The sequence below is a fragment of the Poecile atricapillus genome, chromosome 4 (assembly GCF_030490865.1).
Source record: "Poecile atricapillus isolate bPoeAtr1 chromosome 4, bPoeAtr1.hap1, whole genome shotgun sequence".
Taxonomy (NCBI): domain Eukaryota; kingdom Metazoa; phylum Chordata; class Aves; order Passeriformes; family Paridae; genus Poecile; species Poecile atricapillus.
In genome coordinates this window covers 32,610,427-32,882,709 of record NC_081252.1, presented here as the reverse complement: position 1 = coordinate 32,882,709, position 272,283 = coordinate 32,610,427, and the positions used below count along the sequence as shown (strand labels likewise).

The following is a 272,283-nucleotide window of genomic DNA, read 5'->3' as shown; positions in this document are numbered from 1 at the left end:
CTAAGGGGTGTTTTGTGCTGCTAGTTTTTATTTTTGTTTTTCAGTTCCTGGCATTCAGTATTCACTGAAATGCAGGGATCTGAAATAAACTTCCCCATCCCAACCAGCTTTAGTTACTCGAGCCATTAACAGGAAAGGCAACAAGAAGGAGCCTGTCAAATTGTCATGTAATAGGGAGATAAATCCCATTTAGTACCAGATGCTTGAAGTTTTTAAATCCCTCCTGGAGACTGCTAAGCCATACTTTTTAAAGATCACACCTACCTCAGGCCTAATAGCTACTTCTTCAGAATGTGTTCTTTAGGATGTGCCTGCAGGGCAACATTGTCACAGGAGTGCAGCAGGTGTGGCCCTGGGACTTAGGTCACCTTTGGCAAATGTAATGCTTGCAACAGGAGTTCAAAGCAGGCTGATGGCAGTTCCTCCCCCTGAGTGGCAGCGCTGATGCTATGTCTTGAGGAGGACACTGCTGTACAAACTGGCTGAGGTTCAACTGCAAACTCCTTCATTAGAAGGAAAAAAAAACCCTTTAGTTTTCAATACATTTAATGAATAAAATGTATAGCGATTATTAAAAAAAAAAAGTACCTTTACAATTCAAACATCATCATACAGCTTACAAAAAGCAGTAAAATGATTGCAAGTCAAAAACTGTGACCCTTCAAAAACCAATCAAACAAACAAAAAGCCTAAACCTCCAAAAACTCCCCAAATCACACCACGCTTAGGATTTTCATGTAATTTGACCTTCACACTAAGACGTCTACTATCACTTTTCACATCATGAGCAAAACCTACCATTTTTACTTAGAGTGGTGTGAGTTTTCAGATAAGTGTTCAGTCAATAAAGGTTTAGATTATACAAAATACTTTAATTCTGTTCAACTCTTGCCATGGCAGCAAGAAACAAGAAGGCACAAGGGTTTCTTCAGGAAATCTTGAATCTTAGAGATCCTCCCTCAGTTTAGAAAAACAGTTGTTTCCCAGAGGTGGTCCTCCAAGGTTAGTGTTTATTGTGACACAGATGAATGCTGCTGTGCTGAGTTCCCCACTGCTGTAGTGGGTGCCTTTTAAAGAGAAAACAACAATGTATTTAGAAGAGTAATATTTACTCTTAGTTACATAGGTGATGTAAAGGAAGGAAGAATCTCAACTAATGTTGCAAGGCTACTGCTGATAATTCTCTGTGCTACTTCTTCTTAGCCACTCTTTTGCTACAGAATTATACTTTGCTAATAAGATGCAAAAATCTGTTAAAAATCACCAGCCAGGCTCTGTCTGAGTCTGTGTCAGTACATCATGCACCCAGGCCTGCACAAAGTACTGGACACTGTCCTGCATGGCATTGTTACCTCTCAACTGGAGACAACATGGATTTGATGGGTGGACCACTCAGGGGATAAGGAATTGGCTGGCTGGTTGCACTCAAAGAGCTGCAGTCAGTATCTTTATGTCCAGGCGTAGGCCAGTGATGAGCGGGGTTGTCCGTGGGTTGTCACTGGGCCTGGGCCTGTTTCACATCTTGGCTGGTGACATGCACAGTGGGATCGAGTGCTCCCTCATCCATGAGCAGGTTCTCTGATAACAAAAAACTGCATGGCATGGTTGGCATACTACAGGACAGAGAGGCTCAAGAAACGGGGCTGTACAAAGTGGGACTTGAGGGTGCTGGAGGATGACAGACTTGTCAAGACCTGGCAATGTGCACTTGCAGCCCAGAAGGCCAAATATGTCCTGGGCTGCATCCAAAATGCTGTGGGCAGCAGGGTGAGGGAAAGGATTCTGCCCCTCTGCTCTGCTCTGCTCTGGTGAGCACCTGCAGTGCTGCCTTTAGCTCTAGAGTCCCAGCACAGAAAGGACAGGGACCTGTTGGAGCAACTCCAGAGGAGGCCATGAAGGTGATCACAGGGCTGGAATGCCTCACCTGTGAGGACAGGCTGGAACAGTTGAGGTAGTTCAGCTTGGAGAAGCCTCTGGAGAGACCTTCCAGTACCTCAAGGGGGCCAGCAAGAGAGCTGGAAAAGAACATGTAGTGGTAGGGTGAGGGGGAATGGCTTTAAGATGAGAGAGGGCAGGTTTAGATTGGATATTAGGAAAGAATTCTCTACTATGAAACACTGGAACAGGTTGCCCATGAAAGCTGCATATGCCTCATCACTAGAAGTGTTCAAGGCCAGGTTGGATGGGGCTTTGGGCAATGCTCAAAGATGGAAAATGTCCCTGCCCATGGTGGGCGGGGGGGAGAGGTTAGAACTAGATTAAGGTCCCTTCCAACCCAAATCATTCTGTGATTTCCTTTAGGTCTCAATCTATTTTCATCTCCACCTGCCAGACACAATGGATAGCAAGATTAAAGAGGGATAATTGTAATGTTCTTCCCTTCCAGGGAAGGGAAGAGCAGCCATAATCTATAAATTTTGCACTATAATATGAAACAGTCACTTATAAAATTTTTAAAGAACTCTTTTGCAGACACACACAAAATGTAAATTTCTTTTTGATAGGAAAAAAAAGTGGTTTGAGTCAATTGAGATCAAGATAATGAAGCTTTTTAACATTTGTGGAGATACCAGCTACCAATTCAAAGCAGTGGTAGCTGGCAGTGCTCAGACCTACTGATGGGAAAGCTCAGTAGGGCCAGCTCACATTGCTCCCACTATCCCAGCCTGCATTAAGGGGCTCATCAGTCACCTCATACCCTTTTGACTGAACCAATACAGCCAAAACATGGGATCCTTTTTGCCTGCCAAGAGCCTGAGACAGCAGCCTAAATACGACCACCACCTTCCCATTTCCCTAAATGGAGCTCAAGGCAAATTCTAAATATTCAACAAGTGGAGCACTGTACTGAGCAAAACAAAGACCTTTGGTTTCTATGTGCTTAGTAGTAGTTGATGAGCACATAAAAAAAAGAAAAAGCAGCAGCTTCAAGGAATTTAGTGTCTGCTATTGTAAAGACAAATAAAACAACCCTACAGGAAAGGTGGGTCTGCAGGATAGAAGGCAGAGCCTGACTGCGAAGTGTTGGACATAGAACATCCTGCAGACCAGGAGGCTGTTCCAAGTGTGGTTGTATTGAGGCTGGAACTCCAGAATGAAGACTGAGGCTTTGACCCCAACTTGGAAGTCTCATTTAGCTTCTCCAGTGCTCTCTGATCTAATGATTGTAGATGCCATCTGTGCAACAGCATCAGGCAGGGTGAATTAAGGACAGTTTCATGCAGATTTTCAGCAGTTACTATCCACGAACAGAGGACCAAGGAAAATGCTCACAAATTAAAAGCTGACACCAGACACTGACACAACCGTCTCATCTACTCATTGCTGGAAGTCTTTTAGGAGGTCAGGCCTGAGGGTGGAGAGCTGATACTTACTATCTCATATAGCTGAAGTATCCTGTATCTGAGGCTGCAGAAGAAGAGAAGAAAGTTGTCTGAAAAGATGCTGGCAATGCTCTAAGTAGTGAAGAAAGAATTTCTAGCACTCAGCCTTGGCTGCAGAGTTTAATTTTAACTTTGTTAAAAATAGAAGCACACGATAGGAACCTTAACTACAAAATTACAGCAGAGCATTCAGCTGTGATTTCAGTGCGGCCCCTTTCCACCCTGCTTTGTGGTGTGGCGTCGGGGTTCTGGGATGCTCTCGTGTCTCTTCTGAGCACCCTCTACCTACACTTACACAACCACTGACCTCAGCAGCACCCTCCCAGGGATTTATGGCCTTGTGTGCATGCTCAACCTGGAGAGTGTTTGTTTTTTCACACATAAAGAAAAACAAATTGGGTTTTCAGTCAGCTCTCTGTTCTCTAACTGCACGAGGCAGAAGAAGGAATAGCACACTCCTGGTTCGTTCACCCTCGTTGCCGGCATCTTCTTAAAATGCTATTTACACATACTCATACACACATTAGATTCTGAATGAGGCAGTGGTCACTTAAAACCAAGTTGCAGCAGACAGGAGGTCTACATTTATCAACCCAAATTCTCAGAAGCTTGCCTGCATTGGGTTGGCTTCAAGTGCAAGTTTTCCCATCCCCGCAGAAGCTGCAAATGTGTAGATAGTACACAAGATAGAGAGGATTCTATTGCTAAACAGTATGAGGAATGCAGTAAAATACAGAATCCCAAGTTGTCATGATCTGTAATTTGCTGCACATTTTTCTGCCCATTGTGATGGCAAATTTAGACTCCATCTTCAAGAGCCCCTGGGCCAAGCCACATCAGTAACTAGGGATGATTGCAGTGGAAACACAAAACCACTGGGAACCACTTCTGACAGTACTTGAGCCCACATCCCACATTAGGCTAGACAGACTGAATTTTAACTGCAATAAAGCAAACTATAGAAATTTTCAGGTGCCACCATGAGGGAACAAAGCTGCAGAAAGAAGGTAGTTTAGTGATCAACATGGCTGAGCATGCTCCCAGTGGAACTGAGCCTTCCCTCTAGGACCATCCTAGTCCAGATCCTTAAGATCGCTGGTAGGGCATATAGGCATTTCACAACTGTCTGCAGCATTTGCTGACCAGCTGCAGAAATAAGTGGTGAGGGATCTTGGCCTTTGGTTTCTCCCCTTTATCTGTGGGGGTTCCAATTCATGACCCTGTGAACGATTCCCATCTTGCCTGCTGGCTTTGCCCAAGAAAAAGACTGGTGACTGTGCCAGATCCCACATTATCCCACCTCACACACAGGCAGCAAAGTAACCCATGCAACATTCCCTGCCTTGTCATTGCAGCTGTTTGAGAAAGGCCTCCGTCTGAGTCCAGTACTTGGAGCTGCAGAGCTGTAGTGCTGTGATCCTCAAAAGAGCCAACAGCTTCACTGTAGGGAATGTTCCCTCCATGCACAGCCTTTTGTGAAAGCACAAAGCAAAAGTTCTCCCAATGTATGGCTGCATCAGCCACAGCTGTAATTGTCCAACCCACTAAGCAGGCATAACCATCAGTAAGTTGTATTTTAGCTACTCAAGAGGCCACACTTTTAGGCTGGGCTTAGAGGCTGCTAGATTTTTTCACGCTGAAGCTCAGAAACCAATGCTATGACCCCACAGATTTACAAAAGGCACTGATCAGTGTTTCTAAACACCAAGCTGTGCTTGGACACCACGAGACATGAGTTGTTGGCTCAAGCTGCAGCAAGGAATACTGAGACCCAGAGCCACTCCCTCTCCTTAGAGGACGAGCTGGCATTTCGTCTGAGCTCTGGCCAAACTGACACAGCAGCACTGAGCTGGACACGGTTTAGTTGTCTCGGATTTGAATCGCCCACGTTATTTTTTGGTATAAATCCAAGCTAGTTATTTTTAAAGTAGACTGCAATAAAATACAGCTGCTGTGGAACTGGCTTCATCAGAGACGTAGGTTTGCAGGTATTTAGTCCACAATACGTAATTGTATGCGGGCAGTCTGCTGAACTGCCAAAGTTGAGAAATGCAGCCTTTGCACAAAAGTTCCATCAGGGCTTTTAGCCCAGAGACTTCAGTCTTAATTTAATCCAGCTGCCACACAAGAACCATTATAATCAATGAACAAAAAGAAGATTTGCACAGTCAGCAACAAAATGCCACTTAAAGCACCTACATATTTGAGACTCCAAGTAAAGCTCCTTTTCATAAATAAAAGACTTCCAACTGAGCATATAACAAATAAAATACATTGATGCTGGGCCACAACATGTTTAGAAAAGCTGGGGGCCACTGAAAATTACAGTGCATTTAGTCAGAGCAGGGCTCTGACCACCAACATAGTCACAGAAATAGTGCTGCATTCTGCGGCTGTCTGCGGTCAGGTAATTACCTGACCCAAGATTACACCTATTTATGCAAGTCTGACACCACCTTCACAAGAAGCAATTTTTACTCTCCTTTGCACATTTTGGTCCCAAAACATCATCCCAAAACTGCTGTCCACTTTGACAGGTACTGTAGGACATGGTCATATTCACTTTTCAAGTTTGAGCTTTTTCTTTCTGGTACCTGATAAATCAGAGCAACACAAATGTAAATTCTGCAGTTCACACAGAGGGAAATGCCCCCTGCTAATCTGTGGCGTTTTACCTTTGGTTTGCTCATTAATGTAACCAGCCCAAGTGCCATGTATCCTCCATTTCTGCTGATAATGCTCAAAGAGTGCAAGGAGGAACATACTCTAATTATCTAAATCGGATCTGGACACAGCAGTATCGTTACTGTACAGCGCCAGAGCTGAGTTAAAAGAAAAGAAAGAGGAAAATCCCTGTATTCTACTCATAAACACAGATGCAATTTAAATGTTACAAATGTAATGGGAGCTGTCATAAGAACTGCAGGCATGACATAGCAATTTCAGTAAATACAGCAGAGTAAATTGCTTATTAAATCAAGCCATCCTCAAACAGTAGCTGTGGCTACAAATTCAAATGATACAATCACATAATTTAACTGCAACGAATAACACTGCTCCCATCCTTTTCTTTCCAACCCAGGGATTTTAGAGCATCTTAGGGGAGCTAAAAAAACCTTCCTGAAGCACAAAACCTTCTGAGAGGCTTAAGCAGAGTGCACAAAAGGGTAGTGAGCGTGTACACGCTGTGCTGGATGGTGAACTTCTCTTGGTAAATAGAACTTAACCTCTTGAACTTAAACCCTTGGACTCTGCAGGATGCTGCAAGTTTGTTTGCAAATGTTTTTCTCTGAAGGACTGAACAGACCACTTGGGCTTTATGCACGGGCCAATGAGCGGTGTTGGTGGCAGGAATGCTGCTCAGGCTTCCTGTCTATCCAGTCCTGCTCCCATTCCAAATCATGGATCCCTACTGATGTCCAAGGTCCACTCAATCATACTTTGTTTTCTCCCATCCTAGGAAATTTACCAATCTTACTAAAAATACCAAACCACACCTGAAAGGCAAGTGCTCTGTACCACAGCATGACACCACTGAATTCACACTTTTTGTAAACTGACAAAGCCCAAAGAAAGAGGAAACAAGTAATTTATGAACTGGATGCTTGGAAGCATGTACCTGGGCCTGCTGGTGGGAGGGACAGTCCATGCCTGATACTGGAATTTTCTCATCTCCACAGAATACATCCGAAAACAGAAGTTATCATTTCTGTTCTTCCAAACCAAGGTCAAAAGTTACCAGGACAAAAAAAGACGATGCATTTTTCACACCCAGAACTGCAACACTAACAACTTGATCTCATTCAAAATACCATAATATTCTTTAGGGCACACATGGAAAAGATCAAATTTAAGAAAAATGCCTAGAATACAATAATAAAGGTAGTAGCACAGCCAGCAACACAAGAAACTGCACCTGACTATACATGTCCAAAGATCCAGTGTGTTGGTGCACAAGCATCAATGAAACTGCTGAGTGCTTCAGTCCAATTAACACAAACCATGTGTATGTTTACTGAGACTAACCCAGAAAGCATCCAAAAATGGCCAAAGGTAAAAGAGAATGACTACAAATTTTTTAAGCTCAAAGTGCTTTATAGGTAGGTTGCAAAAACAAAATAAACAAAAACCAAACCAAAAACACACACATACAAAAAAAAGCAAGTTTAAAATGTTGGAAAGATTCCTTGCTATAGCAGAACAGCTTATAAACACACTCCAAGGCTACATAATTGGAAATGTGGCATTCACAGTTTGAAACATCTAGTAGGAGGCTGGAAATTCACTTTGGTATCACTGAGCCACCACCTGCAGTCTTTGGAAGAGATCTGCCAAGGCACTTCATTTGGGACTGATGCTGAGCCAATGTACCAATGAAGGACTGCTCCAGTCACACACCCACCCGAGAGTGGGGAAAACCAGATCATAAAGCACTTCCTTGTTCTTGGTAAGAGCAGCATAAGGCTGTTATCCTCCAGGGACCTATAGGCAGGACCACAGCTTGGACCACAGGCACAGGGTTTTTTTGGGAAAGAATGTCTCATTGGTGAGAGACAGGATATCACATTATCTAACGAGAGGGAAGAAGCTTATTAGAGAAGCATTTGGCTGAAGAGCTTATGCACACAGATGTGATTCATCTGAAAAGATCAACATTTTCCAGGCTAAATCACAGGTTCTGCATTTTGAAGGCAGGAAGAGGCAATTCCCATCAATAGTTTTTTGTGCTGGCTGCCAGACATTATACTGCTATTACATCTGAGACACAGCTGCAAATCTGATCCCACTCAGAAACCAAGCAATGTAAAGGTACATGTATGATCTGCACTTTTACATTCTAAGCCAGGGTCACTGCACTCATCCACCTCTTCCTTTTGGGGAGCTCCTGTTTGTAAGGGGACACTGAGCACAAACACAGCTCTGACCTTTCAGCAAGAAGCCTTCCGTACAACTCCAGATTTCAAAAGCTGACTTTATCCTACTGGATGTAGAACATAAGCTCTACCAAAACTTATGAGGAAAATCCTCTCCTTCCTCAAATTTACAGATGCTTTTATGAGCAGTCCACATTTTGAAATCCTCATGTAGCTTAACAGACCTGCCAAAATGAAACTGCAGTGATTTTGTATGTTTTTTGAAGACGCCAGTTAACAATCTCAAAAGAAATCCCTTCTACCCAGAAAATAAGGATTCTTAGTTTAGAATACAAAGAAAGGAAAGGAGTGTTCAGGTAGTAATTTACTGCCTTGAGCACTGGTCTGCAGAGTTCTTTATTTTTAAAAAAGTGAAATAATATAATTCCTCTCTAAACATTCCTCAAAAAAGAAAAACAAGGATTAGATTGCTTCTGCATTTTAACACTAGTTTCTGAACCACTAAAAGTCAGCTGATCAAACTTTCCTTTTGCTCACATGCAGTTCTTGCAGAAGAGGTAAGGAGCAGAGCAGAGGTTGACTCTACAACCATAATGCTAAAACCCTTCCAACACACACACTGAATCCCCTCAGGCAAGGCCTATGAGCACAGGATGGAAGGCAGCAGAAATGGGAGAGCTGGGAATGACCCATGGTGCTGTAGGACAAGTTTAAAAAAGAAAAATAAAAAAAAAAATAAATCACTCCATCTCATTACCCATTTACAACAACAATGCAGGGGTGGGTGAAACTGAAAAAGAAAGAGCTGTCTTCAACCTGGACAACTAATACTTAAGGAAAAACCCCACAACTTTGGCTTCAGCTTCCAAGAAAGCTGGTGAGGTGAGAGAGGGCCATGTGGAGGTCAGTAGGTGATTTACACAGTAGTGATGCAGTGGCACCTGACAAACTAAACAGGTCACAAATGAAAGCAAGCCAGAGAGTCAGCTAGAAAGCAACAGGGTGCTCAGCCATCATGGAAGTGAAGACTGTGCAGTAAACAAATAAAGATGGACCCAGAGAAGTTCTGGAGGTGATTTTGTTGAAGGGAGACTTGGGGATTTTTTTTTTTTTTTCTTGGAATAGCCTACAGCAAGCTGACACAATGAATGCAGACACTTCAATCTATACCTTGCAGATTAAAGGCAGAACTTTTCAGAACTATCTAAAGGATTTAGGAGCTTAAACTGCACTGCACATTCCAGAGGAATTTGACGTGCAATTAATTAGACTGTTCTGGAGTGTCTTTTGTTTTTATTTTTAAACTGGTTTTTTCCCTGAAATCTCTGAGAAAGTGTGTTTCAAATTCAGGATGTGATTAACCAGAATTCCACATTATGGAATTACAACGAGCAGGAGAACTAATGTATGCAAGTGTTATTTCTGATTTCTGTTTCTTCACATTTTTTGGAGTCACTGTTAGTTTGTATCCTGGACAAAAGGGTTTATGGCTTTCTTGAACTAAGCACCTCTTTATGTAGCCAACTACAACACAATGGAATCACAATTATGCAGCTAAGATAAGACAAAATGCAGTGGTGATGCGCCAATTCATCATGTTTGGATTCTTCTAATGAAGCCCATTACTCACAGAAGAGAATTTTCTCAAGCAGTTAGTCACCAGCAGACAGATTTCCCCATTTCTCCTTCCTTTTCTGCAGCTGGTGAATATCCTGGTCCTCCCCTCACCATCCCAGGAGTGCAATATTAGGAAAAGTCAACACCTAAACTAAAAGTAAACAAAGAGTAACTTAACTTTCCCTTAACCAAAATAAATTCAGAAAACAGTACACCTTTCATAAGCAAGCAAACATTTTTCATTTAATTAAAAAAACAGACAAAAAGACAAAAACAGCCTGCTGTCCATTTAACACTACAGAAAGATACTGAGTATCTTTCTTTAGCTTATTAAAACAAGCATACAAATAAACTAGACTCTAATAACAGCTTGCATAGAAACATTTTGTTTTGTACTTTGTGCAAATCTTACTAAATAAGGCATGCTTGCAGGCTTAGGTAGCAATGCAAGAGTTATCAAGGAATGCTGAGGAACTGCAAGGAAAATTCCAGGCAGTCTGCAATCCACATCCACTTACACACTTCATTGGACTTCAAAGCCCAACAGCTGATAGCCGCAGATCTGTCTTCGACATAAGGCAATATGGTATGTGTAGGGCCCAGCACCTGCTTTCAGCTACTCATGGGTTTACTACACATAAGATCACTTGAATTCAGAAAACCTGAGCCAATATTTAAAAAAAGGGGTTTTGGATGTGGATTGGTAAGAACCCGGCTTCAGGGTGAAGCAAGGGAAGAGGCAAAGAGGAGAATGACATCAAGAATGACAGTCCTTCACATAAAAGGGTATTCTGCAGATTCTGCATGTCTTTTTATACTGTGAACTTTTCCCATTGGGCAATGTTTCTTCAAGCAAACTTGTCTCCTAACAAGTTATCCAGAAGAGTATTTCTGGAACAGAAAAAGCCAATGTGTTTGTGTCTCTCAGCCATCCAACAAGTATCTATTGCAGAAATTCAACAGGAATTAGTGACACTGAAGAAGGGTGGCTCTGTAAAGAGGCAGGGATGAAGAAGGAAGCTGCAGTACGAGCAGTATCAGAAATCTCAAATAAGTTATGTAGCACTGAGGGAAATTATAAGGCCTAACTGGAATAATATTTTGCCTCCTTTTTCCCCCTCCAAATCAAGTATTTTCAGGAAATATTGAAGTACAACCTTCTTTTGAAAGCAGCTTTGCATTAAAAATCTGTTTGAACTCCAAAAGCTTTTTCAAAACACATTTAAAAAACCCATTAATAATAATCTTCAAAATCCCCCAGTATTTTGTAACATAAAATGGAATGCTCCTGGGCTAGAGCTGCCAGCTCCTTCAGGAACTCTGGGAAAAGGGCAGCTGCAAGTACGGCGTTCCTCACGTGCGCAGGAAGGCTGGGATGAGCCAGGCCTTTCTTTCCTTTCTGTGCCAGGAAGGGCTGCAGTACAGCCGGGTAAGCTTCTGGAAGATTCCTTCCTTTCCCTGTGTTGCTGCTGTGCTGGACATTACCTAAAAACAATAGGAGAGGGAGAGGAAAGAGAAAAGACTCTCTATATTAAGCACACAGAGTATTTGTACAGTATCCAAACCCAGTTTATAAGGATTGTGTTCAGAGCTGTAATTTGCAGTACCCAGATTGTGCAGGCAGATACTCCACTAATCCAGCATTTTAAAGTTCTGCGTGACCTGGTTCTATTGCATTTTTTATTACCTGTCTTTCCCTAGGTTATATATCATTCAGTTCCAGCTCTGATGAGAGAAATATGTGGGCAGAAGAGGACTCAAGGGAAAGAGTCATATGGATTTACCTTCTGAAACAGCAGATAATACCTACCCATCTAGAGCCAGCATGGTTGTCTCCATTTCAACAATATTATGCTCTATCCCTCCTCCAGATCACACTGCTGTTTTCATTTTACTTCACTTTCTCTATCCTCACCCTGTGAATCACCATGTCAATGGGTTCAAGGCCGAACTATCACCTCAAAGCATGAGTTTGAACCAAGTTAAAAACTAGGGGAAAAAAATTTTAAAATTCAGATTTTTCTGCAGCTATAGGCCCCACTAACTATACTTACTTCCCTGTAAAGCAACTAACCATTAAAAGAGAGCAAGTGAAAGCCACTGTGTGCTCTGCCATACGATCTCTGCTGCCAGAGTTCAGAGGATCAGAGCTCAAGTATCAGAATGCATGGAATTACAGTGACAGAGCACTTAAACTTCAATCAATTGCTCCTTGTTTCAACCTGAAGCAGAGCTGCCCTTTAATTAGACGATAATTAATTTAGTGAAACTAAAAAGGTGACAAAATTTAATGCTGATGGAACTAAATACTCTACAAAGAAAAATTAACCTGTAGAACTCTCTGCTACAAGGTATCATTGAAGCCAACAGCAGACAGATAAAATCCTGTCTAACTTAGAAGTAGGATGTTCTCCTGAGATGTCTAAGTAAATCATTAAAAAGAAATAAAAGGGCTGTTATGTTAACTCAGATACTGCAGACAAGCCCAACACTGCATCGCTGCCTTCAGAAGGGGTTTCCCCTACAGCGCACACAGTTTATGTTAAAGTAAGTCTCAAGTGACACCAGATTTGCTCTGAAACCTCTCCAAGTAGCAAACAGGGGGAGCTGTAGATGAAGGCCTCACTCGATGCTGCACAGCAATCCCTCTGTTCAACAGCTCTGCACTTTCATTCCATGCCTGTACTTCACCCAAGGCACTGTGGAACTACTCTACTCTTCCAAACACTGGAAAAAAGAAAATTTCATCTCAATCATTTAACAGACTCGTACTTTTCTTGAGTTTAAAACTCCTTTCCAACTCCAGACTTATCAATCATTCATGTTGTTATTCTACAAATTTCTACCTACTAGAGACAGAGTACAGGAATTTCTGTTCTGTGGGAAAATCTGACTGTGGGAGGAAAAACAACTTAAATTATAGATTACAATGAAAAGATAAAGTTTTAAGCTTCCCCTGAAGATTTTTTCCAGATTTTCTAATGTCAATACATTTCATAATTAATATTTTAAGTTTTTTAAATAGTTTAGGCAATATAACCAGAATGCTAGTATACTGTTAAAGCTTTGCTTTTGTTTATACTCCTACTTTTAAAAAGAATCAAAATTGATACATTTCTAAAAATAATTTTAGTTTTGATTCAACTGGTTGTTTGGGGGGAAAAAAACCCCAAAATACCAGAAAAGCATAGAAAGTTGATCTAGCAACCAGAGATTTGATTTTATTTTCTTTGATCAGGATTGTTCACTTCTCTCTAGGGTCAGGATGCAATCTGAGTCATACAATTGAAAACCGAGCAAATGAGTAGTCTGAAGATTGTTACCAACACACTGAAAGAGGGGCAGCTTGCACATGGAACTACATCGTGACAGCTCAAGATGTGTAACCAGAGCCCAAGCTGCTGTGGAAGACACCACACACTACTGCAAGCAAAAAAGAACAAATTTTCTGTTCAAACACCTTCAGAGACCTACACTGTAAAGAGAGAGAAAACCCTCTATAATGTTTTGGTTTTACATTTGTCTTCCTCACTAACTCTGGCTTCAGGTTTTCATATGTTAATTCTGTAGGAGGCTGGCTATGCTCAGATCTGCAGAGAACACTGGGGTTTATTCACCACTTCTGTTCAGGGGACAAATCCCTCAGAGAGCAACCAATATGCCTGACAGTCAGAGGTGGTGGTCAAGCTAATGCAAAGAAGTCCATGGGGAGTTCCTAATTTGTTGTTTAGTTTTGTGTTTTTGTTGGGTTTTTTTTCACTTACCATTACTGCAGCAGTTCCTACCTTGCACTTCTTAATGAATATAATGAACTAGTGGTTGATGGACTACTGAGCCAACACGCCCCCAGGATTACAGTTTGATGACTTGCATCACTAGTCCTGTAGGGAATCAAGTCTGCATTTTATACTGACATTTACTTACTCCCCATTTATTTGTCAAGAGAAGCTTTCTTTGCAGGAGTTGCCACTATACAGAAGAAAGTGTACTAACAGGGTGACTAAGCAGCCTTGTTTCAAATTCCTAAATAATGACCAGCATGAGTCAACCTGGCAAATTCTGAAGCCCACAGAAGAAAACTGACGTAAAACAGGAAGTATAAATAAATGTCATTGGGAATGCATTATGTAAAAGTTCTTATTGCCGGCACCTGAGAAAAAAAAGCACTCTGAATGTTGCCTCCTAATCTCATCTCCCACATGTTAGCTACAATGCCATCTAATTGCAAGGCTTTCTATTCTATGGCACCAAAATGCAGAGCCTAAAACACTACTGACATGTGCAATACACAGCTTTTTTACAGCAGGCACCTTCCACAGACCAATTCTTTGGGAAGCAGCCTTAACAAGATTATAATTTTACAGACTAGATGTACTGCAAACCTTAGAAACACATACTATGCTGACTAGAAACTAGGTAGATTATTCTTCAGAGCCTTGAAAAATGAAAATACAATTAAAATGGCACATAAAGAGTCCCGATTTCCATACCTCTGGAAATCGAAGAAAAGCATCAACATCTTCACAGAAGTGTGGGCAGAGTGGGTGATTATTGACGACTCTCAAAGAGTAAGCATACACCTGTAAATGCAGCCTCTCTTGAACCCTCTTGCAGAGTCAGCTCGTCATGACTCACCGAATTTGACACATTCCCATCAAATTGGCTTTTAAGAGAAGCCTGCATCCAACATTGCCCACTTAGCAGCAAGCTGAGAACAAGCACATCCTCAGGACAGGGCTTCAGTTCTACCCATTGCCTGCCTGTGTCTGGAAGGTTCTTAATTGGCAGCTAAGACATCATTCTGTTTATTTTTACTAGCTTGACCCACAGTGGTACAAATAAGTCCAGGTAACTGTAAAGACAGCTGCAGCGTGCACTGTGCTTGAGGCAGCAGATGTTATAGAGTCCCCTGCAAAGCTGGCTTGGTGGGATGATACCTGTCTAACTCCCCACTGCTCTTAGACACACACCTTTTGTTTTTTTCTGTTTCTTTTGCTTTGTTTGTCATACAAGAAAGACACTAGCCAGAAAACTTTCAGTGTCTTATCTCCTTCAGTGGTAGCCCAAACCATGATACCAAGCCTTATTCAACTGCTGCAGAAACCAATTCATCCTGGACTTCTGTCCTCTCTAACATTTATCAAAAAGGAACCAATGACTAGCTGAAGGTCAGGCTAAAAATAAAATGAAAATCATGCACATATGCCACCTCACCTCATGCTTTGAAAGTGAGTTTGTTTACTGATAGCAAGCCAAGAACTGATTTTGTTACTTCTTTAAACAGATGTTTTATATACCAAATAAAAATTTCTAAACAGCAAAGAATATCCAAATAGACACATATACTGTGGTCTACACAGTGAGCATCATCACTTTAAAGTCAGAAGGATACAGCTGGCTAATGACATTCACAACATACCACACCTTTTAATAACCTGGAGAAAAGGACAGGGGTAACTGGCTCTCCTCTGAGCGTGGTTATCATTTACCTTTGGTGAGCAATTCTTCCGCAGCATCAGACATGTCCACACGAAAAAGCAGGTACTGTTGGGCCTCCAGGAGAAGACCTGGGAAGTCTTTTTCAATGGAAGCAAAATGTTCAATCTTATTTTTCACAGATGCCAGCACCTGCCAAAACAACAGTAACAATCACTTCTTTCTCCTTTGGTCCCAGTGTAGCCACAGACTGAATATTCAAGCTTTCTCTACCTGCATTAAAATAGAGTTCTGACAAAAGCTACGGTCACACAGTTTCCAGTTCTTTGCACAAATGTAATTAAAACGTGGAAATGAAATAAGAAGCTCTCAGACAGGTAAGAAAGCTTCATGTGAAACTGAAAAGAGCTAATGTAAGGCTTATGGGGACACTAAAGACACTGCTCCAGTAGGCATGGCTAACTCCTGTGATAAATACCTGATAGAGTGAGCGCACACTAGGCTGAAACACCATGTTGGTGTTGAGCAGAAAGGAGCGAAGAAGCGGCTGTGGATAACTTGCCAGCTGAGTAATAATCCCAATAAGCAGCAAATTTACATGCAAGGAATTCTCCAGCATGTTCTCCAGCTTCGACAACACTACGCTGATGAATGGTCCTGCAGGAAAATAAGAAGGAATCAATGCTTTTGTTTTCACAGAAGAAAAACGCTAAGATCCAGGAAAAAAGCATTTAAAGGGAATTTTGACCATCATAACCAAGCAAATTAGCCCTCCCACACACTAATTAAAGACAGCAGGGAGAAAACCCAAACTGTAGGTGAACAGAGAAAGCAGACTTAACAGAGGTGTTGAAAGCTTTTGTGGTTAGCAGCACATTTGCTACCTAGCCAATCAGTTTACATTAATAGCATATTTAACATGCGTGACTATTCCACTTGCATGTGCCAATAAGGATTTAGCCTAGGACATTACAGTCCACCACTCTATTCCCCTTGAATAAATTGGAAGGATACTACTAGTTTTAATGCAAATGGAATCTGTTCTTTTTACTCTTCCTGTGCCTTATTTCTGTGTAAGGACTGGGCAAAGTGAATTATTGCTAGCTTTCTTGTTCTATCAAAAAACTGGTGATCTAAAGAAAATATGAAAATGCTATTCTAAACAAAAATCAAGCTGTGATAGTCCCCATCACAAGAAAAGGCATCTTCAGTACACCAAACAGTCACACAAAGCAGGGATGACATTAAAATAGATTTATAAGCATAATTGTTGGTAGACATAGGCGTTATCATATAAATGTCACCAATAAATAATAGCTTTAGTTTGTGTATCCATGCTGAAGGACAGCCACTGAAATACAGAAGCGTTTACCATGAAGTACATAAACCCTTAGTGCTCAAGCTTAAGAAACTTTGCAAGTCTAAGAATGACTTCACCCAAATACTACACTGTTAGACTACACAGCTGGGGAGACACTTGAGGCAGCCACTACAAGGGACCTACTCACAAGTAAAGTCTTAGAAATGTCCCTTGTCCCACCCACAGTCCTACCACACTATTCCAGTTGCATAAGAGCTAGGAAAACCATGCAGAAGAATCCCTGGATGATTAGCACTGCTATCTTTGAATATCCCACCCTCAAATCTGGCAAAAGATGAATGCCATGGGCATTTCTAGGGTCAAGCAGGTGGCCATAATCCCACACCATTCCAGCTCCCCTCAGCTTGCCCATGGCTGCCATCCGAGCTGCCTGGGTACAGTGCAGCCCAGTTCAATGTGCCTACTGGAAACTGTGGCAGAGGCTAAGGCACTTCTGAGCCAGAGCAACAGGAAGGATCAAATGAGGAGTGCCCCTGTTGCCATTCCACTTAACAGAGCTCCTCTGAAAGCTGGAATCTGTAATGCTTTACAGCAACTGTGAGCACAAAGCAAGTACTCCTTCCAGACTCATCTCTCAGGGCTAATGCTGGCGCAGCTCTGCTAACAAGAGGAAAGGTGGGAGGGCCACTGTTGACAAGGCTTTATGTGGCTGCTGCCTTCCAACCACCATGACAGGCATCAGAACCTCCGTCCCCAGTGGAGCAGCCCCAAACACTTTGGCTGAGATACAGTTTCTTCTGTCCCAACATAACCTATCCTGTTCAGGGTGACATTTTCACATAGCTCCGAACCGGAGCCTTACTGTATCAAAAGGGATGGCAGAAGGAGCTCAGATGTGTCACTGTTTCTCTTCTCTAGGTAACACTTCAAAGCTCAGTAGGTAAAGCTGCAGCTAGGTATGTGTAAAAACTGCTGCTTGCCACTGCAAGAAAGGTTACCAAATTCATAATTATTTTTTTTTTTAAAGTGATAGCATGACTTTTACCCCCAAGAATTTATTGAAATGGGAATCAGATGATGTAAGCAGAACTTAGGAGCCTAGTAAGAAACAGGGTAACTAGATGACAAGTCAAAAAATTACTCCTTTCATGGCCATGAAGTCAAGTACTGATAAATGGAGGGAGAGGAAGCAAAATATAAACTCCTGTTCCTGAACACCACAAGTGAAAATAGGGATGAGAGCATTTAATGCTGTTACAGTGGATATAAGACACTGAGAGTGCATTTTTCTTAATAGATCCATAGACCTGAAGGGAGCATCTTCGCATTGCTGACACTTACTGGCTGTGGGAAACTTCTGTCAGAGAGAGGCCACATCCCTTAATGCCCTCCCAAAACAGTAAAAGCAACCTAAAAACTTTTAAAAACACATCTACAAACATAATAATACAGCACCTCAAATTAGATACAGAATCACAGAGTGGTTTGGGTTGGAAGGGACCTCAAAGACCATCTAGTTCCAAGCTCCTTGCCCTGGGCAGGAACACCTTCCATTAGACAAGGTTGCTATCTTTGAAAGGCCCTGCAATTTTAACATTTTCAAGGTGTTGTTGCAAGTACCTCCTTACATGCAATCACTAAGATCTCCATTAAAGCAACATAAGAACTCTAAGAATAAAACACACTGCAGACAGGTAGCAAACATCTAGGCTTACTGTGTTTCGCTTTTTATCTTCATTTTCCTCAGTTTTGAGGTTTTCATGGGTTTGGATGAGGGGTGAGTTTTTGAAAATGAGCAAATGGAGAGAGTGACTACACAAAGAATGAGAGACAAAGAGAACATTTTTGAGCTACATTTGACAGCAGATAATGGGAAACAGAGATTTGGATACAATTAGATTCCGGTACAAGGAAATTGCCACCACAGCAAAAATAGCAAATTAGTTGAAAAACAGACTGGATTTTTCAATTAAGAAACAGTGCCATGCATTCTGGCCACAGCTGACCTAAAAGGGCTGCTTTTCAATAAACACGTTTTCCTCCTCCAAATGAATATGAAGCCATCTTACAGAGGTTTTGCATTGGCTGAGGAAACCTAGTACATGATTATTTTTTATTATTTGCATTACTCCTGTATCTAGGAGACCTAATTAAAGACCAGGAGCCTGCAGTGCAAGGAGCTGCACAAATACAGATCAAAAGCCCACTATGACCTCCAGTAGTAATGCCATTCCTGAATAGCTTGGACAGTCAGCAGAGATCAATCTTAAATTGCTGCCTGGCACTAGACAGAAAAGCATGCCAACAGAGAGGGCAGACCTGACACTGGAGAACAGGATGCCAGGGTAGAGCAGGGAGACAGGCACGTACAGACAGGGCGCCAGTGCTGACACCTTCTGCTACAATGTGGAATAGCAGAGAGAGGGAAAATGGCACCTTGATGCTGCATCCATCCCATCAAAGTTGCCAGAAAAACAAATTATTTACCCGGGCTCTGTATATTAAAACAGCTACTCTCAACACCTTTCAACTGAAAAAGCTTCCTCTGGAGTGACAGAGCTCTCACATACAAACAACATAAACCCTGCTCAATGCTTTAAACAATTGCCAAGAAAAAAACCCCTGAAACACTACCATTTGCTTTCACCACAGTGATGAATTTGCTGTATTTTCACATTGTACTTCACTCTCCTTGGAGTGGTATCAGCTATATTTAGGCTATACCCTGTTTAGTGCCAGGAGTCTTCCTTGCTCTGTGCTTGTGTGCCACACAGTGTGATCTCATTTGACCACCTTTAATCACCATGCATTCCTATATTTGTTATGTATGTAATTAACAGGACATTCCACCTGTAAATGGAGCACTCTGGCTCCTTGTAGAGTGCTTGGGAGAGACATCCTCTTTTGGTCCAAAGGGAGATGATATGCTCTCTGCAGAAGGGGTATCTGCTGAGAAATTCTCAAAGTCCTCCTCTTCTTCTGCTGGAGAGACAGGATCAGGAGCATCCAACTTCTGCTCCTCCAAGCTTGCACTGTTTGGATCCAGTTCCTTAATAATTCTGTCATACTGTGCAATGAAATCCTCACCATCTGTGCTCAGCAGTTTTACACTTAAGTTACAATCTGCCTCCTGAGAAGAAATCTTTAACTCTAAGTCTGGCTGTGGATCAATCTCAGTCATTTTCTGGTTTATTTGTTCTCTCATTACACCTTTAGCTGAGCTTGAATTTCTCTTACTGTGCTCATCCAAGTCCATTTCCAGCTGAGTCTTTGCAAGAGACCCATTGACTATGATCTGGCTCTGCACCTTGTGTTCTCTGGCTACATTTAAAGCTTTCTCCTTGGAGCTGTCATCATCTTGAGTATCCTTCTGGGCACATAACCTGTAAACCATAACATCATCCTGAAAGTCTGACTCCTCTATGTAAGAGCCTTTGATGAGCATAATGGCATTTTTTTTCATTTCTTGAATGTGTTTCGGTGGCTCTGCAGGTGGCTGCATTTCTGTGCTTCCCAGATCATCATACGGTTGTGGTGAGCTCACATTAGAACCAGGAGAAATCCCTGTGTCATAGCTATCATCCCATTCTAGCTCTAGCTGCATCTTCTCACTGAAAGGAGTTGCTTGAGCAGAACTACATGTGCCAGGTGTCCTTTGCTGGAGCTGAAACATGGGGTGTTCCACATCTGTACTGTTCTCCTCTGCAAGCGTCTGGATAAAGGTGTCTGGATCAGGATTTACTCCATCATACAGGGCAGACCAAACCTTACAATCTTTCATGCACTGGATGATGGCTTCTTGAGCTTCTGCCAGGTACTGCAAGTAGCTGATGTCCACAGCCCTTCCATATTCCACAATGCAAGCAGATTCAGAAGAGCGTCTACCAGGATCTGGAAGTAAAGAAGATGACTCGTATCAAGAGTAGCATATCAAATTTTCTCCAGCAAAGCATCCACAACAACATTGCAGGGAGAGTCTTTAATCCTAACCAACCAAAAATGCAGACCAAAGCACAACAACTGAGATTTGCTCTTAAACACACTTTCCACTATCACAAAGACAGCTGTAACTCAAGATTCCTATGACAGCAGCCTGCATTCAAACCTTAATGCTCTGAAGTAGCAGAGTTGCTGCCATGTATCAGTACATATTGTCATGAATGCATATTCAGGCTGGATAGCTGTTAAAGTAAGGTTTAGATAGACCTGGACATACAGAAGGAATTAAACAAACTTTCTAGTCCAAGCTTGCCTGGTTTATTGCTGCCCACCACATTTCCTTCCCCTTCCATTTTTTCCCAATTCCTCCCATAAGGTGCTACCAGGTCAAATTCAATTAATGATTTGGTCTTCCCCTGAGCACCAATTACCTTTTGATTGTGCTGTTTTTGTCCAGAGAATATAGTCTTTCCCTTGGCTTTCAAGTGTCAAAGTGATTCCAGTGGAGCAGCAGAGAGGTGTCAGGGCCAGCAGTTTTGCAGCAGATACAGAGTAACAGTCTCTCTCTTTCACAGCACGCCGCTGGCTCAGCATCATGTGGTTGCAGGGGATCAGATACCTGAAACAGCAGTGCCCAGCATCACTTACCATTCTTTCATGTTAGAGAAAGCAACAACACACAGAATTCCCTTCCCACCTTCTTGCCTTCTCAAATGAAAAGAAACAGCAATAATAACATTCCCCCTGATCCATTTTCTAAACCTCTCAAGAGCATGAAACCATGACTCTTTATATTGTGATACTTGTATTGATGAGGAACTGTCCAGATGCATAGAGATAGGAGACAGCTGCATCAGTACAGGGAATCCTTTGCAGGTCAGAGAAAATCTGTTGTAAAAAAGCATGGAGGGAGTGTGGGACAGACAGACGTCAAAGGCCAGCAGAGTGGTTTGGTCTGACTATGAATACATTCTGTCTCAGAATCCTCAATTTATTTGTTTTCCTGGGAAATCCAGAGAGAGGCAGTTTGTCAGGCAAACAGTCAGAAAAAAAAAGGTGGGAAGGGTCATCCAATCATTTTACTGCAGTAGATCAACACTGAGCTCTTAGGCAGAGGAGAGAAGCTAGAGGAAGCTAAGGAACAGAGAAAGCAGAGTCTCATGCTGAACTTCTTTACAGCACTTTTGCTTTACTTTTTAAAAGCACTTTTGTAAGAGCCTCAGTGTTAACTGTACCAATGATCTGCCACTTAAAATGCAAAGAAATTCTAAAGGATTCCCTAAATAAACAAAAAAGATCAATCACAGCACTCTAATGTCAGAGTGGTGATGTACTTGTGTTCATGAGGTCCTAGCAGTATTTCCAGGCACCACTGCCAGATCTATGGGGAATTTCACCTTAATGCCTGTGTGGGGAGGGACAGACAGTATCTGGAATAGTCATGTGATCTGCAATGCTAAAAGCCAAAGTCAGTTACAGCAGTATTTCCAAATAAATAACCAGTTCTCATCTAATAAACATACCCAAATTATAAGTATTTTGAAGCAATGTATAGATTATCACTGCATTTAGTATATCACCTAATCTACATACAATGGTGCAGGAACCTGAAGTGTTCTCACTGAGCGAGGAATCAAAGAGGTGGAAAACAACATGAAGGGTGGAAGCTGCAAACAGTACATAGGTCTGTATCCCAGTGCATTATACACTAGAGAAAACATGCGGAAGGGAAGAATTATGCATTTAGAAGCAGGGAATAAGAACTTCGGAGGTGATAAATATATTCTTAGCTTCTCTCACTTTTATAGAAATAAATCACAAGAAAAATCTCTTGCTCTGGAGATCTCAGGATGTAAATCATACTTTGTCAGGTCTGGCAGACTTTTGTTGGGACCATAAATATTCTTATCTCTTTAGTTACTTGGACTTCTGCTCTCTTGAAGAACTCCCACCCAGCTCTGCATCCACAGACAGAGACCATACGTCCTAGAGTTAGGATGAAGAATGGGAAGAGTTTGGGCTTTACCTTAAAACTAGCTGCAACATCACATCTTCACAATGCAAGCCAATGAGCGTTCTGAACAATGCCAAGGAGACCACACAGAGCTGGAAAATGATAAACATTGTCAGCTTTTGATCTGGAAGTTGTATCTTTCCAATCTTCCCTGCATACTACATTACAACAGGGCTCTGCCAGAACATCATGATTTATAAGACACTCTTAGAATGATATTTCATTTAGTCAGCACCCTATGAGATTTTTTTTCAAGTTGTCTAGAGCTATACATGTGATATGTTACATTTTAACAAAATGCAATCCTAAACAGAATTTTCCTTCAAATAAGCTATTAAAAAAGGCAGTCTTAAATATTATTCAAATTTATTCATTTGACTTAGCATGAACTGAACCCTGTAACTTCCAATACAGTGTTTTAGTTTTTACCTTTGACACAGAAATTGAACCAACTAAAGGTCTTTTCTGAAAGGAAAATTATAAATCACTTTAGGTTTCTGTTGCTTTAGGTATAAGGAATTATTAGTGTTCTGCACATTAAGAAGCTGAATGGTTGAAGAGCTTCCCAACAAACCTTTGGAAGAAGTCAGATTCTTGTATGAAAGGTGTGTTTTAACTGGGGGAGGGACATATGAGAAAACTGGGAAACTTCCTTTCCTCTGTAAAATTTACAGGGAGTCAAGTATAACTTTTCTTCATTATGTGAAACTTCAAGAACACATGCTGCTGCCTCAAATCATCCTGTATTTAAGAAATTTCAGTTACAGGGAATTTTCAATTACAGGGAAATAGTAATCATTAGTCTTTGCAACCACTTTCAAATCTTGAATCTTCTGAATAACTAAATCCAAGTCTATTTTTTGTACTGTGTAAAAATAGAAGATTTAAAATACACCCTAGAAACAAAGAGGATAGTATTTCTACAAGTTCTTTCAAGCACCTGTCTCTAAATAAGTTTAACTCTGTGAATTATTAATCGTATTTTCATCAATAGTAATGTACACAGCTTTTGTGCTATGTTTGCACTTGGCTGAGCTATACTGCAGAAAACTCCTTCAGCATCAGAGAACCACTCTGGCAGGGATCCTGAGTTGCTCAGGGCTGCAGAATTCTTTACAATTCCCATCTCGTTTGCCTATGGAACAGTAATTAATGATTAGCAGAGACAACAGCATTTGCATTTTTGTTGACAGAACTGTTTCAGTTTTCAGAGGTAATCCATCTTAGAAATGCACTAACAGCAGCATACATTGGTATTTGCAGGCACTTACATTTCAGAACAATTTTCAGATGAAGCTACTGTCCCTAATACACAAATTTAATGCACATGCTGGTGTTCTGGCTTCCCTAAAATATTACTGCACATTCTAAGCATTCCCATGCACTAAAACAGCATTCTTGACTTCATCCATGAAGCTCCGCATCATCCAAGAGTCAGCCAAGGCTGCCAGTCAAGCAAGGCTCACTCAAGTAGTCCAGTGCAACAAGTAGTCATTTTCTCATCCAGAAGATCCAACTGCTGGCAAAGGTAACTACTCTCTCTGGCAGGCAGCTCTCCAGCCACCATGCTGCACTGTGCCTAAACTGAGAAAGGGCTCAGCACAAACCTGAGATAAACCCTATTGTACAAGAGAGTGAAGGCAAAGAGGAGGAGGCAGCAGCCTTGTCACCTGAGCAAGAAAGCATGTTCTTTTAATCAAATAAAGCAGGCAACATCATAGTTAAGTAAACATGCTACAGTAATACAGACTACGGATTCCTGAGAAATACATCAGCAAGATTGCAGTTAACAACTGGGATTCATTTGGGGACATCCTTAGAGTGTTCCCATTGTTTCCCCAGATGGGCCATTTGAAAATGTTTGTTGCTTGGCAAAATTCTAAAGATCAAAAATGCTCCTCACCACAAGTATATTTTTAAGTCCCAGGGAGAGTTATCTATGATAGCACTAATCCAGCACTGTTCAGAATAAAAATGCTTCCAAATTTACCTTTTATCTTCCAATAGGATTCAGACTTACAGAAGCTCTCATTACCTCTGTCCTATTTCCTACAAACGTGAAACTACCTCACAGGTTTATTAGCTTTGTATAGCGGTTGCTAAATGTCAAAACATGCACATAAAAAATTTAGAGGGTGGAGAAATCACACCATTGTGTGTGGAGGGGAGAAAATTCCTAGTTAAACAAGAACCCAACTGTAATGTATGAAATCTCCCACTTAAACACTGAACCTACATCCATGCTGAGTACCTGGACTTCCTTTCTGCTTGTCTTACCCGGAATGGTGTGTTGATTCTGCTGGTAAGTGTATCCAGGATATGAACATTCTCATGTCGGTGCAGCAAAATAAAGCGGAGGAAAATCTTGAGGAGGGCAGGCTCTGAAACGCTGCGCAAGAAGAGATCCAGGTATGCAGTTGTAGTCATCACTTCCTCCACAGTCACCTGTAAGCAAAAGTAACATAAATACTGCAAACACAAACATGCTGCATACACAAAATACCCACCCACCTATCCTCTGCAATGGTATATCCAGCAAAGCTGTCCATCCATAACACTGCCACAAAAACACTGAGTATTCACTCTTAAATTTGCCTCACAAGCATTTTGAACGTATTTCCTACCTGTCTTGCATCCCCAGAAAAAACATCCTCCCTCAAACTGACACCCCAGATCTCACACATAGTGAAAAGCAAAGGACCAAATCATGCTAGAAGATCCCCTTTCTGCCCATGTCATCTTCATTGCATCACACTTCTGTTCTCCCTCAGAAGCATTTTCAGATGTGAATGCCTGCATCTACCACTTAATTAAGAATAAACGTCAGAGCAGAATCAAAGCACAGTACAAAGTCATGGTCATGAAGCTTTAAAGAGAAAATTCTCATAGATGTCCTGATTTTCCTACTCTTTATTTTGCCACAGCACAATTTCTCATTTTACTCAATTTTTAAAAGGAGTATATATACAGAAATATTCACACATAAAGCCCAACCGAAGTAGATCAAAATAGAATTCACGATCCATGTGACATTTGCATACCATAACCCACGCTGCTCTGCTTATTGCAATCCCTTGGAGATTATCTATTCACAGAACACACTGGCAAAGCACAGAAAATTCCAAAGCCCACCTCTGCACCATGTACTGCTCTTGCAAAGTCAGCATTTTTTAAATAGTTACCCAGGAATCTAATAAGCTTAAGTGCACAAAGATAAACCCTTAAATACAAGAATCTGTCCATATGAAAGGAAGTATTAAACATCTTTTGTTTATCAAACTTGGCTGGATAAATGAAAAGACTGATTTTATTTAAAAAAAAAAAAAAAAAAAAAATCAAAGCTGTCACTTAAGACCTAAGAGGATTTAGAAAATACTCAGAAGGGCAACATTTACGTAACATGCTGTAAATATTAAAATCCCTGTTCCATTATGCTGCATGTTAGCCATGTACACAGTAATGTCATGATGCAAACACTCTCTTTAAAGCATTTAAGATCACAAGCTGCTTCTGGGTGGTTACACAGAGCATAGGAATGGGGTACGCAGCCTGCAGACCTTACAGAGAGAGACGCTCTAAAGCGTAGCTCATTGAATCACTCCCAGTTCGAGGCTTTATTCTAATACTCAGCTACACCACCATTAATACAGTGGGATACTAACTCATTTTGGCGTTAGAAACAAATCACCAGTGAAGTAGCAACAGTCAAATTTTTCATCAGGAAATAGAAATAGCCCAGCTCCAATCAGAAACTTTTTTTTTCTTGGAATAGGTTTAGGGACCTAAGAACTATTTTCTTGTGCTTTCCCCCCCCCCTTTTTTTTATAGCAGTGAGTGGTAAAAAGCAAAGCCCAAGAAATCCATCATGTGACATCATTATGACACCATGCAGTTCATGGACAAGTTTAAACTCTCTGCCAAGGAAAGGCCAGACAGCAGTAATACATCGTTACATCTCCACGTCACTTCTTCATCTTTAATGGAGAAAAGGGAACATGCTCCTGGCTGCCAGTTTCACCAATGTTTGCTGACAGAATGTACGTGTATCAAATACTGCAGCTGGACATGAAAGCAAGAAAAGTCAGCAGATTCACAAGGGCAGTGACCTTTTTCTAAAACCCACACTCTTTGGACAACTCACCCTACAATTTCTATCAGTGAGAGAAACCCACATGCTTTTCAAAGTGTGTTATCATGAATGAAACAAAGAACAGCAGCAGAAGAAAGCCAGCCAGAGAGCTGCTTAGAAAAGAAATGATAAATTCTGAGAGTGTGTACAGTGCTCCTAACAGTTTGGGCACTAGACAAAAAACAAAATCATATTTAATAGACAACACTTCACTGGTACCACTAGGCAGAGCTAGAAGAACCAACCAATGATTAATGAAGTCCTAATAGTTCACAAAGAAGTTACTTGTAATCTTGTTAAAACCTGATTTTTTGAAATGAGGCAGTTTTGTGAAGGGTACCATGTTACACTTAATTTTTATTTTTTCTTGGGAAAAAAGTTGGTGAATCTGATTAACCATTTTCCAAGAAAGAGACAAGATGACTAACTTTTGTCAAGATTTAAATGGATTTGTCAGAATCTTTTTCAATTTTCAGTGAAAACCTTATCCACAACACAACATAACACTCCTTCAAATTTTCTCAATAAATGAACTTAGGGTCTATTTTGCAGGGTCACTGTGCAACACTCAAAGCAGGCATATTAAAGTTGCACAAGCAATTTTTATGCTATCATGTTCTAGAAGTTCTAGTGTTTTCTCAGCGTGCCTTTGTGTGTAACTTGTCCCTACAAACCAGCAAGGAGACGAAAACTGCTTCATTGCCAGGGCAAATCAAACAAAAATACTGCTGTTGGGCACTTAAATGCAAGCCAGGTATGCAGCTTAGAAAGAAGATCGATTAACCTGGCAAGCAGATGTCTGTACTTATACAATTACTGTATCTTATTTTGCCATCTTGCATTCTGTGTTTGCTTCTCCCTTTTAATATATCTGACGGAAAGTGTAACTTCTGAAGATTCAAGACACCTAGAGAAGTATTCAAGAAAGCCAATTTTAACTCCACAAGGCTAATTTTACTTATACTCTATGGGATACATTAGTCTGCTCTGATTGAGCCTCTGGAGAACTGACTCTTTTTGCAATTAACTAGAGAAGGACACTGGAGAAATCAGTTAGACGAGGCTAAACCCAGCCCTGGCAAAAATTCTTTTAACTCTGCACACCTTCTCTACAGACTGCATCATACATAAAACATGGAGTGTTGAAAGTAAGACTGATTCAATTTGTGCAGTTATTATTGAAGATCTCTGTTTTCTATGATACCAAAGCCACACTATTAAGCTTCATTCAGACTACCTGCTGGCTGTCTCTTCTTAAACAAATGTCTCGTGAGACAGATTTGGGGGAAGAGGGAAATCATTTCTAATAAATTCAAATCAGTACTTAGATAAACAACAAAAGAACAAATCTTCCCAGAGAACTAAACAGGTGCTACCCATGTCAAGTATGTCCACTACAGTCAAATCCTGAGGCAGTTCTACAAAAACTGTTCTTGTAAACATTGATTACAGTATCATTTCTCCAAGTAAGCTCTTAGCTACTAGCCCTCAGAATTGAACATCTTTGAAAAGATGATAAATAGCAAGCCAAAACTTAACAAAAATCTGGTATTTAATTTGAAAATTCTTCACCTTTGATAATTCAAATGTCAAGAAAAATACTGTAACAAAGGGAGACTAATAAAATCAAGACATGATAGTTTTCTAGAAAAACCCTTTTTTAATTAATTAAATTTCAAGTTTGTTTTTGATAAAATTTTTTATAAAATGTTGATTAAATTTCAAGCTATGTTCTGATAATATCTTTTTGTTAAAGGCATTTCAGCAATACTAAATTCCACCACTTCCTCAACAGCAAAAATAGAAACCCACCAGTAGCATCCCTTTCATTAGATCCTTTCTGTTAATGGCAGAGACCAGGGTATCTCTGCTCTTAAAATAAAACTATAGGATTTGTTGAAAAACAGGGAAAAAAAATATGTCTATTGCATTAATCACACCACTACTCCACCATTTGTAGTTTGATTACACACAAACTTAACAATTAAAAGTCACTGGATTTTTTTTCAATATGTATACATGTATACAAAATGTCTATCTAAAAATACCATTAAAAAAGCCATGTTTTTCTGTACAAAATCAGCTGTTACAGATATTTTTTGAGATGTAAATTGCAATAAAAAGGACTAGCCGATAGTTTTCATGGCCAGACAGATACTTGTCTGGAGACTATTGAAAAAAGAAGGCCACTTTTAGCCATGTAATACCCTTCTATAATTATGTAATAATTTTCAGCAAATCTTTTCTTGCCTCCTCTGATGACTGATTGGATGGTGAGGCAGAACACTGCAAAGAGATCCAGCTTTTATAAGTTACTCTGCCAAGTAATAGCAAAGAGCTAGAAATTACTGTCATTGAAAGTTCAGTTTAATGTATTATACTCACTGTGTTAGACCAATCACATGGATTCTTTACCACTGGCTATTTTCCCTTGGGAGTCACACAATATATTTTCTAATTTACAGCTTCATACCCACTTATAGCAATATGCCTACATGATTCCTCCTTTTCATCACATATCCCTTCTTACAAGGACTTCATACTGCCCATGAAAAGACCACAAATGTTCTTACTTGAACTTATTCTCTAGATCCATCCACAAGCAGTTTTAAGCTAAGTTCACCTCACTGATAAAAAAAATCCAACCATTTCCAGCCTCTTCTATTAATTTTCAACTTCTTGCCCCCTGCTTATATAGGCAGAAGGGTTCATGCTGCACAATGAATTGGATCAAGAAATTGATTCAGATTAAAACTACCCACAACTAAAGGTGAGTTTTAACCTCAATCAGTTTAAAGTATGAACAACTGTCCTGGCAAAAGAGAGGGACAAGCAGGATCAGAGACAGAGGATGTTTGCCCACTGGGGAAAAAAAAAAAAAACCAAAAACCCAAAAAACCCAAACTGTTTCAGCTTCCTTAAGCTTTCATTTATAAACTGTTTCAGTTTATACCAGGTTAAAATTCAATTGAACTGCATGGCTGAAGCAAGAAGTGAGAGGCATCTTTACATACATCCACCTCACAGCTGATAAAATTAAGTTTTGTAGCTATTAATGGGCTTCTGCAAAGTACAAGGCTATTCAAAGTTTTCCATTGACACTTGGTTTACACGTTTTTACAGCAGCTGTCCAAATGCTTTTCAGTAAAGTGAAGGATGGTATTATTCCTAAATGGGAACTGACAGTCTTGTAGGATATTTATAAAGATGCTCATTCTAATCTGCAGAGTATAATTTACAGGTCATTTCCCCCTAGCTGAGCTGTGTAATCATCAAGCAAGTATTATTGAATTATCACAGTAGTACACCATGTCAGAGGCTTTTTTTTGGATGGGTTAGTGTGCAGTAGACTTGAGGTCCATTTGATAGAGCTTTCTTGACGGGACCATGCCAGCACCTCTGCAGAGCAATTCTGTTCACTTGGGCAACAGCAACATTTTACACTAAAAAGCTGGTACAATTTTCCATTATTCAGACTAAACCAAGCCTATTCAGATTAAAACAAGGCTTCCAAGTATAAAAATAATTAGATCATAGTAAGCAATTAATTACCATGTAGTAGAGGAGTAAATGCTGACATTAAAAATTTGCTTTTATCGTATAATTTGTCAGATTTTAGTGCTTTCTTCAATAAATTGAAGTACCGCAAACTGCATAAACATACAAGATGGTCTGAATAGCTGCCTTTGTCAACCAAATTCTCTGAATGCCAAACTAAAATGAAATCACAAGTGTTTACAGTGAAAGGATGTATATAACCAATCTGAATTGTATCAAAGGAAAAAAAATATTTATAAATACCAAAGTGTGGCTCCTAATTATCTAGCACATGGTTTTGACTGCAAAATAAATACATATTCAAGACCTTCTGAAAAGGCTTTCACTTAGATTTCTACAGAAGTGCTGTAACTACATAAAAGAATAAGGTAAATAAACACAGTCTACTAACAAAAACATCGAGACCAAAATAAGACAATACAGCCTCTAACAGACTAGTAAAAATTACTTCAACAGGGTTATTCTGGATTCACTCTGGGATTTCAATGAGGTTTCAACCGAGGAGAAAATTAGAATTATTCGATTACTTGGACCCTTGTATAATCTGGCCCCAGAAGACCTTGTATTTTATTGATAGAGCTCAATGTTAGTTTTGAACGTGCAGCAGGAAATAGCCAGTGAAATATCATAGAATCCAATGGCTCTGTACCATTCTCTGAACAGAACTATACCTTCTCATGAGTAATTTTTTCTTACATATCAAAATATAGGGGAGAACATACAGAGCTGCATAATTTCAAGTTGTAACTGACATGCCGTCAAAAGTTACTAGTCTTAATATAAGAACAGTTTCTGTCAGATAGTTCTAATTTTTCTAAATCCCAGACACTCACACCAGAAAGAATAAAAGATGGTTTCGGCAAAAATTTAAATAATGGAAAAAACCTACCAAAGTAACATTTTCTTTAGCTCTGTATCTTTACAGACAAACCATGTTATCCTGTTTTCAAATGCATTTGTGACCTTGCACAAAGACACGCTCTCCCCCCTGCTCTGCAAACAGTTTCACTGAATCACTCTTTTTGATGGCTCAAGCAACTCCTGTGTTGGAAGCAAGGGAGGTGACTCTTCTGTAAAAAGTACAATAACATCCAGATAACCAAAAAACAAGGCAGGGCTCACCAGCACAGTCAGTTAATGCACATCCCCAGCTACATAATACAAATCTGGGCTCTGACTACCCATTCAGCAATGTGCAGCTTTGGAGATAGGAACACACTTGTCAATCGCCCATTACACGTGTAGGTGGGATAACCCACACAAAGTGACAAGACTAGGACAGATAAGGTATAAAGTAGGCTACAAGAACATGCTATATTTAGGATACTTATCTTTGAGAAATGAAGTTAGGGAGTCATAAGCTTGAGAATGTTTGGGTTATTTAAGCACATCACAGTTAATCTGCTCCAAAAATAACCTTCACAGAGCTCACTGCGAAAAACAGGTTATTTCAAGCTAGCTAGCCTGCCCAATCTATTTGAAACTTCCTTAACTGGAAAAAAGCCTGAACTAGAGAACTCTTTCTTTCAACTCCATACTAGCTTCCCAAGATAAAACCAGAAAGATCACACCAAGAAAAATATATTGGTCTCCCCACCCCCTGACTTTTTCATAGAAACACACCTCCATCCTCAACAGTCTTGTACTGTTTCATTCACACAGTGAACTGTGTACATAGTAAGTATTTATAGGGAGACAATCTGCAAAATTTTTAAAAAGGCAGAGCTTACTACACAGTTCCATAAATGTTACAAACATTTCACAATCACACATAAACATATCTTAAAGTTTTGAACCACATATTGAAACTCTAAACAATTTTTAATTAAATTCTACTTACTGAAATTCTTATGCTACTTTTACCAAAAGTTTTGTTTGATTGTCAGATGTTTTAAGTTGGGAGATGAGAAGGAAATCAAAGAAAGTAGGTAAGAGGTCTGTGTGGATGAATTAAGAGGTCCTAAAAGGTCTGAAACATGAAGAGACAGAAGCATAGAAAGGTGACCCAAGAGGAATAAGGAAAAAGTGCCCGAGTATGCAGAGAAAGGATTAGGAAAGCCAAACCCCAGCTGGAGCTGAAGAGCTTCAACAGTAAAAGAAAGACCACGAAAAATGCATGCTCACTGCTGAATGGGGATGGGCACCTGGTGACAAAGTACATTAAAGACATCACAGTACTCAATCACAGAATAGCTAGGATTGGAAGGAACCTTTGAGATACCTAGTCCCATCCCATTCTTGACTGGAAACTGTCTTTGCAAAAACAATTAATGCTAGTCTGTGCCTTGCTGCACAGCAATTTTTTTTTCCTCAGAACATACTTCTTGTAGAAAAACTAGAATATAGTACAAAAAGACCAGGTTTGTAGCAGTCTGCATGCCCAAGCCATTCAAAGGCAGAGCCAGGAGCTCATCTCCCTTCCAATTTTTACATTCAGATTGAACCAAGAGAAAGACTGGATGTGAGATGTTAAGACTAGTATGTCACATGAGGTCTAGACTGACTGACTGACTTCCTTCCTATCACCATGAATTATCAGAAGCAGCTGTTCCACACCAGTTAAATTCTAGAAACAAGATTTATAGAAACACCTTAGGAAAAAGTACCAGTAATTATCATCATCTCTTCTTAGCATCCTTTAACCTTGCACTGATCTCTCTTCCTGATCAGGTATTTATACCATGCTCCATTACACACTGCATTTGAACTCAAGCCAGAATGAAGCAGAACAATCTGAACTGAATGACTGAATTAAAACTAAAATCTGCAGCCACAAGTAGACTTTATGACACCAAACCAACTTCAGTGATTTTAAAAGAAAAAAATCAAGATCCATTTAGTATTGTGCTAAATGAAAGAATTTCTGTTTTAAAAACAGTCATGATGCATCTGGCCTCTCATTTCAGCCCTTTCCAATTTTTTATTAACCTCAAGGTTAATTACAATATTAAGTCCCCAAATGGGAGATACAGTTTTCAAAGCCCACTCTTCCCCTTAGCATCAATGCTTTCAATGGCAACTAGAAATTATTTCAATGTGTGAAAGAGGTGTTGCAGGATAATTATCATAGTGCATAGACCTATGTTCCAAAAGCAAAAAGGCAAAATATTTATTTTCTATTATTAACATGAAGCACAGGACAGAAAGACTGAAGAGGTCAAATGTGCCTCAACTTACTTAATTCCTTTTGCTACAGAGTTTTGGTCTCACGGATGTGAGAGCCTTGTATCAGATCCACTAGATGGTGCAATCCATCTTCTCCATTAAAATCATTTGAAGGTTATACACAAGAAGTTCATTTTTAATGAGGAAGAAGTCAATTTTAATGCTAATCAGGGAAAGGTTTATTATTGGAAGAACAAGGCACCAAACAGAATATCAGGGTTCAAGAAAGATCTAGGCTTTGAAAGTCACCTATGTTACCAGCCAACATCCCCATTTTCAAGAGAAATATGATTTTACACACTTTCAGAGCATAGAAACAGAATTTTCATCCAAGGTAAAAAGGAATCACAACAGCCATCTTTAAATTATTTAACATCAACAGGGAAGTAATCAACCCAATAGGACATCAGGAGATTTACTGACTGATAAGAATGGCTTTCAGAGGCATGAGAGTATTCAAAACAATCTAAGATTAGTCTTGAATACTTCAGAGATAAAATAGTACTCACTAAGACTAGAATCCATTCTGATATCTCCCTCCATAACCTTGACCTAAAACTGGTTAGGCTTTTCACTTCTAATTCCTAGTCTTGGTGAAGGATTAAGTCCAGATACAGAAATAGAAAAAATTACTGCCAGGTAAAGAGATGAACTACCTCAGGACAGACTACAGCCTTGATCTGGATCACAGTCAAATTTTACTTCAACCCTCACCCAACTGCCAAGTGTTTGAGGTCTGCTAAATCGTTGAAAAAGACTCTACATTGCTGATGACTTTCTTGGTGACTATTTACCATGAAGAACTCTGTGGGCTACCAAAACAAATGGTGAACAAGAAAGCAGGGCACACTGTTTCACTGTCCTCCAGAAAATGGAACAGCTGCAATGCTTTGTGCTTGGTAGGTTTTGTGAGATTTAGGAAACCTTACAAAAGTAATTTTTTAGTTTGCTTCTGCAAGTCTTTTGTGAATTTTTACACTCAGCTGTTCCTACATATCTCCTCAAAAGAGGTATTCTTTTACAGAGCAATGAAGACTGTCAACTCATAAAATCACAGGACCATATGATGACCTGGGTTGGAAGGGACCTTAAAAATCATTTAGTTCCAACTCCGCTACTGATGGCAGGAACACATACCACTACACCAAAGTGCTCAAAGTCCCATCCAACTTAGCCTTGAACACTTTCAGGGATAGGGAATTGACATATTCTGCAACAGTTGGAAATGCAGCTTTTTGCAGCCTAACCAAAAAAAAAAAAAAACAACAAAACAACAAACCCATAATTCACTAACATTGGTGACACATTTTGCAAGGGATAAGCCCTAAAATTCAATGAAAAAATGGATTTTTTTCTTCAAAGTAACATAAATTGCACTCTAATATATCAGAAAACTGATACCAAACTCTACTTTAGGAAAATAACTCTACCCAAAATGATAAGGATCTACAGATCAATAGCATCTTTGCTAATACTAGCATAATATTTCTTGACTAAAAATTTTCATTGTAGGCATCTTCCTTTAGAAAAATACTCATTTAGGAAAAAAGTGCTCATGGAAACATGTCTGCCATGATGACATGTCTAAAATGTCACTGCTTTTTTGATGATATGTGAATCTAGAACAACAGAAACATTTTGGTTTTTCATTACACTTAAGGATTTTAAGCATTTTCAGAAATACCTATATGTTGCTTAAGAAAGCATATAGAATGAAAAGAAGGAAAGTTAGTCTAGAAACATATCGAACTGCATGGAACCCACTACTGACAATATGTCTGATAGTATCTTAACATAGAAATTTCCGTAATACTTTTTCCCCATTATTCTTTTGTGCCAAGCTTGCAGACATCACTGACCTTATGGAGTGCAGGAGCCATTACTGGCACCAAAAATCCATTGTAAATGTAATTCACAAGCTGGTTGCGTATCAAGGGATGTGCCACCTAAGAGGGTGGGGGAGAGAATGACACAGAACAGTTCCAGTGAGATTTCAAAGACAGGGCACAGAATGCCACTACCAAAACCCTTTCCCATTTAACAAGACATTCGTTTGTCCTTCTCACCAGCATTTGATATGATTTGGGTTCTTAACAACTGTTTCTTCTACAAAGAAATACACACACCATGTTTAATTACATTACAGTAAGTCTGCCAAACTTAGAAACATGGTTTTTCAATCTTCCTGCATGCTGACAAAGATGAATGGATGGATGGATAAGTGTATATAGCCACATATCAAAGCAAGATCTGAAATTCTAAATTCAGCTCCTGCAACCTTGTTGGGCTAACTTGAAGGTGGATTTGTTAACTTGTCCTTCTACAATAAAGAAAAGCAGAACAGCTGCTTTCCTATAGTTCAAGAGTAGGTTAACCAAAGAACTCTCTAGCTATGGGGTAAGAGTACACTATTTATATGCCCTTCTCCAAGCCACTGTAAAACAAACAGAAATTAAAACAAAACCTGTACAATTTACTCAATGGGATGGTTAAGAGCTCTAAAACAAACAAACAAACACCCCCAAAATATTATTAGAAGCCAAAAACTTACTTTTATAATTAAATATTCATTTTGTCTTTGCAATGAAAACACATCAATTCATGTATATAAAAGCAAAATAAAATTCCATTCAGAAGCTTTCAAAGCCAATATACTCTGTTTGAAGTTCACAGAGACTGGAGTGTCACAGCCTATATGTGGCCTCCAATATTCTCCAACCTGCAATTCTTACCAGACTTCCTTTAACTTGTAACTCTTAATTTGGTAAGAGGAAGAAAAAGAGTGGCCCTTCCTACACTGTGGTCCAGGGAAAAAGTAGTAAATGGAAAGAGGTCTTGGCTACACTGTTCCTTTTTAATCTCTGGCCAAAATTTTTGGGTGAACACGGACCAGTCCACGTGCAAAGCAAAAATTCCTACAGTAACTGATCTTTCAAGTTAGCTGAAGACTATACAGACACAATCAAGCAGCATTCAGAAACTACTCTTTCTGCATGTCAGCTGATATGCTTAACCATTTTGCATCTATTTGAACAGGTTTTTTAAAATAATTAATTCTTTAATTTTTCTGCAGTGTCCTTTATATAATTTTTTTTACAATAAAGGTATCAATTATTATCTCCTGCAAATGTAGATCTGTATAATAACTCTGGTTAGACACCAAAATTAATATTGTCTACTCTTCATGTTTAAACATGCGTGCTAAAAATCTTGTATAGTGCATTTGAACAATGACAGCTACTATTATTTTTGCTTGTTCAAGACTTTAATAGCCAATCAGTTCTTTTACTGTACTTAGCACGCATTGCACTGAAACATATCTTTTATATAACAGTAAATGTGACTAAATTTTCAATCCTATCCAGCACAATTCAGTACAAATAATAAAAATCCACAGTTTCTGTAGAATTTTTATCCTGTTTCAATGAAATACTGGGTTTGGGTTCTACTGAGTATTGAAGAAAAACAATATATAAAGACAAGAATTTTATTTTACATTTAAATCGGAAAAAAACAATAAGGGAGCAAAGCACTGAAAATGAGCCTTGGATGAACAGAATAGACTCAAAACAAGCCAATCCAAAATGAATTTACACTTCTAAGAGGAGATCTAAATAATTCTGCTTGGAAGGCTTTTTTTATGTTGTACTCTCCAAAAGACAAAACAGACTATTCTCGCTATTTTCTTTTGGACGCCGTTACAAGAGCTTACACAGATACAGATATAAACCCTACATTTTCCCACATGTAAAGGCATTCGATTTACTTCTAGGATCAACAGTGGTAATAAAACGCAATAAACATTTTCTTTTCCTCCTAAATGGAAATGGTCCCAATTACATGAGCTTTTATTTGAAACATTTGGCACCTGAAAAGCACAAATATATTAGTTCGTCCTTATAACCAGCACAAGGTTGTGTTTACAAGCAGCTTGGTTTAGTCTAACTTTAATAGTTTATGCTATTAACAAAAATAAATAAACTCTGTAACTTGCAAACTTCTGCAGGAAATGTAACTTACTACTACTTCTGAAAAACAGTCTAACTCCATCCAATTACCTGTATCACAGCATTGCAAAATTCAAGGGAATTCATGAATTGTACAAGGGCTGGTGACAAAAGCCAGTCATCTTTCATCAGACAGTGCCATTCTTCTCCTTTTTCTTCCAGCTTTGTAGGCAAAGAGGAATAGAGGCCACTTAGTCCTGTTGCTAGCACCTGTATTTCAGAAACAGAAGAGGAAATAAGTCAACTTTCCAACTGTCCATCTGCCTGAATGGCAGTACCTCAAATGGTTTCTCCTATTAGTTTTAGTAATAAAAGAGAATGTTAAGATTAATTTAAATTCCTTTCAAAAAAGTCCTGTGGCAGAAAGACATAATTATTTTAAAAAGCCTACCATATAATATGCTTCTTTCAAGATCTGGTATTTAGGAGAAGGTGATGGAGAAAATAAGATTATTGTGATTTTTTGTTTGTAATCCAAAGTTTTAATTTCTTTTTAAATTTTTCTAAACTTATTTTGCGCTTTCCTTCAGTCCCATTTAGAAACAGGCATTAGTGCGATTATCTGCAGCTTGTCTTGTGCTGCTGATTCAAATGTCATGCTCAAATATGTATGAAGTCACTTCACTCAGAAACATGAAACATCAGAAATGGAGGGGAAAACTGCCCCATCAACAAAAATGAAGTTCAGCCCCACTTAGACCACAGATACGTGTTGTCTTTGATTGCCAGGCACTTAAACTCAGCTGAATCCACTTTAAAAAAAGTAAATTTAACTGTTCATAATTTCCCTTTTTCCTTCCTTATTTATCTGAAGGAGGGAAGGAAAAAAAAATAAAATAAATAAATTCTGAAATTGGTTATTATTTAAACAATGTTTCCAGTAATTTTAAGCCTTACAGATGATTCATGTAGAATGTATCACTGAAGAATGAGAGCATTTTTAGTTACAATTTAGAAAGCATATTTCCAAAAAGGTTTTTAAATTTTGCTGAATGTATCTAGAGTATTGCATTTTCAGCTGTAGTTTTTAATTATTAAAGTTAGTTGAAGCCAGAAACTTTCTAAGTATTACTGAGGACTCTTGTATTTCTGAGATGATTTCATACAACTTCACAATAACTTTTTAAGATGATTCTCATTTTAACGGGAACATTATAACTCGTCCCGATGGAAATCTTTTTAGTTTTCATTAATCAGATTCTTTTAAGAATATTTCCTCTCACAAATGGCTACTTGACATCTACAGGGCTAGACTGTCAAAGCTCAGATGAAACTGCTCTTATCTGCTAGAAAACAAACTGGAAAACAAACAGCTGAAAATGTTCAGATCAAAGACCGAGGGTTGACAGAAAGTGATCAGGTTTTGATCATGCACAAGCATAAGCAATTGTAACTGTTAATCCATACAATCAGACAAAGGCTGTCTTTCTGAATACCTTTTATTCAAAATTCACATAATTTTGAATATGGATTTATTCTGGCATAGGTAAGCAAGCCAAATATTAAAGGGGAGGGAGAATACTGTGGAAATTGACTTCTTTAGTACAGTGATATATGCACAGTTTTATATACATAGATAGATAAAGGACAAAGCTGGACATACATTAAAAAATTGAGAAGTTAAAGCAATTGAGCAAGGCTTTATTCCTACAATCTCATTCTTCTCCAACCAGAATCTCTTTGGGATTTTTTCCTTCTCACAGTAGAAGAGCTCAGAAAAAAGCTCTTACAGAACTACCTGTACATAACCCACACAAACACTTATTCTCACAAACCCAAGGTTACGATGGTGAGAGGATTTGACATTTGTTTGTCTTGTGAACTTTTAATTAATGCACACTCAATTTTCCATTGTCTGCTTAAAATTTAAATGCTATTTATGAACACAAATGCACCCTCTCAGTATGCCATCTGATTCTCAGAGCTGTCCCATCCACACTTCTCCTTCACATGGGTATTAGCCCTTAAGCGCAAGAACCTGACCTTGAACAAAACATACTACCCTCCACTAAAAGGAGCAGTGAACCCAGAATCAATCAATGTCTGAATTCTTGAGTTTGTCAGACTTGCTGAAGTAAGAAGTGACACATGCAGATGCTAAAATCTGTGAAGTTTAGGAAGCTCTTATTTTTGCTATGAAGTACAACAGAAATGGCTCTATGGAATTATGTTTCTTAAGCACTGAGACAGAGTAGCCACAGGAAGCAGGTTCATCTCTTTAGATAAAAAGTATTTTAAAATGTTCATGAAGTATATGGTATAAATAGGGCTACCATCTGAAATTACCAACAAAACAGATTTTTAATCAGTAATGAAACATTAATGAAAAAAATAATCTCAAAGGGAAGGAAAAAAAGCAAGATTGGTTTAATTTTTTGTTTTACACAAAGCAGTGTCCTTTTAAACTTCATCAAGAATTTATCATGTCAGCCCTACATTCTCATATACTTTTACAAGCATCTCCAGCCATTTCTTTCTGACCATTGAATCATGAGTTTCTCTACAAACCAGTTTCTTTGATTTATTTACTTTCTCTTGACTCACAGAAGACACTGACTACATGATTTGTAATCCCAGGCAGATTATGTTATTATAATGCATTGTTAATGCATAATCAATTGCTACCTGGACAATTACTTCCTTTTAATAATTCTCTCTCCTCCCACATCCATAGTCCGTCTTTCTACCTCTATGCAGCCGCAACTTTTTAAGGGCACTGCAGAGCCATTGCTCCTCCTGCTGTAACAGTTGCTTTCCTAAGCTGCAACATATTTACAAAGTTTTGTGAGGGACTTTGAGATGTTACCCTGCTCAAAATTCGTTTGAACCATTTTTTTTTTCTTATTCCAATGCTGAACAGATAATATCTTCAATCATATCTAGAAAACTTTCATGTCAAAACATGATAAAATTATTTGGTGTAAAATAAAAAAACTTTACCAAATAGTTTGCCCACACATTTTGTGTTAAAAACATTTGTTAGTGATGTATCCCACTGCAAACAGCCTCCTTCTTTCCTTCTAGTTTTTTCATCCGAAGTTTTGAATACTGTGGATCTATGGACAATCCAGTTTTTAAAAAGCTGTTAACCAAACACGTGTCAAAAAACAGTAACAAGAAACCTTCAAGTTCACCTTGGCACAGATCTAACACTGATCTGGGTACAAGAGGCAGCTGAGACTTATGGCCAGACCTCACCCTAGGGGTTGCCTATATTATGCAATAAGGCATGGTAAAGAAAATCCTACATGCCAATCTGTCCCCAGAAACAGAGATCACATCACATCAACACAGTGCCACCTAAAATGTCTCTGCAATCAACACAGGACTGCATTAGCTGTTTTGCAGAGTACCTGAGGCAACATTTGCACCAATTTCAGTGATACAAAGCAATGTCACTGACACCTACAAAATACTCATTCAGAACAAAATCTGTTTTTCAGCTCATCAGAACTCAAATTCAAAAAAGATATTGTGCTAGTAAGCTAAATATATGGCATTACATTGAAGGCTTATTATAGACTTAGGCCAACCTCATTACTGTTCAGAAAAGTCTGATTTTAGCACATTTTGACAAGAAGCCCTCCTAATTGGAATGATTGTCGATCATGGCTCCCTGCTGTTGAAAGCTGGCTTTTATCTTCAATGTAATAAGGCTGGTTATTTTTTTTCTTTTTAACTAATTGGAAAATGTAATTATGGAAGTTAAAGCATAGATCCAATAATGGTATCTGTCTTGGGGACAGTTTGAGAATCTATATCATATTTTTTGGCAGTACCTATTAAACAAGGTCAACTGGAGCCTCAAATTGATGCAATATTTACAACTGACAAAAGAAATCATTCAGAAGTTTTGTTGTGGGATTTGTAGGCCTCACCTACCCTGCAAATGTGCCCTACTGTTCAAAGCAATGTCAGAATACATGGAAACCTAAGGCTGGAGTAGCTGTTGAGCAGCGTCAAGGGTTCTAGTGCACTCTCTTCTACAGCTGTCTGCTTTAGTAGCCATGTAAACTCTCCTCCACTTCATTTTTTCAGGATTTATTAAATTAAAATGCAAGCCATGCAGAATATAAAAGAATCTGTTCAAAACCTGACCCACAAGAAAACTTCTGTACAGAATGATACCTGGGTTTGAACACACCCACTGCAGATCTCAGACTGATAAGACATAAAGAAGCAGGTGTTGTTATTCCAGTCTGCTTTAGCTTTAAAACTGCAGTAGCAGAGCTTTGTTAGTTAAATCAGATTACTTACTTAACAGCAAGGTAAGTAAAGGTTTTCTATTCATGTAGTAAGATCAATTTGCCAGGTGTAACAATGCAACAGTGCTACCAAGTTTCATAACAGAGAAAAACATAGCAAGATGGCGGTTAGCCTGAGACAGCCATAGAAATACTGAATTTTGTGATAACAAGCTAATCTCCCTTTAATCTTGCAAAATTTACAACATTTCTGTAACACTCTCACTATTCTTACACTTATTTTTTGACCTGTTGAACTGATGTCAGCATGGGAAGCACAGTCAGCTTAAGCTTGTGCTGCCACCTGAAACAATCACCTCAGGACACCTTACCCCCCTTTCTCACTCCCTTCAGCCCCAGAATCTCAAAGGTGCCTCACAGTGAGACAGAACAATTTCCCTCCCACTATGTTCTGGTACAACTTCCATCAGTTTTCCAATCCAATTCGCTGTGTGACTGCAAAAACACTTGTGCTGGCCCAAAAGCACAAGACACTAGTCTGGAAACATGAAGCAAGTCTACGTTTGGCACCGGGGATGGCTTAAAACAGCATTACCATTTGTGAAATAGGTGTTAGCAGAAACAAATGTGTTACAATACTTCTTCACCAGAAATGAGAGAAAAAAAGGAAAGAATGCAGGAAAGACAGTTAGCTTAGTGCTGAAGATCATGTAAAATAAGAACAACTTACTGGGCAAAAATAGGTGTTTTCTGCTATATGGTTTGCAACAAGGTTGTTTTCTGCAGACAAGGACATTATGAAAAGCAGCGCATCCCGGGCCTGTTGGCCTACTGTTCCTTCTCGATGGATGAAGGGGATGAGCAGGGAAAAAATGAGGAAATTGGCAGCTCCTTGGTCCTCACTAGTGTGGAAAAACAGTTCTAAAATGGAGGGATCTTTGGCTATTATAGAGCAGAGCTGGTTCAAGAGGACAACCAACTCTGTTTCCACTGTTGGAGTGGTTGTTCCTGAGCAGGAACTCAACAACATCATCAAAGGCTTCAAAATGGGCTTGTGATGCAGCAAAGGCTGATGAGACTGGGTTACGAGCATTTCATACATTTTGAGTTGCTCAATTTTTGTTTCATCAGTGAACTCTCGCCGTAGGCTCCAAAGGAAAAGCTTCTCCATGATGTTTTCTGAGACCACAAACTCCAGAATAGGTCCCATCGAGGCATCTTTTGCTTGCTCCTCAATTAATAAGAAAAGCATGTGTTCCACGTAATTCTGGACAGTGCTGGCCTCATCAGGTGAGATTGCTCCATACTTTGCCTGAGTATTTTTCAAAGGATCATGCTTCTCTAAGATTTTCAGAACCTACGGAGAAACAAAGACAGATCAGTTTTAATGCACATGAATGCATCATAAAAAGCAGGCTATACCTATCACTACAAGGCAAACAAATTATCAAAATTCTTTAACACAGAAAGCATTAAGTCTTTTCATGTTTTCAAATTCAGGAAGTTTGACAGACAAAATCTGAAAGTTTCACATTTGGCATGTACAAGGCAAAAATATACTGCTGTTGTTCACCTTTTTTAATAAGCACCTAAATTTGTTGTATCTCCTACTCCTGATAACCAGGAGTTCTGGGACAAACTAGGTTTCCTTAGTGTTCAGAAACTGAGTTTTCATGATGTTTGAAACAAGTTTGTCACAGAGGACTGAAATCCAAGGGCCTGTTCTCCAGGCAGAGCAACTGTGCTCAGGAGTATCAATATCATGGGATGATTTGCAGTAGTAAGAGTAGCAGCAGCCCACGGTGCTGTTCTTTGCCTGACACCTTTTACATGATACCCAATGGCCACTGATGCCCACAGACTCCTGCAATTTTCAATATAGTAATAATAGTTATATCAACACTTCTAACCCTGAATTACATTCTGTTGTGCATGCAAACAATAAAGCTCACTGTCTGCAAAAAACACATTGTCTTTAGCCTTTTCGTGGAGGATAATTGCCACAAAACCATAAAGGAACAGTGGCTCCCCTAACACGACACATCACTAGTTAGGTGAGAAAAGGTGACTCTTGAATGACAGCTCCTGTGACTCAGAAAACATCTCAGAAACACCACCATTTGTCTGGGTGGCTTCTTGGGAGAGCCAAAGAACAACAGGAACAGCAGTACAGAAATCAATTTTATCTAAATTGTTAGGTTATTTATATTACTGCAGCAAACAAGACCTTATATTATGGTGCCCACAGCAAAACATCTTTGCTCAGAAGCAATTACAATCCTGATGACTTGCAAACATTTTTTAGAATATGCTGAAGTATATAATCTACATCTATCCATAGTAAACAAGAGTGCATACAGCTTTGCACTGTGCATCTAATTTACTTTCCAAAGGATAGACAAGACTTACACAGCACAAGGAAAAGAAGCACAGAAATCTACAACAGAGTGCAAGTCACAATGAATCAATAGGAAAGCCAGTAAGAAGATCTAGGCCTTCAATAAGATATTACCATGTCCTACCACTTCCCATTTAGATGCAAATCCAGAGTTCCAAGTGTGATTAGTAAAGGTTAACCATACCTTCAAAGGTCAATTGCATTTTAGAAATAGTTCAGTGTCATCTACTACATTCTGCATGAAAGACATTTGTTCCTGAGCAATTCAGGACTATCAAAAAAAAAAAAAAAAAAAAAAAAAGAATGAAGCAAATTTGTATCAATGCAGCTTACTTCAATCAATAAAACTAATTAACTTTACCTGTGCCCAGTGTGTTCTAAACACTATCATACATGTTTCTGGGTCAACACCCTGCAGGCTGGGAGCCTGCCTATTTCTGCTGATACTTGTTCCAGAGGACATTATAAAATTTCCACGGGTCAAGCCAACTAGGTCATGCTGAATTTCTTTTTTAAATCCTCCAGTGAGCTACAGATGTTCAAGCATCATTATGAGATTGATACTGTGTCCTGAGCTTTCATATCCACAGATATCTGTTAAAAAGAAAACAAAAACCAAAAAGAAACAAATATACCAGTGCACATAAAATTAGTGTGTAACAGAAAAGAACATACTTAAAGAGAACACAAACTTTTCTTCTTTTAATTCACTTGGAGGATAGAATTTCTAAAGCATGTTTTATGTAATCCCCTTAGACTTTTGCTCACAATAATAGCTTATAATGCTCAAACTTTTGAGACCAATGATTGAAATAAGGTGCTACTGAAATAAACAAGCCTGACAGAAGCTTATACAATAAACATTTTGTGCATATCACTGCATTTTTAGTTTCTCATTATGACACTTTTGCCATCTGACCATGTCTCTTCAGAGTTGCTTAGTAACTAATGTTGCATAGACTGAACAGGTAAAAAAAAAAAAATAGCAGGTTTTTTGTTTTTTCATATCGTCTAGTAATAGATATAATTACAAGTTCTTAGAAGTGTTCTGCCAGAAACCATATCATAAACAGTTGAAAACATCTCTAGAGCACCATATTCACATGGAAGGGTGCATCTGTATCAATACCAAAGTAAAAAAAAAAAAAAACAAACAACATAAAAGATAAAATCTTTATGTATCCAAAGCTAAATAAATTGAGATGTCATATTAAAGGACTATGAGAATAGGATCCAGCATTGAAACATTCCTCTCATCCATTATTTAATATCCTAGATATCTGAGTATCAAAGTAGTTGCACACCTGCAGGGGAAAGTTAAAATGAAATAATGATTGATATCTTGCAGGTATTTGAGAGACTTAAGAGAACATATTACCCCTCAGGCACCAATTCCCCCCCCCCCCTTTTTCTTTTTATAAAGTTTTAATTTTTATTCTCATTTTTTCAAACCAACTAGGCATTTAGTTCATTTTGGTTTGGGACCATAGTGAAAAAAGCCCAACCAGCACCCAACAACAAAGAGAATTTTTTTGTAGCATAAGCTGCCAAATCCCATACAGCAATTCTTTGCCACTATAGAAGGGATTTCTCTGTGCATATCTTAAAAGACGAAAATTTTCTCTGTAGTGAACATCTCTGCTCTCTGTATCTGTGCTCTGTTGATATTCTTGAAACTGCTAGCACAGGAAAACATCCAGCCTGTCTCAAAAGTAGCAGCGACTTTTGCCGTTTTAAAAGAGTCCAAAAATATACAGGGTACAACTGTTAAGATTTCTGAGGCAAGCAAAGAGGTTATGCATGCCACTCTGTATATATATACACACAGATATTCACATGTTCAAGATTCAATCGCATGATCAGCCTCCCCCCTCCATCCTACCCCTACTTCTTTCAGCATTTACAATGCATTGCCTATGCATTTGCTAAGCACTCTCACACAATACAAGTAACACAATCTAGCCCATCCTTTTTGTAGATAACATATTCCATGTGTGGAGAAGCCAGCATAACCAGCAAAAATCCTGCACACTTTATCTGTTCCACTTCCAGAATGAAGCTGGCACTCCAGACAAACTACTCTCCAGGTTATAAACCACCTGGAACCAGATGCAGTGGAGAGGATTGCACACAACCAGTAAGAACTAGCTCTTCTGCTCATTTACTTGAAGGTATCTGCCAGTACACTACCACTTCTTAAACAGCCCTGTGAAAATGAATTGTATGTCCTAGTTCTACATCACTGATGTTCCTGCAGAAGAAAATAAAAATAAATAATAATAATAACAATAAAACCCAAAACCAACAAAAAAACCCAAAAAAAACCCGAAAAAAACCACAAAAATAATCAGAGTAGCAAGTGGATTTGAGAAGCCAACTTGAGAGACCCAGGATCTGGGTGCTTTTATCATTACTTACTTAAGTAGATACCGCTATTCTGAGTACTCAACATTTCCACCAAGAAACACTGAAAAAACACAACGCATGCTTACACACCATGTAGAAAAAGACTGCTTTAAGTACTTTGCCTAATACCATAGCTAATAATCCAAGGAATATTTATACTTCAGATCACCTGCCCTCTTCCTGGCGGTTCATCTTTGCCAGCATTCTCCTGCAAACAGACTCTTTCCATGTTGGTAGAAGTCCAGCAGACTCCTCCAGGCAAAAGTGTCCTTCACTTTACAACCCTAATTCACCCTTTTAGCAGATCTCTCCTGTGCATGAAGCAAGCAGCTTTGGAAAAACTAATATGATCATGTAATTAAAGATGGTATCAGAAGGTGCAGTAGGAGAACTTAATTAACCAAGCAGAGGCAAGCTCCATTATGGAATTTATAAGTACCTTCATTTGACAACTTAGAGGTTGTTTCAATGTAGCCATTGCATGTTGTTTAAGAATTTCACTAAAAGAAACTGATATTCCACATCTACCTATCAGGTGACAAATTCCATTAGCAGCCCAGAATCAGAAACTTCAGATCAGCCTCCAGTACTTAAGATAATAAACAACAAGGGAGACTATAGCTTTCTTCACAAATTATGATAAAAATCAGTGAAGATGATGCACTCTCCACACACATGCAAAGCTCTAGGATGCTACCACACACAGGCAACCCAAACCTATTTAACCCATTACCCTCTCTTCTAATCCCTTTTAATTCTCTGTCCTTCCTACCTTTGCAATTTTCTTCATGCATTTTCATGCATATCTTCATCTTTTTTCTTCATGCATCTTTCCTATCCCGGCCTCAGGTGCTGCTCCACAAACATTAAGACAGGATTCTGTCTCTCACTGCCAGACAAACCCTACCCTATCTTTTAGCTCTCTAAGCAGACTGCTCTGGGATAGTTCCATATTGGTGCATCAGATTCATGAAATATTACCTGGTTCTCTGCAGCTATGAGAAGACCTCAAGTGAACAGAAATGGTACATACCTTGACACCCATTCAAAATCCACCAAGATCCAAGAGGTCCAGTGATAGAACCACTGTTATGTTTTTGTGTGTCCAGTAGGAAAGCTCACTTTCTGCAATAATGCTATTTAGTTATCAATGTTTGTGTAAGAATTTATAACCATCACGGTGGGACTGAAAATTCATTCAAGTCCTGCCTCTGCTAACAGCTTACTGCATAGGCAGATGACTGCTACAGCCTCCACTTGGAGAATGGACATTATTCCTACACAAGGATATCCTAAGTCCAGCTTCCACATAGAAAGAACAGATAGAGCCCCAAGGAAAGAAGCCTTCAAGACAAGCAGATTTCCCCTCATCTCCAGCATAACAACCCCTAAAGTCCTATTTATCCAAGATACTTAAGAGCTTCTTACAATTTCCAAGGCCCAGTTTGGGCACACTCAAACGACAACACAGCAAATTCTCAGATACACAGGTCACCAAAAACTGCCAGCATTCTGGTTCAAATTGCATCATTGTCAGATCAGTCTAGATCAGAACAGCAAGGGCTTTCAGTGTTGCCAGCTCTAGAAATGTCTATGCTATCAATCACAGAAATCTTTTAGGAAGGTCCCTTCAAGCTGATGTTTCATGCATCCTGCCTGGTCTATTTACTGTATTTGTTACTATAGACACAAACACCACCCCATTGCTTGGTAAAGATCTTTGAGAACATGTGACCAACAAACAGTAAAATAGCAAATTCATCTCCAGCATTTATGTTCTATAACTAAAACCTGCACCTAGAAATATCCTACATATACATACAATACCAACATTAAAGCCACTTACCTCTTTAATAAGAAATAATTATTAAAAAAAAATTGTCCCGTAGTGACAAACAATAATATCTCTAATGTTTCACTCTGAATGTTTACTCCTACTTCACAAAAATTGTCATAAACAGACTATACAGAGCATCAAATGAAGAACAAAAATAGCAAATTTAAATAACTAGTGGAAAACAACTTGTCTGCAGCAAACATTGTTGACAAGGGCATAGTTCACTTGCCTCTAGCCCAGCTTCTGGATCTGAAATCTCAGAGCAGTTGAAGAACACAGACATTATCCTCACAGCCGCCCAACTATGGTTTTTTAATCATCTCTAATCTAAAAGTAACAAGACAGCATTGCAGACTGCAATGTGCAATAATATTTCTAAGTTCAAATCAATTCCCCTAAGGAAGCAAATATTTCCAGTTTCAAAAGCGTCTTGGGATGCTGGGATTTCCTTAGTAATACAAAACACTAATAGATTGTGTAGGCTTCAAAGACTTCAAACTCTGTAATAGTGTTTCAAAAAGCTTTTGACAACTTAAGTGGTCACAGAATAGATCCTAAAAACAGAGTCCCTATTTAAAAAAAAGGTAATTGCATTGGAAGAGAGTCTATCTTGTAAGATACATTTCAATCTAACTGCATGCTGTAGCTATAGCAGTAACAGACAGACTACATTCATTTTAAGCAGATTTTGTTACTGGATTAGGTTTTCTTGATTATTTTGTAAGACCAAATGTGCAACACTAAATGTAACATCACATCATTCCCTGTGAATTAAATCTCACTCCAATTAAACAAGACAAATAACCTGAACATAATGAGTCCGAAGGTGAGGAAGTAAATTAATTTATAAAACACCAATTCATGGAGGAAAAAGTAGAAGTGAACTCAGGGGCCACTAAGAACAAGAGTAACCATTTATTTTAATCAGTTCATGATTAAAATTTTACAGTAATTTAGCCTTTTGTCTCTGCTAAGTCCTGATCTAGTTATTACTCCACCGTTTGATAACCCTGACAAGTGTGAATATACCTCTCATGCAGTCCATTCAAAATTCTATTTCCAAAAGCCACTTCTCAGTTTAATACTTTGATTCTGCCATAAAGTAGCAGAACCTTCTTAGCAGGTAAGTCTTTCATATCTTATCTATCAGTTGTTTAAACCCATCACAAGGTCAGGCCCACTTACATATGCCTTCTAGAGGTATTTCAGAAAGCTTTAGTACAACTCAGCTTATTTTCAGCTGAAGAAAAGCAGCAGTCCACAAGACTCAGTCATTGGGCTGATGGGAGGATATCTGTGTTTAGTTTTCCGTCAGAAGCCTGGAAGCCATCAGCTCCTTTCATGCAGCTGATTACAGTGCTAAACACCTCAATCAAAAGAAGTACTGATTTTACTGCAAAGTACACTAGGAAGAACAGCCTAGCAGAGAATCCTTTGTAAAATCTTCTCACAGTAGAGTGTCTCTTCTTAAAAATTTCACTTTTGCATTAAAAACAAAAACATACCAGCACAAGTTTGCAGGATTGGGTTTTCCAAGGCAATGCATAACAAAGACAAAAGATATCCAGCCTAATACAGTAACACAGTAAAGAAGGCATAAAATATGCTGCAAGGCTGCACAATTTATCAAGGTTGTCTTCTGTAGGGACATTAAGATGCCATGCTCAACAATTCACGAACACAAGCAAACCTCTGTTACCAGATACTGCAGAGTTTTGCTCTCTACAGGCCAAAGCTTTCCGCCCTGTCAGTCCAGGTATATAGAGGCAACAGAGAACCCTCGAATGCAGTGAAAGAAACAGCACATATCAAAACTTATTCATGGATCAGTGTAGCATAAAGGGGCTTGAAATTAGACCACTTCAAAGAAGCAGAGGGAAATTATACGGTCTTGCTCATAGCTATGCAATCACACCTCTGCAGTCTCTGATAAGTGGATAAGGGAAGGTAAGAGAAAAAATGAGTGGCAAATTTTTGCATGCCTCTACTTAGTTTCAACTTAAAAGGGACCTTGTTCAGGATTTGTTCACTTTTGGTTGAAAAGAAAGCCTTCTGCATGAATTTGTCAGATTTTCTTTAGGGACTATGATCAGGGAGAGGGTTTAAATCTTATTAACAATAGTGTTTCAAAGGAAGATATCAATCCTTCCAAAGAAAAGGATTCATAGTGCTTGTGGCAAAGTTTTGCTGCAAAAGCAAAGCCTATGAGGAACAGCCACATCCCCACCCTTAATGATCCTATACAATCACCACAAGAGTGTAGAATGATTGCAGCTTGTTCACTGGAAAGCAGTAGGTCTGTTGTAGACAACTAAAACTGTCAGTAGTTAAAAGTCACTGCATCAAGGAATCCTCATTTTCAGTAAGTCCTACTCACCTTCAGAAGCTCTACTAGCAAGAAAGCTGAAGCAGATTACTAGAGGAATCATTTAAACTGTGTGAACAGTTATCTTACTTCTTTGTTTGTCCTTTCAGATCTCAGTGCCACAGTCCCAATTTCTCCTGTCCTTTGTCTGCCTCAAGCAAGCATTTCACATTTAGGCAGCTTTCTTCAATCCAGCTTTTCTACCTAGTATTTGCAAAGATGCTAAGCTTTCCATGTGTAGGTAGATGTGTTTTACACTGATAAAGCTATCTGCTTAAAAGCCTAACAGAGAGCAAGTCACCACTAATTGTAAAGTAATGTAGTTAACCAAAGTATCAATCTGTTCTCATCAAGCACAATTTAATCCAACCTGCTAACATGAAGGTAAGAATGTCTTGTGCCTTGTCCCTACAGAGACTGCCTAACGATCTCTCTCATGAGAGAAACTACACACAGTATGTTTTATAATGAGACAAAAAATCTTCCTGTCCCATCTACAGTCAGCCTGCTTCAGTTAAAAACCACAATTCATCTTTTATCAAATGTCTGGGGAGCTAAACTACTCACATATTTATTGTAGATTCACATTAACTCAATCGGGCTACCACTAAGCTCTTCATGTGATCTGTATAATCCTATGGTATTATACATTAGGAGGCCCAGGTTCCAGCATTAAATAACTCCATGGTTCTCCAGAAGCATGAACAGGCAATTCTCCCACAGCAGCAAGCAGCAGCCAAATCCCAAGGCCTAGCTGACAGCCTCAGCCCAGCAGTGGTACACCGGCATAAACAGGCTTGCTTTAAGGGCAAGAAACAGCATCAACTCCTGCAGGGACTGTGCATCAGCTATGCACTGGGACACAGGCTAAGCTACATCCCAGGCCCTCAGAGACTCCTGCCGCATGGGTCAGCCAAAATGAAAAAACAGAGATGCCAGTTAGTATGGTCCAAAATGCATTGATGGGTTAGGCTAAAATTACACACAGTGTACCAAGGAAGGTAAACAGCTAATCAGCAAAGATGGTCCATCAAAGGTCATATTACCAAAGCTGAGAAATGCCACTGACTGCTCAAGAAAACAGGAATTAAGCAACATAGAATACTTGACAGAAACCTTGACCTCCTCAGGAAAGACTTGATTTACCTGTTACACCACAGGCTATGTTCATCAACCACACTAATTTGCACATAGGCAACTTCACTGGAACTTGAGAGCATACAATTACTGAAGCCATGTTTGCAAAGTCCCAGGAGGAATGAACTACACGTTCATATCCCTAGGTCATAATTCTGAAGCTAGAGAAAGAAAAAAAATATGGTTGTTATTCTAATGGTATGACTTGATCCTTTTTATGGGAGATAAGGAATATAATAAACCTGTTTCTCTGCTGTATTTTACGTCCTCTTAGCCAAATACGGAAAGGCAACAATGCAGTAACAATTAGTGGTTCAAAACACAGATTACATTGGTTAAAAACATAATAATAAAATAGCAGCTAGGGTTCTTAAAATCCAAGATAGATACCTCTCTATTCCCAATAGCATTGTGGCACAGTATGACTGAGATATCTAGTCTGCTGCTAGACAAAAGGATATTAAAACTGAACTTTGAAAAAAGGCCTTAAAAATAGCAGTTCAGAAAAGCTCTTTTCTACCTACACACTAAAGAATGCAGGTGTCATTGAACTGAAATCAGCTCAAAGGCTTTAGCTTTGCTGGTTCATTCCCACATCACTAACAAAACTGATGACCCCAGAAAAGACAGCTTCCACAGAAAACCAAGTCATAAAAATGTCCAGGGCCCACAGATGAAAGCATTTGGTGTTGTACTGCGTAAGACAGATACTACAAGCAAAACAAACCTCAGTTTAAAACTTTGTACTGCTAATGTTTCCATACCAAGTTTCAAAGAGAAACAAAACAACCCCAGAGGGCACAGCACACCTCACTGAGTGAAAGAATCTACTTTCCATTACTTCACATCTAGTGAATTGCAAATACCCCATGCTATGTCTAGACTAGTAACATTTTTCCATAACTGAAGTGACTTATTTCTAAAAAGTTGTAGCCAAAGTCCTCATCTTTACTGAGAATCTGTACAGGGTTTATTTCAAAATTCATAGCTATCCAGGAGTGGGAGGGAGCAACACATCAGAAAGCAGACATTTGACAAAACCTACTTTATGTTCTGACTATGCTAGTGGAAGAAAGAAATCAAAGTGACCCATGCACTCTGCACATTAATTTTGCTTTCCAAGATAATTCTGACACCTGTGTGATGCACAAACCCAGCCCCAACTCGTAATTTAGAGAAACCACAGGCTTCCTGAAGTTGTGATGCTGAAGTGATGGAACATTTTTTGCTGTTTAGATTGTTTTTGAGAAAGGCAAAACAGTTTCTGTAGCTAAAAGTATAAAATAAATTCATAGGAAATTATTAAGTTTCCTTTCTAGAAAGCCTTCCTGACAGGAAGATGAATGAGACCAGCAAAGTGTTAGAAGACACCATACTCTGAAGATTTAAAACTATTTTCAGAACACTAGCAGACAGAACAGGAAATACTACCTTCCCAAGAGAAAGATGGTCTAGAAAAATGTTATCAATATACCTGTAATTATCATATGTAGATTACAGAAAACAAGATTAAGCTATATATTTTATGGCTACAGCAATAATATGTAAGATGATTTTTCAAGTGATTTGTACAACATGTCAAATTACTCATTATAATAAGCATAAGAAGTCCAAGAATAATGTTCTCAAGCATACAGAGTAACATTGAAGAAGATATGTGTGCTTTCAGCACTAATCACAATAAAATGCAAATACACATGTATTCTAAATATTATGTTCCATGATAGAAGAGCCACAAACTTTTTTTTTTTTTAATTTCCACACTCTGAGTTGATTCTGTGGCTTCTAAATATAGTTCAAACACAAGAATCAGCAGTAAAACACCATTAAGACTACCCTGATTATTTGACCAATAAACAAAGAAACCAAACAACAAGCTTCCCAAGAGGATTGTTGCCAAGTTTGCAATGAGAAAAGAACTTCCACTCTGCAGATGGAATTGCTGTCTTGCTCACATGCACATGATACTTCTCTTTATGTTTCTCTTTCAAACTAAAAGCCCCAGAAAAGGACAGAATATTCCATAAAATCAGAACTGTTATCTATAGAATGGTTATTGCATAGTTGTTAACATAATATTTAATCTATAAGCATATTTATTTCTCCTTCCAAAACTTCATTCACAATATAAAGTTCTCTTTTTCCTAGAAAAAATCAGTTTATGACTCTATCTAAATTTAAGTCGCTAACACAGTAAAACCCTTCTATACCTCTCAATATGTTCATTATAGTACATGGACTATAATAATTGACTAGATAACTTGAATCTGTCATTTATCTTCTGTACACAGTTACTGAAACTACTCATTTTAGAGATAATTACCACCCCAAGCTGCTTATCCACCAAGTCAACATTATTTCCTACACTGAAAAAATAGCATGTTAGTGACATGATGAACTAATGAACAAAGAGAATGAGCAAAAGCATCTTGTTACAGAGCTTCAGGACAATTGTTTCAGTGCACTGTAGGATGGCAGAAGCCCATCACAAATTACTCCTCAAACCTAGTCAATTTAATGAGCTACTAAAATCTGAAAGGTTATTTTCCCACCTCTCCCTGTGTACTCTATCACCTCATATTAGGTAGGCCTTGTGGCAAAATGTTATATTTAGTGGATTGATACTTTTAAACATAAATGTATTTTTGTCGGTTTTCTTTCCTTCCTTAAAAGAATTAAAACAAAGATAGAAACAACAGAATTCTGTGAACCAGTATTGTTTGCATCAGACATTTCCAATTTAGCTTGGAGAAAGCTCCAGAAACTGGTGAACCTCCTTTGTCCTAAATTATGTTCAAATCTGACAAACAGAAAGCCCCTTGCAAAATTATTTTTATGATTTGCAATTGTCAGACTTGGGAAAAAAATGGCAAAATGAACACTTCCTTACAAAATCCTATCCTACTTCTCCAGCTCCCCATTCCCAAGGCACAAAACCCCAGGTATCTGTGTCATAGGAAACTGCACAGGAAACACTGCTTTCCCTCTTCTCCCTTTCTATTCCAACTCAGAGCAGACAAGCAGAAAGTGAAGATTCATGTTGTATTAATTCCTATAACAAAGTCAAGAACCTCAACAAAATAACACATCTGTGAGCACAGTTCCACGAAAAAACAACCTCGCCTCCTGCAGTGACACTCTTATTTAAAAGTATTGGTACAGATTTGCATGTTGGGTGGACTTTGGCAGATTATAGCTTTCTATATGTAGGTTAAATTTTTTGCTTCTATTACATATGGTATTAAACAAGAAAATCCAAAATTGAGTGTTGGCATTTTTATGATGTTTACTGCATAAAAAGTCAGATCAAAGAAAAATCTACATGTTATTTATATTTCCATTTCTATTTAGTTACATTGCATTTTATACAGGTGGCAGATGTTTTTCCCTTGAAGCTTCTCCAGCTTTCCTAGGAATAAAATTATTTATGTCATGTATACAGTGTTAAGTTTTCCATTACACAGAGTGCAAATTAATTCGGTATCTCTGATCTCCGAACATAAGGCTACTCTACTATGAAAATATTTTACACTCTTACACCACCTAGTCTTCTGCAACTGAAAACTGAATATCATTACAGCATCTCCCATTCCTGTGAATGCCTTTCCCTGGATAATGAAACATATGAATGCATTGGCCAAAAACGCAACACATATAGTCTATACAACACCTGTCTCAGACATATTGCCAGCATGCAAAAAAAAAAAAAATAAACTGATAAACAATCAGAGGAACAATTAAAAAAAAAATCCATGTAATCTGACACTGATAATAATTCTGTCTATTTTTTTTTTCAGTCTTGTCTTTGAACCTTTGAGAAACCATGAACAGAAACACAGGTGCCTTTCTAGTCTAGGAAGGAATGCAGATAAACTAGCAACTGTCACACCCTGGAGAGTAAAAGATGTCAAATAACCGAACAAATTGCAAGGGAAAATAACTCATCTTATAAAAGGCATGCTCAGAAACACAGAACTGCACAAATGTGCGGTTCTGTTCTAAAAGGTGAAGCAAGTATCAGATTCAAGTGAAAATAAAATCTAATTACTATTTAAACTTTTTTAACACTTGGAATCACCACTACTGAAAGCCTAGTAAATCAGAGAGATGGATGTTAGCCCTGGCAGGAATGCTTCTTGGCATAGATAACCAAAAGCCAAACCACAGCCTCTCCCATCTAATTTTGTAACACTTATGGAGGCTTCTACTGGCGTGGGAAAGCACAGGTTCCACCCATCACCAAGTTGTTCATTCCTGCCTGCACAGTTCTGAAAGTGGGGAGTGTCTGTGTATGCCTGGGAGAACCCTGTGGCTTCTCACCTCCTCTTCTGTCCTACCATGTAAGGCTGTCAGAGCTGCAGAAGCTACAGTATCCCACAGTCAGGTCTGACACACTAGTCCTCAGAGAGCTTCCAAGTTGAAGACAGAAGGAGTTCAAAGAGACACAAGAAAGTCCGTCTGTATGCACAGACCTTGAACAGCTGTCAGCTGCAACCACAACACATTTGGAAGTGAAACCTCCAACTTTATTCCTGAGGACATGGTTCTTGACACTGAATTTAAAAATTTATGATTGTTTTTCCAACCTCTGAATTGTAGAAAGCATATGTCAAACCAATTTTTTGTCTTGATGCATCAGGTATGAAACTATTGTAGAATATGCAAAGCTGTTACATCATTTACCAGCTATCCCTCTGCTAAAACAAAACTCACAGTATTTCTACTATCACCACTTATGCTGCCATCTCCTTTCTGTTTTATCTTCACCTCGCCCCACAGATAACATTATTCTTGCACAGAATGCCCAAGCCACTGCAATAATAAAGCCCTTCCCTGCTATGTCAGAACTGTCAGGCAGTTCAGACATTCCTGCTGATCTCAAGCAGACTTTTACTCTGAAATATATTACCCTCAGTCCTGAGAGCCACAGAATGTCTCAGGAAGCCCTCCAGTGACTTTATGAAGCATTTGCATACAACCAAGTGTCTGTGCTGAAAAAACTAACTGAAAATAAATGGTGTTACTAGTAAGTCAGCACAAAACCAAATATACATGACTAATGATAAATTAATGAAGGATAGAAGAAAACCCTGCCCTTGTGAGACCACACCTGGAATACTGCACCCAGGTCGACAATCCTCAGCACAAGAAAGACATGGACCTGTTAGGGCAGGTCCAGAGGAGGGCCACAGAGACAACCTGAAGGCTGGAGCACCTCTCCTACAAAGACAGGCTTAGAGAGCTGGGGTTGTTCAGCATGGAGAAGGCTCCAGGGAGACCTCACTAAAGCTTTCCAGTACTTTAAGGGAGCTTACAAAAAGGAGGGAGAGCAATTTTTTTTACATGGACAGATAGGGATAGGACAAGGGGAAATGTTTTTGAACTACAAGAGGAGGGGTTTAGATTAGGCAGTAGGAAGTTTTTTACTCAGAGGGTAGTGAGACAGGTTGCCCAGACAAGCTGTGGATGCCCAATCCCTGAAGTATTCAAGGCCAAGTTAGATGTGGCCCTGAGTAACCTTGTCTAGTGAAAGATGTCCCTGCCCATGGTAGCAGGACTGAAACTGGAAAATCTTTCATGTTCCTTCCAACCCAAGCCATTCTATGATCCTATGAAAGCCTCTCTTCAGGAGTGCCAGTACCAAAGGCACATACAGCTGCAATTATGGATACCACAATAATCAGTCTAATTAGAAAGAATCAGTCCTCAAAGTTGCCAACACTTTAAAATGAAAACCACTGGATTCCATTTGTACATATGGGGTTGTGCCAATGCCCCTCCATCCTCTAACTCAGTAGGACTGGGAGACAAATCCGTGGTTTTCTCTAAATAGGGAAAAAACTGAGTTTTCTCTGTGACAATGTATTCTACCCAACCATCACTAAGATCAACATAGAAAATACAACACTGTGCTGTGAAGGATGACTACTAGAATAGTCCATCTATCCCCAAAAGCAGTCAACAGCCTCTGTGCCCCTGCAAGGGCAACATCTGTTGCTATTACAATACACTGCTAACATCCCTCGGAACACTACAAAGAAGTTTAAATATCAGTTTAACACACTATGGTAAGAAAAGAGATTCCCCCTTGTACCCCTAGCAACCATTTAAACAGATTCTGTCATGACAGACTATATGTATCTGAAATACTGCTTTAATGTTGCTCTAGAAAGAGATGCAAACATTAAAAAATTCAACCTGAGAATGCTAGTAAGAATTTCTCAAAATAAAAGACCACATGGAAGCAAACGCAAACCAAATCAGTTTACAAGTGGAATGTCTGAGTTTTGCTGCCTCAGACACCAGAATCATCCCTGCTCACTCACAGTCAGTGCATCTTACCAACATTTATTGAGAAACCTTCAAAGCTTCAAAGTCTCCAGAAGAACTGAACAACTTTCTCTAGACTTAGACAATGCTATACTTTCTGGGGAAAGTATACTTTCCCCAGAAAGTTGCTTTCTGGGGAAAAGCATCAAAACTGGACTTGATAGAATAATTACTTCAAATGTGCTCACCTTCCACTTACTTGCTCTGAATGACACGCAGGGCACACAGCAATCATCATCACAAGCTGCAATGGCAACTCAGCTTGCATACAAGTGCTCAAGCCATGAGACTTTACTTTCTCCTCCAGTTCTGTTCCCTTTCACATGGGCCTGAGGCAAATCACTCAGGTCCGTTTCTCCTTTAATACAAGAGCCACACATTTCTGGAGAGTTCTGATTATTAGTAAAGCAGCAAGTCAACATAATTCAGTTGGCTGTCTGGCCATTTACCTGTCCCAAAACCCCTCAGAATCCACCACACTCTTAGACTTACAGACTACACACTTACACTTACAGACCCTCATAAACTCCTATTTGGCAAAACACTTCTAAATCCAGGGCCTACAAGTAATGACTTCTCATCTTACCTTCATTTCTATATTTTGGCACTGTGCAGAAGAGATAAGACACAATCAAGGCCCCCTAAATGAAAAAAAATAGATACATGAAGCATTTCAGAACACCAGTGGGAGAATTTCATGCAATGTATGGCTATTATTAGATTGCTATTTTGCTTAGCAGATCAGAGGGTATAATCAGCAGATGATGCAGCCATGATTTGCGAAGCACAGCCTTATTAAAGACTAATGAGATAAATGAGTTAAAATTTACATTTTGCTGCACTGATAAGGTTCATTGGCACACTTAACTCCAACACCATGGTTTGAATATTAAACCCACTTATTAATGTCTAGTAAAGCTAATTATAATGCTGAGTGGCATTAAACTATAATACCCAAGCAGGATGTTAGAATCACATCCTTTAGTATTACTGTACTCTGAAGTTAAGTGTTCTGCACCTGGAAATAAACACCTGTTGAGGTCATGCTGTGAGAAAGCACGAGCCTTCTGTGCCTTCTTCCTCATCCTTCTGAGAACCCAAAGCCACGTTCTTCTAAAAATGCAACATCAATATAAACATTGCTCATTTACTATGATTTCAACAGTGTCTGTCTGTCTTCTTGCAGTAACATCAAGCATTAAGTGACAAATACTTTTGTATCTACAATATATTAAATTACACTTGACATACACTCTTTAATCCTTAACACAAAAAGAAAGCACTTGCTCAAAAACAGAAACTGAGATACTAACAAAATTAACAGCAAAACCCTGGAAACCATACCTGTTGGTTTTTTCTCACTTATTTCACTATCTTCTGTCAAAACTACAAATATAACTATAAAAACACCTCCATTTACTGGAAAAGGTACTGGAAATACACTTTAGCCTATGTATTTTTATGCCACATCTATGCAATCACTTAAATGGACAAAAAATATTTTTAAGGATAACGTAAGAGGACTAAGGCTATAATATTCTTTTCCATTTTAATCTCCGCAATGTATTTGTCCTGTGACAGCAATGGAAAGAAAATGAGATAGGATAATTAAGTGCCAGCTACCCGTGGACCAACAGTACCCAGTGTGACGACTCACATGTGCCAGTCCAAAAACAATTTATAGTCCGCACAAGCTTGAAATACACAGTTCCTCTGGGATCCCCCCATCCCAACACAACAGTGGTGCCAGCTCTCCTTCCTGTAGGAGAGTCATACACAGGACTGCATAATAACCATCATTACCTTTTCAAAGTATAGTATACAGAATGACAACAAAAAGCATAAAAACACTATAGATAAAATATCCACTTTTTATTTGTAAGGTAATTCTCAAAAGCAGACATTCATTACACGTGTAAAAAAGGCACTGCAGAACAATTAGATTTTTTTCTTCTGTGGGGAAAAGTGAAAAAGCACTTGCACTGTGACAGTAAAAGAAACTAGCTGAGCAAATCATGTGTGAAACATTAAATACAACTGCTTTTTTGAACACACTTCTGTTCCTTTCAATTTATCACCCAGTTTAAACATTTAGGTTGTAACACAATCCATTCCACTTTCTTCAGCCCAGCTTTAAAATACAGGCATGCCATGTTTCAGCAATAGGAGCAACGAAGTGCTGTGGAGGTCAAAAAGAAAAGATTTGGTACACTGCAGATCAGTATAAAAAAAGATTTGGCTTTCTGTGGAGCATTCCACTGCATCCCTACTGGCAGGAAACTGTGAGTACTGCCCAGCATCCCGAAGCCTGTGCTGCAGCTGAGCAAAAACAAACAAATAAACCAGCAATCGACTTCAGTAGTAGATTCTAAATGCCACACACTCATCAAACCAGCCACAAGCTCACCAGGCCAGCTGAGCCTCTCCACCAGAGTCCTTTAGTATGAGTTTTACCAAGGGAACACACACCCTGTCCTTCAGTCCCTCCATCCCTCTCTACCATGCTCTTCACATGGATCCTGTGGCACACATCAGGTCCTGAAGCCAAACCTAGAAAAGAATGTTTGTTGAGGGCTCAAAGTATCCCTCACAGAAATGTGTACTGAAAATTGATACTTGTGACTTTGAAAAGGCTGAACCATCAAGTCTCTTTCCCTAAGGGAAAACCCTGCCAGCCTGATTCCACAGGAACAACTCTCTTTTGAACAGGCTCTTCCCACAGAGTAGAAAGTGTCTCTGCAGTCTTTTTCCTGCAATACATTGCGCTGGATGTGGCTTTTCCCATGCCATTTTATGAGTATGGTTTGTTTACTAAAAGCATAATCAGAGAAGCTCCTCCAATTACTATTTCAACTACACTAATATTTGGTATGCATTCTGCATCTAAATGTTTCAATACTTCTCTGCATCTACTATCAACAGATACACCTAAAGCATACTATATTTTTAAAGAAGAGACAGCCAACAGCACAGTATTCCCACAGGCAGGCTTGTCAGGAAAAGGCATGTGGTAAATAATTAATTTTCCTAGGTTAACTTGAGTTCCAGACTAGCATTTGTGAACATCAGTGCCATGGAAAGGCAACTAACAACTCTAGTTTGTATTCTTGTCCAGCACAGAGCTTTGCCTTACGTGCAAACACTGACAGTGAAAGTTTTATCATCTCAGAGATAGAAAAAGTAAAGAACACTTATACAAGTCCAGCAAAATCTCTTCTGTGAAATTCAAAGAAATCAGAAGTCTTTGCTTGGCTACTATTGTTTTTTTAGTTCTTTCCTTCCTTGACATATAATGGGCCAAACACAGATAGATGCTGAGCCCCGATGTCAGACTGCAGTGCACAGAAACCTCCAGTATAATCCACCCTACAAATAATTAAAGGCATAGTTCGCTGCTTACTATGCTTTCTTTTTTCTGCATTACAAATGTTTGGTGAGGACAATTCTAAACACAGGGAAAGGGCAGCACATACCTGACAAATCTTTTAAAAATTGATCTTAAGCTTAGTAGTTTAACACATCGAGGTTTCAAAAAGTTCATAAAATGTTACAAATACTACCAGTGTACATTCAGTATTCATGGCTTGAAGTGACTGAGCTTTTACATAGTCTAACAACTGTGATCTAATTATTTTTCCACTTCTGTTTGTTGCCTCAAAGGTGCTAGCAGATCATAACAAAAAATAGTTCATACAATCAAGAATAAGTCAGCAATAAAGAGAAGATTTTGCAGAAGGTAATTCATTTTCCCTGGAAATGGTTCCAAAAATGGACTAAAAAATATAAAAAAACTATTTAAGAAACAAACTTCATTAACATACTGCTTCTACATTAGTTTTCAGACAAACTGGGTGTTTCTTAAGCAATTCCAGACCTGCTGGTACCCACAGAGAGAATGAAAAACACTCATAAATTAGCTTCCTCTTTAAGTCAGGGAACTCAGTATAATACCCCTGAAATTTTTCTTCCAAATTTGATTTTATTTCTTGTGCTCCTAAACTGCTTTGACTGTGTGATCAGGAGCAAAGCTGACGGACCTCAAGATCTTATTTCCTATCACTTCAGTCAGCTGAACTTTTGGAGGATCAGAATACAGTTATATATTCCTTTATAACAGAGCTGCAATACAACCATGATAAAGAAATGGGAGAAATATTCTGCTCTGCTCATTACAATCAATAGATTATTCAGTTCGGTCACAAAGCAGAAGGAATTATGAAAAAGAAAGTAATCTTTAAACTATTAATATTGCCAGAACTACTTTGCTTTTAGATATGCAGACTCCCACCTCCCAGACACAGCTAATAATGTCAGAAGCTCTGAGATTCATACGGTCAGAATGACTAATATTTACATTAAGCAAATGTATTGCCATAGTAACATAGACACCACAGAGCTATCTACCTGCCACAGCTCTCTAAATTATTTAGCATGCCAGTACTACAGTGACACTGTGTAAATGATCACATTCATTAAGAGCAGAGTATGTGCTGAAAAACTGAATGTTAGACAGCCATATTTATTGCTAGAAAAAAAACAATAGCACCAATATTCAGGAAAAAAAAAAAAAAAAGCAGAGCGGTATAGAGGAAGGCTCCAGCCTGAAGCAGAACAACACACCTTGAAAATCTTCATCTAAAAAACACATTCACATCTGCATCCCTGTGCAAAGCAGCACAAACAATAATCTCACAGGACATAAGGTGACCAGAACAAACTGGGATTTGAGTTACACCCCAAACCATATTTTTGGGATAGTCATTAAACTTGTTTAATTTGCATTTTGTATCGCCAAAATATTATTCTACATTGTGGAGTTGCAAGAACTAATGCACAGAAAATAGAAATAACTATGACACATCTTCAGAGCATGGTTGTTCTTCAACAGTCGACAGATTTGTGATGAGGAGAAAGGTGCAATACTTTGGATGATGGTGTGCCACTCCTTCAAGCAGTAGATGATGTCAAGGATCTTTGTGTAAGCCACTATTCTCATCCTGAGTTAAAACTTTTGGAATACTCAAGCACTTCCTGCACTGAAGATATTTTCTCCTCCTCACATGCAATAGCAGAATCAATGACAGTGAAAACAAATGACAGCTCAGGTCAACTCTTGCAACCAGATGGATTTCTTCCTAATTTTTATCAGCTATTGTCCCTTATTTTGTTGGACACAAATAATGCTTTTTTCACTTTTCTCTTTGAATTCAAAATAATAAAGAAACCACCTAAGAAGCATAACACAAAGATCCAGGCACAAAATTAACCCAGCCCAGCTCTAACCAATTCCTGTTCTCTCTGATTTTTTTAGTTCTTCATAGGCTCAATTTACAGTATGTCAATGCAAGAGAAAGCTTTAAGTAATTTCTTCTACTACATTTTTATGAAAGTAAGCCTGGCATACACCCATATCTTATTATTCATTTGCACTGAAATGCCTCTAAGTCCTACCTAAAGACATTTTCATGGTACTAGCAATAATCAAATCAAATCTCAAACCCATAGATTACTGTAACAGAGACTCATGTAGAATTTGATCTTCAGAGACAGAATTCTCAAAATAATGAAGTGTTTGGAACATACTCCTCCTCTTCAGATAGAATACTGCTTAAATAATAAGAGTCTGCTTTCCTTAAGCAAGTTACTTTCATTAAGAATTCTTCAAGAAATTACTTGATCCTCCACAGAATGTCCAGGACATACAAAGAATGGGACCTTGCTTTGAAAGCTGTTTTAGAAAGCAGCCTCATGGAACCCAACAGGCAGACCAGTGAGGGTACCTCAAATATAGGTGCTGGAGAGCACAGGTGTGATGAAGAATACCAAAAGGTTTACTGCTTTACAGAGGTCAGGTCATCCACCAAAGGTATTTAGGCTGTGAACCTCTGTTTGGAGTCCTCACTCAGTATCCCACTTGAGATTGTGAATTTACCAGAACATCTGCTGGTTTTAGAGAAATGTCTGTGAAAGATGAATACTGCTTCTTAGGACTGTCAAAACATAAAGGATCATATGAAAAGCAACTGACTAGTGGACTAATTAGCAGTAAGGAATAGAATTATGCAAAGCCTCCAGATTCCAGGCAGAGCTATCAATTACATTAACATGTTACAAATCACCTTGCTGATGAAGTGCAAGCTGGAAATAGGAAGTCACCTTCAAGTATTCAGCACCTTAAAGCACATTTATAATGGAGCCAGGGGGGATATCTGCTTAGTTGTTGGAACAATTTAAAATGTGCACTAATACTTGAAATGATTCTATGACAATTGAGCATTCAGCTAAAGTGGCTGAGATAAGCCTTGACAATTCTAGATAAGAAACGCTAAGCAATTAATAGAGGTATCCAAACGCTAACCTTTAAATCCACTTAGGCTGAATTTTCTCTCACAACTTGTATCTTTCAAGCTTATAACTGAGAGCACTAGGAAAGTCAGTCCTGCTACATAAACCACAATTAATCCTGAACACAAACCCTGTGTTTTGTTTTCAAGCCAACACTGAGTAGATGAACCCAAAAAGCAATGAACAGAGAAATAGTGGCTGAATTTCATTAGGTTTGGCTCAGCATCACTACAACTGAATCCAAACTGTTTTCTACAGAACAGTTCAAGTAGCAGAAACACAAAGCACTCAGCTCCACAGGAATCTTTCATTTATCAGATGTGGTACCATTCACAAACCAAGTCTATATTTCTGCATGTTGCTAGATAATGTCCCCTCACCAACAAGGCAGTTCGAAAAGCAGAAAAGGTCTTGGCTCTAAGTCCTGCTCAACAATAACAAAAACATCTCTACTATCATCCAGCACAAATCCAAAACACAACCTCATACTTGTCACTTATACCTGAGCCCAAACCAGCACAGTATGGAAATCCTAGATCTGCAGAGCACTTCATCAAAGAACCGAGTAACTTCATACAAATCAGAGTTTAGTGCTGATACTAAGGTTTTGTTTGTTTTTGAGGTGTTGCACTATCTGGGTAAATACAACTTGCAAAAACATCCCATGTGTTCAAATGACCCTTCAAAATCCACAGGAAACAACCAGAGCAAACACACTCTAACTTTAGCTGGGGTCTGAGACCTGTTTTTACTAGAAACCCAAAAATCCTACTTCCACATTCTCCGGTCCTTCTCAGCCAGGATGGGAATGGAAACCTTTGTCAGGCTTAGCTCAGTCAGTGGCCTCCCTCACCCTGGCAACTGCTTTTATACACAGCAGGGATACTGAAGAGGTAGAGCAAAGCTTAGTATTAGTCCCTCAAGCTCAGGACTCTGTACAGAATACAGTCTTTTCCCACTTTGCATACCACAACAATTCAAACAACTCCCTAGTGCAATGAACTATGTCCTTTTCCCCTTCCCTCCAGCCTCCACAATGAAGAAGTATCATTGCTGTGTCCTCTGACAGAAACTTCCCATCCAGACTCAGCAAACAGAATTAATGCAGAAAACAAAACCAACCTTTTTTTTTCCCCCCAGGCAAAAAGTGATAGGAAAAAGTAAAGAAAAACAAAAACAGAAACCAGAATATAGACTTACATGACTTATAGTGATTAAAACACTGATCAGCCTCTTCTGTACTGTATAGCAGTGTTAAAACCCCCACCACCATCCTTGCACACACAGAGCAATACACACCCAAGCCAATGCATCTTGCTGTTAGGAGTTGAGCTGCTGCATACTTAATAGGGAGGCAGATTTATTGAACAGGTATTTCAAAATCCACATTCAAACTCTCTAAGTGCCATTCCCAAAAAGAATATCAAGTCCTGCATATCTACAACTTGAACATAAAAAACTGCAATTTGAGATGCAGACATCTTTCTACTAAAAAAAAAAAAACCAATTACATATGCACCAAATAAACCTTACACCATAAATGTCCTTCATTCTTTGTGTGCCAAAACATCAAAAAAGAAATCCAACAGATCTCCCACAGAATAAAAAGCAAATAAACTAACAATACCCCCAGACATGGGACCAGCTTACTATACATTATTAAAATGCCAAGCACATTAGGTTGTTAATTTTTCACTTGAAGTAACTGCATAACTTGGTTGGGGAATTATTCAGCTCTAAAAACCTCTGTAGCCATTTCATTTCACCTTTCATTTTCTATCATCCACAAGTCAAAATCATGTATGCAGTTTAATGAAAAGTGCATAAGTCCTTGAGTACCAGATACAGACAGAGTGAGCTCTGAGAGATTCTCACCAAATATGCAAGAAACCAAAATAAAAATTGAAATATACAAAGATACTAGTATAAGCATAGTAAATCAGTGGTATTTTTATCAAAATGAAAAACTAATTTCTTCTTTCTATAAACCCAAGATACACTTTCAATCTTTTTGTCATCTATCCATGCTATGCATCATGAAGATAAATGGTGATAAGTGAATGGAAATAGAATGGTGATAGATTAAAAGTAGTGACACTTAGGAGTACAAGCAGCTTAAAGAGTACTTTGAATATACATTTAAGTGTATGAGCAAGAAAATAATTACCTATATTCCACAGACAAACATAGCACAGCCACAGGGACAGATTCCTTTTCAGTGAACACCCTTGTGCTAATAACTGTGCAGGAGTCAGGGTCTGGAAAAGATGCAGAGTCAACTTGTGGCAACTAAAATATTTAACCATTACAGACGTGCATTTACCTGACAAACCTAAGTGGGAATCCCACTTGCAGGGATCAGTTGTTCCAGCCACTCCCCTATAGATAATTTGAAGACAATTATTCTGAGCATCATAAGCATCACGAGATGCTTACTGCTTTTGTATGCTAGTACAGCAAATTTTATTAAGAGACTTAACTAAGATGATATACCATACAGGTTTCAAAGGTAAGATATAAAAAAATATCACCCAACACAAATACTCTAACTTGTCAGGAGAAGGGGAATGGGATCTATACCCTCCAGAAGTATCCAGACTAGGCTTGTCTCAATTAGATTCAAAGCCCATATTGTTTCAGAGCACTTAAGAATGTCTGTGGAAGCTAATAGTGACATGGTAAATGAAACATGCCGACAGAGAACATTGTCTTATTATTAGCAACATGCCAGGCAATACAAAAAGACCACCACATACTTCAAAAACTGCACTTACAACAACTACACTTACTTTGCATTTTAGAAGACACAGATATAAGATACACTGCCCTATATCAGTTCAGATGTTTTTCTGGAGTACATATTTGTAAGATACTCATGCAAACACCAAAAAAATTTCCATACTAATAGAAAAAAACAAAGCATTCATAAAAGAGAATAGGCAATTCTGCTCCAGATTTGTTGGTTTTGGTTTGGTTTTGCTTTTTGTTTAAGGTGGTTTTTTATTGTTTGGTTGAGATTTTTTGTTTTCTTCCCCGTTCCACACTAAGGAAGTGTTTCAGAAAAAGCCACAGGTTCTGAGCAGGGTCATTCATGATACTGATTCAGCTGCTGCCTTGCCTTTCAGAAGTGCCAGACCAGTTTTATCTCATTTCTTTTAGGAAAGCAATGCAATGGGACAGTAACTTCAGATCCCAAATTAACTATCGTTGGATACCCAGCTTTAGGTACTTGGCTTACTCTGTGCAAGCACTTTATTCCTACCCTCCTACTTGTTTGTATTTCTCAAAATGCAGCATATTACTCACTTTGACTGTAGTTGCTTCATACATGTTCATTCATCTTAGTTTGACTCACTGGATTTCTTTAACTGCATCTCATTAAACAGCCTGAATTTTTCTTTCCAGCTGCATGCTAGGCTGACTTTCAGTGAAATGAAGGTAGATTTACACCAATGAAAAGAAAACAGAATGCAGTTGCATGGTCTTAAACTTTAAGAGGCAACAAAGATTTCTAGGCTATGAATATTAATACTCAGAGATTAGCAATTCATCTTAGTTTTCAGCTGTGTCCTTCTAAGACAAAATGGTTTAGAGAAACCCTGATAGGTTTTTACTAAAAGCATTGCTCCAACAGCTGTGGTGAAACAGCAGAACAGTTCATGGCTCACACAAGAAAGAGGTCCTGTCTCATGACCCACACCTCTGGCACATTCACGCTGTAGTTCCTGCTTAGTTCACATACAAGTCAGTTCAGCAGCAGCTCCATGAAGAGTAAAACAGAAGGGAGTGAGCCCACTGCAAACTGGGAACAGAGGCTGGGGAGGCTGTGCAGCTTCCACCCTGGACAGAGACCCCATCAGCTCTGCCTCTCCTAGAATTATTTCCTGATTTTTATTACTGTAACTGCATATTTAGAGTCAGCAAGCCATATTCTGAAGACTTAGAGACAGTAATTAATGCTGTGTTAGTTCTTCTGCAATAATGTTAGAATAATTCAAACTTATTAGCAGCAAACATGCTCAACATGTCACAAGAACCACCAGACTCCAGGTCTCATCTAATTCTGAACTGACTAATGCAAGAGCAATATTCTCTGCCTTAGTAGCCACTGGTAAGGGACACAAACTGATAAAGGAGATGTAAGGAAACATTACATTAAACACTTGCAGAACTGGACAAAAAATTCATTTGCTATACCAAATATGACCACTAAGGAACACATTCCCAGAGATTAATTTCTTTTTGCAAATAAATCAATAAAAAAATGATTTTTCTAGAGTAAACTTTTCACATCCTTTCCTCTAGAATTGAAAGTGTTCTAGTTTCTCAAAGATTGCTTTCCTGTTTCATTTCTCCAAAATTAAACCTTCAACTCTGCATTGAGCCAATTCCAAGATAAGTGTGACCCTTGGAGGCCAGCAGATCATCTTGCATCTCTTCTTGCATCTTTTAGTATCTCTGCAGCTAAAAGTAGGACTGTGCCTCTCCCTACCTGGCCAAAAAGAAAAATAATCTTGGAGAAAGCAACTCTTTATCTATTCTATCCCACCCTCAAAGGTCCTTGGCATGGAGGGAACTAATTCTGAAACACATCTACTGTGGCACTAGTAAATAGACTAGCTCCCATCTTAAAATGCACTTTGGTCTACAGCTGACACAGATTTGAAAAGGAAAACAGACTGATAATGTTGAAGCCTTAAAATAAGTGAAGGAGCAGAAAAGCAAGTTGTTCCTCTGAGGCATAATAATTTTCTGACTTGCTCCTGGAATGATGCCTAGCATTACTTCCTTAATCCCAGCAAAATGAAGTTTCTGTCTTCCGATTCATAAATAGCAAAAATTTATGCTGAAGTTTCTAAGGCGTTTTCAGAAGAGAAATACTACTTCTACTTCAACTACTTTGGTTTTTGAAAGATTTTCCCTGTGTCGTGACCTTCATTAGGACTTGGAACTGAAAGATTTCCTTGGTTATCAAGTACTCCTCATCTGTTATCATAATTCATAATCCTTCAGAAATTGATGAGGCTCCAGCTTTTTAATATTCTCTTGCATTCACTTAATGTAGTATGACATTTCCAAAGCTGTGAACTATTAGTCCACACACTTTTTGCCCAGTATCACATTGTAGCCTACTTACTCACTGAATCACCCATAGAATGAGATTATAGTCAGAGTGTTTTAGGAGTCTGTTTTTTAAATTAGAAGGTAAGTAATTAGATCTTTAGTGACTGTACTGCAACTTAAATGTTAGAGTTACTGAATTCACATGTAAAAACTTTACTACCAAAGCCTCTTTAAAAGATTCTCCTTTTCAGTTCCAACTGGTTGCTCAAGGGTGTACCTGAACAATTATATCATGAGGCTGAAATGAAGGTCCCTCTCTCCAGCACTTCCTACAACAGTAATACTCTGCTGCTGGTGTGTAGAAGGTATATTTTGCATAGGTCACTTGAGAGTCCAAAACATTTTACAGATCAGCAGTGTAATTTCAACACAGAGAGAACAAACTCTCAACTCAAGTAAAGCTCATTAGGAGGTAAAAACAATCAGCAAAACAGATTAAATATCAACATCCTGAGATAGGATTGAGGGGTAAGGTTTTTTGAAATTATGTTGTTACATGTCTTTTCAGTATAAGTGGGTAGCCATTAAGTATGAGCAACAGCTATAATGTGAAAAAAATGCTGTTGAACAAAATCAATATTAAGTGGTACTTAGGCCAAGTTAGTTTCTAGTATCCCTTTTTATATCTGAAGGATCACAAACTTCTTCAGAAAGCACTCAGATTTTAATTGATATAGTGATTACACTGACTAACACCAACAGTCTTCACTGAAACAAAATAATGATGTTGGTGAATTAAACCCCAGAGTAGTGCCAATCAAGTCAATGAGTTACAGGAATTTTATCTAGAAGAACACCTTTGGCCAAAGTTTCAATATAATTTCAAATTAGCCTCCTTCTGTGGTAGGGTAGTTACCAAAGATTTCCCCTTAGCAAAAGATTCAAGGAAAGACATTCGCATATTGTCACACACACTGACTCTGTGCCACACCTAGAATACAGTGAGACTTTGCCTTCCTCTTGAATACTATGTTCCTACTAGGAGAGAGGCAAAAAACCCATGTGTTCCATAAAGTAGTTTCTGTGCAAGCTGCAAAACAAAAAAATCTTCAAATGAGACTAGCAGTCAGCTGCACACCTTTGGAATACATGAAATAGCCTACAACAGAACAGCCTGTGTATAAAATGCACTGTAGCATTTCACTGGAAGAAATGGTAAGCTTTCAAATTAAATGGACATTAAAAGAATACTACAATAAATCATATTGCCAACTACATGCTAGTTTCAAGAAGCATTGTCCTTCAGGAATGCATTATATTTTAAAAATCACTTCCATCTTTTGTTGGTTAAGATAAGCTACAGTTTATTTTAGTTAATAGAGCCACAAAGTAGGATGAAACAATTATTCTGCTTAGCTTGCATTTTTCAAACTTGAGCATGCATACTGCAATGGAATCAATTACTTTACTCCCACCCAATTTCTTTACTTTAAATCTCAAGTACTGCCAGAAAATCTCATTTATCTAATCTGGATAGCAAAAAGGTTTATCCAAATTTCTTTTTCAATAATGTTATACTTACAGTGTACAAATCCTTGTTTTAAAAGACTTTCAATAGAAATACTCAATGTGCATTTCACAACATTGAATTTAATATGAAACAGAGGCCACAAACACTGCTTCAAAAAGCCCAACAGTACACTTGCAGTAGGGGACATAAAAATTTTTCATTAATCCGATTCTATTTGAAGCAAACCAGAGTTTAAAAAAATGCCTGTGACTCCAGAAAGTTAAATGACAATACACTTTCATAGCTCTGAAACATACAAGACCCAGAGTTGTTAAAAAAATTCAAATTAGTATGTAATACACGATTTAGACACCCAGAACTTGGATCTTGCATTTTCTTCCCGCTGCATAGCTCTTCTTCCCATCTCTGTTCCTGCACAAGTGATAATTTGTGACAAATTATGGAACTCATTGTTACAGGCTATAAGAGTTACCAAAAGCACTGATTATTTTTCAAACAATTTTGAAAGCAAAAGACAAAACCCACTGAATTTATGGAATGGAAAGACTACTAAATAATACCATAGACTGCACATGGCCAGGGACACTGCCATACGCTTGGACTATGCACATGTTGTCCTGCTCTGTTCTGTCCCATCAATTCCTACTCTGAGGACAGCTCAACTTCAAAATCCTCAGTGATCCCCACTGCTCCATACACAACAAAAACAAAACAAATTGAACATCTCCATTGCTTGGCTCATGAACAAGCAGCTTGTCTAACAAGAGCTACAGAGAGGTTTCTAAGATATGTTTCTGTTCAACCAAACAGATTCTAACACCGCAAAACCAAATCAAAATCTAATGAACACTTAGCCTTCCAATTCAATCCATTCTTGCAGGCCTAATCTAACTCTTCTTCTCTTTCATTTATTCCAAGTTTATATTTTGAAATAATAATGCATACTTCAAAATTATTTAACTAATCCCTACTAGCTTTACCTGAAAATCCTCTTTTTCTTAGAAAATATTGGGAACTAAAGAACAATGATGCACAGGAAAACGTGTAAACAAGTGAGAATTTGATCTTTCAAGATTTTGTTGTACACTTTTTTTGTATTCATCTTTCTCCTTCTAAGATAGCTGCCACCACAATGATGGCCATTAACACTATGTTGATAATAATCAGTTTTACTATGAAAAACATTATCACTTTTTTTCCTGGTTTGCTTTTTGCTGTTTCCTTATGTCTATCATAAAATCTCTGAATTTCTAACATCACATTAACCAAATCTCCTTATTCAGAATGGTTAAATATTCCCTTAGGTTTTATAGGGCCACTACCAAGGACAATTTACCCAGATTTAGTGCTAAGGTGTAGCCAAATTTGGAACAATACCTACTTACCATGTTATTTCCATGAGACCAAAGTTAAGAAAAATACTTGTCACTATGATCAGAAAACCAGTCATACTTTCCCATTTCCTCATGCCAGTGGCCTCTATCCACCATTACACATTGCTAATTTCCCTGCACTGTTCTTCAGGGCAAAATACACACCTAATTAAACTCAAGACACAAGCAATGACAAGTAAATCAAGATGGTTGGACAAAACATTCTTTATGACATACCCTGGACCTTTACAATGAATAGCTCACATTGTGTCATACATACACAAGTTCTTTCCTTGTTTATCTTGAGCTGAGAAAGAAAAAACCACCTTATGCATTATGAAAGCCATGTATACATCTTTATATTCTGTGAATTGCCAGGTAGATGTGTCCTTTACAGACCTCTCCCTCGGCATCACAAGGAGAGCAAATTTGTATGCTAGTGTATAGTGAGGAAAGATTAGAAATCAGAACCATTTAAATTATTTATAGAACATCACTGATGCCTCAAGAAGGCCATGCAAAGTAGCCTGCAACTGGACCAAGGAATCCTATGAAAGAGTAAAATCATGTAATAGCTATTTTCTATTAACATTTTGTGAAATTCAAGGCAGTTTAAAAATTACCTACATCAGTAAAATGGGATCTTTCTCTAAAATATTAATTTCAGATAACTGTCAGTAACCAAGATTTTATTGGCTTGCTCCTAAGATCAAACTCACTGCTGAATGAAAAAGACATTTTCCTCCTCACAAGTCTGAGTTTTCACAATTTTTATAATGAGAACAAACTCAAAACTCTACAAACTGACACCAGGAGGAAAAAAAAAGCAACAAAAGCCACCAACACAAAAACAAACAACCCCAGACCACAACGCAGGAAGAATACAACTGAAAGGAAGCATGATCCTAAGGTACTGCATATAAACTAATGGAATTTTTTGACTTTGCATCTTTTGTCATTCTGACATTCCAACTTGAATCTATTAAAGTCTTACTTTGAAAATTTTTATTGAAAACAAAAATATATGGGAACACATTTGTTCCAGATGCATTAATATTTTCCAATAAAAAAACTCTAAGGATTTAATACCAGTTGAGACTAGAGTTGGTAATCACAGATACTTAACAATCTTAGACTAGATACTAAAGCTCTTGTGTTAAGGAATTAGGGGTTCCTTTCATTACTGCTGTTAGCTAAACCAACAGGAATTCAAACATACAAGTAAAACTAAGGAGTTACACAAACAGAGAACAGGAAGAAATGAGAACTATAGAAAGACTCCACATTATTGTGTTGGTTCATGTTACTTCCTGCCATCGGTGACTGTACTGCCTTTCCATGAACATAACCAGATTTTAAGTCAGGGAAAGAAGAAACAGCCAACTGAAAGCTTTACACTGCTAGAAATAAAGTTACAGAATAAGGCCAGACTCTAGTTTAAATGAGGAATTATTGTTCTTTAGTTTTCTCTCTGGAGAAGGAAATACACCTGTCTTTATTGTTCAAAATATTATATTCTAATGCTACAAACCATCTGAAGAACTCTTACCTACAGCAACTGTGAGAAATAGTCACTGTGGCAACCAAAGCTACTTCCATAGAGCCACAGAATCATGGATTAGCTGTAGGTCAGCACATGTAAAAGCTTACATTCTAAATTTTAGGAAAGGTGTCATTAGTCTTGGGAATATGTAGTCCTTCCAAACACCCTGCTATGTGAACTTTTACACAAGGCTTGATACTCTGAAATATTCTAATGATCTGGGTTTAATAAAACAGTTTTGTAACATTGTCAGAATTACCAATTCATTCAGAGTGGAAACAGTAACATACTGAACATTTGGCAAGCATCAGACTATCTACAACCCCTCAGTTTCCTAAAAATACTTTGATATGATACTTTGGAACATTTTATAAGCTATTACAGAGAAACCAGATGCCTCCCTAACCTTTACAGAGCAGCACAGGTTAGGATGAGAAGAACAAGATCCTTGCTTCCCCCTTGACTAAACAGCCTCCCATCACTATCAAGAATTGCAACAAACTGCATCAAAAGAGGTGGAAGCACCACAGGGGAGGATAATACCAGACACATGCTGTATGAAAGGCTGCTGAGAGATGGTGCTCATTTTCATAAAGCAAGTGTTTGGTGGTTCAAAAACAACAAAGAAGGCACAAGAGTTTACCAGAAAACTAATATTAATTATAATCCACCAGCTATTTGTATTTTTTCTAATCAATTTGAAAGAAAATCTGGTTATATAAAACCCAGGAACTAGTGGTATTATAAAGTATAATTTCATATTTCTTTCCCTTTCTAATGTTGTTTGATTGGTATAAATACTCCACCTGATACAACAAACACATCTCAGGAAACCAAGCACACTGTCAGGTTTCCTGTGATTTTCCTTGTCTGTACTAATCCCAGTCTCATTTCACACCCACACATCAGGCTCCCTCCCTAGCTAGCTTGGGCTTCTGTACACAGCTTCCTTATGACAATATTGCAATTAACACCCACATCTCCTCCCCAGATGATGCCAACTCTTCTATGAAACATTCAGGCTATGAAAACCACACCCCTTTTCATGCTCTTTCATCAGCCCTTTTTCCAAACTGAGAATAAGCATCTCTTGGGGAGGTGACTCAGAAGTGTTCAGCCCTTTCCACGTTGTAAAACAGCTCATCTAATAAAACAAAACACATGTATAATGCTGCATCAAGAACCAAATTATATTCATGCTTGTAGATCAGGGTGGGGAAAGACTTATCTGAATTTTCATCTGTCAGCTAACTAGTTCCACTGCAGAGTAAGATAAAGTAAGATGATCCAATGACAAACCAAAGCCTAGAACCTCTGCCCCTTATTCAGCTTTTGTTGTAAAAGGTTTTCTAAAGTTTCTGTTCAATTTTTAAGCTCAGATAGAGAATACTAGCGTTTCCTCCATCAACTCTTTTTGTATCCTACATTGTACCTGTTAGAACCAGGACTAAAAAAGAAAACATACATTCTTCAGATGACAAGCATTTCAACTACTTCCTATCCCATAAGCCAAATAATGTGGAGATATTCTGAAACAGACAAACAAAAAGACGAGGAGTCTTGGCAACTCAAGAAAATCCTGGTGTACAGGCTGCTGGATTCTCATCAAATGCCACTGGTAACCTACTTTTGACATACAGGGTATGTAGATATATAATATGTAACAATATATTTATTGTTCTCCAGAGGTTACAAGGGACCAAAAGACAGCTAAAGCACCTTTGATAACTGCTGCGTATTCTTTTCACATGTAAGCAATTTCTGTGATTGCCACAGGAATACTGCGCAATAGTTACACTGTACAGGTGTGAACACAAACAGAAGTGAAACACAAAACACTGGCAGGATGCTCCAGAGCCCATGGTGTCTAAATGTAGCTGAGTGCTACCGTCCATCAGGCATCTGAAATAAGACTGAAGTCTCAAACTCACTTTTCATTGTCCATACCGCAAAAACTGATTTTGACACCCAGCACTGCAAAGCTCATGGCTCAGCAAACAGACGTCTTCTCTGAACTACCTGTTACACACACACAGACACACATGTATCTTACCTGCAATTAAAGCAATGTCAACAGGTCAGCAAGGAAAAATTTGCTCTGGCAGCTCTTCCATTTGGTCAAGAATCTAGACTTAGTTTCTTCAGCTTTCAGCAGCATTCAGCTTTCCACTAGAGACAAGGAAAGGCAGAGAAAGTAGAAAAGTAAAAATTATCATTCTCTATTAACAGAAATCTGGCAGCTTAAAAACTGAAAAGGAAAAAAAGCTCCATCTTAAAGAGAACAAGATAATAAACTCTCCAATACACAGGAGTAGCAGTAAGAGAGTTTATTTCACAGCACAGGACACATCCACACAAACAAGGTCAGAGTTTCCAGGCCTTTCACCAATACTTTAGTGAGAAGCCCTTGAAAAGACAGAGGGCATCAGCCACTAAGAGCCCACACCACAGCAGAAGCAATCCATATTTGCCTTCTTTGTTGCCTTCTGTTCACTGCTGCAACTCAAAAACAATCGTGCATAACACACTGAATAAGTCTGATGCAATTAAGAAACTGTTCTGGCTAAAAAGTAACCACTGGGGAAAAAAAATAAAACACAGAAGTAGAAAAAAGTGGTATTACACTGAATTCTAAAGCTTGCTACACTGCCAAAAAACTGATTACAAAACTCACTTTTCAGACAAGAAATGCATCATAACAGCATCTTGTTAAACAAGCTAAACACATGCAAGGGAGAAGGAGAAACCCACACCTTTCTGTCAACACTGAAGTAATTCATATTAAATTTATATTTGACATGTAACAAGGCTGCACACATACAGAAAAATGCAAGTATGAAAAGGGTGTCTATTCATTTACACAGTGCTTAGCATTCCGAATTGATTTTACAGACATCCTGCTAACCTGTCTGACAGAAATTCCTCCAGACTACACAAATTAACTCAAAATAAGGAGACTGTCATTTTTCTGTGTCTTATAAGCAGGAAGGCAAAACTCTGAAAGCTTTCAATTTGCTGAAAGAAAGCCTGTAAAAGTTTAAAAAGTATATACATCAAGACAAAAAAAAAATTAATAAACATAATTTTTGACCAAGAACTCATCGTTTAAAACAGGTTCCTAAACAGCTTTCCCATCAGGAGAGCATGAAAAAACAGCCAAAAACTAAGGGCGTATGGGAAGACACGGTTTTTATATTGCAAATATAACATAGTTTCAGTATATGCTAGACTAGATGACCCCAGAAATTCCTTCACATTTCATGCTCCTGAATTTCAAGGATGATTATATCAAGTTCCTCCACAGATGTAACCAGAAATTTCCTAAGAGACTTTTAGCATCATTTTCCCCCTCAATTGCAACAAAGACATTTGTCCTAAAAATTAGCCAGTTTCCAAGTGAAATGGTAACAGGACAATCTTTCTGTCTTCCAGATCATCTCTAAAATGTTTCCTATAGTAAAATACCGTTCATAAAATTCTATCTCACTAAACCATGCTATTTTTAATATATTTTCTTGTTAGTCAAAATAATTGCAAGTGAGGGCCCTAAAGAAAGGAGATTTCTCCATAATTTGTAATTAATACTAACTTTCCTCCTTTCTGCTTTATATATCCATTGCATCTGGTCATAAAAATAAGGTTCCAAGTTTAATTTGTTAAATACATTCTCTCTATTTTTGTTTTTCTGTACCATTTATCAGGGTAATTTTTCAAGTGGAGCCTATAATTATGTTCTTGACCGGACTGTCTTTTAGTTTAAACAATTATTTTCTCCCTGGGATTTTATTCTTTAATTTGTAGCACAGCTTAAAAACTATTGTCATATACATAACAAAATAGGTGTCATCTAAATTACATCCTCATGATTGAGGTTTGCAAGTTTATCAGCCTGGTATTCTTATTTCCTTTTACTACACATGAAATAATCCATCAGAGGGAACAGAAAAGAGGAACAGAAAAAATATACTTAAAAGAGAAACTACCCCCACCCAGAGTCCAAACTAAAGTCCTAAAGGTAACCCACAGCCCCTCTAGAAATCATTCTTTCCAGCAGATGTGGGAAAGGAGTATGCCATAAGCACCTGTGGAGGGGCTTCAAGTGATCATAATGAAGAGGGCATTGGGGGAGGAAAAAAACCTCTCAGCACATTTGTTTTAAAGATTCCAGTATGCTTCCATCTAAATATCATCTTTTATCTAGAACCACAAGCCTGAAATTGAAAATTAGTACAAGAGACTGAAACCAGAGCAAATGAAGGACAGTTACATGAGGGACAACCCATTTCTGATACGGCTAGTGCATGTTTTCAAATATATGCTTAATAAAAAATTATAGTTGTGCCTATTACCCAAATTTATGCAGTGTTTCAGCTTCAAAGTTCTGCAAGACTCACTCAATGAATCTTTGTTACTACTACTGAGGCAGTAAAGAAAATCACAAATTTCTCTATGATATGCAGTTAATGTGCAGGTTTTAGAGAGAAGGCATTCAGAACATGGAACAATTCCCTGATCAAACATATGTAAAAAAATCTGAATCTGAAACCTTACCACCAAACTATGGAAAATGTCCAGAACCTAAGCGCCTTTAGCTTCCCAAATAATTTGTGAAAAAAAACAGAACAAACCAAAAACCCACATAAAACTAAACCTACACAGACACCCCTTAGGTTAGAGTGCAAAAGAAGACAATGAAAGAACAAAAATTTGAATAATTTAGCAAGTTCCAACTTTGAATCATCCTTTTTAATATTATTTTTAAAAGCTGTAATTAAATAAAAGCAGCATGGTGACAATTGAACCGAGAGCTTCCCGTAGTTGTGGCCCAGGAGAGTCATATTAATCACACAGTATCATCAGTTCAGTATTGCCAGATAGGAAATAATACATCCTTATCTCCAAAGAGCACTGACACTGGGATCTCTTTGTAGGCACTGACAAACCATTACTGCCAAGCACAGTCTTGCCTTATGTAACATTCTTGGAAGAGCAAATATTTTGCTTTTGCATCAAATACACTGCTTTTTAAAAGCGGGCGGCACCAGGTAAAAAAAAAAATACATGTCTGCATTCTGTATCTGAGAAGGTAAGGAGGGAAAACAGAGGGAGAGAGAAGAGATAAAAAATCTTCTGCCTTCTCATTTCTGAAAACTGAGACAGGTAAGGAAAACATGAAATGGTAGAACTGCTTAAAAACTTTGAATCAGATACAAAAATGTTATATTTTATCTAATATTTTCTGTCTCATATGATTGATATGAATTTTATGTATTTTATGGATCACAGTATTCATACAAGTCATATGATTCATAATTATAGGAATATAAGAAAAAATATATCTCAGCTCACATTGTTTGGATAGCCTGAAATTCTGTCCTAAAATGGGTGTGGTGAGGCATGTATATTAAAAAGCTTTAGAACATAATCAATTCTTAGTAATACCCTTCATGAATTGGGATGCTCTACTTTGTATCTTGAGATCATCAAATCATAACAGACAGCAGTTTTCAATGTTTCTTCAGTTCACAGCAGAGCAGACTGTCAAACTTTCTTTTAACAGGCAGGTCACCAGGACATTCTCAGAATGGCAAAACCCTTTTCAAGGATTTATACATTCTCTCTCTCCTCTTTTTTTTTTTTTTTTTTTTTTTATAAACACAATTAATTTTGAGCTCAGGGTTATACTGCATGTTATTTGAGAGGAAAGTTGTCCTTAGAGACTGTATCGCATCCCATGCATCTTAACCTACACCACTACCCAAGCTGGATATTATGAAAGATGCATAGCTTTGTGGTTTGGGAAATTCAAATTGCTTTCCTTATCTTTCCCCTTCATGTGAGAGCCCAAGAAAATAATCCTAGAAACCATAGTACACAGATATATGAATCAATACAAACTCCCAGTACCAACAGATGCCATTCAAGAAAGCAGATGGACTTTAAAACATTAAGAGGTAAGTATGTTCCGGTTTCATATGTGCATGAATTAAGATAACAAACACATCATAGAGGTGATACCTCCTGGGAAATCTCCCTCTGTGAATAACAAACCAGAAATCTTCTAAACTGCTAATTTTACATAAAAATGTGCCTATTTTCTTTTGATTTAAAGATCAGTTGACACTGCAGGACTTCCTCAAATCTTTGCTTTCCTTCTGCTATTCACAGTTTTGCCCAATAACATGCAGCTGAAATTAAAACCTTTGTTTAATGTCACTGTTGTTATCCCTATCATTTGGACAAGAAACATGAAGTGAAGAGCCCCTTTCTGTTTTGGGCTGTTACTGGACAAATAATTAAAGAAGAATTAGTTTATTCAAGTAAACACAGGCTACAAGGGCAGCAAAATAGAGGGTTGTTTACAACATACAGCAGATTATATGAAAGAGTTTTCCAAATTTTCACTAGTACAAGCTGTTTAAGTCTGTGTGGCAGAGAGCAGACTTGCACAGGTCTGGAAGCAGTAAAACCCCAGTGGCTTGGATGCAACACCACACAAATATGACAAAATTGTTTCCAAAGCTAATCCAGCCATGTTCATGCCACATTTCCTTGCACTCCCTGTTCTAGGATTTGCTCTTACAGAGCCAGTCTGGGTATGGCCATGCTCACAGTCATTTTTTTCAGATTGCTACCTCTAACAGGGAGTTCTAGCTACTTTTCAACAGCCACAGCACTGTGAAGTTACAAGTGTCCCTCATCTCCTCCAGGTGAAAAGGGGAAAAAAAAAAAACAACCCAGAGAAAGAGGCATAATGTTTTGATATATTCTGGATCCTCCTTGTGAGTTGTAATATAAGAGTAGCGATACCAAGAAAATTACTTCTCAGTACTGTGCTCTCCCTGGATGTTACACATCGTGCTGCACCACAGTACCCAACTCCTTTTTGCCCTCAAAGGATAAAAAAAAAAATCACCTCAAAGTCATCTAGTCCTTCCCCCTGTGCCATGATAACATCATGTTCCTGTCACAACTCACAACTGCTTTCCTTACTTTGTTCTTAAAATCATACACAACTTTTCCTGGTAATATATTCTAATGCAACAATGTCTTACCAAGTAAGGAAAAAAACAGATCACTTTGAAAAACATATTTATCTCATACACTTAGACAAACCCTCACTTTCTCAGTTCTCCACTATCTTCTTCACTTCTTTGAAGCTAAAATAATAGCTCCCAGTTAATTCAGTCATTCCTCCAGACATCCAGGTATTCTTACTGCTCTTCTCCAGACTCCCTACAGTGGGTTCATATTACCTTCTTTTTTTCCTTTTAAATTAATTTTAATGAATTCCATCTTCAAAACATAACACTACATCAATATTGGCTGGAAAGATTACTTCATGTAACTTGTAGAACATAATTCTATTTACACATATGTGATGCAGACACAGGATCCCACAATAAGAACTGGAAAGGTCCTTAAGGTTAACTGAAGCAGGCCTCAGGGAGAAACATTTGGTCCTTCTGGCCTTCTCTAATTGCTCCCATCAACCAGGAGGCAGGAATTACTTTAAAGAAGCCTTGCCGTGTTTGAAATAAGGAACTGTGCTATACGGTTTTGCAATACAAACTTCAATCCCTACCTAAGAACCAGCTCCATTTAAAATAACCCAAAACCTTCTAAGAGCAGAATTCAATCATTTTTGGACAGTATCTTCATATGATATTCTCTAATTTTACAATTCTATAGCAATGTTGACTTCTGTTATTTTTGTTTTCTACTAAAATATATAAATCCTTTATGTATATATCTAAAACAAACCTCTCATCCCTAACAAGAACACTACCTCATGACTCCATTTCCAGGGAAAACAATGTTTTTCAAGCAGTTTATAACTTGCCCACAGTCAATTTCCCCAGACATTCTTTAATAAGTATGAAATGTTGACAGTTTCTATCACAGAAAAGCAACCAGAGATCTACTACTCCTCTTCTGTTAGCATTTTGGAAAGATAAATTCTATTAGCCTAGCGGTTTTAATATTAAAAATAGAATCATATGGACTGCTGTTTTTTGGGGTTTTTTTTTTGTCATCTTCTACTGCTTTGGGAGGGTTTAATTCCTAAGAAACATACTAGAACAAATAAAGATAAACAACTGAGTCTACAGCTGCTCATTTCCACTCGCCCCTTGCCCCTGACACCCGTACAGACAGACACCATAATCCCTCTTCTCAGTGGCACAGTATTACACATACCCTCCATGCGTTAAGTAACTCCAGCAGCTCAAGGATTACATCAGCCAGCCCTTACCCTTTCAACAGTGTTTTTGTAAACACTTGAAACTTAAACTTACCTAACTGCTCTAAAACTCACTCTTTACTCACACCAGCTTAGGGTTTTAGCACTTGCCTTGGACATCATGTTCACCTCCAAGTCCCAGTATCTTTTATTAGATCTGAGGTGAAGAAACAAACCAAAAAATACCTCATCCTGCTTATTGTCTGTCCACAGCTCCATTTGTCAAACAGGAGTAAAACTCCTCTTTCTTTTTACTAACTTTATATTTCTATAATGATTTCTCATTATTCTTTGAGTTGGGCCATTCTGAATGTTGAATCTTAATTATATATGTGTGTGTTTTATTTTTACACTTGTCCTGGGCAATCCAGCTGGGTATTCCTTTCCCTCCTTGTGTTTGATGTTGAAGAGCTCACTATTAGCCAAGCCAGCCTCTCACTACTTTTGATATTTTCCCCCTGTGGAAGAATAGTTTCAATTTCTGCATTAGCATATGCCACAAACTCCAATATTCCTGCTTCTGAATAAATCATATTTTTATCTCAGAATATTTAAATGTACTTTGAATTATAACTGATTAGACCACATTGTCTCCTAACACTGAGCCCAATGCCAAGTGCTCCTGAAATGCTGCTGTTGATTTGATGCCTCTTTTAAATCTGAACTGTTGTTACTTTAAATGTTTGCAAAACAAATGTACACTAGTAAGAGAATATGCTTTGCTGCCGATACAATGAAATTTTATCCTCATCACTTGCTGCTACTTTAAAATCAAACAGTAACATTTCAGCTATTGAATGTAAGTTGCTAAAAACACTACTAGCAGAAGATATAATTTGTAAATAAGCATGGATTATAAATGCAGAGTCTTCTAAACTGCCTTAGTTGTTGCTCTCTGTACTTTAAATTTTATTTTTTCCAACAGGAAAGGTTCTTGCAAGAAGAAAATAAAGTTCTCCAAGTCCAAGGATTCCAATGGCATCCAAGCAAAACAAACTATCTAGCTGAAGGAAATTTTTAAAAATAATCTCAATACTACTTTTGTGTTCTGCTTTTACCAACACTATCAAGTCAGGAACCCATAAGCACTGAGCTGCTGCTGGCAAACATCACCTCTGTAAAAATCATGCCAACAAAATATGCTGAAAAGCAGATTCAACCACTGACAGCCATAAAAACTTCAGTGTTATCTGGCAGCAAGTTTAGGGAAATATCTTTTATTATCTTTTATATCTTTACTGGGACCAAAATATTAAGAATAGAATCATTGCAAAGGCAAATCAGTTTCTGCCCTCCATGCTTTTCCTCCATTCAAAATGTACTCTCACTTCACAGGCTTCTCATCCTATGCATATGTTTCAAGAAGCTGATAAAGAACTTTCTAATTGTTTACCTGAAACCACTCCAAGCAGGCAAGCATAATTAATCTTAATGCAAGTCAGCAATTCAGAAAGGAAATTATCCTGTTACACCTATTGCTGACTATGTGTTCTTATGTGTTCTCTGCTTCCGTGTACTGAATGGCAAAATGGCCAATTAAAAGAAAAAAAAAAAATCCCAATCCATACTAAAGGCATTCCAAGGACTGTGGGTGATTTGAGAACAACATCAGAGCCAAAAAAAAAAAAAGAAAAAAAAAAGGAGAAACATACACTTTTCTGAAGATCTTTATGGTTTGCTGTAAAATTTTTGGCTGCTTAGCACCTGTTGTCACTTTTACCTTGGTAAGGCACACAAGGCAGAGAAACCAGCACAATTCTAATTCCACTCACAGAGAGGAACAGAGCCCTCGCTTCCAAAACAAATCCACATCACGCTGTGGTTCGGGGTATGCACTTCTTGCAAAGTCCAGCACTGGAAATCAGCAAGTTCCTCAAAAGGGGAGATAAACTTTTGACTTCTGTAACTTTTCTTACAGGAATACAGAATTCATAATACTGAACTAAAACATATTTATGCCGCAAGTGAAGTGCAAAAATACCACAAACGTGCAAAGACAAAGCAGCACAGTTGTGTTTACTAAGAGCCGTGGGCCTAGTGTAGCAACTTACTGATGTTCCACCTTCAACTTGTAATTATGAAAGGCACACCTCCCTATTCACTCGTAAGTTTAAGCTATACATACTTAAGGTATGCTTACAAAAGCATTCATCAATGTAATGCCAGTACAGTGATGAAGCAGAAACCCAAGTTATCTCTCCCTCTCAGGTTTGCTGCACTAGGACAGGAGCCTGCCACAGCAAAATGAGTTAACACAATTCAGTAACAGCCTATGCTATTTTTTGGACTTGGCTGCACAGTAACAACTTTTTAACCACAGCTCTCTGACTAGTGTGTAAAAAACCTAAACATCTGAAAATAATTTAGTTATTACAATAATATTAACTGTTAATTGTTAATAAAACTAACTCGAAAGTGTAATATTCTCTTCCCTCCTGCTCAGGGGTATCTGAGGTTTAACAAAAGATTTTGTGAATGCAAATGGGATTGATTCTTCATCAAGTTACCTCTTCAACTGTTAGCCAACAGCTAAATTTAAGTTACAATCCAAAGATTTACTGGAATATGAAGACTGTCAATACTTTAAAAGTTTTATTTTTTTCACATGCACTAGGAAATCCTTCCAACTGTGAGCTTGTTCGAGGTCATCATTTGATTAGTTCTGCAGGCAAACTCCACTACTGCTAGAATAGTCTTCTTATATAAAAATTTTCACAGAAAGAAATCCTGCCCATCACCAATGTACAATACAGGCAACTTGCAAAAATGAGCTAGAATCAGAAGGACAATGGGCACAATTGCCTTTCAGTAATAGTTACTAACACAAAGAATCTAGCTCATTTTTATTACCACACAGCTTTCCTGTCTTAAAATTAAAAAAAAAAGACAAGTTCTTCTAAGGCATGCAAATGTTTAAATAAACAAAACCATGTCTGTCATATGCTTGAAGACTACAGTAGAGGTACAAGGGGAGAAAATATTTGACTGTGCTTCTAAAGCTAAATGGCAAAAACTACATGATAAGAATTTGCCTTGTACTTTCAGCACTAATCTAGCTATGTTATGTATGTTCTCACACAAAAAGTAGGTAACACCATGCTCATTAAGTTTAGATCAGAATTAACTGTCACAGTCTAACATTACCGTACACATAGGTAATTCAATACTGCACCAAAATTTGACCTTTTTCTTCGTAAAGAAAAGAAAAAGATAAAGAAGTCATTGATTTCCCAGTAACTCACCACCCATGGGAAGGCACCACAGTTTGAAACAGAAAAAATTTCAGGGCAATTTTCCAATTGCTAGAAAAAGGTGCTACATGAGTCAAAATCCCAGCTACATGCTGGGCCTCCTGCATGCAGACAGACATGCTTGTGTCATGTTTCCAAACTTTCCTTTGCAAATTAAAAGTAATCCCACTTGATAGGTAACACAGATTAGGTCTTCATATGCCTTGAGCCTCTCACCACTCTCACCAGCTCTTATCTTATCTGCTCTGTTTCAATTCCACATGGAATTGCCTCACCTGGACATGCCCTTCAGGATCACCTTAGACCGGAATTTTTTGGCCACATGGTTTAACATGCAAATCATTCTTGTCATACCATCACTGAGTCCTTGACTGAGATACCCACCTGTACTGGGAAGACCTGGAAGTCTCATGAACAATGCCTACAACAGAAAGTAAGGAAAGATGCATTCCCAAAGCTTCTCAATGTTCAAAACACTAACTTCAGCTGGTGAATGCTTCCTTACCATCACAGCAACTCCACAGTTAAAGCTCTTTAAAATGTACTGGTGTGTGTACACATTTATTACAATGGAGTGATACTAAGCCAGAAGCACTTATTGTACACATTCACAAGGGCATTCAAAACTGCTTTTTTAATTCAACAGAATCACAGAATTATTAAGGCTGGAAAAGACCTTCAAGATCAACAAGTCCAACCTGGGACTGAACACCACCACGGCAACTAAACCATAGCATCAAATGCCATATGCTCTCATTTGCTGAACACTCCCAGGGATGGTGGCTCCATCCCTTCCCTGTGCAGCCCATGCCAATGCTTAACCACCTCTAAAGAGAAGAAATTCTCCCTGATGTCCAGCCTGAACCTCCTCTGGCACAGCTTGAAGCCATTTTTTCTGTTACTGGTTGCCTGGGAGAAGCGATCAACACCCGCCTGGTTACAAGCTCCTTTCAGGCAGTTGTAGAGAGTGATGAGGTCTCCCCTGAGTCTTCTTTTCTCCAGGTTACACACTGCCTGATCCCTCAGCCACCCCTCCCAGGACTCACTCTCTAAACTCCTCACAAGCTTCACTGTGCTTCTCTGGACATGCTCCACAACCTCAGCGTCCTTGTGAGGGGCCCAGAACTGGAGCCAGGACCTGAGATGCAGCCTCAGCAGCTTGATCCAGGTCTAGCTGACCTGCTACCCACGACATGATGAAGTCCTAGCTCTATTTTCCAAATAAATTAATCAGATCAGGAAAAGGCATTATTTTTTCACCAGTTTTACTCTACAGAAAGCTCAGGCTTTCTAATGAAATTCCAGAAAGCTGTTTGCATGAGTTTTTAAAAATGCAGACATTCTTACAGAGCAGCCATACCTGCATCTACTTACAAGTCTTTATTTGGCCACTATAATGTATTACAAAAACTATAATATATTGAAAAAAAAATCAGAACTTCTAGGTCACTCATACCCCAACTTTTGACCAGTGTAGACCTTTGTAGTCTCTTCTGGAAGCATCCCAAGGTTTCTTGTCTCTACTCAATATTATCAGAGCATTAAAAGTGCAACCACAACATACCAAAAATACAGGCATCTGCTGTTGTGCATTGCATTACCTGAAACGCACCCAAAAGCACTATTCTGCTAAGAGCTTTCCTTGATGTCCTCTTTCCTGGTGCTTATTCTAATGCAGATACAGCACATGACTATTTTCTTGGAGTGGAAGCTATTTAATATAAAACTGACCTATCCCATTAGGCTGAGAAGTGACCGTAATAAAGGTAACAATGCCAAGCCAGCATGTCTGAGTAGAACAGCCTGAGTGTTTGTCTGTAAACCAAAATAAAAATTTGTTAACAAAAATGATGACTGGAATGAGAGGTCAAAAAAGTCTTGTGCTCAGCAGCACATAAACACCATGAACATACCAACAACGCTAAACATGCTACGGGACAGAGAGAGAGAGAACACATCTCTCTCATGTCTGAGGGAAACTACTGCTCACATCAGTAACATCAGATCAGGATGTGGAGAACTGCATCTTTGGAGTCAAGTATGCTACTCAAACATTATAGAACTAAACAAGATTCCCATCAGACTAATTAAAATTTGGAGATCTTTGCAATGAAACCCTCTGCAGGCATCAAAAAGCAGCATCTATATATAATAAATAAAGATATGCAAGGAGGAACAGCAGCACTTATGAATAAATTCTTTGCTAAAAAGAAGTCTTAAAACGATGCATATCAAAGTAATCTTAATCCTACAATGTACAATTTAACAGAGAAACTGATGCTTCAGATGGTACTGAGTCTGTAAATCTCAATACTTAAGCCTGACAGGTATCAATGCATCATTATAATCTTTTTGAAGAGAAAACATAGCTATAAATTTCTAAAACTCAGTTTCATGCCAGGATCAAGTAAAACCACATTAGCAGCAGTTTCTCCAGTTTTGATTGTCTTGGCTTCAGATTCTATGAAGGTTTGTATCCTAGTTAGGGGAATAAAACCCCAAAAATAAAACAAGAAAAACAACTCAAAGCCAAAACCCTTACAGAGGACAAGCCAGTTTCTACCAGCACCACCATATAGTTTACACACAATGAAGTTTAAAGAAGAAAAAAAGGGAACTATGTACATAAAGCTAGATTTCTTCCACGCACTTTGCCCACACATTTTTCATTGTTCTAATAGGATTTGCTTCCTTTTCAAAGCACATATTGTCAATCACCATGGGTCAATAAACAGACTAAAACAACTGTTAGCAAAAGTCAATTGAAAACATTTGGTTTGATTGAGACAGATAAGAGGAAAAGGTATCTGGATGTTCCATGAGTTTCACCAGTGCCATCCTCACATCAGTATCTCACTGGTACAATCCTGCCCTCTACAATTATTTATACTTCACCTTACAGATTGTAAATTTTTCTGTCTTTTTTCTTGTCCTTCTCCCTTTGCCTTCCATGTTCATTAAAGCAGAGCCAGAGAGGAAGAAACGAATTACAGTATTAGGTCCTAATTCTTAGATTAGTTTCAGATCAGGTAGACTCTTGTGCACATATACCCCAGTAGAAGTAAAGTACCACAGATAATATGAAAACTGTAATTTGACATCACTCATTCAGGTATAACAAATCTTTCCAATCAACACTTCTAAAATTTTTACTTCTAGAAATTACAATATAAATAAAGCACATGGGCAAAGACATAGGTGTATACTGCACAACCTAACACTACTTATTACCTTTTTGGTCTATGAGAGAGCTCTTTGAATGGACAATTTATTATCACAACCTCTTCTCTCCGAAAATGAAAACAAAATTAAAACCTCATGCTTCCCCACTAGGATGAGGCCCTAGATCCTTCTTACTGCTATATGGGAGAATAAAAGCACTGTTGTACTAAAGGAAAAGGCAACTATAAACTCTTGCACAGCATCAGTTTCATATTGATCAACAGAAAATACCTAGGCAGCGAGGGCATTGGCAGATTCTGAAGTCACATTCAGTTCAGCCACAAGTAATAGGGTGGCATAAAAAATTACACAATCATTTTTATGCATTTTTTCTTCTTATCGTCATTGTATGAGATATGTTAATGCTAATCACAAAACAAATCAAACAGCCAAGGGAAGAGAAAAATCAGACTGAAATAAAAATCTCCAAATACCATCAAGTATGTCTTAGCCTTTCTCAGTTGCAAGAAACCACATGCCCCAACCTGGCAAACTCCTATACTAGCAAGGCTAGCCTTATGTACGACATCTCAGCAGACAGTGGGCATCTGCCAGCACCTATGTATTTGTCCACATGGAGCAATTCAACCATGCCGAGCTGCTACCTACACCCTTGTGCAACAGAAAGGTTCACATGACCTTGCTAATAGTTCCTTAAAGGTCAGAGAGAGCAACACAGCAATAGCTTTGTCAGGGAATACTGCCTTCTCCCGTTACCCGGGCCCCGAAGTTGCCGAGACCTCTGCTTTCCTTTGGGATCCACAGCAAATGCCAAGACAGCCCTCGGTGATTCGGCGAGTGACGCAAGGAGAAAGAAATAATCAGCGTTAACTAACCTGTTAAAACAGAAGTCCGAACCCAAACTGAGCACACATGCAGAGGGTCACGCGGGTGACAGCCCTACGCAGGAATACCTGGCACTCCGTCAGGCGTCGCACTTGGGAGGAAAAGCCTTCCGGAAAATAAAAGCGCGTATCCCATGCTCTCACCTCGGCACTCGCCCGCTCACACAGCCCTGTGCGAAGCCTGGGTCCTCTCTCTCCCAGAAGTTTGCGACCAATGCTGCCCACGGGTCGCCCTACAAACCAGCAGCGGAAAAGCCGAGCCAAAAAGATAAAGGGGATTAGGCGGGCATTACTTCCACTGACCTATATACTGCCCTCAGCCCGCGGCGGCCCATGCGGCAGACGGCAGCTGCTCGGCCGGGGGTGACACCGTCCTGGCAGCCCGCCCCGCCCGCCGACGAGGCCGAGCGGCGGCGCGACACCCCCGAAACCCGGTGCGGGGCCCGTGCCAGCCGCCGCCGTCCCCTCACGGCTCCCGCCCCAGCGGGACCAGCCCCTACCTGGCGCGGGTGGCGGCGGAAAGTTTCTCCGGGGAGGGGCCAGGCGGACTCCACTCCCTCTCTGCCGAAACCACCGGCTCCGGGAAGGAAGGAAGAAAGAAAACAAGGAGGGAAAGAGGGAGGGAGGTGGGCACCCAGGTAAATCGCCGTCCGCGACGGGACGGCGGGGCCGTCGTTACTCCCTCGGACGGGAGCGCCCTCACGGCCGCCCGCCCCGAAGGCTCCGTCCCCTCAGGGCGGGCATCTTGCCCCGGCCCCCCCCGCCCCGTTCCCTCACAGCGGGCGGCCCCAGCGCGGCACCGGCCGCCGGGTTTGTGCAAGCGGGGCCGGGCCGTGAGTCAGAGCGGCGGGGAGGAGCCGCGACCTGCCGGGGGAGGCTCGGCCCAAGGCGGCCCCTGCCGGGCGGGCGCCCGCCGGGAGACGATGCGGAGGATAGAGCCCGACTTTAGAAACAATAAACCTGCATTAAGAAAGTTTCCTCCCATCTCTGCCTGCCTACATGGAAAACCCGCGAACCAGAAGTGCCACTTTAAATCTATCCCGATCTTACAAATGAAAATTAGAGGTAACTCGCTAATGATACAAGCTGCAAGCTGGGCTGGAGCACCTCTCTTCTGAAGAGAAGCTGGGAAAGCTGAGGTTGTTCAGCCTGAAGAAGAGAACAAGGTCTGAGGAAACCTTGTTGTGGCCTTCCAGTACTTGGAAGCATCTCGCAAGAGGAGAGACTGCAGGACCTGTGCCTGTTAAGTCCAGAGAAGAAAAGACTGGGAGAAAATCTCAATACATAAGAATATGTCAAAGGCAGATGCCAAGGGGATGGTGCCAGACTCTTTTCAGTGGTGCACAGTGACAGGATGAGGAACAATGGGCATAAACTAAAACACAAGAAGTTTCACCTCAGCATGAGGAAGAGCTTCTCTATGTTGAGTGTGGTAGAGTGCTAGAGCAGAGGTCGTGGAGTGTGCCTCTCTGGAGACCCTCAAAACCCATTTGGAGGAGTTCCTGTATCATCTGCTGGAGGTGAACCTGCCTTGGCATGAGAGTTGGACTAGATGATCTCCAGAGATGCCTTCCAACCCTGTCAATTCTGTGATACTTGAAGTAAGCTCATAAAAAAGAGTGAGAGGGACCTTTTGTATGGGCACACAGTGATAGGACAAGTGGTAATGGTTTTAAACTAAGAGAGCTTTAAATGAGATATTGGGAAAAAAATCCATATTCAGAGGGTGGTAAGGCACTGAAACAGGTTCCTCTCAGCTCTAGACATTCCATCTATGGAAGTGTTCAAGGCTAAGTTGTATGTGGCTTTGATCAACCTGTTCTAGTGGGTGGCATCCTTACCCATGGCAAGAGGTTGGAACTGGATAGTCTTTAAGGTCTCTTCCAGCCCAAACCTTTCTGTGGTTCTGTGATACTATATAGTTCTTCTTTTTAAATACCTCACTGTAACTGTGCTACTATATAGCTCTTATTTTTAAATACGTCACTGTAACTGTGATAGACTGCTGTGGTGAATTGTTAAGCATAGTTCAATATGCCACTATGTTTTCTATGTTTTTGTCTCTCTTTTTTTTTTTTTTTTTTTAAAGCTTCAGATAAATTAAATAGATTGTAAGTATTCTTCTTATGGTTTCACTAAAGACTCAAAATAGGAATAGATGCTGGCCTATTAGAGTAACAGCTCATTTAAAGAATGAATAGTATAATCTACCAAGTGTAACGGTGTTGTCTCTGAGCTCAGGAAGCATTCTTTCCAAAGCTCTATGTAATTAAAGGATAATTTACTGAGATTTCTAACTAACTAGACTCATACAAACTAACTCACACCTAGGTATGCCAGAGTTAAAGTTTCCCAACCCAGGATAAAACCGTCATCCAAAAATCCACTAAGAAATAAAACTGATCTAACATAACTGAGGTTCCTGCGCTCCTCCACTTAGGAAGACTGGAAGAATCATTGGTTCTTGTACTATATTTTGGCACACATTGAAACTAAATCTAAACTTTAAAGAGCAGGGAGTACTGCCATTTCTAGGGACTGTAATTCCTCCTTCACTTGCTGTTGTTTATTGGTTTTGGAACTGCAAGATGAAATAGTAAGGCCATATAATTCTTTATTGAAAATGCTATGGCAAAGGTGCTTGGTGCTCAGCAGAGCTAGTAACATCATAGTCTGAATCCAGAATCTCGTGCCTAGATGTCTGAGCATGCATGTCTCTCTTTGGAGAGCTATTTTCCAGCATTAGGTCTGGTATTTCATTACATAAATTCAGGAAGCAGCTTCCAAGTGCTGCTATTGAGCCTGGATGCAGAGATGGATGGCATTTGTCTGCTGTCTAGGACAGCAGAGCAGAAGCCAGCTTAGGAATTTGGTAGAATTGTCTAGAGGACTTAGGAGAAACTGAGAGAATACTTCTGTTTAAATTGTTTGCTCTCAGAAGCGCGGGAACCGTCAGGCAGCACATGGAGCACTGCCTCTCACAGATGCCGACAGAATCTATTTTGCTTCTTTCTATCGCTGCTCTAAGCATTTTTAAAACACTCCATAATTATTTTTGCTGTGATAATTAGGTTGAATCCAAGATAGCCATCCTTTTACATCCCTATCTCTTAATCATTTGATAAGCTGTTCTATCACAGAGAGTTAGAAGAGATGGAAGTGTAAAGATGGCTTATCACAAGCTCACACTAATCCTCCTACTCACCCTCTTTGTTCTGAAGGCATTCTTAGCTACTGAGAAATACTTCACCCAAGTGTAAGAGTTAGAGGCATAACACGTGAACCCAAACACAACTGCTGACAGCATAATTGCAAGTAGTAAAGGTAGCATGAGATTTCATGACCAGCAATTGCCAGTCTTGAATGTTGTGTCATTGATATAATTGTGCAGTACCTCTAGTGAAGTTACTAATTATTACAACTAATTTGTAGTTTGTGTTTACAGTAGTTAAAGAACAGCAACATGTATGCTCATATTTTGGTCACCAATTTTACTGTACAGAATCTCTAGAAACTTTACTCTTCACATTTCTAATGAAATTCCAGAAAGTTTCTGCTTTCTGTGACCTAGGGCATGCCTGCAGCATCAGAAAGATATCTATTGTTGCAGACAAAAAAAACAACCAAGTATATCTATTTAGGTAAGCCAGAGAGCTTTTAGAAGAGCTCTCTTACAATAGATTTCTAGGCCGTTCTTTCATGTTACATATTTTATCCATTTGTCCATAAAGAAGTGTACTTTATGCAAAGAATTAAATTACACTTTCCAATTACTAGTCACAGTTGTACTACAAAGAGAAGATCCCTGAGATAGAAATAGTTACAATTAAAGAAACCCAAGTTACTGACAACAAACCAGAATGCTCACTGTAAATTAAGTGACCCCTGAACTGCCCCATTTAACACAGATTTTTCTTAGATTTTATCTAGATATCACCTCTTTAAAACAAACCTATACCACATTTGCTTCTTAGCAAGAGATCTGATTTCCAGGAAAGGTGTTAGAAGATAAAACATTTCCCATTTAAGAGTAAAGAGAAATACAGGCATTTTCCAAATCATGTTATATGCTTTGCTACAGCCATTGTTCCTTATCTTCTCTGAGCAACAGGAAAAAAGAAAGTTTGCTTTAAATCTTCAGAAAGGTACTTCAGAATTTTCTCTACGCATACCTTAAAACCTTCATACTAAGAAAGGAAAGCACTCTAAATGCCTATGAAAAACCTTTGGTCACTTCTACCTAAATAATATTTCATCTGAATGGTGTAGGCCACATTCATCTCTTAATGTTAAAAGATGTTCCCGAGCTTTTTTTGTCTTGCAGATATTTTGCTGCAACACACAATTTGCAATGTAGTACCATTCTAAAATCATTAGTACAGGAAAGATAAATGTTGCATTTACATGGATAGACACTTGTCTGGATTGGTAACTAATGCAAATATGTAAATAGATTGGAAATTACTACACTACCTTTAAGTGTTTGTACTTTGATGAACAGAAAAAATGTTAAAGATTTCATAATCTATCTTAATTAGTATATATTGATTTACCTGTTTCAAGACAATTCTTTAAATAAAGGAAGATTTGTTAAAAAGTTATATAACAGGATTTAGTTGATTTAGTTGATTTAGTAGGATTTATCTATGACTATTGTAAATTAGTGATTTATGAGACAAACCAAAGTAAGTTCACTGCCCCTTTAATAAAATTATTTTTCCTCTTTAAAACCAGATTTAGTTATCTATGATACATTGCAAGTGCCTGACAGTAATTTTGAGAATCCGTTAATTCACTGTGCTCCAAAAGTCAGTCCACTCACAGTCTGTAATTTCTCTTGCTCTGTAAAATGTCACAGGTCAGCACTGCTATCAAAAGAAGTAATCTTGCCTTCCTCCACCCATTCTGTTCCTCCCTACATTTCCATCTTCCCTGATCTATACAGGTGTTTAATAAATGAGATCAGTTCCATGATCCAGATTAAAATTACACCCCCCCACCCCCCCCCCCTTTATTTTTGTGCTTAAATTTAACATGGATCAGTTTTTTGATCTGCTTCACCTGCCACCACATAAATCCTTACTCTGGCACAAGAGAGGGAGCAGTGTGAGGGCAAGAATGAACTGGGGCACCATAAATTAGCACAGAGAATATATAAGGCTGAAAGTATGATTTAAAAAATAGCTTTTAACAGATAGGCATCTAGAAACAATTGTACTCTATTCTATTGCTTGCGAGGTTTTGTGGGTTTGTGATAATGTGCCCAAAGCATACAATGCAATATTGCCACTCCATTATCTGAGAACTTGCCTATGTCCTCTTTAGGTGCTCACCTTTTCTCCTCATGCTTTAAAGACACAGAGATGAACCCTGGGCTTGTGCTGTAAATCCTTCAAGCTGTGTCTTTGGGGAAGAGGAAAGCAACTGACAACTTAGGAAAAAATCTTCCCTTCCGGTAGAAACAAGACAAGACATCCTTCTCCACAGGCTGCTAGTTTTGCAGGATAGAAAATTTTTCTGTCTCTTATAGATTTCTTTCAAATTTGCTAAATCATCTTTGCCAGGGAAGATTTATGTCTGGACCGTAGCAAATCCCTTACCTTAAGAATACAGCTGGAGGATATTTAACAAAAATATATCCCTAGAGGCTGAGTAGCAGTAGACATACATGGCTCAGTCCTCCTTTTCTAATTACAAGTTGTACTCCAAGGTCCAGTGGGAGATTTGTCCAAAGAACTACATAACACATTTCTTAGTGAAAATTAGGGTATCAGCATTATTCTGCTGTTCTGGCTATAAAAACTGTGATTATAGTAAACATTATAGCAAAGGTATTTGAGCAAAGAGAGCCAAAGCTACTTCTGTATAACTGTGTCACATCATAATCAATAGTGAAAAAGATCCCTGTTTTCTAATATTACCCCCTCAAAAGCCATCTTTAAAAACCTGAATTTAATTTAAAAAAAAAAAAAAGGAATCTTGACGGTTCACCAGTGGGAAAACTTTAGTAGACCACGACAGCAGTGCTGCACACAGGGGCAAATACAAAGCCTCTTCCTAGCTAATTACAATGCAATCTATGGAGATTGCCTAGAGAAGCACTTGCTTATTAATACCTACACAGTGTTCTCTGTTTCCATAACATCTCCCTTAGTATTCACCATTATATTGCCCTTTCAAAATCACACCTCTCTCTGCTTTCATAAAACCTTCTAGTTTGTCCTCCTGATAGACCTTTTGGTAGACTCTAATTACTGAGCTACTGACAATGGGGAATAGGTTACCTGTGGTATGGGAAAATGCCAAATCCCACTCCAGTCTGAATTACACAAAACCTATCTACCAAGTGTGAAGTCAGACATACTGGAATCTCGGGATTTTATTTTTTTTTTAATTTTTTTTTCCTGAGCTAATATAGTTTTTCATCTCCTGGAAACTGAGGAAAGGAAAAATAAAATATACTGTTGTACCAGCCCCCTGCTCTCTGAATATAATGACTGTGCAGCTGCATGCCTGGGAAGATGCAGAGACAAACAGGCAATGGAAGTTCATATAAGCTGGCATGTCTCTCTAACATTACTTGAAATACAATGAAATATTATTAAGTAGCATTCTTCTGTGAGTATATGAATGCTGATTTTCTCTATGAATAGGCTAATGCTAGACAGGAGATGAACCATTCAGCTGCAAGGCAAAAAAATCTAAAAATCAGAGAGCAGTTGTTAGTAGTGTTTTGTTTCTCTGCAAGGACTTTTTTATTCCTTGCTTTGGTCTGGAATAAAGTGATTCTTCACCATTTTCAGATACTTTGCATAGCCAGTAGCTGTTACTTTCTACAGACAAAATAAGAGACAGAAGTAAGACTTGCCAAGAAAGAAAGCTTTGCTTTGCATTTCTTGCATACAATGTACAAAAAATAAAAGTTTATTTCCTCGAAACTGAGTTGGTTGTAATGTTTTGCATTGTAGCTCAAGTTGTCTTCAGAGTTTGTGGGTGACTGTTAAGAGTCTTAAGTATAAAGTACTTAACTGATAATAGTTTTTACTTAATCTTTTGAAAAATTGTTTTCAACTTTTTTGCCAGTAATTTGATTTATGTCAAATAAATGCTTAGCTCAAGAGAAAAGATGAGCACCTATCTTGGTGTGTGATTAGACACTTTAGAGTCTCAGAGTAGACAGCTGGAGAGAAACAAAACCTCCAGAATGACTACCAGCCAAATCATACATGTAAAACCCCCTATTTTAATGTCTCTCCTTGTTCTGAAAGATATTCAACAGGAAGTTTCACTGAAATTCTCATGAATTTGTGAATTAGAGCTCAGTGGCTGTTGGAAATTTGGGGGTCAAATAGCTGCATTTGTAGGTGCCTAAATGATTTGAAATGAAATCCTGCTGGGATTTTTTCAAAAGCCTCTAGCAGGTAAGAAGCACTCACAACCCTTTGCATTTTAAAATCATTGGATAAATTTCAAAGACCAAGCTCCAAGTCTCTCTCACTTTGAGAGTTAGTTCCTAGTTGCCAGCTGGTACAATCATCCTCCTCTTGCTTGCTCTTCCAGGCTTGTGGTCTTTGCAATATAGCACTCCAGCTCTAAAAGACTCCCTAATTTCCCACTTTGCATAAATTGATGGTTAAGAAATATTGATGCAAAGAAGGAAAGGTGCGGGGTTTTTTTGTCTGAATTAAAATTAAGTTCCGATCTTTTATATTGCAGGCAAAGGATCTATTAATGTACTATATCTAGAGCCAACAGCAGCTCCTCAGCAGATATGTTCTGAAGGAAGCTCCCCTCTTTTCTTTCTGAGAGCAGTTTCTGGACTCTGGGTGCTCTCCAAATTAAAAAAAAAATCATTTTCAGCCCTAATTTGTACCCTTAATCTCCACGGAGTACAGAACTGCAGTTCCACTGCTCTGTGTGACACAGCCCTTTAGCTGGCCCAGAGCAGCTCCCTGCTCAGTGGCCCTTGTTGGATGGCCTGTGTAGGGCTTGGTTCTCCCCACACCCTCCACAAGGGACACATAGCTCAGGGATGAATCTCACTCCAGCACCTGAAAGTTAGGCACTGCCACTGCTGGTGGAAATCTGGTCTGGCCATTAACCATCTTGTTGAGAGCAAAATAGAGCCAGAAATATGCACAATTCAAGGGAATTTGTCTTACAGATACCTTTCTGAGTATTTCTGTTGATTTTTTTTTCCCTTTTTCTGTTTTTCCTTACATTTCTCTCCCGAAGATGAGATCCTGTAGTATTTTACTTGCGTTAAGAGAAACTTGCATATTGTTGCTATTTACCAATACAAATGAAAGCAATGCATAGTTACTATCCTAAATAATTTGGGTGATATATTAAGATGTTATTAATTTTGAACTTGGACTGTTACAATTCAAGAAATGTACCCTAAATGTACAGCATGAGTTGTATACACTTGTTTCTGAGAAATAAGTTTGCATGACCAAGAACTCATATATTTAGAATGTAAGTTGCCAGATACCAGTATCTTAAGATTTGTAATCAAAATAATTATTTAATTTCAAGCTTGACACCCTTGTTTTAATAAAACAACTATTTTAGGGACTCTGTCCTTTAAGATGTAGTCACTGGAAATCACAGTCCCGATGGAATTAAACGTTTTTCTTTGTTGGCCCTGGCAGCTGTGTATTAGTAAAATAAATAAATTAAATAAACAGAAACATCTGTTCCAGTCACTAGAGGCTTATTGCTGGAGTTATCTGCATCACATGGGAGGAGATGCTTTAGTACAGGAGCTTGGCTTTCCAGAGCAGAGATTAGTGAAATCAGTAGGAATAAATATGTAGAATTGTGTGACCTGTGGGAAATATCTCACCTGCCAAATGATGACACTAACTAGTGTTAAAGTTTGAAGTCCTCTAGCATCTATTCTGCATTATTCATATGAGTAGAAATCCCATTATATGCAAAGAGCTAGCACAGTCTCAGTCTGTATCTTATTAAAAGGAAAATCTGTGGCATAGTTGAGAATCTAAGCTTGTAAGCTTTTTCTTTTAGTTCATTATTATTGGATCCAGGATACCTTACTCCATACATGTGTGAGAAGAGTATAAATGTGTGAGTGTGTGTATATATATACATATATATATATATGACTATGCACATAATTTTTTTGTGTGTGAGTGCACTGGATAGTTGTCATGCACAGAAAGCAAGAAAATGCCTCAGAATGCCTAATAATGCCTCATAATTCCAATACCATGAATATCTCAATAAATCTGAGAAAGCAGACAAAATGGGTATTCCTCTGCAATTATTTTTATACTGGTATTCCTACATAAATTAATCCAAGCTCTGGTACAATTTTCAAGAGGATGCAAAATAAATTCTTCATCAGCTGGACACATGTAACTTGCCAATTTCATGAAAATAACCTGGGAAAGTTGTATATAGCTGTAGGAAAAAAGTGGCAGAATGAACTAGAATGTTTCACTTTTTGATTGTAATCCGGAAAGTCAGATGGAAGTTGCTTACTGGGTTTGCAACTGTATCCAGGAATACATTATAATAATAAATAATAAAATAGGAATGAAAACAGAATTGAAGTTTATAGACTTCTGAAGATGATTGGGCTGCTGAAGGGCTATAGTTGTATAGTGCACGGTTATTTCAAATGGCAAAACCAGATTTATTTTAAACTAGTTCTGTTCTGAATTTGAAGCACTTTGAAGTAACATCATTTCTGGTAGTTAATTTGTTCTTACCTGGAAGTCACAAGCAGGCTTCTTTTGATAGAAATTGCTCTCTTCTGGGAATCATGGAACCATAGAGTGCTTCGTGTGGGAAGGGACCTTAAAAGTCATCCAGTTCCAACCCCTCTGCCATGGGCAGTGATGCCTTCCACTAGACCAGGTTTCTCAGAGCCACATCCAACAGTCTTGTGTCACCCTGAAAATCAAGCTTTCTGACATTGTTTTCATAGTTTCTAAACACTTTCCCAGGAAAGTAACTACAAACATAGATGTTTATACATTCTATTAAAGATATGTCTTTTGATGGACGTTTCTTTGACCAGTGTGGTTAGGAAAGTGACCTAACTATCCAATCCCTGGTGGTTGTCGAGAATCTATAAATACTGAAACAACAGAATAAAGCTTCTTCTTCCTCTACCACACATCGAGCAGTGTCTGTGTAAATCATTTTGTGTCCGACAGTGACAGTCTTGAACACTTCTGGCAGGGAGGGCAGCCACAGCTGCTCTGGGCACCCTGTTGCATTGCCTCACCCCTCTCACAGTGAAGAATTTCTTCCTAATGTCTAATCTAATCTAATCTCAATCTACCTTCTCTCAGTTTGAAGTCTTTTCCCCTTGTCCTGTAGATGCCCAGAAAAAAAGTTCCTCTCCAGCCTTCTTGCAGGCCATCCTTAGGTACTGGAAGGCTGCTAGAAAGTCTCCATGGAGCCTTCTCTTCTCCACTTCTCCAGGTCAAAGAACCCAAACTCTTTCTCAGCCTTTCTTCCTAGAAGTAGTGCTCCAGCCATCTGATCATCCCATGGCATTCCTCTGGACTTGTTCCAACAGGTCCACCCATATCCTTCTTGTGTTCCCCACTTTGTCACCTTCTTCTGGTTGAATTGTAACAACCAGACTCATAGAAACAGAATCTTTCATGTTGGAAGAGATCTCTGGAAGCCAGCTTGGTCAAGACCTTGCTCTAGAGCAGGACCAATTAAACCAGATTGCTCAGGGTTTTTTCCAGCCCAGATTCAAATGCTTCAAAAGTTTCTAAGCATGGAGATTCCACAACCTCTCTGGGCCATTGTTTGAGTATTGCACTGTCTTCATGGTAACAAAGTTGTTTCTGATACCCTGTGGGAATTTCTGTTTTCTAACCTATTCCCATTGCCTCTTGCTCTATCACTCTGCACCTTCAGTAAAAGATAAGGGTATGCTGCCAGCTCACACTCAACTCAGTTTCAAACAAACTCCAGCAGTATCTCCAAATCCTTTTATGCAGAGCTGCTCTTTACCCATCTGGCTTCTAGCCTGTCCAGTTGCATGAAGTTATTCCATCCCTGAAACAGGACTTTGCATTTGCCCTACTTAAATTTTATGAAGTCACCATCAGCCCATTCATCCAGGATACAGAGGTTCTTTTGAGTAGCAGCACTGCTCTCTAGCTATGCCCTCCAGTTTGGTATCACTTACAAACATGCTGTACATACAATCCATCCCATCACCTGGGTCTTTATTAAAGATGTTATACAGTATTGACCCTAGTATCCAACTCTACCTGAAGGCCCTGCTAGTAAGTGACAGCTATCTGGATTTTGTATCATTGATCCTAGAGAGTTTCCTGAGGCTTTTTGATTTTATTCCCTTAACTTCAGTCAGAAGAGTCTGTGGCACCATTATTATCGTAATATAAGCACTAGAGTGCTTCCAATGAAGATATCTGGTTGCAGATCAAGGTTTAAAGCAAGTGAGTAAGCAGCAGGCAGTGGTAGTGTGGGGGATAGTAAACAAAGCCTAGGAGGAGGTCTCAGGATCAAAGGGGAGGAAATAAAATGGAGGACAAGTCTCACTGATTAAAATTAATATGGAAAAAAGTACTTCTGTAACTTCCTTGGCTCTGAAAGTTTCTGAACACCATGCTGCCAAAGAGAGAGGTTACACAAGCTATTTTCATGCTTTTCCTGGAAGTATGGACTATTTGTTACTGCAGAAGATGGGATATCAGGCTGGACAGACTCACCTGTGGCTCACTTTGTGAGCCATTATTGCTTACTTGACTTTCATCTCTTTTCACATTAAAAATATGAAAGTATCAAGAGGCTAAGAGGTAGTGATGTAGAAGCTGGAGAAAAGAGGATGTTGGCTTTGTGTTGATAACCAGAAGAATATTGAGACAATTGGGGGTTGCCACTATCTTTTTAATTCTTTAGAAACATCAATTTATTGCAAATAGCAGTTACAGTTCTAGGAAGTATTGTATTTAGCAGTTCTTTGAACTTTAATCATTGAATGTCAGCCAAGTAAGTCGGATGTGTGTGGGTAAAAGGGATATGTGGCAATTTGAAGGAATATGAGTTTGCCAGCAAAGGCTGCCTCAACTTTGTGTGAGAGTACTCTTTAATTTTCAATTTGTAACTCAGTCTGCTAGGTAATCTTCAGTCTTGCTGAAGTCAAAGTTGTTAACTTTAAAGTATAGTGCAGCCAATATTTGATTACTAATCGGTTGGCATTTATCTCTCCACTTTTGTCAATTTTGTATTACTCCTGGTGTCTAGAGGTCATAAGTAATATCTGTGGACATCACAGATACAAATATCAGGAATAGTATCATGAAGATATTTATTGTGTAACAGCTAGATTTGATAATTGCAGCTATTTGAAGTAAAATTATAAATGGTTCATATAAAATAATTTTGGTTTTAAGGATAATGAGCTGTATAATTTAGTAGCACTGGGAACTAACTTCTTTAAAAGTAGCTGTGTCTAATGCTTTTCTCACACTAATTTCATGCTGTTGAAACTCCACCAGCATTAATGGAGTTAACCTTAGTTTTCATTTACATAAATGCAAATAAAGCTCAGCCTCAATGATTTTTTACATACTGTTTCAAGGGCGCTTGAAATTGCTAAACGCACTTAATTCCACATAAAAATAAAGCTTAATGCAGAGAGATGTAATTGTTCTTATTTCACATATAAAACTCTACATCAAACAACAGAACAATGAAATACTGTTCTTTGACATTTTAGATTTGCAATACTGGGTGAACATTCAGAGGCTTTTTGAGCTGTATTTTTTTCAATGAAAAGTCTGTGAAACTGCTTAAGTAAAAATTAGCTTGCATTAATGCTAGCTTGTCCACTAGTTTCCACAGATGATGGAAGTGCTTAACTGCCGGTACCAAAGGGAAGAAAAAGCATTTGATTTTTAAGACCTAAATCAAATACTTCATTTCTTACTCTTTGATCAGCTTTGCTTATACGGGCAGCTAATTTGACCCCCTTTGCTATCCAATTTTCAACCTCTTTCCCCTCCCTCCCCTTAGTATTGAGCTTTCATCAAGGCCAGATTTCCCCCTCCCCTTCCCCACTGCTCCCCCCTCCAGGAAGTAAGTCATACCTCCTGCATTTTTCTCTCTAGTGTTTAGAAACCCCTCTGAAATGTTAAACCGTTAGGAAACACCCACTTCTTGCAACTTCAAGTGCATTTTTTTTTTTGTTACTAGGCTGCCACTCTATGGCCGTGCACATAAACTACAGCTTTAGTTCCACTGGAGCAAGTTTTACTGGAGTTTCTGGGAATGAGTGGGAGAACATCTGGACTTCATGTCCTACAACTCGAGTATGAATACCTTAAAAGGGGATGAAGGAAATATCTACCATATTATATTTAGGCATCTACCATCTTAAATATGTTACACAGAATTTTTTGATCATTAATAATGCACATAGTGTAGTGCACTAATGTGCTTGTCCTGGCTTGTCTAAAATAATGCTAATTTGAGTTGGATTTTCAAAGGAAAGCAAAAGGATAATGCTTTCAAAATATTCTGGCCAGGAAATCATGTAAACACTTAGACTGATTCATGCCTGGTATTCTTCATAAGTATGAAGTTTTGGTGATTTTGAGCCTGTGCAATAACTAAATCACAAAGTGAGTCAAGTGTTTCAAGAGTAGACATTTCTGTGTAGGCATACACAGTGGTTTATAAACGGGTTAAAGGGGCATTAAACTTTTCTTAAGAGTGTTTTCACTTACACAAGGTTAGAATATACTGCCTAGTAATTTATTATATAAGTCAGTGTTTTCATATCTGCATCTGAAAATTGAAAGGATTGAAATTTACCAGATGTGCCTTCTGGAGTACTGTTAGAAAGTTGTAGATTTGTCTGCCTGTAAGCACCTTTACTTGAGTCTTTATAGAGTTAAGACCTTTCATAGCCAAAAGTCATGTTTAGGAGAGTGGGAGTGGCAGTCTATATGTGTGTACTATTATTCCCCATCCTTATGCAATTTTTCATGATTCCATTCAGAAAGTGGAACAAAAGCAAACTTGAGATATGTTCCTGCCTTCATTTTTAGCACACCCAAGTTAAGAGGAAAACGCCAAGGTTGATGGAAATCTAATTTCTTGGAGATGTTAACTTCTAAAGAACAGAGTCCCTGGCTACAACTTATTGGTGACCACCAGTTACTACATAAAATATTGTATGGGCTTCAAAATTATACTATTTTCTGTATAAATAATACCTACTGTTTGAAAGTGACCTGAAAAATTGAGCCCAAAGCAAATTCATTCATGTGAATGAGTAAAAGAGGTCTTATTGGACAGAGAAGCCCAGTAGATGGAAAAGAAGCTCAGAAGTTTTAATACGCGTTTTGCTTTGAATATTCTCCTGTATGTACTCCTAGATTTGCTGGAGGGCAGACAGGAAGAAGGATTGTTAAAAATTAAACAGCTTGCTCTTACTAAAATAAAAATCCATTGTACAATTTTCATTGATTTAAACTAAAACAGGTGCTGACCTTTGCCCATGTTAATAACATTGTTCCAGACACTCTCTTCAGCATTTTAATATATTTTGTTAATGTAGGTTAATATTATAAGAAGGGAAAAAATCTTCTTAAAATAATATTTTCCAGGATCTTCAGCCATAATGCAACTTTGGTTTCTAAACAGAGCCAGCTGTTAAAAGTGCTAATTAGATCTGCCAAGAAGGTAATAGTGCCTATGTCTTAATAATCCAAACTGTTATATATATTAAGAGGCTCTCAATGCCCCCATTTAGGAATATTACAAGAAAATTTTACTATGAACAGGAGATTAAGAAATAAAAGAAGATAAAATATATATATATAAATTAGGAGCTCAGGAAAAAGTTGGACAAGAAACATCATGGATATAGGAAATAAATGAGTATAAAAGGAGATACAAGATTACTTCATTTTCTAAAGTATTTCTACAGCAGTCAGTGCAAGCAAGAGCAACATAAGTGGTGTGACTTAAAACCACATGCTGATGATCCAAGTGACAATATTGAAAGATAATTAAAGCATTTTCAAAGAACAGGGATGTTGACCAAATAGCTAGAGACTGGAATGCAAAAGAAAGTGAGTTTGCCTGAAGCACGATGCAGGCAGCACAAGATCTCTCTCTGTAGTTTATTTGTTGCAGCAGAAGCACTAAGGTCCCCAGCTACCATCAGTGCCACATAAAAATCTACAAAGTACTGCAGTGCTGCAGTCTCTAACACTTAACACATGCAACTGAAATGCTCAAATCTTCCAGCCAGGCTAAAGAGTGAGAATTAGAGCAGTAGACAGTGAAAAAATATCAACACATTTTCTGTTGGCACTCTGTCAGGCAGATTCACATCAAAATACTTATGCAGAGACACAGAGCTAGCAAAAGCCAGGTTAACTGTCATTTGCAATAATTAATATAACTGTTGATTCATGAAGGTGAATTGAACTGCAAATCAAACCTGGTCCTGTAACAGTCAACACTGCTTTTGAGCTGCTGTAATAAACTGAACTATTTCCTGCACATGGAGCTCCTAAAAATGTCCATCTTGTACATAGTGTTGTATCTTTACCCCTGAAACTTTGGAAAACTTTGTCACCATTTACCATAATTTTTCTCCTGCATTATTCCTAAAGGGTTGGAAATGCCATTGCACTGTATTCAAGCTATGGCTGCAATAGGGCTGCAACAGGACTCTATAGAAGATTATTTATTCTTCAGAATTCCAAATATGAGCCATGCCTATTCTCAGAATGCCGGTTTCTATAGTTTTACAATGGCATCACATAACAAACCTGTATTTAATTGCATACTTTTCACCTGTCTGGTTTGGCTCTGCTTCTGAGACCATAGGTGGCTCACACTGATATGTTTTTTTAAAACAAAATTATATGCCCTCAATATTTTGAAAATGTAAAAATGTCTTAGAAAGGGACTTTGTCTTCCCAGTGCATCAAAATTAACCAAAAGGAGAAAAGGCCTGTAAAACCAAATTAACATTATTGTCAAGACATGAAAATATAAATAACAGCTTTTACCTTACATTTTTTTCTCTTGTTCTATTTACTAGAAATTAGTCAGTGAAACAGATTCAGTGTAATTATCTTATCACTGTGTCCAGGTGATTTAGTTATATCCAGAATCTTGTTGTGGCAACACAGAAAGTGCCTAGAGGACCCAAAAGTAGATTTCCCAGTCTTCCTGACCTTTGCCACTAAAGCTGTTGGGAAGCATCATTGAACTAGCAAGGGGTAGAGCCCTGGGGAGGCTGAGTTAATTACCTGCTTCTCCCAATCCTGGTGAAACGCTGTTTCACTTTTCTGTATTTCAGTTTCCTCATCCATTATGTTTCCTTCTTCTTGTCTTTTTCCTCATTTGTTTGTTTGTTTATTTGTTTGCTTTTTGGTGTTGTTGCTTAGGGTTTTGTTGTTTTTTTTACATATTTGTTTGTATAATAAGCTATTCAGTGTAGGAACAGTGCTAAACTGTCCAATCTAAACTGTCCAGTATGAGTTGGAAGCTCTTTGTGTCAGAATAATCACACTAATAAATTCTTCAGCTCAGCTACTCTAGCTCACTTTATTTCACTGGGCATAGTTCCTCACAGCACTTCCTTCTCACTAATACTCTGCTTTAGTGGGGATGAGCAGATTAAAATGAGCCTGCTGGACACCTGCTACCACCCCTGCAAAACAGTGGAAGTCATGGTCCAATCCAATCAAGAACACAACCCTAAGAGATACCGAAGCTAGTATCCCCTTGAGCTGCCCAGTGCTCTGCTGCCTCTTTCACCTCAGATCAAGTTTTGCATTGAAATAATCTTCAGTCCTGATTATCCTGCTTTGTTTAATTATCTGTTTGTACTATTTCTTTTCATGTTATGTCTATAAGGCTACCATTTCTTTTCCTGTTGGCTTGACTGCAAAACTCTTATCCTGCATATGCATAGAGTCTAGCACAATTTGCAGGCAGTGGTGAATCTCCAGTACTATTATTTATAAAAGATATTTTGGGGACACTGTACACACAGTAGTAAATTTATTGAAGTATAAAGAGAAAAATGGCTCAATACAATGCAACACTTCAGGAACACATCTTGATATAGCTCTCAATCACACACAAACATGAAGTTATACTGGCTGTCATAAAAGAATTGGATGTGATAAATTCTGTGAGCAGTATATTAAATATAAAACTCAAAAAGCTAGCCAGTGCCAGCTTCAAGAAACTGGTTGGACTTTTCCTCAGACTTATATTTAAAAAATTGCTACAAAATGTGGGTGTTTTTTTCTCTTTCCTTTCAAAATACAGCTTTTTGAAGCACCACCCTTTATTACTCCCATTTCACATCCCAATGGATAAATATTCATATCACAGAATTTCCCATAGCTGGCAGAAATTGGAAGCCCTGTTGTTTGCTAGAATAGGGGAAAAGGACTGAAATAGAATGGTCCTTTTGCCCGACAGCTGTGATCACAACAAATCAATCTGGAGGTCTGGAAAATACCAGTAGTTTTCCATTGAGTTACTTCAACATTGTATATGTTTTGTGGATAATATGAGGATTCACATGCCTGACCCAAAAACAGCTGAAGCTTTTAGAAAGACTAATTGTAACTCTTTGGAGTATGTGTCCTCTTTTGCTGACAAGATTCAAATAGATGTACAGAAATACCTGTGCCAAGCTCCTGTGCCTGTTTACAACACAGAGAAAGCATTCCTATTTGTACTGTTTTTTTAAGTGAGGAAACCCAATTCTGATATAGAAAAGATCCCGACAAATTAAGTAAACAATGCAGCAGGGCTACAGAGAAATTTTACACTGCATATGTAGGAGAACTGAATTCACAGCCTTAGGGGAGGATAAGCAAGACTGCCTTTATACCATCTTTGTACTCCTCAGATTCTGGGTTGCTCAGCAGTCTGAACTGGCTTCCCACTGGTGCTGAGATTCCGGCTCTGACAGCTCTTGTTTTCCATGGGGCCTTTGAATAAACAGCCTTTCCTCCTCCCATTGCAGAACACTCCAGCTATCTTAATGAGCATAAAGTGCTCATTAAAAAGTTGAAGATATTTAAAGTGCAGAAGAACTACTTTAATATTATTGTGATGCCCTAAAGTATTTCAGTGAGGCTCACTCACCTGGAAGCACTGTGCTGATACATCTCTGTTGTCACTGTGCTCGTTCATCACTGAACTTGCTCCCAAGAGCAACAGGAGAAATGGAGAAAACATGAAACTGGAGGCTGTGGTAAAACCTACACAGAGCTTCTTGAGATCAGAGTCTGGGTTATTGTGGACCATGTGGATTCATCATAAATGTGCAAGAATATTTATTATAAGAAGAACAAATATACAAACACAACTTTTTATTGTAGAAAATAAAAAAAGGTAATGTAACGAGGAGAAAAGTAAGAAATTATTCAAATATATAGTTGGTGGCACAGAGAACTATGATATCAAATATAAGGCCAGAATTTCTGTGAAGTAGCATTTCAGTGTGTCTTTTTCATTATTTTAATTTTCTGAATTAACATGTGAATGATCAGGAGATGCTTGGGGCATTTAGAAGCCAGAACTAAACTAAGATGTATAGCTTTATATAGTTTGTTCTGATCCTCACTTTTCTACTGCCACCCCTTGCTTTCTGTCTCTCTCCCTTCCAACTCATTGTTCCTTAAAACTGCTCTTCTTCATTGTGATCATGTCATAGCCCTTCACTGATTATACAAGACAGTTCCGCTAGATGGTTTCTGATTCTATAATTTTTCCTGAATCCTCATTTCTGATTCTACCATTTCTCCTGGTTTCTCACTAGCCTTTAATGAAAGTAATACTTCTGCTAGCCTCAGAATTTCCTGCTTGAAATAAACTCTCACATAGCATGTGTATATTAGCCAGACAGAGGAACTATGACAACCGGGAGGCCTTTCAATGAGTATTTTCAATATAAAAGAATTCATTTTACAGGATTCTGGAAACAAGACATTGGAAAAATCAAAAATGAAATCCAATAGACATAATTTTTAAAGGATTTTACTTTGTTCAATAGAATCTCTTTGGTTTTCTTTCTTACGAGTGCTCTGATCTTTTGTTTTTCCTGTTTCTTCTTGGCTGTATTCTGATATCACTTTGCACAGAAAAAGGTTGCCTCTTGCAGAGTTCAGTTACATGTGCTGTTCAAGTGATCCTGACAAAGATGAATGGTAATAAAAATTGTTCATCCTTTGAATGTGATTTGGATTACACTGCAGAAATTGTATATCAATATTGGATAGAGCTGTAAGGGGGCTATACACAAGAAATATAGGGTTATATCTGAACATGATTTGTCATTCCCTTCTTGACACCACTCATTCTATGTGCCTGTTCTTTATTTATAGCCAAGAAGCATGCTGACATTTCAATATTCCTTCAACTCAACAGTTCAGAGTACAGTCACAACAAGAAAAGCAACATGTGTACCCACGAATAGCCAGAGATTCATTTCACTGGATTTTCCAAGAATTGAAAGGTAAGCCACAATGCTAAGTTTACAGACTTTTGATAAGGAGCGGTCAAATTTTAGGATTAAAAAAAGAAAACACATATGAATAGCATTCATAAGATAATGAAGAGATTGGGAAAATAGGATACAAAATTCCCTTTATATTTTAGTAGTAACTACAGGAGAAAACAGATGCTGTCCTGTCATGCTACATAATGTTTTATTTCATTTAGTTCTGGGCTTTAATTGCATTACTAGAGACAAAAGTCAATCTTAGCTTATTTCTATAAATTATGTCTTCATTACTGACAGAAACAGGAATGACTATGTGTACACAAAGAGATGCAAAAGTCACAAATAAAAATCATGCTATTGTAATCAGAAGGATGAAAAAAGCTTATTAATTGAATTAAGTTTCAGTTAATTTAATTAACATGCCAGGGTATTGTGATCATGAGCACATTAGAGTGATGATTTCCATCACTCATGCCCTCTTCAAATATATATTTTGCCATACATTAGGAAAATATGAAAATTCATAGTTGTTCCCTGAAAGTCTTGACCAAGTAATGATGCAGAATGACTATAATACTTCTGCTGGTAGAAGACTAAGAATGTCAAAGTATTTCAGAGTATCTAAGACAAAGATTACATCTTGCAAAAGCAAAATATTTTCGTATTTTAAGCTAATAAGAACCTTTGCACTCATGAAAAAATTCACTTCCCAGGGAGAACAGGAAGTGTAATCAGGCCAGTAAATTTTCAGAAGTGTTGAACAAATTCCAAAAAAATACTCAGAATAGAAACATTCAGGCATATAACGTTTCCTGTTTTTAACATACCATTTATAATGTTGGCATATGTGAACCTGTACAGTGCTAAGCAGTCACACTTTTTTTCCAACAAGATATTTTTCATCAAGAAACAAAAATAAAGATCCTACTAGATTCAGAAATCTTTGGTTCAGCCAGCATTATGTCAATATTATTTGGCTTCGGTTGCTAACAACTTGCAAGTTGGAGAATTAATAACTAGACTTCAGTTCCTACCATTCGCTAATGAGGCTGGAACGTGACCTGTACACCTAACCAGCTGTGAATAAAAAAGAAAGCACAAGTCTCACTTACAACTGTCAAACTAAGGCATTTTCTTTAGTGCTAATCCAAAGATGGATGAGCCCTAGTGCTGCAGCAGTATATCAACATTCAGCCAGTGTAAGCACCAGAGTAAAACGAGACACAGTTTACTTCAGGAGTTCTCAATACGTTATTTCTTTTTGCCTTGGATATTTCCTATGTTTTGCCCTGGGACTGGATGATAAACTCATATTAATCCCTTTGGAAGGTTGTATTTACCGTAATTGTGTGAGATAGGACCAAGGTTTTATCTGCATATTTTATATTATGCTTCTGCAAATTTTTGTATTACTTTCTCAGTTTTATATCATAGCTTTGCCGATAGTAATTGTGTATGCCAGAGCTATCAACAGTAGAAAATTCCATATGTTGTTGCACAGATAAAATACAGACAAGAGAATAACTCAAATCTACCTTCTTTATATGCATCCCTCCAAACTGAGGAAGAGAGTGGTCTGTGTAGATTTCAGAGCTGAATTCTAAATCAAAAACTCTGTTTTAATTATGTGTTCAGTTCAATCAGAACATGTCACTTGTTTTCTCTCAACTTGAAGGAAGTCTGAAATTGTTTGTCCAGGTACAAATTTGGGGCATGACCACATCCCAGACTTTCAGAATACAAAGGCTTTGTTAGAATCCTGAAGGTTTTGTGGAATAAAGTTGTGTCTGAAAAAGCTGCTTCAGGACTGATGGGTTGTTCCTGGCTCCGGCACAGTGCTGAACACATGGCTTTTGTAAAAGCATCCCAGAAACTCCTTCTGACACTCTCTTCCTTATTTTCCAGACCATTGAACTCTTACTGATCAGGAATTGAACACTGTAGAGATCCTTTAAACAACTTCTGGCGTTTAGACAGCATTGGGAGGAGGGGAGTTCACAGTAGACATAAAAGATTTTTTTCTGTGAAGCAGTTCCTGAATTGATAAAGTTATCCTGAGATAAGTATTTAGGGTATTTTGTCAATAAAGACAATCTAGTTAGTCAATGGGAACAACCATAAAGAGTGCAGAAAGCACAGGTGAATGTGTCTGGAATTCATTTTGCCCTACTAATTCCTGGATACCATTTCCTGACCTTAGAAACAAGAAAAAACCCATGTAAATTGGAGTGAGGCTTTTTTTGGAGAGAGGAGTAGCCAATGCCTCCTTCCATGGTGTAAAACACCAAGAAATTCTTCTCAGGCTTTTCTCTGCCTTTCATGCATTCCACACCGAAAGCTTTCTGCTCAGCATCCCCTTGAAGAATGTGGCATTTCACAGAATTCACAGAATTCACAGAATAACTAGGTTGTAAGAGACCTTCAAGATCATTGAGTCCAACCCAGCCCTAACACCTCAATCACATCATGGCACCAAGTGCTGCATCCAGTCTTTTCTTAAACACATCTAGGGATGGTGACTTCACCACCTCCTGGGGCAGACCATTCTAGTACTTTATCACTCTTGGTAAAATTTTTTTCCTAATATGCAACTTATATTTCCCATGACACAGCTTGAAACTGTGTCCTCTCATTCTGTCAGTTGCTATCTGGTGAAAGAGACCAAGCCCCACCTGACCACAATCACCTTTCAGGGAGTTGTAGAGAGTGATAAGGTCACCTCTGAGTGTCCTTTTCTCCAGGCTAAACAACCCCGGCTCCCTCAGTTGTTCTTCGTAGGGCTTGTGGTCCAAACCCCTCACCCTCATTTCCTTTGAGCTAATGAAATTGCAACAAGCACCTGTAAGATTTGGACTGTATAAGCTGTTTTTCTGTGAGGAAAGAGTGCATATTTTTTATGGGTAAAGGAATAAACATTGTGAAGAATAAACAGTATGAGTAGCTGTAGCTGAGGAAGACAGAGGTTTGGGACAGACTAGAGGAATTACAATATATGCACATTGGGGAAGAGTAGGAGAGACATAAAATGCCACAGAAAAGAAGATGTGAGGGAAGTTAAAAAGGTTTGAAAATTATGTCTTAGGGAAAGTCCAAGTTGCTTCAGTTTTGTTGTACACAGATCTCACCCAGAAACCAGCTACTGTGAAGCTCTGATTCAAGGTGTGAGTTTGCTGTGAGAAATTTTCCTTCCTTGTCAGGATTTTGCCAACAATATCTTGCAAAAATGCTGCTTCATCAGTCCAGACCTCACTGAGAGCTCCAGACATTTGGCAGATATTTGGATTTCACTTCACCGAACCACAGAAGGATTAGGAGAGACCTCTGGATATCACCTAGTCCTGACGCCCTAGGGTCATCTAGAACAGATGGCACAGGAACATTTCCAGGTGGGTTTTGAGTGTCTCCAGGGAGGGAGACTCCATGGCCTCCCTGGGCAACCTGTTCCAGTGCTCTGCCACCCTCAACATAAAGAAGTTCTTCCTCACATGGAGGTGGAACTTCTTGTGTTTTAATTTATGGCCATTGCTCCTTGTTCTGTTGCTGGGTACCACTGAAGAGTCTGGCACCATCCACTTCCATGACTAAACCAGGAAATTTGGTTACTGTTCTTCTTATGACATTATAAACTTTAGCTTTGTATTTTTTTATGATTTTTTTTATGTATTTTTTTTATGTATTTATATGAACCCTTTTCTTTTGAATGATGCAATCCTATATACTTGGTGAACATGGAAAAAATCACTGAATCCAGTGAATGTGTGTATGTATAGACAAAGTAATTAGGAGAGAGTAAAAAACAGGAATAGGCTTCCTTTCTTGCTATACTGCTAAGAAAACTCAACATTGAAGAACTTAGCAAGAGGTCATTGATACTAAAAACACCAAACTGTTTTGTAGCAATGTATGAATAACATGAAACTGTTTCTGGGAGTCAGAAGAAGGAATAGTTCTGGAGCTCAGTTTTTGATCCATCTAAATAGTATGGATATGCCTTTGGGAGTTGCCAGCTCAGAAACTACACTTTTGCAATACCTGGAGTGAAGTACCCCTAAAAGCCTAGCAAAATAGATTCTTGCAAGCATGAGTGTGAAGCACATAAACCCTTTAGTTGATGTCAAGTCTTAAGCCTCTTTAAAGCTACTATGGAGGCCCTGATGATGAGGATTCTTGTCATCATTTATTCCTCTAGTGACATTTGGTGATTAGAGTAAGAGTTGTGGTGTAAAATTGAAAAAGACAGGAGTGACACTATCTTGTGGGATTATTTTTCTTTTCCCTTTAATTGCTACCGAGGTATGCAGGTCCTTCCTTCTTACCAAAGAAACTGAAAAATAAACACTATTATATCTTACATCATGTTTGGCTGTCTGGCTTAAAAAAAGCATGTGTCATCTACAATTTGTCAGGGGTCCTAGCCAAGTACTCAATCAAACCTGTCAAACTGGTTTTTTACTCAGTTTTTAATAAAACAAAATTGTTCTAAGAAGTTGTTGAATGAATGAGTGAAACATAATGTCTGGAACAGATCAAAGTAATTTATTTTTAAAATTGGAAACTCATAATATTCTATTTGTCATAGTGTATTTTGAATTTTTTTAAAACTTCCACATTAGACAAGTGGTTTTCCATTAGTAAACACATATTAATGCACCTAGACTTTTACAACCTCATTAATATTAAATACCTGAGCACTGAATTAGTAATTATCATACAAATATTTAATTACAAAGTTATTCTGTTTCTGTATATTGATGTCGTTTTGTGAACACTTCTGTTAAGTGTGAGTTCTGTCAGTGTTCAGCACAAGAAAAACATGAGAGAATACCTAAGTGCTCACAGGTGGTACTGCGGAGGGGAGAAAAACCTCAACCCAACCAACTAAACACACAGACCTCCAAATAAAGATAAACAACCAAAACCAGGAGACTGTAAGTTTTTGTATTGAACTGCAAAGACTCTCTACCTATACGGTAGAGATATATATACATATTTCCAGTGAAAGTCAGTTTAAATACATTTAATGACAGAAGAATAGAAGAAAACAAAATCAGAGCTATTCATACATTTAGCCCATTTCAGTATTATGAGAAACTCCTAAATTTACCTCAAATGACAAATTATTGCAAGAAACTCCAAAATTTACTGCAAATGACAGATTTATGACCCCATTTCACCTTCTGAAATATTTTAGTACTCTGTTTGCTCTCTCCTTTGAGTTTTTCCCTTGTCAGCTCTTTGCACTGAAGTGCAAGATGCAGCAGGAAAGCTGCTGGATTCTCTCCTGGGACTAGCATTGTATATTCTTAGGCATTAGACTCACGTGTGTCCAGCGTGGTAATACTTCTTACATCATGTCGGCTTGCTTAGCACAACATCAACTTTGTCCTCTGATAACTCTGTGGTTATAGAGCAAACATGAGCATACTCCAGCACTCAAACTATTAATCAATTTGGCTTTGACAGGCTCTCATTCTAAAAAGTATTGATTTCTGAACCAGCTCTTTTCCCATCCGTATTTTCTCACTTTTTTCTACTTCTTTTTCTTAGTCTCTCTAATCATGAAGGCAGTAGAAACAAATTTATTTATTACCTCACAAATGATAAAAATAATAAGGGAGAATTATACTTTAGAAAGATGTTTGTTAACAGGACAGGAAAGGAAAGGGTGCTTTTAGCCTACAAAATTAGGAAAGCAGCAAAAGTAAAAAAAAGTATTTGTAAAAGTAATATTAAAAACTTTAAACTGTAAGAATCTCTGTCTGAACAGGTTTTCCCCCCTTGACTTCCAAGTTTTGGTCTTTTGAAATTATTTGATTTTCTGCTTTCACAAAGAGAAATCTTTCCCATTTTTTGAGAGCAGTCTCAAAATTCCTAGTTTTGCATCAAGGTGATTTTCCAGGGTTTCAGTAAGAAAGATCCTTATTCAAGGAAACCAATGCTCTTCTATTTTAATTATCTTCATTCATCACAAAACCACTTACCTTTAGACTGTCGTCATGCTGATATGCTAGGAGCCACAAGTAGTTGTAAAAATGCAAGGAGAACCTGCATTTAGCTGGAGACATTTCAGGAAGCCTGCAGGCTCCTGATATGTCATTATCCAGCTACACTAGAACTCATTGGATCAGCTGAACACAAATGGAGATCAAATTATCAGATCTTGGCCCTCACCAATGTCAGCTTCCTATACTGGCTGTATTGCTAACGTCATTTGTCTATTGAATGAGAACCTTGCTATTTTTACTCAGAACAAAAATAATGTTGTCGTGTCCAAAGGTTACATTTTCCTCTTTAAAATACTCTTTTTCATCCTTTGCATTTTTTAAAAATCCTTTGTCTGCATTCTTTTGTGGTCTGAGGCTCCTGTATCTCAGCCAAACACTGATACATTCATTGCAGGCTTCAGCTGCTTTGCAGAGCCTAAATAGACATTGAGGCTACACGGGCAACTTCAATTAAGCAGTTCTATAGAACTGACATTTTTTGTTGAAAAACAGTGTCTTTTTACAGGGCCAAACAAAGTGGCAATTCCAAAGATGCAAATCAGAACAAAATACTTATAAAACAATAACTGCCAAAGCAACTAATTGTAAGCATTCAGCAGAGAGTACAAAGATCCATTTACCCAGTTATTTCCTTCTTTTACTCTACCATTGTGAAATTACAAGTATGTACATTACAGCAAAGAGGCATATGATAAAGTAAAATTTCAGTGAGAAATTTCCAGATCTTAATAATCAAATTGCAGATTTTTTGAGACAGTAAAGTTCTTTTTCTTGGAGAAGTGTAGCTATGAAAATATACAAAAGCCTTTTATTCCTACGCACATGTATGGAGCAGAGATTCTCACTGAAGTAGAAGAATGCAATTATTTTTCCTTTATCCTGCCTGTAAGACACAAAAACATTGTACTTCATGAAAGGCCTTAGAGCAACATATGCCACATGCTGATGCTTTCCTCTCAACCACCTTAGACTACAGCGTTTTCCTTCTTTTACAGTTCTTTTTTTTAAATTCAGCTTCTGCAACTTGCATCTATATGTACCTTTTCTTCCCATTTTGTTTCTTTTTGTAATTTCTATTGGTTTATTTGCCGAAAAGTAAAAGAGGAGCTTGGTTCCTTGACTTTCTGAAGAGAATTTCCCACATGGCTTTAATCCTTCTGCACTTCAAATCATTTGGTCCAATTCATTCTCTTTGTTTCCTTCTTCCCTTGGGCCCATCAAGCAAGCAGCAAAAGTCTCTGTGTGTGTGTGTGTGTGTGTGTGTATTCTGATCTGAGCCAAATGATCGTGAATTACTCTGTCTGGCCTAGGTTATTATTAGACTTGCCAGCAACTGTGGCTCTTTTGATTATTTCAACAGCTGGTTTTGTTGCTTGTCTAAAGACTCAAAAGCACAACCCTCTCCTCCCCGCAGAAACTGCTTACCCAGATAAAGGGCTGTATCAGGATCCAGTCCAAGACTGCTAAGGTAGATCTGCCATTGCTGCTCAATCTACCTCCTGCAGACTTGTTAAAGCCTACCTCCCTTCCTAGGTACCTCTATTATTTACACAACTATATCAGGTATCAAGCCAGTGATGTGTGGCATTTGACAAAGAAACCCTAAAGCTGTTTATCACTTGAAAATACCAACATAAACTAGAAGTGAGTCAAAGCTCACAGACAGAGCATGGATGAATGCATCTGGCAAGCACTCACTATGAAAGAATTACTTGCAAGAAATTGAGGCATTTAAAACCTAAAAACCAATTCCAAGCTTGGATGCTTGTGGTACTCCTCAGGGGTCCAAATTGGGACTCGTGCTGTTTAACATCACTGATATGGACAGTGGCACTGAGTGCACCCAGTGAGTTTAGCAATGACACCAAGTTCTGCAGTGTGGTTGACAAGCTGGAGGGCAGGTATGCCATCCAGAGGGACCTGGAGAGACTTGGGAGGTGGGCCTGTGCAAATCTCCTGAAGTTCAACAAGGCCCAATGGGAGGTCCCACTCCTGTGTTGGGATAATCCCAAGTGCAAGTACAGGATGGACAGGGAACGGAATGGATCAAGACTACCCCTTGGAAGAAGGACTTGGGAGTGCTAGTGGATGAGAAGCCAGACATGTCTCAGCAACGTGTGCTTGCCGCTCAGAATCCCAACCATATTCTGGGATGCATCAAAAGACAAATGGCCAACAGGCTGAGGAAGGTGATTCTCCCCCAATACCTTGCTCAGGTGAGATGCCACCTGGAGTGCTGCAGCTGGCTCTGGGGTCCTCAGCAAAAGAAAGACACGGGCTTGTCAGAGAGAGTCCAGAGGAAGGCCACAAACATAACCCGAAGGCTGAAACACCCTGACAAAGAACAGACTTTGAGTGAGGGGAGACCTCACTGTGGCCTTCCAGTACTTCAAAGAGGCATAAAGAAAGAGGGAGAAGGACTTTTAACATGGGCACATAGCAACAGGACAAGGGGAAATGGCTTTAAGCTAAAAGAAGGTGGGTTTCAATTAGAAAGAAATTCTTTTATGAGAGGGTGGTGAGGCACCACAACAGGTTGTCCAGAGAGGCTGTGAATGCTCCATCTCTGGAATGCTCAATGCTTCCATCTCTAGAAGTGTTCAAGGCCAGGCTGGATGAGGCTCTGAATAATATGGTCCAGGGGAGCAAAGGCATCCTTGCCCTTGGCAGCTGGGTTGGAATTGGATGATTTTTAAGCCCCCTTCCAACCCAAACTGTTCATTACCAGTACACTGGCAGTGTGAGCATGCTTACAGATAATTATCCTGAAGAATTCTACCTACTAGGAAGCAACCTTCTTTTAGGGAGATTGAGCATTATTGTATATTTTTTGCAAAAAATTCAGAAATATGATTCAAATATTTCATTGAATGCTGCCTCACATTTTAATTTTGTTTAAATGTTGTGAAATTTTCTTGTTTCCAGGAGTACTGATTGGGAATTGTTTCCAGTACTACTTACAGTAATATGTTGGTTATTGCTACCTGAATGTTGTATCCACATATGAAGTTTATCTTAGTTGGATCTCTTAATTTCTGGTGAAATCCATCTTCAAGCAATTACAGGCATTTTTTGAATGGCTCCTCTAGCCCTAAATACAGTCGCTGTCCCGTGTACGTTTCCAGCTGGCAGAGCTTGATACATGGCCAAGTGGTTGCTTCAGTGACTTAATCAATTTCTATATTTTGGTAATTGCACTTCCATTTTTAAATTGGACTTTCACAGTAATCACTGAGGAACTCTTGATGATTGTCAATGTTAAACGCTCATGATCGCTCTGTACTGTATTATGTGATTTTTTGGGAATGTTTTCTTAGTAATAGCTGGAGCTATTCAGCGTGATTTTCTTAAGTCTAAGTTTTGTCCAAATGTATTTTTCTATTTTATATGCTTGGAAGCCTGTGTATCAATTTCATCAGCAGCAACAAAAGGTTTAATCCAGTTTTTGAGGGCTCTTTGAACTTGTGTTATGTTCTATGGTTTATTTCTGTTTTTTCCTTCCTCAGTAGTTTTACATCATACCAAGTTTCCTTTCTGCCAAACAGCAGTTAAACACATAGTATAAAAAGGAGATATTCAGGAATTGGAAAGTGGATGGTCCTTGTTGTTCTTTGTGGTTAGTGGAGTTAAGGAGCTGAATACAGGTGCTGCATTTTGGCTTCATAGTAGAGAATCAGAATACAAGCAACACACAGTTAGTTTTACATGGGAGAGTCTCTTCTGTCTCTCACACATGCACATACCAACAGCATGTACCTGTGACATCAGTGCTCCACTGAAGAGTTTTCTATCTGCTCTAGATCACATACAAGGCATGCTGATCTTGTACTGAAATTTGTAAGATATTTCCTTGGACTACCATGCAATCTATCCATGCAGAGGTCATCCAAAGCATGAGGCTTTTCAGAACACATATCTGTAGTGGAAGGTTTCATTTGTCTGTTACACAGTCCTGCTGTACATTCAATTTTATTCCTGGCCTCACATCTTTTTACAGTATAAAGCTTCATGTCCTTCAAAGCCTAACTATTATACCACTTGAACACTAAGAGCTGAAGCGGAAAAAAGCCTCTCTTAAGGGACAGTGTAAAGTCAAGCACTGAAAAATGCACAATCATTTGTATTCATGCATTATATATTTTTCAGTTTTGTGACGACTTTTTTTCCAGCCTGTACAATATACTGTATTCACTGTGAGCATAGAAAGTGCTCAGTGTGTCACCATAGATATTGCTCAACATTAGGATTACTCACTGTTTAGTTACATCTTCATGCTCTAATTTGTGATCATATACTTTATTGGTTTATTGTCCCTTATTCACTTGCTCTGAAGCTGAATTTATCTTCCTTATAGCCTGTTTAGTAGTAGCTACAATGGAATAATATGTTAAAAGATTTATGATTTGGTTTTGCAGCTACCATGTGAAGTGAAGAAGCAATATAATTTCTATTTAGATATGGGCAACAGAGGCACGGGGGAAAAAAAAGAAAAACAGAAGTAAAACCACACAGGTGTCGACTTAAAATGTGGCAATCTTTTCCATATCATTTCAGCGCTGGTAAGTGTGTACCTCACTGGTTTCAAGTAGATAACTTCTGAAGTACTTCAAACCACGGTAATGAACTCAGGCCAAGACACACATCCTCCTAGCCGTGAACCACAACTGCTGCCGGTCAAAAGCCTGCTGCCCCCAGCCCTCAGCCAATATCAGGGCCACAATGTGCTGCACCTACAATTCCGACAGCTCCCGGGGCTCCCGACTTTCCGGCCACGCACAGCAACTGCCCTTCTCCCCTCACAGAATCACAGGATTGTTAGGAGGCCATCTAGACCAACCCCCCTCCAAGGCAGGGTCACCGAAAGCAGGTGATACAGGGACGTGTCCAGGCGGGTTTTGAGTGTCTCCAGAGAGGGAGACTCCACGACCTCCCTGGGCAGCCTGTTCCAGTGCTCTGCCACCCTCAATATAAAGTTCTTCCTCACGTGGAGGTAGAACTGTCTGTGGTTTAGTTTATGGCCACTGCTCCTTGTTCTGTCGCTGGGTACCGCTGAAAAGAGTCTGGCACCATCCTCCTCTCGGCATCTTCTTGCCCTCGTCACGAGGCGAGGCAGACCTCTCGCCCTCCCGCCGCAAGCCCCTTCTCCCCCTCGGCAGGAGCCGCCCGGGTTCGCACCCCGCGCTCGCTGCCGGGCGGTGCCGCCTCGGGCCCCGCTCGCCGGCCCAGCCCCGCGCGGTGCCCGGCGGAGCGCGGCTGCCCGGCGGCGGCAGCCAGGTACCTCCCCCCGCCGCCGCCTCCTCCGCCCCCTTTTGTGGCGGTGCCAGGCGGCCGCCGGGTTTCCTGCTGACGCCGGAGAGCCGCGGATGGGCAGGAAAGGCCGCCTCTCCTCCCGCCTCGGCCCGCCGGCAGCAGCGCAGAGCGGTCTCCGGGAGGAGCGCGGCGGAGAGGGCGCAGGTGCGGGGCGGGCCCGGCGGCCGCGAGGGCCGGGCGGCCGCGCCGAAGAGAGGGCGCCGGCCATGGCAGCCCCCGCTTCTTGAATGCTGCCAGCCGCCCCTCCGCCGCCGATGGCCGAAGCCTGGAGGCTGGAGGAGGACGAGGAGGAGCTGCGGGAGCTCGGCAGGAGGCACCGGAGGGTCGCGCTGAGCTCGGCGGCAGGTGAGCGGCGAGGGCGCGGCGGGCCGTGGCGTCGCTTCCTCGGGGCTGGCCCTGGCCCGCTCCCCGTGTCTGGATTCCTATCGGGGGCAGGGCGGTGTTGGCGGTGCCTCCCCGAGGTGTCCCGGCCCCGGCGGCCTCGCCTTAGGGCAGCTCGGTTCAGCTCAGGTGCATCCGAGCCGCAGGCGTGTGCCCGCGGGCCGGCCCCAGAGCCTGCTCCTGCTCCGAACTGATCATAGTCATACAGTGGTTTAAATTAGAAGGGGACCTAAAGATCACCTGGTTCCAGCACCCCTACTGTGAGCAAGGGCGCCTACAACTAGGTTGCTCAGAGTCCCATCCAACCTGTCCTTGAGCACGTTCGGGGATAGGGCATCCACAACTTCTCTGGGCAACCTGTTCCACTGTTTCAGCACCCTGAAGCTAACACGGGCACGTGCAGACCAGCACAGACATGTCCTAGTGCATAGCGTGTCCTGTCAGGAAATTAAGTGCCCATTTTTTGCAAAGTGCCAAGGTAGAGTAACATCTAGATAGCAAAGTTTTTCTCATTTAGCTATTTCTCTGTAGGTATGGACAGCAGGCCCTGGCCAACAGGCAAGAACCAGTGCATGAGAGAAGGAATGGAGCTAGGGAGTGAGCAGGCCTGGACAACAGCAAGCTTTTGTTTGAAATTATGAACTCGAGTGGACCCTGGCAGCAGCTGAAATTATTTAATTCAGACATCATTGTTAATTGGGGGTCAATGGGCATGTCACTGTCCTGTAGTCCCTGAGATGTGAATGCAGCATTTCTTTTTCTATCAGTGTAAAATCCCTTCCAGAATTAATCATTTTCATAAGGTCTGTTTCCAGGTAAAATCTCAGCCATGCTACATAGTTGAAGTGGAATTCCAAATATTCTGATTTTTAATAATTATGATACAGCTGTAACAATATAACACCTGCAATTCATGTGAGTTTGCATCCATTTGAGCAATAAGAAATTGAGTATCCCTTTGTAGTTGACAAAAACACAGCAGCATGAGGGATATTAGAGGAAAACTTTCTACAGGCAGACCTTGTGGCCTTCAGTGGCTCAAGTTATGTCAATGCCTATCTGCAGGTGCAGGATTAGCAGGGCCTTATTGAAACCACTGTGGTTTGGCTTGTCTGCAGGGTTTTGCTTTGTCTGGGGTAGAGTGCAAAAAACCAGTGTTGGTTCCCATATGGTTTCCTCAACAGTAGAACGTTCGTGCTGCTGGTTATGATGTCTGTTTTCTAAAGGTGTTTCTTCTAGAGGTTTTTATTAGCAGAAAACAAAGAATTGGTTCTACAGTTTGTATATGTATATAACCTTTGCCACGTTCTTGTGAAACCAAGCTTGTTCCCAGAATTTGTATTTGGCACAATGCTATTAACCAGTAACGAAAGCTATTTTTTTCAATTTTTACTAGTATTTTTTCCTGACAGACACCCTTTGAAATAAGGCCAGCAGTGTTTGTTTACCTTACTGGTGTAAAGTGTGTGTGAATGGACAGCATTCTGCTTGAGCTGTCTCGCCTTCTTTCCATCTGTTTGCACATCTCTACCCTGGAAAACACCACCAAGACTCCCAGTGGAATATTCTTAAGGCATCAGTGAAGAATATCATCTGAAGTAGATGAGTTTACTGCTGTTGCCTTACCTGAACTTTATTTACATACTTTTATTTGCAAACGTATTGAAAATGAGTGAGGATTTTTTTGCATGTAATGTGTGGTTACATTGCCAAAATGGTAATATAAATAGGTGTTAAATAAGCCTGTGAGGTATTTTGTTGTAGGGTTTAAAAAATGTAGTGGCACTTTAGCAGGCTGTCAAATTGAGTATTTCAGTCTGTTAAACTAATTGTGAGTGCAAGCAGCTTAAATTTCTGCTATGTTCAGTCTGTGCATGGAAGTGCATAAGGGCAGTTGATCACCTTTGTCCTGCTGGTGCGAGGTCTGTGTGCAAAGTGGGAGCTGAAAGGTGAAAGTTCACAAAAGTGCTTCTGACTTACTGAATGCTCAGACTTAGTGGTTTATTGGGGAAGCAGCGCACAGGAGGCTCTGGAATGAATGAGTAGTATTTTCCCTTGAAGCCAGTCGCAGTTGTGCTGCGCCATGTACTGTAGGATGAAGCCATCTAGACTGAACTAACAGCTTGCTGCTGCTCTACAGGTGTGATCTCCTTTGGGGATGTGCACTTCTGCTCTCTCTTGTGTGTCAGCCCTACTGCTTGTCCAACCTGTTGGTGAGTGAAGTCACTGGAGTTGTGGTTTGGTGGTAGCCTGGGCTGATGTACTGGGTGGCTGCCTCACTTGCAGCCCTTGTGCTTGCTAGAACCTGCACCAACCTGTTCTGGTGCATTGTCCAAGCAGAGAGATATTTTTCTAGTTCTCTTCAGTGGTTGGGAGTCTTTTGATTCAGCTCGCTGAAATGGTTTTGAGTGAATGTTGAAGCTGGCACAAGGGAAAGAGCAGGAATATGCAGCCAGAGGGAGGTAAGAGCCTATGCCAGTCAGAAGTTAGTTTGGCTTAGATTGCTGTGAAACTGCAGCCTGACAGCTGTTGGAGACCTACTCATGGTTTGTTTGGTTTTTTTAAATTTGATTCACTGGAGGGTTCATTTGTTTGGTTTTTTGCTGTGTTGGGTTGGGGGCTTTTTTGCTGGTTTAATGAGCTGAAAATGCTTGCTTAAGCACTAGACTGCCAGAGCAGATGTTGAAGCAGGGAAACTTGGAGGAATGAGATAGGCAGAATCATTTGTGTCCATGGGGTACTTGTAGATAGCTCAGGTGACTTGTCTTGACTGCCTGTGCCTACCACACAGCATATCCCATGTCATAGCATTATTTTCTCTGAATTCAAGAAAGTTGGGTTTTTTTGCATTTTGTGGAAAACCCATGAGAAGATATTAAATAGAGCAATTTGAAACTTCAAAAGAAATTATTTTCCCTTTGAGAAAATGCTGATTGAATTTTATATATATATATTGGTTTTTTTAGGTTATAGGGAGGAGAACTACAACACATTCTTTAAAAACTGAGAACAGTGAAAGTAGCTGCATAGGTTCATTAAAACTGAATCATCTGGTAACCTGCTCTGGGAAAGGAAACCACTTCTGTTGGAAATTTTTAAGCTTTTTTACTGCAATATAAATAATGTGATCGATTTCTACCTCCCTTGTTGCTTATTTCTGTCACACACATTATTGTTCTGGAAAGTTATAGAGACCACAGGATCTTTACTGGATTTTTTTGTTTAGAACGTTAGTATTTTTACTTAGTTCATTTTCAATAACATGGAAACAAAAAAATTCCAAACAAAACAGAACAGCCTCACTAAAATGTTGTTTCTCCATAGGCTTACAGGTTCTCTCCAGTCTAACTCAGGGCCTTAATCTGCTGTACTTTATTACTTTCACTACCTTTTTATTCTGTGACTGTTAACTGAAGTGGACTTGCAGGAAAGTTTATACTGAATATAATAAATTTTAGTTATGAACTGCATTGGTTGATTATCTGTCCTTGCTGTCACATTAGGGCTGATTACTACAGTATTCTGATATTATCTAAAGCACACAAGAAATTTTTAAAATATTCAGTATCTGCATTATTTCACTTTGAATTCTGGCCAGTGTTCCCCAGGAAAGAACAGCCCATTATGGATGTGGCAGAAATTTCCTTACTTAAAAATAAAATGAAATTACCAAATATTGAAGCCAATAATGAAATTTATTTGAGTTGGTAATGAAGACCTATGTGATTTTTACTTTAACATGTGCTTAAAAGTACAGGCGGTCAAGGCTTTAGTTTAATTTAATATTACTCTGTTTTACTTATCACAAATGCATTTCTGTGGTTTGTTCTCTTACAATAGCTGTAAATTTTGTACATGAGTTTTGCTATGCTGATTGAAACATCTCTGGCTTGAGTTTTGTTGGGTTTTTTTCCCCTTCCCCTATTTCTGTTTCTCCATAGTAGTTCAGATGTTTCCTGGAACATTTTTTAACTCTAGTGAGCAGTTTTAGATTATGGGTGAAATCATCTATTTTTGGTCACTTGTTTGACTGAGTGCTTTGGGATTTTTTATGCCAAAACAAGATTTAGTTCAGAGTTGGATCAATTCATTACACTCCCACAACTCCCACATTAAACTGGCGCTGACTTGTTTTTGAAGCTGAGAACAATGAGCTGTATCCAGTGTAACAAATTAAGGTTGAATATTTCACTGCTCAACATGCTGAGAGGTTATGGGGGTACATTTCTGTAGTGTGTCTGACAAAGTTCAGTGAAAATTAATTTGCAGGCATCATGGACTTCTTACAGATAAATGAAGAATTTAATACAACAGTGATCAGTAGTTGTTCCCATATTAATGCAAAACTATGTATTTGGCCTTAAGAAGTAAACAATAAGATGGTCTGAAATTCTTCATTAAATTCTTGGGTCTAAGACTGTTTTGGTGGTGATGTCCTTTAGGGTTCAGTGGATCATAACAAGAATAGCTCAAGCTTAGCACCCAAGAGGTGCCAGCAACTCTGGAGTTGGAAGAAAGCATGGTTAGGAAAAGGGTAATTTGAAGACTCAGTTGCTTAACTGACTCTTTTATTTAAGAAATATTGGCATCTTGCAGAAGAGGAGTCAGCATAGTTCAGCTGGAAACTTCTTTGTGTGCATGCCTGTGTACTTCAGTGCTGATCTGGAAATTGTTCTGCTTGTCCATACCAAGTGTAACCATTTATCCTCTTTTATTAAGGAAAGAGAAAAAAAAGTTCCCATCAGGTAGATCCCTTGTTTTAAATAAAATCATAGATCTACCTATAATCTGCTAGTCTGCCCCTGTGTACACAGGAAGCCCTTAAAAAGAGGACTAAGAGGAGGATTCAGGATATGGGAGTGGGTGACACTATTTTATTTTTTTCTTTGTTTAGCCAGTTAGCTTACAAATTCAAGGAGAGGTGGAGTTGATGGCCAGCTGACCATTACTTCCCTCTTTTCTCTGGGATTCAGGCTGTTTTATTTTGATAGTCTTAATGCAGATTTAGGAGCTTCAGTTTTAATAACTGCTTCAGGCACCACCACAGTAAAACTCTTAAGATCCAAAGAGCACAAATAATGTAGTTCTCCTCTTATAATCTCTGACTGATACTGGTATGTTGTATCTTGTAAGTTTTAAGATTACCTGATTAGGCATTTTTCATAGCCCATTGAAGTTACTGCGCACATTTCTACTATATTTCATAGTCTTTGACTGTAGCTTGCTTGAAGTAAATATAAATACTAACTAAAGCTTTTCTGGAAATTAAATAATAGAGCCTATAAATGGGAATTCTCCAACATATCTTGAAATTCAAGTTAGTGGCAAGAAAAAACCCACTTGCAGTTACTTAGCCAGGAGTGTAGACTGAACCCCAAAGAATGTTGTGCCCTGTGAAGAAACAATGCTTTTAAAATTGAAGGCTGGTCTTAGGAAAATAATTAAATAATTTCTGATAGTCAGTGGGGTGATTTCCTATCCAAGGAAACTGTAGAAGGACAAATAATAATAAGTTTCATTATTAAGTGATTAAATGGACCGTCTTCATTTAGGTTAGAGCCAAAGCAAGCCACAGAAATATATAATTGCTTAAGGAGAGGTGAGTTTGTAGCCAGAGAATGACCCACAGAATTAAGATTGTCCAAAGACCTTGCTGTTACCTGTGTTGTAAGCAATCATTTCCTGTTGGGGCAACAAATGATAACTCTGGGTTGTTGCGTAAAGAATGGGGATAGGCAGCAAAGTGTAAAATGAGTCATAACCTCATTGCAAGAAGCTTTTACCAAAGTGGTTGTTGTTTACAGATTGGAAAAAATGTAATATTTGTAAATAAATTTGTTAATATTTGCTTTTGAGAGCATACCCTTTGTTGTCCCAAAATGGGTTCCTTCACCCAGTGTGCAGGAGGCCAATCCACACAGAGTCGAGGTATTTGATTTATTTACTTCAGCTCAGAAAGGGGTCCTAGCTGGCAAATTCACAAAACCAGTACACCAATTATCAAAACTTTGCGTTATTTATACATTTTGACAAGCAAAGGCATTAATGTTTATTTGCTATAATTTATGCAGTTATTTTATTAATTTGTATTTTATTTCTGTTAGTTGAATTACTTTCTTGTTTCTTCTGCTAATCAGCCCACATGCTCAGTCTTCTTTTGAGTATGTGGGTTTTTTGAGTTGGTGGCTGTGAGTCAGTGGTTGTGGTCTTCCCTTGTCAGAGTTGCCTTTTACCTAGTTAGTGCATTAGTTTGATGAGTTGGCTTTGTTTATTCCTCCTAATCTGGTTCCTGCTGGCCTTATCTTGGACATTCTGCCCAGTGTCCTTGTAGTCTATCAGTTCAGCATTCTGTTGTGATTCTGTTTCTCAAATGTTGTACTCTGAAGTTCTCCCTTTTTTCCTTTCTCTATAGCTGCAGTCACTGAGGCATGTTAAGCTGCGATCACTGAGATGTTAAATATAATTTATCTATTTGGAAGCCATGCATCACACTGATTTAAAATCTGGAAACAACAGGAATAGTGGTCTTGATGCTCTCCATTAAAAGTTGATGTAGTTCTGTGTGTTTTGTTTCAATGAGCATCTCCCACAATATGTGCCATATGAAATTTTACTTTGATAGCACTAAGATAATTTGCCATGAGCCGCTTTTCTTGATGCTAATTATCTATAGTGAAACACAGTGCTTTAGCATTCTTTGCTTTGCTGACTTAGTGTTTGTGGCCACAGAAGTGTTGTCTGGATGGGATCTCTGGGGTCACCTAGTCCAGCCTCTTTCTTGAAGCAGGCCTTTTGCCAAGGCTAGATCAGTCCAGCCAAGGCTTTGTCTAGCAATGTCTTGAGGTCTCCCAAAAGAGAGGGATTTACAGCCTCTGCAGGGAACCTGTTTCAGTGCTTTACTAATTCCTAATGGAAGAACTTTTGCTCATCTACAGCCTCAACCTTCCAAGCTACATTTATTGACCATTTCCCCATTCAGAATTGTCCACTAACACCAGGAAGAGGTTGCATTTGTGATCTTTGTTGCTACCCTACAAGTAGCAGTGTGCTGTAGTTAAATAGCTTCTTTGCCTTCTCTTTTCTGGGTTAAAGGAGTCTGACCCCGTCAGCCTTCTCATTGCACAGTCCTGCCTTGCTTATTCAGATCCTCGGACTGTACAAAAAATGTAGTGGAAGTGTTGTTTTCATTGCTGACCAAGATTTTTTACTCTCCTCTTGAATACAGTATGCACAAAAGGCACTGAAACATTCCAACAGCAGATTTGGGAACACAGTATATCATCTGTTGATCTGTGGTTTATACTTGGCAAGAATCCTTCCCTTTTAGAGGACGAAAATAAGTTTTGTGGGACAGCACAGATTTTAGTGGTTGATGGCACATACCAAGAAAAAATCCCATTTTTCCCCTCAACATTTTATAAATTTTGACAGACACAGGATCTTATGTATATCAATATTTTTAAATTGACCACTTGATATAGTGCTGTTACACTGATTGCTTCAGGTGGTTTTAAATCTGTAGAAATTTGTATGGATTTTATGTATTATTCTGAAAACATCAATTTGACATTGCTACTTGAGAATTTAGAATCTTCTGACAGAAGTTAATGGAATGCTAAATAAGATGCTTCAAAGGTGAAACTAATTGATTTAGAAATTCTTACACGTGTTACAAAACAAATCTACCCCTGCTTTCCTGCTTTCTATGGCTGTATTTGGGTCCAGCCATAAGGGCTGGATGACAGCAAGGCTGAAAAGGTTCACATTGGAGTAGAAGCTGAATGCAACAAATGTTGCTATTCTTTTTTTTTTTTTTGTCTTTTTCCTAAGCTTTTAAAGAGATGATGGCATGTATTTTGTGTGTGTTGCTACCCCAGCCAGCTTGTTCAGGCTTTTGAAGAAAATATGATTGGATCAAAATATACTAAAGATTTCAAATGATTGACATCCTTACTCCTGTGGTTAATAGTGGGCACACCCTCAGCCTTTCAGAGCTGTGGTAGTAGTTTGTATGTCCCAGCACGCAAACTGAGAAAACAAATGTCGTCAGGAAAGTATGCAAGAAACACCTCCTAGGAATAAATTTTTGTTTCCAAGACAGATTCCTTCCCCTCTGCAGTCAATTTCTTAGCAGCTTCTGGGAGGCTCCATATGAAAGGCCCTGCTAAATTGCTGTCAGTGGACTTGTCTTTCGCAAATTCAATTTATTTTTTGAATCCACTTAGACTTTTAGTCTTCAAATCTTCCATGGTAGTGAGGAACATGATCATTCAATACATTAAATCAGTTACTGCCTTTTACATCCTAGTTGGTATTTCTGCGGGGTATTTACTGGTTCTTGAATTATGATGATAAATTTCTTATCTGTATTCTGCTTTTTAATGTGGTCTTGATTATGGTGATTTACTTCCTTAAAAACTTAGGTAAATTTTCAAGCAGTGTGTTTCCTACAAAAGGGTTTCTGATCCATTCTCCTAGACAGAATACTGTATGCATAAAAGAAGCCATTTGACTTTTTTCTTTGATTATAGCGTTTAGATTATATTTATAAGAGATAAGCTAAAATTAATATAATTTGTTTTCACAAGGCGATAATTTTATATTCATCATGAATTCCTTCTCACATTAAAACCTGAGTGCTTTGTATCACAGATCTATGCATGAAAATTGGGTTGTGCACATCTGTGCTAAATCATTTACAAGTATTTTTGAGTGTACAGTGTGCTATGATCTTATTTGTTATTAAAATACTGTTGGCTCATCCTGTTGGAGAGATGCAGTATAAATGTCTGGAAACAAGCTTAGCATTTCAATAACTTTCTCATAATGTGCTCATTGATGTGCTGTATTCATTTTATAACTGTCTGCACTGTAAATGTAGGGTACAAAACTAATAGAAATGTGGGACTTGGCATCAAAGTAGGAGTTTTATAAGAAGTCTCTCTCCTTCCACCTAGTACTTGAAGAACAGCATTGCCAGAGGCCACAGTTCAACTGATGGCAAATGCTGTGCACTTTGTCATTTGTCTTAAGCTTGCCATTCTTCCCAAGTATGTCTGACACCCAGTGAACTCCAAACTGGGATGATGAAGTTCACCTGAAAATGGAGTTCTTGAGGGTGGGCACCTGCTACATCCTGCCTGGACAGTCTACCACATCCATTTTTTCAAACAGGTCAAGTCCGTGCTTGGATGGGTGTCACAGTGGAACAAGTATCACTGAGTGATGAGGTGGGATTATGCTGCAGACATCATGTATTCAGCACTTATCAGCCTAACTTTATGAAAAAAAATTAGTTTTTTCTGTTCTAGTGTGCAAAGCTTACTGCAGATCACCAGTATCATCTCCGATATAATGCATGGAAATGCATGGTAGCAGCTGCCATGACATCAGGTACATTTCATTTCTGTAATTGCTGTCCACTAGCTTGATGTTTGTGGATCCATTATCAAGAACTATTTGAAATATGTCATTATAGTATTTTGGTACCATTGCAATGTAGAGGTACTTATTAGTGTATTTACGGTGGCTGAATGCCTCTGACAGGATCTCTAGGCCTTTTTGGTGAGTGCACAAAATTGTGTAGAGGTCTAGGAGTACATGGGAGGGTAGTTATTTCCCCCAAGGTACAAAACAATTGGAACTGCTTCTGCCAACAACAGAGTGTCCAGAAGAGCTGTGGTTATTTATCTGTGGTAAGCACAGGATTCTTTGTTTTGAGGGTTTCTGAATGCTTAATAGCTTTGCCATCCTTTTGCTTGATCATTTTAAGTTGTCATACGATTTTTGAAGCCTCTCATTGAACTGTAGGCGAGACTGCTTTGTGTTACCTTGAGTAGCAACTGAATGGATTAAATTTGCATTTAGAAGACTGTGAACAAGTTGCAATAGCCTCATGTCAATCGTAGAAACAAGTAGAGAATTACTTTTATAATAGCTGCTTTTTCTACTGTGTTTTTGAGAGTCTGGGAGGAGGAGAAAGTACATTGTACATTGTCAAACATTTGGAAAAAACAGGTGAGGAGGCTTTGTGAAATACTGTAATGTTCCCAGAAATACAGCAGTCAGCTTTGTCTACAGTATGAGTGCCATATGTAAAATATGGAAGGGGTATATATCTGAGTGGTTGTTCAAAATGTGTTTGTTAGAATTATGACTTACAGCTTTCATTTAGTACACAGTATTTGAATATGTTTTGTAAATTTTACCATGTTTTCATTTTATAAATAAAAAAATAATGTACCAAATGCTGTGTTGTGAGCCATACTTACTTTTGCTGAGCATGCTTGAACTTGCAACCAAGTGATGTGAAAGCCCGGTGCTTTTATAAAACCCCAGGAATGGTTGCCTACCTCTGTTTCATCACAGCTGGTGGTAGTTCTATTCTGTGAGTTGCTGTCTCCTGTATTCCCTCTTCATAAAATATAATTATCTTCTTCTGTTTTGGAGCTTTGGGGGGGAGGGGGAGTATGTTTCACATTGGTTAGGCAAGTGGGCCTGTCTTAAGAAGGTTATGGCAATGGTGTCCAGTGACTGCATCTTTCTGTCCTCATCAAAGACACTGAGGACCTGGGGGCTTCCTCGGTAATCCTCTCCTCTTTGTCTCTCTTACCAATTAGTCGTGACTCCCAGTGTGCTCCCACTGCTGGAATTGACTTTCCATTTCTAAGTTGTAGTAAGATGCTAATTTAGTGTTGCTCAGGTAAGTCTGCACCCCTTCATTTTCCTATGGACACAAAAAAATGTGGCTACAGAAGGATCAGCTGGACAGAACACATGGGCCTTCTGCACAAGGTGACATCATGGTGCAAGGAATCCAGCTGTACATAGTGACTTACTGGTCAGGATGGTCTTCCAGGACCAAAGGGCACACGTAAGCAGATTTACATGCACACATTAGGGCATGTAGTGAAGGACTCTGAAGTACCTTAAAGAGGATTTGGTAGATGTTTAACACTTAGATTGGAGTAGATGTGGATAAATTCAGTGCACACCTCAGTAAAATGTCTTCAGAATGCCAGGTGATTCACATCTTTAAAAATTTAATGCCAATTACTATATTATTAAATAATATGCATTAAAACATTACTTTCTTTAATACTAACAAAGTGCTGGGCTTCCTCTTCTGTGGAATAGTGGTAGAGAGTTGCACAACTTTAAGCGTGTGCTCAAAGCTGATAGATGAGGGTTATCCCAGGGTACAACAATTTATTCGTATATGCCACCATCATTAAATAAATCCATTTTTTGAACCTTCCCATTAATCCCTTTTATGATGTTCCTAGGCCTGTAATCTTTGTTTGATGATAAAGTGCAAGAGTCCTTTTTGGGAATAATCCATTTTATGGTACTTCAGAAGAATCCAGTGCATGTGAGAAGCAATTGTTACATTCAGTTTCACAGATATTTTTATTTCTGTGTTGGGCAGAATTGCCAGTGTCACTGGAGGGAAAATATTTTGTTAGTAGGCTAATTTCAAATGCACTTAACTAGAAAATTAGTACTTGTAAAAAAGTCGGTGAGATATAAGACTGTTCTCGTTAGGTGAACTGGGTAAACAGCTTGGGGATTCTTTAATCATAAATGATGACAAAGGACCACAAAATATTCCAAGAACAAGCTGCTGAGTATTTCAGTGGTATCTTAAGAGAAATAAATACTTTCATTTGCCTGGTACATTTCTTCTATTTTTAGAGAGACTGCTTTTTTTTCTGGTTGAGTGTATTACACTTTCTTTTCATACATTATTTTCTTTCTGTGTCATTTCATCTTCCCATTCTCCAAGTTCCTCCTGCAGTGCCGACCTGTGCACTTACTTGCACTCGGTATCATATCTGATATCTAAATTGGGAGCAATGTCATCTTTATTCTCTCGGTGGTTTCACAGGATGAAGTAGTCAAGAAAGAAATTTTCTTGCTTGTTTTAAAGCAACATTATTTTCCTAATATACAGAAGGGGGAATATCTTCTGTATTGCTATTCAGCACTTTACTGTGATTCCGTGTCTTGCCCCACATTGAATATTATTTCACTTCCAAGTGCTTAATCCATAAGATTACACTGGGAACTTCTGTTGTTGAGGTTTGCCACCTCAACAGTATGTTGTGATAGGTGAACACAGGTGTTCAAAGCTGGAGGTGCTTTTGGTGCTGGATGTTCTGGTTCTCAAGCAGGGCAAACCCCTGAGGACGAAAATAATGGAAAAAATTTGGATATTGCATATAGTGTATGAATGTTTATAAGCTAGTTTGTTAATACAGTGTCAGAAGGACAAGTTTATTCACATGTCTAACTGTTGCATTTATTGCATGTTGTGTATCAACATCTTGTGACAGGCAGACATAGGAAGGACTGAGTGAACTCTGTGGTCTAGCTGAGGAATATGCAGAATCTCTGCAGGCATGCTCAATCTCTGATTTGGGAAGAAAAAGGTAGTATGGTGCTCTTGAAAGATAATTTCCTTTTAATGGCAATGCTAGCAATATCAGAGAATTATTTTTCAGAAATGTAGATTTAATATTTCTGAAATGTCTAGAGAGGAACGTATTTTGTGGTTATAAATCTTCTGTTCATCAAAATGTTGAGTCAACTCGTACTTTCCTTATGAAAATATGAAAATTAACTAGTAGGACTCATCTAGAAGAGCTCCCACTGTGATTCTGGTGGTGTGCTGATACCTGTGTCTAGTTATACCTGAAGTAATCTATGAATTACATTGCACTGATCAGCTGGGATGTCTTTTATGAAGATATGGGGATTTGTACTTTCAGGAGTTGCTAATTTTTTGAAAAAAGAGCTTTAGAAGCAGCTGTATCTTAAATTTCCTTCTTAAACAACTGTGGTAGAAGGCAAAAGTGTGGTAACATATGTATGTAGTGGGTGTATTTGATTGCTTATATACTTTGTTTATCATTTATGGCTTAAGAACAAGCCCAGTTCCACTGCTGAATTCAGTCTAGGTTCTTACAGCACAAACCGTTTAGAGAAATGGTGAGAGCTTACACAGTCTGTTTCCTTTCTCTTTTGTTTTCTGTGTCAGCCCCCTCTTTTGCTGGCACATATGCTCGCACTGATGCACACACACTTTCACTGTTGCAGTGCAGGAGAAATATAGGAGCAAGAATGAGGGGGTGGAACTTCAGAGTCACAAAAACAAATCAACAGCAAATGTAGCATTGGCAAATGTGGCCTCTGCTGTCCAGTAAAATCCTTTTTCACTTATATGTTGTGCACTTAGAAGTGCACTAAAGGCTTTAAAGATGCTTATAGTTTATTTTTAACATTTTTAGCAAGGTAAGGGTACTATAACTTAAAGTCTTGGGATAATTACACGCTTTATGGTGGTCAGTAGGTTTCAAAATTAAGTACTGGACTGCAGAGGTTTAGTGTGTTCTCAGCTATGTGTTGGTGTCTGTCCCCAGCCATCTATCAGTTGTGTTTAAGAGTGGGGGAAAAACCATTTCTTCAGGTATAAAAAAACTGCAGGAATGCTTTGTGCTTACAGACTCAGTTACTGTTTAGCACTAAAACTGACAGACTAATATAATTTCATTGAGGGGGGTGTTATAATGTTGTTTTCTTCCTGGCAGTGTACTGCTCTGGAAGTCAACATCACACTATAGAATTTAAAGTACGTATAAAAGCTGTCTGCCTTTACAATTAAAAATGCTGAGCATGTCCTGATTTTGTAGCCTTTTTCAGTAAAAGGAATGCTGTACATAAAGTAAATTTTAAAAGTTTCTTCCAAGCCTCTCATTAATCTCTGCTTGAGCCTTCTGCCTTTGAAACAACTGATAAGGGACTCTGCTGTTCAAATATTAAAAATACATAAACAAATGTTCAGTTTTATGGGTTTTGTTTTATGGGTGTTCCTAACAAAATTGCCCAAAATTTATAGTAGATTCTATACTGTGGAATCAATTTGCATTGTTCTGATTCCTTACCTGAGGGAAGTGCTGAAAAGAGGGAAGTGGCTCTGAGTCACAATATGCCTTAACAGAGACAAAAAGGTGGCAGTATCAGTGGCAGTTATTGCTTGTCTCAGTGCAAATAAAGCAACTAGTGTTGAAAATCACACACAAATAAATGGAGATCTTTTTCCCAGAAAATGTGCAACTTGTTTTAGTGAGGGCCCCATGTACACTGGCAGTTAGAAATGAAAATTTGGGATTCTTGATGCAGTTGGCTGGCAGGGACTGGTGCACCATTTAGCTAAGATCACCTGGGTCTATATGTATATGACTAAAATAGTGGCAGGAACCAACATTTCTGCACAATGCCTTGTAAAGCTGCTGTATGGGTCTTAGCATTGGGGTTCGTTAAGGCCTGACAGCCTTCAAAGCTCATTGAGGATTGATGCATTCAGATGCATCATCAGATGAAAGTTGCACAGCCTCTTCTAATAATTAGCTTATCCTCTTATTCTCTCTGTATTTTGGTGTTGCCACCATTGCTTAAAAGCCCCTGGTTCCCATTGCTCCGTTTATCTGGAGGTTTGCCGTTGTTGCAGTAGCATGTCATGCTTTCTTTCCTTGTGAAACTACTGCTGGGCCATCGGGAGGTAAGAACTATTGGGATGGAGACTGCTGGTTGGTCTTACTATGTGTTTTCCTGAAGAGTGTTAGTGTGCCACCTCTTTTGCTGACTGATCAATTCAACAGGCACAGTGAAACTCAAAGATAAAATATTTCCCAGAAATGGGAATGGTATGTGCCCGCTTTCCTCCCTTCAGCTTTTAAGAGATCAAGCTGTGGAATGGGTTAAAAGTGGGAAGTTATTAGCCTCAGGAGGTAATTGCATTGGAGATGCCCCAGTAGCTTTGCAGTGTGATGTGGCAGAATGTGTGTTAACTTTCCACTCATTTTTCAACAACATTTTATGTTTATATTTGAATTTTTTTCTAGTGAGAGCAAACTTTTCAGTTGAAGTCACTCTTAGCAACAAGATGCTTTGAAGAAGCTTGCAAAATAAACAGAGGAAAATAATGGCTCTACTTAGTGTGAGTTACGTTTTCCTTTTCTTTGCTTGTCTTCTAGAAACAAGAGTGCCTTAAAAGATACTGTTTTCTGCATTGGTGGTCTTTTGGCAAAAGCATAATCTGTTCTGGGTTTGTGGAGCAACTGAAATGATGTTGACCCAGTTATTTTTCTCCTGATGGTTATGTTTATATTTTTCTTGAGAAGAAAAACTTTCTATCATATTAAAAGCAAACAACAAAAGAAGATAATTTTCCCAAACTTGGAGTGTAAAAGAATCACCTTTTTCTTCTGAAAGTAATTGGAACTTGGCATTTCTGTCTGTCACTCAACCTTTGAATGCTGAAAAAAAAGGCGTAAGGCGTCCATGCCACTGCTGAAATACACAGAACACATTTTCATAAGTAAACACTAGATTTGCCAAACAGTCTGAAGAGCAGATCTTTTGTGCGCTGATGTTTTCCTTGATTCTTCTGCTGTGCTCAGAACTGGGCAGCAGTCTTCCCAGATTCAGCCAGGGAAGAGCCAGGAGTCTCTGACTTCCTCCACCTTATCTGCTCCACCTGTTAGCTGCTTGGCTTCTCACATTATATCCTGCTGCTGAAGGCTAATATATTTCTCAGTCTCTCTTGTATGGCTGTAATTTTATGAGGGCAACAAAGGTTTGTAAATAGAGGATGTGAGTCTGAGGTGGAGAAAATCTTCGAGTATGGTCTGCAGGGGATTGGAGCATGGTCAGTTCTTATGGCTTGAGAGACTGCAGATCTCTAGCTGTGCAAATTGTGGATTGGAGGACAGGCAGAGAGAACTTCACTAACTAAAATAAACTTAGGATCCTACAATCCAGTTCTGTAGCTTGTGAATACTAGCTGCTTATGAATTCCTAGCATATTTTACTACAGCTACATACAGAGTAAGGAATTCTGTTAGTTTTTAGCAACAGGATAGGGAGGACAGTACTGGTGTCTCATGTCTGGAAAATAGTATCTGTCACTGGAAGTGGCATTTTTTCTTGTGCATTTCCCATGCCACAGTGAAGACTGGCCTGTTTATTCCCTGTAAGTGCTAGTCCAGCAGCATTCAGTGTTTTCTCTGATCTGACATGCAGTTTTGGCTTCTAGAGTTTAGAACTGAAGAATGTACAGTTTTCTGCTAGAAGGACATAATGTCCTGTAATGTTTTATAGCAATTTATATCTTTCATATAGAGGAAATTCTGTAATGCAGGATTTAATTTTCAGATCTTTGTAACTATACAGTCTTGTTGCTTATTACAAAGAGATCTCTCTCCGTTGTTGAGGTAACATGTATAGAGAAAAGAGAATCAGTTGTGGGGATGCACTTTTGAGACTCAGCTTTTTCAAGTCAAGGATTTGCCTATAGAATGGAGAGATAAATCTGCGTGTGCGTTTGTGTATTTTAAAAAAAAAACCAAACTGTTTTTTCTAGGCTTTCATATTCTAGTGTTTCTCGCGGTGTGTCATTATTTGAATTGATGCTTATGCCTAATGCCAAAACATCATTTAGAATTGCAAAATTTACAGAATCACAGAATCAATTAGGTTGGAAAAGACTTCTGATATTGAGTCCAACCTATGACCACAGCACCTTGTCAATCAGATCATGGCCTTGTCCAGTGTTTCCTTAAACACCTCCAGGGACAGTGACTTCGTCACCTAATTGACTCCAAGCATCTAACTGAAAGATTGAGCTCTTTGAGTCTCTCATTACGCTTGAAACTAAAACAAATTTAAAAGGTTAAGGTCACAGCAAACTTAATGAGGTGGAGGTTTTAGTTCTATTTTAAAATGCTGGCTCTTGCTTGTAGGATTACATCTTGTTCTTTTCAAGAAGATCAAGTATGCATGTGGATGGTGTGCTCTCACTAAGTTTATCAGAAAATAAAATGTGCAAAACCTAATGTAGTATTGAAATTTTGAAACAGGAATGAAAATAAAAGGGGAAAAGGAATCTCATAGTTTTCTTGAATGAGCAGGTTGCAGCAGTGTGGGCGGGCTGTGGTGGATCTGCTGACTGGACACGGGCTATGTGGGAGAGCTCCCAGATGCTGTGCTTACATGTGCTCTGACTCGGTTTGTTCCTTCTCGCTGGTTTATTCACACCATCGTTTTAGCAGTGGGAGGGCTTTGTCTGAATACGGTTAGCTTGTGGCTGTACACAGAGCAGGAGACACTGATAACAAGCAACAGATGGCAAGCAGATTTCAGTAGGAAGTCCAGTCTCATTTTTTTCAGTGCTCAAGGTAAGGAGGTTACATGGTAAGGATGGAGGGGGTGTGTTCAAAGAACTACTGCTGCAACTCTGGTTTAAGCTATTCCAGAGCTATACCATGCTGCTGATGCTAGCAGAGTTGCATACAGTGTGATGAAATGGAAATCACTGCAAGTCAGGAAGACAATAAATTATAACTGTGTGGCTATGACAGCTCAGTAGGAGCACCTGTGGATGGAAAAAGGATTACATGCTTTTAAGCACTGTTGACATGAGATATTTTTTTATCATGTTAATGAAAGCTTAATCAAATGAGCACATAAAGCTTGGAGAGAAAAAGATTTACTTTTTACAGGAGATAAAACTGCACAAAAAATGTGTACTGTCAACAGAACAAATTTTATTTCAAATGCAGAGCTTTAAGATTGAAAATACAGACTATGAGTGTGAAAATTTTTTTATGAAGACTCTTGTGTGTAGACAAGCTTTTCAGTAAAGTGTTTATTAACACACGAAAAATAGCTTTCTGTTTTAAAATACACACAAATGAAATTAGAAGCAAAATTACCATGGTCAGTGGAGATTATATGTAGCTGTAAAAATTACCTTCTACTTATAGAGTGGATCTTTCTGCATTAAAAGATTCAACCCCCCTCTAATTTTAGAATATATGCATTTTAGGTCAACAACAGTCTCAGTTTTTCAGGTAGTTCAAAAGTTATACAATGAAAGATACTCTGGACTTAAAATATAAATGGTAATGCATGAATTCTAATATCATAGCACTGTGGTTATTTTGTAATGTTTAAATGATAATCATAACTCATGAGAGAAGTATTTTATACTTTCTTTGCATACTGGAACTTTATGTGTAGATTTTTGTGGGTCAATCTCATTAATCCAAATAAGCTACTTGAAATAGTTACAGGATAAACAAAACCCTTTCTAAAAACACAGAAAAATTCAGTTTTTTGAACCCTCAGAAGCTGAAGAGTTAATGGTGGGGTTGCACTGGATTCAGTGTATTTGCAGATGTTGCTGCAACCAACTGCTGATTTTTCTCCCATCCTGTCAGGGAAGTCTGCCAGCCATGATTCATGGAATGATTTTTTTGCGCTGAGTAATCTGTGGTTTTTCTTTTTTCCTCTTCCCTCTCCCTTATTTTTATCCTGAACTAAAGCACTATTCATTTCAGCTAAAGGGAGGAGAAGCTTCCAAAGCATTAATACAAAACATTAAATACACTGTGTTTTGAGTGGAGGAACTGTAACAAATGTTAAACTTGCAGTAATTTTACTTGGTCTTAGGTAGTCTAGTCCAGGGTGTGAAAACAGTTTCAGAACAGAATCAGCTTTTGGTTTTGCTAGTCATATGGTTTTACAGTTCTCCTAAGACTTCTGTACTAGTATTGCTAAAGAACATCCAACTTCTGTGCTGATACTATGCCTCCTTTCTCACAGATCGCTCAGAAAGAAATAAACCAGACTGCCGCTCTTCAGGGTAAGAACTGTATTTCTCTATTTATTTTCCCCTTTGCTTTTTTTAATTTTTTCTTATTTTTTTCTTTTATTGGATGAACTAGGAAATTGGCCAGAAATATAAAAATGTCATTCTTTCTGCCTCTCTGTTTTCGTAACAGTAATGTAACACCAAAATAATTTTGTGTTAAAAATAGTTGGTTTATATTCCTTATGGACAAGGTTTTTTCCAAGAAATTAACAGAACTTGATACATTGTAATTGTGTACACTTAAACTCCAAATGCTTGTCTATGTATCATGCTATGGGTTGTTTGGTAAAACTGCTTAAAACAGGAAGTCCCTTATGACTTTTGCTACTTTGTTTCTATAGCAAGGAAAATAATTATTGGTTAAGTCAAAAAAAGCAACACTTTATTATTTGTTCCACTAACACTGATCCCATCATACCTAAGGTTTCACGAGAAGCAAATGAGAGTGTTTCAAACAAAACACATGCACAGACACCAACATGTGTTTATTTAGCATTTCCATCAGGACCATGAACTTCTAGGCTATTGATTTGCAAGGCCGTATTTTCCCTTAAGCTTCTGAATATTGTGTAGTTCTTCTTATCCTCTGGCTTTTAAATAATCTCTTTTTCTATTGCCTCATTTTCAAACTCTCTTTCAATTTTCCACTTGGGAATAGGATTTTGCCCATGTCATGTGGTAGATAGTGGAATTTTAATGAACTAAAGTGATAGAGCAAACCAGTGAACACTGGCTCTCCCATTCCTTTATGAAAAGTCTTTCCAAAAAATGCCCCTGGTGTCCAGGCTTTGGGCATGACCTGACCTTTTCATTTGATTTTCACAGTCTACATTTTTTCCTTTTTGGTACATTTTTACAGTACAGTGGGCTAGCATTTATAGCTGGAAGAACAGAGTAGCATTTTCTTACAACACACTTGATGTGCTGTATCTGTTGTGTGATGTGATGGGAGAGGATGTTTTTCCCTTCCTTTCCCCATCTGCCACAGCACTGTAGCTGATTCCAGCAGCATGTTTAAGTTGCAGGGGAGTATTGCATTTGTCTTTGAATACTTTTATCTGCTTAAAAGCTCAGTCACTGCATGTGCTGATTTCCTTTAATACTTAAAAATATGAAACTTTTTCCTTTTCTTAAAATGATGTGGTTATAGTCTTAATATTAGAACTTTTATTAAATCATATCATATTACAGTAATGTCAAATCCAAATCATTATGAAAAGGAAATCTAATTTTATCAAAATGTTTAGTTCAAGGTTGAAACAGCTTCAATCTCTTCCCCTTTCTTCTCTCTAGTTGTTTTCATGTTTTTGCTCTGGAGTGTGTTCTGGAAGTTTGAATTTGGACCAAAAGCAAAGTAAAACTTTGGATGTTTTTCCATGGGATTGGAAAGTCAAATGTGGAACAGCCTTGGCAATGAAACATTTCCCTAAGTTGCCTGAACTACAGTCTCCAAATTCTCATGTGGAAAGTACAGAATAATTAATGGTATAATGTAGATTGCTCATAATGTTGAGAGAAATGCAGCTTAAATAGGCTTTCATTCCTGTCAGTAGTGCATGTGCTTCCTGACCATATCTTCTGTATCTTCTACCCCCTTCTCCATCTCTCTGGCCACTGCGTCATGAGCTGCGAGGAAGAAAAGCCACCATTTAAAGGGTAGTGTTTTGTGCACGTCTCACTGCTGTTTCTAGACTGAACGGGAGCAGCCTACCTTACTTAAGTGATGTACTCTGCTAATTGATATTGCTACACTCGATGGTTCATCTCTCATTGTAATTGGAAGCATTATTCTGTGGTGACAAATTGCTGGGCGAGATTCTTATCCCAAGTCTGGCCATATCACACCCAGGAAAAGAGCTGCAGTTGCATCAAGGCCAGAGCCCCTTGATAGAAGACCTGAGGGAAAAATAAATCATGAAGTACACAAGGCTAAAATTGAAGTGCTAAGTACACTTCTCTTGTAACATGGGCAGCATTTCCGAGCCATTTGAATTCTGCTGGGGACAGTTTTATGCCATTTTATGGTAAGCTGCTGCACTTAGGTCACTGTCCCTCTGGGAGCAGTTCATGACAAGGCAAGAAGAAAATACAGTGGTCCAGAGGCAACTTGGCTACTTATTCCTTAAACTACATGTTGAGGGATGCATATCTTAAAAACACAAGACATTATCCCTCTCATAAGCTCAAGTGGAACAAAAGTGACACTTCAGTTCTTGAACTTAAGGTCTAGAAACCAGAGTTTCTGCGCTAGAATTCCTATGAAATACTGGAGGTTGGCATGGGGAGACCAGATGGCAAGATGGGGAATAAGCAGTGAGCCTTAAGAAAGGTAGATAGCCTAAGATGAAATAGCAGATGTAGATGTTTCCAAGAGGGAGCCAGAGAAGTAGTTTATTGTTTCATGCAAAACTATGGTGAGATCTTGCCCAGAAGTCTGTCAAGTCTAAGTGCAAACACGGAACACTAAGATAAGAAGAGACCAAAAAAAGCACAGATATCTTCCACCAACTCTTCCTCATGCATTATAAGGTTAGGTTTTGGTCTGGAACATGATCATCGTAATAAAAAGATCACATAACAGTGTTTCTTATGATTTCAAGGATCTAAAGCTTGCCCTTTCCAACCTCCTGTTATATAGTTCTTTGCCTTTGTATTTCTACATGTATTTCAAGCTTGTGTTTGTGTCTTTGCAGTATAAGGGATGAAGAGTTTATATACACTGAGACAGGATCAATTTTAAAACATACCTTGGACATAACTCATTTGCAATGAAAGACATATTAAAAAACCTGTTCTAGGTAGAACAGTATATAAATGGTCATTAATATAGTTACTTTATTATAGGGTGGTGCCATTTAGAAGAATTTTTACAGCAGTATCAGGGAGTCTGACAAATGTTCTGATTTGGTTATTAGCCTATCAAATGTTTAGCATGGGAGAAATGCTACAGAAAGAGGGAGCCTTCTGAGGGTGATACAGGGATCTAGCACAGCATGGCGAAGACATCTGAAGAGTGGATGAACCAAATACCACAGATAATGATTTAGAGGGAGGGAAACAGATATTGAGTAACATCTACAAAATGTGCATTATTACATTATATTTTGCCTCTTTTGATAATTAGCAACCGTCTGACACTCAGGAGAGTTTAGATAAAGCAAGGAGTAGTAGAACAGGCCCTGTGTATCTATTTCATGTACTGCTCTGCACAGATTTTTTTGTTAAATATATCACATTAGTAAGATCAAAACAAATGTTTGCTAAATCCAAATAATACCTATTGCTGTGTTAAATTTTTATCAAGAGACATTTAGTTTCATGACCTAGTAGCCATCCTTCAATTGTTACATTTTAGACAGTACTAAAATATGTCTCTACTGGTAACAGTGGTCTGTAATTATAATTCTTGATTTTACTGTCAGGTCATGCTTGTACTGTTGTCTCTGATAGTTTCAGGTCACGCACTGTTGTAACACAGGTCAATTAGGTCAAAAGAAGTAGGTCTTTATTCCTCTAAATGTTTACAAACTGAAAATCAGATGATAGTAATAGAATAGAGGAGTTCAGGCATCTACATATTTGCAGTTAATCCCTGAACGTGAGTAAAGCTTGCAGAAGGAACTGGATTTTTTTTCTTCTTTTGGTTAAGAATTACGGATCAAAAAGTCCTGAAACACAGTCCTATAATTTGATATACCTCATTTTAGTTGCCTTGACCTTGGAGATGACAGGACATATGTAGCTAACAATTGCAGCAACTTATTGAAAGATTTAGTAGGGTATCAATCACTTGAAGTCAAGTAAGAAATTTTTATTTTTAGAATATCAGTGTCTACTGTGAAAAATGGGGAGTGCGATAAAAATACTTAGTTTGTTTCTAGAAACAGATCCTAGGTTTTACTGTATATAGTCTGCCTGCTGACTGTAATGTGCTTAAGTTCTTTTACAGCTGGTTGCCTTCATTTAATTGCAGTAAATTGAGCTTTTTTATTTAAAATGCATCAAGTCAACAATATAAATAGACAAAAGTCGTCTTTTGTTCCTTTATAAACAAGCACTTGTAGTGGCTGATCAAAGGGGCTACTGATCCCTTTAGTGAAGCTCTATGGTAAATCAAGTGATCATTTTTATGAATGGTATTTTGTATCCAACTTCGGTTTTAGTTGTTTGGGTTTTTTTTCATGCACCAGAATTCCATTAGTGAAAGCTTCTCTGCATTTTTATTTTCTCTGCTATATAATGTTGATTTTGTGAAATTGTGTTTAAGAAATACTACAGTAACAGTCTGACTATATCTTAAGAATGTGTTTTCCCAGATCATCTGGGAAGCCTAAAAAGACACCTTTTAATGAAGATCTTGAGTGTTTAACAGAGCATGAAGGGAATCTTAAGGCACTGGCTTGAGAATATAGTGGAACTGTCCCCACTTTATAATTAAAATAAGGTGGTTTTACAAATCAGTGTGCTTTTGAGGTCTTGAGAAAACAGACAGAAATAGGTTTTTCTATGTTGTAACCATTAGAGTCAGTCATTTAATTGTTTCATAGGATCATAGGATATCCTGAGTTGCAAAGTACAAGGATCATTGAAATCCAGCTCTGGGCCCTGCACAGAACCATCCCCAAGAGTTACACCATGCCTGAGAGCATTGTCCAAATGGTTCTTGAACTCTGTCAGGCTGGTGCTGTGACCACTTCCCTGGGCCTGTTCCAGTGCCCAGCCACCCTATGGGTGAAGAACCTTTTCCTAATATCCAACCTAAACCTCCCCTGACACAGCCTCAGGCCATTCCCTCAGGTCCTGTCACTGCTCACCACAGAGAAGAGATCAGAGTCCCCTCATGAGGAAGTTGTAACTGTGATAAGGTCTCCCCTCAGTTTCCTCTTCTCCAGGCTGAACAGACCAAGTGACCTCAACCATTCCTCACACAGCTTCTTCTCAAGGCCATTTGCCATCCTTGTTGCCCTCCTCTGGACACTCTCCAACAGCTCAATGTCTTTTTTTATGTTGTGGCACCCAAAACTGTGAGGCCGCCCCAGTGCAGAGCAGAGCGGGACAATCCCGTCCCTTCCCTGGCTGATGCCCCCAGGACAGGGTTGGCCCTCCTGGCTGCCAGGGCTCAGTGACTCACATTCAATTGCCATTGACCAGGACCCCCAGGTGCCTTTCTGCAGCGCTGCTCTCCAGCCTCTCGTTCCCCAGTCTGTACGGACATCCAAGGTTGCCCTATCTGAGGTATAGAATCTGGCATTTGTCTTTGTTAAACTTTATATTGTTGGTGATTGCTGTGTGTTAGTCAAAGGGACAGTGTGGAGAGACTTCTGCTGCTTCTGTATTGAGAAATCACAGAATGGTGGGAAGGTCATGCAGGTCATATAATTAAGCATTGTGCTTATAGTGGAAAGATGCTGATGCTAGATCAGGCCCATGATGTTTTTTTATAGCCAAGATTGGAAAATCTCCTAGGAGCAAGAGATGGAGCCTACTTACTTTCATCCTACTCAGAGTCTGCTTGTCTGTCATTCACTGACTTTATTTCCAAATGATAGTGCTGTGCGAAGCACTACCAAAAGAAGCAGTCTAAACACTGGACTTCTTAATATCCAGGAGGACTGAATTCATTCACACAAACATCCTGAAGTACAGTTTTTCATCAGTGTTGTTTAAAACCCTTGTGTTGTCTACTAGAGATGTCTGGACAGCCTTGTCAATGCTTCTGTTTTAGGAAGGAAAATTTCATGGTTTTGCTCATCTAGCCAGTGTTACAGATGGTAATACAGATCTGAAGTTTAAGACTTTGAACCTTGCTGGCACTCCATCAGAATGGGAAGGGTTGTGTTTAGAAGAAATGAATGTTGGGGGATGTTTTACTGTGATGTTCTTTATTCATTACATTTAGCTTTTGCAATATTTAAGGCTAGGGAGTATCAGGTTACGTCTAAGTATGCTTTTAGGCTATGAAAATAGAAATGTGCTGCTTTTGTACCTTCCCAGTAGGTCAGAAGTTGGGGTAGTTCTAAAAAGTATCTAGTCTTCTTTCCAAATCCTTGGGCTGCAGTTTCACAATTGCCCTGAGCTGAGCTAAGCTTATGTTGCTCCAAGAAGGAAAGGTTCATTCTCTCCTTTGGGCTGCTGTCAGTGCTCATGTGGTTAGTTGGATCAGAAGGCTGATCTCCAGGGAAAAAAAATAGCTGTCTCTCCACAAAGGAAGCAGGTTCAGCATAGTGGGGGCAGAGTGATTTCTTGCAAGTTCCATGATCAATGTCAGAACTGGAAGCAGGGGCTCTGAGTTGTGACTTTTCTTCTTGTTGTCTTAAAAGTAGGGTCATGTGACTCTTTTTTTTTCATTCTGAGAGATAAATTTTGGATTCACTCATTCAATGCAATCCCAGAGGTTAAATATAGATTTGAACTGGTGCAATGTGAGATTGGAATCTAAATAAGCATCTTTCTTTTGTTTATCACGTGTTTCTCATCAGCGCATGCTTTCACATCAGAGCTGTTGCTTCTGGGAGTAAAATAAGCTGGAGAAATTTTGTGCAGCCTGTTTCTTGGGTAGCTTCTTTGCTACAATAAATGGTTATGCTTAATTTTTAATTTGCAGTGTTAATTTTTACTCTGCTCAGTTTAAACTTACATGTAAATGAGGAAAAAAACCAATCACAGGTAGAACTGAAGAGTAAATGGCAGATGGGTTCAGCTCAGTTTTTGGCAGTTAGGGATCATAAGAGTATCTAGACCCTGTTCCTGGGGGTGTTTTAATGTTACCAGTTCATCACTGTTGTGTTGGGGATTTTTGGCTATTCATCTCACAGATAGCAGTAAAGTTTATTGTGAAGGGTATATCCTAGCCAGCCTCCTAGATGCCTTATTCCTAAACAGAGAAGAGGGATTTGTTTTAATAAAAGGAGTGCTCTGTTCTTGGTTTCTGCAGAGAGAATTCTGAAGGACTGTTTGCTCTGGTGCCCTGAACAACTCCTTCCATTGTCTGGGCTGCTCTCCAGTGCTTATTCAAATTCATAATGGAAAATAACGCTGCAAATGAGATGGTTGTTGAAGGAATAAAGAGAAAAAGGCTTACCCTCTGTCTTCACTGAAAGAATTTCCCTGCTTCTTTGGGCATCTTGTGTACGTGAGCAAGTTTCACCATCCCATCATCTTTCAGAATAGACTCCTATAGGAAGTACTGAGGACCATCCAGACACATGGCCACACTCCTTGTGCTTTAGGAGAATTACCTGGGGCATGAACAACCATAACAGACATTAGTTCTAAAAAAGGTGGTTTCAGGAAGGATGCAATTGCAGATTTTTTTAAGGCAAATTAATCAGTCATGGTTATAATTCTGCTTCTTTATAATTTTTTTCTCTCTGAGACATCTCAGTGATGAACAGCAGATGAAATTTGTGGTGGCTGGGAAGGAGGGCTGGGAGAGAATTCTTTCCAAAGGTATTTGTAATATTCTCAAAGAAAACAGAAAAGGAGGAGGAGCTGCTAAGGGAAGCCTATAGGATATGTGTCAGGGCTGAGGAGACAGACTTAGCAGGTTGCAAACTTACAATGCAGAAGTAGTAATTGTTATGTGGTCTCTGAAAGAATTTCATGTTGATATTTTAAGAGTGTTGGAGCTTTCATTTATTTCCCTAAGGATTTATGTAGGTTTCTGTCTAGGCTCAGTATCTACATTTTCCTTTGCCTCTGGAATTTGAGTGGGAGAGCTCAGTTTGCAGTTATATTGTATTCGTTTCCATGGCCTCTTACTCTGATGTGCGCAAAAGAGGAGATTGTTATTTCATTCTTTTTTCTGTTCTCTTTTTCTGTACTGCTCACCTACTTTATAATTTCATTGTAAGTTATTTCTTTGGTGTCTTTGTTCTTTATTGAAGTATAGGGAATCAGTTACCTTAAGTAGCAGCGTCTGATTTGGCAGGTTGAACATTGAAATGATTGATCAAGTTCTCTTTTAAAGCATGTTACAGTTGCATTCTTACTGCATCATGGAGCTAAAGTATTCCTAGTGAGGCCAGTCACATTGATAATTTCTTTCTCTTAAATGTATTTTAGTATAATGTACAGTATAATGTTCAGTTTGCACAGCTGTACTTCAGACTCTGATCCTGTCATATGTGAGAGATTGCATTTCTGATTTTGCTACAAAATTTTTCAGTTCAAAAGTGGTATTTTTCTCAGTGCAGACATCACCATTTGAATTTAAGCCATGTTTGCATACTGAGTTTGTCCTAGTTTTGGCCATCTGTGACAAATCACAGGCTCAACTGAGCTAGTATTAGCCAAGTATTAGCTAGCATAGACAAAGATGAGCTGCTTTTTCATCTGTTCCAGCTGCTTCAGCTTCAAGAAGAGAACTAAGATCCAGTGATATAAAAAGTCATGTTGCCTGCTCCCTTGGAGGCTTACAACCAAGGCAGGTCACAGTGGGTCTCATGCCACAGGAGGGTCCCCTGCTACGGAGGACTGAAGCTAGACCAACCCTAAATGTGGAACGTATTCATAGAAGTATGGTCTTTATAAATATGCATAGTTGCATCTTAATCTTGGGAGCATTGTTACAGGAGGCTTGTCATCTGACTGTGGTGGACATTGCCATCTCCTGAGGCTTGAGGCAAAGGTTGACTTCTAATTAAAGAGAAGGTCCAAATCTAATCAGGGTGTTCCAACCACAAGCAAAAATTACTTTGTTAAATCTCTCTCTTGATCTGTAGCATGATATCTGGTTAAAGCAAAAGAAGTACTGTGAATCAGTGGTACCACGTTTTTATTAGGCAATACTTTTGCTTGGAATAAATGCTTAGTAAAAAGAAACAGCTTTGGTTTTACTATTATAATCCTTCTATTTCATGTCATTGGACTTCTACTTCCCCATCCCCTTACCAGTATATATAAGATACCTTATACCAGTATCCAGTATCTATATTAGAACCTGGAAGGAGGTTGTGGAAGTGAGAGGACTAGAGAAAATGGCCATAAGATGAGACAGGGGAGATTCAGATTAGATACTATAAAAAAAATCTTCACTGTTATGGAGGTCAGACATTGGAATAGGTTGCTCAGGGAGGTAGTGGAGTCACCATCCCTGGAGGTGGTCAAGAGGTGTCTGGATCTGGTGCTGGATGATACAGTTTGATGGTTTAGTGGTTCAGGGGTTGCAGTGGTAGTGCCGGGTTGACAGTTGAACTTGATGATCTTAAAGGTTTCTTCCAACCTTGATGATCTTATGATTCTATGAATACAGTATTAGTTCAGACAATTCTGATATTGTTTTGTGATTGGACCAGGTCAGGTCTCCCAAAAGCACAATTTCTTTGGACAACTGTTTTTAAAACCATTGTGTTGTTTTACTGCCTTGTTTCCACACCCTCTTCTAAAATAATAGGTCCATGAATAGCTAAAAAAACATGTGCTCCTGACAGGTGAAGGTTGGACAACTAGGAGGAAAGAGAACAATATGATGGGACAAGTAAGTTAGTGACAGCTGTAGGAGAGGCTTTCTTACCACACCTTACTGGTGTATAGGACAAAAGATTATTTGCTTTACTATTCAATCTATCTTCTTCCTTCTAAGCCTTGTCTAAGGCTGTTGACAAGGAAATGAGTTCTGTTAAATGAACTTTTTACAGTGTGAACTGACTAGAAATGCTTTCTGTTAATAACACCATTTATTTTTTTCCATCAAAGACAGATCTGAAATGACAATACAGTTCTCTGGTGCAACTTGAAGCCATTTCCTCTTGTCCTTTTGCTTGTTATTTGGCAGAAGTGACAGACCCTCACCTTGATATAACCTGTTTTCACGTAGTTGTAGAGTGCAATAAGGTTTCTCATGAGCCTCTTTTTCTCCAGGCTAAACACCCCCAACTCCCGCAGCTGCTTGTCACAAGATTTGTACTCCAGACCCTTCACCAGTTTTGTTACCCTTCTCTGGACACTCCTAGCACCTCAGTGTTCGTCTTGTAGTGGGGGGCCCAAAACTAAACACAGAATTCAAGGTATGGCCTCACTAGTGCTGAGTGCATAGGGATGATCACTGTGCTGGTCCTGCTGGCCACACTATTTCTGATGCAAGCCTAGAAGGCCACCTGGACTTATGCTGGCTCACGTTCAGACACTATCAACCAACATCCCCGGGCTCTTTTCCAACAGGCAGTTTTCCAACCACTCTTCCCTCAGCCTGTGGCTATGCCTGGGGTTGAAGAACCATACTCAAGCAGGGTGATGCTAGAGCACATTGGAGGGATTGTGTCCAGGTGGTTCTTGAGTATCTCCAGTGAGGGAGACTCCACAACCTTTCTGGACTATTTATCACAGTCTCCTGCACAGTAAAAATGTTCCTTCCCATGTTCAGGTGGAAATTCCTGTACATCAGGTACTGTTCCTTCCCTCTTGACCTGTTGTTTAGCACCACTGAGCAGAGCCTGGCTCCATCTTTTTGTCAACTTCCCTGCACATGCTGAGACATTGATGAAGTGCCATCTCTGTTTTCTGAAGGCTGAACAGGCCCGACTCTCAGTTATTTTAAGGTAGATTCTTCAGTCTTATCATCATCTTTATTGTCCTCCTCTGGACCTACTCCAGGAGCTTCATGTCTCTTTTGCGCTGAGGAGCCTGGAACTGGACACAGCACTTCAGATGTGCCTCACCACAGCTGATCAAAGGGGCAGGGTCACCTCCCTTGCCCTACTGGTATTGCTCTCTGAGAGAAGCAATACTTTGTATTTGTTAGCCAACAGTGGGTTTTCATGAGGGTTTTTTTGAATTCATACACACTTTTAGCACCTACAGTGAGTGTATTGTGGCAAGCAGTGCCAAAGATGAACCTTACATTGCATGTTGTAAAGTCTCTTTGGCTTTTTTGAGTTTGGTGTCTGCTGGTTTTATATAATGCTTTCTACGTTCTGTAGTGTAAGAGACTGAGCTGTCATTCCCTATAGCTTTGCTGCTTCTTGAGAAAGTTAAAATGGTGTTGTTCTGCTTTTAAATAGATCATGTCAGTCAATTAGGTAGTCTTAAGGAAAAGGTCACTATTTGGAGGCCCAGAGGCATTTTAGCAAGTGGCAAGAAGGTTGACTAATACGAGAAAAAGGATGGGAATGCCTTTGGAATTAAGGGCATCACTGAGAGTGGAGATTAAAGAAATTACCTGCTTATGTTATGTGAATCCAGGGCCTCTAAGTTGAACTGGAGATTGAAAAAAAGTAATTTCTACGCCTGTCCCTGTAAAAATTATGGATCAACGGTTAGAGGTCAGAGATGAAGGGGTTGTTCTAAGCGAAGGGTAACTCTGCTGGTCCCTGATTATTCTGGGTTTTTTTTAGTTGCTGGAATAAGCTGATACTTTGTGGCTTTTTTTAATTTCCTCTGCCTAATTTACCCGATGACGTGTGGCACATTGATTGAAGTGCATGGAGGAGCATATGATAGAGCTATGTGTTTGAGTGGTACTTAAAGGCAAGGGAAGCGCATTGATACCTGTGGCTGTGAAATGTTTTGGAGAGGTGTTTCTTATGGCTGTTGCTCTGACAAGGTCCGGTTCAATCTGTTCTACTAGGTGTTTGTTTCTGAAGCTAAATTTAGTTGAGTGGCAGAAAATGATAGTGATTATTTCTTCCAAGTTGTAATCATCCATTAGAGAATGCAGTATTTACTGACTTGCCATATAATTTGAGGTCCATGATGTTGTAAGACAGCCAGGATATATGATTGAGGGTGGAGGAAGTTCCTTTCGTCCTGTATTATGTTTGCATGGTGACTTGCTCAAAGATGAGATCTCTGGAGAAATGTCCCCGGAGGTTAAAGGCCTTCTCTTGGTTATTGAGGTAGGTATTTTGTTCTTACAGCAAATGCAGTGCTATTCCCATCTATCAGGATTTTGCAGTGGGATAGGTGCAGGTTTTGTAGGCATCAGAATGATTTTAAAGATTTCTTTGGCTCTGTGGGTTGATGCTTCTATTTCACTCTTGGAAAACAATTTGAGTATGTATAAACTTGAATGCTTTTCCCTAGCCTGGGCTATTAAAGGTGTTAACTTTACCTATACACTATACCTTACCAACATTCTTGTAGAATCAGAATTGAAAGACTTGAAAAATAATCTTTGATGCATGTATTTATGAAGTGGTTGACCTTGATCTCAGAGTTGCTGGATCACTGTGAATATATAAAAAGGACTGAAGTTTAAGGTCATGTTTAAACTCAGAGGTAAACATTGCAGACCTACAGATATGTGAATTTCTGGTGAATAATTTTCTGCATTTTGTAACCAAAACTTTGTCAATATCTGTAGCATAGAAGAAAACGAAGTATTTCAAGAAGGGCAAGGGAAGAGTATTCAGGAAAACATGCCATTTCACTGACTGAGCTGTGTGCAGGGTACCTTCTGGAAAGATGGGTCCAATGAAGGGTGTGGTTAGGGGATTTTATTTGACAATTTCTGTGCACTGTGCATTCTGTAAGGGCCAGTGTTACAAGGTCACGGATCGCACATACTGTAGGGTGTAACTGGGTGAGTCAGCAGTACATTGCAACAAGATGTGATCATGCGAAACTATCATGTGAAGATGGTTTTACTTTTGTGAGATTTTAATGTGAGAGGGTTGAAAATTTGTATTTCTGCTGCTTGTTACATTATTTATTTATAAGTACAAATGACCTGTTTGAAACCGGTATGTTTCTTTATATGGATGACCTTGTAGTACATCTTTCGGCTGTTTGTTCACATTTCTGTTGCAGAAGGGGTTTTGGATTTGTTTCTCGTTTTTAAGTGCTTAGTTAAAGCTTCACTATGTTTGGTGTATATATATTAATATTTCTGTCATGTAGGCTGTCCCTTCACAACAAACTCACACTTTGCTCTCAACACACATCTATAATTAAAACAATGACGAAATTCCTTTTGATTCCTCACTCAGCTAAAGGTTAAACTCCAGCACATTTCATTGCTGCTTGTTTGACTCGGCTGGCCTATAAAGAAGTTGAATTAGGCTGAAGGAGCACAGAAATCCTATGGCATGGGACTTGTCAAAGAACTCAGCATTGGCAGGTGTTGTACTTTGAAATTCTCAAAGGTGCTCAACTGATTTTTTGGCACTGAGGTCACACCAGTACTGAACACTTCTCATAATCCCAGTTCTGTGGGTTAGATTGAATTTTTCACTTTAGATCCCAGACTTCTGTCTTTTGTATTACAGTGCTGGAATCGTGCTGTTAATCTTTGACTAGGCAAGATCCAGATATTATTTCAACTGCTGAGTGTAGAACCTATTTAGTAGTGTTCCTGGGAAGTGAGACTCAATAATTCACCGGTCAGAGGCCTCAGTTGCCTCAAGATTCCCCAGGAACTCCTTCCTTATTACTCTCGTTTCCTCTCAAAGGATGCACAGTAATTGAAGCAAATGGGCATATATTTTACAGATTTTTACACAGGAAACAAGCATACCTAGGCAAAATAAGAAACACCTTTACCTTGTTGCCTTGGTCTGATTACTGCTGTGATATCTTTGAAGTCTGTATATTTGCAAGCACCTGAGCTTTCTCCACTGGATTTCTCACCTCCAGCATATGCATCATCTGGGTCCTGCTGTGTTCTTGCCCTTGCAGTCAACACCCTTTTGTTCTTGCTTCTTCTCTGGAGCAATCCTTTTTTGTGTTGGTATTCTGAAGCTTCTCTGTTTTCAAAAGCCCATCTGAAATATACCCATCTTTTCATTTCTTTGGGTGATTTCCCCATGCATTCGCTATTGTTTTCTCTTTGCTGATCTGCAGATAAGTGATTTAGTAAGGATTTAAGATACTCACTGCCAAAAAAGTAACGTTATCTATTTTGTTACAGTCATTATTAATGTCTCTAGTCAGATGAGAACATTGACATACCACTTTATCCCTTTATAATACTTTAAAGATAATCTTACCGCTCTATTCATATGTTCTATGAAATATATAAACTATTTGAAGAAAATCTAATATTCATACTTTATAACAGTTAAAGCCCTCTAAAGACATCTTGAATCCTGTGGATCCAGATATACTGCTTTTCTTTATGCCTTTGTCCTGCTTATCCTTCATGATTAAACCAGGTTTTATTCAACTGTGATGTCAATTAGGTTCTGGAGCTCATTTAGCCACCAGGTTATATTTGATGTACAGAGATGTATGAAGCAAGCAGAATGTCCCATCAGTGGCTAGAGAAGGCTTTGATTTACTGACTGAAATGCAACTGCAAATAGTTGAATCAAAAAACCATTCTTCAGAAATACGCTTTGTTTTGTACTCTTTCTTTAACAGTAAAAGTAGGGCAGTGTCATCTTTCCCCATGTGCAAATGCAGAAACTCTGTAGACTTTAATGGTAAAATATTTCCATCAGTAGAAGCTGTACTTTACAGCTAAATTGTTGTATTTGAAAGCACTGGTTCTTCCCTTCTGTTTTTTAACTGTTAATTTTGTGTCTGACTATAATGCTGCCTGGCCCCAAATATCCTGTCCCTATCACTATAACAATTCAGAGATACTTTCATTTACATTTACAGTGCTACATTGCTATCATGTTATTATTAAAATTACAGGTGTTTTCTATGCCTAGAATTATTTACTACCATGAGTAAATTGCCATTAATCATAAATACTATTTACTGATTTTAATCAAAACATACTAGCAGGCTTATCATAACAGTGAGTGTGATACATTGATAGATGGCATAGCAGGCAGCCTTTTTAGCTGTTACAGGAGGGCCAAAGTCTTCTTGTAGCATACATTTTATTGGGAGTTGAAATCAGTTAATGTGCAATGAAGAGTGAGAATGACTTGAATCAAGCTCTAAGGATTTGCCTTTCTGGAGCAGCTGTGTTTATAGTCATCTTGGGGTTAGGGGCAGTTCAGCTCAGGCTGTTGATTGAAGGAAAATGCTGTAGGAAAGTTGTCTAGAATGTCTGTAGCTCAGGAAGGAGTTAGTTCAGGGTGTACACAAGCCAAGTGACTCAGATTCACAAAAAATGCAGGTGGTGTTTCATCTTCAGGGTCTAAGCTGGACATTATTAAATATGGAAGCCATTGTAACCTCATGACTTGTAGGCTGCTGTGAGAATTGAAGTGTGAAATGTTATCATCTGCTGCCATGATTTGCTTTGACTTCCTGCCTGTGTTCTGCCTTAAAATTGAAGGTTTGGTTGCTAAAATAAAAGTATGACAGTGACAAGCACATGAATATGTAATAAGTGGTTGAAGAAACTGCTAGAGAGCAATTCCTGAAAGGATTTCCCTATGCTGATCAATGTGAGCTGTTTTAATTAGCAGAGCAGCTGGATTTTAGCTGCTGCTTAACTACATCTTCACTTGTCCAGACAGTGGGAAGTCGCGGTTGTGGCATTCATTAAGTGATGCAGGAGCAGACATCCTCAGCATATTGATGAGGATTGAATTGTCACTGGACTTAATTACTGGTTCAGGATTTCTTGCTTATGGGGCTGAACCCAAGAGAGAAGTGAAGTTGTGCAGGGATAAGTCTTAATTTTTAGATGACCTATCTATACTATTGAGCATGTGTCTAGATCTTTTTTAGCCTGCTGTACCCGCAGTGCCAGGACAATACCCCATGATCTAGCAGAGAACATGTAAGTGTTCATTTTACAGAGAGAATGTGGGGATAGGCTGCTGCCAGCTGCGTTTTTTTCTGGTGCTTGTCTGATCTCCTAGTGAGCCAATACGGATAATCAGCACTAACAGGAAAAAAAAAATACAAAGAGTGGATCAGCTGGTACTGAAGGATGAGAAGAACAGCTGACATGAGGTGTAGCCAGCATTTGGTGATTCACCATCAGATTAGTGGCAGAGTCATGGACTTAAGGTTTGTTTTGTCAGTGGAGGCTGAGCTGCTTACCCCAAGGACTGCTGCTGGCCTCCCTGTCCGCTCGCATTGCTTCTGTGGTGCCACCCTGATGCTCATGTGGCTCTGCAGCCAGCTGGAGCAGTTGGCCTGTCTGGCTGAAAACTAATCAGGATATTTGGGATGGGATTCTTTGTTGTTAACAACATCACATGGCTGATCCAGCAGACTTGCGACCATGCCAGCACCAACACAAGCGAGCTGTTGGAAACGTGGGGAAGGTGGGAGTACTGACTGTGCACTGTCTGCTTCCCTGACATTGATGGGGAAGGTCACAACCTGGATTCCATGTGCCATGTCATCTAACTTAGCCTATCAGCCAGAGCACTGGGGCTCCTCAGCAGCGGGGGCATTGAAGTGGCTGACCACTGTGGGTGCATTTTCAGTGTAAGTTGACTTCCACAGGATTAGTACAATTTTGTCTACTGCATCACATCATGAGTTTGGGATAGCTGTGAGTCTTGCGTTTTTAGCTTCAGGAGCTTTTTAGGTAGAACTAGGAAGGCTGTCTTTGGCCTGCAGGTGGTGGTGAATCTAATCTTTTGCTCCACCCCTAATTTAACTATAAAGTTCTTACCATCTTTATGTAATTCAGTCTGCAGTGAAATAATTTAGGTGACATTTAAAACATTTTGTGGTTGGAGTAATGTCTTCTAGTAAGTTTTTAGAATGTTGCACTGTAGTACACTGGCTGTTATAAAGATGGCATGATTTCTAAAGTAACTGAGAGGAATATATGATGCTTTTTATTAAACTAGTGTATTGCCTTACAGTAATTTCAGCATGAGCTATTTTAAAATTCTTGGCTCACATTCCAAGAAGTCACAAGACATTAAAAATAGCAACATTTTAATTATTTTTACTCTGTGTGTGAGTATAAAGCAGGGTCAATAACCATCACAATTAGACATACGTTTAACTTTTACATGGGTATGTGAACCTAAGGACTGATACTTTTTGAAAAGCTTTCTGTAACTTGACATAAAGGATAAATTTCGAGACCTTGGAATAGATGCTTCAGAATATTAATTTTTTTAGAAGTAGTGATCATTCTTTTTCATTATTTTTGTTGGCTTTTTTCCCCCTTTAGGCTTTTATTTATGTCTAGAGAGATGTATGAAAAAAATGCAGTCAGTTGTCCTGTAGAATATTCATTGTTATGTCAGTTTAGATAACTGACTAAATAATAAACTAAAGGTCCTGGTTCTGATAAAGGGAGCAGGCAGTGTGAAGAGCTGCTCAATTCCTGCTGAGAATCCCATGCAAGCTAATAGAGGGGTGTGGAAGTACATGATGAAGAGATGCTGAGACAGGCTAGTAGCCTGGGATGTCTTTTGTATCCCAAGCAGTAGTACAACCTGTAGAGCAGAGGACTGTAGATGGCCAGGGGAGACCTTCCCTAGATGGCTATGGGTAGGCTCACAGGCAGGAAGAGGACAGTCACAAGCCTGCCTGTGATCTCCAGAAACAAATAAAATCCATCAATCGTCTGCCTGTTTGCACTCAACAGCCAAGCTGCTTCACCATCAGCCAGCTTGTGAGAATGTGCCCGTGAGGTGCCCTCCACTGGGCTGGAGACTCTGCTGCTCCTGAACCAGCTAAAGGATCAGGTGGGTGAAAAGATAGCCCAGAAAATCCAGGCCTCTTGGCTTAGGTAGCTGTCCTGCCCTGAGCAGACACAGCTCCCTGCGTGCTGCCTTGGAGATGGCTGTGTGAGTTGAGCTTTATTCCACTTGAACAGCACCTCCCCTTCTCTGGTCTGTGGGGACTGCCGAGGTGAGTGATGCTCACACAGCCGCTGTGTTGGGTCAGGAGTCGCCCTGCAGGAGCAGCCTTTTGAGAAACCCGGTAGCTACACTGAAATTGTGTTTGAAGAGAAACAGTGCTCAGTCAAGGAAGTGTCGAAGCAGAGCCGCTGATGAGGGAGAAACCATGGTTTATGCACAGCAAGTGCACTTTATCCACTGAACAGTTTATGGCTCTTTACCCAGTCTACCTTGTGGCAATTTTATTTTCCTAAAGCACAGATCTGAAATATGCTTTTGAAGCATTTTCCTCAAGTATTTATATTTAGAAAACCTGTCCTTGAAACCCAGAGTAGAGCCTGCCAGAAGGAGTGAGTAGGTGTTTAACAACTTGAAACACACCACTCCAGGTTCTTTATCTTTCAGAAATGGTGACCCATGGGACCCTTTTCATATTGCTGCCGACTTGAAGTACCCAACTGCTTTCAGCACAGCAGGCACAGCAACTTACAGATCTCCTCTGAACTTATTGAGTGGCTTTTTCTGGGTGCAAAGTGGGTTTTGAGGAGCTGGCAGGGGAAGCTCATCAAAGCTATTGCCTTAGCTGGAAATGAAACAAAGTTTGTGATTTAAATTAACAGCAAGGTCTAGGATAGATGTGTAGATGTCAGAGGAGTTGCTCTAGTTGTCCACTCCTGCATGCTAAAAAGGTTGGGGGGTTGTGGATGACTACTTTGCATCTTTACTTATTCCATATTAGTTATGACTCTGGTGTTGATGCTAATATTTATAAGATTCTTTAATACTTTGAAACTTCCTGCTGTCTGCATGGTTTTCTTCCAGCAATATGAGTTTGGACTTCACTTGTGTACATTGCAGGGTGGCACAGGAGCTGCTGTCTCCCATCCCCACAGCTAGTTATTGTCACACTGTCGCCTCGGGTATTCTCATGTAATTGTAGGGGGAGTCGCATTTTGGATGAATTCATTTTTCCTTGGCATGTGCATTTGTGAGGATTTTTTTTCCCCTGGCTTCTGGTTCGTTGATGTGCCTTATGAACAGGAGGAGGAGGTGGGAAAGAGGCAAGGACCATGCAGTACAGTAATTGCTGCAGCTCCTACCTCATCAAATAGGAGAATTAAATTTGATTTGGTTATGTTAATTATTTGGATGGCTTGAGAGAAAACATGTCATTAACTGTGGAGCAGAGGAGGTTATTAGTAACCTTATCACTTCTCTCTTTGCAACACAGAGTAAGAGACCAGGATTTGCTTCCTATGGAGCAGGGATGGGTAGGCTCAGCATAAGGTATGGGTAAAATCAGCTACCCCAAGAACAGCATCTTATTGAAATTACTGGGGTTTAGTATATAATGAAGTTATGAAGTTTGCAGTTCCATTACAGGGCTTCACAGGGAGAGGGGGAGGGACAAAACTTGTCTACTGTCATGTCCATGTTTTTAAAGGGCTTAAATGATTGTAAGCTAGATGTGGATCAAACTCTCCTGGGGGTAGGAAATGTAGTGCTTTGCCAAAAGGTTGTTGATGAGAGACATGTTAATGGAAAGTGGAAAATAAAAACTGTCCTCTAACAGCTTGTTTTGCCTGCAAGCTCATAAATTTTCTAATAGAACCATGTTAGTCTGGGTTCTAAATTACAGATAGTTGCATATTTGAGCTGCTTTGCTGCCCTTGATATATCCATTCTTCAGCTTCACTAGATTGGTTTCATGAGAGGATTTACTTCTTTGTTTTATGCATTTTGGTTTAAAAAATGTTTTCTTTGTATCCTTTTGGTCCTCCTGCTGCATGGAAAGCTTGAACTTGTGTCTACATGATGACTCCTATGATTTCCAGCCAAAAATACTTGCTTTTGTATGAAAATGTTTATCAGAACCTGAGGCAAATTGCAATGGGCCAAAGGGCTTTTGCCAGTGAAAGAAAGAATTTGTTCCTTTTTGTTCTTAGTGATACTTGAATGTGCATACCTGATAGATTTCCTAATTTCTGCCTATAATCTTAAGTAAATCCTGAATTCTTAGTATAGAAAGTTAATGCTGCTCCAAAAGATTTCAGATTGATGTTACCAGACTTTGGTCTCCTTCCTGTCTGATAATAAATACAGTTAAAGCCCTAAAGATTGTAATTATTCAGAGCAATGAAAGCAAAAGAATAAAACTTCAAAAACGAACATCCAAGAAAAAGAGACTTGAGATACAAGGAGCTAAGAAAAGAGTCCAGGGTACATCTGTGAGGAGCACACAACTAAAAGCATTTCTTAAAGATAAGGCTGTATTATGATGGGACACTTTGAAGGAAAGTTAGAACTCCTTTCTACTGAAAATGTGCAGTGAAATATGACTGATAGAAATGTTTTCTAAAGCAGCCTTGCGAGCAGTGTGGATTGGGGCCAAGCCACATTTGAACTGTTTCTGAAACCAGACAGATAGGCATTGTTTATCCTAGACTATCCAGACTGTTTCAGAAAGTAGTTCCATCAGAGCAACATGCATTTCTAGTCTTAATTAGTTTCCAGAATTACTGTAGAGGGAGGACATTTTTCATCCACATCCCTTTTGACTGTTTCTTTCCTCTCTCCTCCAAATCCCCCAACTCTTCATCGCACTGGAGTAATTGCAGCCGTCTTGTGCATGTGGAGCTAAACTGAGCCCTGACAGAGTTGGTGTGCTGCACACCAGCAAAGCAAGAGCAGACATAAAATGCTAATGCACTCCCTCTACTAACATTCCTACTGATGAAGCCTGGTGCTGGAAGGTTTCTGGAAAAGGCTTGATTAGTATAACTTTGTTTTTTTGTTAAGATACTGTATTCATTTGAACCAGATGCAGTCTATTTGTTTTCAGTTTTTAAAAAATCCATTCAACACTTACAGAAGCTTGTCACCAATAAATATTCTTTATCTTTATCTCTTGCATTTAAAAGAGAAAAAGAGAAAAAAACCTTCTTTTCTGAACTTGTTTGTTTGTTTGTGTTGCTTTAATTCCTCTGTAGCTTAGAACAAAGTGGAAGAATATTAATGCCATGTTCTTCAAATTGCAGCATTTCTGAAAGTGATAGTCCCAAATTAGATTTGATTTTTACCTGCATAAATAGTAGGGACTGCTGTGTCTGTTAAAACCTTAGTCTTACTAAGAAAACAGATGAGTTGGCAAAAGGAAACATTTTTCTGTCCTGTGTATCAACAAATATTTGGTCATGTTGTCTTCCTAACCCCACCCACCAAGTTATAACTGAAAAATGTTATCTCAGCTGGAAGGGAAGACAAGTTGTTAAGTAATTGTTAAAAATATTTAGCAAAAGGGTTATAAGTTTTTATTTCACTGTGTAAGTTTTATTTATTTATGAGAATGTTAAGTCATAAAATGCTTATAATCTGTGAATATGCACACCCACATGAGGCAGAATGTAAACTTCAAGACAGAATTGAGAGAAATAATGGATTTAATAACTGGCTTTCCATCTTTGGTGAGTCTTGAAGCCAATCTGCAACCTGATTTTCATTAAAAGGGGTTGCATATGTTTGTATAGTCCAGGAGTTTTGGACAAATTTCTGTAAGATAACAATCTTGGGGGAAAAAAACAGGCTTGGCAAACCCTTTACAATATATGGGGATTTTTTGTTACTTAATATTACTTAATTATTTTCTCTTTGAGACATTAACCATGTTTTAATTTTTTTTCTTCAATAAGCCAAGGACCTTTGTCATCCATAAGAGCGGCAATCAAGAGATGTAAGTTTACTTTTCCTTTTTGAGAACTATAATGTTGTAAGATTGCTACATCTTTATTTTTAGTAACTGTTTAACTTGGTATGCAAAAACAAAGTAGCTGTAAGTAAGTAAGCAGTAAACTGAGTGGCTGTAATTTCTTTCTCTCTTTCTTTTTACACACAATTTTTGGTTCTTTCTTTCCAGTTGCTAACATTTTCTTATTTATGCATTAATGCATCTGTGCACAGATGTGATTCGTCTCTGAAGAGCTTGGGTTAGATGTGCCCAGTTTTTAGTTCATTTGGCAAAATAGAAGATTGTTTTATTTTAGTAGAAATTTGTAGCAACTGCTTCTTCACTGTACTGGGACAGAATTAAACTCATGTACTAGGCTTGTTTTGGAAAATAAAAATCTTGTTTCTTTGGAAATTATAAATCTTGAATGAAAGTCCAAACTCTTCTTCCTTGATTTAATTCCTTTCCCCCTTTCCCTGCTCATGTTGTTTCCAGGCAGAGAGTTTCTTTAGATGCATCTTTAAAAGCATTTTATGCTGTTACTTTCTTCCCCTTTTCAGTTTTATTTCCTTTCTGTCCATGGCTTTAATTTTATATTAATGAAACAACCTTCAGGATTCTGCTATGGGGAAAAATAAATTAGTGTATGTAGTACTGATTTGTTTCTCCTGGACCTATTAGTCAGGGATTCATTAGTGTGGATTAAATTGGAGGTAGTGAAAGGGCATCATGAAAGCTTTACTAGAGCGAGTCTGCATGATGCTGTCATTTAAATGCAGCACTTAATTTGGGCTGTTGCTGCCACAGATGGAAACTGGAAAACAGAGCACCAGATCACAGAGGGCCTTTTGTGGTGGAGTCAGAAATTGATTCAGACCGCCTAAGCCCAGTACCTTGCCAAGCTGAGAAATCATCTGAGGGATCATGAAGCATTTCATATTTATGTTTTTGAAAATGTAGTAGCAAGTGAGTCTTTATTTTGAGGCATAATCATATAAAAACCCACCTGTGGCTCATGTTATTTACTTATTAACATATTAATAACTATGATGAAATGTACCATGTGAATTATTGAGATAATAAGCTAGCAAAATAATATCCATGTACATAGCAAGGCATTTTATATGAAACTGTAGTTCTTTGTACACCGGTACACAATGCTGTTAGAATGGACTTACATTACAATGGACACTGAATAATTCCTAACTCCTCTTGCTATTAATCTGGAAAAGTATGGTAGTTTCTGGACAAGTGTATTTTTCTAACAGAGTTAGAAATCTGTCTTTTTTAATTCCTGATTCTTTGGGCTCTTATTCTCAAATTTTCAAGAAACATGGTAAGTATGTACAGGCTTTCAACTTACCCAACTGTGGACAACACTGTGTGTCACTTTGTTTTGGTAAGTCTCTCTGTTTCTTGTGGCCAGAAAGAAAGAGGTGCCCTGACCTTTGGTGCCCTGACCACAACTCCAGGTAGAAAGACAGACACTAATGAAAGACAGAAGGTGTCATTTTCAGTCCTGTGACTGCTCCATAGGCTTCAGAAAAGTGAGCCCAACGTAACTTGAAAGAAGCAAGCATGTGAACACAAGATCTGCTCAGGAGTAATCTTTTGATCTCAGCTCTTAAAAAGTTACCCCAGGACCTTAATGATGATGTCAGGCCTGGACACACTACTTTTATAGAACTCCCACTGAAATCACTGAAACTGTGTCCACCAATGCCAGCACAGCAACCTGCACAAGAATGCCAAAGAAAGTAGAAAGAGGCAAGCCAAATGCTGCAGCAGTGAAACAAAGGGGAACAGTGTTTTCACTTGCTTCTCCGCTCTTCCAGACACGGGTGTCGTTAGGATGCAGGGCTACAGAAGCAAGTCTCTTATCCTAAAATGTTGGAAGAACCTGTGGGCTTGTTCTATTCTCATTCTGTCCTAAGTAAATACATGGCTGAATGAAAGACGTGTAACAGCTTGTATACACTCTGAGGCTGTGGATTTCCATTTGGCAGTTTTGCAGACATTTTTGGCTGTAGGTTTTGTTTGTTTTTCATTTTGTTTGTTTTGCTTGGGGGCTTCCTAGGTACTTTTGGCTCCCACTTTTTCCCAACCAGATCAATTCCATGACCTCATTCTCTTCCCCATCTGCACAAACATTTGGGCTACCATAATGCAGGGAATGATGCAGAGGCAAGAACATACAGCCCAAGGAAAGGTGTAGGAAGGAGTGAAGTGCCTTCATAAATCATGATTGTCAAATTTGAGTAAATCTACAGGCTTGCTCTAAGGGTGTAGTTATGAAAATTTTATTCAGCAGCAATGCCAGCCTCTATGGTGCCTAACAGATAGATCAGCTGTGAAATGGGTATAGAGGACTATCCTGGGAGTGGGAAGAGGAATCCCTGTTACCCCCATAGGTTATTTTTTTATCAGTTCTCTCCCTGAAGTTGCACAAAGAAGCACTGGAGCCAGGAAATGGAGGCAGGATAGAGACTACTGTTGGGGGTGGCATGTTCTTTCCCCTGTGCTGCTGGTGGTCTGAGCCCAAGGTGAGCAGGTTCAGGGAGGTAAAGTGGGACAAAATCTGTACAGACAGTGGTTATTCTTCTAGCACTGTGAACTCGCTATGGGGTCACATGGGTGCTAACGTTCATTCATGGGGAATCAAAAATCCAGGTTTGGAAGGGGAATTGGGCGTCACCATCTCTTAAGCTATATTCAGGCATTAAATCAACCCAGCTGTAATGTGAGACAATCTGATGTTTCCCTGAGATGCCTGGAAACAGAACCAGAAAAGGAGCAAGACCTCCCCCTTGTGCCAAGAAACAGTTTGGGAGAAAAGTCTCTTATTGCAGAGGTGCATGAAAAATTCCAATTACTTTGAACCTGCATGTCTTCACAACCTTTCCATACAGTAATAGTCTAATCATATGTTGGGTGAAATCAAGGCTGTTTTTTATGGTGTTGGCTTGAGGATTATCTGCTCGTTTTAGTGTTCCCTGATGAAAGATCTCTGCAGTCATGTAAGACCTTTGATATTTCAAAGATTGCAAGTGTGGCCTCTTTCATGGGAACATCCTGTCAGTTCTTCAAACTGCATTACTTTGTAGGTAAGGGTGGGAGTGTTTGCCCACCCTTGAGGTTTTCCCTGAGATACTATAATGAATAAGCTTTATTCCTAGGCATCTATATAGTGAAATAACTTCTTAGTCTAATAGTCTCCATATTTCATAGGTTTGGAAGAAATGTCTAGCCTGGTTTTAGAAAGCATTGAAAGAAGGTGTGTTTTTAAATATTAGTGCAGGTCCTTGTTGTAGAAAGGCTTGGCCTATTTGAGGCTACCTTTCCAATCTTTAATGCAAAATTAAACTTGCTTTTAAAGCACTCTGCAATGACAGAACTGTTCAGTATTTCATACAGGTTTGCTAATGGAAGCACACAAATATTGTTATGCAGTGTGTACATTGTTGAAGCATTCAGTGCTCACAACAGAACCTTATCTCTGAGCAGATCCTTGATAACTTCAATTGTCTTTGTATTGCCTTAAAAGGTTGCCTGAAAGACTGTGATTCCTAGTCCAGCTCTCTTCCAAAGGCTGAAATCTGCATGTCAGACTTGTTACAGCTTGTCTGTAGCATCGAAGTCTATTGGTTTGTGGTATAGTGGTGGCTGTATTCATACAGCCGTTTTGATCCCATAGTTTAAAATACCCCCTGCACCATAATCTGTATGTATTTCAAATACAAATGATGTATTAAGTACACTTGAAAGGTAGGACCCTGAGAAGAAACAGTAGAGGAAAAAATCTGAAACGTAAGTATGCAGTGCAAATATAATGTCCTTTGCCTCCACACGTTTAAAAATAATTGGTAAAAGCCCACTAAATAGTTCTTCTAAGAAATATGTACAAAAGAGGAATATATAAGTCTCTGATCTGCCCTCTGTTTACAGTATTACCATTAATCCTTTATGCTATACAAGGTTAAACACATTTAGATGCCTCATTGACATTAGCTAATAAAGTGCCTCATTGACACTAACAGAAATAAATAGCAATAATGGTATGAGTTGATTTGATTCCCCCCCACCAAGACAAATAAAGTTATAAGATGAATAAGTGAGGTTTTTATGCATGGAGGTTTCCGTCTCCTTCCCCTTCTGAAGCTACTTTGCTTGTTTTACATAAATACCCCTAAGCATAAGCTTCTGGAAGTGTTAGTGATTCTCATCCTGAGCATTTCTTATTGTTAAAGTTGAGAAACAAACTGTTTTCAGTTGTTGGTGTATAAACCAGCACTGAAATATATTTCCGTTGACTCCCCTGATGGAAGAGAGGTTTTTAAATCTTAAAACTGTCATAATATGAAATCTGAGGTAAAAATTAATAGTATGCTTTTTCAAGACAATCCACAGAAGGAAAGAAGAATGGACTTAAAGGATCAAAAGACCACAAGGCCAGAAAAATGGCTGCAGGTTTTTTTCTTGTGTATTTTTTAAGTCAGGTGTGTACTATATTTTAACAATTCATGTCTTCTTTCATGCACTTTTTAATTTAAATTCATTTCTTTGAAATAGGGAAGGAATAAAAGCTGTGTGAGTCTGGGGACAAGGATCATTTAGAAAGTTTGTATTTTCTTTTCCCTAGCATTTGTGGAATACCTGAGAGCAAAGATGCAGTAGCTTTCATCTCTGTTTCTACTGTGGATTTAAATCCTCTTAAGAGCTTCCAAAACAAAATGTATTCTAAAAGTGTGGTTGTAAAATATTGAGACAGCAAAAGTAGAGGAGATGTTGACAGAAGGGAAGACCTTTGTCAGTGTCATTAAAAAATAAATGTTTATGTGAAATGTTTATACACATGGAAGTAACTTGATTCCATTAATGCTTGAGAGATATTTTTTCCTAGAAAAATGAGTACATTCTGAAAATATACATGATGGCTTGGGCATTAGTCCTTTTAAAAAGATGTGTTTATATATATATTGATTAGTAAAGTTATTTTTATATAAATATTTTAAATGTGCTGTTTTCAAGAGAGTTTATTTGTTTACTTGAATTTTGGAGCTTGATGGATTACATAATACCACACTGGATTTTTTTTTTTTTTTTTTTGCCTATGTTAAGAAAGGAAGAAGGTCTTTCAGGCTGTTTTTACGTTTTTCCTGTTTAATAACGGTGATAAATAGAAGCACATTTAGAGTCTCACAGGAAGAAAGAGCTTGTAGAATTTATCCAGAAATTTAGAAATAATGAAGTAAGGTGACAGGTTTATCAATTCCGTTTTACATTCCTCATTAATTAGCTTTTATTTCTCCTGCCTTTACTGTTGGAATTGGGCTATAACCCCAAGCAATTGTATTGACTGCATTTACCAAAAGAGCACTTTCTTCCATCATCTTTGCAAAAGTAGTGTTGGATTTGATTAGTTTCAGTCAGTTAGGGGTTTTTTTGGTCTAACGTGTGTGTTAGATCAGTGCTGTGTTGACATCTCTGAAGAAGAAAGTGAAGGTGAGGTGTTTATTTACTTAGTCAAACAATTTTTACAGAACTGATTTAGATGTGAAATCATTTGAGGTATGCCTCTTGCTGGGATCAACCAGCCTGCCCGTTCCTCTGTGGTAGGTGAGAGTATAAATGATGGGATCCTAACTTCTTTGCACCTGTATCAAGTCCTCAGTGTAAATTATTATTTTTGGAAGGGAGAAAAGGCAGACCCAAATAAACCAAAATTTTAAACTAGAAAAAGTATTCAAAGATACTTGATTTCCCTCTCCTCATTCCCACTGTGTTTCCTTGTTGAGCCATACAGTGGACATTTCCATGTTCAGTTATATCCTTCATGGTTAATTTATTTCAAGTTAAACTTCTAAATAGCCATTGTTAAAATTGGTATGCAACTAGAAATAAAGTGTGCTTTTATTTTAATTTTTTTGTACACTATGTGGTGAATAGACATTACAGTTATCTCCGTACAGCACTGGCACATGCACTGTCCTTGCATGACTAACCCATTTAATCATGGCTTCTGGCACTCTGAAGCCTTGGTTTGTTCTCCTTCACCTCCTCTTTGTCTCCTGTAACCCCTTCTTTTTTTCCTCTAGCACTCATGAATAGTGCACATCCAAAATGCCCTGTCGAAGAGGTATGTCTGACACAACACTCTGCAGCTCTTCAATCAAGTATGCTTTGCTGATTTCGGCTAATGATGCTGTGATGTTGCACAATAAGATGCTACCACTTCCTTAAATTGCACTTGCTATGCAAAAAATTTTTCCCTTGGATAATTTGTTTTTGACTCTAAAGAAATCCAAATGAAAATGCAATGTGGCCATTGAAAAAAAAAATTATTTTAATGTAAATATGGCAAAACCAGAAAAATAAAGAGGTCAGGGTTTGCTTATTTTATGTAACTTAAAACATGTGGTTTGAAAAAAAAAAGTTTCTGACTCTTAATCCACAAGTGATTTAAACTTTAGCAAATAATCTAGCTGGGAACATTTAATATTTTATTTTTACATGGAGGAGGGTGAAATATCTTTTTAGGTTCTGTGCCGTAGTACCTTTCCCTTCTATAAAACAAACAGAAAGAGACATTAAATAAGATTAAAGAGCACATCTCAGAAATTATCCATCAAAAGGAAAAGCCTGATATGTTTAACACTTCTTTTTGTTTAATTCATGTATCGTTTTAATGAAAGGAAGTTTCAACTCTAGGGTCCCCACAATGCAGAATATAGGAAGATGTGGGAAGGAAGAAGACAGGGGACAGGACCTGGTGGTAACTTGGACATAGAGAGAGATTTAAAATTATTATGAAACTCCACTCTGAATATTTTGAAATCTTCTCATATTTAATACAAATATTTTTTTTAAACTTGGCCAGTCTTAAAATCTGGGATTTATGATCAGATGCTCTATGTTCTGCATTTCATTGATAGTGGACTGGTAAGTGCTCTGCTATTATCCTCATATTGCTGTGGCAGTATATTTGAACCTCTTCAATACTTTTGTTTCTTTTCTTTAAATAGCTTCTCGGACCTCTAGCCATAGTGATCAACAGAGGGATAGAAGGTATGGTGCTGTTATTTATATTGCAATTTGGTGCTACTGTAGAACTTGTTAGATTGTGTCACAGTATTACTTTTTATGGCTTTCTCCTCTAGTTTATTTTATTCCTTCTCTCTATCCTTAGTGTGTTTAGAGTAGACTTGGAAAAAAGTAGAAACACTTTGATTTTTAAGCATGATAGGTTAAGAGTTTGAGGAATTCTCTCATCAACTTTTGTATGTGTCCTCAAAAAGGGAATGCAACCAGCCATCAAACCTCTGCAGAACTGTTTTATTTTTCTGACATCTATGTACTGGATCACTTCACAATGAAAATAAATGCACTTTCAAGCCTCCTTTCAGTTTCTCAAAGGGTATTGAGAAAGGAGGTCACCAACCTGGATGGCTGGTGAACTGAGTCTGCCATTATTTTAGATGTGAAGGAACTGTACCCTTCTTTTTTTAAATTGTTTTTTAGATAGTTTTGTAAGTTATGCTTCTGCGGCTTTATTTCTTGTATATTTTTTGTCTTCAGACAAAAGCTTCTGTAAGCAGATGCTTTATCTACTCACAAAAGTCCCTTTTGACAGTGGAAGTTTTGTGAGATTCTGGATGGATCAGTGGTGCTGCAGGGACTGTGGCCTGGCAGCACAGGCCACCCCTGCAGCTGATGCTCTGAAAGAGCAGTGACAAACCAGGGGTGCTACCTGTGGGTCCTTCACTGTCATGGAAGTCTGTAATACTGGGTGAGGGAAGCAAATAGGCCCCAAAGGCCTTGTGAGGCTTGCTCTGCCCCACTTTAGCACCCTGGAAGGTTTCCCTTGGGATCTGAGGATACAAAAGTTTTTAGGTATCCAGCCAAGAAACAGTTTTAACTACCCTACTGTTTTCAGATTTTAGCAGGCTGAGGGCAAACACATGATTAGTTCTCATTATCCTGTGAAGAACTAAGACTTCTGCCATCTAATTGAGTTACACTTGTGTTTAAGTACTTTAAGTATTTAAATTATTTCACTGAAGCAAATAAACCTACTTTTTGACTAAGGCATTTAATTAGGGGCTTTGAATGGAAGCATAAGTGTTTGTTAGAAAGGTCAGGTAAGTTGCTTTGAAATGATAGAAAGATACCTTTAGTTAAATCAGAAAGACCTGAGTTGTTTTTATTTCCCATTCTGGGAAATCCTTGGACTGTTATACTTAAAAGAACTATTTGTAAGTATTTTAGGTAATTATTCCCCTTTGCCTTCGTTTCCAGGCGCCCTGAAATTACAATAGTTGCTGCTGAACCCCTCCGGCCATCCTCCTGGTTTCCAGGTGCAAGTCCTGTCACTCCTCAAGGATTAGGATTCCCTTCTGCTTCATCTCATGCTCAGTGGAGGAGAAATGAGCATCTTCCAGCTGAGGTGAGTATGAATTTACATGAGGCATTGCTTGGTTTACAAAGGTAAAAAGCCCATTAGGTTAGAGAGGAGCAGTTTTTGCTTGCTCAGACTTTCATCACATTGAATAGAAGACTATGACAGTGTTCTTTTCCTCTGTATGTGTTAATTAAGTATTCTTTCATTCACATGCCAGTTTTTATTTTTAAAGTATCATGTCTGGATGTACCTTAATATTTATCTATTTTGTAGCTTCCGCCATCGTACGAGCAGGTGATAAAAGAAATCAATCAAGTGCAAGTCAATACAACAAATAACAATAATGCTGCTGCTCCTAGACATACCACTACTTCTGCAACACAAACTGACTTTCCAGAGGAACTAATCAGTCATTTGCCAGGAAATAATGTAAAAACAAGTGTGCCTGCACACCGGGAATCTGCAGTCTGCCGAGGTGAGGTTTTTTGGATTTCTCTGTGATGAAAACCTTACTCTGTCTCCTGAAGATGCACTTTATTGTTGGTCTGTGCACCATTTAATATGAATAACAGTTAAATTTCTATAAAAATCCTTTCTTCTGAAATGTTACTATTGCATTCAGAGTATCATTAAATCTTGAAAGTTATATTCAGTTAATCTAAAATGACAATCAGAACTTTGGGACCAGAGGAGCTCAGACATCTTATCAAAATAGAAGTACTTCATACATTCAGACTGAAAAGTGCAAAACAAGCTTGGGAAGCTGCTGTACTCCTCTTTTGTCTGGATTTTGTCTGCATGCCCCTCAATGCTACAAGTTAACAGGAGGTTTTGAACTCAACTTGTAGATACCATGCATTTCAGCAATCTTCAGCTTATTCCTAAAGTTTGTATATTTTTCTATTCATCTTTGTAGGAACAGACTTTATTTTTACAAGCACCAGTAGAGTTCTCAATGAAAGCCATCATGTTTACTATTCTGATGGCTGTCAAAAATAACATAAATTAAATGTTCTGGAATAGATAAGTAAAACCTTTTATTTTCTGTTAGCAGGGCAGAGTCCTCTTAAACCTCCTAGACCTCCTGTATCTCTTCTGAGTAAGTCTTCTGCAGAAAATGAGAATCCCTTAATAGTCTTCGAAAATCCTGAAGGTCAGAGGTGCCAAGAAAATCCCAGTGCTGTGATATGTCCTGTGCCAAAGCCAAGATCAAGAAGCAATCTCAGACCTGTGGTCAAAAGTACTGAAAGTAAGATAGACAGTGAAGAAGAAGTGAACCAGTCTACTGCAAAACAGCAGCAGCCTCCAATTCAGCAGTCGCCTCTTCTAGATGAAGACAGCTTACTAGACAATCACCTGGTGATGGACAGCATGAGTACAGAAAGGAGCCAAAATAGTATTGTTTCAAGGATCAAAGTTTTTGAATCCCAAGGCGCTAATGATACCTCAGGATTATCAAAAAAGCCAGAAATTGCCCCTCGTTCGTTTGTCCCAAGATCTGTTACTACAAAGAAGCCAGTGATTGCTCCAAAGCCAGGGGTGGGCAGAATTTCAGAAGAGTGGGATGCATGGACCGAAAGCAAATCAACACCTTCCAAGGAATTGCAGCCTCAGCCTGAAATAGTTGGGAGCAGTGTTGTAACCAAACCTGAACTGCCAAAGAAGCCAAAACCTGGCCTTGTTAAAAGTAGCAGTAGTGATTTTCTCGATGCAAGGAGTGGATCAGTTGCAGAAAACAGTGATGGACAAAAGAGATTTCCTGTTCCTGCTCCAAGGCCTCTTGTTCCTAAAAAGTCATGTTACTCAGAAAATCCTGCTCTTTCTTTGGCCTCACTTAAACCAGTTGCTGCTCCTCCACGGCCTTCTGTATCTGCCCAAGAAAAAGTTTTTAAGTCTCTGGGGGAATTGTCCCCTGCAGCCAACTCCTCAGCACCTGCTTTGCAAAATAAACTAGATGTGGAAGGAGATTTGATCAGTTTTGATGATGATGACGTTTTACCCCTAAGTCCAGCTGGTGGAGTTAAAGATAGCATCAGTTCTGAAGCAGCAGCAGGTAAGAAGAAAATTTTTTTCAACTGTCACCATGGTTATTCTTTGCAGGTGTACTCTGTTTGAGTTACATCTGCCTGTCTTGTTGGGGTTTATGTGTGTAAGAAACTTTAGGTTTTCTGTTTTGTCAAGATCCCTGTGAAATTACATGGATTTTGAGACTCAGTAGGTCTCAAGGCTGTATAAATCTCCGAACTTGTCGGCTGGATATATTATGTGATTACTAAAATAATGATAAAAGACGATTGTATATACTAGATGTCACTTCCAGATTGTGTCACAGTTCTCTCTGGGGAAGTTGGGACAGCTTATCTCTCACCATCTAATGTGACTAATTTATTTGAGTGCCTTAAGTTCTGTAGTGGTAACCTAGTCATCTGAAGAAGGAGCAGTGTTTGTGGCATATGGGAACACTCATGATCAAACATGCTGGGGTGGTCTGTCCATCTCACCAATGCCTGCTTATTTTCTCTGTCCTCTCTGTCTTGTCTTGTCATATGACTGTGTTCGGTAACACAACTGCAGCTTCAGGAGTTTCTTAATAACTGGAAATAATTACTTCATGTGGACAGATCAATTACTAGAACTACATTCCTTTCATAAACCTTGTTTGATATTATTAGGTACTTGGGGGTCAATTTTTTTTAGTGCTGTTTTAGGCAGTTTAAGATACAAGTGGGTGTTGGGCTGTCATTACATTTTATAGCAATAGGTTTTGCCATCTTAATATTCAATATGTCTGGTTTAGTCCACCAGTCCCACTGCAGGGACTCTCCGGGGAGAGTTCTGTTTTAAAACAAAGGGTGAGTCATACAAAATACTTGTGTAAGGAATTAGCCACAATTTTAATTTTTTTTTAACCTCATCTATTGGGTTTGTGTGGCCAGATTTTGGTATTGTGGGGTCTACAGGGGTGGTTTTTCTGAGAAGCTGCCAGAAACTTCCCCCATGTCCAACAGGGTGGGAAGGATTCCATGCTGAAGTAGGGAAAGTGTGGGAAGTTCTCCCCCGATGAGGAAGGAGCAGCAGAGACAACATGTGATGAACTGACCACAGCCCACATTTTCATCCTCCTGTGCTGCTTCAGGCAGGAGGTGAGAAAATTGCAAGTGAAGTTGAGACTGGAAAGAAGGGAGGGGTGAGAGTACTGTTTTTAAGATTTGGATTTATTTCTCATTACCCTTCTCTGATTTGATTGCTAATAAAGTCAAGTAATGTTTCCTCAAGTCAAGTCTATTTTGCCATGATGGCAGTTGGTGAATGATCTCTCCGTGCTCTTAGCTTGACCCAGGAGCATTTTGTTACATTTTTTCTCCCTGTTCATTGGACGAGTGGAGTGATAGAGTAGCTTTGGGGGGCACCTGACATCCAGCCAGGGTTAACCCACCGCACATCATTTATCATCTTAACTTTCACAAAAGAGCAGGGTAGATGCTATGTAGTTGTCGTGGTAAATCAATATTAATGATCATTAACAAATGCAATTTCTTCACAGTTCGTGAAATGTATTATCAGATGAAGTTCCAATTTGTAATTGTTTCTCCTCTGTATTGTCATAAAAGCCCCAAGGCAGATGTAGAAAGTTCCCTTAAAGTTTGAAATTGCTAAGATTGGTGTGTACAGACATACAGTTCTCAGGGGAGCTTATCAAAGCAGTGAAAATAAGGCAACAAAAGATCCTGCAGGAGAGGTGAGTATTTCAGCATGGATAAAAGACCAATTTTTTTGGGGCTGACAGATTCCAGGAACGAAAACCAAATGTCACTGAAACTGAAATGAGGCAGGAGTACAAGATGACTGGAGAGGTGTTTTGCACTTATGTCAAGGAAAGGTGTGGCTGATGGTGTTTACGTAGGAACAGCGGCATGATTGTTGTGTCTGGAGACTGGAGTCATGGAGTACATGTGGATGGTTTTAGAAGAAAAGCCATTTAGGTTAAAACTTTTGTAGTTTCAGTCATTTTATTTTGATTAACAGATGTAACAAATAGAAGAAAAATGTACCTGTTCTAAGTAGCAGGCAAGGAAAGACAATATTTACATTTTGAAAATGCCTAAAAAGGAAAATCACATTTTAGCTATGTACACTGAAAGACAGACTTACCCCCAACCTAGAAAAATTAACACTAATTCATCCCTTAAATCAGAGGTTGAGTGATCACAGATGAAAATCACCTGAGAAATACAGCTTTCATGATGAGGTGATGAGAGTGTCCTTCTTACTCTTTCTGGTTGGTGCCCTAGGTGTTATTCATCATTTAATTAAGAAAAAAATGCTTTCCATCCTCATGGTTAACAGAGGAATTATGCATATAATAGTTTCCTGACTTCCTAAGTCACCTGGCCATGATTTTATTTATTCAATAAAATGTCATCTGTGCTGCAATCACTTCTAGCCTACTAAAGAGAAAAACTTATGGCAGTTACCACTTTATTACACTGTAAAATTAGGACTAATTCCCGATTTTTGCTGGCATTTTTGAACTCAAGACCATACCCTGTACCCTGGATAACTAACACTGCAGTGTCTTGACAGAGCATCCACAAGAACAACACTGGCTCTCTGAAAATGAGGCAGCACAGAACACTAGCACTAGCTATTTCTCATGTTCACATAAGAACAGCTTAGGATGTGCAAGATGAATCCATGGTAAAATGTTTCGTGAAGGCAGGAAGAGAAGCTCTAATCTTGCCCCCAGTTCCCCAGACCTTTGCATTTCTTACATATTTGTCATTGTCATTGCTTAGCAAAATGACAATGCTCTGCTTGTCGTTATGGCAACCCTAGGAAAGGAAGAAGGCTTTTATGTAGGGGCGTTGGAAACCAAGCACCAACATCTTGTTTGTCAGAGAGCAGCTTTACGTTGTATATTGCGGTGTTACCAGAGCTGCTTTTTGTCTGGTACAGCACAGGTGTGTGAGGCCAATGTAAACAGAACTGGAGGGATCAATCCCTGCTGCTGCTGACTCCTGCTGTGAAAGGAGGAAGGGCAGGTGTTCAGTGGATGATGAGGAGGGCACAGAAGGCAGAAGATGAAGTGAGCATATGAATGAAAAGGTGAAAGAGGCAAAACGAAGTTCAGAGTCTCCACAGCAATTTAGTTGACTGATGTAAGACATCAGCTTCCTCTAACAGAAAGCCACCACCTCCACAGTAAGTGGAAGATATTTGAATACTGTAAATGTGCTAAGATTAACAGTGTTGGCAACAACCCAGTTTAGTTTCACCAGTCTACATGTCAGTGTTCAACTGGTAGTTCAACTACCAAAACTAGCTGAATGATTCAAGTTTACCTCAAGCAATCCCATGAGTTTTGTCAGTGTTTGACAGCATCTCCAGCAGCACAGCTGTTACCTGAGTGATTTTACCCTTATCCAAACATAACAATTTTATCCTTGTCCAGTCTGTATGAAGAAGGGGATCATTCTGGTGCAAATAGGGACTCTGGATGCTGAAATTTCTTATAAAGCTTTCAGCAGCCACTCAGAGTTGAAGTCTGTGGGACCTTTGGAAGCTGCAAAATTCAGAGGTGAATTGTGACAGAATCTTGCAGCCAATTCATGATGCTGGCCCAAGGGAAGAGTCAGGAAGGAAAAGTCAGGAATGACAAATCTGTAGAACTGCTTTGTCATCAGCCAGAACAGTTTTAAGTGCCATAATTTTGGACTCAAAGGCTAATGTTCAAAGCCATTTGTATCCTAATGAAATTACTTCTATTTAAGTCAGTCATTTAAAATATGGAGGCATCTGTTTGGAACTCTACACCTTTTGGCTCTAATGCTTTGATGATGGTTGTGATATTTTGGATCATCTGGGTTATTTTTGCTTTTCTTTTATGTCTGATAACAGGGACTTGTGCAGTTTCTGGTGGTTAGAAGTTTTGGTAATCTATCAGATGGGCTCAGTTCTCTCATCCATTTTTACAAGGGCTCGGAAAATAAATCCTAGTGCAAGTTTAACTGTGTACATTTCACAGCTTCAGAAGATCCATGATTTTACCTCTAACTTGTATTAGTTGTTATGTCAAAGCATGTAGTGTACCTGCTTGCTATACATTATGAGAATGTACTTTTTGAACAAAGATCGGGTAATGGTGCATTTAGAGCACACATTTAAATTAAAACTTGGAGGTGATATTGCTGCAATGTTTTTATTTCTTTTCACATTTAGGGAGCTCTTCTTCCTTCTCTTCTCTTCTTTCTCTCTGAAACAGCATTTAATTCACTGATTGCTCTGTGCCTGACATAGCAGAACTCAATTTAAACCAGATGCTTTGAAAAGTAGTTCACAGAGTGCCTTACCTTACCAGCAGGAGACAGCTCTACATTTTGATATCTTCATTACATTCAGGTCGAACAGAACTGCATTTCTTAATTGTCTTATCTATCTCTCTGTCTGTCTGTCTACTTTATCATGCTATAAAGGTCCATTTCTGTCTCTGCTGAGAAAAAAATCCTACCATAGCAATGCTGCTATCCATTTATATGTATTGTTGCTTCTTGTGGCATGAATGGTGGCATTTGTGTGACATTATAGACAATTCAGAAAAACTGCTGCTTGAGTAACTCTAGATTTGTCTGCTGTGGGGGTATTGCCCAGCTGCTTGATTTTAATTGCTTCCTCAGGACACAAAAGAAAGGGAAAAAAAAAAAAAAGGAAATATTTCTAACTGGTAGATTAGTCCAGACATATCATCAAACTAATGCAGCTTTTCTTAAGGTTCAGCTGTGCTTCTGATGACTTTTATTGTGGTTATTTTCAAGACACCTGTCTCCTTTTTTACTTACTGACAAATTATCACCCCAGAAAAGAATGAGCTGTCTCATCCATTTTAATCTGCACTTTGGCATAAAACCCTGTAAAAACAGTTTTTACCTGAGGACATGCTGTTCTTGGAGACAGGGGGATGTGCTGTGTCCTGTTGGTTCTGCTGCAAGGTTCACAGTCTCCAAGAAAAGTGATAATAAGCATCCATTAAGTCTTCAGTCACTTCAGATGCTTGCTTAGTGGATATAAATTGGAATCTCTGAGGACCTTGAAAGCTGGCACAGGAGAGGGCCTTATATCTAGACTCAGGAAACAAATAAGGTTTTTAAGTCATAGCTATGCAATAGATGAGTAGCCCTTTAGGTTGTCAAATGCAAATTAATTTGGTGTGAGTTCCAGGTCCATAGATGCTGTGAAGTAACACACAAGTAATAATGTTCTTAAGATCTGTCTTCTCTGATAATTAAACCTGTTTATTTTACAATATTTAAAATGGAGATATCCTTTGTTCACAATTTGTCAAAGAACAACAGAATGATTATTTAAAGGAAAATGTTTATTAAAAAAACTTTTCTTTTTTTGCTGAAAGCATGTGAGATTCTTGCAAGAGAGTAGATAGGTATTTTAAACAATGCTATAAACTACCTTGTCCTTCACATTTTCAATGAAAAAAAATATTTTGTATGTCCAACTGTTTTCCATTACCTGCTTTGGAAATTTCCAGCTTGCCTGTTTTGGGGCATTTAAATCTCTTGGCAATAAAAAGTCATTCGTTCACCTGGCAAGAATAGACAAGGCCATGTTTCTTAATCTTCTGGGTAATTTGGGGGTATATTTTCTTGGTCACCTATTGTATGTCCAAATACCTTCCAGCATCTAATTTTTGAAGTCAGACCAGGTTATACAACCAATTTCTAGCAACATGCCCTCACAGCTGACCTGTTCTGTGCAGGAGGTTTGATCAGAGACCTCCTGAAGACTCTTGCAATCTGAACTATCCTAGTCTTACTTCAACTAGAAAATTAGATCAGTGATAGAGGAGTAGCCTCCAAACTCTCCCATAATAACTTGTGCTGGTATGTGCAGTATTTTTGTGCCAAAGGCAGTGTAATTTCCATCACTTTACTAGTACAGATGAACGATGAACCAAATGGTTATGCTTTTAGATGCACACAGGTGCGAAGTGTGGGCATTCCCACACTTAGAGAGAAGCGCTGAAAACTTGGAAAAGGTCCATCTGTATCTCTCTATATGTACAAGTAGATTGTGTAGTTTTCTACCCCATGAATGCTTTTATTGCCATTAAGTGTTACAAAAGTCTGAGAAGTTTTGCTATTCTAGTAGTAGAGTTTATTTTATCTGCTCTCCAGCTTTCTGACTACATGGATGAGATTTCATTCATTGCTCAGTTAAGGACAGCTTGCATTTTCAACAAGTGCATTTAAGTCAAATCTTCTGTGGCGTGTCTTGGCATTTTTTTTCTATAATTTACAAAGAATACAAAACTGTACAATTCTTTGTGCGTTTCTGCCGCACTGATGGCTAGGCTCTTTCTGCAGAGCATATTTGCTTGCCTCTCCTCCAGTTTTAAGTCTGAAGCAGTACTGAGTCTCCTCCCAAATGATGCTGCATTCCTTTTATTTGAATGAGCTGGTCTAATCTCCTAGCATTAGGAGAATACCAAGAAGCCTGAGTGTCACCTGAACTTACTTTCAGGTTATGCACAGATGAGATGCTGAAAGAGCCTCCATCCATCCCATTGTCTCTCTTTTTTTTTTTTTTTTTTTAATTTTCTGGTCTCTTAAAAGTTACAGTCATGAATAGAACATGACAATGTTCCATGCAGAGGGAGCTGAAAATTTCATAATTTTGTGAAAGGTGGTGTAGTCCGTACTATTTTCTCTGTGTCAGAAATCCATTTCTGAAAACAGTGAACTGTTAATTTTCTTGATGAAAAGTTCTGTGGAAAGCAGATTGGTAAAAACACTGATGCTGAAATTTAGATACCATACCTGTCTAATATATCTTTTTATCGTTGTAAATAGGTTGAGATTTAAAATGTCTGAGTGAACATCAGACTTCTGATGGTGACATTTCACAGTGTTTCTTGAGCATGAACCCCATTCTTTGAGGTGTTACCTGTCAGGTTTCCATTGAATCTCTAGCTATATTATCAGGAGGGGCCTGTTGTTGATAATCTTCCCCCAAGTATGGGTTGATTATACTTCCATAAACACCAGAGTGCTTCCATGGGGCTAGGTTTTAATAAAACTATTAAACCTAATAAAATTTGATGAGGTCTGTTCCTGGAAGACTCTGGTAACAACACTGTTCTGTGTGAAGGGAATGTGGGAGTTTTGCCTTTAACAGCTGGTTTAAGTTTTTAAATTAAACCTCAAAAGTAGACGCAGTTGCATGCTTCTGTAGTGACAAGTGTTATAATATCAGCATCCACACCTTTGTACTCCATTGTTCTCATGTGTGCTGAGTACTTCTTGCAGGACCGAGCATCTTCACAACAGATAGTACTGTCTGGGCTTTTAGCTTTCCACTTACTGTTTGTTTCAAGATTCCCCTTATTGCTGAGGTATCTGTTACCATCTTACTACCTCTCACTTAAAGACTAATAGTAAATATTTCAGGAAGATACCCATCTGTCCTTCTTGCATGGGGAAACCTACTGCTTCTTCTGTAACCTCATTTTTCATTTTAAACACGGGTGGTCTATGTCAATGGAGGGATAAAAGGTTGTTTCTCCAAAACTGTTGAAAGAAAGGAGATTATGTATGGCTTATTTGAATACATAGCTTGCGTTTGTCTTTCCTGCAAACAAGCACAGTAATATATGTTATCACATAACCCTTTGAAACAGAAGCTCTAAAAAATGAGACTAAGGAAGCCACAGACTTTAAGTATTATTGTAAAACTTGAATAAAAAAAAATCAATAGAAGTCTGTTGATATGTTTTATGAAAAATTACTTGCAGATTAATTTCCTTGAGCCAAGAAGCTTTAAATGAGTACATTAACAATTCTTTTTCACACCTCCATGAATTATGCTCAAACTATGCCCAGTTGTTGTTAAACAACATAAAAATTTGATAAGTTGTCAGTCTCATTGCACAAAGCAGCACAGTCATTTTCTCAGCCAATTTCTGCTGCAAGCCCAGCACTGGGGAATGGAATAACACAAACAAGGTAATGAGTTTTAAACTAATTATGAGGTGACAACAGTATAATTGAACATAAGATAATGAGTGGAAAACTAACGTTCATCAAATGGTTTTCTCAGCCTTAGAAATTGCTTTTCTCAGACTTAAAAATTGTCAGATGTATTGATGTAGAGACCTCTGCCAACTGCTGAATGGTCAAGAAAACTGTTTCTATACACAGCAGTGATTAACAGCTGACAAACAGCAATTTTTTACAGTTTTTAAATCTCCATTAAATTTATGAGACTACAGAACTGTGATTGTTTGGGATATTTAGAACATTTCCACTTTGTCTCTATATTTTCATAAGATGGAGGCTTCGGAAAATTGTCTCCTCGTTTTTCATGCAGAACTTGCAGAACCTTACCCTGAGAGGGGCTCTGTGTGCCAGAGTGTTCCTTATGTCATGTTCCTTATGGCCATACTGTGTCAAGGAGCCTGTGACTTAGCCCAGCTCACCTTTCCTCTGCTCATCCTGCGTCTCCAGCTTCCCAATAGGCAAATGCAGCTTTGAGGCCATGCTGCCTTCACTGGGGTCACTCCTCAAATCTGATGTAGATTTGCCATTTAAAAGAGAACAAAGCCCAGTTTCAGGGTGGTTTTTTTCAGCTGTACTTGAAGTCACTCTGAACACCAGGACAAAACTTAAGGTTTGATTAATCATCAGGTTTTTTTTAATGCAATTCAAGTGTCAGCATTGTAGCTAGCAGATGGAGGTATAAAAAGAATAGAATAATATTGCAGGCATGCTCCAGTGGTCCAACCTCATGTGCTAATCCATAACTTGAACAAAATGTTGTTTCACTCTTACATTCTAAAGCATTGTGGATTGCCTGTACATCTTTGGGCACAATATGATGGAGCTATCTTTTGTCTAGATGGTAACAGAGTTTATTTTTAACTGTAGCCTGTATACCTTTATCTGTAGACAACTTGTTGACCTGCCATGATCCTTTGTACCTGAAGTGAACATTCACAGCTGTTGTACAAGCAACCTGACAGAAGGAATTGATTTGCTTGATTACTGATTAAAATGTGATCTGAAGGTACCTGGGTGGGTTTCTGGGGAACCTGTAGGCAGGTTGGCTTTAGGAGAGGCCATGGCACAAATCCATACAGCACACCCATATGGGATGTATCTGCCTGTGAAGAAAGCCTTAAGCAAGGGGCTAGTGGGAGGTGGACATCTGAGCAGGGTGAACATACACGGGCCCTGTGGCATGCTGTCCCTGCTGTTGTGACAGCTGCACGCTGGCAGCAGGAGCTGGGGGCACTGCCAGAGGGGGCTGATGGCAGATACACTGGCAAGGGGGAGCTGTGGCCATGGAGTCATGTGCATGCGGGAGGTTCATAAATAAATACTGCATTTCTGGACTTCCTTAAATCTTACGTGAATTGCCAGGCACAGATATACAGTGTCTTGCTCAGATTGGATTGGATTGTGATATAACTGCTTTTTCTAAGTGTCAAAGATAAAATTTCATCAAATACAGATTTTTCCTACTTTGTCAGGAAGTCCGGTAGTAGTTTTGGGAAAGGGTATGCTTATATTAAAGTCATGAGGAATTCAAAGAGATGCCCTGCATACTTTCTCTCTTAGACTATGACACTCCATAAATAACATCTCGTTAAGCTACACATCTGAAAAGGCCAGCAGAAGAGATCAGACTCGGTTGTTGTGGCTGTGAATATGTGTCAGATTTATCATCCAGAGTCCTTCTCCAGTTTATACTGTACACTTTTATGATACTGTTAAGCATTGCCATTTTACTGCAGAATTTGATAATGTCAGTGAAAAAAGCAGCAGTTGTTAAGAAGAGAGAAGTATTGCTCTTTGACATGAAGGTGTATTTGAGAAAGAACACATTCATTTGGTCTTTATTTATGTACTAGTATTTTTGTAGCTGCCTTCTACAGGTAGAGGTACAGGCCTCTGTTGCCATGCCTGTTAATAAGAGATCAGTGTTTAGGGTAATGAAGCATGGGAAACATTGCTTCTATATGACCAGTGGAATGCTTGGGCAGGCTTGTAGAGGAATGAGTGATATAGGCAGGGGCAGGGCTCAGGCACAACTGCCAGACCTTGGTCTGAACCAATTTCCTCCATGTCACTGGGTTTGTAACCAATAAAATGATGCAGAATCTTCAAAAGAATTAGTTGTTCTACAGCAAGGACATTTTGTAATCAGTAGTATTTAAATGGTTTGTATGTTTCAGTAGGTATGTTATCTGCTGTAGTGCTGATTGTCTAGCTTTGGCAAGATTGTATTGATTAAAACTTTTCAGTGAATGTGTTCAGAGCTATGTCAGTGCATTAGATCAAGTGCTTTGTAAACATTTCCCTAAAGCCATTCTGATTTCAGCTTCCTATTACCAAGCAATGCAGTTCCTCTTGTTCAATGGCTCATATAATCCCAGAAGGTACTGGAGCATGTTTATGTTAAGTCATCTATGAAAGCAGATGTACAAAGAAGACCTGTTACTTACAAAGAGCTGGGTATGCTAGTTGCATCAGCTTGATCTATCTTTTTTTATTACTGTATTGGGTGTGAAATATAAATATCCTTAATAATGAAAGCAATATTTGGTAAGATTTGTGTTCAACAAGTATTAAAGATGTTGGGGTTTTTTCCTCCTTTTAGATCCATTTCAGTTCCTTACCAAAAATGAACCTGCCAAGGAACAGATGGCTCAACCAGCTTTAGCTCGGAAACCCACTGTGATCCGAATCCCAGCTAAACCCGGGAAATGTAAGTTCTTGTCCCAAATGTCTGAGGAATGTGTTAGAAAACTGTTTCAATTGGGACATAACATTTAGTAATTGATTTGCTGTTTAGTAGCTAATATCAGCTGCCAAAGGAGTCCCATGGTACGGTTTGACAAGACAGAGGAGCCAACCTAAGGTCTGTGGTGGGAGGGAGAGGTAGATGAGCATCATGTTTCAGTCTCCCTGCTGCCCAGCCGCCTCATTGGGCTCCCTCCCTTGAGTTTGATGTCTCTCAAACCTGATGGAGCTGATGCATCTCAGAGGTGAAACTGTATGTAAGGGGCAGATCTAAAGGCTGAAAAGGAAGCAAGCTTGTTTTGTCTGCTAAACCATATTCTGGAGCTGAATCTTTGGCCAAATTGACTTTGGTGCTCACCTTAGCTGAGGTCTAGTGCTGCTTCCAAGCTTTCTTGTTAAAAGAAAAACATTGGTGCATTAAACTTTCCTTCAAATACAGCTTGGTTGGGAGGTTTAGCATAGTTTTCATAGTTTAAATCAAAAATTTCCCTTGATCCTTGGCAATTTTGAAATCTGCGGCCATTCAAGCAAAAATGTTCAGGTAGCAGTTTGAGGGAATAAAAAAAGGCATGTGAGAGCTGGGATGCAAAAACCTTATGTGTTCAATTTTATGTCAGGGTCTTACAGTTTTCTGAGAGTTACTGTATTGCTAAAGCCTGCCCCCTCTAATCCTTTACAGCTTTACAAATTACACTGACAGTGTCTGAGTGGAAATTTATCAGAGAGCCACAAGGTCTTTGTGTTGGTCTTTGTATGCTGGAGTGCGTACTTGCAGAATTCTGTTTGGCCTTATCTTTGATCCTCAGAGCTTAGGGGAAAATGTCAAAAGATAGCTCTTAGAACTTACGTTTCAAAATCATGTTTTGCTACATTTAGTAGGTGTGTAGTCAACTTATAGTAACTATATGTCCAGGTGGTTTTTCTCCTAAGAGTTTCACTCATTATTTTCAATCTCCCCCTGTCACCAACCCACTGTTAAAACACTGAATTTTCTTTTCCCCTGCATATGTGAGAAATGCAGTGGAAATTATTAAAAATGTAGTGAAGACTGAAGATAAAGCTGTGAGGAAAAGTCTTTCTGTTAATACCTGTTTAAAAAGAAAAGGTTTTTTCAATTGGAAGAATATGTTTATGAACTACTGTAATGAAACTATGACATATTTCTTCTCTATAAAGGAAATTTTAATTACAATTAAAAGTAAAATGAAGCAGAAAGCCAACCAACTACCTGACATTTTTCTCTTATCCTTTTTTTTTTTTTTTCTGAGATGGATTCCCTTTTGAACTTGTAGATAATTGGTCCCTTGCTGCTCTCTAGTGGTAATTGAAATTTCCACAAAGGACTGCCGGTCCTGTATTTAGCTACAAGCAGCAGGAGGTTGTGAAGGACTGCCTGCCTTATGGGAATCAGTGGCTGGAAGATTAATGGAATGGGGAGGAACAGAAGCAGATTCCAAGAAGGCAGAGTAGCCTTTTGTCAAACAGGAGCTGCTGCAGAAATGTAACCTGTTAAAAGCTGAAAGAGAACAGTACAACTGGGCCAAGGTATAAATGGATATAGTAGGATTTACATTGTAAAGGGGCCACATAATCTCAGTACAGGGGAGTCTTTTGCCATCTTGTTTATGGAGGAGATAAATTCTGTCAGGAACCAGCAAAAATGAAAAGAAAAACCGCCATAAACAAACAAACCAAAATAACACAAAGTTTTAAAACCCTCCGAGAACAGTCCACCCAGCAGTACCAAAAAGGGGGCAGAACTGCTTAAGAATTTGAACTCCAGTGAAGTTTTCAATTAGGATTATCATTTTTGTTGAGATGGGGTTAGAAAGGAAGCATTAAAATTCCACTTCAGTTATTATACTTAGAAATCACTGGAAATAACACCTGCCTTCTTGTTCTTTGGGATTTTTTTTTTTTTGTTCCTCTAGTTCCTTTAATTCTGACCTTACAAAGAGTAAGGGAGAGAAAATTAGACTGTCTATAGCAATATTTGAAGTGGTAAATAAATGTCTCATTGCTTTTTATAACAGTAAGACACAGTAAAGGAAGATTTCTTTTGAAATTACTGCCAGGTATTGTTTTTCACTTCTCATTTCTCACAGTACCTTAGAAAAATGATGAACTTCCCAACTTTTTTCCCCATACCCGGTTACTGCCAACACAGTAACTATGAGCAGCTTCTAAGAATTTAACTAATCCATTTTTAAACATTACAGCAGTGTTTTACATAATAGTAATGCAACAAAGGTGTTGAAAATATATAACATTTATGTTCTTTGTTGAGAGTAATTTTCATGAAATGAGCAATTGAAGGTTTTGTTTTGGATAGCATAGCATCTCTGCTCTTTTTTTTTTTTTTTTGGTCATCAGTCTATAAATGTCCAGGCTGTCTTCACCTATTTTTATGTAACTCCAAGTCCAGATGGCAGAAGAGCTTAAGTGTCTGTAGTTCTTTCTATGAAATTAATTTTCTTGATATACAAACAGATTGTAAAATAGATGACATGGTTCCAATATATAAAGACAAAATGTTTGGTAAATATGCTGGAAAACCCTGTACAAGTACTTCCCAGGTTTCAGTGGCAGAGACATTGAAAGCAAATGTCATGTATTTAGAAGGATCTTCTAGTCTTTATTGAGCATGAAGACATCATCACTCTTCCCTAGTACAATCTGTAGTGCTTCCTCTTCCATGTCCTAAATTTGCTTTGCTCCTTAAAGACTACCTGGGAAATTCCATCTCTGTTTTCTGTCATCCTGAATTTTGTAGCAGGCAATAATTTATTTTCTTGTCTTTACCTTTCTGGAGATTCTTCCTTCTAAGTCTCCTGATCTTTCAGGGTTACTTGAAATAACCCTCAGCTGTTTTCCAGCCTAAAGGATATTCCAGGAGCTGACAGCTGAAAAAAAAAAGTGAGCCAGTTTAGAAATGTGGTGATGGTGTTTCAGGGTATCCAGTAATGAATCTGACATTCCAAGGGGTAGAAACTCTTTCTACTCATCTAATACCATATCACCAAATATTGCAGCTGAAACCCTGAAACTCTGAAATGACTTTGTGGTGTCCTGAGAGTAAAGTGAAGATCCATTATGCAGGATGGGAAGTACTCCTGAATTCCCCTCATGTCCTTTTTCTCTTCGCTATTTTTTAATTGGTTCTTCCCTTTGTCTGCTCTGGATTTGAGGAAGGAAGTTGCATTCACACCAAAAATGCCCCAAACCAACATGTATTCCTTTACCTATTGTTGATCCACTTTAGGAAGGTATTAATTAGACTTTAATTTGGGATTTTTTGGGTTTTTTACAGCTTTAAATGACATCCCACATAGCCCTCCACCACTTCCTGCTGAAAAGCCTATTGGGAATACATCCAGTATCACAGTGGGGAAACCCAACAGTGGTGACCTAGTGAAAAAAGGGGTAAGTTAGAACTGTTTTCCTGTATTACAGCTTTGTCTGCTTTGGTTAAAAAATCTCTTGTGATCCTCAAGTTATTTGTAAAGTAAGTTGTTTGAAGGAGCAGAGGATGAAAACAACTACTCAAAAATATAAGGCTTTTTTCCTTTAATTCTGTTCTCTAATTAATTAGGTAATTTAGACTGTTGTCAGTTTTGAAAAGCACTCTGGTGATTTTGCTAAACTTTGATCACATCTTTCTTCAATTTTCTGTATTCACCACCTGGAATCAGAATATTCTACAACTTAGTGTTAAAAGCATTGAAAAGTGGCTCAAAGTCCAGTGGGATTTACATGGTGAAATGTTGTCAGAGTGCTTTAGAAATGTATTTCTTACCTCCATCCACACAATTCCTCTTGGTGTCTGTGCTAATTTGCAGGCAGAGAAAACTTTTCTGTAGAATAATAAAGCTTGCTTTTTTAAATCTCTTTCTTGTTGTTTCTGCTGAGTAGAACCATCTGTTTAGGGAAGTAAGGCTCTGCTCCTTGCTCCAGAGCATATACATAGTAATGGTAGGTGTCATAGCTAAATGACATTTGACACAGATTTTCAAAGGGAATTAATATAAACTGGAAAATGACAGTAAAATTTCCAAATACTGAGTTTTCTGATGGCAAGAGTGGCAGACAATCTTGTAAAAGCCACAGGCAATAAAAAGGTCAAATCAAATTAAAAGCCCTTACTAGATGAACACTGCCAACAAATACAACAATAGCTACCTCTGCCATTAAGATAAAGGGTATTAAAATGTTGTGATTAAAAAGGCTTCAGAGAGGTCCCACCTTTTCTTGATAAAGAAAAAGAAAATTTACTGAGAAAGAAAATTTATGAAACAAGACATTAGATGGCATTTTATGCAGTGGAACTCCAAAACTTTTACAGTGTCGTCCAGGTTATTGTGACAGACATGTATATGCATCAGGAGATATTTTTTTTTTAAAGATAGGATTTCAGCGTTCCAGTGGATTCAATACAATCTTTGGAAGGGTAAGAACTGTGCTTCTAAAACTAGTATTGCTTGCCAGTGGAAGTGTTTAAACAGCAACAGCAAAAATTGTTGACCATAAGCAGTAGTTGGCACAGATTTCCTTTTTACACAGAAGAGGAAAATTTTTGATATGAAGATAACATCTTCATCTGAAAGTGCCAGGTTGTTTTCTTTCTAGTAGGGTCATTTAATCAGAACATTAATTTGGGGACTCAATCAAGGGTCAGGTTTTGTCACAAAATATATCTGTTGTTTTCTAGGTGGGAAAAGTCACAGAAATTGTTTGAGTTTCAAGCAAATTCAAGCACCTAATTAAGTAAACAAGGCTGTTCAGACCTATTTAGAAGTACTGGTTCAGAAAGGGTTCTTTTGAACTCAGATTCAGCACTCTGATTTACTATGCTGTTCCAGAAGCAGCTGTGCTTGTTCCACAGAGCTGGCAGAACTTTCTGGCACTGGGATGAAAACAAACAGCAGGAGGCAGTAAGGATGGTCACTTGTTAATCCATCACTGTGGTCCAAGCCCTTCAGACATGGCACATGTCCTCTTCTCTGACTGCTGTACGGTCGTAATCTCTGGCAGGGCCAGCATGGGCACCTGGGAGGAGTGGTGCCTTAATCTGCCAAAGCAAGATTCACTGGGATTTGTCTGTTAGATCTCTAGAAAACATATCTAGATGCCTTCTTTAGTGGGAGTTAATGTTATTTGCAAGAGATGCTGTCCTGTGCGAGTTGCATTAATGTAATGTTTTCTGTTTTAAGCCTGTTCAAAGTGTTCCATGTGTAGAAGTTAGATCAAAGTTGATAGTGTGAATTCCTGTGAGCAATGTAAATGTACATTTGTATGACTCTCCTGAAATTGCTCTTAAGTCCTTGCTGCCATGTAGTAGGAAAGGAGGGGCTGGTTCATACTTAATGCACAATTTAAGCTGTGTTTCAGGTAGTAAATCAGGTTATTTACCCTCCATATTTCCATGTTCAACACTTTTAAATTGCAGAATCACGCCATAATACTTACTACTTTACTCCCAGACCTTCATAAACTCTTATTTTTCATATCCTTAGGATATAATTTAATATAAGAATCATATAATTTAAACAAGATCTTTTATTTTCCTTAGGCTTAAAGAAATGTCTTTTTTCTTTTGAATGCTTGTAGGAGTTGGATCACTCAGAACAGGGTGGAGTGCCTCAGCTAGAGCCTTTACTACCCCCAAGGTGAGTGGGTTCTTCAAAAACCATTATAAGTGGTGTTTCTGAGTTAATTTGCATGGTAAGTCTCATAGTAAGTAGTGCAGACACTACTGACTCCAGCCATAGCTCAATAGTCTTGGCTGGGCTCTATGCTCACTTAATAAACAGGCAGGACCAAGTTGGTAGCTGTTTAATACTTGTTTGTACATTATGGTATGAGCAAGGAGATTATAGGAGAGCAGCTGTTTGACTTTTCAGCTAATGTACAGTGGCTGCTGACAGTCATTCCTTTCTTAATCTTTAACCTTTTCACCCACAGCACTTGCACTTGTGGTGGGGTTTGGGTGGTGAAGGAATGGAGGTGGCAGATGCTGCCACCCTGAAAAGGGCAGATGCTGGGCCAGCAGCTTCTCAGAAGCACTGGCTAGTTTAAACACTTCAGACCTAAAATGCAGGTGCAGGATCACTGATAACCTTGGGGTTTCTTCTTATTGTGAACCAAAAGGAAAGAATGTCTGCAACGGCAAAAGGTGCTGGACCTTGCTTTAACTCATGTCCATCAATGCCAGAGACAGTGGATGGAGAGCTGGCATTGACTAGCCAGCCCACTGTGGGTATCTCAGTGTTTGCATTCTAAATCTGCAAGTTTAATCACAAGAGTTTGCTCTGTTGTGTTAGGACAAGAGACTCTTTCTGTTACTGAAATTAGTCTATCAATAATAATAAGTGTTAATTAACAGAAAAGAACGTGGATCTGCCAAAAGGAAACACCTCATTATTGTTCCTCATTGACTTGTTCCTTCCCCACATTCAGTTTAGCATAACATTCCTGATTCTTATGGGGGTCTCTGGGACTGCAGTAAATATTTTGTCCTTTCACTCTGCTGCTCAAATGGATTTTTAGTTTTTGAGTTTGTTTTTTATTTTAAAGTAATCAGTAATAATTCACTGAATTGCTTGTTTGGGTCTTCTTGTTTAGTTGAGTTGCTTTAAAAATGTTTGGGTTGGTCTGTTTACAGATTTAAAGCAGTTTAACTTGGAATATCCCCTTCTGTCAATATTAAAAATGCTTAGTTTAAGATGAGGCCAAGAAAAGGGATGATGAAGAGAAGTGGAAAATTTTTTTTAAATTTAAAAATAGTAATAGAGAACTCTTATCAGGAGCATTAGTAGAGCACTAGTATCTTCTCAAGCGATGGGTGACACAAAATGTGTTAGAATGATACTTCAAAGATCCGCCAATGCACACTTGTTGAAGTTGATAATTTTTGGAGACCCATGAGGATTGCACATGAGCAAATAATTGGGCTGAATTATATTTTATGAAAAAAAGAGAAACAGTTGTAGCAGAAACTTGCAGTAACTGGTTGAAGATATCCCAATAACAATCAAATGATAATGTATTTTTTAAATATTACTAGCAATATTAATTGCTAGAAATATTATTACTATGACTTGCTAGTCTCTGATTTAGGTTTCTAAACTGGTGGTCCTCTAGTAGGAGTGTGGGACCTCCAGCCTTGACAGAGAACTTGAGTATTTTCACCAGTGTTTTCTTTCCATGGTCGACATCTGTCGCATAAAAAGGGTAAATTCTGCTGTTGATGGCAGTGTGCAAAGTGGTGTGATATGTTGTGAGTTTCATCAGAGTCAGCTGAGGTAAGTGACATCCCAAGGAATGAGCTAGGTTGATTCCTGAAGACCAGCTTTCACAAAAGCTCTCCAATAGCAGAACTTCATCCTGCAGCAGCTACAAAGAAAGCTCTTTCTAGGGGTGGATTATTGAAACAAATCCTGCTTATTTAGTGGGCTCCCTGGAAAGCTGGCAGGCTTGGTGAGCAGACTTGGAAATATGTAGTCAAAGGATCTGTCAAAGGACTTGATCATCTGGTCCCATTGAGTATCTGAAGAGTTCACGTATTCTTGGAAAGGTTCAGATACTACACACAGCCCAAGTCATAACGAATCTTGTTTCCTTACTGCACACTCTGTTTCTAGGATGAGGTGGCCGGCTTATTAATATGCATATTTCTCTGATGGTTTGCACAATTTTTAGGCCTGTGGATGGAAAAATTATACCTGCTCGACCTCCCCCACCTAAAAGTGTTCCTGGAAGGCCACCTCCACCAAAATTCTCTGCAGCCAAGACCTCCTCCCAGAAGGATGTTCTTTCGCGATCTAGTTCTGACATCGCTTCTGATAAAAAAAACAACAAGTTCAGGTTGGGACCTAAGAGAGCAAAAAGTGCAGTCTTTAGAAGTCCAGATCCAGCATTACCTCCTAGACCTAAACCGGGTCATCCTCTCTACAATAAATACATGGTGAGAGTTGAGATATGCTATCTGAGTACATTGTTTTTATAAGACAGTGCTGGTTCAAATAGTAGAGAAAAAGGTAGTTAAAGCTACTGAACTTGGTTAGTATTATGTGGCTTTCAAAGTGCATCTGTCAGCATAATCTTCCCTAGAAAATGGTACTAGATAAATAGTATTAAGTCCTGTAAGGCAATACTGAAGAACGCAATAAATACATGTAAAGTATAGATCTATGTGATGTATTTTTGTGTATATATGTAATTATATATATCTTTAATACATAGCTCTTTGGGTTTGGGGGTTATTTTTCCAGTCACTGCTTCTGAATTCTTTTTCAAAAATGGTGCTGAATAATTGGATTTGTATATTGATTTACCCATACATGTCAAAATGCTTAGGGAAATTGGGAAAGCATTGGAACTTATAAAGTAATTAACCTTACTTAATCAAGCTTGCAAAGAGTGAGAAATGGAACATTGTTAATCTTGCATTTTCATCCTATTGATGCCATCCCTTTTCATTATAAAAATGTTTTTGGTATTGTATGTGTTATTAGAGATTTTTACATACAAATGGATCAACACTACAAATAAAAACAAGGTCTTTACCCAGAAATTTGAAACTGGTCAGTGATAGAGCTGGTGGCTACTTGAACCAGTGCTGTTGTCAAAAAAAGCAGCCATGCAGCCATAGCATGAGCAACATCAGCGTTCCATCAGCATGAAGTGGAAACTTTCTGTTGCCCCCTTTTTGATCTTTCACTTTTGCATTTAGAGTTTTGTGTATGAGATTTCTTTCTGTAGAAGATCGGTAGTAATTCCCTGCTCCAAAGTCTTACTGTCAATGAAAATTTCCTCCCAGGATGTTTTCCTAGTGGCCACCATGACAAATGAATATGTTTCTGCATCAGAGTGTCTTTGTGAATGTCATGTACTGTATGGTGTGATACCAGTTAGGTGTCTAAGACACTTTTAAAGGGGGTGACACCACCTGAGTTTCTCAGAGTGGCAGTTGGTATCACCAGCAGTCTGTTCTGAATGCCTTCCAAAGGAGCCTGTCCTCTTCCACTGGACTCCTAATTACCTGTAGTAGGTGGTTTGAATAATTCCATCATCTGACTGTTATCACTTGCAGTGAGAATTGGAGGTGCTTAGAAGTAAAAAAAAAAACTTTTCCATTTGCCTCTGTTTCTCTTCAAGCTGCTTGTGTCTCATGGAGTTGCTAAGGAAGATTGTCTTCCCAGGAACGCCGGAGAACTGTCCTGTAAGGTAAGGTGCTTTTTTCTGCTGGCTTAAATATTCAATGAACAACACTCCTGTTGCGGTAAAGTATCAAATGTTTTCTTCCTTAGAGGTTACACTGAGAAATGTAATAGTGATTTATTAAATCCTTGTGTTTCTGTAATCAAAACAGCTGCCAAAACAAAACCCAATAATGGTGATTTGCCTCATAGCACAGGGACATTCAGCTTATGGAACAGAGCAAGAGTAATTACTTGGAGTGCCAGAAGGGAGAGGAAACTGGTAAAGTTCCTCCATCTCAGGAAAATAATCACTCCCTTGGCTGAGTATCTGAAAATTTAGCAAAAGATAAGCGAGTACTTTATGAAGTGCTGTACATGATACATCAGCAAATTGGCTTTGACATATGGACTTGAAAGTATTTTCTTCTCTCTGCTTCTACAGATTCTGACTTGGTTTTAGAGCATGACCCTATTAATATTAAATAGCTAGTGGAAATTAGAGCAATGAGCAGCCTTTTTGACTATTACCAGAAGCCCACAAAGCTGAAATGGATTTCTATGCAGTATGTTGTTGTCTGTTGTGACTCATACTACTCTGGGCCTTTTTGGTTGGGTTTTGTTTGTTTGTTAGTTAATTGGTTTTTGTTGGGTTTTTTGTTTGGTTTTTTGTTTTGGGTTTTTTTGCACACAGTGAATTACTTTGAATGTAATTCACACACTATCATTGTCAGTACAGCCTAAAAATTCCTAGTGGGTGGGACAGAGAAGTTGGCTCAGCATTTTGAATATAATTTCTCTTTATGAAGATGCCACAACAAAACTGTCAGCTCCCCTCAGTGTTACCTTCATGTAAGCAAAGGCATAGTGGCTTCCTTGCTCCTCTTGGAATGTTTGTTGGCATGTGTGCTGGCCCTGCTGAGTTTGCTGGGGGAGAGTTGGGTTGGGTGTTCCCTGAGCAAGGAAGAGTGACTGGTGGCACACACTAACAAGCACCTGTGCAAAATTTGTCCACAGCCCTTGCAATGAGTGTTGCTATCAGTGCTACAGATTTCTGGCCCACAGAGATAGCTGAGGCTTTTTCTATACTTGGAAAAGTTGCATGCCTTCCCTTCCAAAAGTAGATTTTGGTGAAATGTATTCTTGTTTACACTGGCAAAAGGCATACAGAATTCACACAACCCATAGTTGTGTGACCAATAACCATTTCCTTCTGCAATACCAGCACAATTCCATGTCCAAAGTCAGAAAATTAATTAAGGGGTACATAACAGAGAATCTGTTAGTATCTTCTATGATTTATAAACTACTTGCATTTATTTGTTGTTGTCAGGATTCAAACCACCCTCCAAAAGCTTCTGACACAAGTGCACCTCATGCTGTAGTCCTGCATGATTTTCCTGCAGGTAAGTAAATGTGAACATTCTGGAAGCATGTTTTACTCCAAGACTTCCAAATGGAAATTTCCTTAGAAATTAGAGCTTAAAAATGGTGTGGAAGCTCAGTCTGCAAGGTCTGCGCATAGAGTTGTTCAAATCAGTGGGTTTAGCTGTAGATGGGTCAATCTTTCAGTTAAAGCTGATTGATTTATTTATCAAGTAAAATTAAGACTTTTTAAAAACTGATTCTATTTTTGTCTGTGGTATTTGTATTTAAGAAGGTTTTACTTAGAGGAAATTAGTGAGTGTGACAAGTACTGTTAACTGAAATAACATTGTGTTCCAGAGCATGCTGACGACTTGGACCTTCATTCTGGAGACATTGTTTGTCTTTTGGAGAAAATTGATACCGAGTGGTACAGAGGAAAATGTGGGAATCGCACAGGGATATTTCCTGCCAACTTTGTTAAAGTGGTTGTATGTAGGCTTTGTATACATTGCTACATAAGATCCTGTTGCATTTGTTTTCTGGTTCTATTTTAGTAAGGCTCCTGTGTGTTTAATTCCATTATGTGTTTAGATAATCTCTTATCCCACTGGCAGTACAGAAGACTCATCAACTTGTTTGTGTAGTATTAGAAAGATGCTTGATTTGGCACAACCAGCTTGTGTTATGTGGAATAATTTCCTATCAGTTTAAAGCCAAGTGAGAAAATCATTGCCCCTACCAGATTCTCTTTGGAAACATCCGTAGTTTCTCAGGGTCCTCAATGCAGATTTTTTTTTGACAGCGGCATGTCAGAATCAACACTTGGTAAAAGAAGGTTGATTTTTTTGCCTCCCTCCAGCTCCTCATCTTCTGTTCTTTTCTCGTGCCTTGAACTTTGCTGGAATCACCACTTTTTAGCCATGTAGCAATCTAGGTCAGAGTAGCAATTTGGCCCAAAAAAACATGTTGGGTTTTTTTTCATCCTAGAGTACTGTTTTTTCCAACAGGGTCAATTTACCTAAGTGGTTTTCTAAGTGGCTGCACAAATGGTTGTGCTGGCACAGTGCAAGGAGATTGTGTTGTTGCAAATGAGCAGCTTAAAGCAATCCTGTTCCTGAATGTGACACTTGACAGTGAGCGGAAGGCAAGAGACAGGTGCTCTTTTGAAGCCCAGTGATAATTAATTTAAAAGGGATACAATATGGTTCCCTGCAGACAAATGCTGGGTCAAACCTATTGCAAGCCTGAGTCTGAAGTCCATTTTGTGACAGTGGAAAGGGCACTGGGCTGTCCACAGCAGCCATATGGACATGGAGGAATTCCAGACTGTCACCAGGATGCTGGATGCGTGGTTTAGTGCGTGGCTTGGCACTAAAGACAGGAAGTGTCTGTGGCAACATTTCCTGGGCCAGCACAGCTGGCAGAGTGAGCCCTGCTGCTACATGGGCAATACCAAGGATTTGGTAGACATTAGAGAAGGTAGGGTGTCTGTTGAGTTTGTAATTAGTATTGAAGAAAAATTTTAAGATCTGAGAAGTGCTGAAGAATAAAAACTAAGCTCATAGTTAGTAGTAATGGAACCATGCTTGATTTCACTTTCACAAGAAAGATTTGTTAGCTAAAGTGATCGGCTGCTTCTACACAGACCAACAATTCCATTTAAACGCTCTTGCTTCTGCTGGTAGCTAATGAAGAAAATATTTTATGTTAAAGCAGTGGAGTGAGTATTTGGGGCTCAAACTCATCATTGATGCAGACAGATACAACTTCATAAAAGCTGAAAGATGTGTATCTATTTTAGTTGTAAAAGATGATTACCCTTTGAGGACAAAAATCTTTTGTTTCAGAATTTGTGGTTTTTTAAAAAGAAAAAAGAGTGCAGTACATGTGGCTAATTTACTTGAGTGAATTCTCCTGCTAATTCATGTCAGATTTCATCTTGATACAAGGTCTCCATACAATACTCTACAGAGTGTTTTACAGTATTGAGCTGGGTAGTAGCTTGGATCTGCACACCTAACAATAATACATACTTATGACTTCCCATAGAACCTTCAGAGCACCACAGATACCATCTCCTTCAGCAAGAGCAATACAGAGACTATTTGTCCTAAAAGGCATTGTGATTTCCTCCAGTGCTTCACACAAGCTAATGAAACATTCCTGTTGGTTTTATGGGAACTGGCTGATACAATAGTGATCTGTAACCCAAAGCTCCTCACCAGGGCCTCTCAGCTCATAGTCCTGTAAATCTCCTGTACATCCTTCATGTCATACCAAAAATTCAATTGAAATCCTCCTGTGATAAAGGACTTGAATGTTGTCTCTTTGATATATCTGTGTATTGATTTTTTAAGTTGTATTTCTCCAATTCAAGTGAGATTTGTGAGATGTGTTTTTGTTTGGAGAGCAGTTGGCTACCAAAGCACAGAAGGAATAAGCGTAAACAGTAGTTTCATCTGTTGTGGTATACTGTGCTAGTAAATAATTAAGAGCAATTACCAGTTGAGAATTGGAATCTAAATTCAACAACATGTAGTAGAATGTAGTTACATATTCTGTCAATCAACCATTCCACCAGTAGAAACAATAAACCAGCTTCATAAAACAAGACATTAAATATTTCTCCTTGTTTGCATAAGATTAAAAAATGAGAAAACAGGCATAAATTTACATTAATGTAGTCATGTATCAGAGCATGCCAATGATTACAGAGTGTCACACATCTGAAAAACATTATTTTAACCATTTTCAGGCTTATTGTGGTTAGTTGCCATGAGGTTGCAATGGAACATGCAATTTGTTTTATTGTCTTATTAGATTGATGTTCCAGAAGAAGCCAACAGGAAGAAAATACCCTCTTCATCACGATGTATCAAGTGAGTCAGATGAATCTTATTTGCTTTCTCATGTTGATTTATGAGGAATGAAAAAGAAATAATAACTTTGAAGCGGGGGCTCTCAGCGGTGAGGTTAATAGGGCTAACAATTTATTCGCCAAAATATATTGTAAAAATTAAATTACATGTTTTAAAACCCTGAATGTTTATGATGTTTTATTAAGACTCATATTTAGGTAAAAAAAGCCTAAAACCATACTGTCATGAAAACTGCCTCCAGGAGCCATGAACCAATCTCATTAACTTCAGCAGCACTGTACACTCCTCTCTTTGCTCCTGGCCTTGCTGCTTTCTTCCAGTGTTCTCACAAGATGGAACATGGTAGGGCTCCTACCCATGTGAAAGAACAAGATATGGGACAGAACAGAGGTACTTTAAGCAGAGAAATCTGTCTGTCATTAAGGTGTGCAGCTGTACAGGTAAATCTAAAGCTCCCCCCAAATTATCAAATGAATTGCCAGCACTTTCATTTCTGATTTTCAAACAATTTGTACTAATATTTGTGGGCAAGAAACGATTCTTCATGCTATTTATTTCTCATTGGTATCTATTTGATTTCATAATCATTCATTCCAGGAATTAAAGCAAATTCAGGCAGGAGCAACTAATGTCAGTGGGATCATTCAATTGTTCTTTAGATGAAGCTTGGTTTGTCAGGAACAAAACTTTATTTTAAAAAGCTGCTTCTGCAGGTATGAAAAAAATAGAAAATCTCTGTCCTGAAAGACACATCTTTGCAAAGTTACTGAGTGGGGGATGGGGGGGGGGGGTGGAAATCAAGCTTCTTACTTTGTTTGTGTGCTATGAATATATAGAAAGAATTAAAGCCTATTACTGCTTTTTTCCAGCATGGCATTTCTGATAAACCAAAAATTTTCTTAGGTTAATTTATTTAATTTATTAGGTTCTTAAATAATGAAATTTATTTAAGTCAGGGGGAAAAATAATTAGGTTTTTTTCAGTACTGTACTAAAGTATATAAAATATATCAGATGCATTGATGTTTCTTTCTTTGATAGATAAGTTTTTTCCCCTATAAGATTATAGGGATGGATTTTACAAAATAAAGTATTTTAAAGTAAATAAAAACTAGCTTCTTCCTATGAAACCTTCATCTATTTGGGACAAATACACAACACTCGCCCCCCCACCCATGTTTGATTGCATCTAAATGGGATGCTAGCTCAAAAAATAATCAAACTCTTAACGAAAGTGTATCAGGACACTTGCTTGGATATAGGCAAAGATATGAAATTGGACTGGTGACCCAGAAACAAGGGGGTTTATTGTTGCTTGGAAGGGAAATATGGACTTTTGCAAAATACTGTTAACAGCCAGCAACTGGGATGGAGAAATTGCATCTGGCTCCTCCAGACTCTGTACTCATCCTCCTCAGAAAGCAGAGATGAGAACCAGGGCTGGCCCCCAGTTTTCCACCTGTTTTATCTTCAGTGCATTTTTTATCATTTTAATTAAAATATCAATCCATATATTGCACACAATGCTGTCTTATTACTAAGTGGACAGTAATAATAAAGAAGCAAAGTAATTTTCTCTTTCGTTTGTGCAGAGGTCCAAGATGTGTAGCACGATTTGAATACATTGGAGATCAGAAAGATGAGCTCAGTTTTTCAGAAGGTGAAACTATTATCCTGAAAGAATATGTAAATGAAGAGTGGGCCAAAGGAGAGCTCAGAGGCACATCTGGAATTTTCCCCTTGAACTTTGTGGAAGTAATTGAAGATCTGCCTGGAACAGGTATGAATATGCTTGCAAAAATCTTCAAGAGCATGGTTTTGTACTTAAAGCAAACAGGCAGCATATAGGAGAAAATTCCAAAAGGACGATGATTGCAGAAAAGAGGTAAAAAGAGGGGGAAGACTGATTAAAAAAAAAACCTCAAAATTAACAGTAGAACTTCTTAAGAAGCTATTCTTAATAATGACTTCAAATATCTAAAATCTCTGTCATTAGTAACATTCTGAATAGACACTGCTCCTCTTCTTAAGTTGTGCTTTACTTATGTAGGTACAGAAGCAGCACTGAAGAATAAGGAGGTTTCATCTTCCCTTCCTCAGGTAATAAAACTTTATAGGTGAGAGCCAGAATTTATGTACAGATTTACAGAGACTCTATTATAATGTAAGAGGAACAGCAGAACCCGACACCACTCCCACAGCACACAATGCTGCATTGTCACGGCTCAGTTCTGACACTTGGCCTAAGCTGATTTAATTCAGAGCTTCTGACAAATTAACATTGGTAAATTTTTATCCTTTGTGCTGAAGAAAATTCTTGTTAGCTCCATTTTAAGTATTTCTGCAGTGATCTAATTTGGAATTTATTAATCCTTTCCCCTGCCACCAGAGATAAAAAGGAATGTGGCTGAGCCTAGATGAAATTCTGTGGTGGTAATTGCTGAAATGCCATTCTAGTCTACATCTGCAGCAGCACTGTTGTATTGGGAGGGTGTTGGGACACCCATGTGCTGTACAGCTGCTTTCAGCAGCATCCACCAGTTTTTGGGCTCTATTCACACATCTAAAATTAATTCATCTCTTCTGTTAACTTGAATAGAACAACAGACGCTCAGTAGAGTGGTGTGAAGCGCTTCACGATTTTACAGCAGAAACCAAAGATGATTTATCCTTCAAAAAGGGAGACTACATCCAAATACTGGAACAAGTAGATTTGGAGTGGTATAGAGGAAGACTGAATGGAAAGGAAGGGATTTTCCCAGCAGTTTTTGTTCAGACCTGCTCAGGTACAATGCTCCTACTAGATGGCAATTCATTATTCCTTGGGTTGTGTCAGTCATGACTTCTGTGGGAGAACACAACGGCATCAACTGCATCAACAACTCACACACCAACAGAGTTTTTAGTATTCTAAAGCTAAACTTAAGTTTTGAACCAGCTTCTCTAATAATGGCAATATAATGTTCTAGTCAGTAAGTAATCTGTGAGGTGACACAGACTCTGGGATATTTTCCAGTGTGGTTAGGGCATAGGCAAAACAAGGCCTTTAGGAATAATTCAGGAGTATTGATGCTGCTTCATCTTGGAGCAGAAAGAGAGAAAGTCAGCATTTATTATGTATCACCATTGGGATGTTCAGGTTAAGTGAGTTTCGAATTTAGTCTGCTTAGAAGCAGAACTGTGAGACTGTTTAATACTATAAAATGGACTGGTGGCAGTAGAGTTGTTTTTTTTTATTCCAGTAGGACAGTGAATTTGTTACAGCAGTAGCAATAACATTTGGAGAACCTCTAGCACAATAGCGGGGAGAAAACATGAGAATGACAGGAAACTTCTCCAGAAACAGAGACTTATTTCACTCCAGTGCAAGTAACTTCTCTTGTCCATGTTCTGTAGCCAGGGTAGAGCTGTCACAGCCTGGAGGAGGGAAGAAAGGAAAAGCCAAAGCTCTTTATGATTTTCATGGAGAAAATGAAGATGAGCTTTCCTTCAAAGTAAGTACCTCTCTTAGACCAATTTCCAAGAGGTCTCATGCTCCTAAGGAGTGCTAAAAAATAAGGTTCATCCACTGTGAAAATAGGCTTTAGACAAGAAGGATGAAGTGCATAGATATTAACATGGATACTAATATGCATAAATATTAATACATTTGATAACTGTTCTCTCTAGAAAATATTTTTTCCTTATCACTCCTATTTCCTATCAGCAAAAATCTTCATTAGAGACACTGAAGAGGTCAGGAGTTGCAGAATTCTTGACTTCTCTGATCTAGTTAATATGACAAGATAAACAAACCTTATTTTGCAGTGCATATTCAGTTCCTGATTGGTTGATATGGTCAAGGGAGCCTCTCTCTGGACTAGAAAGAAAACTCTGAGTAGGAGATAATGGTGAGAGTGACAGTGCTACAGCAGCCAGGCCTCTAAGAGAAACCTAGTACAGCAAAATCTTGAACTGGCAACACAAAACAGAGTTGCCATGGGAATGAGGGGAAAAATTAAATACATGCTGAATGCCCAGATCATATTAAGCATGAACAAGAAACAGAGTGCCCTTGATTTAGATAACCAAGTTCTCAAAAGCAAATTTCAGAGAAATGGTAGACTTTCACAGGAGCTGAAACACACAGTATTTTCTCTTCTAAAACTAGCAAAATAGTTTCAGCATTAGCAGCTTGCAGTGCTGAAAGGACAGATGATTCTTTAAAGCAGAAAAGGGGAACAGAGGTACTGAAAGAAAGGCCAGTACTTCAGATGAAGGGCGTGGCGTGGGACAGTGAGAACAAAAGCCAGGACCAAACACAGGAGCTGCAATTTAAATGGTCATACTGAGCTCTTAGATCACTTTTCCTTTTTTTTTTTTTTTTTGGGGGGGGGGGGAGGAAGTTTCCAAGTGCTAGAAAATACTAGGACTAAATTAAAAAAAAAAAAAAAAATTCTTTACAGTGTTTTAAGAAAACAAACCCTGGAAACACACACAAATAAACAGTAAAGCAAGGACCCCATGAGCCAGCTCTTAATATATGTGGAAAGCCAAACCAATGTGAGAAGTTATCCGGCAGTGCTCTTCTGTCTCTCAAAAGGTGGTGATTTTTCAGCATAGACAAGTATTTAGCCTAAGAGAAGCTTCAGCTGGTTTTGGCAGTCTCCAAGAGATGTAACCAATGGAAGAGACTAGCCATGTCTTACTCCTCTTCTCTTTGATATTAATTGCTTCTAAATGGGATCAGCTCTGCATGCATTGACATTGCTCAGTAACATTGCACAGTAAGCTGTACTGACTCACATTTACTCCTTCTCTTACAGGCAGGTGACATGATAACAGAGCTGGAATCTGTAGATGAGGACTGGATGAGTGGAGAGATACTAGGAAAGTCTGGGATATTTCCCAAGAACTTTGTTCAGATTTTAAAAACACCGTGAAGTGTTGCCTTTGTAATACTCCCTGCGTGTGGGAGAGAATGTTTTCTACCCTAAAGGCACAGCAAAGACATCAACGAGTGTTGATTATCAATGTTTTGCACTACTTTTTCTAGACAGTCATAGTAGTATCTTGAAGTCAGATAAGAAAATTTGAGTCTTTTGTGACAGTGTATGTAGTCATGTTTCATGAATGCTCAGAGAGCAAAACAAGCAGGCTCTTAGCCATTTCCAACTAGGGAAATACTGTGGTGCAACACCATTTTAACTTATATAGCATTCTAGTATGTTTACTCTCTGGTATTACATTTATCATGCACAAAGTCTGCATAACACAAGCTGCTTTGGCCTTCTTTGAACTTCTTAAGATCCAGACTTTAAAAATTGTTTTAATATATAATTACAGCACTCAGTATGTAGATGAAGTTTGATATTCAGGTTTCATTACTGCTTGAGTTCCACATTAGCAGTAGAATCCACTTGTTTTATGACTTAGAGGATAAGAAAAATAACTGGTATTTCATAGTAGAAAAGTATCAAATCTAATACTGGTAAGAGGGGAAATGGAGAAATAAATCCTTGTGTAGTATCCTTCTATTCTTAGCCCAAACTGCTCATACAGCAAGATCACAGAAGTAAAAATTTTAAGTGTTTTGCCTTTTAATGAATTCTGTTTAAATTGGTATGAATCATCTTAGACCTTCCTCACTTTCCCCAAAATACTTTGCAAGTACAGGTTTAGTTTTTTCCTACTGCCCACTGATCTTTGAGCACCATCCTACCCTTCTTTCCCAGCTGAAGTTGGTGACAGTGTTTATTGAGCTTTCTCAGATCCAAGCCATGGAGTAGCTGCACTATTCCAACTATTTGCCCCTCCACTCCCCTCATGGAAGTGGAAAGCCGGTGTTCACTCAGTCTGCATTTTATTTGTCACTCAAGCACTGGAACATACTTCAGTAACACTATTCCTATCCTTAACATGAAGGGTATTATACAGCCTTGGGTTTAGTTTTCAGCAGACATGGGATTAGTTTCCAGTTTGTTGCCACATACCAAATACTCTGAGCATCTTTATAAATGGTCTGTCAAGGCCTTAAGGAAAACATGCCTGGCAAGAGGTTACTCCCAGCAGCTCTAACCAAGGCACTTGGTAAAAAGCAGCGGTGTAGCTTGACTGACCAACTAAAATGGTTGAGGTAGTTTCACGTTATAGGAACTTCCAATAGTCAATTCCTCTTTGTAAATCTGGTTTCTGACAAAATAGTTAAATAGAATCCTGATTAACTGCTAATTCCATCAGACTGGGATAGAAGAAATTACGCTGCAATTGCTTCTTTCACTGCTGCCAGTATTCCACCCCTTCTGCACTGTATCACAAAAAGGAACCTGTAGGCTGATGAGTCATTGCTCCAGAGACCTGCAGGTCACTGGGTATCGAGATACCTTCAACAAGACTTTCCTTCATGGGCTTGGCAGTTCAGATTGCAGAGGGGCCAACAGTTGGAGATGGATAGACTGGAAACCAGAATCATGAGAGACCTTGAGTTTGTTTTAACTTAGTCATATCCCTGCTGACAACTTCACTGGTGTGAGCTCTAAGCATCACAGCAACAACTACCTGCTGCTATGAGGGACTGGGGTGCACCTGAACTGGGGCCTAAGCAGGCTGGGGAGGGTGCACTGCCCTCCCTGTGCTCTGGTTACCATCACAGCAGGCAGGAGTAGGCATAGCCAGAACTGCAGGCATCCCCCAGCAAGGAATGGGCATCCATTCCCAGTGGGAGACTGGAGCGAGCCTGAGGAACCTGCAGGGCAGACACGGCACCGTTCACTCAGCAGGCACTGCTGGGCCACAGAACCTGCAAAGACAGACCCAGCCCCCCAGCTTTGTGTTCTGTTGTGTTTAAACTACACCAATACGCTTCACACAACGGGGCAATGAAGACCACACAAAGTTTTAATGAGCTGAGGAACTGGACTTCTACTTCCATTAGGGACTAACATAGTAAATAAAATGCTGAATTAGGTGCTGTTCTAGAAGGTTGGAAATGCAACAATGGGTACCAGCTGTTATTTAGTTTTAGCAGCCCCAGGAAGCCTGTCCAGAACTCCTGTGGAATCACATGGAAGTCCACAGCCAAGGACAATCCTTCCCACTCTCCCAAGTTTTCCTGTTAAGAGATTCTAAAGGTTCTTGTTTATTCCAAAAAAAACCAGTCATCTCCTAGAGAAATCCAAGGAATAGCCAGGTCCTTCAAAGACATACCGCACCAGTGTGGTGGTAGATGAGGCTAAAGTGTATGATGTTTACTTACTGTTTGTCTGGCAGTTTTTTAAAGTTTTGATACAAATCTCAAAAATAGAACTGATTTTTTTATATTTTTTTTCAATTTCCTCTTTCCCATTTTTATAGCTGTGTCTTAACCAGTTGTTTTTGTAACTTCACTGAATGTTTAAGTCAGTGCCTGTTCATTGACAAGACCACTCTGCTGTATGTAATCTCCTCCTCCCTGTGGGGCAGGGCAGGAGTAGCAGCAAGGCCTTTTACTCAGAGCACCGAGTGCCATCTACGGGCTGCTCGCATGGCTGCAGGCAGCTGAAACGGCGTCTGTGTGAACGCTGAAGCAAGGGAGATGCTCGGCTTTTACAGGACAGGATTTTCCTAAGACAGTGCCCAACACCGCCGTGAGACCGCATACAGATCACAGTGTAAAATTCCTAAGGTGTACAAAAAAGCCGAGAACGAGGTGGAGTGCAAATTTTAACTGCAATGTAGTAGCAAATTTCAGCTGTTAACCTTGAAATCCAGCTAGATCTCCATGCATTAGAATAAGAGCCTCACCTACCAAAATATTTTGTTTGACCCATCCTCTGGAAATATCTTCAGGAAGATGTCTTTGTTCTCTGTACAATGAACAGTGTCCTAAATAAACCTTTGTTAAGTCCAGTAAGTTTGTTATGGTACCTCTGTAAATTAAGAATGTATTTAACCAATAAAATTTTTATAATTAAGTCATGAGGGCATTTAAATTCTTATGCTGTGGAGAGCTGAGCTTTCTACTTGACAGTTACAGAGATCTTATTCTGCTTATATATTTAGCCCAGCTGGAAAGTAACACCCCACCCCCAGACAAGTAGTCCAAACCCCTCAAGAGAATCTGGATCGTTTTAACAGGTTATTCAAGCCTTAAGACTTGGGTATGCCTCACACTCACCACCTACAGCATTTTCCTACCTGCAACAAGCAGCTGTCAGCACCGGCTATCACACACACTGTGGTTCTCACTGTGATAACGTTCTGAGGAAGACATGGCCTGATCCTGCACATAATTTATGTGTGCTCTGCTGATGGCTGCTTTCATACTCCACTACTTTTCAGCTGGTACTCATTGAGAGAATACAGGATGCACGGTGTTTCTTTTCCTGCCTTCCCCCCACCAGAAATCACATTACAAAGCCTACATTTACCCAGAATGCCTACATGGCAATGCACTGTTCCAAACAGTACATTTAAAAGCCCGAAAAAAACCCCAAGTCCTTGTTCTTTCCCCAAATCCTCTGGGACTAACTTTTTGGCACCATACAGTCCTCAGATATGCAAGTAACAAAACCCCTTCAAATATGTGGCTGTCTGGGACTCCAGGAGGCAGGTGACACCTGCCTCAGCAGTACAGATGGAAAGAACACAGCAACATGATTCCTTCCCCCTGTTCCAAGGTTCTGAGTATTGAGCACTCACTACTCCTCCTTCCAGTACACAAAGTGGAAAAACCAGAACATACTAAAACTGTAACTTGGAATCACAATATCACATCACCTGTGGCATCCTGAACTAAGTTCAAAACCATTCTTCTCAAACCATTTTGCCTATTATTTGGTCCAAACCAGAATAATCAACTAGGAAAATACGAAAATCCCTGACAGGGAACACTACTGCCTTCATGGATAGCAGGGCCCCTTCTCCTTTTCCCCAGTAGCTTTGTTGTAACAGTAACATTTTCACTATTTTCCTTTATTGTCCTAAGCTCTGTGACAACCAACTGCAAGGGCCAGCAGTTTCAGTGAACTCTGCATTTTGCTCTCAAGTTTAAATGACTAACTTACCAACAATTTAACAGCACTAAGTTTGTTGCCCTATTCTAACAAATAAAACACATTGATAGCACACAAAACTCATTTTAGCCAGGAAAACCACTCTTTTGTTTTTAAGCCAACTTAAGTTAAACAAGAAGCAAAAATGCTGTTAGATAATGGAAAACAGTCTTACAATTACTCAGCAAAACATTTAAGTGCTTTGTTTTCAGAATGCACAGCATTGCCTTTTTACAGAATTTTTTTTCTCCCTGAAGTTCCACAGGTTCTCCCTTACGGTCATCCCTCAGTTCTGACAGGTTAAAATCCAACACCCAACCACACTGCTCAAGCACATTCTGGATTTCTGCACTGCTCGAAATTAACGCTGCTCCCATCATCATAATAACACCTTCAAACACCTTCTGACCACCAGAGACCACACCTATCCCATGAAAGATTGCATTAAATTACCAAATTTAAACATAGGCACATTATTCTGAGGCAAGTCATCTGGATAAAACTGCAAGACTTCCCAATACCAAATTCGGACACAGGCTTCCCTGTACAACTTCTGCCTTCCCTGTACTCTCTGAGGCACCTCTCACCAATACAACTTCTGCACACATACAAAAGGTTTTTTTGTGAGGACTGAAATTACTGGGAAAAACCAACATAGAGAATCCACAAAAAGGACAACCCACCTTCTTCCACCCATCTCCACAACACAAATGGAGAAGTACATGAGTACTTTAATTTTTTTTTTTTAAACCAAGACCGTAAGTTTACCTTATTGAAAACTCATCCACACATCCGTACCAATACTGTCCAGCAGTAATACAGGCAACTAAGCATTAATTCTGTATATTAAAACTTTTTATTTTTCCACCAATTTTTAGTTTCACACAGACTCTTGCACGGGCGGCTCATATCCATCAGCTCGCTCTACCTTGGTGCCTGCCTCATCCCCAGAGGGCTTTCCAGCACCACCACCTTCACCATGCAGCTCCATCAGCTTGCCCACTAAAAAGAAGCAGTGACAGAAACAGTGAGAGATGGACCTGTTAAAACCGTTTTCAATTACTCAATTACTCATCATACACAAGTGAAACCACCATTTCAGAATGGAAACCAGAACGTTTTCTGTAGGTAGGACTAAGTTCATTGCAGACAGCTCATGCACAGATATGCTGCTGCAATGACAGACAGAAACAAGCAGTGAAGTAAGGCTATGCAATCAAACTACAAACCACACCTTTTTTCTAAAAGGATCTGGACTCAGGAACCTACTGCTGCATTGCATGGGAATGTCAGAAAAAGGTGAAATGGAATCATTCCACATCATCTGGGACCGAAACATTTTGTCATCATTCATTCCCACAGCAAAGCTCTTCAACACTCAGCAGCATTCCAGGTGAGAATTCAAGCAGCTTCAAACTGAACACTCACTGCTTGGCTTTCAATCCTGCAAGGCACACATGGCAACAAGGACACACTATTTCCCTTCCACAACTACTTCAGCTCATTGATGCTGCTGTAACATCTTTATCCAAAAGCAAATCAATTTAACTCCTTTCCACACCCTCCTCCACATGTCTGCAGTAACACACTTACATTCAAACTTGGGCTTCTTGAGCATCTTCACCTTGCGGACATAGACGTCGTGCAGAGGGTAAATGGACTGACAGGCCTTCTCAATGTCCTTGCCAATGCTGTCTGGGATCCTGGGAAATCACAGAGCACCACAATGCTAAAAACTCCACCTGCTTATGCTAAAAACTCCGCCTGCTTCTGCAGCAGTAACACAGGCTTTAAAAAAAACCCTTAAGAATACGAAATACTCTACAGAAGTTTACGCCATCGCTTTGACAATTTTCTTCAAGTACAGTTAGGTTCTGAGACACCTCCCTTCAATGTTAGAAGGGACGTAGTGCAAGTGTGCTCATTTTGAGAGCAAATCCGCGAACTTTTGGAAGCAATCAGCACACTTTGAAAAACTCTTCTATCAGAAGAGCTCGGAACATTCACAGTCCCAACAGATCAGAATTACAACTTTAGTTTGTAGAAATGTGAACCACTAATCTTCTGCAGAGTGATTTACGTTTATGCAAACGTGACAGCAGACTGAGGTCAGACACGATGCAGAGACTAAGAGGAAACACTTGCAGAAAAGGGCAATTGGCTTTTCCACACGAGGGGCTCCTTGCCTGGTCTCTGACAAACAGCTCGGGATGCCCCAGCACGCCCCAGGCACTCCGCAACAACCAACCCCCAAGTAACGATTTGAACTGTAGGGGACAAAAAAAGAACAGGGCCAAAGCTTACAGCTTATTGACAACTTCCTTCAGGTCATTGGTCTGCACCTCCCGGGTCATGATTTCCATCATTTTCTTGCGGATCTGCCGGACCTGCTGGTGCTGGGCATAGGAAGTCTTGCGGATTTGGTTATTGCGCTTCTTGGTGAAGCCCACGCAGAAGAGGCGCAGCAGGTACCCATCCGTAGTTTTGACATCCACGTGGGCTTCAATCATTGTCTGAAAGAGGAGGCACTGAACCTTTACCACCCACACAGCAGACAGGCTGCCCAGCCCCACACACCCAACACCGTCTGATGCCGCTTCAAACACGGCTTTGCCAGGCACCAGCACTTCCCTCCCTCCCTGAAGGCACGGGCAGCGACACAGACCTTGTTTCTTACCCACCTGCCATTTTTTAACCATGGAGCACATTTTGTCCCGTGTGAGGTCCATCCCATGGAAGTTGGTCAGACAATTCTTGCCCTGAACGTCCTCAGTGATCAGTTTAAATTTGCGGAAGGCAACTTCATCATTCTGCAGATCAGCCAGGCTCACTTCAAACACGCGGCCCTTCAGCCCGTCAGAGGCAATTTCTGTGTGATGGAACAGAATAAAACACCTTAGATTAACATTAGAAGCACATCCTTCAAATCAGACACTGAATTCCCGCTGGAATCCCGTTCTCACAGAACCAGCAAGGGTGGAAATTCCTCCCTTTGGGAGGAATCTTTTTAAGGTGATAGTATCAGGTGTGGGATACGAACAGCAGCATACAGCAGATTCCACCACGTGTAATAATTTGGTTTGTTTCAAGCATAAAGGGGTTACAGAGTATTTGGGAATTATGAACAGTAATGAAAAAACTAAACATAAAAAGCCACAAGTGCTCAGCAGAGATGATGCAGCCATGAACAGGCCAGCACAGTAACTTCACAGCTCCTCCTCCAACGAGGAACCATTTTAACAAAACTGGCTGGTTCACACTTCGTTTGGCAGTGACCCTCATTTTATTTGTTTCACATGTTACAAGTCAAACAATCATCATCCTAACTTTGAGTGCAACCAGCAGAGTGTCATAAAGCTACTTGGCCATTCTGCGTGGCTAAGCTTCCAAAATACCATCACCTCTATCCAGACCCCATATATCCGGATCATATAAAACCGAACTTGCCCTCCTCCAGTGATACAGCAGTGCTCACATTAAGTCAGCAATTCCACCTCTTACCTTCACCCAAAATCTTTCAATTCCAGAGATTTTAGTGTTTTGATGTTACAATCTCATTAAGACTAAGGTCTCCTGTGGCACTGTCACACATCTCCCCTGTGACAACCAGAACTACTGCTTACTTCTTCAACTTTTCCTAACTGGCCAGGTTACCACAAGAGAAGCTCTTTAGAAACTTCAGGCCCTTCCTTCCATGGTTTGGCTTTCTTGTACAAACAAGAGCCCAGTGTATGAACTTCCCTGCAGCTAAGCTCATTTATTCAAACAACTCGGTCAACTAAAAAAAAAACAAAAAAACAAAAAAAAAAACCACTCAAATCATCCAACTTTTTTAGCTTCCAAGTTCGTATCAGTACAGTTAAAACCCGTTTTTCAGCAGTTTATTGTCCCAAAAGTTCTTTAACCGCTTGGAGGCAGCACACGGAGCAAACACAATCCCCTGGTACTGCACCAACCCCGAGTACTCACTAGTTCCTTGAGTCCTGGTGACAAGCGTCTTCCCGATGTTTCGGATATTGAACATCGCCGGTGCTTTGACATCGTACCAGTCCTTCTTGGAGAAAGGGTCGACCCTTAAATCAAATGAAGACTTTTTTAAACGACTTTCTCCGGCCGGGCTGCAGTAAGACCTTCCTCTCCGAATGCCCGCCGCTGCTCCCGCCCCGCCGGGCCCACACCCGCTGACGCCATGACAGCATCGGCCCTGCTCCGGCCGGGCCGCCGCCGCCATCCGCCCCGCATCCCCGGCATCCCGCCGCCGCGGCGCCCCACCCGGCGCCCCCGGGCACCGCCCGCCCGTGCCCCGGCGGCCCTCACACTTTCTTCTTGGCGCCCTTCTTGCCGCCCTTGGTGAGGCGCTTGTTCTTCCCGACCGCCATCGTCCGGCCCGCGCCGCGGAAAGGGCGGGGCGTGCGCGCTCCCGCGAGATTATACGAGACCGGCGCTCGCGCGAGACCTGCGAGAACGGGGCCGCCTCCAGCGCCGGGAGCGGGAGCGGCCGCCCGGGATGTACCACGGCGGGACGGAACCAACGGCACGGGGGGGGCGGGGGGAGCCCGTGCCCGTGAGCGCCCCTGCCTGGAGCCCTGCGGGGCGCCCTGTCCGGGACTCCCGATCCCTGCGGAGAGCCCGGCTCGGGACTCCCGATCCCTGTGCCCCGGCTCGGGACTCCCGATCATCCCTGTGCCCCGGCCCGGGACTCCCGATCATCCCTGTGCCCCGGCCCGGGACTCCCGATCATCCCTGTGCCCCGGCCCGGGACTCCTGGCCGGAGCGCGGCGCAGCGCCGCAAATCGGGATGCCCGAGTGGGGCCGCTGTGCGGACGGGCAGAACCACAGGGATGAGTTTCGCTACACCGACTGTGCCCGGGCGAAAGGCAGGTACCACCTCCTGCCCATTCTGATGTCTTCAAGCTGAATTATCTGTCCCCAGACTGAATCTTGTCACCTTTTGTAAACCTAAATGACGTCGTCTGGTATTTTTTGCAATGGAAGTTGCTTGATGAAGAACTTCGTATTTCAAGCATCCCGTAAGAGTACGTCATACAAATAAATATGGACCGATAGATGAGGAATATGCATTAGACAGGCGGGCTCATGTAAATTTTACTGTGTAAAAGATGTAACTTTTTACCCCGTGGTGTGTTTGATTTGTCAAACCTCCACCTTGCATCCCACGCAGAATAAACAATGTCTCCTTTCTAAACTAGACTGTGTTTAGAGAGCTCCTAAAATCGGCAGCTTTCCCAGGCTTTGGGGCACCGAGGGGACAACCAGAAGCTGGTGGTCTGGGCTTCCCCAAATGCCTCGGCTGATGGCTCCTCTCCCCACCGCACAGGGCAGGAGGAGGCTCTGCTCAGCACCTCCTGCGTGGGCAGGGATGGGACATGGAGAAGCGGTGCCCAGGACAGCGCCAGGCAGTTGGGAGTCCCCTGGGACAAGAGGTGACCGCAAGCTGTTCACCAATGAGTCTCACAGCAGCCTCTGGTAAGGATATGCCTGAGGCTCTGCCAGGTAGGATGGGATCCAGCACAGGTACCTGCACCATGCCAGCTAGAGACAGCCCACTGCCAAGCATCCAGGCTTGTTCCTCCTCCTGTGGACGCCATCCCTTTTCCACCCACACCAGGACAGTGGAAAGCAGAGTGTGTCTGAGGGGTCATGAGTACAGACCCCATCCTCCTTCCATGCCCAGGAGCAGGCAGGGGGCCGTGCTAACTTTCCATGTCTGTGAGGTTTTGACCAGATGCCTGAGCTGTTCCCACTGTAGGGACTGTGTACCTTTGAGGAGGATTTCTTCAGAAGAAATGTAGAAATTCCACCAGAGCCCAGGGCAGGACCCTCTGCACCTTCACTGTGGCAAGTCTTGGAAGTGTTACAGCTCTTTTGGGAAAGATGCTCATTCTCTCTTTGCCACTTCCCATCAGAGTCTCTCTGATGTCAGAAAAGGAGGATGGAGACCACTTGCACCCATTCATGACAGCCTCTTCTGGGCACTGTGTGCATCTCCCTCTGGAGGGGACATCCTTTCCTTGGGGCTCCATTATGATGGTCAAGGGAAAGGAGGTGGGAGTTTTGATGGACTCAGGCTGGCTCCTGGCTCTTTGCTTTGTCTCTGCATCAATGAAGCAGCTGGGAGCATGGGAGGTAGGAGTGATGAAAAATGCATCCTGGCACTTCCCAGAAGTATGAATTTGCCTGCAAGGGGACACGGGGAAAAGGAACAAATAGGTCCCTTAGCACTGCAGAACAGCCACAGATGTGCCACATCTTTCAAGAGTTGTAGTAACATCTGCCAGCTGCCCCAGAGGTGATGGTGACATCCTGCTCCCCACCAGGGAACCACGTATCTCACCCTGCAACCCAAAAGGTCCCAGGTATCCTGCCTTTCATGGGACCACTGGCCAAGGCCAGAGTGGGCAGGGGCCACCCAAGGGGATGCACGCAGAGAGTCACGTGGTCTGTTAATGACTGCCTAATGACCTTGGAGGCCATGAGGGCGAATGGGGCCTCCTGGATACCTGGTTTTCCCCAGACGTCCACTGGACCTTGCCCTTTACCCTGCCCCTCCTCCTGGATCCTTGCCCATTGGGTACAGCTGGGGCCAGTATAAAAGAGGTGCAGAGGAGTGGGAGGGATCCTGGAGACCTTGAGGCCATAAGGGAAACCGAGGCGCACACACACAGGTGCGGGTGAGGGGTGCATCGGGACCAGAATGTCTGTGGGAGGGGTCTGTGAGGAACCCAAGCATCCAGTGGGGAAGGGAGGCTGAGTATGGCATCTGGGTATTGGGGCATGGGCTGGATCTATAGGGGAAGCAGGGGTCTGAGGAGCAGGTAGGAGGTGTTCCACGCAGGGCTGAGGCTCCTGGGGAGTGCAAAACTTTAGGGGACCCATGCATCCAGGCGAGATCCACAGAGAGCCCAGCTCTCCAGAGATGGGCCCCCACACATTGGGAGGGGAATTGTATGGGACCCAGGGATTTCAGAGGGGGAATCTGTAGAATAACCAAGCACCCAGGGCAGGATTTCCAGCTGGGGGCCCAGGGGTCCAGATGGCCCTAACTCCACCTTCCCCAGGTGTCCATGGCGGGCTGGGTGCTGTGCATGACCCTGGTGCTGGCAGCGCTGGCAGGGGCGGCGGGCGAGACCCGCTACGAGAAGTTCCTGCGGCAGCACGTGGACAACCCCCGGACGTCCACGCTGGCGGCGCATCGCTACTGCGAGACCATGCTGGCGCGGCGGCGGGTGACGGCCCCGGGCAGGCCCTGCAAGCCCTCCAACACCTTCGTGCACGCCCCAGCTGAGGACCTGGTGGCCGCCTGTTCCCGGGCCCCCGACCCCGACACAGGGTTCCACAGCACCCCGGGCGCCTTGAGCCTCACGGCCTGCCGCCTGCGCGGTGGGGACACGAGGCCGCCCTGCGCCTACCGCGCCCGCCAGGTGCAGCACCACGTGCGCGTGGCCTGCCGCGACGGGCTGCCCGTGCACCTGGCGGGCACCTACGCGGCCCCGCAGTGAGGCCCATCACGGCGGTGCCATGGGCACACGGTGCGGATTTGCCCTCCCATCGGGGGCTCTGTTAGTGCTGGCAATAAAAGAGGTGTCAGAGGCCTGGGCTCCAGCATCAGCTTCCTGGGGGACCCTGCGATCATACGCCTCCCTGGGTGCCCCCTGGGTGACCCCAACCCTGTCCAAGCTGTATTTGGCACCCATGTGCCTTATAAATCCCTGGGTTTTCCCAGCCTCCTGGGCATCCCATTGCCTCCTGGGGTGTCTCTGCCCTCTCCTGTGTCGTCTCCCCTTTCTTGGGTGTCTCACGATTCCCGTGGGTGCCCCATAACCACCACTTCCCTCCCAGCCCTAGGTCCCCCAATCTCCTGGGTGTGCACCCAGCCCTCTCCTCAATATCCTGAGCCTCTGGGTGTCACATTGCTTTCCTGGATAACTCTCACGGTGTTTCCCAACCTCCCACATGCCTTATAACCCCCTGTGTACCCCCAAATTCCCCCCTCTCTTCCCCATAAACTGCCAGATGCCCCATCTCCCACATGCCTCTCACCCCATCTGTGACCTCTCTGGGGCTGAAGCTGCTCCCCCTGGGGCCCCCACAGGACCGAGCCCCAGCTGGGGCCACACAGAGCCCTGAACCACCATCCCACACACACTGAACACAACACACACACACACACAAAATGCACACAAAACCTGCACTGTGCACACAAATTGCAGCCACACTTACAACACAAAGCATTCAACACGCACAGCCCTGCTCCTAGAACAGCACAATGTTAGCACACACAGGACACATGCACAAGCACATACACACGGTATGCACACACACACAGGAGTTGTATTCCTGAGTCTCAATGGGATTTCACACATTTCAGCTTGTTTTCATCGCCTCTTGTCTTTCATTCTCCCTGTCAGTACTTACCAGTACACTTACAAGCTCCCCCTGTCTGATCCTTCTCCAGGCTGAACAGTCCCTGCTCTCTCAGCTTCTCCTCTGATCAGACATGCTCCAGTCCCTTCATCATCATCATCATTCATTCCTTGCTGGACTCTCTCCAGTATGTCCATGTCTCATGTACTGGGGAGTCCACCACTGGATCCAGCACTCCAGGTGTGTCTCAGTGGTGCTGAGCAGAGGAGCAGGATCACCCCTCTGCACATGCTGGCAGCACTCTGCCTAATGCAGCCCAGTAGGCTTGGGGACCCCTTTGCTCTGGTCCTATTGCTGTGGGAGCACTGAGAAGTCCTGTGGGACTGCTGACATCCAGCTGCTGTGCTGCCACGAGAAGGCAGCCCAAATGCATCTAGAAAGTGTAGCTGAGGAGGAAAAGGAGTGCAGAATATGGTCTTCCCAATCCTTTTCCTCTCTCCCCAAGATACCTCTTGCTCATGTACCTCAGGCACTCCTTTTCTGAAATTCAGGTGAAAGACATTTTGAGGGCGATCCATGGACTGGAGAGCTCCACCTCTCAGCACTGGCCCAGTAAGGGGACCACTACTCTGTGCACTGGGAAGGAATTGGGGCATTTCAAAGGTATTTGGGGCATTTCTGGACCAGCAACTTACAGCAGACTCACTTCTCCACCCTGCTCACTCCTGGCCATGGAAGGAGCTGACTGGCTCAAGAGAGGAATACCCAGGATCTCTGCAAGTACAAGGGTTGGATCCCTGCTTCTTGCTACCTTGGCTCTTCAGGGCTTGTGGAGGGAACATCTCCACTTATTCTGTGGTAGCTGAGATCATCCAGGCAGTGACAGAGAAAAATATGATCACTGTGATTTACCCCACAAGCTTTGCACTCTCAAGTGCATGGGAGAGGTGACACCCATCCTGGGGAGACAGCTCTGAGCTGCAACCCCAAAACAGCAATGCTATTTCTGGGATGCCCAACATGCTGAGGCTACCTGAGTCTGCTGGAAAGTCTGGATGATTCCTGGCATCTCCCATTTGATGGCAGGGCAGCTCCACCACTTCAGCACATCCCATTCCGTTATTGCACTGTTGGTTCACTCCTCTGCTGTGTTTTCCCCTAAGACGCAGCTCTGTTTCTACAGCATATATTTGTGTCTGTTCTTTGTGAAGGCTAAAGGGGAAAAAATAGCCACAAAGGAATCAGGATCATCCAGAGGGTGTTGTGGCCTTTGCCACAAGCAGCAGTGGGCCATTTACAGGCAGTGGTCAGCAAATTTGTACTGGCAGCAAGTAGCAAAAATCCAGGGAGCGACTGGTGCCTGAAAATTGAGGAAGGAATTTTGTAATATTATGTTTTAATAAATCACTGCATTTATTTATTAATTTCTTCCTCATTTAGGTACTTTCATGTCTTGCCTAACACAGGCAAATATAAAGTTGTGAGGTTTGTGGTCGATTCTGCTTTGTAACACGAAACTGATCATCTCTGCTTTGTGGGTGGGAGTTAAGCAGCTTTCCTAAGGTCACAGAAAAATCTGAGACAGGAGCTCAGTTCAGACCTCCTCAGCTCTATTTAATAGCCTCCCTTCCCATTTATGTGCTTTCTTTTTCTGAAGAAAGGAAAAGAAAAAGATGCAACGAAAAACGTTTCAAGAACACTGCATGCCTGAAACTTGTCTCTGAGTCATGTCTGCTAGACTTTCATGCCCAGAGTTTGCTTTAACAGTGGTCAGCCTGCTCTGCTCACTCACTCTATTGTCAAACAATCAATTCCTTCACCAGAAACTGGCTGTTGCTTGTTCAGCACAGGGAAATGAAACAAATAATGCCGACTCACACCCTTCATTATGGCTCACAAGCTTCCACCGCCCAGCCTTTGATGGTGTAAGATGAGAGGCATGAGCGGTGTGTCAATATTTCCAGTGCTACTGTGGAAATTTGTTCCTGCTCCTTGAAAAGCATGGGCATTTTTTTCAGAACCATAGCAGAGATTTGTTTAAGCAGGGAAAGACCTTCAGAAATATTTACTCAGAAAAGTCAAATATCAGCTCCATGGATTTGGCAGAACGAGTAATGTGAAACCAGGCTGTTGCTGCATGCCATGCATGCCAAAACTGACAAGGAAAAAGCTCTTTCCAGTGTATCACTTGGTCTTAAAATATGCCCTGCACAAATACAGCAAAATACAAGACAGTTTCTGTGCAGCACATCCACCTTTCTTGTGCTTGGACCACTGGGAAAGGGGCTGCCAGGCTGCCTGGGGGCAGCACGAGACAAGAAAACACCGCTTTCCCTCTCCACAGTACCTCTGAGATCCTGGGGTCTGTGGTGCTCCTCCAGTCACTGTTCCTCAGCACTGTCCCTACGGCACACGGACCTCGAGCTGCGTTCCCAATCGGACATATCCTGTAATCCTCCTTCCCCCTGAGTGGGGGACACACTTGTCCCCCAGGGTACAGGGTCATCTGTCTCCCCTGCTACACAGGGAATGATCCATCCCCTCCACCATTCCTGCAGAGGTTCCTGGGCATGGGGACAAGAATGCCTGCTAGGAAAAGGGGAGCTGCTGCTCATGGCAGGGGACAGCAAGGACAAAGCGGGCATGTGAAAGCAAAGCCCTCAAATTCAGCTGTGGCACTCAGCTGAGGCTTAGGTGTCATTTTCCCCACAACAGCTACACATCAGAAATCCTAATGCACTTCTCCAGTTCAAGTATTGACCCTAAGACCTAGAACCTAGTACTGTTCAGGCTGGAGAAGAAGCATGAGCTACCACAGTATCAGGAAAGTATCAAGTACCAGGAAAGCCAGGAGCTAAGAAATTCTGTTTATATGAGGCCAAGAGGCCACCCACCCAATCTAAAAAAAAGATAGCTGAAAAAGACTATTGCTGGCCTCTGGTCTGCTGGGAATGCTGCTGCAAGGTGCCAAGACCAACACCAGAACCAGACTCAAGTGCCCAAACTCAAGGAAAACAGTTTTGATCAAGTTAACATCCCATACCACGCAGGCCTTGTGCCATACCTGTAACAGCGTGTCTCTAAGTTGAAACTCAGCATGCAAAATCGATCCAGTCTCGTGTTTTGTGGGCTGGTTTAACGTTTGGCTACGTTTTGAATCCCACTGAGTACCCAGCAAAAGCTTTGGAAGCTACTTGCAGATTATCTCCCCCTTGCCAGCACATGGATCTGTCATGGCCAGTCCCTGTCTCCTTCAGCACTCTCCTGCAGAGCTGCCACCAACCTCTTCCTTCATGCTTAGAAACTGAGTCATCTCTTCCTCTTATCTCAAAAAACATGCTGGGCTCCTTCAGACAGGCTCTCCAGCTCTTTCATCACTCTGCTGGCCCATGTAAGACCAAATGTAGCAAGTCAGAGCCAGACCTTCCAGAGTGTTGTGGCCAGAATGATCCATGGGATGGACAGTGATTCCCAAGCCACAAAGCTCCTGCTACCTGTACCAGAGGCAAGTGGACCCAAAAGCCAGATGCAAGAAAGCCAGTGTATAAAAAATTCCCAGCGGTCGCAGCTGGAGCCATCCCACATTCTTCCAGCAGGCAGGGACGTGCACAGCCTCCTCCCTAAGGGGATCAGGGGAAATTCATTGCAAATGGGTGCCCAGCCAAGGAACTATCCCCTCCCATCAGCAGCAACCATAGCCAAAAAGATTTAAAAAAAGAAAAATCCAGGTAAGAAGCCTGGAAAAGATTCACTGAAAGTACACAAAGAGTCAAGAAGCAAAGTGTCAAAATTCCCCAAAAGAGCAGGCTGTGTCTGGAGGTGAATCAAGGCTGGAGGAAGGTGCTCATGAATTTCCCTGTTAGAGCTGGGAGGTGGGTAGCTCAGCTAGTGACATCCTGTCTCAGATAAACTGATGCTGGGATCTCTCCAAATGTCCCAAACTTGGTGCTTCTCCAAGGGCTGCAGAACTGATGTCAAGTGCAGGGCAGCTCATCTCTGCCTCATGATGGGGTGGAAGAGTAAAAGAAGCCTTGCAACCTTTGAAAAATCTTTTCTTCTCAGCAGCACTGCCTCTCTCCCAATCTGAATGGCTGCTCTAGGTTTGGATGGAGGGGAAGGGGCTGAAGGGAGCCAGGCCAGTTTCTCCACCTTTCATTGTGCTGCTCCTGCATCCCATCTGTTGGAGAAATGTGTTTGCAGTGCACCCAGCCCTATGCATTTCTAATTCAAACACCACCAGCAGTAAGACCCTGCTGGCCTGCAGTGGGGACCACGTGCCAGCTCATCTCTCGATAAAGGAGTTATAATAAATGTTAGACACAAGGGACAGGTTACTTACCAGGCGAAGAGAGGGAGCTGGAGGGATGGGGAAAGCAAAACAACCCGGCCCTGACTTTCCCCTCAAGGCCTTGGAGGTGAATTGGGGATTTTCCATTTCATTAGCTTTACAAGGGGTAATTCCCAGCATCATCCTCATGAACAGACCCACCCTGAGCTCTCTCTCACCCCTTCATATCCAACAGTGGTGCTCCACTACAGCTGCACCACTAGACAGGAAAGCCAGGCTGTATTAATATCTAAAGAAGGTAACAGGCAGCTGATACTGAACTGCCCACAGAGAAAAAAAGAACTGATACACAGAAACAGGCAGTAATTTTTGTTTTGAAATGGAAAAACAAAATGGATGCCAAAACCCAAAAAAGATGTGAATTTGAAAGCCCAGGGTTCTCCCTTGCAAAGGAGCAGTATGTGAACTGCCCTTGCTCCTGAAGAGAACCAGTCACCTGTTCATCCCTGCTTTTTACTCTAGAGCGTGGTGCTGTTCCCAGGCAAAAAAGCTCTGATGCTTTGGGAGAGGTGGGGATCAGAGGACTGTCCCATAGGCACAGAAATCAACTCGGTACAGTGAGGTCATTAGAAACATGCACACACGCAGGCAGGAGTTTATTAGTCCACATTTACCATACCAAAAAACAAAAACCCCCCAAAATAGGGGTAGGTTCCCAGTTTTGCCTGCTCGCAAACTAACAGTGCTGAGGATACTAAACATGCCTTGTGCGCTCTGACTGGAGCGTGGGGCAGGAGCTGAACGTGCATTCACAGCTGAGATTCAAACCTCTCACGTGTGAAAGGGCTGTGCACCTTTAGCCGCAAGGCGGTCAGGAGCCCTCAGCTGCCTGCAAGACACATCCAAGGTCAGAGCAGCTGCAGCAGTTTTAATGTGTGCAAGAGGGAGGCTGGCTCAGCAGATGCTAGGTACTGGCAGCACAGCCAGTCCTCCAGTTCAACACTCCTCTCCGTGTCCACGGCCCTCTCCGCAAACTTCATCATGAGCAGGGCACGCTTCATGTCCACCCAGTTCTGCAGCACCTGGCGCAGGCTTTCCTCGTGGCTGAGGGGCTGCTCCATGAGATCTTTCCGGGGCCCCCAAAGCAGACACTGCAGCATCCGCTTGGCCTCGGTGATCCGCACACGCTTGATGGGATCTGCTTCCAGTAGGAGGTGGGCCAGCTGCTGGAGACCCCGAGAGTAGATGGACAGGCTGGGTAGAGCAGGGAGGTCCTCAGGGCTGTACTCCTGCTCCCTGAGGTGCACCTTCTCCTCAAAGGGGTTGGGCTGGTGCAGCAGTTCATAGATGAGAATACCAGTCTGAAACTCATCAAACTTCTTGTACTGAGAAGCCGACACAATCTCCGGGGCCAGCCGGGCCTGACTCTTCTTCAGCTTGGAGTCTCCAGTTCCAGTCTTCTGTTTAGCTTTCAAAAAGTTGCTGATGATGAGGCGGGGTAAGTGTTTGTCATCTTTGGCTTTCACACAGCTCATGGGGGGCTTGCAGGGCACAAGCAGGAGGTTCTCCAGGCACAGGTCACGATGGATGATGCCATGCTCTTTGAGATGCTCCAATCCATTGCAGAGCTGGAGGAGCAGGAAGCACACGCGACGTTCATACAGCTCCGGCTTGGCTTGGTGGAGCATCACCGAGTCCCTCACGAAGTCGGCGGTGGTCTGGCTCGGCACCTCACGGGTGATGACCACCACACAGTCGTGCTCACTGGCAGCACGGGACGGATGGAAGCCATCTCCAGGCATGCTTTTCCCCACATCTGAGCCCAGCAGCATGCTGGAGGGGACGGAGGCCACAAAATGCCCACAGTCCTGCTGGATGTTGAAGTGAACTGGCACTGCAGGGCTGCAGTAGGAAGCAGCTACCTTGGACTCCTGGGTTTTACAAATCTGTGGAGAGACACCAAAAGAAAAGTCTCATCAGCCAGTGACAGAGACAGGACAGAGACCAGAAGTTGGAGGTGGGATGCTAAGCTGTGATTTGCAGATGCTCTGGAAGACAATAGCAGAAGCAGGATGCACATTGGTCCCTTAAGCACTTTAAATTATCTGCTGGCTTGAGGATTGTTTTTGTCCTGCAACAACCCAAACTTAGCCACCAGATGTCTGGGTTGCATTTCTGGGCATGCTTCCTTTGCCAGGCAATGCCCAGTAATTGGAGGAAAGGAGGACAGCAGTCCTACCGTGAATAACTTCTGAAGATTCTGTTTCACTGCCAACAGAAGCAACATAGCTTTCACATCACAGATATCATTGAGATAAACTCCTGCAACCCAAGAGACATTCCTGGAGGGAAAAGAGCAAAGACTGTGGCAGAAGACATGCTGTCTCAATCTCTGGAGATAGTTAACACTCCTGGAGGAGGCCTCATGCAATGTGAGGTGACTGAGCAATAGTGCTGTTTGTGGTGAGGGGTGGACAGAGGCCTCCAGCACTTTCTTCCCACCTGATCCTTCTCTGGTCCCAAGTCCTGGAGCCACTTGCACATCCTCCTCAACCATTCCACTTCCTTGTGTCAGCAAATACTCTCAAGCCCCTGATCAATGGCTAAGGGAAACCAGCAACAAGCTGTACTCCTCAGCACAGGCAAAAAAGCCATCAAAGAGAAAACACGAGCTTACAACAGGCCTAGAAAGAAGTAAGAGTGCAGCAAACTCTTGGGAGAAAAATGTGTTTTATAATCTGGATTCTCTTTAACCTACATGACTTCTTATCTTCATTTTCTCGGGTATTTCAGCTTTATACTGCATTAGAGACTCAAACCCAGGTTTATTATAGGAGTATCCATTAGCTTATGGGGCCTTCTGGCATTTCTATTATACTTTTTTCCCCCTTTATTTAGCGATGTGTTTATATGTCATCCACAGGAGTAAGCAACAGGCTGAAACTCAGCATAAAAGGTTTCAAAGCCTGGAGCGTGCCAGTGCCAGTCACAGCATGCGTGCAAAATTGTAAGAGAAATCAGTTTTGCCTCCGAGTTAAAATATACACAAGAATAGAGAGGAGCTGAAGAAGAGGGCTGCTTTTGTATTCCTCTAGCAAGGGTTTGAATCAAGGCATTTGCAGAAAATTCACTCAGATGAGACAATACTTTGGAGATGGGGCATTTCAAATCCCTATTGTCTTCTCTTTTGCAAACAAAAATACCCTGCCCTGGCTTATTTGTGGAAAGACAAGCTTTGGAGAGCTAGGCAGAATGCAGATGAATGCAGTGGGACCCAGGATGACGCAAGAGGTCCCCAAATGCAGAGCAGACCTTTCAGCCCTCTGGCTAACAAACCTGCTTGTTCCTCCTCCCAGAGGAAAGATGTGTAAGGCATAGGGAAAGGGGGGGAATTCCTGGCAAGAGAGAAGTCTCTGGAAGAACATCTACAGCCAAACGAATACAGGGAAATCTTCCCCATCCAACCATTCTTCTTGACTCTGGCTGCACCAGAGGCATCCTCCCTGCTGAAAGCTCCAAGAAGGAGCCTGGGCTTAGTCACACACCTCTAGTGGAGAAAGAAGCCAAGGCATGGAGCGTATCTTGGCCTTATTCCTCTAAAGCCATTTCCAAACTGTTTCATACATAGCCATGTGTGTCTGTGCACAGCTCAGACTCTGGCTCCTGTTTCTCAATAGGCTCCTTGGCTCAAGTCTGATCCTCTGCCCATTTTGAGCTCTCCAAGTCTAATTTTAACTACAGGTCTGTGATCTCTTTCATGTCAAAAAAATCTATAGCAGAAGCCAGGAGTGGCAGCTAGGGATCAGCCAGTTGTAATGTTTCACAATTACTCATTCCCTGCTTTGGCTGCCATAGGGATGGTGGCGCACAGGAATCGTATCCATTTACATGGATAAAAGCACACACAACATCACTGTGCTGGCACAGAGTATGGCCTTGTTGCAGTGGCTTTGACTTTGTTTAGGCACTCTGCAGTGTACCTAGGGCACAGAGTAAGCCCACTTCACACACAGGGACACGAATGCAGTCCTGTCAAGAGGCTGAAATGTGCTGTTTCTGCCTTGGCAAGAATTCATGCACTACAGCCACAGAGCTGAGCTACTGACCCCCACATAACACAGCAGGCAAAAGTAAAGGTGGGGCTGTGCCACAGGGAACTGCAGATTGAAAAGGAGCACAGCAGCTCACTACATAGCGCTTAGGCTTCAGGAAGAACGTTGTGATTTAGGTATAAAGCACAAGAAAAGCTGCAGCTCTGAATGCGGGACTAAGGGTATTGGTGCAAGATCTCATCTGATTCAATTTTGGTTATTTACAGCCCCCCTGTTGGGTTGACTGTACTTCCTTTAGGATATGAACTGGCTTTTAAGCTACCACTTAACTAGAACATCCCTTAGGGATGTTTTAAAACATCCTAGAACAACTCTTAGAGTTCATAATGGTGGAAACAATTCAGCAGAGATTTTTTTTCTTTTTTTCCCTTCCTTAATGCCTCTCTGACAGTGCTTTTTTGGGAATTACTTTAGGCTTTGAAAACAACCTGAGGAATAAGCAGCAGCAAGATGTCCCCAGTGTTCAGTCAGAACGGAAATGAAAATCTCTGTATTCAAGTAGTAACATCCATCAAGAACCCAAAATCCACAGGATGTCCATGGAACCGGTTGGATAAGCTTACTTATCCAGGTTTCAAAGAGCTGAACTATTGCACCTTGAGTTTCCATTTCAAAACATGTATTCCGTGGAGTTATAGGAAAATATTTCAGACCTGACCTTACACAGCATGTCTGGGTCAGCCTCGCATTGTTTAATTGGGATCTGCAATATCTTATTGTCTGTAGTTTCAAGATCATATAAGCACTCAGTATCTGGGTCAGAGCTTCCACTTAAAAGGCAGGCAGAGGCAAAAATGCTGTCTTTTGAGCAGCCTTTCATCAGCTTGTGTCATCAGAGGCGAATGCCTCTGAGTTTACAACAGAGTATTTGCACAAAGATGTTCTCAGAAAGAGAAAATGGTTGGGTTTCAGACCCCTTTAGCAATAAGCTGAATCTGACTGGCATTTGTTACAATGAAAACTCCTTCTCCAAATTAACCTTCACAAGCAGCAGGGGGAAAATGGCAATTTTGGAAGGGGTTTTGCTTGCCTAACTTCACCTGTGAGAAATACAAGCAGAGAAAACAAAACACCGTGTGCTGCTAGGGCGCACATCTCCACCTAGAAGATGGGATAAGCCTGGGTATCTCCTGGCTGTGGTCTTACCTTCACAGCATAGGTAGTAGAAGGGTCCTTGGAGCAAGTGGCACAGTAATAAATCGCGTCCCCCGAGTCGCAGCAGGGCTTGTTGCACGTCAGCTTGAAGAGTGACCAGTTGTTCTCGCTAAAGTGCAGCTCGTTCTTCTGCTCCCGCATGAAGCAGTCCTCGCACTTGGCGACCAGGCGGCGCAGGGACTCGGCGTACAGGGCCCCCAGCTTGCTGTACACCCCCTCCTTGTTGTCAATATTGCTCAGGAGGTTGTGGAGGCTGGAGGCCGAGGACACTTGGCTGGACACACTGAGCTGCGAGGAGGAGAGGGACTGGGGGTTTCTGCTGGGGCCACAAGCCCCTGTACTCTTACCAGTGCTTGAGCCCCAGTAGCTGTTTCCTTTGGAGCTTTTCTCCAGGGACTCAGAGGAGGAGAAGGCACCAGGGCGGCCCCCCAGGCTGGCTGGGTGGATGAAGGGAGGCTCCTCTCGGAGGCACACATTGCTCTCAGAATGGCTGACATTCAGCCTGGGGCTGGCAGCACCAGCTGCTTTGCCTGAAGATGCCTGTCCCCCAAAAAAGCCGTCTGGAGAAGACACAGTTCTGATCACTGTCTTCTTCTGGGGCAGAGGGGGCGGGCAGCTGGGGCCAGAGGAGGGGCCATCCTCAGTGGAGACAGGACGGAAAGGTACAGGGGGAAACACTTGGCTCTCAGCTGGAGGAGGCGAGTGGTTCGGCTCAGATGAGTGTCCTAGGAAATAGCAACACACAAGAAGATGCCATGAGTGGCTCCTTCTCCATATCCTTGCCAGCCCCAGGGGCCTGGCTGGGAAGAAAGCAGCAAGCCAAGTTACATCTGAATCCAGTGCACAGTCTTCAGCTATTCACAACTGCAAAGTTTCACTGGAGGGGTTAGGGGTTTAATCCAGTTTAACAGAGCAGGTTTGCAAAGCAGGCTGCAACCAGCCATCCAGAGAAATGCACTTCCCCACCCTTGAAACCACTCCCCTGTGAACTGCATATACAGTAGTAAAAAGGTAGTAGAGGGTAAATATTTAAGCTGTGATGTCATCCACAGGGAGGCAAGAATGAAGCACTTGAGACAAGGACAATCTTTTAAACACAGCCTCTCTCACCTGGGAGCTGCCACCCAGTGCTTCAGCAGCAGGGCATGATAAAGAGAGAGTGACTCATGGCACACAGCTCCAGACCTCTGGCTGCACTAGAGCACTCCAAGTATATTGAACCTTTCTCTCTGTTTCACACTGGGGAAGGGTCGCTGAGCAAGCCTGGGATTTTGGCAATTTCCATCTTGCTGAAAAAAAATCTGGCCTTCCCCCCACCGCCTGTTTCCCCGCTTATTGACAGACTTTGCTCAGAGGGCAGGCTGGCCCCACTACATACCACAAACTCCAAGCAGCTCCACATGCCACCTGCACATGGATTGGGTTGGGATGGCTGGCTCATTCTGGGCAGCCATAGCAGCTGCTTTCCTACCTGGGCCAGATGGAGACGGGTAATACACTTACATGCCATGAAAGAAGTGGGACATTAAAAACAAAGGACAAAAAGGTGATCTGACATTGCAATAAAGAGCAATAATTTCAGGTCATACAGACAGAACAAGTGAGGAGTGGAGGGGAAATTAAAGGAAGAGTGAGAATAATCTAAGGGAATTTATCTGTACCAAGTCAATGACAAATGGGACTCTGCTAACAACTTGCATGCTAGTGTAAACCTGGAAAGGTGAACAGTGGGGTTTTGCTCCAAGCAAATAGTTTAGCAAATAGCAGGATCTATTGCTTTCTTTAAGTCTGTTTTCCAAAGCTGCAGAGCAAATGATCCTTCCTCCTCACAAAGCTGCTGCTGAGGGTTCAGCTGCCAGCAGGCACTTCCTCACAGCGGCTTTCTGCCTGCTTCAGAGGAATGCCCTGGGGGCGCTTTTCGTGTCAGCCCGAAGAAGGCACTTGTCTCCTCACAGCCCAAGTGACTCACCAGCAATCACGTACAACCTCCAAGTGCAGGGGCTCAGCTCCCTGAGTTCCCAGCCTGTCCTGGCATGTCGCTTGCAGGTTTGCACCAGCTGTGCCACAGCAGCAATCCCTGTTGGCTGCTCCACCACCTGGGACCACATGAAGTGAGGGCAGATCCCCTGGTTCTCAGCTACCAGAGTGGATGCAGACACCATCTGGCCCTATCCCTCCTCACCAGATTTTGGTAGAACTGGTCAATTTTCATTTGTCTCCTCCACTGCCAAGTCCCTCTGGATGCACCTCCTGTAATCTATTCCATCACACCAATACCACCGAGAGATACCTCAGGAATGAGCAGCACTGATTTCAGCTTCTGCAGGTTTGTCTCCCATGCAAGGCTGTTTCAGCAGTCCATTTCTGACAATATGCTCAGAAACAGCTTTGTAGGAAATGTGAATCACCACATGTCTCTTTTGCCCCAGTGCTTGGGTGCCAAGCTATCTGACTCCTGTTGGACCCTTGCCCCAGGTGTGTGTGTGCCTGCATTATACACCCAGCTGCCCAGCAAGTGACTTCTCTCCAGTTTCAGCTGAGAAATATCTGCCTTAACAACTGAGATTCATGCTCCTAGCTTTAGTGAAAACCCATATATCTGCATCATACTCTAATAGGTCCACAGGAAAGATTCTCTCCATTAAAACCCTGTCAAAAGCCACAGGCAGGGATCATTCAGCATTGAACCGCTTGCCACTTGCATCCACAGGACTTTGACAGAGGATAGAGCCAAGAGAAATTCTTCAGTGTGCAGTCCACAAGTACCTCACCAGAGGCATCTCTGCCAGGACATGCAGCTGTCTCTGTTTCAAGAGACAAGATTTACTTGAGGGAGTCTTAGGAAACAAACGTCAGCACTGGAATCTTTGGCAACCGGTCCAGGTGCCTAGCCCACAAATGCCAAACTGCTCTTAAGTTGTTTTTTTTTATATGCTGCTGGGCTCTGCCCCAAGCAGAGGGTAATGAATTAAACTCTTTCACAACTCTCCTAACAGTGCTCTGCACCTTCAGCATGCAGTCCTTCTGCATGTCAAGGGCTTAAAAGCTCCCCTCCACTTCATATTTTAACATCTGACAGCACGGCCAATTAATTTGAGCTCACCTCACTCGGTGACTGACTGCACAGCTTCTTGCTTGCATCAGCAAGACAAACTGCATTTGAGTGTTCATTTAAAAACTCATCTTTCCTATGATGAGTTTAAACAGTTGCTTCTGTTAGTGAAGGCAGAGAGATACTCATGTCCCTATCATTTTTGACAGCAAATTGCTTCTGTGCCTAGCAAGTAAAGATCCAACATAGGCGAGTGCTTCTTACCCTTGTACAATTTCCTGGCAAGGTCTCACTCTCAGACTCCAAGTTAGAGGTGGAAAAATGGAGTTTCCAGAGCTCTGGCTCTTAATTTTATTGCTGCACATTGTTGCTCTTGGAAAGGCAGAACTTCCACTACATGAAGGTTGCTCTTGCTAAGGAAATGTTTTCTGAGCTGCTGAACACGTTAGTGCATGTCTAAGTTACGCACTGATGAAAAAAGTGACTTCATAGTAAGTATTTTTTAATCTCAGTTAAACGAGTGCAGGCAGATTTTTTCCCCTTAAGAAATAACTGGGAACACAATGAGAGGGAGAGATCACCTCTAGTACAAAACTCTTTCTGGTGCTCCTCAAATCTATGTAGGACTTTCTGTAGCAGAGGTACTTGTGACGTCATGAAATGCATGAAGCACAAGCAGGACTGTTTTTTATGGAGATTTTATCCAGACCAGAGGAGATCTACAGGGTGAGTGATATTGGCACGTGCTGAATGACAGAGGAAAAAAAGTCTGTGATGTTGGTCTGACACTGCTACATTCATCTAAAGTGCATCAAGAGGCAGAAGGGTAGAAGAAGTGGAAAGATGAAGGGTCACTGGGGGAGCTGGGGACTGATCCCTGCTCCAAGGATGCTGTCCCAGCAGCGGGCCTAAGGTTCAGTGCTACCTCTCCCAGAGGCAGTGGTCACTTACTGCCATCGCTGCCGGTCTGTGTGTCTGAGTCGAGGCTGTCGCTGGAGCCAGCCGTGAAGCTGACGTGGCCACTCCTGAAGGGTGGGCTGAGGCTCTCTGCAGAGCTGTTGCTGACTCTCTCCAACTCAGTGTTACTTGGGTTCATCTTCAGTGCGTGCCTAGAGAGTGAAAGAGAAGTCAGGAGACAGATGGCAAAAGGATGGGTATCCTTTGCATGCACTTTTGCATGGAGACTCAAGCTGAGAGCAGCCTTAGTTTGCTCTCTGCCTATCCATACACTGCACAGTCTCTTATCACGCCAGACTACCTCATTCCTGTGCACTTTTCTTCTTTCTCCAGTACGTGGGGAATTGCATCCCACAGACTCTGAGAAGGTTAAAGGCTTGTAGTCCCCCTGCCAAACTAAGCTGAAAGCTGGGCTTGAGCAGAGAGAGAAAGCCAGAGAGCCACGAACATTCACCCCCAGTCTGCATTTCCTTTGCCTAGAACATGTGAGGTCCAGGACCACATCCCATTTTTGCCACTGCCACTCACAAGTGAGGACCCACCAGTGTTTGCCTCCAACAAAGTTCTCAAAGGAAGGAAGTAGCACTACTCCTCCTCACATTTTACAGGAGGCAGGTTGAGGCTGGGTTTGTGAGCCTCATTGCTCCGTGACAGGCATAGGTAGCAGAAGAGTCCATCATCTCCAACCATGCATCACAGTAACAACCAACACCTTACAAAAGAAGAAGCATCTCTGCAAAAAACATGAGTCTGCCAAACTCAGGACCTGCTACACAGTTTTTAATGTAAGACCTACAGCTTCCATCTAAAAAAATAAATAAACCAACCATAAACTGGGATTATAACCTGCTAGGTCATGGCTTAAGTGACCAATTTAGGCAAGCAGGATTTCTTGCGAAGATAAAGAATTTTCCCTGCATTTTCTTCATGTTTCTGCCTTGGAAAACAACAGAAACTGTTGCAATCAGGCAGCACAGAAGAGCATAAACATTCCTAGCCTTGGTACAGTTCTCACTCTGTCAGCCAGAAAACAAAGGTTATCAGTCCACATTTTTTAAGTAAAACTGCCAATCTGCTGATTAAGTTCAACACATTGATTAAGAATGTGAAAAGGTTAGTGGCAGACTTGTACAGAGGTAAAAGGACTTGCACCAGCTATCTTGCTGGAAGGTATCCGGCGTTTCCTAATCAGACGGCTGAATGGCTGCTGAGAAAGACAAACAAAGACATGCACGACCGTTTTCTTGTGGCACCCCGGTCACATGCACGGGACCCCTCCTCATCCAAAGCTCCCGAGCACAGCAGACACAGGTTTTTATTTGAAGATTGAGAAATGTTTCATTCCCAATCCAGACAAAGCACTTACTCTTGTGTCCACACCACCACATGGAGAGCAGAGTGTATGAGAAGCCCGGAAGAAACTTCTGCCAGACTTCCTCATTTGCCTGAGCAGCCTTGGTCTAAAAATACTCAACGGCTGATGAAAATAAGGCTCTAAAAACCAGTTCAGGTATACTTCAGCAGAGACACTGATCTTCCATCAGTAATGAATTTATCACAGCAAGCTTCTTGGGGACAATTTACAAAACTTCACAATGCACCACACAAGTCACAGTTTAAAAAATGAGAGAAGGAGAAAAAGAGAGACAGAGAGTTTGAGGGGTTTAGGTCTGTTATGACTAATGCTGTTGAAAGCAACCAACTGCACTTAAATATTTTTTTTTACTATAAAGATATAACTTTATCCTATAACTTTCTCAGATGTTTAACACTTAGTAATTTGGGTGGAAAAAACACAAGGGTGCACACCCATGCCGGTACACTGTCTGACCCAGCAAGAATCAAAGAAGCATTTCAGTCCACCAGAAAAGAAGATTTAGCAAGATATCCGGTCTTGATTCAGATGAGATGTTTTCTAACACATTCCCTCCCCCAGCTACCCCCCCTCCAAAAACTGGGTGCATTTCTGTTTCTTTCCCATCACTAAACACAAACTCACGGAGCTGCCTTACCATTCCCGCACTCAGGGAGAGATGAGACTTTGCTCGGCGCGGTCCAAGGTCCGCCGAGCGCAGCCACACCTATTCCTCCAAGCAACCTGGGCGCAGCACGGCGCCGGCCAGAGCCTTGCTGTGCCGGCTGCTGCCCTTGCTGCGCTCAGCGTTGGTGAAGTCAGATGCAGAGAGAGCCCCGTTTCCTCCCCGCACCGCCGTGACTGATGGAAAGCGCAGTTCCTGAATAGGCGCACCGAAATAGAAATTGTTTGCCGCTTAAACGACATCCTGCTCTTGTTTCAGATGTTACAGCCGGGCCAGCTAATCCCTCCTGGAAATACCTCTGCCTCACATCTCCCTCTTTCCCTATGAGCTGCTTGAAGCCCAGGGTGCACATCAAAATACCACCCTCTCTACCAAAGAATTACTGCTGAAAACTTGCTAGGGTCAAACACTCCCATTTCAGTAAAATTCCACCCCAAGAGCTGAACAGCTCATTGCTGCAACAGCCTGTGGGACCCTGATTTACAGCTAACCCAAGCATCCCCTGCTTTGCTAGTGTTCCTTCCATCTCACCTGACTGCAAGGGCACCAGGTTATTTTCTGTCTTGCCCTTTTCACCACCAAAGGATGGTGGAAATCACCAGAGTGTTGGAAATAAAGAGCACAGCCCATCTTAAACCCAAAGAAAACACTGGGTTTGTACCCTGCACCACTGACCTGTAAACATCTGTGGGCTGCACTCCTCTTCAGAAATATATAACAGTATTTAATTTACATAAATTTAAGAATGCCCGCTCAGCACCTAAAACATAACCAGCAACTTCAAGAGCAGCACCAGAGCCAACATCGTGTGCCTGTGCAAAAAGAACAGGTCACCAGAGTCACCTCTCCCAATCTAATAATGTAAACCCACAGGATTTTACTGATTTTCAGCTCTCCAGCTATTATGGTAGCTTTAAATACACTTCAATTACTCAACATCCTCCACACAACAGCCTGGCATATTCAAGCAACCCTTCCAGTTCCCCATTTCCAAGTTTTCCCATCATAAACAATTTCATTCAGCTGACTTTCCACATGATTCTCACAGTCCTGCCTAAAACAAGTCAAGACTGGAAAGAGTGGTCTTGTAAAAAAGCACACCAAAACAAAACAAATCCCCCCAAACCCAGTCTGGAGTTCTCTTAACATTGAAAAGGGACTGGGCTCATTTCCCCTGTCTCAGGTTGCAACTCTGGCCAGGGCCTGCTTCATCTTTCCTGTGTCTCAATTTGACCAGTAGCTATGTGTACAATTTCACATTTCTTCACAGATCAGGGTCCCACCTAATGCTGCTGTGGGACTCCAGCATCACCAACTGCATGCTTTGCACTTCTCAGAGAGACAGTGGAGATGGGCACCAAAGCTTGGCTCTCCTCACCACAGAAGACACACATGCCTTCCTGGGGATACTGCCCCAGGAATCCCTGGACTTTGGACATACCTTCGGCTTGAATTTCCTGTCTGAGATTTGACATGGAGATCTGGTTACTTTCCACAAGTGCAAGGGGCAGGTTTTGAGAGCAGGAGGCCCCTCAGACTAAAAAGCTGCCCGCTCTCTCCCTTCCCGCAGCCATCCCACGGGCAGCCTGCTGGCAGCACTGGAGGATGTGTGAGGCACCTCTGCCTGGCACAGAGCCCTGATCACTCTGCTGTGCCATCAGGGGGTTCCCCCAGCCTTGCTGTGCCAGCAGGAGGAGGACACTCCTTCTCAGCCCAGATGACAGAACTGAACAGATAACAGAGATGCTGAGCTTTACAAGTCATGTGACAGAGGAACGAAGAGAGGAGAATAGAGAACACACAGATCACGACACAGCAAACTGCATTCCAGGAGGGGTTTGGTTATAATGTCAACAAGACACCCCCTCCCAGTATAAAATAATGGAACTAATGCACAGAAGAGAGAAAAGCCAGACTGCATTACAGCATCAAACATAACATATGGCTAGGCATAATTATTACACAAGAGGAAGCACCATTGTACCATATGCTTGTCTATCATGAAACGTGAATAATTATATCTTCCTCCTGTTGCCACTAACTGCTTCTTCCAGCATCTTCCCCTGGTTGCAGAGAGATATTAAAACCCAGCATACAAAAGCTTGCAATATTTGAAGCTTAGATTTGTAGTCATCCTTCTGCTATCAGCTGGGAAATGTGGAGAAACCAAAACTGAGGTAAGGGAAAGGATTTTGAAGAACTCCTAGCTTTGTTCAGAGGGATACACCGCTCCTCCCTGTACTAAAGGGGTTCATGTAGCACGGGTTAAGTTGAAACAAGGGTTTGGAATCTGGAGATGCACAGGAAAATTCAGATAGGGTACAGAATTAAGATGGGAGTTGGCTGAAAAATTAAATCACTGCATACTCTAATGTGGTGAAGAAGGTAAAGAATCTCATTTAAATTTCTAACTCTGTGCATTTTTTAGTGGTAAGACAGGAAACATATAAAAGAAGGAATGACCTTAATTTTTAAAGAAACAAACTCTCCTAAAAGTTAAGCTGATAGATCACAAGCTTTTAAGCCAGTATGTTTTGTCACTGGGATAGACCCCAACACAGAGCTCCAAGGAGAAACGGGTGCCTCAGGAATGGTGAGAAAAGAGGAATATTCTGCCTCAGGTACAGTTGCTGCTCCATCACAGACTGATTCCCAGCAAGGAACACACAGCACAGCCCCACCAGCCAGCACCACCTCCCCAGCGAGGAACAAACCTGGCTCTTTTCCTGACGATCCAATTCCCAGCATTGCAGTTTTTCTGTAACACTCCTGTGCTCTGTGTCCTCCGGCAGCAAGCGGTGGCAGCAGCACCGGAACAGGCAACCTTGGCACTCCTCAGGCTCTTTCTCCCTGGCTGTATTCAGCAATGACAGGTGTGGGGAAGCGCTGTGCTGCACCTTTGCTACCCCACACCGGCACACTCAGCAAATTTCAGAAGCTTTTTTTGGCAGTGCCTTTTGAAGGTGGCACTAATTGTGATGAAAACAGTTCAAGATGCAAAACAGCATCACCTTTTTCTTTTTTTAAGAGGTACACGAAATAAATTAGCCATCAAGGTTTTGGAGGCTAGAAGAAACCACAAGGATCATTTAAGCCTGATTCTCTGCATAAGAGAAACATAAATTTCAGAAAAAATTCAATCCTTGTGCCAAGAAACTGAAGGCCATACTAGAGCATTTTACACCGAAGAGCTTTTAAATCATCATTGCATATACATGTCCTGGGGATCCTAGTTTCCCTGGTAAGCTCCTTCCCTAGCCAGCTACCTTTTCCAGCTTTTGGAAGAAGACCAGCAGCCAGCATCTTCCATTTCCAGCCTTTTTCCCCTTGTAATTATACTTACTTATCATTCTGTTTCAGACCAAGCAAACATCAAGTATCTATAATCTTTCAAACAAGCAGAAAAAGAGGATTGTATGAAGAAACAGTTGCAAGAGATCCAGAGTAGGTTTATATAAGACAAAACAGGCACAAATTCATTATTTTCCTTTTTTTGTGACAACTTTTAAATTCCCCTGAAATCACTCCTTCTGCCATCCTAAGAGACAGCTTACTTCCAAACCAGAGCTTCCTCAGTCTCTGGAAGGAATTTACACTGTAAAATTGTTTTCCCTTTTAATTGTTAAAGCCAAGATGAACAAAACAAAATCTACAGACTCACTTTTTCTTTCTCTGCTTTATAACTATTCAAACACACATGCAAGTTTTCCCTAAAATAAGCAATTAAATTTCATTAGGAAAGTCAAACAGGGAAACTTAATTTTCCAGCATGAAATCAAATGCCTTGCTGCAGCTTGAGATCTAGAAGGAAAAAGGATGGTTACATGCCTTTCCCACAGCTGAGATGAAACCCTGATCTGCTGAGCCCCCAGCCCCAAGCCTGTGCTTGTAGACCACAACCAGGTCTACACTGGCTTCACCTCCATCAGCCAAAGGAGAACATAAGCCTCACAGAAGGATCAGTGGTTCTTCCATCGGGGACAAGCACATGTTCACAGGCTGCTCGGCACTAGGAGAGTATGGACGTGCCTCAGAGTTATTTTTGTGATTCTGCTTCTTCAGGTATTTGGCTGCAGCCCAGGATGAACAGAGGGGATGTTCCTCCAGCATCAGACCATGGCCCCAAGCTGCAACAACTGCCCGGGGTGACACAATGCCACTGTGGTGATGTTACCAGCTGTGCGTGCAGCCATCCCTCCCACCGCCCTGGTTCCTGCGTTGACATGCTCAGAGCAGCCACAGTGCTGCTTGAGACAAAAACAAAAGCACCCTCAAAGTGAAGAAACAAAGCAGGGCTTGCAAAACCTGAGTCTGATCAGATCACTCCTTACTGCTCCTCAGCTGGCTGGGCTTTGGCTTTGGTAGCTGGAGGCAGGACTAAGCTCTTTTGAGTAAGGCGCCTCACAGCTCAGCTACAGGCACCAAGGCCCTTGGGAGACAAATACCTCTAGCACAACCTGCCCTGCAGCCACAGGGGGTAACCAACACCTACCTCAAGCACCTGGCAGGGTTTACAGCTCTGCCAGAGATCCCAGTCATGGATGCCATGTGTTCCCTGACCTCAGTTTCCCTGCCGCTTTCATACAGGCTTTCTAGCACACAGATGCTTTCATCAGGATGACTCAAGAGCAGCTGTTAGAACTGGCACAGCCCAACAGCACCAGGAGCATGAAATAGCCCCTCAAAGGGGCAGAAAATGCTCCATGCTCCTGTGGTGTCATAACACCACACAGAGGACAAGAGCAAATACATCTGTGTGCACATTTGCCTGTGGACCTTTTGTTTCCTCTGACTCCAGCAGGCACGTGGCATCACAGCAGGAAGCCCAGCATAAAGGAGAACTAAAGCCACTTGTTCATCTCTTCCCTTCCCTTGAGAAACCTCATTTGTTCACCTCTTGGCCAATTTAAAACACTAGCTCCCTGGGCTAGCCAATCCCAAAACACACTGAAAATTCACAGTCTCAACCTGGAGGTCAATGATACCTACACATAAGTTTGACCATGGATCCCAAGGCCAAGTTCTCCTCCAAACACCCATCCCTTCTTCTCTTGACTTTTAAATCAAGGAGCTGGAATCAAATCTGTTGTGCAATGCACAGTTTCAGGTAGCAAAACTGCCACACACAATAAAGCAAATATGGGATGCCTGCAAAAGGCAAAAGTATCTTTCCTCACTATGGTCAGACAACATACTTGATGGAGAGAAAAACAAATTTTCTTCCCCCATTTGACCTTCATTTTCTTTCTTTTTTTTTTTTTTTTTTTTTTTTGGTGATGCACACAGCTGCAGATACTAAATGCATCAAAGTAGTTTTTTTTAATTGCTGAAGTTTTTTTTTAATTGCTTAGCAGGGCTATTTCCTTCCCAGATGGACAGCTCTCCCTCCCTGACTTCTGTTTTCTGGGGCCTGCAGCTGCCCTGCCTGCAAACCTGACTTCCAGGAAAGCGGACAGCAGAAGGTTGCCTGAAGCCAAGTGGCTCCCATACGTACCAAGCCCACGTCGGGCAAGCTCCAATTACCTGCTTGCAGGCAAGGAGCCCTCCCTGGGAAACTGCAGCTTTGAGAGTTCGCCTTGAAAGCAGAAAGTCATTAGAGCCGAACTGAAAATGTTGATTTTGGAGGCCCTTGTGACTAGCATCAAGAAAAGTTGCCCAGTCCCACCTACAAGAGAAGATTGCAACCCCAGGTTTTCTATGCTATTCAACATTAAGGAATTGCCAAGACAGAACAAAGCTGACCTGGGAAACACCAGCCATCCTGGGCATGGACCTTTTTCTCACTTGATTATTGGGACTTAAGGCCATAGCTTGCATCCCTGAAGGGCTTTCGCAAGTGCACATGACATTCAAACTAAGACTCACAAAGACTAGACAGCTTTTCAGAGTAAAAAGACAAACAGCTTTTCAGCTGAGCAGTCACCTCCCATAAAAGCCACCTTTGGACAGAAAAGGAGGAAAAAAGAATGGGAAGCACCTCCTAGTCAGTGAACTCCTGTGGCAACCATCCCAATTGCAAAGGGTTAACAGACCATGCACACACTCACGGAGCTGTACCTAGACTGCTTTTTCGGCGGTGGCGGTGGTGGCGCAAACTCCACACCATTGCTCTTGTCCTTCGGGAAATCAAAGGAGAAGGAAGAAGATTTGGTCATTCCAGTCTGGCTCTCCAGTATTGGACCATCATCCACAAAGTCAGCACTAGCTCTTCCACTCTCAGCTCCTACTGTCCATGAGTGGTTTAAGACCTCCTGCTCCTCCTCCTCCTCCTGCTCCTCCTCTATTCGGCACTGTTTGGTCCACGTTGGGTTATAGTATTTCTGCCTCCTATCATAGGATGAGCCTGCCAGGCCTTTACTGGACTCCTCCACAGAGACCCCATTCACAAGAGTGCAGGGAGAAGGGGTCACCCCAAAGGCACCTGTATCAGTACAGCTCCTCGGCAGCAGCTGAGCACCAGCTCCATCATGGCTGTTGTCATCACCAAACCTTCCCACGTGGGAGCTGACTGGGGGCACACGGCTCCCCTCACTGCCTGGCTGGCTGTTTTTGGACATCTTTGGGGGGATGGCTGGACTCTCAGTAAGTGAGGTCTTGACAGGAGCTGCCAGATGAAATCTTGTGCTGTTTTCACATCCAGATGCTTGAAAAATCTGTCCAGACTCAATAGCAGGTGATGAAGTCCCAAAATCGGGGTGGGAAGTGGGGCTGACACATGGCCACTGAACTCCTACTGCTGAGTCAGGGCTGCTGAGGAATATTGTCTTGTGATCATCCTCAGTGTGTGCTGTCATTATAGTTATCTTTGCTGCCACCTGGCCAGTGGAGTCCTGGTGTTCCTTCTCACCTCCCAAAGCCCAGCCACCATCCCTCCACAACCCATCAGCTTTCTCCTTAGCAGTGCTATGGCCCAGCTTCTCCACTTTTGTCTGGCTGCCAACAGCCTTCAGCTGTGCCTTCCTCCTCTTGGTGCTCTCGGCATAGATGGGATCACCACGGGCTGGCTCAGTGAGGCGAGGGCGCTGCGGCTCCACCAGAGCCTGCTGAGGGGTGTTGGAACCCTCAGTGCAGAGGCCTCCAGTGACAGAGGGCTCCCCAGGGAGAGGTAAGTCCTCATCCTCCCGGGACAGAGCAAGGGCAGCTGTCTTGCAGCTCCCCGTGCTCTCAGGGATGGTGGCAGGCTCCGTGTGGAGAGCCAGGTTTTTCCTGTCTGAACACAGTGCATAGGGAAGAGGATCACTCTGGTCTTTCGTGATGCAGAAGGCCACGTTCACAGCTCTGCGCTCCTCTTCGCTGAACTTGACTGCCCGGCCACTTGGCCTTGGAATCTCGGGAGCATCCCGCTGCCTCCATCCGCTGGGAGTGTGGCTGTCCTTCTCACACTGTGCAGCCTTTTCCTCTGTGCAACAGGGCTCCCACGGGGCAGGGTGCTCCTTGTGGCACTTCGTGATTGAACAGTACTCGCCCCCTTCGCTTTCCAAGATGGAGGAGATGTGACCACAGTCACTCCCCGAAGGGAGTGCAACTCCTTCTCTGGCTTGGGAAGAAGTGCTTCTGCTGGAGTTAGTGGTGCTTCTGTCCCCCAAGGCAGATGGACTAGGGCAGGGGACCTGATGAGGTAGGGCAAACTTGTCTTTAACTCTGTCCTCCTGCTTGCCCATCTCACCCACAAGTACCAGGCTGTGGATGGAGACGTTTCTCTCCGCTCGACTCTCCAGGCCACGCAGACCCACCATGGAGTAGCTGGGAGGACAGCAAGACAAGCGGTCACTGGGCTGGTTGTGAAGGAAAGGCTTTCTCACACCACCATTGCCAAAATTGTCAAGGCAGATGCGCTGTGCATCTCCTGATTTCAGAAGGAGCTGCTTGCCAGAAACCATGCCCCAGCTGACCTGCATGGTTCAAAAGAGACAAATGCCCTGTCAGAACATGCATATGCAAAATGAAAGACAAATAAAATTTAAACAAACCCACAAACTGCAAAAACAAAAGCCCAGCTCTGCAGAACAGTCCTCTGGAATACACCATCTGTTTTGCTCTGCTCACCCCGCCACTAATTTCCACAAACCTTTCCTGGTAAAACTGCACTTGTCGTATTTCCTGGACCATTTGTAATCCTTGCATTACCAACAATGGCAATGCACTGGAATAAGACATTCTCCTTTCTCTTCCTATGGGTTTGCTGCCAGAAACATGTCCAACCTGTCATCCTGTCTGTGAATCACTGTGCAATTAAAGATTCAGAGAGCGAAGGAATATTTGCACCTCTCTCTGCTTATTTTCATTTCATTTCACACTGCTCCAGAGTGTGTGACTCCAGGACACAGACACAGAGTATCACGGGTTATCCTGGGATAGCAGCTTGGCCATGCTCAGAAGCAGGGATTGGGGAGCAGGCACGCCAAATCTGCATGCACAGGTCAAACACCACCAACAACGGCAGCTTGCACTCGTGTGCCCTTCACCCTTTAGAAGAAAAGAAAGGACCAGCAGTGGGAGGCTAACAGAGCTGGGGAGCCCTGACTCTCCTCTGGGGTATGGGGAAATAGGAGCACACCTATGCCACAGGCAGTGGGGCAGCAGCCTGTGCGTCACTCTGCTGAGGTATCTGCTGGTATCAACTGGTCAGGGCGAGGAGCTACACCCACAGGCCATTACTGCTCTGGCAAAGATTGGTAGGAAGGAGGAGGAAGGTAGGGCACTTTCTTCCTCACCCGCAAAGACCGTGGAGGCAGTCAGCACGGACTGCAACCAGACAAGACATCTTTTCAGTAAAACTTCCCAGGAAAATAACCCGCATCCTCATTTAAAAACTGAAGTTCCTAAATAAACAATGTATTTTGAAGCTCCTCTGCACATGGCTTGTGAGAAACAGTTCATTCAGCTTCACCCAAAGATACACTGAGAAACCAATATAGGGCTTAAAAACCTGAAGTCAAGACCAGAAGGAAAAGCAAAGGGAAGGAAACATTTGTAACACATTCCTAGCACTCCCAGGATAGGTAAGTAACGGGAAGTCATGCTTTGACTGGATTAATCATTACCTGTGACAGATCTGCATTCATATTCACATCCGCCCACGCGTCAGAAACATCCGAGTTTATCATTGTTGGCTTCACAGCAATTGTTGGCTTTGAGAAGGGGGAAGTATTTACACCTTCGTCTTCCAACACGAGGCTCTCGGGCTTGGTCCTAGCTCCATCCGGGAGCGCGCCACAAGCTCCTGTGCCTGGGGGTGTTTGCAGCCGGTGGGAACTCTTCGGGTTGAAGCAGTTTTTGCAGGAGCCGGGCTTCCAAACGTGTTCCACAAAGTCACTGCACGCAGACATCTTCAAATCCTCGTGGGTCAGACTGAGAGCCCACTGCGTCTTCTGCACTGCCCTCCACTGCTCATTTTGCATTTGCTCCCGAGCCACTCGAAAGGATCACCTAGTCATCTGGAAAAGCACAACACTGTCTGATTAGCTTGATTATGCCCCCAAATGGGAAGATTTTTAATAGGACAGGTGATAATTACACTTACTCTGCCTTCATCACAAAGGCACATTGTTTACGAGGCTTTTTTTCACAGCTTAGCTAAAGCCCACACAATCACTTGAAAAGCCTCAACTTCTAAGCATAGCTCTGTAACAGAGAAGACATCAAGTGAGCAGCATTCCTATGTGATTTAATTCCCTGCTTAATCAGCATGTATAACCAGCCTCATGCAAGGTTTAGATCAAGGGTAAAGAAAAGGGGTCTTGGGAAAAAACTGTTCACAGCCCCACAAGCAGAGCCAGGCAGGAAAAATTTCTTCTCCAAAGTGGCATCCTCTCTCTGGAAAATAAAAAGGCCTGGAGACACAAGGACCAGAATCAGAGACTGTGTAACCAAGGGGACCAGCAACAACCTTCCTTCACCCAGAAGCACCACTGTGATTACTGCCGTGGTACACAAAGACTTCTCTCCCACCCAGTGAAAGGCAATCAGCAAGGCTGGGGCTGGCACTGATTTGAGCAAGTGTCTGGCAGAATGCTCTTATCTGGTTTGCCAAGAGCCACAAATAACAGTGTCAGCTCGCTGAAACGATTCATTGTCTGCAAGGGGAGAAACGTTTTGCTCTTGGATTACTTACAGACAAGGATTCCTTCCCATCTTCCTTCCCCAGGAGGGAAATGCCCCAGGAACAAGACATTCCTGCATTCTTGTGTCTCCATCCCCACCACCCCCCTCCTGGCCAGGTCTGATTGCACTCTGGCCAGTAGCTAGATACCTGGAACTAACAACTTCGGAGATACTTCCGAGGAGGACTCCCACAAAGCTCAGAGTTTTAGGAAAGATCAGACAGAGAATGCAGCCGGCTGCTCCGGGTGTCCGGATGCGCAATTCCCCCACGTGGCTCCACAGAGTCCTTCCTCATCTAACCAAGTAGAAGTCATCATCCCCTGTCCAGCTGGTCCCCAGGCAAACTGAGGCCCCTTTCCTGAGGGTCTCCAAGTGAACAGGCACTTTTCCACTCCAATCATGGAGGCACATGAGCAAAATTTACCAGCATTATCCTTAAGCAGGCATACTAGAACACCTATGTTATGCTATGGACACTTTTGCAATTGCATGCACCTCTAAAGTAGTCTGCACTGCAGTGAAGATTCTTGTCTCTGGGCTCAGAGATGCCCTGGGCAGCCTCTCCAACAGCCACCCACACTGCATGACATAAAGAAAGACAACTAATAAGAGCCTGGGAAAGACAAAGTGAAGGGGAAGAGAGCCACTGACCCACAAGAATCACCGAATTCAAGTGCCACCTAGGGGAAGGGTGTCTTTGATCGGCTGAACCATTAGCACCTGCAGACTCCTTCTGCTGACAGACTAATAAATTAAGATCTGTTTCTTGAAAAAGCAAGAAAAAAGGTGAATATCGGCAGGATTCACCAATCAGATTGCCGTGTGTCTCTTTTTAGGGGAGACACTGTTTTAGACAGGCCTTTTTATACATTGAGTCTGAATTAACCAAAAAGCAGCGAATCACTCTCAGGCATATTACAACACCTTCAAAGAGGTTAACAGTATTTGCAGGGGAAAAAAAAGCTTTAAAAATATTTTATCCTTTGTTTCCTTTCAGATCTAGCACGCAGTGTCCAGCATCACCCCAAGATGAACAAGTGTCCTGATGAGAGGCAGCAAATTAAAAAGAAAAATCGAAGGGAGGGAAGCAGGCACCGGTGCCAGAAAAAACTCTTCATTTCTGGTTTAATATTCGGCGCTGCCAAGTGCCTGTTAAAAACCAGGGTTTCCCTGTCTCCAGCCGTCCTTTCTCGCTGCCCAGACCCCGGGGCGGGCCCGTGTCCGCACGCCGGCTGCGCCCCGGGACCCACCCGCACCAACCCACGCGGCGCCGCGCGGGGAGACAGGCCGGCATCGGCGGCCGATAAGGGACCGAAAGCCAGGACCTGGGTCTGTCCCCGGGCAAGCCGAAAGCCAGGACCTGGGTCTGAGGCATGCCCGGAGCCCCCGCGCGTCCCGGAGCACCGGCGAGGACCCGATGAAAGGACCCGGCTACCTGTTCCCTAGGACAGAGACTCCAGGCTGCTGCGCAAGGATGCTCCGGGGCAAAGAAAAGCCCCAGACCCCCAACCCAAGTAGCTCTGGCTGCCAGACGGTCCCTCCGGAGCGCCGGGCGCCCACCGGGACCGGGAAAAGTTTACCGGGCAGAGTCCGCCGGGACTCCCGGGCCGGGGGGCGGTGCCGGTCGGGACCGGAGCGCGCCCGAGCCGGCTACAGACCCCCAGACCCCCGGACCCCCGCCCCGGCCCTCCTCCCGCATGCTCGGCGGGCAGCGACACAGCCCCGCCGCCCCGGCCCCCGGGCAGCCCCGCCCCGGCCCCGAGTGGCGGCGCCGGGGTCCCTCCCAGCCGGGCTTTGTCCCGGGAGGCGGAGGCCCGGTGCCCGCCCCGGCAGCAGCTCCCCGCTCACCAGGCTCCCGCGGCGGCGCCGGGCTCCGCTCGGCTCCGCGCCGCGCCCGCCACGGCCGCCGCCGCCACCGGGCGAGTGGCGAGCGGGGCCCCGCGTGGGCCGGGGGGCAGCGGCCGCCCCGCCCCGTCCCGCCCCGGTCCCGCCCCTCGGGCACGGCGTGGGCACGGCCCGGGCGGGAGCGGCGCCCCCCGCGCGTCCCCGCTCCGCACAAAGCGCGCTGCCCGCGCCCTGCGAGGCGTGCGCGGCGCGCAGCCACATCCCCGCTGCGCCCCCGCCCCAGCAGCGCTCCCGCAGACAGGCTCTGACCCACGGACATCCCGGCGGGCATCGGCCCCCGCGCCGTGCAGAGCCCACGAACGCGGCAGCCCCGCACGGATCCCGTGGGGTCCTACGCGCGAACGCGCCCCGCACCCCGACACCAACCTTGAAGACGGTGTCTTCGACTGGAAGGCGCGGGGAGCCAGAGGGTTCACAGGCTTCACTCATCTTCGTCGAGCTTGCCGGACAACGACACGGTGAAGTTCATCCCGAAGGGATGCTGTGGAAGGGAGAGAGAAGTTTGCTGCAACTGAAGTCAACTTCACTGTGTGAAAACTGGAGACAGCATCTCAGGAAAATCTCCAACCTCTGCTGGTGTGGGAGGCTGGGCTTCACGAAAGGGAACAGGATGAGATTTTGTTCACTGTAGTGGCTGAGCTATGCTTTAGGGCAAGCTGGAAAAGACTACCAGGATAGTCTTCACTTACCCTGGTACTTGTGCTATGGTGTGTAGTTTTGAGCATCTAAATTCTTCGAAACTAGGAAAAACCAAAGCAGTTTTCCCCCTGCCCTGGTCAGGGCCTTAGTTCAGTTCCTTGCTGAAGTCACATCTCCTTTAGCGCAACAAAGCATTCCTAGTCTCATACATAATAGTGGATTAAAAAGGCAAATAGGCTTGCATAATGGAGAATCCAAGCCCCAAATAACAAAACAGAAACTGGAGATATGCACAGCACTTATAGAAAAAAAAAAAAAATCTTTCTCAGGAACCAATCATCCCAGTAAATTCTTCCCCTTCAGGGAATTTTGGCAGTAGCACAGTTTGCAAACATCCTGGCTGGCTGGTCTTTTGCAGTTGTGTCTGTCTGCTCATGTTCTCTCTTCTTTTTTGATCAGTTATTAAAGCAGTCCAGAGACCCCAGAACTCCTCCAGTTAGTTTGTTGTATTGCTGTGAAGACATCTGCCTAACAGCCTCCTGCTTCCTTTTTGAAGCAAACCACTCAATCAATTTGCTGCATCTTTTTGTGTGCGGGATCCCAGTGCCAGTGTACCCAGTCCTACAAGTAAATGATCTCTCAGAAATGCCCTGACTGTGACAGAAACCTCTCTCCTAGCACAGATCAGCTCATCTGTGGGGGGGAAAATGAGCAGGGAAAATGAATGGCCCGAATTTCTGATATTTTCTCTGTTTTAGAAAGTATGAAGGAAAGAACACAGCTCTAACCAGCCCAGGTGAGGTTGTGGCTGCATGCCTGGCAAATCCTGGAGGATGGTAAACTTCTTCAAATTCAAGTATCTGAATTACGTACCCAAAACTTTATAAAGGGCCTCCACTCTTTTCAATAAGAGCACTATCATTTTCTCAGCAAGCCTTCTTAGTGAAGAATCAAGGATAGCTTTGAGAAGAAAAGTCAGATTTAAAATTCATGCTTTGTTCACACTGGAACAGCACTGGAGTGAATTCTCCTGAGATGTTTATCCCAAGTAGGAAAACTCTTCCCATGCCAGAGGCCTTGGGATTACAGGATAATTAAAATTTCTTTTTTTTTAATGAAGCGAGCCTGTTAATGGCTAGAGATTTCAGTAGAAAATTGAACACCCTCCAGTTTTTATAAAACACTTATTCCGTAAGGTCTGAGACCTAGCATGATGGATTTTACGTGCCTGTAAAGTCACGTGGTTTCCCCAGTACAGTATTCACCATTGTCCAGTTTTGGTATTTTCTCAATGTCCAAGAAAACTGGCAGAAAAGAAGCCCTCTCAAGTGGAAAGCAGTACACAATGCCTGCTAAGACATGACTACATATCCTGGCCAGCCATATGTCTCCCAATGTATTGTTTTCCAGAATACTGTCACAGCAACGAGGCACATGGCTCAGAGCAACCCTGACAGCACAAAGGGAAACTTTAGGACGACTGGAGCTTCAAGCACCATTCCTCACTGGCAGAAGGGAGACCATCACTGAGTCTTGTTTTCAAAGTGTCATCTCTAAGAGTAACCCTTTGGGAACAGGCAGACAAACAGGCACAAACCCACACTGAGTGTCTCTGCAGGCAGACAAATAAAGCAAAGCTCTCTGGAGATGGGTTCAGCATCACTCATGACCAGCAAAGTTGCCCAGTTACCAAGATTGCTGGTGCTAATAGTGTTTTTTACTCCAAGAGACTTAAAAAATACCCAGCAACAGGAAAATTGTGATACCGTTTATCAGTTATGGTCTACACTGTGCGGTTGAGCAAATCTGAGTTTCCACTTGTGGTGCACAGATCTCCTCCTGGTCCCTGATGTGCTGGGGTGTCTGGGTATCTCTGTTGGGACTCCAGCCTTGTCCATGGTGTTACAGCCAGTAGATCTTGTCTGTGGAAGTGAGGTGGCACTGTCTGTGCTGCCACCAGCTTGCTTGTTCATATGCAGCAAGAAAAATGCCCCTGTGACGGAGCCAGGGGCAACCAGTGCCAGCACCTGCTGCCTGTGGGGTGAAAGGGCAAAGGGACAGCCTCCAGCAGGCTCCTGGGGGTGTTAGCACCTGGAGCCAGTCAGAAGTTGCTTGAGTCAATGTGCACAACTCTGGAATCTGCCTCTCCATGCACTACAGACCCTTTGCCCACTCCAGAGGTTGGTGGCTTTGTTTCTGTGCCCTTTTTCTCCTCCAGTCCAGGAAGAGCAGATTAAAAGCATCAGCCATAAAGAATGAAGGATGTGGTCTCTTAACCACCCTCCATGGGAGTTACCCTCACTGCTAACATCTGGAGGCCAAAAGTATGAACTCCATTGGACCTGTCTACCTTGTAGGACTGGAGGGAAGGCCTAAATTGCTAAAGCAAGCCCGAGTGCAGGCAGCAGCCCCCATCCCAGCCCCGCTGCCGTGACGATCTACAGATCAGAATGCCAACCAGCGACAGGCACCGCTAGTCCTTTGCTCGGGGCAGTGTCAAAGGGGGAGCTTGGTTCTCCATACCCAAGAGCAACAGTGACTGTTAAGAAATCAGGGATAATAGCCCTTTTGATGGATGCTTGGCTTGCGCTGTTGGGATGCAGCGGTTGTGGTGGAGCTGGGAAGGGGGAGGGGGCAGAGAGGCATATGACAGTGCTGATAACAAGTGGGCTTTGTATGCTGTGGCCAGGGACTCCCACAGCTGCTCCAGTCCCTGCTCTCTTGAGGTAGTTTGGGTGGGAGAAGAGGCTACAAAAGCTCAAGCAAACGAAGATGACATAGATAAGATTTTAATGACTCAGTCCCTGCTTCTCTTTAAAAGACAAAACTGCAGCAGAGCACCTCCTCCTTCCATTCAAGCTAGATCTCTAGAGGAGAGGTTTCTCTGGGCTGGTAGTCTGTCTGCTGTGGTTCCTCCTGGACAGGGAATGCTCTCAAGTGGGTCTGTCCAGCTTGTTTCCTTTCCCTGTGTAGCTGGGGAATACTTGGAGCCCATGCTGGCCAGGGGCCTCATCTGCTTCTTGCCATCACTCGAAGGGTCTTGGTGATGCTGATGCAGAGTCTGGTGGTAACCTGGAGCAGGAAAAGGGCAGGGCAGGTCATTGCCTCCAAATTAGCCTGTCCCGGAGATCCATGTAAGAAAAGGAACTAACCTGGGGGTGGGCACCATGACAGAGGTGGGAGCATCTGACTGACATTAACTCTGTGTATCTCTGGTTCTACATCACCTGTCACCACTTGATGACAATGTCTTTTTTCTTATGATGCATATTCTCTGTGGCATGGGAGATGGTGGCTATAGCATTTGGCTGTAGAATGCCAAGCAATCTATACTCTCTATACAATCTATACAATCTATACTCCCTCCTTCCCCAGTCCCCCCCACCAAAAAAAAAAAAAAAAAAAAGGGCTGAAAAACCCCACTCCGAAACTCCAAAACTACACAAAACTACACAAAACTACACAAAACTACACAAAACTAAAAACTACACACACTTTGTTACAGTAATCCCTGTCCCTACAGGAGACAATCACAAACTCCCAGCCGGCGTGTGTGGTTGCTCTTAGTAAGCTTTGGACAGCTGGGGGATTTGGGGATGGGATTAGCTAATACAATTCAGGCTCAATTAGCAAAGGAAACATGGAGATTCCAGCTCCCATTGGGACAGATCTGGGCAGGATCCCTCCAGAGGGTTAATCACAGAGCAACTTGTGCTTCATTCACAAATAACCAAGCTGCCTGCGTGTGCCATCCCACCTACCGCTGGGCTGCCATTGGAGTGGGAACGCCTGCCATTGCCAAATACTCCCTTAGCCCTTGGACCCGGCTAAAACCCGCTTTCCTGCCCCTGGGCTGGGAGAGGGAAGGGCTAACCACAGCGGGGAGGGAGAGCAGGCATGCACGCAGGTGCAGAGAGCTGGCAGCCAAACAAAGGGAGATCGCAGGAGCAGATACGGGTGCTTGCAGGATACAGTCACGGCTTTCTATGAGCAGGACCGAAGGCAAGGGGAGGGGGGCAAAGACGGCTTCTCGTTGATGAGAAGATGCCGAGGTGCACCAGCAATCGGATGCCAGTGCTGTGTTTAAAACTGGGACCCCTGGGCAGGCCTTTGTTGTCAGAAATGCTCTTTACTTGGCCATCTGGGAAAAGCAGCAGGCTCCCAAGGCTGCTGGGGCATTTATCAGGACAGACTGCCAAGCAGCCCTGAGCACCTTGGGATGAAGCAGGGCCCGCATCTCTAAACAGCTTAGTGAGCACCAGCTTCCAGACTTCCCCTGACATAAGTCTCCTTGAAAAGCTGAACCAAATCCTCATGGATGCCTGCTGAGCATCCCCAGCCTCAGCTGGTTCCTCGCTTCCAAAAGCTGTCCTCAAATCTCTCATGCTCGGGGTGTTTTAAAGACACACAGCTCCTCAAGAGCCGAGACACAGACTCCCTCAGCAGACAGGCCTCTGCTTGCAGAGCTGGTGAACCGGTTCCCAGGGTGCGAGTTGCATGGGCACGCTCTCCCACGCATGGATGGGTTTTGCACGGCCCTGCTGGAGACTGGCTGCTAAACACTGGCTTTCTGTGGAAAGGAGAGGATGGGGAGAGGCCCCAAAGCACTTGGTGCTCTGGGAAAGATTGGTCCTGGAGACTGGGCTGATGACTGGCAAAGGGCAAGATGTTAATTGATTTTTCAGATCAGTTTTCAGACAATTCTCGACTCTGAAACAGGTGACAGGAATCCACCAAAGAAGGGTGGCGAGGGACAGGGCTTGAGCCAGGCAAAGACCTGAGAGATGGAGTGAACCAGGCTTGTTTTCCCAGCCTTCCTTAGATAGAGTAGCAAAAGTCTCACAGAGTAAGGTAATACTCCTTGACCAGTGCCAAGCAAACACAAAAAAATGTCACACAGCTCCCCAGGTGTCAGCTTGGGAAACAAACCCACCAGCCTCTTCCCAGTTCAGCATCTGGGACTCTCACAGAAGAAACAGCAGCCTTTGGCATTGTGGAGCAGCTTTGTGGGAGACAGCAAACACCACCTGTCCTCATGTCAGCGTACTCCAGAGTCTGACACTCCCACCACAGCCAGAACACACAGCTAGGCCTGGAAAAGCCATTGGCACGGAAGGAGCAGACACACAGGCACGAGGCACTGCGAGAGTGCACACCGCTGATTTCTGCCTCTCTCCAATGAGACTGGCTTTTTCCCTCGCTCCTCAGCAGTGTTTGGGGTTTGCAGGCACTGGGAAACATTTGCTCCTTGCACTCCTTCCAATGGAGCGTGGGAAAAGCTCTCACCCAAAGCAAAAAAAAAAACATGGGAATTTGCTTTCAAGTCTATTCTTCTCACTCTCTTTCTCTCCAAGTGAAAAGCCCTGAGCTGGCTTTTTTTCTTTGCAAGGCAAGTTTTCTGGCCAAGGCAAACTGGTGTTTGTGTCTCATGCTGTCAGCAGAGTGACAGGCATCAGTATGACGAGGGGCAGTGGCAAATCAACCAGGACAGAGGGAGTGGCAGCAGGCTGAACTAGGCCTGTGTGCATCTTCTTTACTGCCCGCCCCATGCTTTTAGATAAGGGGGACAGCACATTTCAGCTTCAGTAGAAAGAAATAGGCCTCATTTTGAGGGGCATTTTACCCCCAGAGGACATATCAAGCCCTTGGTTTGATGCTTGGCTCACTGAGGCAGACAAAGAAGAATGGAAATTTAGCATTGAGAAAAAACAAAAAATAGAGGGTTCCCTCTCTGCTTCCTTGATCTGGAGTGAACGGGTAGTGAGCAGAAATAGAAAAGCATCCTCCCCTGTCAGGAGCAGGACTGGGGTTTCTCCCATCCACACACAGGCAGCAAGTGCTGTCAGCCCTGTGTGCCAACATCTCCAGAGGGCTGGGATGGAAACACACACTAGCCCAGTTGCTCTCTCCTTGCCAGCACCTCAGACTCCAGAGAGCTGGAAGGAGTCTCTTTCCACCCCACCAGCAAATGTCTGACTCCTCTCCTGGCCTCTCCACCTGCCCAGGAGACCTGGCTCTGTGAGTCTGCAGGAGGGCAAGTGGCTTCAGGCAGCCTGTTTGCAAGGAGGCTGGGATGCTGCAGGGAGTCAGGGAATTTTCAAGCAAGAGGAAGAGGCAAAGACATGCACTTCCTTGCCTTGGGGATTGGAACACGCCTTCTCCAGAAAACAAGAGTAAAGGACCCAGCAGGTGCCTGCAGAACTCAGGAGACCATGTCAAACCTGAAGAAAACAAAGCCCTCAGGTAGTCCTGAGGGCAGGGTGTCACTGCAGGAAATGTGCTCCCTGTGCCCAAGGATGCTGCTGGGAGGGAATAAAGGCACGCTGCCCTCTCTCCACTATTACAGGGCAACCCTGGGGAACGCCAGAAGGACAACTGTAAACCCTGAAACGACCCAAGAGACCCACTCTATGCCTGTGTAAAAGAGTGAGGAATACCCATTATACCCTGAGGTTCGAGGCAGACCTCTTAGTCTTTCAAAGGCCATCCTGAAGGTAACCTGATGCCCCCAGCTATTTTTCTTGTGTGAAACTCCCTCCGCAAGAGGTGCCTTAGGTGAGCAGCTGCAAAGACAGCCAGATCCCAGAGGAGGTGTTTGCTTTCTCCATCTTCCACACTCACACACCCTCTTTTTAATTGTTTGCACATCAAGAAACGACTTGCCGTATTGCAGCCTCCCAAAGGGAGGCAGGCATTGAACTTGTAACCTGAAACTGCCTCTCAGTGAGACAGCCAGCACCCACCTCCCTCTGTTCCCACGTCCTCTCCCCTGCTCATCCCCGCCTGAGCAGCAGCCATGTCCTCCCCTCGCTCTGTTCAGCTCTTCAGCAGCTACACCCTTCACTGATAATGAGCACAGAGGAAGAAAGCACAAGAGCTGCCATTCAGGGCCTTTCTCAGACACCGAAACATCTCTGTGCATTAATAATCCCTTTCAAAAGGCACTTCCTTGCACACATCCCACCCTCCCCCTCTAGCCCCCGATGCTTTTCAGGAGTGACTGATTCATCTGAGGTGCGAAACAGCACGGTAAAATTTTAATACAGCCTGAACATGATGTGAGAGCGCTCAAGTGCCTTTTAAGCAGCCTGCCTCTTTCCGGCAACTGCTTTGAAGGCAAGATCGCTTCAGCGCTGTGTGAAGAGCTTCAAAGAGAATATTTGGGACTGATTTTGACATGACTCAGGGAAGGCAGGAAGCCTTCTAACACAGTTCCCTCAAAAGATGAGCACCAGCAGGAGAACGTGCAGGCTCTCACCATCCCTCCCTGCCGGGGGTTGGCCCAGCTGGACCATGTGGGAAGGCGTGGGAGGACCAGAGCTGCGTGAACCTATAGGACACCCACCGAGTACTGTGACCATGTCCCCATCTCCACAGACTGCTGTGGCAGAAACTTCCCTGACCATTGGTTTTATTGCAAGCTAATAGCCCTGGGACCAATGCTCTGCCCCCAGCTGTGACTCCAAAGAATGGAAAGCAGAGATTTCTCCATGCCCCTGGGTACGTGTGATGATAGGAAAAGTATGAAAATAAGGCAAAACACTTGGATGGGTCCAAATGGAAAGAGATTCTGATAATACCCAAGGACTTCTCTACAGCCAGTACACAAAAGGGAAACAAAACCAGTGTGCCAAAAAGTGGGAATAGGAGGTGAGTGAACACAAGGCAACAGCAGAGGCGGGTAATTCCCAGGAGAGGTTCTGGAAACTTCCATGAGCCAGCAAACATCTCTCAGCTTTGCTGCTGTTCAGTGTTGCTTGGGTCCCTGGGCCTCTCCAGACCTGCAAACAGCAAAGGACTGCTCTCCTGCAGGGAAATGCTCTGGCCCTGGAGACTCTCATACTCAGCCAGGGGACACCAAGGCCAAAGCAAGAGGCTGAGCTCCACATCTCCTGGGGAGTGGTGTCCAGCTGGCAGCTCTGGTGATCTTGAATTGTCTCTGCCTCCACACCACAAGCAGAACATCAACCAAAACCACCTTGTCTCAAGTAGGAGGGATCTGTGTTGGTGGTGAAGAGCTCTCACAGCTCCTTCCCAGGCCACCCATTCCCATTTACTTGACAAACCAGCCCCTGTAGTACATGCCACCCAGGGCTGCATCTTTGTTGACATATCCTGAGTGTTTGTGGTTACTGAGACAAGAGCGGCTGGAGCACTTGGCCTGGCTTGTCAGGGAGCAAGTGCAGGGAACATCCCCCCCTAGGCTGTACCTAGCCTGGGAAATCCCCAAAGGGGCTTTTTTAGAAGAAAATCAGTGGATTTCAGAGCTAAACTGTATTTGCCAGAGATTTGTCAGGCATGCCTCCTAGGGCATTTTCAAAATGGAGCTCTCCAAGTCAACTGGGAAGTGACTAAGGCATGTGTATCCACAGCATCAACCTTTGACCAGAGTTTGCTCTGAGAGTGAACAGAGGCACCATCTCACCTGCAGCAGGTGACATCAATGCAGTCATCAACCACTTAGCCTTCAACAGGACTGGGCCAGCCCTAGAAACACATCAGCAAAGAGCCTGGGCTGAGGATGAAGCTTCTTATGCCCAGTTTGTGCTCTCACAGCTGCAGGAAGACACCAGACAGAGATCTATCTGCTTTCTGGAAGTCTGCTGCTCCTAAAAGATTGCAGTCCGTAGTTGCTCACAGGAGAATGGAGACAATGGAATGCAAACTGTCTTCGGTGCAATTAAAGGAAACAGCGAAACTCAATGAGCTCAATTAGCTAATGGACACACTGACTGTCGGCTGACACACCCATGGGCATGGGCACGGCTGCAAGGAAACGTCAGCGCGTCTGTGAGCTCAAAGCCACCGTCTGAACTGGGAAGGACGGGGAGAGAAAGCAACCCTGGGAGGGAGTGGCACATGGGGTGGCTGAGCAAAGGGTGGTGTGACAGGAGGGCATCGCAAAATCACCCACCAAGCTTAAGCAAGGACCTGTGGGACTACATGGAGAAGTCCCCCAAAGCCTCTCCAGGGACCCTCTATCACATCTGTACACTCGTGTGCAGGATGGGGAGTCAGACACCTGTGTGCAGCTGCAGGGCTGCAGTCTTGTGGTAGGATAAATCCCATGGGTGTGGCTACAGAGGGATACAGGCTTTTAGGAAGGACAGAATGGGCAGATGAGGACGGGGAGTTGCTCTTCATGTGTGTGAGCAGCTGGAATTCATGGAGCTCTGCCTGGGGATGGATAAGGAGCCAGCCATGACTTTATGGACTAGAACTATAGGAAGAATGGCCAAAGGTAAAGTTATCACAATGGGTGTCTGCTAGGGACCACCTGACTAGGAGAAACAACTGGATGAGGCCCTCTACAGAATGGAGTAATGGGATGTCATGTTCACAGGTCCTGGTGTCCTTATGGGGGACTTCAACCAGCCTGATTTATGCTGGAGGGACAACATAGCAGGACATGAGGAATCCAGGAGGTTCCCAGAGTTCACCTCTCCACCTATCATAAACTCCTCTTCCAGGTGACAAAGGAGGCAACAAGGAGAGTTGCTGTGCTGAACCTCATACTTTTCAACAAGAAGGGGCTCAGAAGTGAAGTTCAAATCAGCCTTTGCTTCACTGACCATGAGATGGTGCAGTTGAGGATCCCAAGGGGAGGGAGGAGGATGAGAAGCAGGCTTCAGGAGAGTAGACTTTGTCTTCTTCCAAGATCTGCTTGCAAGAGTCCCAGGAGATAAGGCCCTGGACGGAAGAGATTGGGCGGTGAGGGGAAGGGCTGGTAAAAAAATCTGGTTAATATTCCAAGTTCATGAGACCTCCATTCCAGCAAATGTACAGCCAGGTAAAATTGCCAGGAGGCCCATGTGGATGAATAAGGAGCTCCTGGCCAAACTCAGATACAGATACAGAAAGGGAGCCCACAGAGGGTGGAAACCTGGGGGAATACAGGAACATTGTTTGAGCATCCCTGTCCAAATTCAATTCCAGTTGGGACTTTAGCCTTCCTAAATCCAGAGGGTGAGGTGCATTGAAAATAGGGTGTGAATGGCCTGAGCCAGAAGGTGTCAGTTGAGGGTAGGGAGTCTTGTTGGATGCCATTCAGTAGTGGTGTACCCCAGTGTCGACACTGGGTCTGATCCTGTCCAATGTCTTCATTGATGGTATGGATGATGGGGCAGGCTGTGACCTCTGCAAGTTTACTGGTGACACAAAACTGGGAGGAGTGGCTGCCATTCAGAGGGACAGACTGGGGAAATGGGCTGACAGCAAATGAACTTCAATGACTTCATGAAGTTCAACAAAGAGAAGTGGAAAGTAAATGCACCTGGAAGGAAACAATGCCAGGTGTCAGTACACCCCATGGACCACCTGTTTGTAAGGCAGCTTGTCAGAAAAGGGCCTCAGGGACCTGGTGGACACCAAGTTGAACATGAGCCAGCAGTGCACCCTTGCAGAAAAGGCTAACAGTGTTCTGGGCTGCACTGGCAGGAATGCTGCCAGGAGGTGGAGGGAGGCAATCCTTCACTCTGCTCAGCACTGGTGAGGCCACTCTGGGTTTATTGTTTCTGTGGAGCTCTGGGCTCCACAAGAAAGACATGGCCATGAAGATGATGAAGGGACTGGAACTTCTTCCCTGTGAGGAAGGACTGTGAGAGATGGGGTTGTTCAGACTGGAGAAGGGGAGACTCAGATGGTACCTTATTCATCTACGTAAATACCTGAAGGGAGGGGGCAAAGGTGAAGCCAGGCTCCTTTCAATGGTGCCCAGTGACAGGACTGGAGGCAATGGGCACAAACTGAGGAGGTTCCATCTGAACATCAGGAAATACTTTTTTAATGTGAGAATGACTAATCACGGCACAGATTGCCCAGAGAAGTTGCACAGTCTCCATCTAAATTCTCATACATGATGGAGGCTGACCATCTGTAAGGCAGCTTTGTTATAAGGGTGGCTGAGCACTGGCACAATTGTCCAGAGAGAGGCTGTGGAACCTCCATCCTTGAAGGTATTCCAAAGCTGACTGGACATTGCCCTGGGCAGTCTGCTCTAGGTGGCTGTGCTTGACAAGGGCAATTGGACTAGATGACCTCCAGAGATCCCTTCCAGCCCCAGCTGTGATGGGATTCATTCCCTCTGCGATGGAGTGAAGCAATAGCCCCTCACAGGAGGACACACTTATGCCATGAGATTGTGCAAAGCCAGTTGATGCTGCTGGACAGCCATGGAGGAGAGGGACAGTACCCCACATGAGGTGACAGACTGAACTGGTTGAATTTGTCCACCTACAAAAAAGCCACTTGAGACCTGAGTTCTGTAACACCTTTCTGGCATAGACGGTGTGATGGCTAAGGATACAAAGGGAACATAGAGGCATAAAAAGGTACAGCAATACTGAACAGCTCTTCCCCTGAGACCCACACAGAATTCCTAAATGTTTATGCTACAAACCAAGATGAAATCTTCCTATTTCTTGGAATGGAACAATTTGATAGTACTGTTGTGCTTCATCCAGGGCCCACAATAACATTCCTATCTAAGTACACCCAAGGTGCACAAAGGCCATAAAATCATGGAATTGTTTAGGTTGAAAAAGACCTTTAAGATCATCAGGTCCCAGGGGCTGTGTTTACTAAGATAAAATCTGACTTTTCAAGAGTAGCATCAGGCAAACCCAGCCCCCCTTGGTATTTTATCACTGGACAATGATTTATGGAGCAGTCTAGGAGCCAATCCAGCCAAGGTAGAAAAAAAAGCAGGATCAGAACTGGATCCTGTTTGGTTTTGCAGCTGTAGCTGACATCAAGTTGAACATCTCTCTGAAAGGTCAGCCCTGTCAAGACAAGCCTGCTGGCACATTATTGCACTAGAGGCACCAGCCACCAAGTGGAATTCTCTGTCTGGTGCTATAGCAAAAAACTCAGAACCAAAGGGAACATCTACCTTGAAAAAAATAAATCTAAAAACAAGCATCAGGGATGGATACCAGTCTCTTCCTGAGGAGAAGGGAAATCCTTGGTCCCTCTGTGAGATTTGCAGCTGCCCATCTTCTCTTCAAGCTATGTGGGCCTGTGTCCCTCACTGAGATGGCAAAAATGTGACCAGGAGTGGCTGCATATGTTGTGGGTAAAAAATTTTCAGCGCAGCTGAGAGTTGGAATTTGTGCTATGAGTAAGACGAGCTCCTACAGAATGAGTTAGCAGATGTTTTAGGTGATTCATTGTCTTCTGATAACTGCCCAGCTCCAGAGGCATTGCTGGTATGTGAAAATGAGGTAGGTCTGGGTGAATCAGAGGGCCAAGGGAATAGTACTGGTGGTAGTTAGCAAAAATATGCATAAGTTTATTCAGGGACCAAGCTGTAAACTGCCATATTTTCCAATGTCTGCAGTGAACTTCCTGGAAAAGAATGGGTCTTTGCCATCAAATTTGGGGTGTGCCTTGGGAGCAAGCCCATTACTCCGGCCTCCAAAGTCAGGCACTCCTGTGAAAGGCTGGAAGAGCCAAGCTGAACCATCTTTGCTGATACCTTCTGCCCACCCTCGAAAAACTTGTCCAGTGAGTCCAGTGAGGTAGCACTGGTGCTGCCTGGAAGATCCTGGGTGTTTCTAAGAGATGGGAGCACCTTTTCTTTCATCTCTTGCTGACCTCCAGGACACATCTCCAGATTTTTTGGCCATGATTTCTCCACCAAGCACCTAAACTACAATAATTTGTTTGCATCTACAGTTGCCATATTTGACATCTTGAGTACCCATAGGCTGCTTTAGAGAGGACAGATGAAGGGTCTATAGGAAGAAGGGAGCATGGAACCTAGTGCCAGCTCATACCTACATTGCCACTAGCTTCCCACTTCAGACCAAAGGGTCTGCATTTGTCACGGAGCTAAAAGGAGCAGAAAACACAGGAGACTTGGCAATGCAGCTCAATGGCCTTGCATTTGTCCCAGAGCAAACTTTGTAATTATACCTTATCCTAATTACTGCTGCAGTAGCAAAGAGAGTAAAATAATGGAACAGGCACCAGCTCCCAGGGCATCCAGGCAGTCCAGGCCATGGGAAAACATGGAAGCATTCCCAGCCCTACTACTAAATCCCAAATTCTGGTGCTCAGGAAGCTCAGCAACAGGCTTGCAAGCTCAGACATTTCAGTAAGGCTATTCCAAATGCAGTGAGAGGCCTGAGGGAGGAATGCAAGGACAGTTCCCCTGAATGTGCTGCATTGCCACTGTATCATGGGGCCACCTTGCAGAAAGAGAGGGCTGCTGTCTCCATGTGCAGTGCAGATGTGCTCCTGATGTGAGAGAATAACCCAGCTTTGGTATGGGCTGAATATTTTCTTTTGCAGACCCATGGCAGCATTGTCTGGAGGAGCTCTCACCAGTCTCTGGTCCAGCCTGCCTCTGGGAGCAAGACTGTTGCCAAAGCTGGTGCAAGCCAGGTGGTTTTGTCTAACCAACACTACCAAACTCCCAAAGGTGACAGGCCACCTCTGCTCTGAGGAGCTGTCCCAGGGCTGCCTCTCCTCTTAGGGGAGATTTTTTTTCCTAAAATCCCAGTGCTACGGTAGTAGAGGGTGGAAACAGAGCAGAGGAAAGATCTCAGAATTAGCAAAGCTCAAACATTTGCAGATGGCTTTAGACTGAACCAGTTAGCTCTGCACTCAGTGTTGGCTTCCAGTGAGGAGACAGTTTAAGTGATGGAAAGATAGTGATGGACATGAGAAGCAAGACTGGGAGAGTGAAGAGGAAGGACCAAGACGTGGGTAAAATTATCACTCATTCATTTGAGGAAGGCACATGGAAGAAACTGATGGCTCTGCCGCCTTTTGTGCATTTAGCTTCCACATAAAAGTTGAATCTAGAGGTGAATATCTCACTGAAGAGATCCATTACCCTCCACAAACCACTAAGATAAAATGATGACTGCAATCTTGTCTCTCTCTTAGGCACCTACAACCAAACTCTTGCCACAGCATTCAGCCTTAATGATGAACAGAAGGGGGTCAAGAAATGAGCCAAGATTGTGAAAGAAGAGGTTCATGAACTTTCAGACAGGTGAAATGTGTATGAGCTACAGCAACACTAATTATCAGAGGAGGAGCTGTCTCCAGTTCCCAAGCCATACTCTCCAAGATCTGGAGTGGAAACAAGGAAATGGCACAGAATGAGCACAGCATTCTGTTTAAAAGGCTTGAAGTCAAGTTAGAGATCCATAATTCAATGTCTAGAAAATTGACACAAAGGATTAGTTCAGAGGGACCAAGGAGCTAGTATGGAGACTGAGAAGCAAATAACTGCAATTTCTTAAGAACTATTTTATACCAAACCATTTAAATTTTCTCTCTCAAAGATCTGGCAGATAAAGGATAAGCAGCAGATGTGAAAATTTTGACCTCCATAAAGGACTTTGTGTTATCCCATTCAGGCTTCTTGTCAGAAAGGGAAATACCATCCAGATGAAAGATGGATGTACAATTAGAGCAAATAAAGCACCTCGATCTGGTGACAAGAGCTATTCCTGACTTACAGTCAGACTAGAAAGACATATACAGAAGGGAACCACATGAAAATGGCCCTGGCTTTCATACTATTCATTGCTTCCATACTGTGGGTTAGAAGTCATGATATACTGTCTTAGAAATATTGTGGATAATGTTAAAGAAAACAAGGCCACAGGAATACCAGAATCCATCAGACAACCTTAAAGACCTGGCAAAGACAGAATTTTACATAATCCAGATGAAATTCAACACAAGTCAGGTATAAAACACTTTGAAATTGGATCAATCCACCCCAAGGAGAGAATGGGATGTGGGATCTGCTGGTAGAAAGGCTCTGGATGGAGGGGCTGAAGTATGAGAAGGCCAAATACTGGGTCCTACGTCTTGGCCACAACAGACTTTGGCCTCTTCAGGAATCTGCTTTGTAGAGGCCTGAAGGGAAGAGGGACAGAAAGATGTCTAGTATTCAAGGATGACCTCCCACAAGCTCCAGAGCAATGCATCCCAATGAAGAGAAAGACTGGCAAAAACGCCAGGAGGCCCATGTGAATGAACATGGAGCTCCTGGACCAATTTAAATCTTCATGTAGCCAAGTAGCCTGGGAGGAACACAGATAAATTGCAGACAGAGATCAGGTTAGGAACTGCCCACCCTGACAGAATTAAACCTGACCAGGGCATCAAGGGCAACAAGAAGAGCTTGCACAAATACACCAGTAATGAAAGGGAGAAGAGGAGACTTGATTACCCAGGAGATAAGAAGGCTGAGGTGCTCAATGATTTTTTTGCCTCAGTCTTCACTGCCAAGTGCTCCAGCCACATCAACCTACTTGCAGAAGGCAAAGGCAGGGATTGGGAGAATGAGGAACTTTTTGTTGTAGGAGAAATGGTTTGAGATCATCTCAGAAACCTAAAGTTGCACAAGTCCATGGGACCTTATGATATACATCTGTGGGTCCAGAGGGAACTGGCAGAAGTGGCTAAGTCTCTATCTATCTATATTTGAGAAGTCATGGCAGTCTGGTGAAGCACCCACTGACTGGGAACAGGGAAGCATTTTTTAAAAAAGGAACTAAGAAAGACACAGGTAACTGCAAACCTCTCAGTGTCACCTTGGTGCCCAGCAAGCTCATGAAGCAGATCCTCCTGGAAACTGTGCTCAGGCACATGGAAAATAATTAGGTGATTGGTGACAGTCAACATGGCTTCAATAAGGGCAAATTGTGCCTGACAAATTTAGAGGTCTTCTATGAGAGGGTTACAGCACTGGTGTAAGGGAAGAGCAACTCACATCATCTGCTCAGACTTGTGCAAAGCATTTGACGCTGTCCCATGAAACATAGTTGTCTCTAAACTGGAGAGATGGGGATTTGGCAGATGGACAACTCAGTGGAGCAGGAATTGGCTGGATGGTGGCACTAAAATACCTGTGGTCATCTGTTCAATGTCCAAGTGGAGACCAGTGAGGAGTGGTGTTAAGTGGTCTTGGCTGGGGCCAGAGCTGTTTAATGTCTTTGTCAGTGACCGGGACAGTGAGATCAGGTGCATTCTCAGCAAGCTGGCTGAGGACAACAAGCTGTGTGATGTGGTCAACATTCTGGAGGGTAGGGATGCCATCCAGAGAGATCTGGGCAGGCCTGAGCTGTTCAACTAGGCTAAGTGCAAGATCCGGCAGTTGAGCTGGGGCAATCCCAAACACAGATACAGGCTGGGTAGAGAATAGATTGAGAGCAGCACAGAGGAGACAGGCTTGGGGATTTTGGTGGACAAAGAGCTGAACATGATCTTCAATGTGTCCTTGCAGCCCAGAAAGCAAACTTGTCCTGGGCTATATTTGAAGCAGTGTGGGCAGCAGGGGAAGGGAGGGGATTCTGTGCCTCTACTCCTCTTTGGTGAGACCCTACCTGGAGTGCTGCATCCTGCTCTGGGACCTCCAGCATGACAGGGACATGGACCTGTTGGAGCAAGTCCAGAGGAAGCTCACAAAGATGATCAGGGGGCTGCAGCATCTCTCTTTTGAAGACAGGTGAAGAGAGCTGGGGTTGCTCAGCCTGGAGAAGAGAGAACTCTGGGGAGACCTTACAGCAGCTTCCAGTATCTAAAGGGGTCTACAGGAAAGTTGTCAAGGAATATTTTACAAGAGAATGTAGTGGTAGAAGGTGTTAATGATTTTACACTGGAAGAGTGTAGATTTAGATTACATATTAGGAAGAAATTCTTTACAGGGAAGGGGTCAAAGCACCAAGCCTGCCAAAGTTCAAGAAGTGTTTGGACAATGCTCTCAGGCACATGGTATGATTCTTGGGGCTGTTCTGTGCAAGGGCAGTAGCTGAACTGGATAATCCTTGTGGTTGCCTTTCAACTCAGGATATTCTATGATTCTATGCTGTGAGGGTGGTGAGTCACTGAAGCGGTTTGCCCAGAGAACTGGTGAATACCTCATCCCTGAAAGTGTTGAAATTAGATGGGGTTTTGGGCAACCTGATCTAGTGTAAAAGGTTCCTACCTGTGGTGGGGAAGATTGAAAGTAGATTATCTTTAAGGTTTCTTCCAACCCAAAACATTCTGTAACTCAATGCAATAACATGGGAGCAAGATGCAGCTATCTGTCCATCCACAACTATTAGAATAAATTGCTATAGACTAGAAGTTTCACAATTTCTCAGCCTCCAGAACAGGCACAGGGCACAGCTGTCTCCCACCCAGGGCTTTCTCAAGGGGAAAGGTTTAAGCAGGTCTTTTCTACTGTGGCCTTGGCCATATGTCCAGTGCTTTGGCTCACAAAGCTGACCAAACTCCCAGCAAATACGTAAAGGCACATGCATAAGCCATCTGCGCTTTGGTTTTGGGCGTTTCAGCCCAATGGGAGATCAAAGTCCATGCAGATGAGTCACATTTACAGTGTAACGAGATGAACCTCCATCATGGAGCGCTGCTTTTGCCTTGCCAGTTGCAACATGCTGTGCACCCACAAGCATTAGCTTTGCCCTTTAGCTTGCAAGATCTGTGGCCCAGAATCTGGACAAACATGCAGTTTCCACAGGCAGACACAGCTTTAACTGCTCTCTTATTCCGCTCTGCACCTCCAAAACAGCACAAGAGCTTCATGTCTAAGCTACTCTCAACCATTTCAGGACTGAGTCAGAAAAAAATAGATATAGCTGCAAAAATGCATTTAGTATCATCATTCTCAGAACTGAAAGCAGCACTGGGCAATCTGGCAAGTCCAAGTGCAGCAGTTTAGAAAGTGAGGGAGATTAATGGATGAGTGAATAACTGGGGGGCATCTAATAAAGCTTTCAACAACTCATTCCCAGGATCCAGTCTGAATAGTGTTCAGACTCACAGCTGGGCTGCAGAAAGAGAGCAGGAACAGCCTCAGTGCTCACTGATGGATTTGCTGTTCCCTGCAGGCATTACAGGATGCTGACCCCAAATTGCAGCTCCCTCACATTTTGAGCAGGGGAACCAGCCAAAACTGCAATGTCCACAGGTATATTAAGCCACTACTGGGTCCCAGTGACTCACTGGGAGTGAGACATGCCAGTATGGGTGTTTGCAAGCCCTTTAATGCCCAACACATCCCTGTTCTCTGATAACCCCTCTAGAGTGCATCCTCAGGGCTGCTGTACCACCATGGTCAGCCTGGGAGGGGGGCAGGTTAATGGGCAAGTGGAAGGCAAATAAATCTGTTTGTGGAAACGCCACCACAAAGGCTGGGTAGCTGGGGCATGGAGTTGCCTGATGGATGCTGACCACTGCTGTCTGCGCTCTGGGCAGCACACACAGATCTCTCTTCCCCATTCAACCAGCCAGGGGGATCACAGACCCTGTCCTGCCTGAGGCTCATCCTTGGCCTCCCAGCAGGCACAAAGACAGCAGTGTGTGTGTCCAGGGAGGAAGCTGGGAGCTGGGCCCATTGCAACTGCAGCTGTTTGCACAATGCAGAGCGTGTTCCAGTTGCACTCACATGCTGCAGGGGCCATGGCTTGAGAGCAAGGAGAACCCTCAGTTTGCACTCTTAGAAATTGCCCCATGGGAAATGCTAGAAGAAAAGGCAGCAAAATTTAATGGCCAGAACAAAATCATTCTGCCTGGACACCTGGCTAAGGAAGTTTTCCTTTGGGATGCAGACTGAGGGGAGGCTTAGACAGCCAGGTCTAATGCTAAAAAGCACAGCATGGGCTGTTTGAGCCATCGTGCTTTGCTCCCAGCCTGCAGGGCTTTAGGGTTTTAACTGAAAGGCAAACACAGATGGATAGTGGAGCTACTTAAGTGTCTAGAGCAGAGGAAGTTGCAGCCCCCTAAGTGCAGGTCCTGCCTGCATGGGCGTGGTTCTCAGCCAGTTCCCATGTCCTGCATCAGGCAAGACACAGGGGACTGCCACACTCTGCGAAGTGAGTTCTCCTCAGGTGAGAGAGAGGACAAATTGTATACAGCCAGGGTCAAGTATTGTGCCTGCTGGCTCCTGCCAGTCACAGGGCAACCCAGGGTGGCACAGCACATGTGCTGCCATTTGCCACGTCCACAGACCTGGCAGCCTTGTGGCTTGGTGTCCAGCATTGGCTGAGCCCACTTTGAATCCAAGAAGGAATCAGGTACAGTATAACTTGCAGGCACCGTGGTGGTATGGAGGCACCTTGCCATATGTGACACAGGCAAAGCCCCAGGGTCAGTGGGATGTAAACAGGAATTACCAGCTGCTAAACAACCCTGGCCTCAACTGTTCCCCACACAGCAAACAGGATGCTGAGAGATCCTGCTGCTGCTGAGGATCCTGCTCCCACAGCTGTGAAGGGAAGGGAGCCAGAGTAACCTCCTTGTAAAGGACCCCACTGCCCCCAAGTCTCAGTGCCATGATCTCAGCTGATGACAGAGGGGCAGAGCTACCTTTCGTGCACGGAAGCTTTTCTCTCCAGAGACACATTTTGAAAGCTCAGTTGGGCCTAGAAGTCTGATCAGACCATGGATCACATAGGAAGCTGTGGAGATTGTTGTGTGCATGTGCTCTTTGGCAATTGCTGGCATCAGGCAAACTCTGCTCAACTGGGGTGACAATGGGGTAACCCAAAAGCTACTGCTCCTATCCGCACTGACCTCACACTGTCACCTAAGAGACACTAGTACTTGTCCAGTCTAGGGTGCCATCACCACCAGTGGCTGGAAGCAGACAGCTAGACAGGCAGGGAACAGGTTGAACACAGGAATATTGCCTCAAATTAATTCTCAGCCTTCAGTGATGCAGGGTATCTGAGGCTGGAAGAAGCAACTCAACGAAATACTTCATCATGTTTTTTTGGTTTTTTTAATTCTTCCTTGGAATCAGTCTCAAGTTCTGATTATCCTGCCCTAGATCTTTTCCAGGTCCAATTAGCTCAAGGCCTTCTGCTGCTCCTCCAATTTACAATGGGGTGTTAAAAAATAGTAATAAAATGCAAGCCAACTCAGCCAGACCTGGATAAAGTTTCCATCACATTCTTAAAGAGATGACTATGACAATGTAGGGAAAACTAAGTCACAGCCTTGGAAAAGTAGGAAACACCAAGTAAGGTGGCTTTTCCCACTCAGTAGCTAGGGCAATGTGGGAAGGAAGGCAGTTTCAGCCAGACCATTTTATCTCTGAGGCCAGATGGCTTTAAATGCTTCCCCAGAGCTTGGAAAGGGCCAGGCACTTCTTTGAATTGCTTTTCATACCACCTCATTAGAAAGTAAAAGGGAAGAAATGAACAATCTATAACTTTGTGGCAACGGGAAACAGCTCTGTTAATCCCATTTCCTTCCCCAAGTTTACTCAGGGAAGGTCATCCAGCATCAGGGCCACATCACCTAATCTGCTTATCATTGTCCCACAGTCAGGAGCCTGGGCACCAGCCCAAAGGGCACATGCATCCTCCTGGGCATTATTGATGAATTGGAAAGGCACAGGTTTTTAAACCTACCCTGGTACACAACTGTGATACTCCTGGCACCCAGCTTCTACCGCAGCTGAAGATCCAAGGAGTGGCCACCTCCCAGACTCAAGCCTGCATGAGCAAGGGCGAGAGGGGCACAGCACTGCTGGAGGAACAGATGAGAGAAAAAGGAAAGTGCTGCAGATAGAGGGATCCTAAGGCAGGCACTGCAAATCCCAGGGTAGGCATTAGCCTCAGGTTTCCTAGCCTTTCTGGGTAAAATGTGGGCAAATCCAAAAAAATGGAGAGTTTCTCCCTTTCCGTCAGGGTTGGCACACGCCCCACCCACACATCCGGGATGGGGAGAAAAGCCCTGGCCAGCCATGCAGGACTCAGGGCTTGCTATCACCTGCTCACAGCTTGGCTTGGCTGGTCCATGGGCAACCTGACAGCTCTGCCACCAAGCTGTGATTTGTCACCTTAGTAAAAGCCTCCTGAGCTGGGGGGAGGCAAAGGGCAGGCCCTCATCCATGGCACTGTGCCACCCAGCTTGCTACAGCCCTTTCCCGCTGCCCCACTCTGCCCCAGGAGCACTACATCTTGCAGCCAACCTCCACGTGGTGTCCAGATGGAAAGGTGTCCAGATACAGCCTCACGAAAGAGTTGGGACTGTAAGGTTTCAGGGTTGCAGCACCTGCTCCTGTGCAGGGATCCCATGGCAGAAGGCAGACTCGGGAAACACATCAGGCCAGCAGCGTTTGGTGTGTTGGTTGGACACAGAGCTCCCAGGACAGTAGTGAGTGTCTTGGCACAGAGTCAGTGGCTGGAGTAGGGTAAAAGTTACAGAAGTTAATTGGACAGGAAAGGAATCAGCAACCCCTAGCTCAGATTCCCAGACGAGGAGTGCCAAGTTTTAGCAAGCTACTGTCTGCGGACAATAAAGCCAGGTGTTCCTGTTCTGGAGCTGTGCTCATCTGGCTGCTCTGCAGACGTGGCTGGGGACATGAGCCTTTGCCTGAGTCCAACCCACCCCTGCCTTCCAGCTGGACTAAAATCCAGTCTTCAACAACTTCAAAATCCCTCCCCAGAATTATCTGGCACCCACAGAGCTGAAGGGCTTCAGGGCTTAGGGAAACAGCTGTGGGACGGAGGAACGGGGAAGGAAGCCGGGAGCAGCTGGTCCAGCACAGACCCACCCAGCCCTCCAGGAGCCAGCAGTGCAAAGGTGCCCTGGGGCACACACAGCCAGCCAGCCTTCCAGCTCAGCCGGCGCTGCTCATCCCAAATTGATCCAGAGAGGATGCTGCCCTCTCCTGGGCTCACTGTGACCGGTAGAAATTCAGGGAAATGTGGTGAGGCCCAAGACCAGTGCTTTGCGGGGCTCAAAATCTCACACTGGGGCTCTCAAACGTGGCGCTTTCCCGTTCCTGTCCCAGTGGGCGTCTCAGGGACTCTGCCCACCGAGGCTGCTGCGTCTGCGGGTGCCCTTTAAGGGCAGCCTGGGACGGGAGGAGCAGGGCCAAGCTCAGCAGCTCTCCCTGAAGGACAGGGAGATGGGGAGGTCTCTTGAGCCAGTTATCAACTTTGAGATCTGCCAGCACCTCATCTTAATTATTCTCATTAATTAGTTAATTAATTTGATAGAAAAATAAGCTCGCATGCAGTTAATGAAGGAGGGTCCCATGCTTCCCCAGCAACCCGGGCACGGTCCCCATCCCTCCACCTGCTAGGGGACAGCGGAGGCCGGAGCTCCGGCGGCTCTGGAAGGCGCTGTCCCTAGGGCAGTGCCGGCCAGCCCAGCCCGGGCCGGCTCCGCCTGCCGGCACCGCCTCCTGCCCGCACCTCACCACGGCCCGGGCTGGGGCGGCTCCGCGGGCTGCCCGCCGGGAGAGCTCCGGGAGCGCCGGGGCAGCTCCGGGAGAGCTCCGGGACCGCCGGGACAGCTCCGGCACCGCCGGGACAGCTCCGGCACCGCCGGGGGACCCCTCGCCCTGCCTGCACCGGTGCCACAGCTCCTGTCCAGCGAGCCCCGGAGCTCCCGCGGACCTCGGGCCAGCGGGAGCCCTCTGGAGCCCGCTTCACCCACCGCCCCAGCATGCGGACGCCGACGGAGATGATCGTGGGGCTGGTGCTGTGCCCCTGCGGGCTCCTGCTGACACTCACGGGCACGCTGGCACCCAGCTGGAGGCAGGTGAGCCTCGTACCTGGCCAGCCCATGGACGTCGTCTGGGAGCAGGGCATTTGGGACATATGCAGGGAGCGGCAGAGCACCCATGACCGCCTCTGCGGACAGGCTGACGAGCTGGGCTACTTTGAGCAGGTGCCCGTGCGGGTGGCCCAAGGGCTGATGCCCTCCTCGCTGGTGGTCACCCTGGTGGGCTTGGTTGTGGCTACCCTGGGTGTTCGCTGCTGGCAGCCGGAGCCCCGGCACCTGGTGGCTGGCGTGGCAGGGCTGGTTCTGCTCCTCTCTGGGCTGATGAGCCTCGTGCCCAGCTCCTGGTACACGCAGGAGCTGTGGGCACTGCCTGCACTGCCTGGCAGCACGCTGAGTGTAGGCTACAGCTTGGTACTGAGCTATTTGGGAAGCTGTCTGGAGATCCTGGGAGGGCTGGCCCTCGCCCTCAGCTTCCATCACTGCTGCAAGGAGCGCAGGGCTCCCAAATTGCCCCCCACCCCTGTGACAGAGGCTGGGTCGTGCACCAGCAGAGCTTACAGCAATCCCTGGGATGTGCTGGAGGATGAGCAAGATGGACGGCACTGGGGGAGCAGACCACCTTGTGACTCTGACTTGTAGTCCCAGCACTGGGACAGCAGTCACCTCCCTGGCATCAAGAGCAGTGCTGGCCCCTGCCACTACAAGCCATGCCCTTCTCCTGGGCCCCCTCTGAACAGGCTGGAAACAAGACCAAGGACCTGTTTTGAATATTTGTAATGTAACTTCGTCAAAAGCCTGCTGTGCTCCAGGATCTACAACTGTGCCAAAGCCATGCTGGATTGAGGACCAGAGGTGGCTCCAGTCCCTCCATACCACGTTTACCTCATCTTCCTGTACCGTGCCCAGCAGCTTGGGCAGAGACAGCTTTGTTGCTCCCATGTGCTCACATGGGAGCAGACAGGTCAGAAGCGTGTAACCTTCAGAGCTCGCAGTAGGGGAGGGGAGCACCTGTCTCATGTCTCTGCTCAGCTCAGGACCGTGCAAACAGCGAAATAAATGCAAAGCCATGGGTTTGTGCTGTGGGATGGTTATGGGCTTTCTGCCAGGCAGGTTGGGCTGAGAGCCAGTGGGCAGGGCTCACCCGACTTCCCTGTGTTTTGCCTTAAGCAGGGAGGAAAGGTTTGTTAAAAGGGCAGAGCTAGCTTTTATAGCATTTTCCCAAAGGACTTTCCCCCTCCATGGTCAAAATCAGATCTAGAAGAGATTTCTGCTTCCTTGAGCACAGCCACTTCAGGGTGCAGTAGGGAGGGTGGGGGGAGGAAGATCACAGAGAAAAAAATAGCATTTATTTCCCCTTTCAAAAGTAGCTTGGTGTGAGGCGGCAAAACTGGTCTCACTGGTTTGTAAGGGACACTCAGGAGGTCAGAACTGCACTATGAAATCTTTCTCAGCCCCCTGCATTATAAGGTAAGAGCCAAGTGAGCTTCCTTGTAGAGTTATTTGGCCAGATTCTTATACCAGGTGAGCCCAAAGCACTCTGGTCAGCAAGCAAAGCCTTGCTACAGAGGGACAGTCCTCAAGGGACAGTCCCAGAGACTTACTGATAAACCTCCCAAATGTTTTTTGTCTGTATTCTTATGTTCCCTAGGTCTTAAACATCTAGAAAGAGCAAACCAATCTCCCCTTCCCAGCCCACACACAAACCACAATGGCACAAGAGATGCTGCACAATGTTCCTTTATGAAAATACGGTGTTCTTGTGAGATGGTCCTTTCCTCAGCAGGGCTGGCAGCTCCTGCAGAAATCAGAGATGGGTGTATCAGGGGCAAGCTTAACACCTCTAAGCCCACCCCACACCTTAGCACAGGGGGTCCAGCCACAGCCAAAGTGGGACAGCCCTCTCAGACTCTAAGCACCCTTGGTCTTGGCCCCTCTCCTTCAGCAGGAGGGCAGAGCTTGCCTCAGGAATGGGCACCATGGGGCACTGCAGGGGGGCTGAGGGGTCCCTAGCAGGGCCTGCTCCAGATGCTACTCACCTCTTTCCCTTCATAAGCTTCATTCACAAATGTATCACTCTTGGGGGGAAGCTCTTCCTCCTCCTCCTCGTCCTCTTCCTCTGGATCACTTTCACGGTGGTACAAGGTCAGCACACGAGTGGAAGCAGTGCTCGAAGTCCTGGGGAGGGAAAAGTGTACACTGAGAATGGCACAGCCAACTTCTAGAGATGGGGCAGATCCCAAAGTCCTGCCACAACCCCTGGTAATAACTTGCTGGGGTGACTGGAGCTTTCTGTATAACCCAGGAGTGCATGAGGACTCCACACTGTCCCTGGGCAAGGAGACTCTGTGCCTCTCTGTTCCCAGTTGTACCTGGCCGAGCTCAGCCCCAGAGCTCACCTCCTCCGCCTGTCCCGCCTCCGCATGTAGGCCAGGGCCCCCACAGCAGCAGCAGCGAGCAGCAGGAGCACAGCCACCCCCAGGACAATGGGTCCTGCCAGGGGCTGCACCTCGGCCTCCTCGCAGTAGTCACCACGATAGCCCAGGGCGCAGTGGCACGTCACTCGGCCAGCCTCAATGGCACAGTCCCCACGCAGGTTGCATGTCTCGCTGCTGCAGGGCACAGCCCCCAGCACCTCCTCTGTGCTGGGGGGTACCACGAAGGGCTCTCCATGCTCCTGCGGGCCAGGGGCTGCAGATAGGCTGGGGAGGGGCTGCTGAGGCTGGGGTGCTGCTATGGATGAGACTGGTTTCTGTTCTACGTGGGACATTTCTGATGGTGCCACTGCAGGGACCTGCGTCCCCACCTTCACTGAGGCGCCTGGAGGGATGGGCATAGATCAGCATAGACTCAGGTATGACCCCCTTCCCAAACTGGGGGCAACTGGGCAGGCTGCCCTGTGCCCAGGACTCCCTGGCTGTGGGCAGGCACTCACAGTCAGACTCGTCGGAGCCGTCGGCACAGTCAGGGCGCCCATCACAGACCTGCTCTCTGGAGATGCAGCTCTGGAGGTCGGAGCAGGCCTGAAGCGGGGCAGGGCAAAGTGGTGCCAGTGCACACGCTGCCCCGTGCACCAGGTGGTACCCGGGAGAGCAGCGGCACTGCCGCCCCGCAGGGTTGGGCAGGCAGAGCTGAGCACAGCCCCCATTGCTCTTTGCACAGCCATTGGTGCCTGCCAAAACAGCGCTGGTTAGCACGGCCACCACAAGGCACAGCTGAACCCCACAGACACCCTGGGCTGGGGCAGTCCCAGACCCACCTTCCTGTGAGAACTGGCTGTAAATCCTCATGGCTACCAGCTCCTGCTCCATCGGGAACCACCAGTTCTCAGCCTGCTCCAGCCGGCTGTGCCAGACCTTGCTGGAGCCTGGAGACACACGGGGTCAGCACCGCTCCACCTCCTCCCACAAGGGTGCTTGAGATGGGAGGTGGGGGTCCCCTAGCTTGCTCTTCACGCCACAGAAGGGCAAGCCTGCACCCTCCTACCGCACAAGTCGGAACCTCGCGTCCTAGTGCAGTAGGAGGAGCTGGGCAAAGCACATCAAACAGACCTACCATTGGTTGAAGTTGTGCTCCAGAGCAGAAAGCCTTCTCCTATGGCAAAGAGCGAGAGACCATGCAGCCCTTCCCGCACCACCCGGAAGCGGGATCCATCCAGCTCAACACTGCTGATGGTACCTCTCTCTGCAAGGCACAGATGGAGAGGCTTCAGTGTGGCAACAGAGAGGGCTCCGGGCTGCCCCTCAGGGCTGTGCCAGGCCGTGCTTTGCAGACTGAGTGCCTGCACCACTGCAGTGCCCTGGCTCAGTCCTCACTCACCGTGTTCTGCCCAGTAGAGCCTGGTGCCAGCACCCCCAAAGGCAAGGCCAGTGGGAGCCCGGGCTCTCCTCCAGACCGCTCTGCGGCCAGTGCCGTCCATGGCCGCACACTCCACCATGGCACCACGCCCATGGCTGCCAGCTGCCGTGACAAAGCACATGGTGGAAGCACGAGGACACAGCGCCAGCCAGGCAGCGCCCTGCAGCCGCTCGCTGAGTAGTGCCAGGGCCCACCGCCCCCTGGGAGCTGCCACATGGATGCTGGGCGGCTGGCCCCCGATCCAGTAAAGGTTCCCACTCAGCCAGTCCAAAGCTAGGGATGTCACCGTGCCCTCCACAGCTACTGCCTTCTTCCAGGACAGCCGTCCCCAGTCCTTCAGGCGCAGCAGTCCGATGGAATTGCCTCCCACTTCTGCAAAATACAAACTCTTGTCTTTCACTGCATAGTCGATGGCTGTCAGGCGGCTCACCTTGGCCAAAGGCAGGGCCCGGTGTGGGGGAAGCCCTTGGGATCCAGCGGATGCAGGCAAGTCCCTCAGGTAGACCTGGAGGAAGGAGGCGGCACTAAGATGGGAACCCCTCTTCCCTGTCAGCTGTGACAACAGCAGCCCCCAGGGCTGGCTCCAGAGGATGGTACCTGTGTAACAGCTGCCGGTGACACCAGGAGGGCAAAGGCTGAATCATGGACGGGCAGGCAGGTGGTCTCGTTGGCGGCCAGCACCAGCCCAGCAGGACAGCGGCACTGCCCAGTGTGCCTGGAGCTCAGCAGGCACAGGTGGGAGCAGCCACGTGTCTCACAGGGGTTGGGGGCTGTGGGGTGCAGGGCTGGGTGCATCACCTGTGGGACAGCAGGTTCAGCCTCAGCTCTGTCAGCACGTGCCGGCAGAGCTGAGCACGACTGACACCACACCTTGCTCCCATGGCCCACACACAGCCCAGCTCGGGGCAGGATGGTGAGGCAGAGATGCTCCAAGGGGACCAGACACTTGGCCACAGAGACTGGGATGGGGGTACAGCTCCCAGTGCCTCCACACTCAGACAACAACAGGATGGGAGATCAGCAGAGCTGGCACAGTAGGGTTTGGGGCTTCCCAAGAAGGTACCTGGAGTCCATGGGGCTGCCCGTGCCGTTTGAGCAGCACAGTCCTGTTCTTGCCGCTGGCCTTGTCCACCTGCTGCACAGACCACATCTTCCTCTCCGACCAGTAGAGCTGCCCCTCGCACACAGCTGCTGCAAAGGGGCTCTGGACCCAGCGCAGCTTCAGGACCTGTCAGAGAAGCTGTCAGTGCTCACCCTGGTCCCCATCAGGGCCCCATCATCAGTGCCCCACCACACCTTCACGCTGCTGCCATCCAGATGTGCAGAACCAACACTGCCCAGCTTCTCATCCAGCCAGAAGATCCTCTGGGTGGGGAGGTCGAGGGCCAGTGCTGTGGGCCAGCCCAGTCCCTGGGCCAGCAGCACGTGCCGCCAACTCCCATCCATACTGGCCTCCATCAGCCGTGAGTGGCTCCCCACCTCTGACCAGTACATCAGCCTAGTGGGAAGAGAGGTGCAGGCCTATGGACCTGACACAGCACCATCCCAGCACCAAGGCAGCCCAGAAAAGCAGCCTGGAGCTTCCCCTCTCATCATGGGTGTATTGAGAGCTCCATGCAGGGGCAGGTGTCTGGGCTCTTTCTTCCTCTGTCATGCAGTCCCCACAGCACCAATGTGAGGGCCATTCCACCTCTTCCCCTGCCTCTCCCATCCTTTCCTCCTTCATGGAGGAAAATGGGGCAGGGCAGGGATGGCAAGGGGATGCCCATGTCCTCTTGTCCCAGAGACTTACCCTGCCAGAGGCTGGAGCACCAGAGAGTGAGGCTGGTCCAAGTCTCCATCCACCACCACAGTGTACTCTGGTATCCCTTGCCAGGCAGCCCCCAAGCGAGTGGCCAGCACCTGCCCTGCTACCCCATCTGTCCAGTACAGGTTCCTCCCAAGCCAGTCCACTGCTATACAGTCTGATCTCACACCTGAAATGTATCCAAGAGGCAGCATCTCTGTGGGGTGACAGCTGCACGGCCCTTTGGCATAATGTTCCCAGCCCAGGTCCCTCCATCCCAGGAGCTCTGGCTCCTCCTGACCTTGCTCCCACTAGCACTCAGCAGTCCTCCACCTAAGGGATCACAGCTTGGCACCCCACTGCAGCCTGGAGACTGTTCAGTGCGGGAGCCAGCCCTGCTAACTCCATGTTGTCACAACCCACCTTTCACCAGTGTGCCTTTCTTTCCCGAGTTCCCAAGGTCCTGCCAGCGGATGCTCTCTGTGGCCAGATCCATCCAGAAGACTTTCCTCTCCACCAAGTCATAGTCAAGTGAGAAGACAACGCGATCCTTGTCAGTGGCCAGCACCACCTCCTCATGCCCACTCCGCAGGCCATAGGACAACACCTCGGATTGCACGGCCACCAGCAACTTGGGCTCTGGTCCTGGGGCAACACAGAGCCATACAGACCCTGCTCAGCACTAGTGGTCCCATGGTCCCAGCACATGCAGGCAAGGAACACACAGCACTTGCAGGCATTGGAGCTTGCTGAGACTCAGCCCTACCACACAGGATGTTCTCAGTGCAGATGGATTTTCTGACCAGCCATTCACAGGACTATGAGGCTTCCCATGGGCATCAGACACAGGAGGACAAGTACTCAGCAGCCCCTGGTGTATCTTAGAAGGCCAGGGATCCTCAGCACAGCTTGGCCACCCCGGGACTTACCAGTGAGTTTGCAGAAGTGGCCGTCGGGCTCCAGCAGGTAGCCAGGGAGACAGCCACAGCTGTAGGACCCTGGGGCATTGAAGCATGTCTGGCTGCAGGCTCCCTTGCCCCACTCCGTGCACTCGTCTATGTCCTGGCAGGACAGACCATCCTCAGCAAGCCGATAGCCTGGGCCACACCAGCACCGCTGTGGGGAAAGGGACCATCAGCTGCCCACCCTGGGGACACGAGGCTCCCTTCTGCAGCTGAAGCAGGGCATCACGGCATGATAAGCCCCTGCCCCAGGGCTGCTGGCACTCACAGGGCCCTGGGGCGAGGGGTAGCAGAGATGAGTGCAGGACCGCTGGCAGGGCACAGAGCAGTTCCCCCCCTCGTCTGAGCCATCCGCGCAGTCCTGCCGGCCGTTGCACACCAGGGATGCATTCAGGCAGGACCCCAGCCCACAGGGGTACTCGTGACTCTGGCAAGGAGCAGGGTGGCCTGCAGGGACATGCGGGGAAGGCTGCCCTGAGCCTCGTCCACCAGCTCCTTTTGCTCATTTGGGGCAGATTTAACTGCTCCCAGAGGCTGCCCAGAGCTCACTGCAGCCACATTCAGAGCTGTGCCAGTAGCCTGACTTCAGGCTATATTAAAGGCCACTGGCTTCCGCAGGGAGAACAGCTACTCAGGACCTGGAGCCACCACAGCTGCTGGGAATAGGCAACCAGCATATGGGGCCCTTCACCTCAGCACAGACACATACCCATCTCCCTCTGTGCTGGGCACCCAACAACCACCCCTGGGTGAGAAATAAAATAAAGGTGTTGCTCACAGCCAGCCTCGTCACTGCCATCTGTGCAGTCAGTCTCTCCATCACAGCGCCAGACATCAGGGATGCACTCATGGCCATGGGAGCAACCCCACTGCCGGTCCTCACACAGCTCTTCCTCCCAAGGGCAGCCCTGCAAGGCAGAGGGTCAAAAAGGCTACCCCTGCCCTCCCAGGCATGAGTAGGGACAGGCTGTGTCCCCACTGCTCCACTCACCTGCTCGTCTGAGCCATCCCCACAGTCAGCAGCACCATCACAGCGCCAGGCCTCTGGCACACACTCCCCACTGTGGGAGCACGTCACCTCACCCTCACGGCAGAGCAGCGGCCGGGGCACGGCACAGCCCTCCTCATCCGAGCCGTCCTGGCAGTCGTGGTCACCATCACAGCGCAGGGCCAGGGCCATGCACTGCCCACTCCGACAGGAAAACTCAGCTGGGCCACACTCCTTCAGCACTGTGGGCAAAGGCCAGGGCTGAGCAGGAGCACTGTCCCCATCCTCTCAGCAGGGACACTGTCCCCCATCCTCTGCCCTGGGCAGTGCCTGCTCCTGGACCCACAAGAAACCTGGTGCATCCACCTGTAGGGCAGGCAACCACAGCAGTCCATCCCATCCAGCCCCAGGGTCTTACCACAGCCCTGCTCATCGGTGTGGTCCAGGCAGTCAGCATGGCCATCACACAGCCAGCTCCTGGGGATGCAGCGGGTGGCAGCGTCACAGCGCAGGGCACACTCCTGCGTGGGGGTCCAGCAGCCCATCTCATCCGAGCCGTCAGGGCACTGTGGCACCCCATCGCAGCGCTCTCCCGCCCCGACACACATGGCTCCGCTTGCACAGTGGAAAGCCCCTGGGGAGACAAGGGACTTTGCACTGCCTGCAGAAGGCAGCCAGGGTGCCCAGACCCTCTGCTAGCTCTCCAGTGACCTAGGAAGGCCCCACAAGTGACAAGGCTTGGTCCCTCCTAGACAGTGCATCTCCAGCAGCCTAGGTCCTGACCAAGGCGATTGCAGCAGTCTCAACTCAGCCACATCTAGGCCACTATGAGCAGTGAGATCAACTCCATCCCTTTTCCAACAGCACTTCGAGCCCAGTGCCAAGCTCAGAAGGAACCAGTATGTTGCATCACAAGCATCAGAGCCCAGGACACAGACTTTACCCAAACCTCCCCACTAGAAAGCAGCCAGAAGCCCTGGCACAGAGTGACCCAGCTGCACAGGAGACAGAAGAATGGCTCCTACCTGGAGTGTTGCAGAGCTGGGCGCA

The 272,283-nt window shown here is 42.0% G+C and overlaps 7 protein-coding genes and 1 non-coding gene across 12 annotated transcripts; 3 read left to right on the top strand and 5 right to left on the bottom strand.

Moving 5' to 3' along the window:
- Nucleotides 1-7,534: 7,534 nt before the first annotated feature.
- FHIP1A (FHF complex subunit HOOK interacting protein 1A) lies at nucleotides 7,535-90,306 on the bottom strand. The gene is made up of 15 exons (XM_058837248.1): nucleotides 90,038-90,306; nucleotides 89,529-89,770; nucleotides 76,031-76,146; nucleotides 58,708-58,762; nucleotides 44,408-44,640; nucleotides 42,379-43,005; nucleotides 37,495-37,653; nucleotides 35,296-35,382; nucleotides 24,862-25,029; nucleotides 22,597-22,676; nucleotides 21,002-21,189; nucleotides 19,482-20,522; nucleotides 15,789-15,967; nucleotides 15,364-15,502; nucleotides 7,535-11,359 (listed from the first exon to the last, which is right to left on the bottom strand). Exons 5-15 carry the CDS (start codon nucleotides 44,507-44,509, stop codon nucleotides 11,109-11,111), a joined length of 3,021 nt encoding a protein of 1,006 aa, XP_058693231.1. The 5' UTR covers nucleotides 44,510-44,640; nucleotides 58,708-58,762; nucleotides 76,031-76,146; nucleotides 89,529-89,770; nucleotides 90,038-90,306; the 3' UTR covers nucleotides 7,535-11,108.
- Nucleotides 90,307-120,573: 30,267 nt separating this feature from the next.
- Nucleotides 120,574-203,436, top strand: SH3D19 (SH3 domain containing 19). Of its 5 annotated transcripts, XM_058838729.1 has the most exons (22): nucleotides 120,615-120,713; nucleotides 135,653-135,747; nucleotides 139,416-139,455; nucleotides 160,814-160,854; nucleotides 166,944-166,984; nucleotides 167,871-167,913; nucleotides 169,144-169,291; nucleotides 169,520-169,721; nucleotides 170,298-171,299; nucleotides 181,916-182,023; nucleotides 185,369-185,481; nucleotides 187,666-187,724; nucleotides 189,757-190,021; nucleotides 191,215-191,283; nucleotides 192,589-192,661; nucleotides 192,981-193,111; nucleotides 195,444-195,502; nucleotides 197,094-197,281; nucleotides 197,552-197,601; nucleotides 198,101-198,287; nucleotides 198,898-198,995; nucleotides 200,307-203,436. In XM_058838729.1, exons 5-22 carry the CDS (start codon nucleotides 166,969-166,971, stop codon nucleotides 200,421-200,423), a joined length of 2,928 nt encoding a protein of 975 aa, XP_058694712.1. In that variant the 5' UTR covers nucleotides 120,615-120,713; nucleotides 135,653-135,747; nucleotides 139,416-139,455; nucleotides 160,814-160,854; nucleotides 166,944-166,968; the 3' UTR covers nucleotides 200,424-203,436. The 5 variants fall into 5 exon arrangements, with proteins under 5 accessions (XP_058694710.1, XP_058694708.1, XP_058694707.1 ...); XM_058838727.1 differs by lacking the exon at nucleotides 135,653-135,747 and having other exon boundaries at nucleotides 120,574-120,713; XM_058838725.1 differs by lacking the exons at nucleotides 135,653-135,747; nucleotides 166,944-166,984 and having other exon boundaries at nucleotides 120,574-120,713; nucleotides 170,301-171,299.
- A 1,913-nt stretch (nucleotides 203,437-205,349) lies between these two features.
- RPS3A (ribosomal protein S3A) lies at nucleotides 205,350-208,988 on the bottom strand. The gene is made up of 6 exons (XM_058838723.1): nucleotides 208,830-208,988; nucleotides 208,482-208,585; nucleotides 207,194-207,381; nucleotides 206,817-207,025; nucleotides 206,106-206,215; nucleotides 205,350-205,514 (listed from the first exon to the last, which is right to left on the bottom strand). The coding sequence occupies exons 1-6, from the start codon at nucleotides 208,889-208,891 to the stop codon at nucleotides 205,393-205,395; spliced, it is 795 nt and encodes a 264-aa protein (XP_058694706.1). The 5' UTR covers nucleotides 208,892-208,988; the 3' UTR covers nucleotides 205,350-205,392.
- Nucleotides 205,798-205,867, bottom strand: LOC131579377 (small nucleolar RNA SNORD73). The gene has a single exon (XR_009277695.1). It is a non-coding gene; the product is annotated as a small nucleolar RNA SNORD73 (small nucleolar RNA).
- Nucleotides 208,989-211,048: 2,060 nt separating the features above from the next.
- LOC131578833 (ribonuclease CL2-like) lies at nucleotides 211,049-212,124 on the top strand. Its single transcript, XM_058838039.1, has 2 exons — nucleotides 211,049-211,198; nucleotides 211,592-212,124. The coding sequence occupies exon 2, from the start codon at nucleotides 211,598-211,600 to the stop codon at nucleotides 212,030-212,032; it is 435 nt and encodes a 144-aa protein (XP_058694022.1). The 5' UTR covers nucleotides 211,049-211,198; nucleotides 211,592-211,597; the 3' UTR covers nucleotides 212,033-212,124.
- Nucleotides 212,125-217,622: 5,498 nt separating this feature from the next.
- PRAG1 (PEAK1 related, kinase-activating pseudokinase 1) lies at nucleotides 217,623-240,567 on the bottom strand. Its single transcript, XM_058839046.1, has 6 exons — nucleotides 240,453-240,567; nucleotides 237,545-237,937; nucleotides 234,558-236,392; nucleotides 226,456-226,613; nucleotides 222,444-223,177; nucleotides 217,623-219,131 (listed from the first exon to the last, which is right to left on the bottom strand). The coding sequence occupies exons 2-6, from the start codon at nucleotides 237,899-237,901 to the stop codon at nucleotides 218,094-218,096; spliced, it is 4,122 nt and encodes a 1,373-aa protein (XP_058695029.1). The 5' UTR covers nucleotides 237,902-237,937; nucleotides 240,453-240,567; the 3' UTR covers nucleotides 217,623-218,093.
- Nucleotides 240,568-263,388: 22,821 nt separating this feature from the next.
- CLDN23 (claudin 23) lies at nucleotides 263,389-264,921 on the top strand. Its single transcript, XM_058838227.1, has one exon. It carries the CDS (start codon nucleotides 263,583-263,585, stop codon nucleotides 264,279-264,281), a length of 699 nt encoding a protein of 232 aa, XP_058694210.1. The 5' UTR covers nucleotides 263,389-263,582; the 3' UTR covers nucleotides 264,282-264,921.
- A 5,426-nt stretch (nucleotides 264,922-270,347) lies between these two features.
- LOC131578486 (low-density lipoprotein receptor-related protein 8-like) lies at nucleotides 270,348-271,448 on the bottom strand. The gene is made up of 3 exons (XM_058837193.1): nucleotides 271,237-271,448; nucleotides 271,024-271,153; nucleotides 270,348-270,399 (listed from the first exon to the last, which is right to left on the bottom strand). Exons 1-3 carry the CDS (start codon nucleotides 271,423-271,425, stop codon nucleotides 270,365-270,367), a joined length of 354 nt encoding a protein of 117 aa, XP_058693176.1. The 5' UTR covers nucleotides 271,426-271,448; the 3' UTR covers nucleotides 270,348-270,364.
- Between the last annotated feature and the right edge of the window lie 835 nt (nucleotides 271,449-272,283).

Coding starts and splice junctions, on each gene's coding strand:
- FHIP1A (XM_058837248.1), bottom strand. CDS start 44,509: ATGTCCTCTGGAACAAGTATCAGCAGAAATAGGCAGGCTCCCAGCCTG. Junction 37,654..42,378: donor AAAACACCTATTTTTGCCCA/GTAAGTTGTTCT, acceptor TCTGAAATACAG/GTGCTAGCAACAGGACTAAG. Junction 15,503..15,788: donor GTGTGCGCTCACTCTATCAG/GTATTTATCACA, acceptor TTGTTTTGGCAG/GTGCTGGCATCTGTGAAAAA.
- SH3D19 (XM_058838724.1), top strand. CDS start 120,596: ATGCTGCCAGCCGCCCCTCCGCCGCCGATGGCCGAAGCCTGGAGGCTG. Junction 139,456..160,813: donor CCAGACTGCCGCTCTTCAGG/GTAAGAACTGTA, acceptor TTCTTCAATAAG/CCAAGGACCTTTGTCATCCA. Junction 182,024..185,368: donor CCCAGCTAAACCCGGGAAAT/GTAAGTTCTTGT, acceptor GGTTTTTTACAG/CTTTAAATGACATCCCACAT.
- RPS3A (XM_058838723.1), bottom strand. CDS start 208,891: ATGGCGGTCGGGAAGAACAAGCGCCTCACCAAGGGCGGCAAGAAGGGC. Junction 207,382..208,481: donor CACCAGGACTCAAGGAACTA/GTGAGTACTCGG, acceptor TCCATCACACAG/AAATTGCCTCTGACGGGCTG. Junction 207,026..207,193: donor CCATGGTTAAAAAATGGCAG/GTGGGTAAGAAA, acceptor CTCCTCTTTCAG/ACAATGATTGAAGCCCACGT.
- LOC131578833 (XM_058838039.1), top strand. CDS start 211,598: ATGGCGGGCTGGGTGCTGTGCATGACCCTGGTGCTGGCAGCGCTGGCA.
- PRAG1 (XM_058839046.1), bottom strand. CDS start 237,901: ATGCAAAATGAGCAGTGGAGGGCAGTGCAGAAGACGCAGTGGGCTCTC. Junction 236,393..237,544: donor TGAATGCAGATCTGTCACAG/GTAATGATTAAT, acceptor TGAACCATGCAG/GTCAGCTGGGGCATGGTTTC. Junction 226,614..234,557: donor CCGCCGAAAAAGCAGTCTAG/GTACAGCTCCGT, acceptor TTCACTCTCTAG/GCACGCACTGAAGATGAACC.
- CLDN23 (XM_058838227.1), top strand. CDS start 263,583: ATGCGGACGCCGACGGAGATGATCGTGGGGCTGGTGCTGTGCCCCTGC.
- LOC131578486 (XM_058837193.1), bottom strand. CDS start 271,425: ATGGCCCTGGCCCTGCGCTGTGATGGTGACCACGACTGCCAGGACGGC. Junction 271,154..271,236: donor GGGATGGCTCAGACGAGCAG/GTGAGTGGAGCA, acceptor TCTGCCTTGCAG/GGCTGCCCTTGGGAGGAAGA. Junction 270,400..271,023: donor TGGCAGTGACGAGGCTGGCT/GTGAGCAACACC, acceptor CTTTCCCCACAG/CGGTGCTGGTGTGGCCCAGG.